The sequence below is a fragment of the Myripristis murdjan genome, chromosome 4 (assembly GCF_902150065.1).
Source record: "Myripristis murdjan chromosome 4, fMyrMur1.1, whole genome shotgun sequence".
Taxonomy (NCBI): Eukaryota; Metazoa; Chordata; class Actinopteri; order Holocentriformes; family Holocentridae; genus Myripristis; species Myripristis murdjan.
The window spans coordinates 9079815-9366772 of NC_043983.1; the positions used below are offsets into that span (position 1 = coordinate 9079815).

General features: G+C 41.8%; 14 protein-coding genes, 1 long non-coding RNA gene, 1 other non-coding gene and 1 pseudogene across 29 annotated transcripts; 12 read left to right on the forward strand and 5 right to left on the reverse strand.

The window, feature by feature from the left end:
- The first annotated feature begins 5230 nt into the window (after positions 1-5230).
- On the forward strand, positions 5231-11618 carry LOC115357755 (LIM/homeobox protein Lhx8). 6 transcript variants are annotated; one of them, XM_030049415.1, is made up of 9 exons: positions 5231-5412; positions 6089-6169; positions 6684-6809; positions 7064-7185; positions 7760-7980; positions 9023-9126; positions 9530-9625; positions 9850-10039; positions 10790-11613. In XM_030049415.1, exons 1-9 carry the CDS (start codon positions 5329-5331, stop codon positions 10867-10869), a joined length of 1104 nt encoding a protein of 367 aa, XP_029905275.1. In that variant the 5' UTR covers positions 5231-5328; the 3' UTR covers positions 10870-11613. The 6 variants fall into 6 exon arrangements, with proteins under 6 accessions (XP_029905275.1, XP_029905272.1, XP_029905270.1 ...); XM_030049412.1 differs by lacking the exon at positions 6089-6169 and having other exon boundaries at positions 7760-8064; positions 9862-10039; positions 10790-11618; XM_030049410.1 differs by lacking the exon at positions 6089-6169 and having other exon boundaries at positions 7760-8064; positions 10790-11614.
- Positions 11619-11681: 63 nt separating this feature from the next.
- slc44a5b (solute carrier family 44 member 5b) lies at positions 11682-56633 on the reverse strand. 4 transcript variants are annotated; one of them, XM_030049406.1, is made up of 23 exons: positions 56348-56633; positions 39806-39854; positions 32991-33064; positions 30451-30535; positions 30055-30139; positions 29793-29921; positions 27271-27331; positions 27059-27182; positions 26444-26476; positions 24534-24617; positions 23773-23885; positions 23180-23311; positions 22562-22661; positions 22355-22447; positions 21930-22017; positions 20978-21240; positions 18806-18900; positions 18586-18689; positions 18347-18420; positions 17840-17910; positions 17453-17541; positions 16288-16372; positions 11682-14485 (listed from the first exon to the last, which is right to left on the reverse strand). In XM_030049406.1, exons 1-23 carry the CDS (start codon positions 56382-56384, stop codon positions 14376-14378), a joined length of 2178 nt encoding a protein of 725 aa, XP_029905266.1. In that variant the 5' UTR covers positions 56385-56633; the 3' UTR covers positions 11682-14375. The 4 variants fall into 4 exon arrangements, with proteins under 4 accessions (XP_029905266.1, XP_029905269.1, XP_029905265.1 ...); XM_030049405.1 differs by lacking the exon at positions 11682-14485 and adding an exon at positions 14625-15929 and having other exon boundaries at positions 56348-56631; XM_030049409.1 differs by lacking the exon at positions 26444-26476 and having other exon boundaries at positions 56348-56632.
- Positions 56634-65519: 8886 nt separating this feature from the next.
- st6galnac5b (ST6 (alpha-N-acetyl-neuraminyl-2,3-beta-galactosyl-1,3)-N-acetylgalactosaminide alpha-2,6-sialyltransferase 5b) lies at positions 65520-80361 on the forward strand. The gene is made up of 5 exons (XM_030050564.1): positions 65520-65697; positions 66319-66531; positions 75025-75434; positions 77728-77835; positions 79163-80361. The coding sequence occupies exons 1-5, from the start codon at positions 65683-65685 to the stop codon at positions 79401-79403; spliced, it is 987 nt and encodes a 328-aa protein (XP_029906424.1). The 5' UTR covers positions 65520-65682; the 3' UTR covers positions 79404-80361.
- Positions 80362-91526: 11165 nt separating this feature from the next.
- ptgfr (prostaglandin F receptor (FP)) lies at positions 91527-94942 on the forward strand. Its single transcript, XM_030050106.1, has 3 exons — positions 91527-91641; positions 92293-93101; positions 94234-94942. Exons 1-3 carry the CDS (start codon positions 91620-91622, stop codon positions 94546-94548), a joined length of 1146 nt encoding a protein of 381 aa, XP_029905966.1. The 5' UTR covers positions 91527-91619; the 3' UTR covers positions 94549-94942.
- Positions 94943-97068: 2126 nt separating this feature from the next.
- btf3l4 (basic transcription factor 3-like 4) lies at positions 97069-102147 on the forward strand. Of its 2 annotated transcripts, none has more exons than XM_030049356.1 (6): positions 97069-97184; positions 97681-97742; positions 98506-98619; positions 98840-99041; positions 100807-100866; positions 101785-102147. In XM_030049356.1, the coding sequence occupies exons 2-6, from the start codon at positions 97689-97691 to the stop codon at positions 101829-101831; spliced, it is 477 nt and encodes a 158-aa protein (XP_029905216.1). In that variant the 5' UTR covers positions 97069-97184; positions 97681-97688; the 3' UTR covers positions 101832-102147. The 2 variants fall into 2 exon arrangements, with proteins under 2 accessions (XP_029905216.1, XP_029905217.1); XM_030049357.1 differs by lacking the exon at positions 97069-97184 and adding an exon at positions 97226-97296.
- Positions 102148-102601: 454 nt separating this feature from the next.
- Positions 102602-120534, forward strand: zfyve9b (zinc finger, FYVE domain containing 9b). Its single transcript, XM_030049352.1, has 17 exons — positions 102602-102697; positions 104405-105255; positions 105386-105485; positions 105566-105768; positions 106356-106479; positions 107021-107143; positions 107301-107456; positions 108385-108609; positions 108695-108777; positions 108862-108966; positions 109072-109222; positions 109570-109650; positions 109908-110070; positions 110515-110620; positions 110706-110885; positions 111254-111958; positions 120524-120534. The coding sequence occupies exons 1-16, from the start codon at positions 102634-102636 to the stop codon at positions 111413-111415; spliced, it is 2877 nt and encodes a 958-aa protein (XP_029905212.1). The 5' UTR covers positions 102602-102633; the 3' UTR covers positions 111416-111958; positions 120524-120534.
- On the reverse strand, positions 114849-135368 carry elovl1b (ELOVL fatty acid elongase 1b). 3 transcript variants are annotated; one of them, XM_030049353.1, is made up of 9 exons: positions 135231-135368; positions 123077-123171; positions 118222-118313; positions 117899-118089; positions 117557-117637; positions 117361-117417; positions 117141-117246; positions 115989-116125; positions 114849-115675 (listed from the first exon to the last, which is right to left on the reverse strand). In XM_030049353.1, exons 3-9 carry the CDS (start codon positions 118280-118282, stop codon positions 115349-115351), a joined length of 960 nt encoding a protein of 319 aa, XP_029905213.1. In that variant the 5' UTR covers positions 118283-118313; positions 123077-123171; positions 135231-135368; the 3' UTR covers positions 114849-115348. The 3 variants fall into 3 exon arrangements, with proteins under 3 accessions (XP_029905213.1, XP_029905215.1, XP_029905214.1); XM_030049355.1 differs by lacking the exon at positions 123077-123171 and adding an exon at positions 134740-134815 and having other exon boundaries at positions 135231-135364; XM_030049354.1 differs by lacking the exon at positions 123077-123171 and having other exon boundaries at positions 135231-135365.
- On the forward strand, positions 135338-144631 carry LOC115357718 (uncharacterized). 2 transcript variants are annotated; one of them, XR_003928135.1, is made up of 3 exons: positions 135338-135432; positions 140256-140325; positions 144554-144631. It is a non-coding gene; the product is annotated as an uncharacterized LOC115357718 (long non-coding RNA). The 2 variants fall into 2 exon arrangements; XR_003928136.1 differs by lacking the exon at positions 135338-135432 and adding an exon at positions 135632-135714.
- Positions 144632-150544: 5913 nt separating this feature from the next.
- On the forward strand, positions 150545-156049 carry mob3c (MOB kinase activator 3C). 2 transcript variants are annotated; one of them, XM_030049653.1, is made up of 4 exons: positions 150545-150741; positions 152920-153433; positions 154171-154373; positions 155283-156049. In XM_030049653.1, the coding sequence occupies exons 2-4, from the start codon at positions 153016-153018 to the stop codon at positions 155310-155312; spliced, it is 651 nt and encodes a 216-aa protein (XP_029905513.1). In that variant the 5' UTR covers positions 150545-150741; positions 152920-153015; the 3' UTR covers positions 155313-156049. The 2 variants fall into 2 exon arrangements, with proteins under 2 accessions (XP_029905513.1, XP_029905514.1); XM_030049654.1 differs by lacking the exon at positions 155283-156049 and having other exon boundaries at positions 152920-153429; positions 154171-154307.
- A 294-nt stretch (positions 156050-156343) lies between these two features.
- Positions 156344-163682, forward strand: mknk1 (MAPK interacting serine/threonine kinase 1). The gene is made up of 14 exons (XM_030049886.1): positions 156344-156443; positions 157224-157286; positions 157850-157952; positions 158052-158150; positions 158259-158356; positions 158677-158756; positions 158867-158940; positions 159093-159197; positions 159290-159345; positions 159464-159559; positions 159678-159872; positions 160336-160500; positions 160895-160938; positions 161201-163682. The coding sequence occupies exons 1-14, from the start codon at positions 156393-156395 to the stop codon at positions 161418-161420; spliced, it is 1449 nt and encodes a 482-aa protein (XP_029905746.1). The 5' UTR covers positions 156344-156392; the 3' UTR covers positions 161421-163682.
- A 1495-nt stretch (positions 163683-165177) lies between these two features.
- LOC115357931 (transmembrane protein 275-like) lies at positions 165178-165741 on the forward strand. Its single transcript, XM_030049692.1, has one exon. It carries the CDS (start codon positions 165178-165180, stop codon positions 165739-165741), a length of 564 nt encoding a protein of 187 aa, XP_029905552.1.
- A 38968-nt stretch (positions 165742-204709) lies between these two features.
- On the forward strand, positions 204710-206509 carry LOC115357787 (diencephalon/mesencephalon homeobox protein 1-A-like). The gene is made up of 4 exons (XM_030049466.1): positions 204710-204863; positions 205081-205259; positions 205428-205875; positions 206094-206509. Exons 1-4 carry the CDS (start codon positions 204710-204712, stop codon positions 206507-206509), a joined length of 1197 nt encoding a protein of 398 aa, XP_029905326.1.
- A 7190-nt stretch (positions 206510-213699) lies between these two features.
- Positions 213700-229927, reverse strand: faah (fatty acid amide hydrolase). The gene is made up of 15 exons (XM_030049465.1): positions 229523-229927; positions 228679-228792; positions 226221-226361; positions 225910-226043; positions 225607-225813; positions 225419-225459; positions 224098-224222; positions 221743-221868; positions 220766-220863; positions 219343-219442; positions 218444-218487; positions 218287-218326; positions 218065-218173; positions 217016-217161; positions 213700-216389 (listed from the first exon to the last, which is right to left on the reverse strand). Exons 1-15 carry the CDS (start codon positions 229718-229720, stop codon positions 216267-216269), a joined length of 1746 nt encoding a protein of 581 aa, XP_029905325.1. The 5' UTR covers positions 229721-229927; the 3' UTR covers positions 213700-216266.
- A 990-nt stretch (positions 229928-230917) lies between these two features.
- Positions 230918-234584, reverse strand: uqcrh (ubiquinol-cytochrome c reductase hinge protein). Its single transcript, XM_030049467.1, has 4 exons — positions 234423-234584; positions 234015-234047; positions 232970-233131; positions 230918-231148 (listed from the first exon to the last, which is right to left on the reverse strand). Exons 1-4 carry the CDS (start codon positions 234465-234467, stop codon positions 231116-231118), a joined length of 273 nt encoding a protein of 90 aa, XP_029905327.1. The 5' UTR covers positions 234468-234584; the 3' UTR covers positions 230918-231115.
- A 5488-nt stretch (positions 234585-240072) lies between these two features.
- LOC115357932 (cytochrome P450 2J2-like) lies at positions 240073-259213 on the forward strand. Its single transcript, XM_030049693.1, has 9 exons — positions 240073-240279; positions 240583-240745; positions 254406-254555; positions 254660-254820; positions 255024-255200; positions 255454-255595; positions 258331-258518; positions 258630-258771; positions 259032-259213. The coding sequence occupies exons 1-9, from the start codon at positions 240073-240075 to the stop codon at positions 259211-259213; spliced, it is 1512 nt and encodes a 503-aa protein (XP_029905553.1).
- An 8894-nt stretch (positions 259214-268107) lies between these two features.
- LOC115357933 (cytochrome P450 2J2-like) lies at positions 268108-276152 on the forward strand (annotated as a pseudogene).
- Positions 276153-285553: 9401 nt separating this feature from the next.
- Positions 285554-285624, reverse strand: trnag-gcc (transfer RNA glycine (anticodon GCC)). The gene has a single exon. It is a non-coding gene; the product is annotated as a tRNA-Gly (tRNA).
- Between the last annotated feature and the right edge of the window lie 1334 nt (positions 285625-286958).

Consider the following 286958-nt stretch of genomic DNA (forward strand, 5'->3'; position numbering starts at 1 on the left):
GTGTGTGTGTGTAGGTGTGTGTTTGCGAGTATATGCATGTGTCTATTTACATATGTGTTCACACAGGTGTAAAGATGTTAGGATCCCTCTGGAGGAAAACAGTGCCTGCCTGGAATGCAGCACCAAAACATTACAGAGACACAGCTGAGGTGTGTTGAATGGAGGCTACAGCTGATTTCACCATCTTCATAAACACAGTAGGTGGATTTGGTTCCTGTAGCTGCTGAAATACAAAAGTATGACAGGAATCTGACCTTTGCCAAGTCATAAAAACCAGCATGAAAATTTCAGGATCAGTGTCCCTCTTCCATTTGTGTCAGTGTGAGATTTAGCCCTGGATTTGACTCTGCACCAGCTCCCACATCAGACACACGTTTGACTTGATGATCAAAACTTTTCAGATTTGACAGGGATTTTGAGATTCATTTGGTCAATCTCAACTTAAGTGTCACAGTTTCAGCTGTTTGAGATTCAACGAGCCTTACAACAAAACAATGCAGGTCTGTTGAGTTCATACTGAAAATTTAATGTTCAATAAACAACTTATTTAAGGTGAGAAATACATGTTCCATGTTGTTTTGCTCCACGTGTCAAATGTTAAATATTTATAACAAAATGCTGTGTGTTGTCAATAAATAAGCATGACTGTCATTGAATTTATGTATGTCAAGAAACTTAAAATAATTTTGATATTGTAAGGTAATACAGGTGATGTTTAGAACATAAGCAATATCATGAAAAATGTAATTGCAAAGTTTTCTGTGCTATTGGAAATGTTGTTCATTAATATGATTATTCTGATTGAAATTATAATTATCATTCCTGCCAAAAAACAGGATGTTGTCTTTGTGATACTGATTTGATGTCGTAACAAAGAGCATCAAATGTAGTGATGGGAATAAATTAATTATTACGCATCTATTAATAGTCTGACTCACTTTTAAAATTTTAAATGAAAGTCATTTAGATCATCTTATAAAAGTAGAGAGAGAGCAAAATAGTAATTGACCTACAAAGTATTTAATCATCATCAGAGCTCAAGTCACAAAGTATGTCAAATATGCCTGAACCCATACTGAGTGAAGATCGTGCTTCACACAGTTTCGCCAGTTCTCACCTTTATGTGTGCAGAATTATTTGGGAATCCAAAAGCTGCATCAGGTCCTTCTCACTAAAAAAATAAAAAAATAAAAATAGATATGAACTCAGACGGACACACAGTGGGCAGGTGATACAGAAAGACAGATTCCCATTTGTAAACCTCCCTACCTGTCAAGCTGGTGGAATTGAGAGGAATAATGTGTGCATGAATGCCTTCAATGCCCACAATAAACACTGTAATCAAGGCAGACATTTCACCAGCATTAAATGCCTCATAAAAGTCTTAAAATAACAATTAGCCTAGAAATAGTCATGGGGTGATTATGAATTCCTTTCAGGAAAGGGACTTGGCTGTAAACTGGTGCTGGTGGTGTGTGTGTGTGTGTGTGGAAGGGGGGGTACGTGGGGGTGTAGGGGAGTCATGCGGTTTGGGGATGGGGGGGCAGTTTTGCAATCAGCGTTAAATAGAGCAGTTTTGTGCCTGTGTGATTGTCAAGTGGGCCATTACTGCTTGATAAGGGCACTTTTTCCTTCTGTCGCTCTGATTGGGCTGAGCATGGTGCTCCCTCTCGCATGCTGTCCCAATGCAATCAGGCCCCTCTTACACTGCACTGCCATTTTCACCGCAGTGATTTCCACCCAATCCCCCCCATCGGCCCCCAGCCAACGCAACACCCCACCTCCCACCCCTGCCAGCCCTGCCTCCACCCGACTTCCCCCTTAAGATTCAACGAGTACCCATTTACAGCAAGGAGAAAAGGTCATGCCAAACTCGTTGTGTCAATTGTAAACCACCCCAATTTGGACTGATTTCAATGAAATAAATGAGTAGTTGCAGCCCCAAAGAAAGCAAAGGTTGAGTCCATGTGGAAGTAGCAAATTTGGGGATTTTCTTGGCGCTACATAGGGGCCAACTGGCCATTGTTTCGCATCACCAGATTCTCCCAAAACCCATGTTCTTATTTGGCTGCAGGTGAACCGCTGTATATGTAGAACTTCCTAATAAAACCTTTACAAAGTAAAAACAACACACTAGGAGCAGAGATAAAAATGATGCCAGTTTTACATTACAGTTAGATGAAGCAAGTCTTGTGTAATATTTTGATTCATCATCATCATCATTACCATTTTTATTATTATTATTAATATTAGTTTTTTTTTTATTATTAGTGAATAAATAAAGTATCAATAAAGTAAAATGAGAAAAAAATACTTAATTTCAAATAAATTACTCCAAAAATTAAATACATCATACATTTTTTGAACTTCAAAATCTCTTAGGGGAAGCATTTTTTCAGCACCATGTCTTGATCCGAGCTTTTTTTCCACAGAATATTCTTGCTAGAGCATTAATTCCCTTGGTATATTCATATTTTCTGAAAGCTGCCACAATGAACGAGAAACAGAGGTGGCAGAATATGAAGTAATGGAAAAACACTTATACATTTTACTCTGTTACTGCTGCTTGTGTTAAATTAGATTGGAGTCAATACATCGAAGCACACCAAAAAAACACTTACCCTCACAACTTTGTGCATGCATTCATGTTGTAAAATGACAGTAGCTACAAGCAGTAAAAATAAAGCTTAAGCAAAAGTGTAAGTGAAGGTCTAAAAACTACTCAAGTAGAAGTATTTTTAAACTACTCAAATATTACTCAAATGATCTACTCAAGAACAGCAACCAGGGCGGTTGAGTTACTTCCCATCTCTGATTTTGTACTTTACATTTTTCATGTATTTATCATGAGTTTAGCCACAAACGAGCCAGGCGGTGAGTTCATCGAGCAGCAAAGCAGCAGAACAAGTTTGTGAGCATGTTGACATAGGAGCCACTTCTACCCGTCTTCTTTATCTCACTTGTTTTTGTCTGGTCCACATCACGCGATACATTTAAGAGCTCACTCAGCCATGAGAACGCCAGCCACGGAGCAGATGAAAACACACTGCAACACACTCGCAGTTCAATCTTCCCCAGCATCTGTCGTCCTATCACACACTGTGAAGACACTACAATGGATTTATTAGTAAAGCTGCCATGTCCTAGGTATGGCTGGACAGAGGAGAAGTAAGAATAGACATTATTTTTTATTATAGCCTATTATATATTTTGTGAGTTATTATTATTATATTTTTGCATTATTAAACACAAACCTTAATTTCTTACACATAACATTACAGAGGCGTGCTGCATGGTGAAGAGTCTGGTGTAGGAGAGCCAACACTGTCTAGGTACTTAAATAAACACACACACACACACACACACACACATTTGCACTGATACAAGGAAGCGATTTTAACTGATGCATTAGACTGCTTTGGCAGCACTGGTTTCTTTCCTCTTTCACCAACAAATTTGAACTTTGATTTTTTTTTTTTTTTTTTTTTGGAGAAAGAGAGAGAGAAAAGTGACTTGACTCACAAAGCTTGACAGGTTAACTGTTCATGTCTATTTTTTATTCACTATTTATAATACAGTAATGCCACTGAGCTGGCATTTCATTTCACCTGTCACCTTTGACATCTGAACCCTCACTGGGGCTTGAAGTAAGGCAGTGTCTTGGCACTCAGGCCCATATGAGAGCTTTTTTTTTTTTTTTTTACAGAACCCTCCTGAGAGTCCACAGGTAACCTGAACCCCGAGTACTGTGGGAGGTGTGGTTGTCTCACAGGCTGCTACATCAAAAGTCTGCGCTACAGTATGCAATGTTTGAGATGAGCTGTCTGATAAGGAGCATTCATGTCCACCGGGTGGAACAGGACACATCGAGATGGAGGCACGCTAGCTCCTTTATCCCTCAGTGCAGGGAGCTCGGTGATGGTGCGATATGGATGCAGGCTCATGCCAGTGCAGGTCTGACTGTTATCCCCTCGTATCTGAGCTCAAACCTCCGCTAGCCAGGGGCAAAAAATAGCCTTTTGCAATCTGTGTGTGTGTATGGTTGTGTGTGGTTGTGGTGGTGGTTGGGGGTCGAAGACTATGTGATGGTGTGGGGGGGGGGGATTGCGTGAGTTAGTGAGAGACTGAGTAAGTAAGTGAATAAAAGAAACATAAAAAAAGAGAGTAAGCCACTGTGTGTGTGTGTGTGTGTGTGTGTGTGTGTGTGTGTGTGTGTGTGTGTGTGTGTGTGTGTGTGTGTTTTAATAAGGGAGCAAACAAGTTGGTTTAGGGCTAATCTTCATAGGCTCCATAGATAACACAGATAACTGTATGAGCCGTACCTGAAGCAGAATGCCATGCCTCTCTCCCAGCTCATGCGGTATGAACGCAGACTGAAAGCTGACATGATTTGCATACAGATTCCAGCATTAGAATCCACACTAATAACGAACAATAATGATTTTCTATTTTGGGCAACACAGCATGGTGCAGCTACGGTAAAAATGCAGGAAGACTCATAGGGCCTGACAGAGGACTGCCAGCACACCCAAACACTAACAATTTCATTATCCTCATGTGAGAAAGCATGGTTTGGATGATTTCTCAAACCTATCCTAAAGTGCATATGCATGTGAGGACAACACTTTTTCTTTTTTATGGTCATCACATCAGGATGAATAATGTCAGATGAAATACCTCATTTATTCTACAGTCATTTACATGACAGGGGAAAAGTTAAAGGAAAATGACTCAAATTTAAAAACAACGTATAGACCCGACATTGAAAGGAAAATATCAGACATATTTAATCTTTAAACTTTTATGTTCATTAAACACAATTTCAATAAACTTCAGGCAGCACGACCTGAAACACAGTTCTACTGTATGACTCCAATGGACCCTGGTGCATATAGGTCATGCTGTTTCCTGGAAATCACTATATTTATGCTAAATGTGCTCTAGTAGCTGTCGAGTATATGTGAGATGCCCATGATATGCATATCTTGTTATTACAAGAGTGAAAGAAAATTGCAATTTCAGACGAAATTGTGCAGAAACGTGTTAAAAGGCTCAAATTAAGGCATGGCTCCTTGTGTGATTTAAGAAATCAGTGCTTTCTTTGAGAGCTTGTATAAAGCCACACTGACTAGCTTATATCCAAGGGAGGCGCGGCCAGAAAGGAGAGGAAAATATGAATTATGATCCGCCCTCTAGGAACACCTAGGAGCTGACAGACATGCAGAGGGATCCTGCAAGTGAAAAGAATAGCAGCACTTTTTTCTTGAATGCCATTTTGAAACTGTGAGCGGCTCTTTCAGCTCCTCTGACAGCCGACCGGACAGAGACATGCGCTGGAAAAGTGAAGTGAAAGTAGAGTGCTGCATTGTTGACGAGGATGAAAGCGGATCTATGTTAATGTCCGACGATGGGGTGAGTAAATAAGATATTGACGAATTAAATAATCTAGTTTTACGTGTGGGTTATGGCGCTGGTCAGTGGAACATATCGGAAAATAAACAGGCGATTGGTCGAAATTGCTTCCCTAATTATGTCACACAAGGCTGCAGTCTACCTGTCATCAAAATCGGCCCAAAGCCAATCTTCCACAAGCTGACAGCTCAGTGTTTTCACAATTTGAAGAAATGTCGAAGAGAAATTACCCCTCTCTGAATATTCTGCAATTAAAACTCAAGTAGTTAATGAGACCTCTTCACCTTTTGGTTGCCCCGGGCAGGCGTTTGTGTCGAACTTAGTCTTTTAATTGCTGTTATTAAATAAATCAATCCCCTTTCCCTGGGACTTGGAGCGGCTTTTGATTGGCGTGTGAAATTGGTGTGTTGGGGTTGAAGCGCGGCGCAGGGAGCATTGCTGAATCACAAATGCAGATCTCAAGAACATAATGCACATTGGATAACTATTACTTCAAGTGCTGCCTGTTTTTGTAAGTAATGACTAGGCTATCCTTCCTTTTTAAATGTCATTTCGGTAATAGCTGGGGTTGTCATGGTGAAATGTGAAAGGCATGATATTTATGGGATGTAGCAGGGGGCTTTTAAGGCAGCTGCGAAGTGTCTGACAGACCAAATTCCCCCTTCCCACCGTATAGCTTCTCGCCATGTGTGAAGACTGCAAAGGAGGCGAAGAGCTGCTAGGCAAATGCACTGAAGACAGGAGAAAAACTATAATGGTAAAAATAATGATAATAATAATATATTTGTTGCTGCTATTGGTTTATTTCTTCTCATGCAGGCTTGGTGTGGATCAAAGGGCCTGATTTTAGACGGCTAAACTTAACAGAAGTTGAATCAAATTGGAGTTGAAACTTGGGATGAGCACTGATATTAACGCACACAAAACAAGCAAACAAACAAACTAAAAATAAGAACAGCATTTTAATTTTATCATCTTAAAATCTGCTTTTTCTTAAATTGTACATTTTTTTTTTTTTTTTTTTTTTAATTTTAAAATCCAGTATAATCTGCAACTAGTGGAATTCCTGTTTTTAAGTTATTGGCTGTGGTGATAAGTAAAAGTAAGAGAAGATAATTATTTTAAGATTGAATAAGAGATTTTAAGTTTATTTGGAAAAGGGGGCTCTCTGCAGTGTGCCATGTTGGCGTCGACACGTGAATTGTGCTTAAAAATGTTGCTTACCCACGCGTTGGATGCATAATTTTCTAACCGCAGGTATGATCCCACAGGGCGCCCCGGTGGAGGTTTTGGATGAGGACTCGTCGTCACTGCAGGCGATGGCATCTGCGCCTCTGTTAGGCAGAAATGTCTGTGCAAGCTGCAACGAGGAAATTGTGGATAAATATTTATTAAAGGTAAAAAAAAAAAAAAAAAAGAAAAGAAAAGAAAAGAAAAGCTCCTTTTTTGGGGAGTTGTTTTTTTGTTTTTTTTTTACAGCACAGCCACTGGGGTCTGTCTCTCATCCCGGGCCTAGCCAACTCCACAATGGCACTTTTCTCTGTTGCGTTTGGACTTGTGGAATTTTAATAAGCATGCGCCCTCTGATAGTTATGAAGGTATATAAATATGACTCAATTGACTTTTGCTAATTATCCTATCTCTCGTTTAGGTTAACGACTTGTGCTGGCATGTGCGTTGTCTCTCCTGCAGTGTGTGCCAGACTTCACTTGGCAGCCACACAAGTTGTTACATCAAAGAAAAAGAGGTTTTCTGCAAACTGGATTACTTTAGGTGAGTCGGGCTATCACTTTTGACAACCGCTGATAAAACGAAACGTGAGAGTGCCCAAACGAAATTGACACCTTCATCTGTCTTTAATAGTTTTTTCTGCTATTTCTGCCTATAGCAAGCTATTATTTACAGAATAAATAGTATTAGTGCTGTAATAATAGGCTAATAATAATGATAATGATAATGATACTACTACTACTACTACTACTACTACTACTACTACTAATAATAATAATAATGATAATGTGTTTTGACGTTTATACTTTTTTTTTTTTTTTTTTTTTTTACGCATTCTAGGGCCTGTTATTTCTGAATAAGGAACAGGTGTTTCACATGTTATCATATCACTCCGCGGACAAAATTACGATATGATTTTGTTAATCAAATTGGCAAAATAAATAAATAAAAAGCTGGGCCTAACTCGAACCACGTTGTGCCAAAAAGTACATTATAGCCCACTCCTTACTGCTGACAGTCCTTGCCGGACCATTAAGGACGAAAGTGCGACATTTTCTCGGCTGCTTTGCCCAAACTGAGCGGACCTATTTGATTTGCCCGTGCTTTTGGCCTGCAGACGGTACGGCACCTGGTGCGCGTGCTGCGGCCGCAACATCCACTCCACAGACTGGGTCCGCCGGGCCAAGGGCAACGTGTACCACCTGGCCTGCTTCGCCTGCTACTCGTGCAAGCGGCAGCTGTCCACCGGGGAGGAGTTCGCCCTGGTGGAGGAGAAGGTGCTCTGCCGGGTGCACTACGACTGCATGCTGGACAACCTCAAGCGCGCCGTGGAGAAAGGTGAGCCGGCCCGGGGGGCACCAGCAGGCCCGGCATGGCGGCCAGGGCGCCCGGGCTTAGCTTCTTTATCTACCCGAGGTGCAGGTAACACACTCCCCACGACTGTTTATGGTTTTTAAAGTATCTCCGTATTCTTACTGCTTTACTTATTACTACCTACAGCAAGTCGTCTCACCTCGCTGCGCCTCAGCTACACTTTACTACACTGTAATGTGACATTTTCAAAAATCCGCGGAGAGGTCTTACACGCGTTTTATCCTGAAAAATCGCGATAGGTCACTTGCCCTTGAGCGTGACCTTCTGTTTACCACAGTTGTAATACAGTTCCTCAGTTAAGTCACTGTAATGGGAACAGTCACACCCAGAAAAGAGTAAACTACTCTTTTAAAGATAAAGGAATCCGAGGTGATATATTGGGTAATTCAACAAAACACAAAAATTAACTACCTTTTTCTCCCCGCTTGCAATGTTTACTAAAATGTCATCATTGAAACTGAAGCAGTAATTCGATACAATAAAGTTACTTCCAGGCGTCGCTGCAAAATTCATCTGTCAAGCATTTATTTCAGGCCTATAGGCCGGCCAGTCAAAATTATTAATAATAATTAAACAACAAATGAGAGAGAATGCAGAGCCAGCCATGAATAAAGTGAAAAATACAACATTTTACTCAAACATTTTACTCTTATTTGAAGTAGATATCAGATATAGGCCTGTGAGATTGAATTACCTTGTCACTGATGGTGCAAATTGCAAGAAAGAAAAATTGTGATGTGTGTGTGTGTGTGTGTGTGTGTGTGTGTATATATATATATATATATATATATGTGTGTGTGTGTGTGTGTGTGTGTGATTTTATATATATGATTTTTTTATTCAAACAATCTCTAAATATTTTCACATTGTACAAAGTGCCCGCTTTGTTAAAGGTTTTCACTGATGTCGTGGTTGAAAGAGCACCCTTTGTGTTTTTAAAACAGCATGAAATTGGTAATTGATGTTGCGGAATATGTTTTCACATGGGAAACTGCTTTTGTTGTAGGAAACAGTGTTAATGTGGAGGGGGCCATGCCCACTGAACAGGAGATTAACCAGCCCAAACCCTCCAAGAGAGCGCGGACCAGCTTCACTGCGGACCAGCTGCAGGTCAACCTCCAGCACTCAGACAGAGCTGCATCCTTTATTCAGGCCATTTAACAACCTTATTTCATTTAATAGCCTTATTGTTTTGTTATTAATTTTTAAGTAAAGAAAACAAATTCCATTCTAGATAGATTAATGGGTAAATAAATGAATTCTGTTCTTAAAATGACAGATGTATATCATAGGTTGCACATTTATGCATGTTTCAGAGTCATTTGAATTTGTGAAACAACCACCTATAAGGCCACGGAGCATGCTTTTGACTGCAATCATTTTGTTTTCATGAGCTGTATTTTTTTATGCCATGCTGTGTTTGGATTTCAAACACAAATCCAGAACGCTGGTAAAATTCCCACCTGTTCCTCATGTCGTGCATGTGAATCCTGTGATTTCCTCATACCTCCAGGTGATGCAGGCCCAGTTTGCCCAGGACAACAACCCAGACGCCCAGACGCTGCAGAAATTGGCCGAGCAGACAGGCCTCAGTAGGAGAGTAATACAGGTCAGAGAAGCATCAGTTTATTATTGTGCATTATGGGGAATGGATGGACTTCTTTGATACTTATGAGGAATAAATCTTTCAAAGTAAATGCACGTACTGAAGTAACGTTTCACCGTCCTCCTGTGGGCTGTAATTGTGACAGATAAGCCATATGAAACAGACATCAGTTTTGTTGCCAGTGGTTTAACGCAGCACTACAAGAGCAGTGTGTCCCGTTAACCCAGGTGTGGTTCCAGAACTGCAGAGCACGCCACAAGAAGCACGTGAGCCCCAACCACACCTCCAGCACCCCCATGACCTCGCTGCAGCCCAGCCGCCTGTCCCAGCCCACCCCCACCCCCGAGGAGCTGCAGTACACCGCCTACGGAGGGCCGGAGGGGTCCATGCTCTCCGCACTGCACTCCTTCATGGACGGCAAGCACCAGCCTTTTATCAATTACCATTTGATGTATTGGTCTGATTAGTTCCTAAAGTGGTTATTTTTACTTTTTTTAAAAAATTTTGATCACTTGGAGGTCAGTGAGTGTGGCCAGCACAGTGATGTCTTCTTCTGTGCATTTTTTGTTTGTTTGAGGTTTGAGTTTCTGTAGGTGGCTCTACTTTATCTGTTCAGCCTTGGTAGATATTACTGTACATTTGAACCCAGTTTTTCTATTTATTATTTATCATTACAACAATTTGTTTGGAATAAATGATAAGAATTTGTTCCAAGCATATTGCTGTTGCTTCTGCTGGAAACACATCACTTGCTGTGTGGCAGAGGATTTTTCCAAGGAAAGACCTAAACGAGATGGTTACAACATTAAAGCGGTTGCTGATGGAGAGAAGCAAAACCAACATTATTCACATGAAAAACCATGTGGATGTTTATTTTCACTTTTCTAGATAATCCTAATTTTAATATTACTCAAAAATTTATTAATTTAAAAAATCCAGCTGCCCCAGTGTTATTAATAAGTGACTTTTGTTTGGTATAATCAATTATTCTGAGAAAGTGAGGTTTTTAAAATGTGTCTCAATTAAAAATAATACAACATCTCTAGTTTGAGGAAAATTGGATGTGGATTCTTATTAATTTATCAGAGTTACACACAAAATGAGAAAGCTATGTGTTAATGTGTGAATTACTGTAATTAGAGTGATGCTCTCTCTCTGTGCCCACAGTACACTCCCCTCCATCCATGCTCTTCCAACCGCTGCTGCCAGCCCACACCTTGACCTCCCTGCCCGTGTCCCATGCCTGAGCTGCTCGCACACACGCACACACACACACACACACACACACACACACACACACACACACACACACACACACACACACACACACACACACACACACACACACACACACACACACACACACACACATACACAGAGACACACACAGACATACACACAGCAGCCTCAGATACCAGCGACCCTGTTTTTGAACACAGTCTCTCCAGATAGTTCATCAACACCCCACAGTATTCACAATATTTGTTGATATGCATTTTCAGGCAATGGCAAGACAGACATTTTCCATAAACCATAAATCTTCTCTTGAACTCCTGGTACACTCATTACATGTTTATATTCTTTGCAAGCATTTCATTCACTGTAAGCATATTATGGATGACTATAATTTCCAGTGCTAAATGTACTGTATTATGTGGAAAAGGAAAGATTTCAGTGTACCTCATAGGATTCTGAGATATGGCATCATAGGACAATGTTTCTTTGTGTACTTGTTGCAAAGTGCCACAGTTTGACATTTCTACTGTAAGTGAAAGCCACCAGACCTAAACTGCCATTTGAAAATAATGTCAACATGTTATGAAGATGAATTTGAAATGATTTTTTTGTATAGCAGTGTTTCAGTATTGCAGTTTAATTTATTTATTGTATGTCTTTGAGATGTCCGTTTTGAAATAAATGTCTAATTTAAGAAAAAACGGGAGATTTCACTGAATAGAAACGTTACACAACAAATTACATCCAGTGCCAGCTGACCGTGTTTACCTCAGTGTGCATACATCTAAACTGGGTAGAAAAGAACTCAGTGAGGTACATATAATAGAAATACAACCATTTATTAAGAAAAACAAGTTCGACAAAAAGATTCATATTTGAATCACAGCACAGACAACACATCCTCAATGTTATGAAATACATGTAGCTTGTGCTGTGTGAGTAAACATGGAAAAACCATTCACAGTTATCACCGAGAACGGTTTTGTGCACAAAGGAATCCGCCTTGAGAAGGAACAACACACTACACCGAAGACTGTTTAGAGTATCAGCCCTTTTTGTGTCTGCCAACAGATCAGTGCATTGCATCTTAGTGTTTGACTTTTAAGCAGTTGTGGTAAGGAAACAGACGCATATTCTAACCCAAGCGAGAGGTTTTACTTGTGTCTACTTGCTGACTGTGGTTGACCAAAAGAATCTATTTTCCAGACATGGGAGGGAGGGGAGGCATATAAAAACACTGTTTTTACTTCACTTATCAGATCTTAGGTATTCAGCCTCATGGGAATGAAAATAATTCTAAGCTGAACTGCATGCATACAAAGTTACAAAACTCTACATGTCGAAATGGGAGTCCTAAGAAATGTTTAGCTAAAACAGGAATAAAAACATGTTACATGCATTATGTCATTGCAGTGCATGCATCATTTGTCTCTTTTCAAATTTCTGCACACAACATGCGAAGTAGCTTTGCTTTTATTGAGCGGTGAAGGTGTACCAGCCGGAGCATGTTTGAGCGTGTCCGGCTGTAATTGGGGGCAGATGGTGTGTAAACCCAGCAGTGATGTCACTCTGAGCTAGCCTGGCACCCAGCGTGTACTTTGTCAGGTTTGACTAACATGGGACAAAGACTTCGCTGGCACAAGGGAGCCAAACATGAGTCTTTTGTCTTTGACCAGTAGATACAGTGAGCTTGTGAAGAGCTCATTCCAAATGTTACACACCGATTCTGGAGAGGAAAAAAATGACATGAAGTTCTGTCTCTCTAAAATCATAAGGATCCTGACTATAAACCTGTTGGCATTTTGATTTAGATTTAAGTTGCCAATTATCCATTTAAGAAGTACCATCATTTATTGTGGTTTTTGGGCTATAAATCATTTAGCAGGATAGGTGTTATTTTTTCCACCCTCCAAATGGTGTGTATCTCATTATGGAACAAAACTCTCCAAGTGTTTCCTGAATGCTGTCTCTGTATCAGGAAAACCTCAGGGGAAAAAAAAATCTAGCTTGATAAGTCAGCACATTTCAGCAATTAACTGAGCATCAAATTTAACAGTCCAACTTAGAGACTTGCTTCTCCCGCATGATTTGCTCACTGCTAATACAAGGATGGAAACGGACCTTTAGCTACATATCTGTTAAAATTGTTCTGATACTGCAGTTGTGTTTACATAGTAAACAACTAATCCAATACAGACTATTTAAAAAATCACTGAATTTGACTGATCAGCGAAATAGTTTTGGTTGATAAGTCCTACCAAACCAAGCAATGTGAAGAGGGACCAGCCGATTGACAGTATCCCTTTAATTCTGGCCATATGCTTTGCAGTCAATACAAGTTGAACTCTTGGGACACACGGTGTAATTTGGACCTGGGTTCTTTGCATTGACCCCTGAGTAAAACACACTGTACATGTTTCAGCAGAGTGTTCAGAGCAAGGCAGCAGCAGCACTGAGGCAGGTTTGGGGTTCAGTGTCCTGATTCAGGACACGCGGCTGAAGACACTGACTGCTGTGACCTTCCTGCTACAGGACATTCCCACTAATCAAAAGACTCTTGGGACTCCCGAAAAGGAAATTACCTCTCTGCTTTACATTTGGAATACACAATGAACATTTAAGGACTGACCTCCATCACTGACCACTGATTATCCCTTTATCCCTTTATCTCTTTACGAGTTCCAAAATCAATTCAAAATAACATCTTAAAGTGTAAACTGACTTTGAAAGATGCAACTAGACAGCCAATGTGGCATTTCTAACCTACAGGCATTGCAGAGTAAAGCACTTTAATTGCAGTGCTGTTAAGCCTTCAGCAGGTAAATGTGAAGTTATAACAGTGGACACTGTGGCAAATAGGTTTCTCAATGTGAGACAATGTGAGGTCAAGAGCGGTAATCGCACAATATACACATGAACAACTGTTTAACCATTTCATGGAAAAACTCATTCACTCTGCAGTGCATTCATGTCTTGACAACAGTACATGATGACTGGCACCACCAAGTGGCACAGTCTGGCAACTACAAGAGAGTCAGTACAAAAAAAGTCTGCTGGTTTACTATAATTACATGATGAACTTATAATAAACCAATAGGGGTTTACAGGATAGTGTTTCTGTATGTAGTGAACAGTGGGTTAATAGTAAATCTTACTGTATTTTTGGATAGTTTTTCTTCCCCTTGTATAATATTTCTGTAATAACCCTGAAGGGAATAACAATTTTGTTGTGGTATTGATATAATATCCTAAACAAAAGATTAATATGTTACATTAAGGAATGTATAGTATGCTTTCAATCAGGCTAATTTAACATTAAGAAACTGTGAACGTGTGGGTGAGCCAAGAAAGTCCTTACAGATTTTAATATACAATTTGGCCACCAATATGCTGTATGGCTATTATTAGAAATATTAAGGCTTGTTATATTTGGCAAGTGCTTACAGCTGCACAGGCTCGTACCACACTTTGGCAAATTCTCCTCTGTCCGTCTCCTCCCTCAGCTGTCTTCACGTCTCTACCTCCTCCTCTTCCTCTTGCTGTTCTTCTTGTTGAGAATGCTCCTCAAGGTGCTGCTCATGTAGTAGGGCCTGGCAGCTGAGCCGGTGTTTGTCTCCAGATCCACCACTAGGAGGCAGTAGCAGGGGCACATTAAACACAGCAACTGACATCAAACTGTCGAAAGTCACTCTGAGCATCACACATGAAATCTTGATCTGATCATTAAATCTCAATGCTAAAAAAGTCACTGGGAAATGCACTGTGCAATGCTTTAACCATTTATATTTATTCAAAAAAGGATTCACATTTTCATTTGATTTCATTGATAAAAAAGAATTCTCCTATACAAAAAGAACACTGAATAACCTCCAGACAGATGTGTGTATTATACTTAGTATTAAAACAGCACTACATCTGAACCATCCAATAAAAAATTTACCAAAAATGGCTTTGACATCCTTTTATAAACTGTATCTCAAAGGTTCCTGGTGTTAGGTCAAAAACCACAGAGTAAGAGGAACATTTTCTCTTTTTTTTTCACAACTAGGCACATAAACTAGTGGCTGCATTCAGAAATTTCCTGAAAACTGTCAGGTTCTATTCAAATCTTATCCTTAGCAAAAAAGCATAAAATGTGTTTCTAAGTCTTGACCTCCCACAAAATCTCTGTCTCTTTTACAGTACATTAATGACCATTATGGAAACTTCCTAAATGCATGTGTGACCTTGTGCAACTGATGGCAAATAAGTGAAAATAGTATCCTTGTGTGCAGATTTGCATTTTGGATTTGTGTGTCTATGTTAGTATAAACATGGTGGTGGTCTAAACAACCTATAAAACCAATGGTAAACACACACACAGCCAATAAAATAATCATGCTGGACAGAAAAGAAAACACTGCATGGTTCTTTTCCCATGGGTGAAAGTGCCTACAACATATGATTTTACACTAGAAGACCAAAGTGCCACAAGGGGGCATCCCTCTGTCATCCTCTAGTCCATAATTTCATTATGATCACGTATTTGTGCCATAGTCCATCAGCGGCATCTGTACATTTTAAGTCCTCCTGTTTGTTTGGGTCAAATGCTTATATCCATTTTAGCCTGCGCATGCTTCCTGTGTGCTGACATGTACCTTCTCAGTAAGGCAGAGAACAGCAGAGAATCAACAGAAAAAAAGGAAAGAACAAATGCATGGTGGAAAAAAGGCAAGTAATCAGAGTTGGCTCAAGAGAGGAAGTGGACAGAGCTCTTTTTCTAGGCCCCCACGTCCCTTCTGCGAGGAACCAAACACATGTCCTGTCATGTCCGCATCATCCCAGGCCAGGCCAGCTCCATTTAGATGTCTAGCCCTACAGTACTTGCTCGCTCCGGCACATCCAGACCCCCACACATACATATATGGAGAAGTGAGTGAGAGAGTCAGCAGTTCAGTTAGTGTGGGGCACGTGGCTCAGGAGCCGGAGCACAACTTGGCACCCTGCTCTCCTTTGCGCAGGATCTTGTGCAGGCCAGGAGACATGTAGTAGGGCCTGGAGGAAGAGCCATCATTCCTCTCCAGGTCTTCACCTGGCCCCGGTCCCAGCACAGGAAGCACAGCCAGGGAGGAAAGGAGGAGGAAGAGGAGCATGCAGTCCACAGAGTAACAGTCAGGAAGAGACAGACAAGGAAAGAGTTAGTGGAGAATCATTTAGAAAGCCAGGCAGGAATAAAAGGAGGAAATCTGTAAAAGTGCCCAAACAGTGAATGAACAGGAATCAAAAATCAGTTATTATTTTACAGACAGTTTAGAGGAGGAAACAAGCTGAACTTCAGTGATAACATATTGTTTGGCAAATAAGGGAATCTTTGACCAACAGTTCTGTATGGCACAGTCTTGATTTCTCACACCGTCTAAAAGACAGAATTGAAAGAACAGCATACTTACAGAAGCAAAGGAACAACGTGTCCACACACATGGCATAGACGTTAAAAAAACCATGTGCCACCAGGTAGGATCCAAATATCACCGTCTGCCAGGATGAACAGGGTAGAGTCAATAATCATTTTTTTTATAGGCTTGTAAATGCAAATCAAGGCAGGTCCACTTATAATTCTGATGAAGTTAAGCCAGTTCAGAGTTTACTGCCTCTCCTTAAGCACCCAAAACTCTGCGGTATGTCTAGTACACTCATTGGTCTCATCACAACCCCCCCCCCCCCCCCAAAAAAAAAATCCGCATACTAATAAACGCAAAAACACATAAAAAAGGATGCATACTGCTGAGTCACAAAAATGTGAAGAAAACTAATTAGCTTGTGCAACACTGTCAACTGGTCTCTGAATAATTAGAATGGTGTTTAAAGCAATTTGATGACTCTATGCAACTTAACAAACAAGAAGCGCCCTGCTGTTTATGAGCTTGAGTTTTTAAGGGGTCATCAAAAGGAGAAGACGCTACCCAGGCGCCAAGAAATTATTTAACAGACGCCAAGCGTGCCCAGAGTTTGTGCAAGGATGAGGCTTTGATCACTGAATTACTGCGTGCTGCTGATTTGCAGAGCGAGATTGCACAGCTGACACCCCTCAAATGTTACTGCAGGTAATATGCGCCTTTCTCACGCTGGTGGCAGGTGTCGGGACACATCAGGTCTCCGTCTGGCACTGAGCAGATGCACCAAAGAATATAATGACTAGACTCTAAAGTACATTTCCTTATCTGCTCTAATGCATTCCAAATGTCATAGGTGCCATCAACGGCATACATGTGACCATAGCGGTGATGTGTGCACAAAAACAAATGGAAAAGCAAAGAAAAAGACAACATTGCATGAGGATTCAACTGGTATTTGATGCAGACTTGTTTTTTGGTGCAGTTTCTTTCTGTTTTGTTGTTGTTTCAAATATGCAGAATAGCAAAAAGAACTTCATATTTTGTGAACTATGCAATTAATGTCCCAAGGGCATCATGTTAATCTTCCTGCGCCTCTGTCCTGACCAAAACTCAGTGAAAGGTGCTCAATATTTCACCTCTTTCAGTCTGAACTGGGCCCTGTTCATACTGCCACAATTATTTATAAAAGCTCAAAGTAGCCCACATTTCTGTTCCTTACCAGAAGGGGAACCCAGTAGTAATTCAGGGATGGCACCTCCTCTTGAATAACGGGTATCTTACGTGTGAAGAAGAAAAATGCAAGAACACCTGGAAAACAGAAATTCAAAGTGACAACGTTAAAAGGTGCACTATGCAAAACTGCCAAGTGTCGATAGAAGTGATGCCAAAAAATGTGGAATGAGCACATAATTTATCAGTGAGTCAGGCTGACAACCTCACCCATCAAATTTCATGCTTATTCCACATTTTTTGTCAGTTAGGTCTAAACAGTCCTCACTTTGATCATCGCTTGGTCATCTTGCAAAGTGCATCTTTATTTTATTTATTTATTTATTTTTTTTAAACACTGCCACTATGGATGACACTAACTCCAAATGGAACTCACCGACACTCCCTGAAATAAGCAGTTTTCCCAAGAAGAGCAGAAAGTCTGTCACCTTGTCTAGGACAGCCACCCTACAGAGGAGGCAGAAAAAACCCAGAGTGGAGGAGAAACCCAGACACCCAGAAAAAAAGGCAGAGAGCACTGTCATGCACCAAGAAACAGACCTTTAGAGAGATCTCTTAAAGTGCAGACACCACTGATATACAGACGGTGAGGAAGCTAAGCAGCAAAACATGCCACTGTTTGTCACACTCACACCCCGGCTGGTTCACCGACAATCTCAGAAACATATTTTTAGATCGTCTTTGAACCAAATCTGAACAAAGTGAAATGTGTCCAGTGTCTGCAGGCAAAATGATACAATTAACTCTGCAATGTTGACAACCATTAGGAAATAAAGAAAAAATGGGTGTGAGGAAAAAGTGCAATAGCAGATACAGATGACAGTCATCAGTAACTTGTGTGTGGAACTACTGATGGAGTCTGAGGTGCTATGAAAGGCCTTACCTAACAACATTTCTCATCAAGAGAAAGAAAGCGTCCTTTGCTGAGGTGCAGAAGTTCTTCCCATATATTGCTATCTGTTGGTGAGGGGGAAAAAAATTGAAATCGCTAACACACATACATTGCTCACCAGTGGGTAATTAAGTGTCAAATAGCAAGCCTGGCCTAAATCAGGTGAAATGTTAACAGATACTGGTAATGAATCAGTCCAGACTGTTGGCAAAGCAGAATCCACCGCTCACCATGATGTAGGCATTCCTGTTCATGAACTTGATGAAATGCTCCAGGCACCAGAAGCAGCATTTGAGGCAACAGAGCAGGAATCGAGCAAATGCATTGTGAGCACCTGCAACAACAACATCAATTCAGCCGGTGCGGACGTCCAGTTTGCAATAACCACTGCATTTGGTAAACTGCGTAAAACGAAGAAATTAAGTCAGTATCATGAGAGCTGTAGCGAACCTTTGAGTTTGTGGTCCAGGTACTCGAGAACGATTCGGAACATCTGCACCACAGCGAGGATTAGGGAACCAAAGGCCAGGGAACCTGTGTGATACCTGCGAAACATGAAACCAATCCAATACAGTGAAATACATTGGGGACAGCTCATAAACAGTGCACCCTCGTTTCAGCTCTCTGTACATTATAATACTTACTACAGGCCTTTTTAGCGAACGCACAAATCACCTGACGTGAAAAAATGGATTTAACATGATTTTATTAAACTAAAGTAATTTGTAAGCTTGCATTTAAGACTAGTTTAACAGGACTGCCACCGCAGAAACATTTTTGGCCTGTAGCTAGCATCCTTAGCTTCCCTGCACAGAACTGTAGCCATAGCAACGGAAACAAATCTGGCTGATTGCTGCTGTGCCTCTAACCAGCGATGACAAATTTTTGTACTCCCTGAATAAATTAAAAATATAGCAAAATAGCATGTGTTCCAACTTCCAAATAAAAGAATGGACCAGACGTCTTGATGTAAATAAACTGTTTATCAGAATCAGAAATACTTCATTGATTCCAGGGGGAAATTGGGTAAAGATTACTCAGAGGTTTTTGATTACAAATCACAATGAAATGTGGAAGTTTTGTTATTCAGAAATGACAGACAGAACAAGGAATTTTGCTAACATGTTAGTAAGGTTAGTAACACGAACAATTTTGTTTGTCCCTACACCTCAAGATCTTATAAAATTAGACCCTGCACCACAGGTAATACAAAGGGGGTAATGCATATGTTGTTTATTTGTAATTAAGGTCAAGTGTCATTGACTTAAATTATATGCACACTATATGGACAGAAGTATTGGGCCACCTCCACGTCACACCTACAGGAGCTTTTCTGACCTCCCTTTCTAAACCCATAGGCATTAATATGGAGTTGGTGCCCCCTTTGCAGCAAAAGCACCTTCCACTCTTCTGGGAAGGCTTTCTCCAAGATTTTGAAGTGTGTCTGTGTTCATCCAGAAGAGCATTTGTGAGGTCAGACACTGATGTTGGACCAGAGAGCCTGATTCGAAATCTCCGTTGTAGATCATTCCAAAGGAGTTGGATGGGGTTGAGTTCAGGGCTCTGTGCGGGCCAGTCAAGTTCTTCCACACCAAACTCAGCCAACCATGCCTTTATACCTGCTTTGTGCCCTGGGGCACAGTCATGCTGGGACAGAAAAGGGCCTTCCCCAAACTGTCCCACAAAGTTGGAAGCAGAGAATTGTCCAAAATGTCTTGGTGAGCTGAAGCATTACGATTTCCAGAGTCCAGTGGTGGCGTGCTTTACACCGCACCATCGAACTCTTGGCATTGTGCTTGGTGATGTAAGGCCTGCAGGTCGGCCATGGAAAACCATGCCATGAAGCTCTCAGTGCAGTTTTTGTGCTGATGTTGATGCCAGGAGGTTTGGAGCTCTGCAGTTATTGTGTCAGCAGAGCGTCGGCCACTTCTACAAATAATGTGCCTCAGTGCTCGGCGACCCCGCTCTGTAACTTTACGTGGTCTGCCACCTGGTGGCTGAGCTGCTGTCGTTCCTAAACACTTCCACTTTGCAATAATACCACTTAAAGTTGATGGTGGAATATCTATGAGGGAAGAAATTTCATGAGTTTCACAAACCCTATTACATTACTCTTACAGCACCACATTTGAGTTCAGTGAGCTCTTTAGAAGGAGCCATTCTTTCACAGTTTGTGAAGGCAGACTGCGTGGCTAGCTGCATAATACTTTTGTCCATATAGTGTAGGTAAAACTACACATGCTCTAAAGATCAATAAAATAGTGTGACATCACTTCACCTGTGGCTAGGCAGAAAAACTGTATTTAAAAAACCTTCAGTGTGTGGGAATCAAACAAGTGAAGCCAGCCCGCAAGGGAGGTGATTTTCTCAAGAAATTTCTTCAAAGAAAAGCCTTTTGGATATACAGAGGCAAATAAGGACAGATGTCGAATAAGCTCAGAAAATTCCATGCCTTTACTGTAATGCAGCCTTTAAAACCAGGAAAAGACAACACTTATGCAATATCACCACACTGTGACATCCTAAAGCTCAGATCATATCAAATCTTATATCACAATATTGATATAATACTGATAAATCGCCCAACCCTACCTACATGTCTCCATCTGTGCAGCTACTTACCGTATGGCTCTGCTAAATGAGGAGAAGAGGGGGCAGGCTGGGATGTCGTTGGGCTTCTTCAGGGCCCAGTAGTAGGAGGCGAAGGCCCCGGCAAGGGTGCACTGGCCCAGGGCAATAGTGAAGTTGACCAGCCACAGGAACACGAGCAGGTTGCACAATTGGAGGACAAAAATGTAGCGGTGGTACAGACTTTCCCCGCCGTAGAAGGCGAATGTGCACTGAGAACCGGGGCACACTTTGGTGACGTTGGTCTGGCTGAAGGTCTGGAGGAAAGCAAAGGATTTGATGCTGCTGAGATTCCACTGTGCAATCAAACCTTAGTGATGGTGTAACATTTGCTGTGATATTTACGGTATTTGAGTTCCAATAATCTATCACAGGAAAATACTAAAATCCCTTTTCCCTTCTTGGTTCATTTCCTGCAGTGTACCTCTGCGTTGCGTTATTAATAAACCTTTTTACCACTGTATGGCTTTGGGGTAATATTCAATTTATTAAAGGTTATGTGACCAGCAAACACACAATCCTTTTAGATAGGCACATAGTCTTCTACAAAGCAGGGCGGATCAGCAGGTTGGAAAGGTTGTAGTTGATAAATAACATCTGTCAAATAAGCGTTTTTAGCTGTCAACTCTAATGTCAACTATACTTACATTAGAGCACATTAATTTAAACACTTCTCACCGAGGAATTCACTGTCAGTTCTCAGATATTACTTGTAGGCAATTAAGAAACTATTCCATTTGTGCTGATTGATTATAGCTGTGGGGTGACAAAGACATCCAACCATTGAATATTACAGATTGTGTGGTAGAGGAATGATAGAATGAGAAAAAAAGACACATAGCAGCAGTATTTTCTGAAACAAAACAAAACTAAACATCAAACTCCAAGGAGATATGCCTTCAGCAAATAAAGCCTGCATAGAGTTATATAGCAGAACAGGGCTGACCTCTGGATTGCATGTGAAGTTGGCATACATGCAGTTTGGCTGTGTAGACATGACCTTGTAGACGGCTTCACCAGATGATGCCAAGAAGCTGGAGGAAAATCAGTTAAGGGTACCAAGGAGGAAGAGAAATTCCTGAACTGACAAAACGAAAAAGGACAAAGGATGGTGTGTGGGAGCTACTGCTTTAAATACTCAAGTAAAAACTCCCACTGATGTACAGTATCAGGACCACTATCTGTTTTCTGTGTTATAGCCTCAGCAGACCATGAGAGAGAAGGAATGATAATGACCTTCTACATGGCCTTGTGAATGATACGGTTGACTTCACTGTTTGGTTTCTAATCAAACTATGATAGACGGTAAGGAAGTAGCAGCATTTGGCTGGACAAATGTGTCTGGTGCTGCATCGGTAGTCAGGAGGATACACTGCTGTGACAGCCCAGTAGGCTATGCAGATGGCCAGGAGGAAGAAGGTTATGATCGGGTAGAAGAGAGTGGACATGATGTAGCCGATGGCCCTGGAAACAAGACAGATGAAAAAACTTTTTTGAATTGTGCCTTTGGTATGAAAATGGAGCCCCAAACAGCCCATTAATTTGCAGGGACTCGACAGAACTGTGATCCACACTTACTTGCTTCCCTCCTTCAGTAAAGCAATAGCGATGCGCACCCTCCTCCTCAGGAATATCAGCATAATCACAATGATGGCCTCAATTACAGACAGCGAAATCACTATAAAGCAAATTAAGCATGTTACTATAAGGGAATAGATACTTCTAATATTAAACCACCTCACAAGATAGCTTTTTTACCATCCACTTCATGCACATTAAAATTAAGTTATTTCTACAAACACAAGTATGGTGTCACATGTGACTTCAGTTTAGCATTTGACTAAACAGCTATGTTAGTGGGTAAAAATGATAAAATGATTGCACTCCATTTATTCATGGAGGCTTTGAGCTGCAATATCTCCCAACCACAGGCATGTAAATATGAGGATTTTCTAACTGTGGTTCTGCATGGCTCAAAGTTCCAAGCATGGCACTATCACTGCCAGGGTTCAGGTTTCACCTCCCACTGGAGCTACCAGTGCTAAAAATGCATGCACTCATGGTGGTGCAAGCCACTTTAGATAGAAGCATCCACCAAATGACAGGTTACGTAATCGAAAGCTCACAAAATATAAAGAGAGGTTAGGATATTTCCGAAAACAGAGAGGAAATGTACGGTGGTGGACTGGTACATACTGAAGACCAGCCAGGTCTGGCTGAGCTGGAGGTAAACCCTGAAGTCTGTCTGGAAACCGATATCGGAGATGGTGACATCAGCATCTGGCTTCCCCCTCAGTGTGCTGAACTCCCAGTAGCAGTGCCAGATACCTGAGACAGAGACAGAGAGAGAGAGAGAAGGAACAAAAGAAAAATAGAAAGAAAGAAACCACAGAAGAAGATGCAAAAAAGGTGAGATAAGTTTGCCATGACAACTGAGCTGATCACACTTGGGCAAGTTAGCTGTCAGAGTTAAATGTGAAAAGTTGTGGGCAACATCTCCCACATGTTTCTATATATAGACTTGATTTGCTGTGTACGGTATGTGCTAAGTTATTTATTTATTTTCATGTCATTTTATCTTTTTTTCTCCATCTTTTGCATTTTTCTTGTATAATACTGAACAGCATCCAGCCTCCAGGCTTCCTCTGATAATTCAACTAATTATTCTGAAAGGGGAAAATATTTCTTTTGGTCAAACTGTTCATCACTCTTGCAAGTAGGCGTGGCTTCGTTTTAGGGCAATAGTGGCCAAAAATGTTGTGACCCGCCAGCCCACCATGTATACTCACCGTAGCCCACTGCAGTGATGACACCGAAGATAATGAGCCACAGCAGCACGCCAGCGGTGAAGCGGAGCAGCAGGATAAAGAGCAGACTGACCACCATGGTTATCACCAGGCCACTGCAGCAATAACACACACACACACACACACACACACACACACACACACACACACACACACACACACACACACAGGACACTGAGCACAGGGTAAACAATGAATCAAACTGTAACTGGAAGTAATTCCCTTTGCTTGTTTAAACCTGCTTGGAATGCTGCATGGATGAATTTGCCTCAAAGCACCAGAGTATGTGGACCTATCGACTATTTTAAAATCAATTCAGTAAAATTTCCAGTGATTAGAAGCTTATCTGACACTAACTGTCTTGTGCTTTTATTGTAAACCCCAAGCATTTGCTGCTCAAAGTAGGACAATGCAAACACTACAGCAGGAATTATTTTCATATCGTAACATCCAAAACATCAACTTTTGAAGAAAAGTGGAAATGTCTTGTTTTTTTTAGCTTGATGACAATGCAATCCAAAGAGTTTTGAAAAAGTTTCATCATCCAAACAGGGCACAGATTTCTCTCAAACCACAGAGGGGAATGTAATCCATCAATTTATAATCACCAAAACTGTGGTTATAAGGTTTTCAGACTACAACAACAACGATCCACCATTTGATCAGGATCTGGTGTCTATGCTGCACTACACTCAGATACATGCACTGGTTCATTATGCACTCTAGCCTAAAACCATCCTTACATCAGGATCCAGTACCAGGAACTGGCATAATCTTCAAAGATCTTCATGCCAACTTCCTTGGCATCCAGCAGACTGGTGATACCACTGTGACAGAATGACAGAGTGAGATGGAAAAAAGGGGGAAAGACATGGCGAAAGAAAAGAGTTTTAATGAGAACTCTGGGTGGGACTTTTTAGCTGTTTTGTATAACGGGCTCTCAGAGGTTAATGGGATTTCTCCAAAACATTTTGACACTGATCTGCTCTTTGATCCTGTCGTGTTCAATGACACACACAAGAACATACAGTTTCAAAATGTTTTTGGTAATCTCAGCTCTACGAGTTAAGTTATGACGTTAGGAGGGTCTGGATGAACACTAGTGCTACATGTTGAGCAAAACTTTCCATACAGCATCAGTGTTACAGAGGCACTGCGAAGCAATAGTACCTATGGTAAATGGTATGGCAGAGTGTTACTAAATGTTCTACAGAGGAACATGTACTGAGAGAGCACATACTAATGGATGCTAGCTCCAGAGAAGCATATATTTGTGTTCATAGTGCAGGTAACATCACATTATTCAATGACCAGAAAAAAAACAATCTTGGTCTAATTACTCTACATCAGAGAGCCGTGGCAGATCAATCTGTTTTCTTGGTGCCCAAAATAATTTACACAGATGAGCCAATTTATTGTTGTTGGTGTTTTATTTACTACATTTTAAGACTCACAAAGCTCAAACTAGGTGAAGTCTAGACCCATCTCTCCCCTGGTGGTGAGCACAGACACATAATGCAATATAAATAATGCTTTATTTATGCAGAAGGATTAACCTCAGTTGAAGGCCAACTTATTTATCATTTTTGATCAACACTTCTACTGCTGATGAATTCCATTTATGTATTTTACTGCTTTGCTAATACAATTCAGAGCCAGAAGAAAACTACATATGGAACCAAGCCAAGCTCCTTCAGTGTAAAGGAATAAAGTAGATGCCGTCTTGAGGTGTTAGCTGCAGAGGATAACCGACCTAAGATGCTCTGTTCTTGAGGGATTTGTCGACGAGCTTGGGATTTGGAAGAAATATTGTAAAGGGCATTTCATATACTGCTGACATGAGCTCAGTTTAGCTAGGAATAAAAATGATTTTCGAAAAACTTAAATGGTTGTCATTTAAACTGACATATTACTGAGATATGCTCCTCTATATCTGAATATCATCATAAGTGGCACATGATAGGTAAAGTCCAGTGTTTTGTTTTGTTTTGTTTTTTTAAATGAAAAGCTATGCTAGTCATAACATTAACATTGTGTTAACATACCAGTCAAAAGAAAGAAGCTACAAGACTGGTAGCAATGTCAGCACACAAGGCTATCCGACAGAGCTTGCACAGCACAACAAGGACTCAGACTGGTTGCCCTGTGACTCAGATAAATCTCTCGTGCAGACAGAGGAGTGACAGAGGACGAGCTGACATTGCCATGGGACAAATAAAATGCACAGAGCAGTCCTGAGTAAAATCCTTACGATAAGGAACCCTAATTCAACTGTGGAAGCCCGTCCGTAGTCAGACAAGAGTTTGAGTCCTATCCTGCCTTTGTAAACAGTTTTAAATTCATACCCTGACCGAGGGAGCAAAACTGAGAAACACCAGGGGGCGCCATCCAACTATGTACTTGATTAGACCGAGACTGTGAGGCAGCAGTTCACAAAGTTGTAGTTTAACAGTGATGTTATGCAGTAGTATATCTAAGCCACAAAACAGTTTTAGATAATCTGTCCTCCTTCCTCTCCACTGTTACAGATGGAGAGAAGCAGGAGCAGATTTCTCATAGTGAGCAGCACAGGTAGGGGGGTTAGTCTGCACAAAGCTCTTGGCTACACAGGAGGCATGGTTAAAAGGTTGAAGAAAGTCATGTTTTTTGAGACCTTTCCACTCCTTGCTGCATGGCGGTTACCTGGCTACGAAGGAAAAGCAGTGAGGCACATTATTGTTTCAGGTAACACAAGGCAAACAAAATGAGATCACTGCAAACACGGGATTATGTGCACTTATAACGTCAAGCTCATGGTTTCAAGGACATGATTTATCAGTCTGTCAGCTACTTTGCCATCTCAAGCCATGTTGGTAAGCATTTACAAAGCAATATAAAATGAGTTCCCAAGTGTCCTTGAGACACTTCTCTTTAAGCTTGTAGGTAAGGTAAGCTGCATTTTCATGCAATAAACATGCAAATGACTTTTAATGTGCTTGGACACATTACTGGGCATCAGGGACATGCCCATTTGTCCTACCCTGAAATATCTGTCCAGCTCTCTCTGGGTGCAGGGGTAGGAGCCCTATTGACAATATCACAGTTTTAAAGGACTTTCTTATGCAGGCCAAATGTATACTGATATAATGGATATGCATATATGTGCTACTGTAAAGGCTGTGTTCAGCCATGATACTCCAGCTGCAGTTGCAAGTTTGTGGCTGTCCTACTGGGTCATTTTGTACAACAGCAAAGATAAGGACTGATTGTAGAAGGTAGCAGGACTTACTTGGCTGCATCTCTGAGATCGATGACACTCCTGGTTTTACCTACACCATCTTTGAAGTTGGTCTGATTGGCTACAGTTAAAGTCCCGTTCCTTGTTATGAAATCAGGGAAGCACCGTTGGAGGACTGAAAACACAGCGTTTTTATCTTTAATGGCTTGGCAAACAGATAATGAGGTACAATGTGCGTGTGTTTCAGCTGCAGATTCACTTACAAGGTCTGCTTGGCACAATCATGGATGGGCAGTCTTCATCACGTAAGACTTGTGCAACTGGCTGCACGGAAAGGGGGAAAAAAGAGGCATTAAATAGTACAATGGGAAACAAGAAGTGATTCATCACTTACTATTCATTCATTACAGGTTCATTACAGCCAGAGATGGAGTGGAATAAACTGCTGTAAACCTGCTAAACTGAAACAGGCATACCACTCCATGCCCCCTTTAACCATGCCATTTCCCTCATTTTACTTTAATATGTCTTATATATGTCTGTCTTTGGTTTACTGGGATCATGTATAATGTTGCCTCGCTGTCATCATTTAAATCTGTCTGCTCAACTTTTCATGCATGAACCAGTAAAGCCATCTTTAATGTGTTATATAACTGTGGAAGAATTTTGGAAGGACTGTTTCATTCACAGTTTGCTTAACCTTAACACTTCACCTTCATAACTGTTCTGTGTACCGGCAGAATGAGACGAGATATGACATGTTCGATTTGCTGTTCGACAAGATCCATTCGTTGGCTCAGATATTATCTTAAATGTCCCTTTTTCATCTGTTCTCAGCACGTTTCCCTAAACACTCTCCCTCTCGGTCACGCAGCATATAATGAGCGTCTCTTTGCTCCTCTGAAGATGACAGGCAGATACTCTCTGTGTTTGTTCATCTTCCCATGATTGTGCAAATAAAGCTGCTTCTTTATTACTGTCAGTGTAGTCAAAACAATATTAAATAGTATTGGTTTCATGTAAATTAACAATATGGTCCCACAAAAATAAAAAATAAAATGATACAATCCTGAGAATAGTATAATTGTGGTTGTTACAACTAAATCGCCGACTGCTGATCTTACTTTGCCAACTTCCAGTGATTATAATCTAGTCTTTATTATGATTATTAGTAGCAGTAGTAGTGTTATTCAACAGTAAGAGCAGACATCGCCAAACAGGATGCACTTGTGGTGAATCCTGTCTGATGTAACACTCTGTGCTGGGTGCTGGGTAGATAAATGTGGGAACATCAATGATTCAGCTCAAACAGTATGACGGTGTTGTTATGTGCTCCCAAACACCATCTCGCTTGCTGATTCTTGCACGCCATCACACCGACACAGCTGACAAATAGGACGTCACTATCACTGAACTGCTGCCAGCCAGCAGACCAGAGCGGTGATCTATATCAGCCGGTGCTAGCTCACTCTGGCCCGTCCCTCGCAGCACCTTCAAACAGCCCTGCCGTTACAATGATTGATCCGATGAAGTATTGACAAAATCTGACGCCTGATGCACTGTATATGTGTTTTGAATCCACACTAGGAAATATTTCCTTGTAAAAAAATACGCCCATCTTGTCATCCTAAATCACACAGTGGGGCTGCACCAGAAAGAGTGTCCCATTCTCCCTAGAGACTAGAGATTCATCTTCTTTGTCCAAATATTATTCAAGAACTACTAACAGTTGGAACTAGTTTTCTAATTGAAGAACACTACTGTATTACGACAGACTGGAGCCTGTTTATTTATCACTCTGCCTATAAGTGCTGCTAGCATAAAAAAAAAAAAAAAAAATCTAAGATGAAACATTTGTCAAGAAATACCCAATGCATTATTCAGTGAACAACACAGTTCCAAGGTATGGCATCAGTGTAAAGGGAATGGTAAGTATTGGAAGACACTGCTGCTGCATTTTCTCGTGAATGATTTAGATATTTTGAAGCAATTTTTTTTTTTTTTGGTTTAAAAATTGTAATTGCTGGCTGACCTTGTTGACTGACACACATTTAGCTACCTTCTGCTGCAACCAGAGCCCTATCTCACTGAATGGGGAGCTGCCTACATTTAACACTGTGAGTATGCATTATCATTTGCTTTCCATACTTAGGGACACTAAAATTGTTAAAAACATGGAGTCATGCAATTTGTTCTGACAGACATTAGTGCCACAGAAAAGCAATTTTTTTCCACCCACCGAGGCTTGCACAGCTGTGCTATCCACAGACCCAAGAAACAAGATTATACATTCAGCTTTAGACAGCCTTTGTTGTTGCCATCTTAACTCTGAACAGTCATGTCAGCGATAGAGACTGTGACCTGTATCAGCTCCATTGTGTCCAGCAGGGCAACAGTTGTCTTGCCTGGGCTTACAGCGTTGTTATAATATGATATAAAGCAAATTATGAAAGTGTGGTTGCCTGACAGTGTGTCTTGATGGTGTGCTGCCATCTTTAGCCTTTCAAATATTCCCATTATAAACCAACAGAGCCTCCACTCACCTTTTAAAATCAGAATGTCTCTTGTCATCCCAACTTGTGTCAATAAATCCAAACTATCCCTTAAACTTTTAAATGAGCAATTACATTACACTGTCTAAAGACTGAGCTGGTGTTCATGGGCAACAGAGGCTGTGTATTCTCTCTATGTGTTGGCACAAAAGTTCACACCAAATCTTTGTTTGCAGTGTGGATAATGTGCAAAGGACAAGTTAGACTCCAGATGCTGTTAACACGGCTCTCACCTTTTTGGGATTGTCGAAGCCCGGTTTGCAGAATTGCTTGTAATATTCCCAGTAGCTTTTGTTGTACCTGTAGTTGTACTGCATGTCCAGGTATGTGGCAAATCTGTCGGGGCACTTGGAGACACAGAGCTGTGGAGAGCAACATGTTCTTCTGATGAGAAAGCCCATCAATTTCGCATAATCAAGCATGGAGGGAAACGCTGAAGAGCAGCATAAAGCGCCGTAATGTGTGCTGCTTGAAGGGCTTCAGTCAGCCTCTTACCTGGGTTGTAGGGCACTGGAGGTTAATTAAAACTGCAGGATTGGCACATTGCAATATGTTGAAGTAGAATAATATGGCTTTGTTTCTGTGTAGACAAATGAGAGCGGCAAAGAGAGGAGCCAGATTAGAAGACTGCACTCACTGGATTCAAAACGATTGAGAAATCTGTCCACTAATGAGTATTACTGTGTAATGTTTTATCAGCAAGTATTCACACACACAGGGCGCACCGCACGGCAAAGCCTCTAATAATTAACCATAAACCATTTCCATATATCGTGGGGAAGCCTTTTGTGGTCATACAGATAACAATGGACAGTTGACATAAAAATTGCTGAACAGATTCCAGTTATTCCAGTTTGCAAGAACAGAAAAGCAGATCTTTTTCCTACTCACGCATTGGGGGTCCCCTGCTGGCCACAGAACTGGCCATGGCTGTCGGTGGGATAGACCACCTTCCTGGGGTCGCCATGGATCCAGGCTGGAAAAAAAAAAAACACCACAACATATTTCATTTGGCGGTGCTTCTCCAAAGCACCTTGCAGTGCCACAAGTGCATGCATTTTTAGCATGGAAGGCCACATGGGGCTAAAACTCCTAATCCTGGCAGTGTTAATGCCATGTGCTAACCACTGAGGGGCACAGGCTGACTCATTAGCCTCCTTTCCTGCTCTCTTAATGGTCCTAAATGACACACGTTATCACTCTGGGTGTCTGTGAATCACAGGGCCTGGCTAGCATTCTGCATAATACAGCATATTACCTAATGCCATTAAAACTACTCGATCTTTAATATTAAGGCAAGTCATGTAAGAGTCAATGACCGAGAGCTCTGAGTGCCACCAGGTTGTGTGTCTGTACATACAACAAGTGTGGACAGCAAACAACCAATAAACCTTAAAGACTATGGATACTTAGTTATGCTGGAAGACATGTGCACGCATACTGAGAGAACAAACGCCTACAAAAAAATAAAGAGGAAAAAAAATCAATTTAAAGTCTAGGTAAACCAATTTAATTTGTTCTCCACTGTCACGGCTTCTCTATATAGCAGTCGCAGTTGCCCTGGAATTCAATTTACTGAGCGATCCTTTGTGTTTCATTTGTTTGCCTAACCTGAACAAGACTGTGTATAGACCTTCCACCTTGCCAGTCAATGAAGCATTGTGCTGAGCACGGGACAGGGTAATAAAGGCAGTCAGTCCCTCTCTAACACAGGCCGGATGATGAGGCAGAAAAAGTTATGCGCGGGGCAGGCGATGAGTGAAGAGAGAATGAAAAGTTCTCGGGCTGATTGCAGACATGCCAGTGTCTATTTGAGGGCACATTCATTGTCATGGCTGCGGCTCTTTTAAAGTAATTGGGCAACGGCAAGTCCTTCCCATGCCCAGATTGAGACGTGACTCCACTAACAACAAGATGGCAAGGGACTGCGCTTTGGCGTCGGCATCAGGATTTCATTTGCCTAATTTAGAATCTACATATGTGTGCATGAAAGAGAGCGAGATATGTTCACTTGGGCTTGTTGGCTGTATTACAAGGTGTGTGTATGTGAGAGAGGGAGAGAGAGAGGGGACGGACGGGGAGGATGGAAAAAGGGAGAAAGAAAGGAGGAGTGGGTGGTGGAACGATTCACATGACTGCCATGGCCTCGGTCGGTTGCAGGGGACATGGATTCTCTTCACACACGACTGAACTAAGTGGCCTCAAGGAAATCTGAATGAGCCGGGCACCCGAGGGAATGACCGGTGAAACATGGGCAAAAACTCAATGAGGAGATCAAGCAGATTAACTCACATAATCACCTCAAGTCATGACACAAATACAGAGCGAGGCATACAAACTTCATGTTGCGCACTGACTCCAAGTTTTTAAAAAGAATAAGCCATTCACTGGAGAGGCACATTTTTTTCAACTCCCTTGCACTTTTCACAATTGGACACTTTGTTGCATAACCCAACATGAAAAAAAAAAAAAAAATGAATTACTGCCTCACAGTTGTATGACTGTGCCAACCAGTCAAGTTGCAGTTTATATCCATGTCTGTCCAGACTCATTTAATATTTGAAGTGAAGAGTTTGAGGGCTTTTAAAAACAGGTGTTAAGTCTATTTGCTGGTGAAAATGAAGTTAACACTATATTGACATGTATGATTCCAGTGAGAAACATGCTGTCTTCACTTACAGACTCTTTTTACAGAGAAGTACAGAGGGCTGATAGTGATAGTTGAATAATGGCCTGGAAAGAGTTTCTGCAGAACATCATGATGACACAGTGAAGCTGACCTTTGATCCTTTGGATATAAAATGTCAGGACTTCATCGTTTTATCTATTATTAGACATTTGTATGTAACTCTGTCATAATTAACGGATGAAGTCTTGAGTTGTGGCCAAAAATGTTTTTTGTGAGGTCACTATGACCTTGACCTTTGACCTTCAAAATTTAATGAGTTCATTGTTGAGTCCAAATGGACATTTGTGCCAAATTTGGTGAAATTCCTTCGAGGCGTTCCTGAGATATTGGGGTTACCAGACAGACAGACGGGCAACCTGAAAACATAATGCCTCTGGCCACAGCTGTTGCCGGTGCATAAAAATCAAACAGCCTGTTTCACCTGGGAGTGCTGGTACCTACTGTGGAGGAGAACAGGTCCATTTTGTCTTTAGGAAATAACTAAAAAAAAAAACTCAAGGAAAGAACACAGACACAGCAAATGCTTTCCACCCACCTACCATACATTCACTATTAGTCTAAATCTTCCCACCTGTTAAAATTATGTTTGGTGTGCCTTGGCAGAAGAGGAGGAAGAGTGAACAACTCACACTTCCAGACCAAGGAACATATCACCACTGTAGTGTGTGTGTGTGCGTGCGTGTCTGTGTGTGTTGTTATGAAACTTCATCTGATGTAATCAGCAGCAATGTGTCAAACTCACCCACAGTACCCAGAGCGATGTAGCCAAGGATGACAATGACGAAGATAACACAGCACACCACATCAGTGCAGCTCCTGGAGGAAAAAAAAAAGAAAAAAAAGTTTAACAAATAAAGATATGACCGTATGGGAATAGAGATAAAAAGAAATTGAAAACACGGTGGATGATCATAACACAACACAATATCAGTGATTTGGTGAATGCCTTTGTCCAAAGCAATTAAAAATATCGTAAGTAGTATTTTAGTATTGGCCGTCCCTGTGGGGAATTAGACCCCTCATCTTGGCAAAGAAAATTACACAGAAGAGATAATGGAGGACAGAGAAAGGTGAGTTTGTTTTTAGGCATATTTAAAGCTACATTATGCAACTTTTAACATTAAAATAACAAACAAACAAATATGTGCATGCTTGAATGATCTGTTTTACTGAAATTGACTGTTTGCAAAATAATCATTAACACAGCAATCCACCATTTCATGCTTTGTATCTGCCTCCAGGTGCTACTTCCTTCGACACCGTTGCTTCCACAGAGCGTCTGACGCTGGTGCTGGAGCTCGGCTTATGTTGTGGCAGTTTGATGCTTGAGCAGAACGGTAAAAAGGTGTTGTTGGGGAATGTGAAGGAAATTCTATGATTATATAACCTGTGTGCTCAAATAATCATCTTTCTATCATATAATCATGTATATTTGCTTAAACTTAATCTTTAGCTACCTGATGCACCATCGAGTGTCTCCATGTGAACCACTGAAGGACTATTGTTAACTGTAAGCTTACCCAAGGCCAACAACAGAAGAATGTGTGAGAAACATACTGGATGTATCAGACGTGTACACAAATTGTAAGAAGAGGCGGCTTTGGTCTGCTGGAAGATTAACAGAGCAGGAGATACCAGATAAGGACAAACGAAGACAGCGTCTCGTTCCTCATTGTTGTCAGAGCGGAATTAGAAATAATTGCCACGACAAGGAACCACTGAAGCAGGTAGTAGCATCTTCCGTAGCTATTGAAAGTTTGTTAGGCATAGCAACGGTAACTAAGGAGGGACAGGAGTGAACGGAAAAGCTGCACATGGTCAATTCGTTTTTCAATTATTATAGGTGAGCTGAGCTCTTGCAATCAAGCGCAGGGACGTCATAGCAACCGCAACAATGGGCAGAAACACTAGGAACCAAAGGACAGCAAATGAGACCCAATCAAAGCATCTGACACTGCTTTTCTTCTTCCTGTTTTTTTTTTTTTTTAAATAGCACACTGCGCTCTGTCTCTTCAGCACCTGTAGGCTTTACGGATGCCTCGCTCTAGATGTCGATTCAAAGTAGACGGTTTGTCAAGATGAGTGACCAACTGAGGGAACGAGGGCGGGAGTAGCAATACACTTTCTGCCTAAAGGGGAAAAAAAAGGTGCATATTGTTTGTATTTGGTAATCCCAAGCTATGAGCCAACTACTGAATGGTAAGTGAGCTGGAACTCTAAATCTGGGTGCAGTATTTGCTACCAGGCAAAACAAGGTGCCATCTGTAGGCTCAGTTCTCAGAGAAACTGTAGCAGAGCTCCATTGACTTTCTAATGAGACTCTGAATCCCCCCCAGAGTTAACTGTCCCTATAGGCACACTGACAGCTAGTTTGAAGAGTCTCTCTCTCTCTACAGTGGCCTCAGTCAGCTGGTTTAGAGCAGTGAGTCTCTCCGTCTCTCTCATAACAAGCTTCCTTCCCCTCCTCTCTGCCCCAAGAGTAGAAGTCAGCCCAGCCCCTTCACAGCCCTCTTTCAAACCCTTTCACACCATGACTACTGAGCCCAGCCCTGAAACAAAGGCAAGTTCAATCCACTCTGCACAGTACCATGCAAGGGGCATGCTACTTACACCGTATGCTACACAAATTAACTTGAGACCCTCATCCCCTCCAGCTATCAACCCCTCTCCTCTTTCATCCAGAGGAGGAAAGCCAATGTCAAGAAGAGGCCCAGGCTTAGACTTGCAACAGCGTTTCCTCTGTGCAACTCTTTGAAGAGCGGCTTGTCCTTGTTTTGTATGCAGTATGGTGACACTGTTGTATCCAGACTCCACATATGCACGCTGCTTTTCAGGCTCCAAATGCCATTCCATGATTAAATAGCAGATGGTCATGAGAAACTAGCGTCAGTGATGCACACAGAGACTATCATTCGTAGATCAACACATACTAAGGATAAAACTGCTTACATACTTGCATTAAGATGCAAACATGTATGTTTGATGCACTTCTATTCAGTCACAGACATGTCCATTTAAACTGTTTGCTAAGCGTGGCCACTTACACAGATTTAAGGGCCAGTGCACAGTTTCGGCTCTGCACCACAAATTATCCTGCAATGTTTAGAAGCGCAGTTCCAATTAAGCACAATGTTTATGCTCCTGCATTAATACTGTAGGTAAATGTGCCAATGCATGCATTCCATGGTAATGAGCTGATCTGGGAGATTGGCTTGTTGAACTTCGCATTATAGAGAATTGGGATTCTTTCCTGTCCCAACAGTACCTGTAATAGTCTTCTCTCCTTCTGGCAGAGTAAAATGAGTCCATTATCACCTATCTTATCTGAATTACATTAAGCCTGCAGATATCACACTTTATCTGCAAGCCCAATATGAGATATCTCCACACATTACTTTGGCCACACATCCCTTAGAACCGATAATAGCTGGCCCATAGACCATCTGCTCTGCATCTTTCAGACAAACATCCCATTATCAGCCAAAGCCTCTAATAGATCACATTTGACGATATGGACTCAGAGTGATTTCTACCCGCTCGAAATCAGGATTAAAGAGCTGTGACACACACAGTATGTAAAAGCTGTATTTCTACAGGCACCGCAATTACTATTACAGAGCAAACAAAGGAAACTTGAGGTGGAAAGAGCTCTTCACTGTAAAGACAGACACAGTTTTATGTGGATAGTGAATATGATATGAAGTATGTGGAGGACCTGAAGCACCACCAGCAAAGCTGTCTCTAATATTATGCATATTATTAACAAAGGGAGACAAGGGAGTACTACTTCACTCATTCAAAAAGAACAAGGGGGAAGAGCTATCTGGGTTGCCATGGTGATGGCTGAATTCCTTGTCTTTGAATCCCTCTGCATCCTTTAGCTGGGAGTTGAGTTGAGCGAGCAGTGAGCCATGTATCATGAGTGATTAGTGGAGGAGATCTGAGAGGTGGGAATCCAAAGCCGACCTTCCCTCTCCTCCACCTTCATGTGACTGTGAAGTCTGTCTTTGTATCCACCTCCGTGGTATAGGCACAACTGCATCGTTAAGACATAGTGCAAGCGCAGCACCATGGTGCAAAATACAGCGCAGTCATCTCTGAGGCATGCAAAGGTGAGCACTGAAGGGAAGCTGACAAAGTGAGAGGAGGGGAGAGCAAGCATGTTTCGCTCTCTTATCTCGGAAAAGCAGGCCACATCGACTGCAAATGCGATCCAAAATACAGTCTTGACTGCAAATCTATTCGGATTCCTGGCTGGCCTCACTCCAAAACTTCAGATCTCCTCAGTCGTCACTTAAACATGGACCAAAGCACTGCCCTGCTTGTGTACCGTGCTGGGCAGGACATGCTGCTTTGAATAGTTAAGTGTTATGGAGGGGGCTGTGTCAGTGCCATGAGAAAACTTTGTGTCACAGTGTTATATTCGCAGGGCTGATAACTCTGCAGGAGCCAAGGTGACACAGATGACAACAGTGCCACAGAATAGCGTGGGTGCCATTCTAGTGTGAATCCGCCAGACTGTCCCCTGCACTGTAACAGACATTAATAGAAAGAGATCTTCGGAGAGGCGGTTTCACACGCACAGGGAGATTTCTCACGGTCGAGAGAGCCTAGAGGGATATTGGTTTGAGCGAGCAGCAATTGAACGCATTTAGCTTTGCTGATGAACACAAAGACTCCTTCTGGAACGCTGGTGTGTGTGTGTGGCGGCAGTGAGGGCTCGATCTGCAGTTGAATCAGTGTTGCAAGTGCAGATTTATAATGCATTGCACTGTGATGTAACACCACCGAATGCATTATTACATTGCAATGTGGTTGTGCACTTGTGGTTCATCCATGTATATTTATACTCCCACGGCATCAGCGACTGCCAATGCATTATATTATTTATAGCAGGAGCCAGGTTGAATTAGCACTACACCATGTCCACTTCTGTCTGGCCTTCAGAGGGCTGCTCAATAACCACAGATATGGTTACTTCATTTAGTCGTTGGAGCTCGTGCAAAAAACAAGACGACCTCAGAGTCGGTTCTCTCCCACTTCTCATTAAGAGAAAGCCTCTGAGCCACAGAAACATCAAAGTATCCTTGGTGCCTTCACCCAGCTGTAGGAGTGAAACTGGCTGAAGAGGGTGGGATAAAGAGACACAGGAGGACTGAAACATGCCTTCACAGCAGCCTGCCAAACTGAAAATGCATGTAAGAGAGATAACAGCCTACATTATCTCTGAAAAATAATGAAATCATAAAGAAGGGCCTGTGGTGACAACCTCCAAGGGTTTCGTTTTACTGCAGTATGATGAAGATTTTCATTGTTTTGAAGAAGACAGCCTCTTTTAAATTATGAGGTTAATTTCTAAAACACTTTAAATCTGAAAAAGAAAAAAAAAATCATGATGATGTTAGGCTTATCAATGTAGAGCAGTGATTGCTAACTGGCGGCCTTTGGGCTACATCTGGCCTGCAAAATATTAATGTATTCAAAAAACATGAGGAGGGGAAATATGTGTTCCAGCATTTAGGATATCACGCATTTGTTTTTCTTCCTATATTGAAGCAACAACGAAAACAATGGAGATGGAAATAATTTTACTAGGAATGATTTACCGACCCTAAATGTGTACGAATCTTTTATGAATAGAATGCAGCTTGTACCATATGTTCATGCACGTACGAGGATGACGTTTTCCACCAATCAGGACACTGCATAATAGTGTCCAAACCGGTTAAAGTTGATTAATTTTTCCTGCCACCTTGTGATTGTATGCCTTCACCAAACAGTCAAGTGGCACTTTACATACATGTCTGTTTAGACTCATACTTGTGACACAGACTTTGAAGGAATTTGAAGGAGTCCAGTGAATAATTTGACAGAGAAATTGATAGAGAGCTTCATCACATGCAGCAACAATAATCACCTGAAGCTCAATATCAGCAAAACCAATGAGCTTGTGGTGGAGGACCAGAGGAACAGAAGGCCCCTGTCCTGTTTGTCATCCAGTTAAAATACTGAGTTATGGAATTGAATAATGGCCTGCAAAGTGTTTTTGCAGAACATTATGATGACACAGTGAGGCTGACCTTTGACCTTTTGGTCAAATGTCATGACTTCATCACTTTATCTATTATTAGCCATTTGTGTGAAACGTTGCCGTGATTAGCATATGAATTCTTGAGTTATGGCCAAAAATGCGTTTTGTGAGGTCACAGTGACCTTGACCTTGAGTCCAAATGGACATCTCTGCCAAAATTTAAAGAAACTCCTTCAGACAAAGCCATAAACAAAATGATGATGAAAACATAAAAACAAGATTAATGTTGTAAGAAAGTGAAAATATTACACAATAATAGGCTAATCAGGCCTAAACTAATTTGAATTTTGTTATTTGAAAGTCTGGCCCTTGGACAAATGTACTTGATGACCCCTGATGTAGAGGATCAAGTTTTTATTGTGTTTAGTATATTTATAGTATATCATTTCATTAGTCAAGGACTTAAACTGCCTTTTATCTATAGCTGAGCAATGTATCATTGTTATGTCAATATTGTGATATGAGGCTAGATATCATATCGGAAATATATATCGGAAATGTTGTCTACTTGGTTTTAAAAGATTGCATTACAGTAAAGGGATGCAATTTTATGAATTTATTAGACTGATGTAGCTGTTCTCTTATTTGTCTCTGTCTGCTTGGTCATCATATCCACATTACTAATGATTATTTATCAAATCATGTCACTGAGCAGATATTTTGTGAGAAACACTAACAGTTATCCTACAATCTACAATATTGTCACAATATCAATATCAAGGTATTCAGTCCAAATTATCATTTTATTTGATTTTGTCCATATTGCCCAGCCCTGCTATTATCCTTTTAAAAATAGCATTATAGAAGAGCATCACTCTCTTAACACTATTTTAAGGTAAATTCCTCAAATCAAACCAAAGCAAAGAGCAACTATTATTTGTGCTAAATTGTTTTTCTCAAACTCTAATGAATCAGAATCAAACTGCTACTGTGGTGCTGGATGAAAAAAAGGAGACATTTCACTATCTCCCTGTGAGATCTCCCAGTGATGTGCACACTACATCTGTTTGGGTGTATCTGGGTGGTTAATAATGTGTGTCATTGGGCTAACTCCAGCCACCAGCTTGACTAATGGCCATTGATCTGGGTGGTGGAGTGGTGAGAGCTGCCAGCACTCAGCCTTGATCTTTATTAACACTGCATGACAAATGGTCAATCTATCAGCGCTCAGAGAAGGTATGAGCCAAAAAGCTCATACAATGGACAAAATCAATACCATTTTATGAAAAATGAAGAGACAGAACCAGATGTCAGAGGATGGTGACTAGTAGCTGAGGCACAATTTTAGTTGTTGCAAACTTGCATTTGGTGACATACCAGTGTATTAAATGAAGCAAAGGCACGGCTCCGTAGACATTTTTGTTATCCATAATGACAGTGCATATACCACATGCTGTACACAGTTTGTTCACAAAATCCCAACAAGTTATAAAGTGACGATTGGTGGTGTAAAGTGTGTGCAGTACCTGTTATGAACAGGTCCTCTGAAGGTTGGGTCAAAATTGCGTGGCTCACCTGTAAGACAAGAAGAAAAAAGAACTAAAATCATATTTTATTTTCAAAGCCAGAGTGCTTTTACAGCTATCATAGACACTTTCAGCTTTAACCAGTATGTCCATGAACCCACTCATTCCAATGGCAACACTTAAGATCATATCTTAGCTTGTGGCTTCTATGTCTCTCAAGTAATCATCTCTCCCTAGTCTGCGTCCCTTTCCGGGCATTTTCTCATTATTTTCAAGGTAACGCTCCCGTTCGCGCCAGCCTGTCAGCTGTTGTCACATCAATGCCTCCACCACAGCTGTGCTCGCTGACCTGCCTCCTCCTGCCCTCACCTCTTCATCTGATCAGCAAGGGTCTTTGAATGACTTGATGCACAGTGTAAATTCTACCCTCGATATGGCAGCAGCACTGATTATAAAAATAGGTGTTCCAGTCAGGGTTCAGGTGTTTTCATTCTAATTACGCCACGCTTACTAGGGTGACAAATGATATTTTACTAGCCATGGATGCTGGTGCTACCTCTGTCCCTATCCTACTTGATCTGAGAGCAGCATTTGACATGGTCGATCACAACATATTGTTAAAGCGCGTGGAAAATGTAATTGGTATTCATGGACTGGCACTCTCTTGGTTTATATCCTATCCCTCAGAGAAAAAGAAGTGTGTCTACTACAGTATTATGACCTCCAAGCATATAGAGGGACCCTCCACCTACAGGTTCCACTGTTATGCTCACAATACTCAGATCTTCATGCCTATCAAGCACAATGCCCGCTCTGATTTGGCTAACATTGAGGCATGGTTGTGTACTATTAAAAGGTTGGATGTTCTCTAATTTCCTAATGCTTAATGCAGGTGTGACTGAAATTATTGTCATTGGTCCCCTATAAACAAGCATTCTTTCCAGTGATCTTACTCTTAAGTTTGACAAATGCATTTTTCAATCAAAACTCTACAGCTAAAAATCATTTTTTCAGATTTTAATGTTCTTTAATGACATAAGATTCTACATGGGCTTGTGCCCGCCTACCCATCTGACTTAATTTCACCCTTGGGAAATCCTACTTCAGAGCTCACATGCGGTGATGCAATGATGCAGTGATGATTCTAGAGACAATTCTCTATGACCAATATGCAGTGTTTTCACACCACTTTTTAGTATCTACTCAGCGCATTCGTAACTGTGATGGACATCATACTAAATAAATAGCAGGTACCAGGTACTATCCACAGCTTTTTACAGAAAAAAAAAAAAAAAAAAAAGTGAGTAAAATTGAGCTAAAATTTGCCTGCTGGGTTGGCACCTATTGCACACCTGTCTGGCCACGAAGGGATCTCCTCTCTTTGTGGTCTTTCTCAAGATTTCTTCTGTTTTTCCATGTTCCACCTCTGGGTTTCTGCTATGGCAATTAAGTCAGGGGGTGTCATCCTGTTTTGTCTGTTGTGCACTTGTGAGCGTGAAAAGCCCTTTGAGACTATAAACAGTGGTTTGCGGCTCTACATAAACTAAATTAAGTTAACTTGAATACAGACGCTGTCACAACTGCGGCAGGCTGGACCCTGCTGCTGACAAACAAAGATCAGTGAGCGAAAATCAAACTGTGCTGTCGGATATAACTGCGTTTGGTCCACCAACAACACATGAGGAGAGATTGTTCTTAAGGCATTTCTGATTTGTTTGGACTGTGCAGTTTGGAGTGAACAGAAACACAGAGGAGAGAGAGAGAATGATGTGAAAAAGGTCACGAGCAGCATTTCAACCCCTGGCATGGCAGTACACGGCTCACACTTCAGCCTGCTGCGCCATTCAACTGGCCAGGCTGAACTAACTAGGCCATTTCACAGTGCAGGTCTCCCAAGCAGCACTGGGCTGAGGAGGGATGAGCATACTAAGCAACAGTGGGGAAAAGCAAAACAATGTAGCCGATATGGAGTCATAATGAATCATTCTAACAGCTATAAAAGGTAACAACTTATCTGGGTCACAGTAAGGAATCCCCATTTGACCCAGAGAGTAAATACTAAACCAGAGTTGCAGGCACCTCAGTCACCCAAGGGGCCAACTCCATCTGTGTGTGACAAAGCACATACATTTGTGTTGAGGAGTAGCTGCTCCTTCAGTGCCTGAGTGCTTCCATGCATGTATGTTTGGCTGCACCCCGGTTGAGACAAAGTCTGACGTGTTCCTAAGGACATATTAATCATCGCACATGGAGTGTAATATCTCTGAGCAGCTGAGGCAGACTTAGGGGCAGCATGAGTGGGCCTATCTCCCATCTGTCCATTTTCCATACTGATCCTGTTAACAGACTTGGAGCTAGCCTTGGTTATAAACATGTGAGGAATGAGTACACTGTACTACGCACTTTGCTTTCTCACTAAGCTCTTGCAAATCTGGTGGGCCTGGTCCAAATGAGGAATAAAGAGTATAACAGAGGATTACTAGTGAATTTAAAAATGGTTTATAAGCGAATATTTATCCAAGAAGGTAATATTTTGAAATGGAAGTAAGTTGTATCTTCTTCCATGCAGCATTCTTTGGGAAACTTCTCGGTCAGAAGTACATTACAAAAGGCCCTCACAGACACTGTACATCCATGGCAGCATTACATCACTGACTCAGCTGCAAAAAAAAAAAAAAAAGAAAAAGAAATCACTCCCAAAATCCTACTCACTTCACCTTCAAACCCTTCCTCAAAAAAGACTCCTCCATCCCCCCTGCTATGCTGACCAAAGGTTCCTCAATGTACAGTATTATGGCAGCGACAGCCTGAAGGATACAGACGGCAGCATGTGACCAAAGGATCAAGGATTGAAATCCCTGGGTCAAAAGCAAAAGAAGGGCAGCGAAAGTAATTTAGCAACATCCTCCCGCGACAGCAACCGTCGAGGTGCCCTTGAGCTCAGTGGCCAGGAGCAGAAAACTGTTTTGCATGAATGTGAAGCAATGCAGTGCTGGAAAAGAGCCCGTAGGCTCGCAAAACATCTCCCAGGACAGGAAGATGTTTAAAAAAACAACATTCCCAGAACAAGCCTCCACACCACAGGGGAGATCAGAGCTTTTGCTGCCCTAGAACATATTCCTCTCCTCTTGCCACAACTCTTGAAAGGCTCCTTTTAAAACTTCATATTCAAATTTGGTGTGTTAATGACACCTTGCAACCATGTGAGATGGTGACATTAACCGGATTAATACAAAAGCAGCACAAGATCCATTGTGTGTTGATTTTTTGCTTCAAAACAGATTGCCTTTTTAAGTAGCAGTTGTTGGAGGGATAAAATGCTAAACAAAAGGTTAGCATGGGGATGATGCTGATGAATTATGTTAATTCTATAAGCACAGCTCATGGGCACAGCAAGAGTCTAGCACTATGTGAGGTGGGAGAAAGTGCTGCAACTACCAGTCGGTGTATTGCTGTGGAATATCTGCTTTGATAGCATGCGTCGAGCATGCTATCAAACAGAGCACACCATGCCATGGAGATTACGATTTGCCATCACACTTATGCTGTCAAGAGTACATGACATGAACCTTAGACTGCTGAGTCATAGTGTGGCAACTCTGACCACATCAGCTTCAGTGTCACTGATGCAGAGGACGCTGTACTAGATGCAGTCTTTCGTTTGAGGCATTTGGTGTGAGGGCCACAATGCCCCGTGCTGTTACTGAATGCCCTTTGGTATTGAAAGTCTTCGTTTACAGCCATCTGTTTGGTTGTCAAGGAAAGTCACTCACTGCAGTTGCATTTAAGTTCTAAAAATGGGAGATGTTCTGGGTTAAGTGTGTGAATTCCTCAGCCAAGGACACAATGTCACAAGACCAGGTGCTCACTGCAGCATTTGGAAGGAGAAAGAGCCCTGGCATTGAGGATAAGGGGATGATACTCTGTTATTCAACTAAGCAGCCTAGAATTTTGAAAGCATTGTATGCATCACAGGCACACACCTGTATAATGAAACAGGCTGTGATATTCATGACTAAGCGACTTTACTCCTATGAGTTAATAAACTCAGGGCCTGAACCAGGCTTCTTTTTGACCAGATACCACTGTGGACACTTGAGGCTGGAATTGACAATTGAAGTGAGCCAAATGCCAAGAACAGGGGACAAGTATATCACCTGACAGTGCACTGTGCAAAGTTGCTGATGGTAATGTGAACTGAGGACCATTTAGACTCAACAGACAAAAACATAGAATAAGGATGTAATCTATCGGTGAGTCATTTTGACAGTGAGAACCATGTAGATCCAACCATCAAATTCTTTGCTTATTCCATGCTTTCTGTCAGTCGAGGCTAAAGGGTTCTCACTTCAAACAACCAGAGTAATTTTGCATAGTGCACCTTTAAACACACAACCTGGGGACTGTTCAGGACCACTGGGACTGGAAGTCAGGCCTCTTGTGTGCACAACAGTGATTGCGCACTTTGTGCTGATGTAGATATGCACTATTCCTCTGTGTTGCGCCATTAGTTGCCTCAAGTTGCTTTTCTATCCCAGTGGAAGTTGCTACAGCTCCATGGCCAGCAGGTTGCATCACATTAACTCAGATCAGAGCTAATTAGAGCTACAGCTGCCGGGGGTGAGCCGGGTAGCTAGCTATTGGACTGGGCCCCATGCAAGCTGAATATAAATAGACAAAAAAATCCTTTCATTGATCTTCTTAGGAAGTGTGAATATTCAAAGCATTTGCAGGTCTCCACAGTGTGGTAGCCATTGTGGTAAAAACAGGTTGGCCCATATGGTGGGTGAAAGCTGAATCACACTGAGATCAAGGGAAGCCAGTGGTGAGAGGACAGATTGTGCTGCAGTGAGTGACAGGGAGCGGCCACGTCAGTGGTCTCTTGATCAGCCTACTGCTTGGAGTTGAGAGGCCAGCCGACATATCCAACAAGAGGACCACAGGACACACGCTCCCCTGCCAACTGGGACAAAATGAGGGCAGTCATTACACTGTTCAATGCCCAGAATAAGAGACTGTCAATACAATATGATGGAGGGGATTCAAAAACGCAATGCGTGATTGTCTAAGGTCACTCTGCATTAGCAAATGCATTTTACCATCTGTAAAGCAGACAAAAACATTTGGAAGGACTGAAAACCTCTTGAGTCTGACAAAATTTTATTCATCAACAGGGAATATGCTCATTCAGCAAAAGCCAAGACATGATTGACTAAATGTGGCTTTAACCACTGCTCCAACTCAGTTCATCAGCCCTACTGCTTCCACCAGGCCTAATGTACTTTCCTCTGTCTCACAAAACAGATTTCACTCTGGGGAAGAGGGAAGGTGTGTGTGGGGGAGTGAAAATCATCAGTGATGCTGGGCCACCAACAGGCTCTACATTACATGGTGGCTGCTTAGACTGCACTGCAGTGTGCCAGTGCAGGAGATGAGGGAGGTGGACTGCATGTGCACTGCTGGCTGTGGTCTGGCTGAATAAGGGTCTGTAGTCAACAACGTTTGGAAAAAGCCTGGCAGGCATGCTACACTGAGACAGCTAGCGTCACTGTTAGCTCTACTATCTGCTAGTCTCCTCTATTGACATGATGTTGGCTAATGTCACCGTGTCCTCCTGTGACAGATGGATTTACGCATAACACGGCAATCACGGTGGTAATCAAAACTGGCCTCTGAGGCAATGAGGCTGGACTGGCAGGGGAATTACACATCAGGCTCAGACAAAGCCTTTGGCAGTAATCTTCACTTTCCAATCCCATTTGCATCTGTAGCTACTCTGCTATAGCGACCAGACTTATGGATCAACTTACAGCGGTGACCTTATAGCATATGCTGTCTGTGACACAGTGAAAGATAGTCCAATGACGTGCTAAAATGCCTACATAGCAAAAGAGATTTAATAAAGCACTCTAAAAACGGACAAAAGGCACTGTGACAATGCCTAAATTTGAAGTCCATGCTTGCAGTCAGACAGATCCAGAACTATTTGCTGTGACTGAGCGCTGAGAATCAACTTCAGAGTGCCTGTGCTGGAAGAGAGCCAGATATAACAACCCGGCACAGAGTGATAAAGCTCAATGCTTCAGGGGAAAGTCACAGAAGGTGTTCGTCGCCTTGTATTTCACAATTTGGGGGAGAGAAAATTGTGCACTTATCTCCTTGCTGTAGCCCTCCTGATGCGGCTCACTGTATCGTGGCATAGACTTCTCAGGAATTATGGGCGCATTTACTGCTGAAACTGATTCACTGCAACCTGGCAAATAATCTGGATCATTCAGGGCTGTATATCAGTTCATTTTGCCAGCTCTTGGTCTCATTCCATGGGGAGGAGTGAAGCACAGGCTAGAGCAAAGCATGTAGCTGCTACTACACCACTAACAACACCATACAGCACCTCAGGTCTTCCATAATCAACTGCATGACCAGATGTAAACAGCTGTGATTGGCCCAGATTCAACACAGTGATTACTTGTTTGCATTTTCACTTGCTTCCCTAATGTCGGAGCTTGTGTGAAAACAAGAATGAACGATTCAGTGATCTGTATCCAGGAAAGGCTGATGCAGTTATTAGACTGTATTAAGAGAGTCGATGTCTCTAACAAGAACATTACAATAACAGAATACAGGATGAATGGAAAGCACGAAACAGTTGTTCAAAATATCATGTTCTTTGTTCAGAATATCAAATATATCTGAACAATATTCATATCCACAGCAGCTATGTAGGGTTGCTGTGCAAATCTACAAAGTCTGGGAATATAAGGTAAATTAAGTTGAAAATTTCCATGTGTTGAATCGTTTGGAAGTTGCAGACCAAGTTTGAAAAGTATAGCAAAAGTGCAATAATGTGGCTACTGACACTTGACATACAGTGAGATTTCTTGGATCTCTCCAGCCAGTGAGATGGCCTTGTTGGCAGTTATATTAGCAAGCTACAGTAAGTATCGATAACAACACGTTGAAAATCTTAGGGCTGTAGTCTTGTGGTTGGTTGGGAGATTGGTTGGTTGATATGCTCTTGTCCAACACAAATTCTCATTGGTCAGATAACTGCTGGTGTTGCTCTCATAAGCAGCAGTGTGTGTTCTCTTTAGAGCTGGATGTGATGTGAGCATGTGATGTAACTGTTTTCAAGACACATGACTGATGAAATGCATAGTGATTTGCTGAAATACACGTGGGGAAGGCAAAACACATTACGGGATGCATTTTTTGTTCGTTTCTTTGTTCACTTTTTTCAGCGCTCTTTGCCCGACTTAGCCTCTTAGCTTTTGTGTGGACCGCAAAGGTGCGTTTCACACAGTGACAACGGCTGACGACTTGAATGAGGGAAGCAACACTGAAGCTGAGCACAGCAGTTACTTTGAGGAGGAAAATAACAATGAATTAGAAGATTCAGACCCCGACTGAGATTATGTTGTGACTGCCGACTGAATAGCCAATGATAATTGGGTGAGAGAGCTGTTTAAGGAGGCGGAAGTTTTCAGCAAGTTTGCCAACAGGAAACTTTCACCTATGCCGTATTGCCACAAGCCAGAGGTAAACATTAAACATCATGTCAGTGTAAAATAATTAGATTAAAAACAAATACTCTACAACTTGCCTTTTATGTTTATTTATAATTAATTTAGGCTACCAGGTAGCTTGCACTCAGTGGACTGTGGCTGATTTAATTTAGAAATAACATGCAGATTTTTTTCCCCCATCCATCAATCGGCTGCTTGCAGAGAAGGTCAAATTTCAGCCGACCAAGATTTTTTGACTACAACCCTAGAAAATCTTGAGATCCAATCAAGAAAGTGTGGAGAATCATCAAATGGGAAACGTGTACAAATCCACCATACAGTGAACAGCACCGTCATCGCACGCTCGAAATTGCTTCCTCACTTTTTCCTCTCTCCTTTCCACCGCCCTCTTCCTTGTTCTTTTCAGCTAGTCTCCGTAAACACATCCAGTATACAGACACAGCAACACAGGCGGACACAGGCACCAGTGTCCCCAGGCTCCGCTGTCTAACACAGGCCTCTTTCATACCGTGGTCAGGCAAACAGCTCGAACACTGCAGGTGCACTACATGGGTTGGGTCAGAGGGGCCATTTGGAAGGGAGTTTTTTCTTTTTCACTGTGCTGCTACGCAAACACTTTAAGACGTGGAGTGACGGAGGGCCTGTCAGTTTGCACTTCTGTCAGAGCTACATTGGGCTGAGAGGGGGCAAAGGTCCAGCTGCAGAAAACAACCACAGAAAACTTCAAGAGGAATCTTAAAAATTCAGCATAATGATGTTCCTGACTTAGCAGGGAGGCACACTCTGGAAGTTTGAATGCTGTGTATAATCATTCATATTTGATGAAGCGTTGGCTTCTGCCAATCCATGGAGGAAAGCAAGAGGGGTATACTGGCTTTGGGCCTCATCTCTTTTACTCCTGTCTGTGCTTAAAAACACAGCACTGTTTGGGTTTCTCCTGTAACATCTTAGTGTCGGTGGCATCAGTGGTATTTCTGTAGAGGCGATATAGCCAACCGCCTGCGGCAGCAAATGATTGGGGGTGCACTGCATGCAACCTCTCTGTTCACGTAGAGCGACAGCTATCGCTCTCTCTCCACCTCTCGTCACCTGTTTAAGTGTACTGCAGTGGCAGCACCCACCCTCTCCTTTAAGGAACGCAAGGTGGGGGTGGGAGGTGGTGGGGGGTATTCATGATGCACCCTGAGATGGGGGTGAGGGATACAGTGAAATCACATTTGACAAAATAAAATGCAAACAAATGCACCCTTCTATCCTTAATACACACATGTAATATGGAAATAGTGTCCATATAGTGACTCTTACATGGCTGCAAAACCTGGGATTATACTGGGTTATTAACTAATCAAATAAAAATGATCATATTTGAGTTGGTTTAGTCGTGACCTTTCATTTATGGGGGCTACTGAGGCCCTGGGGGGTCGGGCAAACAAAGACTAAGGTTACAGCATTATATATGATTTTGAAGCCGTTGGATGTGTTATTCTTGAAAAAAAAAAGAAGAGAAGAAAAGGATAAACCAAACAAAGATTCAGGTGTGTTATTCCATTTATAGTAATCAATGTAAAGATCTAGCCAAACTTATGGATTGACCCCAGAGTGGCTGTCACTCTTCCAGTGACAGTAGCTGCAGCTGAGAGGAGAGGGGGCACTGTGTTATCTCGCCTAGGGCCAATGATCCAGCTCCGCCCCTCGGTGGCCCAGCACATTCATAACAAAGCTGCCTGGGATCACTGCCATGGACATTAAGGGGACAGTAGAGCTCTGATAGGATAACAGCCTGAGAGAGGGTCATGGGGCGGGTCTTCAGGGCTGAGATTTACTGGTAAAGTCTTCACAGCTGAGTCAGGAATCACCCCCAATGCACAAGTTCACACACACACACACACACACACACACACACACACACACACACACACACAATTGCCTTTACATGCTTTGGGAACAGCATGATGATCAGACTACTCTCCCACACTCCAAGCCTGGCCAAAGAAAGAAAGAGATGAGATTAGCAGTCCATCTCAAAAGGAATCAAAGCAGTTAAAAAGCTCCAGATGGTTCACTTTTTACATAAAACTGAAGATGTGGACAGATAATACACACAAACACTCTCAACAAAGCAGCACCATCACCCTCGTTTTTTCCAGCTCTCTTCTCTTGCCTTTTCCAGACTTGCTGTTGTTGTTTTCTGTCTCTGGAGAATACAGTAACCTTTAAATTACTTGTCTCCTTATTGAGACAAGACAACAACCTCCACACATCCAGATCTTTGGTTCCAATTTACTTAGCAGAGTCCCTTGGGATCAGCTCAACTATTAGCAGATGGTCTATGACTCTGTACTTGGCATATCTGGCTTGGTATCCCACCGGGTAACTCCCAACAACACATGAGCAGTATTTATTGCACATGTTTTCAGACGGTGGCAAAGACACGGTGTGAGCTGACATCCCCTCCGAAGCTGAGAATAGCAGGATCCAGGGTGGGATTCGCCCCCCAGGAGGGGAGTTAGCATCTCAGAGTGTCAGGCTCTGACAGCTAGCCTGCTGCTGTAAGTGGAGAAGTAGCAGCAGTGTGGCTAGGGCTTTGTGACCTTGGTTACTTCTGTGGGGGCCTCCAGGCATGTCAGTGGGAGCCCTCTGTTCCTGTGAAACCAGGCTCGCTGCTGCTCAGTGACAGGCTCAACTGATTTCAGCTTGGATTTATGGAGACTCGAGGATATGGGGGATGATGCAACTGTATTTTCATATCCGAGCATGCAACACAACTGCAAAGGTGAACATAAACATGTTCTTTGAGATTATTCTTATTCTTCTGAAACTAACAGTACTGTATGTGGAGGGGAAAGATTTTGCTTGCATATGCAAAAAGAAAGTCAGGCAGAGCCATCTTCACCTTGATTTACACATCAAAGTTTAACTAGTGTCTAACGTCAGGCAGGATGCAACTGGGCCCTGGTTCTCTAAGATCAGGGAGGATGAGCTCTCGCACATCCAACATTTATCAGTAAACACATACACACTATCATAACCTTGTTTTTTCAAAATCATTCTTATGCCTCTTAGATAAAAGTTACATGCAGGAAATCGTTATTTGCTAGAAAAAATTGATTAAACCACAGGCTAACATTGACCTGAGAGTTGCCAAATGCACTGAAAGCACTCAAAAAAAGTGAGGATTCATTATTTTGGTTGAAAACAAAGTGCATTAGCAGAATATAGCAATAAACCCACAGGTATAGGAATGTATGATCACTATTGGCAATGTAATGTAAGGCTCACAGGGATTGTTAGAAGACCCAAAGCAATCAAGGTTTAGGCTAGTAACTGCACCCTATTTCAGCTGAAGTACAACTACGTCAACTATACTTCTATGCCCAAGGATGTCTGTTAGAAAGCATTCAGCATTGTTAGCCATTTAACAGTGACTGCAGTAGTATGTGGGAAGATGAAAAGTTACATACTCAGGTTCAGAACTGCACACCAACCAAGAAAATGTACTATAAAATGAAGGTTGTCTAGTTGTAAAAGCCCACACAAACACAAAGTCATTCTCCCACTGACTGTCAGTGGTGTTGTCCCAGGATTTATATCAGTGCACACAAGCATTCCAGTGCATGGCAGGATTAGGGTCTCATCTCTTTGGTTCCTAGTTGAGGAAAGAAATGTTCACACAGATATGATTTAATGGGCCTTTGCTACTATTTCAGCACAATGTGAGATTTTTTAAATTTAGTGATATTCCCCTTTAGTCAACGGTGCAATTTGTTTCTACACCCTGGGGGAGGGCCAACATCCTGACTTGGTCAATGTTAATATCGCCTTACTGCCTGTGTCCTCCAACAGGAGATCCGCTTAACCTCTGCTATTCTCTGCAGTCTGCACTAATCGAATTCAGATCAGCACCGAGGCCGATGAAGCTCCGTTGAGCCTGAGCAAATCTCCAAGGTGCAAAGCAAGGCCCTCACCTGTGCAACAAAGCATGTGTACAACAGCAGAACACCATGTCTCCTTTCTTCTTAGGATAATGATTCATTTGTTTTGATAAAGCTAGCTGCATCATTTAGTGCATTAGGCCTATCAAAAGTAATTTCAAGTCTCACTGTGCAGCCGAGTCAAACAAACCTACGTGTCTTGCATGAATGTAGATGCATATTCTCTCGCTCACTCTCCAGCGCATCTTTGGGTTGTGTTTAATAAATCACTGTCAATGTCACTTAGCCCTCTAGTCGCACACAAACACTGACTATATTCGTGCCACAAATTGGAAATTTAAAGTCTCCTTGCTGTCGCCTACAAAGCCCCTTCACAGCTAACCGTCCAATTTTCACAGGGCTGAACAAAAGACAATCCAGTGTTTTTTTTTTCTGCACAAAAGTGAATCTCTGAAATTATTTACTGACTCACCCTATCATTAGTGTGAATAATATAGTTAATTCAAACTCTCTCAGGAAGCTGGCACAGCTACCTCCTGAAAAAAGGCACAAGAAATGTAGCAGCTGAAGAACAAAACCTTGTTAAAAAATAATGGGAGCATAAATGTCATAAAGACTAAAGAAATGTGAAGGAGCACCACAGAGTGAGCATCAGTCTTCATTGAAATGAGTAGCTGCAGAGGACAGTGACACTTAAAAAGCCCATCATGGCACCCATTCTTGGGTGCAAAATGAGCCATTTGAACCACAACCTTCTCTGACTGCAATTTCACAGGGAGAGGCTGTGAGGCTTTGATTCTATACCAAAGCTCTCAGCTTTCTGTCAAGCCTCTGCATTGCCTCAGCGTAAAAATGCAGCGTTTAGGGAAGCTGCCCATGCGAGAAATTTGTTAATTAACAGTGTGCCCGACTCAACACTTTCTATGGTGAATAGAACCCATATCTAAATTGTTACTTACGAACCTGTCACAGAATGATTATGAGGTATTTTTCTGCTTTCTGACCAACTGAACATTACAGCAGTACAGTATAAGCCCACTGTACACTTGCTGCATATTTAAGGGCATTATATAATATTAGTGCTTGAATTGTGGATGTAGAGCCAGGAGAGAACTGTTTTATGTGAATAATAGGATGGTAACTAGATTGACCAAATGCAAAAATGTGCCTCACATATGCTTCTGGATACTGCTGCTTTTCTGGGTAGGAATTCCTAATTATTAAAAAGACATCCCACCCTCAGATACTCTGACATGGTTCGAAATCATTAATCAGTGACGTTCAACATGTTCAAGGAGTCATTCTGTGATTACGTGTTTTTGTTTAGTAGGGTTGTAATACCTTTTCTGGGCTTTGAAGCTTTGACAGCAATTATTTGATGGTATTTGAAGCTTTGCTGGGGTGGGGGGCCTCAGACTGGACCCCGTGCATCATGGTGCATGGAGCTGGATGGTAACTGCCATGGTGGCATGTGTAATGGCACTGCGCCGCTGCCAACATCCAGCTTTCCTAGTGCAGGGAAGCCGTCCTATCCCAGAAGGTAGTAACTACAAATTTGAGTTTGGGAGCTATGGCATAATATATGAAGGACAGTCAGTGAGAGGTCTGGGGAGCAGGAGTCTCCAGCAGTCCCACATAAATTATCTGGAGCTCTTAGTGGTGTCTCTCACCCTGAATCGCTTTCTTCCGTTTCTCAGTGGGCATCATGTTCTTGTGAGAACAGACAACATGACAACGGTAGCTAGTGTCAGCCACCAGGGGGGTTTGTGTTTCTATCAGCTACAGACAGTAGAATGCAGACTGATAGTACGGAGCAGCAAATGTCTCCTGTCTCTGAGAGTGACTCACGTCACTGGGGTTCTGAATTTGGGGGCGGATCTGCTGTCCAGGGACACACCGCTACACGGAGTATGGACTCTGCATCCACTTTTTGTGAGGCAAGAGCGGGTACACGACGGTGGATCTGCGGTGGACCTGTTCGCGTCATGAGAAAACGCACTGTGCCCACTATTAAAAAGAGAAAAAAGTATCTGAATAGCGACTTTTCCGTTGATTGCCACGTATTCAGGTCAACCCTATTATTTAGTTCTTTGTTATGTCCATTTCTCCTCAACCTCCCTTATTCAACTACTTCTACTTTCATTAGTCATTTCTTAAATTTCCCAGTAATATAGAAAGCCTTGTTATTAAGTTTGTTTCATTCAGTCCATGGAAGCGACAAAAGCAAGCTGCACTGTATTCTGATGTATTGAGGCTACAGTTGGTGAGAGAACAGGTATCTATTCCACTTCTACAACAGATTTCTCCCTGTCAAATAGTTTAACATTCATGCAACAATGAGTCTAGAGGAATGTTCCTGCTCTTTGATTCTGAGAGGCTGACATCAATTCAGACATTTCGAGTTGATGTTTTAACAAGCTAATTTCTTTCCCCATCAAACATTTTGCAGCCAAACAACAGTACGCAAGACACACGGCCAGCAGCAGCTCTTCCTTAACAGTGTTAGAGGATTTTTACCTATGCATTCCAAATCCACTTCAAAAACCCACACATTTGGTGTGACCCTGGTTGCCACAATGATTTTTCACAGAATAGAATTTGCTTTGTCATTCTCTGCTCACCTCAGAGCCCAGTGAAGTCAGTGAATTGACTTTTGGCAAAGCCACTTGACTTAACAAAAGCAGCACAGAGCCAATAACGTAAAGCTGCTGACCTGAACACAGAGAGTCATAGTAACTCCATCCCATGCTCCACTAGCTGACTCTTCAACTGGCCCAGCAGCACAAGTCACACAAAGGCGAAATTATGTTCCCTGATTAAACTGTCTCCGTATATTCTATGTAATTCTCCAAAGAGCGGCACTTGAATTGGTGCTCTGGGCGAAAATGCCAACAGTCACTGAATCTAATCAATGAATCTGTAATGACATGCAGGCTTTACCTTTGTGTTTCACTCCAAAGCGGCACTAAAGCTCTTTATTTGCCACGCTAAACATAATGTAAAGACATGCCAGGCTTATGATACGCTTTCAAGCACCAGTTGTGGCTGAAGTTTGTGCATTAGAAGTAGGGCTGGGCAATATATCAATAATATACTGATATCGTGATATGAGAGTAGACATCGTCCAGGATTTTGGCTTTCATACTATCATGATACGGCACATGTAGGCTATTGTTATTTCCTAGTTTAAACCCTTCATAACAGTAAAGGGATACAATTTTCTGATCTTGTTAGACTGCTTTCACTGATCTGTTATTTGCCTCTACCTGTTTGGCCATCAAATTCACATCACTCATGATAAATCATCAAAAATTTCTCATGTAAAGGTTTATGAAAGCACCCTCAAAATATCAATATCAAGGTACTAGGTCGAAAATACTGTGACATTTGATTTTTTGTCCACATCTCCCAGCCAGATACAGGAGTGAAGGGGTTTGAAAGCGCCGTGGTGAATTGCGGGTCTCGAGAGACGACTGAGAATTGACTGCAGCTGACAGGTTACAATCATGATTGGCAGAGCGCTGGAGTCATGAGATCTGAGGGTCAGCGTGTAGCTGAACAACAGCCCCCCACCCCCCACCCCCCATCGACAGACTCTGCATTACCCATGTTGCTCTACAGCTCAAAACCGCCTTGACAGTCATCTGAGGTGAAGCTATCACCGGTGTACAACTTGAACAGAGCTGAGTCATATGATGCATCTGTGAGTCCCTTAGGAAAGATGTGGAAGACGGAAGACCTGACACCCACGCAACAACTGAGGAAATGTGATATGCTGTGGAAATTCATTATCATGCATTGTCAAATTAATCTGAAAGCAAAATTAAGTAACAAATTGTAGAAATAACCACACAAAAGCCTGTGATGGCACTGAGGTTGGACCTATGGCGGTTTAGAGATATCAAGCTGGTGTTGACCTTTTGTTAAATATCAGATATCAGCCAATAATTCTTCTTTTTTTTCCCTTTTTTAAAATCCTGCGCTAATTGCTGGGCTAAGTTTATTCCAAATTCAATTTTCCATTTGAAAGGTCTCATGTTTTCAACCACAACTCAGGACAGTAGGAAAGATGGATCACGCTGCTTTTTGGAGCCACTGTCATTAACAAAGTTTCATTGTCCGAGTTTAACACTGTTTCGGAAACTTTGTCCACCCTGTCAAGACTAAAAGCATGATCGAAAACACCGGACAGTTGTCAGATTCATACACAGTGAATAAAGCCACCAAACAGTAGATATTGGCAAATTCAAGTCAACAATATCAGCCAGGTATGGGCCTTGATAATCCCATGTCAGCCCAAACCCTAGTGAGAGTCTCCAGTGCAAGTGCTTTGTTCCTCTTTGTCCTCCTCTCATGAGAAGACACTGCTGTCTGTGTGGCATCTGGCAGTAATAAAGGACTATATTGCCTTAGATAAACGAGATGATGACTAAAACAGGCTAATGGACAGACAAATGTGCCCACAGATTAAATATCCATACGCCTGGAGCAGCATAATGTCACTTCCACACAAGAATTCCTTTGTCATGAGGCTCACAGAGGACATTGTTTTTGTAGCCCTCATCACCAACTGCACCAGCTGAATTGTGGCATAGTTGCTGTATTATTGTAATGATCCAGCTGTGGGCAGGGAGTGATGAGACGGAACAAAAAAAAATTAAAAAGAAAAAAAAAAAAAAGTAAAATAAGACTCATTGTTGTTTTGACTCTTCCATTGTATGCACTTTTACAGTAGCCTACTGGCGCTTGGCAGTGTTGCATATGGCAGGCGAACAATAAAAGACGACAGTTACTGTACTGGTGCCTTTCACTTGAGGCAGCTATAGGTAGGGAGCATTTCTGTGACAGGGGATAGGTTTGGGAAGGCTAAAACAGTCCTGGGAAACGGCGCAGGCTACTTATGTCACAGTAAATACCGCTGAATAAATGTCACACGGTTGCTTATCAGACTGCCAGCGTCAAATGTGGCGACTGTTAGCGGTGTAAATCACGGCGAGGGGTCAAAATACCATTCGGGCCACGGGCATATATCCTCTGCCACAGGGAAATATGTTGGCGTTTATAACAAAGACGAAGCGACTCACCATAGTAAGAGGAGGGAATGTCCGATTTTCTAGCCATTGCACTTCACAGGGGAGAGGCAGCACCGTCTTGGTTTTGGAGATTGCATATGCGAGTCGAAGTGAACCGCAGCTTGTTTTTTCGTTAATGGTCCTGTCAAAATAAAGACAGAAAGCTTGGAGGTATTCTTGGGTCTGAGATGCTTCGGCCACGCAGCTGAGCGTCAGTCGTGTTTACAGCTCAACGTCATTAATTATGCCGGAGGGGGAGAAAACACGCTCTTAAAGGGGACGCCGCAAACCCCCCCTCCACATCCTGGCTGTTGTTGTGTGCGCGGTTTCCTTCTGTTATGGCGTTTTTGGGTCTAATTTCAACGCAGTTACGCAAATTAATTGACGTAAACAACTTTACATGTCAAATTTGTACACGGTGAAGTTGTTCCGCTGCCTTCCATTGACTGCCGAGTCGTGATTTCCGAGTTGTAGCTGGTTAATTATACATAGTTATTATATAATGTTACATAATTTTGCAGCTGGGAGTTGCACATTTCAAGAAGGCAACGATTTTAAAAGTGACAGCAGTGAATTCCTTCAAACCCCCCCCCCTCACGTGGAGCTCTCTGTGGAGACACACTGCCCCCTGCTGGACATGCTGTGACAGTGCAGATATATGTTGCAAACCTCCACCTCACCTCCTCTCCAACACGCACGCACGCACGCGCACGCACACACACACACACACACACACACACACACACACACACACACACACACACACACACACACACACACACACACCTCTAGCAGACCTGTATAACTGCAGTCCTGAGAAATTTCCATTAATTGCATTCATTTCATAGCACTCTAACCTCAGTCCTCTCAACTACATGCCTAACCTTAACTCCTATAAAGTAAACCTAATCCTATATAATGCTAAATTGCCGTTGGGATGGAAACATGCAAAGTATCCTCACTTTGGAGAATTTTTGGAATATTTCTATTCTTGTGAGGCCATCTGGGCTATTTGGTCGAGTGTAGGCTACATGCAGGATTCACCTAAGTGTGCTTTTTTTGTTTTTTGGCACCTTTTTGTTTTTTGCAGAGTTCTTGGTTGTGAGTGCAGAGTAGAGACACAAGTACACACACAGCCCACACACTGAGGTTGGGTATGGAGAAAGAGTCCACATTAAAATGAGCTGAGGGTGGGAGAGAGTTGCAGTCCACCACAGTCACATTATGACCAGGGAGTGGCAGCAAATAGCCGAGAGGTTCATGATTTATTTGGGTGAATAGGCTACGATTAAAGTAAGATCAAGTAAGAGGCATGCTTTCTCCTCTGCAGTGAGACATTCATCAGTAACAACTGGGATGTCAACTGAAGTATCAGCGTGCCCCACTAAACATGCCAAATCCTTTTAAAATTAAAGTCATTTGATTCTTTTAACGTATCATTCCATTAGAAATGGAGCAGGATCTGTATAACACTGATATGAAAAAGCAATGTCTCTCACAACTCTGTCAATAACAGTACAGAGAGCTCAGGTTGCTGTCGTGGCAGTTATTTCTGATTCCACTCTGACGAGAATGAGGAAAGAGACAAAAATTGCTCACAGGATTGTTACAGTTTAATCATGCTCAGAGCATGGCACACATACAAGAAGTCAACCTTGCAACAGTACAATAAAGACTCTTTTATACCATAGCTGTTTCTTCCCTTATCCGTTATCTCCCTGCTCTGCTGATCTTTCAACCCACCAAGGCTGCTGCTTACAATTTGTGCACACATCCTGGAGCTTCCTCACGCATTTCTCTGTTGCTGGCCTTGAGTGAGCGAGCTCCTTCTCAGGTCACATATGTGGAGCGACAGCACCTTTACTTTATTCCATACACTATGCACTTTACAGCGTCTATTTAAGCAATATAGGCTAAAGTTCAACTTGATCTTTGGCTCCAGATTAAAAGTAAACATATATGATTGTATGGCAAACACGTGATTGTTTGAGCACACAAATTATATAATCATACAGAACAATCATTATGAGTGACTGCCCCGAGGCAGATCATGTGTCAATGTGGCTTAAAAACTGTTGGCTCACTGCCCAGCCCTGTCTCACAGCTTTTTGTGGCACAAAATGGAAAGTATAGATTTATGTACACAGACATCAGTCAGCAAGACTTTCAGAGTAAATTATTTCAGCTGGAAGTATGTTTTGTGCCTGTACCACATACCATAAGGTAGTATAAAGAGTGAGAAAGAGGCAAGGTGGGGTGGCAGATGGGTCTGTCACTACAATTTTCACTCAGCCGATCAGAGTTTGAGCCCAATTGTGAAGTGTGACCACTCATTGTTTTCGTAACAGTAACCCTTTTCCTAACCCCGACCCTTTACCTAACCTTAACCACGACGTTAATTTAGCCACCGTCATGTGGGAAAATTTGTATTCATGGACACAAATTTTATGCACAAAAAATAAAATTCATGCTCATGGACATAAATTGAATGCACAAAAAGTATCATTCATGTTCATGGACACAAATTAATTTTGTACCCATATGCGTGAAAAAATAAGCAGTCCGTGTCCATGGAGCCAAATCTGTAGATTAAATTTTGTGACTATTTCACAAAGTGCCATGAGTGTTGAGTTGCACTGCCAGTCACACACACAATCACATCGTCACTGCTCACTGCAATATTGCAAAAGCACAGGGATTTGTCTTTGTGATTGGTGCAGAACAGTGGTGCTCAATCATCTTGGTTCATGACCCCTTAAAACAAAGCAATGCTGGTGACGTCCGTCGCAGGCTGGCAGAGCGGTGAACCGCTCACAGAATAATTTTCACCTCTCAGGTTGTTTCATTTGATTAATTATAAGAGGACACCTGGGGGTTGAAAAATGGCCGGTACTCAACAGGAAAATGCAAAAATTAGAAGACAAGTAAGAGAAAGTCGACAGGATGATACAGTAGAAATATGTTTTTTTTTTTCCTTATGCCATAAATCAGTGAAAAGGGAAGGGGACACTGTAAAAACACTGTGATGGTAAGCAGACTCACATGTCATTGCAAAGAGAGAGATTTAAAATTATGTGTCTTAGTTGTATGTTTTTCTGAGAATTTGTAATCTTTTGAAGTTCTGTGTTTTTCAAATCATCAAACAGGCAGGCTGAATGCCTGACACACTTGGGTTTTGATGCTATAAATACATCGATACCACGGCCAGATGGACCCAAGATTTTTATATCCCAGTTGGAAACATAGTGTAGATTACTGCATTGAAGAGAGAGGGGAAAAAAAAAGGTCATGATAAGCTTATGTGTGCATTCCAATGTTATTCATGTGCTTTATACAGTAAGCCTGTGTACAACAGTGAGCTGTTGGCTTGTTTTGAAATTTATAAAAGATGTTTTATCAAAATATTTTTTTTAATCTAATCACATTTGGCCACATTTTGTAAGATAAAAGAGAACACAGGAAGATGGAGGCAACAAACTGCTCAGTTTTGGAGCATGACGGTTATTTGCTGGTTTTAGCCTTCAACAGTTGCCTGTAACAGCGATTTTAAAAGAAGGGTCCCTCAATTTTTCACTATCTCACCATGCTGAATCTATTTGCCAGTGTTTAAATTATGGCGTCCAAACATTTTACTACTAAACACACACCAAAACATCTTTTCATATCAGGGTCTCAAGGACAAAATCACTTCAAATGGAGGTCGGCCGCTTAATAAGTCAACTCAAGCTTTTAGAACATGAAAAAGTTTAAAAATCCCAGCACTGCAAGGTCACTGAGTTTCACTCTGGAGTACAATATTCACTTTGGAGAAAGCTCCCACTGGAATATTAATTCAAATTTCTAATTTTATATTAGATTTTGGAATATTATAGTATTTGTTTTGTCTATCCCCCCATCCCCCTCTGAGACCTACATTTAGATGACCCGCTTTTATTTGTGGACAAAATCACCTTTCAAAATGACCTCCATTGACAATGAATGGGAGGCTGACTCTCTGAGCACACAGAGTAATTGACTAACATTTTGCATCCAAGTGTACTTCAGGTCAAAGTATGAATTAAACAGTGTGGACAGCTTGTGATTATCACATATTAGGAGTTCAAGCAGTCTTCTCTCATTTTGTAGCTGTGGGAAAGCTCACTAATACGGCCTGAACTGACCAAGGACAAATGAATGACAAACTGTCTTTCACAAGTGAAACTGTGGAAAATGTGGCCCCCTCTAAGCATCACTGTATCTCCCAGAGTAAAAGTTGCCAGCTCATCTGGCTGTCATACAGTGAAAATGAGGGATGGCAACAGCTTGCTAATTACATAATCGAGATGGTGCATGACAGATGCAGTCAGAGTCGATGCTGTTCTCTTCCCATTTGGTTTGCAGGCAGTCTGCTCCACTCGCTGAAACAACAGGTAATTTCTGATGCAGTTTTCCACTTGGAGTTTGAGTGCTGAGTGAGTTTATAATTAGAGGCAGGAGAAGATGCTCTTGACTGTCTCACTTTTTTTATCTCTGGTGGTTAGGACTGCTGTTGCAATTGACCCTGCTGCCTCCCAAAAACTGCAATCCTCAAGTCACACAACGAGGATGATTGTATGGCTTTTTTTTTTTTTTTTTCAATGTGGACAAACTCAACAACCACATGAAATATAAATAGGACACTGGGTGAGAGGAAATTGCAGTTGTAACTGAATTAGGATGCCTTATCTCTTGCGCATAATAAATGTAAATGTTCCTCTTTCAGCCTGAGTCAAAACAAATGTGGGTATTATTTGTCCACAGAACACAGTAGATTTTAGATAGTTCAATCACCACATCACCAAAGCCACCCTTGCCTTCCCCTTCGTCCAATAGGCATTTGTTTTTGTAATTTAAGAAAAGGATTAAAAACGCCATTAAAAAAGGCAAATAAACCTAATAAATGGAACCATGTACTCCAGTTTCCTTTGGGCTTTTTTGAGAGCATCTGGCCCAGGGGCTGAGATGTAGAGATAGTACCTGTACTTGTATTACAGTTAGACCAAAATATCCTTTTGCCAACACAAATTGATCAACTTTAAAAATACTGAATCTTGACTTGAGATATCTGTTATCAAGGTTCTATCATTGCAAAAAGAGTGGTTGTACTGGTATCACTATCAACTTTCAAATTCACATTTGTGGGAGCATAATTTGTATACAAAAAAGCAAGATATGCATGGTTAAAAATAGTTACACGTAGGAATACGGTATTCAGATCAAAACAACCCACAAAGGGCATTTGACAGTAAAGCAAGTATCAGCACAGCAACACTGTGCTTTGGGGAAATCGTTTCATTTTCAAGGCTGAAATTAAGGTCAAGATGCCCAAAAGAATCTATGGTTTGATGGCAGTTTAAGTCGTGGACAACATAATATGTGAAATCCCATTTTTGGGACATCAAACAGGTGCCAACGGAGCTGATTATTTCTCACTTGTATTGTATTTGGCACATAGTACAGGCAGACTGCCGTCTGTCGTCTTACTGGATAGGAGATTCTAGTTAATTAAGAAAAAAGGGTTTTGTTCCACAGACAACATTTGCTTCCCTCCTGCTGGTGTGTGCTCCCTAGAGCTCTGTTTAGAGATGCAGATACCCTGGGGATGCCTCTAATCAAAACACACAGACTGCCAGTAGAAATCAGAGAGAAACAGCCATCTATTCCTCCGAATTCACAATGAGGAATAGCTTTATGAGGCGCTGCTTCTCAGTGGTAGAGATAATTTTGTAATGATAATAATTCTACCAATTACATGCCCATGTGCTGTCACAGAAAAAGAGTAGGCAGTTAGAAAAATGGGAGCTATTAGATAAACAAAAGGGAGAATGATATATCCACTGGAGAAAATCAATATTCACAGTGCCTCTTAGCATGATACTTTTTGTATGAACTTGAGTCCTTAACACCAAAGCTGAGTGCAGAAAGTCATCAGAAATTAGATTCTTTCTTTTTTTTCCCACCTGGAGAAAGTCATTCACGCCTTCTTCCCGTCTTGCTTTGAACACTGTATCTTTCTGTTCACTCGCCTCAACCAGAAAGCCTTGTGTTGGCTGCATGTTGTTGAAAATGCTGCAGCCAGCCTTTTAACTTGACCTAAATGAAGAGATTATATCATTATTTAGCAACCTTACACTGGCTTCCAGTTCATTGTAGGATTGATTCTTAAAATTGCATTGATTCCTTTCAATGCAGTAAATGGCCTGGTTCAAGCTTTTATTTCAAAGCAGTTATCTCCTTAAGTGCAGAAGCGTATAGATTGGCAGACCAAACTCTGACCGCTCCAAAAGCCAGAAGAAAGACACAAGGGGACTGTGTATTTGCAGTCAGGTTGCTTGAACTTTACAATTATCTGACTGGAGTAATACCTTCATCTACTTGCATCCAATTCAAAATTCACTTTTGTGAACTTGCATTCAATCACTATCTTGTTTTATGTTATTGTTTGGTTGCAGATGTCACTGGATGACTGCTTCTTGTAGCTTTCCCAGCAAATGTCTATTTGTGTATCTCTGTACATTTGAATTTACTCTTTTAATCATGAGCTCTTTGTACAGAGAAGCCTCACATCACATCACATTGCATCACATTGCATTGCCTCATTTAACTATGCATTTGCATCGTATCGTATTTATTTTATGATATTGTATGCATTGTATTGCATTGTACTGTATTGTATCATATCATATCATGTCATATTGTATTGAATTTTGTATTGCATCGTATACTGTATTATATCATATCATATTGTATTGTATCGTATTGTATCCTGTTGTATCATATCGTATCTTGTATTGTATCATACCTGGTATCATATCGTATTATAATGTATTGTATGAGATTATATCATATTGTGTTGTATCTTGTATCATATTATATCTGGTATCGTATTGTATTGTATTGTGTCTTGTATCATATCATATCATATCATATCGTATCATATCTCTTATCGTGTCATATCGTATCATATCTCACGTCATATCATATCTTATCATGTCTTGTATTGTATCTTGTATAATGTCATATCATATTGTATTGAAGTGTATGGTATCTTTTATTCTATTGTATTGTATCGTATGGTATCCTGTCATATCATATTGTATTGTAGTGTATTGCATCTTTTATTATACCATGTATTGTACCATGTATTGTATTGTATTGTATCTCACCTCATATCATATTGTACCATATCTTGTATTATATTGTGTCTCGTATCATATGGTATCACATCGGGAGCTGAAGCGCATTTAAAGGCCTAAGCTCTCTAGTACTTGACTGGTGGCTAAGTGGATGGATAGGAAAATTGTCAGTGACCATGAAGTACTGTGTGTTACTGCGACCACACAAAGTAACAAATGGTGCTGAGATTCACCTCTTTGTACACTAGGCAGTATAAATCTTTAGACAATTTTCATGTCACCATTATTTTAAGTGTAAAATCCTTAAGAAAAGACTGTTTTAACATGGAGAACTACAACGTACATAACCTCTTGTCACAATTTCAAATATACCTACTATTGCGCACAGCGATAATCAGCCTCAGTTGATTTTTTATGTGAGCGCTTTTGTAAAATTGAGCCAAACACGACACAACATATTTCAAAATCAAAGTCATATGCTTTTCAGATGGCTTATGTATGAAGATAGAGTGGATGCACTAACTGAGTAAAGTCAACCCTGGGGTTGATGGAAATTAAATCACGTTTGACTCACTATTGCTTTTAATGTCTCATTTTATCTTGTATCATACCATATAATAGCCTATTTTCTTATCTTATTTGTACCATGTTATATTGTGTTGTCTCATGTTGTAGCCTATACGAATCAGTTAATCTAGCTTCAAGATCACACTCAGTTATTCTAATACCCTTTGCTAATTTATCTGTCAAGGGCAATTGTTAAAAATTACTGTATATCTGGGCCAAAAACATAAAAGGGACGACCTGATTGTTCCCAACAGGCCTTCCACATCTTAAGTAGGCTACCCTGATTTTTCAAACAGCAGCTGCCTGACTAATGTTTTGTGATTTTTTTTTTTTTTTCTGTGATAAATTGCTTATCAACCGCCACAAAGCCAGCAGACACATTTCAATTTCTGAAGTGAGACTTGCTGAGGAACATTTTGGACATAGCCTAAAAGACATATTTGAAAATGAACACGATGATATTCAGCTCAGAGGGCGTCTATAAAAAGACTGATTCCCATTTCCCAGCACCTCCTGTCTAGATTACAGCTTCCAGCAAATCTGTCTCCCATGAGGAAATTTAGCTGCTCAGGTTGCTTTCACAAATGAGCAAAATAGTTTCTTGTTCTTCCATGGGATGTCCCAAAATCTGGATTTAAAAAATTGACCATTTTGAAATAAGGCTACTCTTACAAAGGGTTTATGAATGATTTATAATTAGTTTATTAATTAGGTTGTAAACACTTCATTCAATCATTAATAACCTGTTATAAATAAGTTATAAAACAGTTTTCAAACTTCAATGCAGATACCAACGATGGCTGACTGATAATGGGACAAGATAAAGTAAGCAAAGCAGCAAAATCTGAGCTTTAACAGAGTAGATGCTTGATCTTGATAATATTTTAAATGTTTACATCCCAACAACCTAATTATAACGCTTTCATAAGCCCCTTTATAAAGCTAGTCTTATTGTACAGTGGTACCAAAAAAGGATGTAAACTGGTGTAAAGGTTTATGTAATATATTGTGTAATTCTGTGAATGCATTCAGGGTCATCACTGATGACTCCATCATCCCTTAGAAAAAGTATAGTAGTCTAATCTTATGACGGGATTAAAAGCAAATAGTGAGTGTGTGGGTGTGGTGATGTGTAAAATTTTAAATTTGATTAGTAATTTAATTTGAAATAAAAGAGAGATTTTAAATGAGAAAACAGATTAGTTTTAAGTTCTATACATGGGGGGAAATAAACATGAATATTATACTGATACCACTGGAGACTGATAAATTAAAAAATGTAACTGACTTACCACATACCACCATCAGTCCTTATACAAACGATTTTTTGTTATGATGGGTGTGTGATGGCTCCAGCCCCCAGTGAACCCTAAAACTGGGGTGAGTGTAAAAGTCGAGGTCGTTAGGACCATGTGGAGTGGTCCTGTGAGTGAGGCCGTCCTTGGGAAAGAGCATGGGAGAAGAGTAGTGGAGCATCATTTGCAGAGCGAGGATCCCGGTGATGCTGCCGCTCAGGTGTTGCGCGCAGCCTGACAGTTGGGCTGCGCTCTCCCGCCGCCTTGTCACCGCTCCGGTCCTGTCCTGACGAGAAGACGAGCCGTGCTTTGGACATCAGGAGAAGTGAAGATGAAGATACGAGCGGTATGAATTCCACCTCAAAGAAATCTCACTGTAATATTCCTCTATAAGGACCGCTGCTGTGTGTGTGTGTGTGTGTGTGTGTGTGTGTGTGTGTGTGTGTGTGTGTGTGTGTGTGTGTGTGTGTCACTCAACAGTGAGTTTGCGCGCTCACATCTCTCACTATACAGTTTGCAGTGAGATAATCCTACTTTTCTCCTCATCATTTTTTTTCTCTCCTGTGCTATAATATTCCTATAATATCTCTGTGGTTTTGCTGGTATTTTTTTTTTTTATTGTAATGGTATAGGATTTCGCAAGGGGCATTTCTATAGCATGGTAGAATTCATCAGGCAAAATAAATAAATAAATAAAATGTTACCCTGTCAACAGAGCATGTTAAGTGCATCTGAGTGGCACAGCTGACATTTAATTTGTAGCGTGAGGAAAGCGCAGCTGTTATGACTATGTTGCCTTTGCCTCGAAAGTTGACATTTAATTAACAGTGATTTCCAGCCTCTTTAAAAATTCAGCTCATGTCCCAAACCTTACTGTTAGTCTTTCCGCTGCTTTCTTCATGGACTTTATTCAACTTACAGTATGTGCCTCCTTGTGTTGTCTGTTTGATGCTGCCTGCCTCTCCAGTGCCAAGGGATTACTGGCATCATCATCATTACCACGGTTACCAGTTTTATGCTGGTGTACAACAGCAGCTCTGGTGACACATCATCATCTTCATCCTCATCGCCCTCAGCTCACCATTCAGATGGCCCTGGTCCACCAGTGAAGCAGCCCAAGAGAGCACAGAGACCCCCAAATTTAACTCTTGAGGGATACACAGGCGTGATGGATCATAAGGTAAATGTGCACTTATGTCACTTCTATACTGTAGGCTGATTTATCTCATGCATTTTCATTTTTGTTGCAAGTGCTTCCTTTTTTTAATCAATCAATCAATGCAAAACTGGTAAAAAAAAAAAAAAAAAAAAAAAATCTAAGTAATGTGATTTTAGTAAGTGATCATCTCATCAGCCACAAAGGAGGCAAACAGGGTGGTAGAAGTTCTGCATATTAATTCATGCAGTATTATTAAGCAGAGGTTACACCACCATTTTTGCCCTTGGGTGCTAATTTCCTCTCTTCTTTCAAGAATTATAATCAGAATTTCACTTGGTAAGTGCAGCAATTGTGCAGGAATTTACCTCGGTTATATTTGTACCAGGCGCGGTGCCAGTCCAAACTTACACTTTACATGGCTTCACATTCTCTTTGCTTGACATACTAACTTATCATTTGGAGCACTGCACTCAGTCACTTACTACTCCTCAATTTAATGTCAGTGCCATTGCTGTTTCAGCAGTCAGTTCTACACTCAGGAGCAATTTGAATCCACTCAGTGTGTTTGAATATAGTCGTAATCACTTTGGCATATGTGTGGAGCACCTACAGCCCTTGTAAAGCACGTTGATTGTTGTGATACTCTTGTGCATATGTAATATAAACTGCGCCTTATCTGTATTCTGGTGTCATCCAGGTAAAGCTGAGAGACTCGCATGTAAATGCAGGTCTCAGGTATGCACTTAAAACAGCTTTTTGAAGCTTTGGGTCTCTCCCCTGCTCCAGATAGAAATAAGCCTTTGAAGGATGCTTTCCTGCATGTTTGAGTCATGTGCCAAATCATGCTCTCAGTAGTCCTCACAGTTTGGATTTCATATCCAGGTTTTTTGTTAGTATATGACAGGTGCTAGATTTTGGGCTTAAAAGTTATAAGGCAGCCAATCCATCTTATGCAAGCCCTTTTTTCAAAAAAGAAAAAAAAAAAAAAAAAAAGAAGAAGAAAAAAAAATCAAATGTTGCATTGCAGTCTTGCACAGATGCAATGACAGTCAAGCTCTGTACATGAAACCTACTATTGCGAACATCCTCTAAATATGGTCCTTTAAATCATGCAGCAAGTATCTTTTATAAGGAGAGGCTTCAGTGTGAACTAAGAGATTATTACAGCCCTATTGTCTCCTATAAGACTGTAATAATCTCTTAAGCATGGAGCTGAAATGATTGTCTCGCCATGGAAGTACCATCTCTAAATTCTCTCTGTAGTTTACTCTGTTTCTCAATTTATAATTCATGTATCTGCCATGAAATATTTAATGACAAAAGGACTTAAAAGGGGATAGATATCTACGAGAATGGTTTCTAAAGACATCCGTGCTGTTCACTTTGTGTCATATGACTCCATAGTCTGTGTGTTGTAGAACTGGCACAGTGCATGGGCTCGCTGACAGTAGATGCAGTCGCTCTTGATTTGTGTTGTAATTACAATTCCCTTAAGAAATAAATACAAATACTCCCTACTGGTAACTACTGATGTTGCTTTAGCCTTAGGAACAGTCAAACAGTAGAAAAAGATACTGTAATGTTGCAGAATATTCAATGAACGGGTGTGTGTTTGTGCATGTGTGTGAGCATATGCTTGTGAATTCTGTAAGCCGATTTTGATTGCATTGCCACATGACCTTAAAATATTAGTCAGACTGTCAATGTAAACAAAGCATGGCTGGGTATGTGTGCCTCAGGATGTCAGTTTTGTTTGTTTGTGTTTTGTTGCATTTTTTTTTAAGGAAGGGAAACGGAGCGAGGCAGTTCCCTGCAGATTTCTCGCTGCTCTTGGTGAGGTTTGTTAGGGTGAGGTGTCTGGGTGGAGAGATAGCACTGCTGCTCCCACTGGCTCCCCTCAGTGAGAGCGATATCAGAGCAGAGAGGCACAACAGTGTGGAAAGGACACTGCATTGCCCAGGTAGCACTGGACAAGAGAGGATTTGCAGCAAAATCAAATTTGATGTGAACACAGTGTAGGTTTCAGCTCGACTTTCACTGGTTAATGACTAGAAGAGCACTGTGGATTTGGAGAGCGGTTTGATTTCAGCTGAGGCGAGCTGGACATGTCCGTTTTTATTGAGTCAGCCAAAAAAAATTTTAAGGTTTCTCTGAAATATTGTACCCTCATGAGATCCTTTTAAATTTAAGCCATGAAAGTGCATTACTCTCTAGATAGTGCAGGTGCTCTCATAGCCCTCCAAGAGAAATGAGAGGCAGCTTCTGGGTTTGGTGTCCATATTTTCTGTGCCGTAGACATTTTATTATTCACAGTCACTCCTGACCATCCACCTCCTCCGGCTCACAGATGACAGGGGCTTCTTGATGGATCCAGTGCTGCGTCATTTTCACACTGCTTAGTGTCACACTGCCCCATCCCATGAGGGCTTGCAGCCCTGCTGCTGCAACCTCCGACAGAGCCAGGGAATTACTAACCAGAGCAAGACCCGCTGTAGAATCTTTGGAGTGGGTGGATCGGTCTCTACAGCTGCCTTCAGGGTCATCTGAGGTCTGCTTCTGCTGGAGGGAATCTTGGCTTTGGCACAAAAAAAAAACATACATGGCACTGGTGCACACATATGGAGACAAACTCATGCATGTGCACACAGACATATTCAAAACCCTGCCAGTCCCATCAGAGGGTTCGTCATTACAAATGCATGTTGTGCGGCCGAGATTTGTTCAACCACTTCAACTTTATTTTAAATTCTAGAGAAGACCCCAGGGCTTCTAAAGATAACAAATATGTCCTGCTGAACTACAAGGAAAGTGTATAAAATGATGCACAAGACATCTAGATACTTTCTATTTTATGGGGCAGCCATACAACAATGGTTTGGTTTGATTATGTCGCTCAAGATAAATGTGATTCAGCTTCAATGAAGCATTTCAGCCAGCAGATACAGAATATGCCTTGCCACACAATGTGGAAAAATGTTTTTCTTTATAATTTTGCAGCTATTGAGGGGTACATTTTAAAGGAAGAAAAGATTTTCAAGGGGGTATAATTTTATCTCCTCATCAGAGGTAGGGATGGCTGAAAACAAGATTTTAAGGTGCCTTCAGGAGTCAGTTTATGGTCCATATTAACTTGTGTGCATAACTTGTTTGCATGCATGGCGATTTCACAGAACTTGGCGGTGAGTCTGTGACTGTTTCACTAGTTTATATCTCATGCAGGGGGCAGAGAGACAACAGACACACATTAATCATCCAGACTGTGTTGCAAAGGGTGGCAGCCTACATGAGGCTCAAGGTTCAGGGCTAAACCTTTATGTCTGCAAGCCTTGCCTTCAATCCTTTCCAAGTATAATGATGCTATGAAAACACCAGTGTTACAGTAATAGCCAGCAGTGTATAAGATATAAGTGTATAAGATCAGAGCTCAAAGTTACTGTATACATTTATGTGGGAGCAACGAGCTGGAAGTTGTGTTGTTCATTATTTCCTTCTGCAGTGTCTGCGAAAGTTTCTTTTGTGAGATGTCCTCCCGTAGTATGGATTTATTTTCTTTGACAAGGTAATTAGAGATGTAGAGCTGAATAGACTTTCTCTGTCAAATACACACATTCACACACACACTTGCACACACACACATAAAGAAACAGCCTCTCCATTCTTCTCCTTCCCTCACCTGCTCTCTCTCTCTGTGATGTTTTGCCGATTCCAGTTAAAGAGATGTTGACCTTTGAAGAATTGTCAGCAGCATCAATCTACATTGGCCTTTATAAACTCTAATCACAAAAGCCTGTGTGTGTGACCAAGAATGTGTATGCATGTGCCCGCGCGTGTGTGCGTGTGTGCGTGTGTGCAACTGCTTATTACACGCAATGCCTGTACCTGTTCTGAAAGACTGGGAGGAAAAAAGTGTCATTGCAAAGTCAGCTTTGAGAGAATTTGTTCGCAAACTCTGACCCCTTTCACAGAGTGCATTTTGAAGACGTCACAGATGTGCCCTGATGTACCGAGGCAGGTTATAATAACAGATTACTCCTTTCTCAAACAAGGTGGCACAGCGAATACCTCCACCACCACTTTGCAATTGCCAGTTCATGTCATATTTTCTCCAAAGGATAATAATATCCTCCATAACCCATTACCCAACTTGTTGCACATCAAGAGATGCATACGTTTTCATAACTGCACTTGAATTGGGACATGAGAAAAACCTGTTTTTCTATCCACTTTCAAGCATTTTAGGCGTTTGTTGCAACACCACAAGACGAATCAACAATTTTTGTGCCTTGGACGTCTGGGCTGCCTTTTTGCCACTGTGACACGTTTTGAAAAAAAAGTCTGCAGGGTGGTTAAATCTAAACTGGCAATTAGTTCTTCTGTGTCCTCTAATAATGAAGGATTTTCCTGTGTCGGCTGATGGGTGCACAAAACCTGATGACATTACGTGACATTACATGCCGCTCAGTTGTGCCACACCCTTCTTTGGCCAACTGGCATAAAGTTATTCCTTGCCCCAGGACCCATGTTTTCTCAAAGTTTCATCCAAATCTGTTAAGATTTTGTAATAACGGAAAGACGCCTCACATGTTCAGTGCTTGAATTCCCAGAGAATGCAAATTTTCCTTTTAAAGCAAAGGGTCACTGCCAACAGAGGAGTTAACCTTCTATATTATCAGTTCCCATCTTCAATGTGATGTTAAGTAGCTCATTACATAGTCATACCACCATCTGTCCTCCATTCTGACATACCTCTTTAAAAAGGATGTTTCCTCATTAATCCAGCAGTCATGTAATCAAGTAGATGGATGATGTGAATGGGAAGAGCTGACAGGAAGTCATGAATATCATCTCCACCAAGGGCCAGCTGTGGATTCTCCATTGCATGCCAGTTGTAGTGGAAACAACCAGTGGAACGTTACTTCATCCTCGCCATCAATTTGCTGTTAACAAGGGTATGTCCTCAGAGACACACTCGCCCCCTTTCCTCTGTTCGGAGGTTTGCAGGATAAAGAAGAAAGGAGCCTTGATTATCTCGCCTTTATTCTCTCAAAATGAGAGCAGAGCAAGTTTAGGATTGTGTGTCACCAGGAGGAGATTAATGAGATTTCAGCTGTCAGGAGGATTCCAGTGTAATTAATTGGGCTCACAGAGAAGAAAGTAGCCCTGATCATTAAAGCTTCACACCACAGCACAGGTGCCACCGTGCTATGGTGCGAAGTTGATTTCCATTTGGCTCTTTCTTTACACTTCAGAAAGAGTGTAATTACTCTTACAATGACGAGCAAGATTGAAATAATTTGCACCACTGTAAGCAAATACCGTTAAGTCTTAATGTTTCTAATTTACCCATTATCACTCATATAGTCAGAGGGCTGACATTAAATGCATTTTAATATGGCAATCTCTGCTCATAACTTCTCGCTATCCTCAAAATGCCTCAACTCTTCCCTGCTTTGAGTTTGTACTATCTACCCTTCATAAAATTGGATGGGATGTGCCCAATAGTCTGGGAGAGGTTAGAGGATTGGAGGCACAGAGGAAGCGCTGGTACGATATTAGAGGCTGACTGATGGGGTTTGCTCTGAAAGCAATTATGATCCTGGGTTCCCCCGGGAAGTGTATAAACAGGATGATACTGATGAGTGTGGAGTCAGTGTGTGGGCGGTAATTGACTGGGACTGGAACCAGAGCCACGCTCCGAACTGCCGCTTCTGCTGCTCCAGCTAGCATCACGGCCCGGGTCTGTTCATAATGGCCTCGGCTAATCAAATCTGCCTTACATCAAAGTTCACCAGGTCGAACCTCTTATCTCCTCAGATCATTTTAATCCAAGAGAGTGCATCGCACACAAGGATATTGTTGTGTTATTGATACTGTAGATACAGTAGAGCATCATCCACTCACATGACAAAGTGAAGATGTGCGTGCACGTGTGTGTGTATAAGTGTGTGTGTGAGGGTGAGAAAGTGGATGTGTGAGTATAGCGAGCAGGTGAGTTAGTGAGTGAGTGAATCAGTGAGAGACTGAACGAGTGAGCGCGAGCGAGTGAGTTACCAAACAAGTGAGTGTGTGAGCGAGTTAGTGAGTGAGTCAGTGAGTGAGTGAGTCAGCAAGCGATTCACTGAATGACTGAGTGACAAAACAAGCCAGCGTGAGTGAGCAAGTGAATGAATGAGTGGTCAAGCGAGTGAGTGTGTGAGTGACTGAGTGACTATTCAGGTGATTGAGTGAATGAGTGAGTGACTGAACGAGTGAATGAGAGTGAGTGAGTGACTAAACAAGTGAGTAAGTGTGCGAGTTAGTGAGGGAGTAAGTGAGTCAGCGAGTGAGTCAGTGAATGAGTGAGTTAATGAGTTAGTGAGTGAGTTAGTGGGCGAGTGATTGAGTGAGTCAGTGCATGAGTGAGTTAGCAAGTGAATGAGTGAGTGATCAAGTTAGTGCGTGCATTTGAGTTAACAAGTGAGTGAGTGAGTGACCGTCTCAATGAGCAAACAAGTATGAGGGAGTGAGTGAACCAGCTAGTAAGTGAGTGAATGAACGAGTTAGTGAGTGAGTGAGTGACCAAACAATCCAGTAAGTATGTGATTGAGCATTCAAGTGCCAGTTGGTTTACAGGGCTATGGCATTAATTAAGGTCATATAACTAATTATAACTAAATAGCTTATAACTAAATGGCTTTATAACTAAATTATAACTAAGTAGCTTTGTGATTTAATTCAGTAGCCCCCACAAGTAAATTACAACAGATCACTTATTTTAATTCAGTCATTCATTTATTCAGCTGTGCACAGGTCACATATTCGGCTGTCTCAAGGCCTCATCCTGAAATCTTCTTCATCAGCCTCTGAAAACCTCTCTGTGCGATTCAGGATGTGTAAGTGGCTATTTCCAAGAATCACTGAGCTGTCAGCAGCTCTGAGAGCCGGCGCTGGAGCTTCAGCATCACTGTCAAGGACACTTTCATTATTTCACAGGTGCTTTAAACTACACCGCTGGGCATGCAACCTTCAGCTGCCTTTAAGTTGTTCCATACCTTTGCTGGGTATTAAAAATAATAGTGTTGTTGCTTTGATCGCGCCAAAGGGAAAGTGAACCCTATCTGTTGTAGATAAAAAGAAGAAACAGCTACAACAATTGTGTTTTTTTGCAGCCAAGGCAGGGATGGTGTGTTTGTGCAGTCAAGTGTGTAATTTGCTCGAGCTCAACTGGTAGTTGGGGGTGGGGGGCAGGGGGCTGGGGTGTCGACAGACTACCGCAGGAAATGGTTTCTTGTGACCATGCTGGGAAATGGAAATATCTGGTCTTCAATGAATAGTGATGATGTGAATCACAACTGATCTCGATCTGGACACGTTTTAGACAGTGGCTAACGTTTGCCAGAGAAAAATGATTGTAAATATGATTGTATTACAGATGTGGAGCCTCTGCAGCTCTCGAGCACACACACACACACACACACACACACACACACACACACACTATGTTATCATGCAGCATGGGGTCACAGAGATAGAGGGGGAGTATTGTAAATAAAGCAGTGGGAGCAGAGCCTGTGGAGCTGCTAATATCACCTGTGTGTATGTGTGCTCATACTCACACGCTGTCTCACACACACACACACACACACACACATTCCCACCGCAGGCCCTGATGGTGTGTGAAGCTCGGAGCCCCGTTTAGAATGCCAATGTAGCTCTCCATTAAGGCTTGGAATAATTCATGTGAAGGGTCTCTGGGTTTTTGCTGTTGGGTCATTCAATCTGGGCTTGCCATTTCCCACTTTGAAAAGCTGAGTTCTAAAAGCAATTATTTTCATCAGTTTAACTCTGTTGGATATACCAGAGGTATTTGCACAGCAATGCTTTGTGTGATGTTTGGCTTGATGCTCTTTTTTTTTTTTTTTTTTGCTTTGATTGTGGTATGACACAACGGCCATGGCATTAAAGGGCAGACTGTCAGCTTTAATTTGAGGGTATTTTCAGCTAAAATAAGTCATTGTGGGTGTTTGGGAAAAACTATATTAACATTTAAAAAGACTGGTATTATATTGCACTTTTTTTTTTTTCGCTGTTTTATCAGCGAGACACAGTATGTCAAGCTTAAGCAGAGTGACCTTTTACATTCCACATGTGTTGCTGTACTACTTGTCCTGAACCAATTCAGGGTTCCTGTGTTTTCCTCTCGGCAGCCAGATTTGAATGCCAAGCCAAGGATCTCACTCTGCCAGTCACACTGACCTTGATGGCTGGGAGTTACAAAGTCATCCCTTTTGACTGTTGATACTTTATTCATCTTGTTTTTGGGTACACTGAATTTTTGAATATGTTGTATTTTCTGTTGCAGGACTTGGTTAGATTGTGCTGTAGCAGCCTAGCACTGATGTTGTCCAGATTTTTAGCTGCACCACAACAGAATTAATGCCATCAGATTATACTGGGTTTTAAAATTCTGGTTTCATACTGTCTTTTGTGTAGATCACTGGGACTTCTCTGACTTTTGACCTTTCACCTCCACAGCCGCTGAAGATGCATTGTAACACTTGCTCCCTGGTGACCAGCTCTGGCCAACTCACAGGAAGCAAGAGGGGTGAAGAAATCGATCAGTCCGAGTGCGTCATCCGCATGAATGACGCGCCCGTCGCGGGCTACCAGCGAGATGTTGGCCGACGCACCAGCTTGCGCGTCATCGCCCACTCCAGCCTGCAGAGGGTGTTGCGGAGCCGCCAGGAGCTGCTCAACTCCAGTCAAGACACGGTGTTCATCTTCTGGGGGCCGAGCAGCTGCATGAGGCGGGATGGAAAAGGCCAAGTTTACAACAACCTGAGGCTGGTAAACCAGCTACTGCCCAAACTCCAAGTCTATGTCATCTCCCGGATCAAGATGCTGAAGTTCGACGAATTATTCAAAAAGGAGACAGGGATAGATAGGTGAATGTTCAAAAAGTCAATCCCATCACTGACGGGTTTGTTTGTTGAGAAAAGGTCTGAATGAGGTGCAAATCAAAATCTGTTCCCCCATCCATTGTAATTAAAAAAAAAAAAAAAAAAAAAATCACAAAACAGAAAAAAAACTTTTGTCACCTTTGAGTTTGAGCCACTTGAAGCAGAATTTTCAGCAAACACATTGCAAGGCCTCACATATTTGTGACATACTTGTTTAACAAAAGACTATGTCGGAGCGCCAAACAATAAAGCCACACAGTGTCATTAATGGGACTTAGATTCGAGCTAGTCCAATATCTGTTTAAGGATTTGAGGGGATTTGCTTTATTGCACAAGCTCACAGTTGTCCCACTAATGCCAGGATGAGGGATTCAAAGTCTTTACTTATGTAGTGCTACCCCGTAGTAACACATTTACTGGACTAGCTCAGTGTCAAAAATAGAGCATAGGGTTGTATTTTGGTGCTTTTTGGGTTCCTTCAGATTTAGTGCACTTTCCCCAAACAAGCAAACAGCTCCATGTCAATAGCACTTGGTGACACAGAGGGTGAACTCCGTAATCATGCGCTGAAACTGACAGATAGATCTTCGAGTCGGGCAGACACACCACAGATGCCCAACACTTACATGACTGTCAGAGATGGCAGGTTGTAATGAAGCTTACTTCATTAACCAGCCACGATGGCGAGTGGCCGCGCAATTTTGGACTGCACGCAGGGTGGCGGGTCCTCACAGCCTGTGCCTGTCCTCATCCCGGCGCTCTGCTTGGCAACATCAGAGCCCCCTGGCAGACAAGGCGCCATCTAACAGGATCCTCACAGACAGGAGTGCCACAGCTGCCAGCTATGTTATTCCCAGCGAGAGCACTGACCTGGCCAGCTTTTATTAGCATTACAGCCTATTATTTTCTATATGGCAGTATTCACTTTTAGTGCACAGAATTGCACTAATGTGTCTAGATTTATGCTGTGACTAAGAGTAAGAATTACTTTTTGTGTCATACAGAATATATGCACAGGGATTTTTCTTTTTGTGGAGTTGATGCACAGCCGACTTACACACAGTTAATAGTGCACAGACATGGTGCAAGGACAAACGGACCTCATAGAATTGCTGTTCAGATAAAGCACACCCCAGCTGTAGTTTTAAAGTAATAATCCTTGACCTTGTTATGTCCCACCACTATGGTACATAATCTTGTCGAGGTGGTGTTTCTGTGTCTGTGTGAGTGCACACCAACCGCAATAACAATACATGGCATAAACATTATGCTCACACCACAAGTACCCACGATGGAGTGGATGATCTGATTTTGGAGCATCTGGCTGCATAAATTTCCACAGTATTGAGGAGAAATTGCAGGACACCAGGCAGCTCAAGTGACTCTTGTTTTATAATGTTTTGCTATTCTGTTGCAAATTAAATACTGATTCAATACAATACCCAGTTCAATAAAGCTTTCACATTTGCAGTTCCAGGTCTTTCCAGGGAAAGATCCTCTGATGTACCTCAAGTAATGCGTTTTAAGTTTCTGGCAGCAGCGGTTTGTTTTGGATAAAGAGAAGAAGAACTGGGTAGTTGTCATGAACAGGGATAGTCGCCATGGCTGAGAAGAGACTCAACTCAAACTTTATCAACAGAAAATTCAAGGAGAAAGATGTCATGGTGCTGGACACAGTAATTACCAAGTTATCTTTGGGAGGTACAGTGCAAAAACATCATAGCAGTAAATGCAAAAAATAGAAATAAATAGAACAAAATGAACAGATTTTGCAGATTACTAATTTCAATGTCTTCCTGTATGTCAGTGGCAAATAAACATGATTCAGATTTTCTGAGATTTATATGATGCAACTTACATGAGGTTAACTGGTAGACTTGAAACAACTGTTCATACATATCTGCATTCCCAATCCAATGGTCTGTGTGCACAGTGGCAGAACAAATATTTTAGAAAATACTATTTTTATCTTAATCATGGGCTTTTGCTTGGCTGTCATGTGTCTGTAGAAAACATTAGGAACACCTTGCTAATACTGAACTGTACCCTCTTTGCGTAGTCTCACTTGTCCCACCATTTAATAATCTCTCTTTAGCCCATCTCCTCCTCTTCATCAACATTTCCCTCTCATGTCTGAGGGAGATTTGTCAGGTGAAATGTGAAAATAAGCAGCCACAGCTTTCATCTCTACTCATGTGCAGCCTTTCTCAAGAAAGAAGCGAGTGTTCTCAATATTTTTGACAGTGGATATGCGCCTTCTTTCCCTCTTATGTTTCAGGAAGAGCTCCAACTCCTGGCTGAGTACCGGCTGGTTCACCATGGCCATTGCCCTGGAGCTGTGTGACAGGATCAACGTGTACGGCATGGTGCCTCCAGATTTCTGCAGGTACAATAAGACTTCTGTTCCAAAAGTGTCAAATGCTTGGTGGTGTTACTTCACACGCTGTTGGCTCCAAACCGCAGAGAACAAAACAACGCTGTACCCAGAGGTCATGTATTATGACATGAGCAAACTGCATACAGCACACTCATGTTTACCAGGGGCCCAGTCGGTGACAGCAAAGGCACAAGAGATCCAAAAACTAAATTTTCTAGCTGATAAGATACAGTTAAATGAAAAGTTACACTTACACACAACAAACTGCAGAATTTGTGTTTTCCTTATATATCTATATCTATATCTAGATAGATATAGATATAGATATAGATAGATGTATAGATATATTGATATATATATATACTACTTTCTGGAGACTGGATTATTATTATTTGTAACCTCATGGCACACTATATTACAGCCAAATAATACCATCAGAATTTGTGATAACACAACATTTTGTGAAAATTGTCTTTGAACTTCTAAAGCACTTCCCTAGAAACACAGTCCCTTGCTGAGCATTGTCCTGCTCCCACATCCTTTTTAAACAGGAGAAACATGAAATTAGAGGAGCTGAAATGCTACTCCCTTGTGACTTCAAGTTCAGTTTTAACGCTTCCTGTGGGCGGAGAAGTGTCCTCGTCTGACACGCCGCTGCAGCTCCACTGTGTGATTTAGGCTGATAAGACGGGGGCATTTTTACATAAACATCTTGCCTAGTGCCTCTTTAATGATGTCTTCAGCTGGTAATGACAATATAATGATTACTCCCTGTAGTGACAAGTGGAAGAGTCTTTTATTGCCATACAGTCTTGCTGGGGCAGCTACTGTAATTTCAGCAGAGATGAAAAATCATCTTGACATTTACAACCCATAACAAGCTTCACTGCAGCGCTGAACATAAATAAAACAGACAATGCAAAATATTCATAGTCCTGATGTACAGGAAAATAATGTGGACCTTCATACTTCTAGTACAAATCCAGAAAGGCATTAATACAGATTCTGATATCATATTCAGGGAGAAATGCAAGACAGATTGGAGTGGCTCTCATGTGGCTGAGTTTTCCTCTGAGCTTCGATGAAGGACTGCCAGCTTCAGAGGAAAAGGACAGTCTATAATGAACACATCTGTGGGCTCCGATTCTTCTGATCTTCCTCACTGTTTTTCTTTGTTCTTGTGCCTCTTTCATTCCCGTTATGACTCTCTTCCTCTCCCTCTCCTCTTCTCATAATTATTCCCATGCTTTTCCCATATTTCACCCTGACACGTCTACTCTCACCCCCTTTTCATTCTCATTCCTCTCTATTCTCCCTCTCCTCCGCTCCCTTGTAGATCCTCCACCCATCCCTCGGTGCCGTATCATTACTATGAGCCCTCTGGGCCCGATGAGTGCTCTATGTATCTCTCCCATGAGCGAAGCCGGCGTGGAAGCCACCACCGCTTCATCACAGAGAAGACGGTGTTCGCCAACTGGGCTCGAACCCTCGATGTCCATTTTTACCAACCAGACTGGAAACCCTCAGATGTCATTAGCACAAACAGCTCGCACAACCCAGTTCTATCTGGTTCCTGAGACACACTCTTGAGAGGATCCCCAAAATTATGGGAATACCAGTTTCTGTGGGTGGATGGTTTCCAACATGCAGATTCCCATTCGGGCCAGTGTGACTGCCTCAGAGAGCGTTAGGACAGTACAAGCTGCTATTGTGGCTGTTAGCCTACTGCATAAGCAGATTGACAGAATTGGACCATTACATAATAGCAGCACAGAGCCTGAACAATGTTCCGGGAGTGTAATTATAATAGGATGAACTTCATACTAGAGCCAAAGCCACAGAGAATGGCTCTGGTTTGGTTCTTCCTGCCTCTGTGTAGAGCAGAAGCATAGCGCTATCAAAGAGGCGAGACAGGCAATGAGAAAGTACACTGCTGGGATTGCAACGTGACTCATTCTCTTTTATTTTCATCAATAAATTATTAATACAATTTGGCCTCATTTACACAGGGCATCAGTATGCATCCTAGGTGGCTGGATCATATTTGAATAGAGCATAATACAATAACTTCAGGTTTAAATGCACCCAAGATGCATTTGATGTGATCATGCGAACCTCTCCAGAAATGGACAGCGACACATTCTGTGACATTAACCACAAAGCGTGAATGCAATGTGTCCCCAATTCACATATACATAGAAACAATGTACACAGAAATACACTCCCATATGGGGAAGCTGGGAAGCGTTCATGACTCAACCAGGCAGCCTGGCTAGCAGGACCCAGCAGGATGACGTGTGCAGCAATCTGCACTTGACGAAAAGCGAAATCCAATTTCAGTCCGTTTACTGGAAATGCATTTGAGATTCAGGTGCACATGTAATCGAGCTAAATCTGGACACAGGACAGATAAGAGGCATGTTAATGGGGCTTTTTATTTACCAGATAGTTGCGTTCAACAGCTCTATGACAGATGGCCCTTCAGAGAGAGTCCTAGCCAGCCCATGTGGCTGATACTCTAGGCCATGATTTGTCCTGTTATGAGAGCCAAATGTCAGAACAAGCCCTCAAAGGCATTTGCTGTGACTACAGAGCAGCTCGGCCAATAGTGATACAAATGATTACATCAAAGTATACGCCGCAGCCTCTTCAATACTGACCCACGGGCTTCTGTTTCAGCCTCTTCAGCAAACAGAGGCAAGGTGATTATCGGCAAGGGGTCACGCCACAGCATCCCACCGAATCTCCAGGGCGGAGGGGCAACATGACTCTTGTAGAACCAGAAGACAGGGTCCTCCCACTGGCTGAAAAAAAAAAAAACACATATTGACTCGCTGCCTGTTTTGATGTTCATCCAGATTTAACCATGAGAAGCAGCACACAGCTGGAATCTTAATGTAACCCTCTCAGGTGTTCTGAAGCCACGAGAAAAGCCCGTGCACTGCCGGGATGTCATGCTAAGTGCGCTGGCTCCTCCTGAGAGCAAGACAATGTGCCTCGCACACCAATTACTGGCCCTTGAGGTGGAAGGGGTGGGTTTTAAAGGTTTTAAAGGACAAGCTGGCTGCAAATGAGCCTGCTGCCAATACTTAATCACATGCTCGGGGCGACATGATGATTTTTTCTTTGACCTTGGCAAGTTAAAGCGACCAGGAATGCTATTGAAGGCTTTTGGCCAGAAGGGTGTAAACTGGCATTTGGGGCAAAAATGAGTCCCACAGTATACATCTGGTAAAAGCTCTTCAGGAGATATATCACTATTATCTGTGTATTCATGTGATGAAATCAGTTTTTACACTAATTTATACCACAATCACTTAAAGTAAGGATTGCTTTTTTGTTTTCACTATAAGATTTATCAAAATTTCTGTGGTTCCAAAACCCCAGTCTGAAAAAGCTTTTGGGATGCAGTTGGTCTTGTTAATGTGTGCCATTGTACAGAATGTGCTGCTCAGTCTTATTAACTGGAAACCATTTGGCTTGTAGAGGGTGAATTTTTGATGCAGGTTTATGGTGGCCCGCCAGTTTAGGGATGATTCCTCTCTGCCGTCACCAGTAACAGCCAGAGAAGTTAGAAATCCTTGTATTTTTTATTGAACAATGCATCTTCCGTAAAATACTCAATTTCCTTTACCCATTTCGTTTACCCATTTCCCAGTCCTCATGTCCATGACCTGAGAAATCCTACACTCCATCAGACACCTCTGTAAGAGGAGTGGGAGGATAAACGCACACTTTCATCTCCTCAGCAGCAATTTGTTTGACGGCACATATCCACATACCTGCTATCGATAAGCGCAGCTGCTGGAACTGCCTGACTTATAGATGTCCCTTGCCTATGGTTGCAGGCACGTGAAGTAAATCGTGCAGCTTTATCAGCAAGCCTGCGAAATACCATTATCCTATTGACACAAAGTGCTTTTCAGATAAGAATTAGTGGATTAGTTCTGTCCGATTAATAACACATCACCCAGCATCATAATCTTTTACAAAGCAAGTAAGTAAGTACAGGAGCCAGAATCTGTTTTCTAAAAATAAAAAGGTAAGGGTTTGAATGTGCCTCAGTGTTAAAGTTTTTTTTTGTTTTTTTTTTATAACTCGAGGAAAGTGAGGGACTCTGTGGTGTTTGTCTGCCCTGACACCTGGTGGCCACAAGAGCTTCAGCACACAAACCAATGTGGAGCTCTAAAATCAAAAATCATTAGTCTCACAAGAATAATAATAATAATAATAATAATAATAATAATAATAAAAATCTTATGTTTGTCTCTAAAGGTTAGGGTTAGATGTATGGTTTCCACTGAGGTTAAAGTTAGAGTTACATTATGATTGCATGTTTTGATAAAATGTAGGATTTTTATGCCTTTGCAGCTTAACAAGAAAGGACCAGTCTAACTCTGATTTGGCAAGAGGTTTCATGGCATCCTGTGGGTTACAGCCTGAGGACTGAATGTTTCCAGCTAAACCAGGGATTATCACTATCTTTATTCATCCTGTAAATTAAGGTGTTTATTAATGAGATTTTTTTTCTCTGTTTGTCACCATTAAATACAAAATATGAGTGAGAATAGCAAGTATTTTCATGTTGGTTGCAGCTAAGTCTAAACTAACACATCACCACCGTTAGATGCAAAGCTCTAGCTGAGCTGATTTTACTTGTATTTAAAAAGTGAGAGGTTTCATTACAAATGTATTTATTTCCTTTTTTGATTCAATCATTCAGAACATTAAGACTATTCATCCACTATTTATCAAATGTACATAGCAATACTGAAACGAATGGCTCTTTGTCATAGAAATTATTTATTAAATCACAAGCTACAATCCCCACTCTTCGCTTCTGGTGGTTTTTGATATGGTCAGTGGGACTGAAGGAATTGTATTTGGCCTGTGAAGTTTTATGAGCCTTTTTTCTTTACCCCAGCAGATGGAGACACAATCTCAAGCTTGCAGGAGAAATCTGCTAACTTTACTGTGATGTGGCAGAGCTATTTATTTTTTAACATGCAGTCCAACTCCAGATCGTGCACTAGCAGCAGATCTGTCAAAGTTTCGACAAAGTTTTTCAGCTCCCCACCACCACCCCTACCCCCAGAGCTGATGAGGTAAGTAATCAAATCTGCCTGATTGCTCTCTTTAACCCAGTCAGACAGCCAGTCTGAGCACCCATAATGCTCTTCGCTAATTATAGCTGCATGTCCCATGATGGATCAGCATGTTTGGTTTTCCATGGGTTCCCTCTGTTCCCTGTGAACACTTTAAAACGCCTGACTGTCCTGACAGCTTAGTGTTCAAGCTCCCAGCAAGGGAAGCATTTGGTAGGTTACTCTGCTCTTCCCTCAACATTATGTGCTGAATGTCTTCTAACTGACCTGCCTGAGCGTCTGCGATCCCATCATTTGTCTCCCAGGCTGTAGAGCCCATCTTTCAGATCATTAGTGCGGGGGAGGCTGTCAATACAGAGCAACAACCTCTGCAAATGAACGGCTCACTTGAGAGCATCTCAGAGAGTAAAACGTCAGCAGAGGTGGTAATGAATTAGTTTAAAACATGCCAGGTCCAAATCTCTGATGAGCATTTGGAAATGTCCAGATGTTACAGGTAAGGACTGAGCAATGTCACTGCGATTATCATTGGACACGACTCAAACCATTTACTTAAGTAAAAGCAATGCTATAAAGGAACAATACTCCAATAAAATACCCAAATTTACAATTTTACTTAAGTAGAAGCTAGGTTTTAGCAGTCAAATGTAGGCGACTTTAGTAGAAAATGTAAAAGTATTCATCTTGATTTACGGTCCTTGTCCAAGTATTAACTGTTTGATATATTAAATAAAAATAACTGCCCTAAAGCACAGCTTTAATGAACTTGCATGCTACTTGCATTGGGCATTTTCATTTTTTGAGAAATCATACTTTTACTCTACTACATTTCACGGGGAAATATTGAACTTTTTACTCCACTTATATTTATATATTTTTACGTGGGGTGGCATGGAGTTTTGGCAGGGTGGCTTAGAGGTGTGGTGGTAGATCAGGCAACTTGAACGTAAATTAGATAAATTTACTTCTATTAGAGGTGCAGTAATAGTAATTACCAGCAGCTCCTCACAAGAAATCCCCTCAGCGAAAGATCCTCTCTACAGAAAGATCAAAGAGTCCAATTCGTGCCTAAGAGCTGCTGCTATACCAGTCCTAATTAGTAATAGCATCATTATGGTTACCCAGTTAATTTATGTAATTCACATTATGTCGAATACTAAACTCACCTGGAACACCCACGATATGCACTGCAAAAAAATCTCTTTGTAACATCAGATCTCTTACAAACCAGCCATTTTTGAAAAAAAAAAAAAAAAAAAAAAAAAAGCCATTTTTGATTAAAGATCTAATTTCTGTGCATTCTGCCTCGTGTCGCCAACAAAGTCTGATAATCTGACTGATTGTCTGCTTAATGCATAAGTACTGTATCAGTTCATCATTAAAAATCATAAAAATCTACACAAATAACTATTTATGTACATACGTAAGGTATATATAAACTGGCCTAAATAGTGGTTAATAAGATACAGAAAAGCTGAGATGAATGACATCTAGAACCTTATGATTATGACACTAGTCAACAGCACATAGCCTCAATACCACTGGAAGTCTTCTTGCATCCTTTTACATCATATTACATCATTTTATGTTGATCTGATGTCAGCTTTCAATTATGTAACAGTTATAGTAGCAGTGATGGTCCAGTTGTAAATATTTGGAACAAAATGCAATGATCAGGATTTAGCCCCTTTCACGGCCATGTGTTCCACTGTGTATAGCAAGTGCTCAGCACTGCCCCCGCTGTCCAAAAGATTGTACTGCACTGTTTTTCTCTGTCTCACAGCAGTCAGTGGCCTTGACTGGCCTTTTCTCTCTACAGGCTTCACATGAACTGATGCGTTGTATGTACAATGTAGTTCATGTGTGTTGCGTGTTCCATAATAATAGTGTATTCATTCATAGAGAGCCCATAGAGAGAGAAAGGCCAGCCTAGGGCTCTGGCTGCTGCGAGACGGGGAAGAAGTGCAGGACCATGTAATCTCATCCCTCTTCAGTTTGTCCCCAGGTCTCAACACAGCTGTTGCATCCACTTGAATTCAGACAATGGAGTTTTAATATTGTCAACTTCTGACCAGCAACATTTTTTTTAATTAGATTGCCCAACACTGGGGTGGCAGCTCGGTTGACAAGGCCTTTTTTTTTTTTTTAGGATGACAGCTGCCACCTCATGCCACTCCCTAGATTTGTCATTGTGTAGCAGCTGTTGTTGCTAGTTTGTTGTTGTTTCTACTTTGCAGACTAAGGCTCTTCATGCAAGACATACCAGCTAAAATATAACACATCGTTACAGTTTAAACCAGCCAACAGTATATGGAGAAGTTGGACAACATTATAATATTTATTACAGGTTAAGAAATGTATTTTGTTACATTCCACCTTGTTCCACCTCTGCAGCTAGGCTGTGCAACCCAAGTCCCTGTTTAGGTGCTGTGTGCAGCTTTAAGGTAGCCTATGAGATGTCTATCTCTTCACTGGACCGCACCAAACATCCTGTGTCCTCCATATTCCTTGTCTGTTCTGTATTTCCCCATAGCACAGTAAAGCTTTGCAAAGTTAAAAACGCTCTAATAAATTTAGGACCAGAGCATCAGGTGAGATCGTAGGATAGTTCCAGTGAGGCGATCCCTGGTGACACTGCACATGATTCACCCACACCTGTCTCCCCTTCCTCTTTCCCTTCATCTTCCTCATGTTGATCTCTTGCGAGGACAGCGGTAGCTTAGTGCATGAACTGATCACTGTCCACTTGGATGTTACTGCTAGATAAATCAGTACCCAGGTGTGCTGACTTTATTATAGAATCACTGCATTCAGAATCTGGTTCTTCTTTTGTTTGAGAAAATCATGTGGGATCCTTTCCCAGACATGGGTAAAAAATTGAGCTGATGGCTGCACGGTGAAGCCAACCTGGCCTGACCGCTAGAACTCCCCAGCAGGTCTCCTTTCTCTCTGAACTGTCCCCATTCATCCATTGTCCTTCCTTGGCTTGATAAACGACTTTGACACATTTCACAGCTTTCAGATGGCAACATATCTGTTCCATTATCAATTTCCACCGTGAGAGAAGAGAGGAGAGTACCTTTGTTACCTGTGAGCCCGGGGATAGGGGTGTTTTTTGTGATTAGACAGAGATATGAAAGAAAGAGGGAGCGCTCCCAGCAAAGAGCTCATATTAGCGACTATTTTCCCATCTCTGTCAGTCTACTCCAGCCTCCCACCCAAACCCCACTGTGGCAGTCAGTCTCTTGCAGCAGCCCTGATTGATGGGGATGACAAAAGAATGTGATTACGCCGCCATGCTTGCGCTTACCTCACATTGTCACCGGCCAGTGTACTGGCCTGTCATTACAGTGCACACCAGAGACGCCACCACTCTTTGGGTTGTAATGTCACCCATTCAGAAGTTTACCTGAGCAGGACACTTGTCAGTTCATCAGCCAGCCACTATCAGACCATATAAGAAACCTGTAGCTTAGACGAGGGCTCCGGTGCGACCCTGAGATGACAAGACATTCTGCTTTTATGCTGAGAGCTGACACTCCATTAATTCAGTTTTTGTAAATGGGAAGCATTTCAAACTTGTTATGCTGCACAGTGCAACCTCTGCTCCACAGCGTATTGATTGTCTTTTCCTTCTTTGATTCATCACATCAAATGTGAGGCAATCAGTTTCAGCTTGTCTTAGAGCGCCCCAAGGACTTCATAAACCTCTTGAGGACACAAGCTTACCTGTCTGCCTGAAGAAGTGGCATTATCAACAACCACTCCTGAGCATGCTGTTTCCATGGAAACACAGATTTTCGGGTTTTGTATCCAATCAAATGTCTTATTATGGGCGTGATGAGGCAGAATAACTGAGTGGCCATGGGCAAGTTCCTTTTGGAAGCAACCAGGAATGTCTGGAGGGTAATGAAGGCAGTTTTAATCAAGCTACTTACTTAGTGGCTTGATTGAAAATCCCTGTAACAATTTGAACTTGTGAATGTTTCTTTTCTTTTCTTTTTTTCATCATGTCCCAAATTGAGCATTAAAGTTCTTCTTACAGTATTTTGACTCTGACTTGTAGTGTAAAGGTTTCTGGTAACTATTACTGAGATATTACTTTAAAGTTTTCACACACCTAATAAAAACACGTGAAGAATTTACAATCTTTGCTTTCTGTTCCCAGTTGTGGATTTTTGGATGGTGGATTGACTTTTTTTCCGAGTAATAACCTTGATGATGATTTGAATTGTACATCGTCTGCCACCCAGCTGCGGAGAAAATCCAAGGCATTTTAAAGAAGAATTAGTTTCAGAGGACAAAAATATATCATCAGGTCTGCATGTTTGTCTGATATGTTGAGCTGCAAAAAAAAGTCTTGCAATTAGTTCTTCGGGGTGCAGTTATAAATTGGGATGTATATCGTTTAAGTGAAAGGAGATTTTTGTCTGTGAGTCTGTGTTATCATACACAAGTTCATCCCAATTTTTGTTTGAGAGGGAACACCACTGAATTTTGAAGTTGAATATGAATACCCTGCTGTTAATAACTCTTAAAGTGTCCTCTCATGCTAATGCGCAGCAAAAATTGAGTATGAAATGAAAAAAGATGGAAAAACTGGCTGTGACCGCGACCAGAATAATTTTCTGGGCTTAAGAAAAACACACTTTATCGTGTGTTTTATGAGGTGACTGAAAATTACCTCTACAGTGAAGTTCATTTGGATTTGAATTTTTGAAGGTTAAACATAGGAGTCCCCAAAGTTTCTAATGCATTATCAGTAGAAAATTTTAAGCATTTTCAACCATTTTCTGCTGTGTAGCCATGGGAGAGTCTTGTTTATGTTCACAAATACTGGGCTGCCCTTAGAATAACACGCATGAAGTCATAGACTGGGTGATATTTGCTTTTAACTTGGAAGTATGACCCTTTAGGTTGTTGATTCAGAACTGATTGATTGCCTGGTGCCACAGCTAATGCTTAGGAACTATTTTGTCAAGCTGTTCCAGGCAGAGGGCTGACGCCAGGGACAATTATCCAGTTTTATTATTATGGTAACCTCAGAGACCAGACTGGGCATGATAAGGCTGACTGATTCTCTTATTCCATCCTATGGGAAGTTGGGGGAAAAAAACAGCAATGTTGTATAATACATGTGACCCACATGGAGCTCGTGTGTGTTATTTTCATCATCCAACCCTGTTTCGCTCCTTATCTCATGGCTCCAAAGACCTGCGCATTATGGAGGCAGCCCGACCTCATCATCAGAGCAACTCGCTGTCGGGTGTACAGACATCACCCATAAATTCAACTCTGGACTGGGTGAAACCCGCACATTTCCTCTGTGCTCAGATTCAGAGAAACTTTCCCATAGTGCTATAACCGGCTGCTTAAATGTGAGTCAACAACAACTGAGAAACAGATGGCTATGTTTTGCCAGTCAAAAGAGAGAGGCATCCGAGCATCAAATTGCCTTTGGACATGAGGGCAATGTTTGCAGGCAGGAACCAAGAAATTATAGTCTCAGCAGAGGTGATTTGCACCAACATGGGAAGATGTAGTGTGCTCCGAGAAGAAATGGAAAGAGAGGAGATGCACAATGGGTAGGAAGGCAGAGCAGAGCCTAATATAATGGCTAGCAGCGGTGAGTCAAAGATGTTAGAACTCACTGTTAAGCCTTCTGGATGTTTAAAGCTCAGTAAGCAATTTCAAAGGGAGGAGAGAGGGCTAGTGCTGTGGCTCAGAGGTTAGCAGTAGAGCTCCCTCACAGCAAGAGGAACCCGAGTCTCACCTCTTCAGTGTGGACTTCTGAGATCAACACTTGTAGCATAAAGAACAATAAGAAAAAGAAACCAATCATATATATTGTAGTAGGAAGGGCAACAGGACAAGAGACATCATAAAATACATTATAACAAATGGTACATAATCACATAATTGAGAACTATAACTATAAACATTTAATAACTGAGAAATCCTCATTCTCCCTGGAAATATACTTTTGAAAAAAAAAAAAATCCAAAATGCATCTCTCTTTTTCCTGAGTCAGTTGACATTTCTACCTCTTGCTTGTCACTGAAATGTCTTGCAACAGGACTGGTTGTATAATTCCTTTTATGGAGCTGATGAATGTGACTGTGATCAATATGTGTCAGCCCTTTAATGGACTGGTAGGGTTTCTCCCTCGTCTTCTGCCCAATAATCCGGGATTAAACAGGCAAATAAAGTAAACGAATGATGAACCGCAAATCAAGGGGATTACTTGGTGAACTAGGGCATATATACAGTCAAGCCTTTCCTTTGACATCCATGCATTATTGCCTTGGCCAGAAATTACAAGAATTACTAACCTTACATCAGATTCCCAGCATTGGGTTAGCAGGTTAATTGATTTTACTGAGACAACATCATAACTATAGTCATCACCTTCAAAAATCTCTGCAAAATGAAAAAGCTAAATAAATAAAAAAATAAATAAATAAAGGTAGTCTCCCTTTGCAAGTTAAAGGTTCTTTTGAGTCTCTTTAATGTCAAATATCTTATGTTTGTGCCTGTATGAGAAATATTTTTTGCTCTCTCTTTTATGTGACTTCAAATGTATGTCATTCATGGCTGTGTGTTTATTATATTTATGCCTGTTTCATGCCCATTTCTGCTGTATGGCCAGTGTCTTGATATCGACGGCACTATCAGGTTTCAAAACTGACCTGAGATAAGAATTCTGAATGAGTGAAAAGAATGAGAGAAAATATGTATTTTATATCTTGAAGCAAAATGTTTTTCAAGTGGACTCACTAAGTTCATTGGGAAATAAAATTTGGCTGTAACAAAGGTTGGGATTGTACTTCTTTTAAGCACTGTTATTATCAGGAAGGGGTTTCATTATCTCAGACAATAACATCTACATTAGCCTTCCTCACAGGAGCTGGAAACCCTTTGCTTCCAAAACACTGATGTCTGTGCGATGGGTGTTAATTGTCTGTAACACCTCAGTAAAAAGAAGGTCACCTCTGTAAAACCTTTGGAAATTCACACCAACTGACCACCAGCGAGCATTGTCTGCCTCACAGTTTAATATGAAAGTTCTTTCTTAAGTCATTTATGAAAAAACAGAGAGAATCAGGGACAAGGGACAACACAGGTCACAGCTGCTGACCGGCTCTCATTTTGGAAGGAAATGAACTGCTAATGAACTGATAAACCATGTGTCTGCTATGGAAATGAAGTATATCTGTCCAAAATCCTTTTAACTGACACAATGCCTCTGTTTTTTTTGTTTTGTTTTTTTTCCCAATCACAGTTGTATATTTAATGTTGCATTTTTCCATCATCCACAGGATGTGGTGTGCAAAGAGTCAGCCATCAGAAAAAAAGTACAACTTATAAGTCAGTGTCAAAATTTGTTCAAATAAAGAAAAATTGCCAGTCTGTCCAGCCTGGTCCACTTTGTCAATATAATATTGCCAAGTCTGAGCAGACCTGCCATACAATCAGATATTTAGTCACAAAGGGAATCTCAGAACTGGAGGTGTGATTCAGCTGGGAAATTTTGCTGTGAAAGTACACGATTGGTGAATGTGTTTGCTGCTGTGCAGTCCTTGTAAACATCAATAAGATCTTATTCTTAGAGGCATTAATGACCTGTGAAATTACTTTTCCTGATTAGAAGTTGTTAGGTTGATGAAGAAGTTCAGTGTCTGGTAATGGCTTTTCCCACTTTTTTTCCCCACTCTTCATCAGTGAGAGAGAGAGAGAGAGAGAGAGAGAGAGAGAGAGAGAGAGAGAGAGAGAGATATCTTACATTTGACAGCATTAGTGATTTTTATTAAATAATCTCTCACACTTTGTATAAAGTAAAGACAACTTGATGTCTCTTAATGACAACATAATAATAATAATAAAAAAAACACTTTTACAAACTAGACCCTCTGTGTTTGATAGACACTGAATTATGACATTTTCCTTATATCCATATAATGAATATAATGTTCTGTAAATTACCTCTTCGCTTTTCTTTTTGCTTATTTACCTGCGTCTCTTACAGCACTCAACAAAACACTTAATTATGGCAATAGAATTATATTAACAGTTGATTTTTGCTGTTAGACCATGGGAGCACAAAAGGCAGGTTGATCAGTATGCAGCAGAGGGAAGCCTGCAATTTTCCAGCCCGACACAGACTAACGGGAAGTGCTTTTGTTTGCCATAGGTGAACAAATAATGACAGCAGATGTTTTCCTTCAGGTGATTTTGACTTAATGGCAGAATTAATCAGAGGGCGCCACCAGAGCAAACCCCGACTCCCATGATGCACGACAGCCATGTGGAAGTAGGCAACGTTTTTGGACAAACTTTTCTGTGATTACAAGAGCTGGCCTTGTCATTTCTAAGGAATCGTGCGTGGGTATTTCACAAATTAAGCGCTTGAATTGTGTATTTTGGCAACAGTTAATCAGCGCTGTATGCTTCTCATGTTGCTGCCAGTGTCTGCCGAGACTGATTGAAGTCAAGACTGGGGTGCCTGTTGCTCATTTTTGGTAACATGCACTTGACAACAGCACAGTGCGGCTGGGCTGAGGCTGCACTGTGCGCTGCGGGAGGAGCGGTGCTGCCTCGGCGGGGACACGGAGCAGAGCTGCAGCGTCTGATATTTACCCAGGGAATAAACCCAGCGAGGGGGGACGCAGCGGGTTTAGGGCGCGTTGTATGAGAGAGGACCAAACCTGCGGTAAGGAACTGACCATAGATATAGGCTACAGCTGTGTCTTATTAATTGTTCTCTATAAATAAATAAATAAATGAATAAACAAACAAACAAATAATAATAATAATAATAAATCATACAAATTTAATTGCAAAAATTTAGTAAATGTGTAACACAGGCAAAACTGATCAAATCTGCGAGGGAAGAGAACATTATTCCAAATTTGGGTAGGATTTTTTTTTTTTTTTTTTTTTGTCATATTTGTTTGTCATGTTGTTGCGAAGTAGCGTTCATCCTAGCCACCTCAGGCTTGGTGCTATTTTTTTTTCTTTGTATAAATGTAGGTAGAAACGAATAGTCACCATTACAAAAATATACACACTCAAAAATGCAAGTGTCCTTGGTAAAATGTGGGCTATGATAACGGACTGTGTAAGAATATGCGAGCTATTTGAAGTTGCAGTCCTGTGCTGTTTGGTACCAAGTGACCTAATCTGTGAAAGTTATGGAAGTTCAGATTCTGTTTGAGCTGAGCAGGTACAAGTGAGTCGCATGTCTACACTTTACTGAATCAATGAAAACAATTCCTGCAGGCTATAAGATAATGTTTTGTTCAGAATAAACACATTCACAAGATAACAATCGATCCAATTTTCCCTTTACACACCTCTTCAGATTGGACCTTGACTATGTCAGCCAATGGGAGCTCAGAGATGGGCTGCAGGTCAGAGGCCAGGCCCACCAACACCACCTGCAGCCAGAAGGAGCTGACCATCACCCTCTCTGTCATCTCCATGACTGTGGGTGTCCTCTCCAACACCCTGGCCCTCTTCATCCTGCTGAAATCCTACCGCCGCATCCGCCTCAACTCCAAGGCCTCCTTCCTGCTGTTTGCTGGCAGCCTGGTGGTCACAGACCTCCTGGGCCACCTCATCAACGGCTCCCTGGCAGTTTTTGTGTACAGCTTCGACAAGAAATGGGAAACTTTTGACCCCCACCACATTGTGTGCAGCCTCTTCGGCGCATGCATGGTGTTCTTTGGCCTGAGCCCACTGTTCCTGGGGAGCGCCATGGCGGTGGAGCGCTGCATCGGCGTCACCTGGCCCATCTTCCACTCCACAGCAGTTGCATCCCACCACATGAAAAAGCTGCTGGGGCTCACCTGGCTGCTGGCGGCAGTGGTGGCCGCGCTGCCCTTGCTGTTACGGAGGCCCTACCGGGTCCAGAGCTCCAGGAGTTGGTGTTTCTTCCAAATGGAGGAGCAAAGAGACTGGCTGGATCTGCTGCTGCCGCTTCTGTTCTCCATGCTGGGTCTGCTGGCCCTGCTGCTCTCCATTGTGTTCAATACTCTGACCAGCTGCTCTTTGCTGCAGTCCAGACTTCGCCGCAAGCATCACTGCAGAGGCATGTCTTACCACTTGGAGATGATCTACCAGCTCCTGGCTATAATGTTTGTGTCCTGTGTGTGCTGGGGCCCTTTACTGGTAAGAATTCCTCCATTTACTTCAACAGGCCCCTAACTCTGGTATATGGCTCAAGAAATTACAGAGAACATGCCGATGCTGACAGAATTGTTCTCATGTGTAGAGTCAGCCAAATCACAAAGAGCTACAAAGAGGTGTTTGCCTGAAGCCAGGCGAGTGCTTAAGAGCTGAAAGCATGTGTAAAGATTAATGCTCCAGGCTTGGAAAGAAATTAGTTTAACTCAGTTTGACAGTCATTATCACCTGAAACATTTTACTGCTCACATCTTGTGGATCAAAGACAGTGCAGTGGGTTTCAAGATAAGATAGAAATGTGTGTGTGTGTGTGTGTGTGTGTGTGTGTGTGTGTGTGTGTGTGTGTGTGTGTGTGTGTGTTTGTGTGTGTGTGTGTGTGTGTGTGTGTGTGTGTGTGTGTGTGTGAGAGAGAGAGAGAGAGAGAGAGAAAACCATTTTGCCAGTAATATGCATTTCACACACAACTCTGGTAGCAGCAATCATGTCCATCATCTAAGCTGTATCAGAAATTGTTGCTCTAAGCAGGCATGTTTTTTTTGGCTCAGTCAAAATAACTCATTTCTGAGCATCTAAGGCATCATACAGAAGATGCAAATCTGTGTTCCTTGATGCATGGCACATTTGTTGAGGACAATGTGTCACTCCAAAGGCAATACCACTTTCCCAAAGGAGAAATTAGGCTGCTATTCTACAGATTAATCATAGCAATGACTAGAAGTGTAACAGTGAAGTATTTTCATCCCTTAAAGGGATGCAAAACAACCATTTCAGTCACTCAGTGAATCTATGAATAGTGCACTATGAATTCAATCTAAAGTTAATGAGAAGCAAGTGAATTATATGCAATAATACGGTCTACTGTTATGTCACTATTCAGTGCATTAACTACAATGATGTGACACAAAACCAAAGGATAATTAATATTAATTATTCATGCATCCCTCATTTCTCTCTGTTAATGTTTCTTTTATTCAAAACAGATATTTCCTCTTCCTCGCTGCTCAGACATCATTTCTGTTGTACTCAGTCATGTGTTCTTCACTAACATTATGTTTTATTGTAACTGCTGTATGCTTAAGCTTTTTCTCTTTCCATTCTTTTCTTACTGCTCGTCCAGATTTGTGTGATCATGCTGAGCACTCAAGCCCAAGACAAGCCTGTTTGCCTCAGTCTGCTGCTGGGGGTGCGCATGGCCACCTGGAACCAGATCCTGGACCCCTGGGTGTACATCTTGCTGAGGAGGGCCGTGCTGAGGAAACTCCTCCTCTGGTTTCACTGTTGGTGGTGCCCGAGGTCCCACAGCCTCCAGCGCTGGAGGTGCAGCGTGTTGCGCAGCTCCATGGAGGCCAGTGCCTCAGGGATCAGCCCATCTGACTGCCGCTGCCTGGGCAGAGTGCCTCTGCCAGACACCATGATCAAATCCATCACCTGAACCCTGATCTGATCACAGGAGCAAGCTGACCAGAAGAACTTGGATCAACTTTCAGATTCTTCCAAACAAACTTTGACTCTTCCAAAGGGCAAAGTCATTGCAGATGTTTCCTTGGGATGTTATTCAAAATACTGTCATGCAGAACCATTTTGGATCAGCATGGACTGGAGGTGTTGTGGTGCATTTTATAGTAAGGGTTTCATTTTTTACAGGACTGATCTAGTGATTGGAAGTGATTAACAAAATTTGTTTAATTTTTTCCTCTGCTAGAGATATTGTTTATTATTATTGTCTGTTATTGTTTATTATTATTGTATTATTATTATTGTCTGTGATGTTTTTTAACACTTAGAACACTAGAATTTCAGCATGGCAGCTCTAGTCTGTGTCCTAAACCCCATGTGAAGATTAATGGCTACATGTTTTTGGGCTCTTTGGACTCGTACTTTCTTGATTTTATGTATTTCCTGTTAAAACAGGATGTTTGGGCAGGACATGGTGCAGTGAAGGATCATTCACCAGTAACCCTAACCCAACAGGATATCAATTTGGTAGAGAAACAGTTTTATTTGAAGGGACAGGTGGATAAGAGAGGATATTTAAAGATTTGTGAGGGTTTTATTGGTTGAAATTGTAATTTACAGCATTTGCAGGATGACGTCACTGTTTAAGATAAGTAGAGGTCATGTGAGGTCTTTATGGGGACTTTAAGGGATACTTTTACTCTTGCCTGATTTTTGTTATTGTTGTGACTGGCAGACAGCAGCGTCTAGCCTGTGTTTTTATCCTGAAGTGTGAATTAAAGGTGTCGAGATATACCGGTATTAATGATAACCATGATATTTAACAAATGAAATACTGATACCATGTTAATAACGCACATATGATAATATTGTGTAAATAATCCAGCACTTGTTAACTTATTTCCATTTCTTTATGTCGTAGCTTTGTCTCCCTCCCTGAACACCACACACACACACACACACACACACACACACACAGTGCAAACACTTGACATGGTTACAGATGCTCCCTTCTACTCCCAACACTTGCATTTTGAATGTAATTCATTTGCCAAAAAAGTGACCAAATGCACAATAAACAAAGATTAATTTTACTGATAACATAATTTTTTTTCTCCCCAAATTTTATATATATTGTTATCTTGAATTCTTGGACATGATAACCGTGCAGTGAACATCTGATATTGTGACAGTCCTAGTGTGAATTGTGTGAAACCTCTCACCAGACGAACCGCGTTGAGTCATCTCTAGGTTTAGCACAAATTGCAGCAGAATGTAGCAGAAAATGTGTAATGGATGACTCAGCAGTGATGTGTGATCAAGGTTTCACTGGTTTGGATCCAGTAGACAGGAATATTTAAAATAAAAATATAAAATATTAGCATGAGCGTCTCATTGGTTAAATAATGGTTACATACAGGTTATGCATGCACTTCCTCTCTTGGTCCAGTTGTCTCCTACACTTTGACTCTCTTAACTTAGCACTCATCTGGACTCTCCAGCTTTATAATATGAGTAACACCATAGCAGATGCTGGTTCCTGAACCTGATGCTCTTCTGCTCTTAGAGGACATCCTTAATGGCGTTACTATCACTCAGACAGACAGTGTGACAGGGTGAGGGCGCTTCCTTTTAATGGTTATTTCAATTACAATCACACCACATCCAGAAAAAGCACTGCATACTAGTGCATCACCAGAATAACCATACAACATGGTGAACCTGATTTATATGTTTGTGTTCTTGTACCTTAAGATAAGATAAACAGAGAATACATTCATCAGCATTTCCATTTATTTTAAAATGCCTTTTCCCATTATTATAAGCAATAATACATACAACAATACACATAAGATATGGCAATATAGAGTCACAAAATGACAAACAAAACAACAAAACAAGCAAACAAACAAACAAAAAACGTTCAAAATAGTCAGCATCGCCATATGAACTTAGAAAATTAAATTGACATTTGAACGTGGCTTTGTATAACTGATCATTCATACATGCAAGTAGAAAATATTTAAGATTTCATGCAATTCTGCTTTTTACTAGAGCTGTTTTACCCACTTTATGCTGTGCTGTGCTCAGATTTGTTCTTGATTGGGTTTTTAATTTACCTAACAAAACAATTGTATTGATTACCAGGGAACAGTCCTCACCCAGAACTCCCCAAAATGCCTTTAAATGCCTTAAAGTCTCTCTTTACTATAAATTTGACACACAAATATTAAAGTAATTTCCATCCACTAGTGTCATGCAGAAATCCAGAATAGTTGTAGTTATAGTGGCACAGTTTCCATTATTTTTTACTTTCATTTCTGTTTTCTTTTTTTCAATTTATATTAGTTTAAATTTGTTTCCGGAGTGGGTTTGCTTGTGTCCGTTTAGTTTTCCATCCAATGCAAGCCATTAAAATCTGTAACATGCGCTTGCCAATAACATGATGCAACTCCTAAATCCGACTGCAGGTGGCAGCACGAGCTCGAAGCCCTTCCGGCGGACTGGCCCCATTTTCACGAAGAAGAAGGACGGCCATATGGTGTGTGACGTAATTTCTTCCTCATTGCCTCCATCTTTCACTACCGCATGCTTCTGTGGACATTTGATCAGGTTTGTCATGATAAAAGCGGCTCTGTGTGAGTTTGGTAGCGGCTGGAGAGAGTGTAGTGGTTTGTGCGGGAGGGCCACGGGCGCGTGAGGCAGCGCGGGCCGGCGGCACGCGGTGTGTGTTGGCCAGCAGGCCCTGTGTTTTCATCTGGCAGCAGGCTGAGCTCACTGCCTGGCTAACTTAGCTTTTGTCGGGCAGGACCAGCTGTTAGACTGCTTTTGCTTATTTACCAGCCGCTAGTCGATTTCCGTGGTTGCTTACACCTTCCTGCTCACTTGTAATGTTTACTGTAATGTTTTCTTTCCCTGTCAGACTGGGTTGGTTTCTGTCCTCCACGCTATGCTACTGCGATGTATGATGCTAATGCTGTAGCTCCTAGCTGCTCCAGCTCATGTTGTGGGCCAGCAGTGAAAACCAGCTGTATCATGCTAACCAGCCAGTCAAACACACAGTTTATCTGGCCTCTTGTGTTTTGTTAACCATTTTCTCACGGTTTAGGTGGCAACATGAATCAAGAGAAACTGGCAAAACTTCAAGCCCAGGTGCGGATAGGTGGAAAGGTGAGTTGACATCCCGGAAATGGTAACGTGCGCTTCCAGTGTGGACAGATGAGCTGCCGCTGTCAACTCTGACTGGCAGCTGTGGGAATACATGGCATCTGGCTTGTTGTAATTGACATTGAATTAAGGCTGTGATGATATGTTTATGTCCCGATTCGATACTATCATACTAATGCCTATTGCAGTTCTACAAGTATTGCGATTTGATGTTATGATTTATTGCGTTTTTTGAATTATCTTCTATTTTAAAGTTAAATAAAGTTCAAGTTTCATGAGGCTGTGATTATCTTAGAGGTCACAACAGGTCATTTTACACAGGGAAGTTCTAAAAAAAATGGTCTTGCTACAATGAAATGGGCATTATGGAGGCTGAATCAAATGTGGCTCATTTAATCCACAAGAGTCTCAACTTTCCAGTTAAACCCAATTCATGCAACTCCTAGCTGTCAGTTTTCCCCTCACCAAAATGTAGCCTGACTGGAGCGATATTTTGCCCCTTGCCGACAACCTAGCACCAATGGATTCCTTAGGTCGTCTAGTTTTATATGACACCAGTGATACCAATATCCTCACTTAAAAATCAATTCAAAATCATGAGATAAGACTTGTGGTACTTAAGTAAATTGGATATTTTTTTCTGCCCACCCCTACATTTAATAGTGTGGCACAAGTGTACTGTTTATCGTGGTGCAGTCAGTCCTGTGAGTGGTTGCCATCTTGAGGGCCTCCATGGTTTTGCACTTCATGCCTGTTTTGGTTTCAGGGCTCGGCACGCAGGAAGAAGAAGGTGGTGCACAGAACGGCCACAGCCGATGACAAAAAACTTCAGAGCTCGCTAAAGAAACTGGCTGTCAACAATATTGCGGGAATTGAGGAGGTAAGTGGGCAAGAAGCTGGGACCATGAATGTTAATAGTGTCCTTAAAAGAGTCCGGTTTGATCTACCTTGTATTCTAACTGGAGCATAAATTGATTTTGATGAGGTTATGCTTGTGCTGAAAGCTAGTGTGTATGCTCATACACAGATGTCATGTTCAAATACAATCAAATTAATGACATCACCGAAGCTTTATGCATCAATTTGGCCTCTGTTCTCAGGTGAACATGATCAAGGATGACGGAACCGTGATCCACTTCAACAACCCCAAAGTGCAGGCTTCTCTCTCCGCCAACACCTTCGCCATCACTGGCCACGCTGAGACCAAGCAGCTGACAGAGATGCTGCCCGGCATCCTCAGCCAGCTGGGGGCCGACAGCCTCACCAGCCTGCGCAAACTGGCAGAACAGTTCCCTCGGCAAGGTGGGTGTGCAGACCTGAGGCGTGGAGGGAAGGGAGGAGGGTTGGGGGGGTGTCTGGCCCCTGGTCAGGGATGCCCCCTAGCTGTAGTTCTGCACTTGGGGTTTCTCGACTTAAAGCTTCACATGTTGGTGGCTGTGAATGGCAACAAGAGGTGAATGTTGGTTAAAGTTGAACAACAACCCAGATAGTCCCTTTTCTAACTAAATAAAGCTGTCACAACAAATTTCAGCGTTCATATTTGTCAAATGTCAAAATATTATTACGAACTTGAACTGCCGCCCTGTTTTTTTATATTTTTTTTAAATAGCCAGTTGAGCCAAACGCATCACTAGCTCTCCATTCGTTGGCTCCATAGACTCTTGTTCTGCGTATCCACAAAGCAGGATTAGTAAGTCCGCCTGATAACTTTAACTTTAAAAAAGTCTGTTGGAAGGGAAGGTTGAGCTTCAGCAATATTATTCTCAGTGGAATACTAAACCCAAAAGCCATCAGGCTTATTCAAAAAATGTGAAAATGTACCACATCACAAATTTTCAAGTCAGGGAGGACAAAATACTCACATTCAACCTGTTTATTTGGCTCACATCACATTAGAAAAACATTTTAAACAGGTGAAATCTGAGTATTTTTTCTTCCTTGCCTTGAAAATTTGGGATAAAGCACCTTTTCACATTTTTTGAACTTTAGAAAGTGTTACAAATTATCTTGTGAAATGTTATTATGAGCAGTTATCAGCATGGCTAACTGGATCATATTCCTAAACCTAACATTTAAGTGTTATGTTACAGAGTCATTATCTTTTCCTACCTTTCTAATCCTGCTTTGTGGAATAATACCCTCTGACCTTTCCTGCTAGCCTAATGGCTTGTATTTAGAGCACGTACTTCATAGTGACATTGCAGCAGAAAATGCGCTGTTGTGATTCCTCTTTGTAAAAGGGAAGATCTTTGAAGAAGTACAGGGTGTCCATAAAGTCTCTTTACAATTACACAAAAGTTTTTACAAAAGCAAATGAATAGACAAATCTGTGGAAATTATTTAAAAATGAGGAGTAGATATTGAAGTTTTTTGCCTCATTTAATACACCTTTTTATGGACACCATTAGTTGCACGAAGCACATCAAGACGGTCCTCGATTTCTTGCCATGTTTGCTGTAGCATAGCCTCATCATTGGTGGCAGTGGCATCAATGATCTTTTGCTTCAGGTCATCGATGTCCAGTGTGATTAAAAACTTTGATATCCACTGAGTACATAGAACAAATCTGATTGACTTATCTCATCAACTGCTTTTGTAATAGATTTTTTAAATTGTAAAGAGACTTTGTGGACACCCTATATAATTACCAAAAAACAGTCTTGTAAATCACCTCCAGAATCCCTTCCTGTTTCCAGTGTGTTGCCAGTTAAGTGCACTGTACTTTTGAGCTTATAAATATTAAGTTAAATAATCAGTATTAAGTTATTGCACCGTTACTATTCAATCTTAAGTTGAAAATTAGTTATTACAGTCCATTCATATTCCAGCAGCTTAGTCAAAAGCATCCCCATGGTAAAATATCCCCACTATTGTATTGATCTTCAGTTGGGGTTGGTGTGATGTGTCCACTGAGTTTGTGCATATGAGTGCTGTAATTAACAGTCTCTTGCCAATCACAGACACTAACGAAGCGAGGAAACTGAATACACACTTACTAAAAAGCATTATGAAAAACAATGTTCATAGCTAAAGCTGTAATGCATGTCTCGTGTGTTTCATTTCTCAGCTCTTGACAGTAAGGCTCCAAAGGCAGAGGACATTGAGGAAGAGGATGACGACGTTCCAGGTACAGACAAGAAAGTGTATAAATATCAGACAATTAATTGTTGTGCAGTGAGATCATTTATTTAAAATTATTTTCCAAAAAAAAAAAAAAAAAAAAAAAAAAACAGTACAACTCAGCCAATTCTGGAGTCAGCACACAATTATATACACCAGCCCACACCAATCCCTACACTCTGGTAAGGGGAAAGGGTGTTTAAGGGGAAAGGGGAAAGATGTTTAAAAAGTTTGCCATTGCCTCCCCAACCCAGCATTTATGGGATGGCGGCAAAGGTTTATTCCATTTAAGGAGGATCAACCCCCTGGCCAGTGATGCAGAGAAAGTTATAAATTCTTTCTGATTTGCTATTAAATGTATATAAACTGGGAATAAATAAAAGCAATCAGAGGGATCAGATCAGATTCTATGCCAAATGTGTCAAAATGTGTTGGAAATATCTGTCCAGAAGTCCTTGTCCTTAACCTTGAACATGTCCAAAATGTGTGGCAAATGATTGCAATGAGATTAGTGCCGGCTACAATAACAGAAGCATTCACTTTCACTTCATTACATGTGAATTTTCACTTCTTGTATGACTTTAGATACACAGATACACATTATATCATATTTAAGCAAATTGTCACAGTGCTATCCCAGAAAACGGACTGTTTTAAGATGGGAATAAATTTGGAAAACGCTGTATATCCATTTTGATGTGAAATCCATCATACAAAACCTGCAAAATGCATGATTCAGTCTGTTGAAGTCTTATTTTGATTTGATTTAATTTACCTGCTATCCTTCAAAAGGAAAATGGTTTGATTTTTGTATCAGTCATCTTGGTGAATAGTGGATTAAGTGTCACTTTTTTCCTCTAGTGCTGGTAATCTTATTTTGGAATAAAAGTCTACAAATGTAAAACTTCCCACTGTCTCTCTGCAGATCTGGTGGAGAACTTCGACGAGGCGTCGAAGAACGAGGCGAACTGACGCACATCAGGCTCACGCGCACATGGACTGGACTGCGACGAAGCGAGCAACCTTATTCGGTGTTTTAACTCTAGTTATCCAGACATATCAGACACTATCCCCGCGAACCAGAGACTTTTCTATTTTCTGATGGCCCAAGGGAAGTCCCTGTCAGACTGGCTTGTGCACTTAAAAAAAATACTCTCTGCTATTGATCAACGGTTAAGTCCCTTCAACCACATTGTCAGTCATGGTCAGGATTACAGTGGTCATTAAAGCTAGTCTTAAGATTTTTTTTTTGTTTATGAAACAAAATAAAGCCGATAAACATTTTCTAGATGGTGCTGTGGTCATTGTCGACACTGTGAACATATTAGAAAATCCACAAAGTCTTGGTTTGCCTGCTAATTATGTTCTTTTACACCACAAACTGAATTTTCTGTGCATGTTTGTGCATGGGAATCCACCAGATATTGCACGATGCTGCCTTCCTGTGCCTTCTCCGGGCTGAAAAGCAACCTATCAGTGTTTGTTGTGGTCAGTATTTCCTGTGTTTAACATCAGACAAGCTTTTCATGTGCCTCCCCTGGCTGTGCAGCTATGTTTTTTAGTTGCAGGCAGGGTAGACAGCACGCTGGGGAGGGACGTTTATGCACACCTCTTGAGTTTCTTCAAAGAGCTGCAGTGAGACACAGGGGAGGAGGGGGGAATCATACAGAGAGGGGGGGAAGAGAGGCTAACTCACCCAATCCTCCGCTTGTGAGCAAGGCAGCTGCTGCTTCAATCCCGTTCCCTCCACAGCCCACAAATGTAATAGGCAGAAATGCTGAAGTTCTTCACAGCCCGGGACGATGAGAATGAAAGCCTTTTAGGTGCGATAACTGAGGGTAAGAATTTATTTAATCTCATGGGACAGGGGGTATTTTCTTTTTCTTTTTCTTTTCTTTTTTTTTTTAAATCTGTGCCTGTGCGTTGCGGGATGATGGTGATGATGATACTGTGCGTCTGTTTCTGTCAGGGAAAAAAAAAAAAACGCTGATACAGCATTTGGTTGCGCGCATAGTCCGCATCGGAAACATGCGTGCGTGCGTGTGTGTGTGCGCGTGTGCCCGTGTTGAACGATGGGCTGCATATCCACGCACTGGCTGTCCACGGGGCTGCTCGGCCGCTCCGGCGACAGGCAGGATGACAGTGCAAGGTGCCGCTTGTGTTGATGTGACGGGATGCAGAGTGAGTGAATGTCGCATTGCCGTGCTCGGTGCTTGCGCGCGGATTAAACATTGGCACGTGCGGTGAAATGCGTCACCGTCCCGGGAAACAAGCGCTCAGTCAGCTGGATCGGTTCTGCCGCTCCGCCGTCTAATGCACCGGGAAATCTTCACTCATCAGCCCCGGGCAAAAACGACACGGTCCCTTTCCCCCCTTTTTTTTTGCGAACCAGCTGCAATGCAGTTTGACCCGGCAAAGTGACTAACACTTATTATTTTAAATGCTTGGTTTCATAATTACATCAGTTTAGGATTGAAAGTGGTAGCTGAACTAAAGTAAAATAGGTAGTAAGATATTTTCCATGATGACCAAATGGAGAAGCCAGTTGCCACCAGGCTGCAGAAATTTTCTTGGCACTAGTTGTAGTCCATGAGTCATGTTATGCATGCTCACCCGGGGTCTTAGCTGATCACCCCCTAAAGAAACAAGCCATGCATTTGGCTGAATAACCAAGGTTAGAACTGTATTCACGCTGGTTGCATTGTATGGTGGTAATTTACAGTAATGATTATTACTTTATTTTCCCATAGCTTGTAGACCTATGCACTCTTAAGAACGAACTGTGCTGAAACGGTAATTGCCCACAATCATAGAGGAAATGCATTTAGCCTTATATCTAGAAGCTCGTTTGAGTTGCTGATGGGAAACATTTCAGGGGCAAAGGGTTCATTATTCCTATGTAGGCAAAATATGCACCTTCCATACAGATGTTACAGTGGATATTATGGGGTGGGAGTGCAGACATTTGCATCACCATACACAAGTGATAATGTTTAGTGTAGCTTTCTATCAAAGTAACAATTGAAATGGGCCAACACAGAGACCCAGGAAAGGTTTTCTTGTGAGTCTCTGCATAGCCAAGAAGAGCTGAAAGAGCTGTTACACAGTGGCATAAAACATTTGGGATTCTTTACGATGTTGTATAGGGGCTCAGGAAAGATATAGAAAAATGTAGACGCACTCATGAAACAGCATTACTGAGGACTACTTTGCACCTCTGGAACCAGTGGCTCTTACATGATATTAGATATTACATCTTGAGAGACACTCCTCATAAAGGCGGCACTGTGCTAATAGTGGCTTTAGAGGTGATTGAGAGCTATTCGTGATAAGGGGTGATTAGATAAATGCCTACATATGGTTCGTTGGCCATTACATGTAACGTGACAGCTTCTCCAGCTAATGGGTCGTTATCAATAATGAACATGTGTAAGTGTGTGTGTGTGGTTGATACAGAACAAGAAAATATGTACTGTATGTCTAGGTTTAAGAGTAAATATGACAGTCTCAGTGTGTGCGATCACACTGTGTTCCTCTCTGTCCAGATGAAGGGAACACTCAGTCTCTGATGGACACCAAGCATCACTGGCTGAGCAGACCCTGCCTCCTGGTGCTCAAAAATGGGGACGTCACAAAACCAGGGTTGGGCTGCGGTCAGATTGGACCAGAATCCCCGTCCAAAGCCCCTTCAGACGGCACAGTCCGCGGTCCTGGAGTGCCTGCGGACCAGAAGCCATCTGAGCATCCTACCAAAAAGAGCTCCGCCGCCCAGCTGGAGAGCCAGTCTCAGAGGCTTCTCAAACAGCTGGAGGAAGGCAACTGCACTGTGACCACCATCTCCACATGGGGGGAGAGGTGTTTCGGGGAGTCTTCCAGCCCTCTGGTGCTGAGCCCCGACGAGTCTGCGTGGCTCCAGGAGGTCGAGGATGTAGAGGACGGGAAGCCGCAGTCTCTCCCATCAAAGGAGGACTCAGTGATCGAGGAGAAGGAGCTTGAGGAGAGCGGGCTGGAGCAGCAGCCCTGTGGCTCAGAGGCACCTGCAGCTCCTCCGACTGTCCCGCTGGAGGAGTCGTATGGCAGCATGGGGCCCAGTGAGCTCCAGAGCGAGGCCAAAGCCCACCAGACTGCTAGACCTAACGGGCAAGATGAGACCAACAGCTCAAAGGCCCAGGGAGCCAGTGGTGAGGGAGCAATGGGGGATTCTGCGCCCTCCTCTGTGGATCCTGATAATGAGTGCCAGTCAGGCCCTGTAGGAATTCTGTCCAGGGAGCGAGGCAGCGTCCTTGGGGAAGTAGCTCCAGTGTGGATTCCTGATTCTCAGGCACAGGTCTGTATGAAGTGTGACGTGAAGTTCACCTTTACCAAGAGGAGGCACCACTGCCGTGCCTGCGGGAAGGTGAGGGAATGTACGATTTAGCGCACATCATTAGATCTCTCCTCAAATTTAAAGTTAAATTCACTATTGGCTGTTGATGTGTGAGCTTGATCTATATCCTTGTGTGTTTGTGTTTGTGTGTTGTTATCAGGTCTTCTGTGCAGTTTGCTCTAATCTCAAGTTCAGACTTACACATTTGGATGGCAAGGAGGGCCGGGTGTGTATTTCCTGTCACTCGACTCTTGTGAAAAGTGAGTATGAAATTCTTTATTACTGTAGAGAAAATCTCTCAAACTATTCATTCATTGATTGTCACATTTTTTTCCTTCAGGGACACCTCCCAGGGGGAAAAGGAGGGTGTGGTTTGCTGATGATCTCCTGTCTGGTAAGGAGTCAGAGTCCGCCCCCACCACTCCAGTCAGAGGGCCCACTTTCTCACCGCTGATGAGGAGAGCACTAGGAGGCTCCATCAGAAGTCCTGTGGGTTCACCACAGATCAGGAGAGCCTCACGGCGACAGGAGACAACTATCAATGTGGGATTATCCTCAATAAAATACGACAGATTGATTAGATTAGATTACGTAGAACACAACCCCTATGCATTCTGTGAAATTTGTCGTCATATCATTTCAGAGAACAATACCAAGAACTCAACATTGCTTTCAGTTTTCTCTGTATTTTCAGCCAACCTGTTTCCACAAACATTTTAATGATTTGTTTTATAACATGATGCCAGTGGGTGGGATTGGTGGTAAAGGGCAATACAGTGACATGCAATGAATGTTGGAAATGCAGACATTCACAGGTAAGTATTTGAAAATGAGTTGAACTTTTTCTGTGGTTCATATTTTACCGGACACACTGAGATGTCCTAATGTAATAAACCACAGCAATACTCACATTGCAATCTTTAATTCCTACTCCTGCTAATGTTATTATGACTAATGCTGTTACTACCACTACCTGTCCCAGTCGCTACCTGTCCCACACATTCTGCTCAGGAAATAAGACTTTTTCTAGTTTTCAAATAGTATTTGGCTCAGGTCTGTTCTTGGCTGTACTGACTACAGTGTTCACCTTCATCTGCCCTTCTCCCCTCCCTGCCTCCCGCTGCCTCTAGGAGGCCTGTGGTCCTTACGGCTGGGGTACTGCAGCTCTGGTGAGCAGCCACATCAGCAGCTCTGCCAACCTCATCCCGCTGGATGGCCTGCCGCCTATCCTCACCTCCACTGGGGTCAAAGGAGGTGAGGCTTGTTCCATTCAAACAATATCCAGGCATGATTTGGGGGCAGTCTATTGAAGTGAAAGTGAAAGAGTTAGCAAAAGGAGTTTCTGACTGAAGGGTACTGCTTCGCATTCCCACGGCAGGAAAATGAACCAGACACGATGTCTTTGCTTAACAACTACCATCAAAGTGTCCATGAGCAAGGCATTTATTCCTGCATTGCTCACTGACCTGCAGGGCAGCTCCCAGGTGTGCATTTATGAATGCATTTGGTTTTATTTGCCCCCACAACTATTCCCCTGAGCTGTTTCTGTAATTAATAATATGGCTCTTGTCTGCCCTGAGCTTTAAAAAAAAAAAAAAAAATAGATATACCCATGTCTTATTTAAGGCCAGACCTGCATCAATGTTATTCATTCTTACACAGTCATGAAATAATTATCTAACATGAATTTTTCATGAGGCTGAGGAAATATTTAGTGGCTAGTGCAAGGTCAGTGCATCAGTGTTTGAGGAAGATACTTCAGTCTAATAGGTATGTGATGATGTACTTTCTTCAGATTACACAGTGGAGGAGAGGCCCTCCGAGATGCTGCTTATTCAGGAGCTGGAGAGCGGCAGGCCCAAACCCCTGGTGTTTGTCCTCAATGCCAACCTACTTGCCATGGTCAAGCTGGTGAACTGTAGGTTTAATTTTTTACTCTTTGTCTCTGCAACCAGTAACAGTTGATATCGCACTTGTAAATCCCCGCACTGTGCTCCCACATTTTTCAGTTTATGTTCCGCAGAAGAAATCACTGTCACCATAGACCCTGAGATTGTGCCTTTATTGCGTGACAGATGTAAACCGGAAGTGTTGGTGCGTGACATCGAAGGGCATGCATGCAGTGGGCCAGGTGGAGGTGGTGGTGCTGTTGCAGTGCATGCCTGAGGAGAAGAGCTTCCCCAAAGACATTTTCAGCCACTTCATCCAGCTGTACAGGGATGCCCTCACAGGTCAGACTCCAAAAACCCTTCCATGTAAGATGCTTTACAGGATCAGTGATTTTTAATCTTTGTCCCATCTACTCACATTGTACATTGCAACAAGCCATTTTGCAAATCATGCAGGGGACTAAAGATTTCACAGCATATCAAAATCCCTCAATTTTCAAATCTGAACTTTTGGTTGAAACACCCGCAACATATTGTTCTGCTTCTGTGGCTAACAACATGCATTAACCACAGAACTGATTATTTGCTGTGTAAAGTAAATGTTTCCCTGAGGACTGTCTTCAGTGTGGCTAATTTCAAGTCATCAAAACACAACAGTGCTGCTGCTTTTAGGAAAACTAATGTGGACGACTTTATTATGGTGATTGAACACTGGTGTGAGGAAAGTTTGAAGTCTCTGAAAGTTAATTTTCATATCACAGTGGAATGAACGGAAGCCAATGGCTGGATAAAAAAGAGGAAAAATGATATCAGAGATCTCTGTATGTTTAGCTTGCCTCCTGTTTTTCAGTTTAAAGGGCCACAGTTCCTTTTATTATATTATTTTTCCCTTTGCACTGTGAACCTCCCTGGACTTTGTAATTTACTGATTCTTCTTGAAAAAGTACATTGGCCAATATTTATTTCAGCCTGGTGTTCTCATGTTTTTGGTGTAGCCCACCACAGACTTCTTGCTTTGGGAAAACATTAAAAGAAAAGTGAAGTCAATAGATTTTGTAGATGCTAAGCTAAACATGCAAAAAAATTCTGGTACAGTTCTTTTAAGTGCAGTGATTTTAAACTCTTATCAAGAGGTGACGCAATTGAATATACCCTGATCTGAGATATTTCTTTATTTGTAACCTCTGCAAAGGGTCTCTTGACTGACCCACCCACTGAATCACTGCTTTAGTGTGCTGACTGTCATTTCTTTTAAACTCTGGCTCTGTAGGGAAGGTTATGACGGACCTGGCCCTGTGCCTGTTTGGCAGTAGCTTCCTGGGCGGTGACGAGCATGCTGGCTTCCTGTACGTACGCCCCACCCTCCAGTCCCTGCAAGGTCTACCTCTGCCAAACCAGCCCTACCTCTTTGGCCTGCTGGTCCACAGAGCGGAGGTGGCCTGGGCCAAAGCCTTCCCCTTGCGCCTCATGCTGCGACTGGGGGCTGAGTACAGATGTAAGCCACGCTCTCGATGTCCGTGTCAAGTGCAGTTGCAATGGTTCATGTGTAAAATCTGTTTAATCTTTATCTTTCTCCACAGTTTACCCATGTCCCCTGTACAGTGTGCGCTTTAGAAAGGCTTTGTTTGGAGAGACAGGCCACACCATCATGAGACTGCTGGTGGTGAGCATGACATATCTTTTCAGCCTTAAAGACGCCAGACTTCCCTTCGTTAACACTGACCTGTTCTTCCCATCGTGACTACAGGATTTTAGGAATTACCGCTACAGTCTACCGGTGGTGCCAGGACTCGCTGTGGATCTGGAGGCTCAGAGAACCTGCATAAAGATACCAGCAAACAGCTATAACGAGGCAAGAGTCAGCCTTCAACCCACTGCAGAGCGGCGACCTTGATTGTCAGCCTGTCATTTTCATCAATCATCCCCTTCCCCCCCTTGTCCATTTGTCTCTCTTTAGCTGATGAAGGCCCTGAATAAGTCCAATGAGCATGTGCTGGCCTTGGGGGCGTGCTTCAACGAGGCTGCAGACTCCCACCTCATCTGTGTGCAAGGAGAAGATGGCCAGTACCAAACCCAAGCCATAAGCATCCACAATCAACCTCGCAAAGGTTGGGCATACCAGAGCATCTTGAGGACATGAGAGTCTGGACTGGATGTCATGTAATCAAGGCAGTAGCGGAAGGGCTATGTGCCCTGTACTATTTCTGCAAAGAATTTTGGATCACAAACAAGAGGGAAAGTCTAGATTGACCCATTATTCAGAGTGTTATGTTTGTTTGAATGTAAGTCCTGGAATGATGTGATTTAGCTTTCAAACCAAGGTGGTGCACTTTCCCTTATTTGTCACTGGGTGGCAGTATAGGATGGATTTTTTTTTTTTTCTTGATGTAAAAAGTGAAGGCGGGTGTCAAGTTGCAATGTTTGTCTCTGATGATGATTTTCTTTTTTGTTCCAGTTACTGGATCATGCTTTTTTGTATTCAGTAGTGCGCTGAAGGCTTCTGCAGGATACTTAGCCAAGTCCAGCATTGTGGAAGGTAGGATGTCCACTGAGAGGGGAGTCAGGGTGACCTTGACATCTGCCTGCTCACATGACTACTTTATGTAGTGCAAGTTAACATCCCTCCCTAAAAAACTGCTTTATTTAGAATGCGTTGATCTTTGTATGTGTGTGTCTGTGTACATTTTAACAGTTTGTGTAGGCGAGTGTATGTGTTTACGTATGTGAGAGTGTGTGTCTCCCCTGTTGGTGTCTGTGTGTGTGTTTCTCCTGTATCGCTGTCCCTCTCCCCAGATGGGCTAATGGTGCAGATTACCGTGGAAACCATGGCAGAGCTCCGCCGGTCGCTACGGGAGATGAAAGACTACACCATCACCTGTGGACGGCTGGACCAATCAGACAGCCAAGAGCATGTGCATGTGCAGTGGCTGGAGGAGAAGTGCACTGTGAACAAGGGGTGAGCATGTCTCCTCATTCAAGGTGTCTGTAGCAGCTTCAAGGTGGAGCTTTTGTGCTCGGACAATTTGAACATTAATATGTCAGTCATATGCAAAGACAGGAAAATGAAAATTCCCAATTACTGAAAAAATAATAATTAGAAAATGGGTCAGTGGTGTCCATTCCTGCGCTGTGGAATAGTATGCAGGTTTTACCAAACATTACACCGTATAATTTTTGTTGATTACCAACCCCTCTCAGGTTGAAGGTGTGAAATCAGATGTTATAGTGTTTGGTTGGAAGTAAAACATCCATTCTCTTCCACTGGTCTTCCACAAGACCAATCATCGCTTGTTTAGACTGACCACCTCAAATTGTTCTGTAACTTTACTTTCTTACTGATTTGTTAAACTTTTGTTACAAGTTACTAATTTCACAAGGCATTTTGTTTTGGGTCCACAAGAATCATCAGCCCCATTGATGGGAAATCCATGGAGTCCATCATCAGCATGAAGATGTTCCAGAAGTCAGAGTACAAGGAAAATGGCAAGATCATCCGCTGGACAGAGGTAGTTCTGATGATCTGCTGACAGTATCACCAGACATCCATCTAAAACTGTGCCCTCACGTCACGTGTGTGTGTGTATTATGCAGGTGTTCTTCCTGCAGAGGGGGGATCATCCTAAAGGGGAAGTGAGCGATTCTGCTGAACACAATCGGCTAACGGAGCGGATTGCTCGAGCTTTTTGCTTGGCACTGTGCCCACACCTCAAACTGCTGAAAGAGGATGGAATGGCCAAACTGGGGCTGCGTGTCACTTTTGACTCTCAAGAGGTAAATGCGTTTTTTCAATATTAGGGAGTAGGCTTAAATTGTTTCACCAAGACAACAGGCCTTTTGTAAAGTATCAGGTTTCAGCCATGTAACAGATAACTTTATAATCCAGTTCCTATAATATTGCATGGGTGGGGTGGCACTCTCTGCTTTAAAAATCACTTAAAGAGAACAGTGAGAGGAAACAAGGAATCCTTGTAATTTTGTGGCATAAACATGGTCAAATATTGAATAACAGCCAAATCCCATTAGGTAGAATACAGTAGACTGGAATCAGATGAAGCATAGTTTTAAATGTGATAGAGCACCTGTGGCTGTGATGATGTTCATCTAATTAGTGGGGTGTTTTGTTTTGTTTTTTTTTTCAGGTGGGATTTGTGGCTGGGAGCAATGGGCAGCCCCTCCCCGCCCAGTACCTCAATGCTCTGGATAGCGTGTTGATCCCCGTCATGCACAGCAGGGGGCGCAAAAGGAATGATGAGCCTATCGTGATGGAGCTTATCTTTTACATCCTGGAGAACATTACTTAGAGCATGCCTTCCATTATCGCATCTTTTCGACTCCGACATTCATTATCTCTCCCCAGCACTACTAATCAGTGCTACCATGGGTCTCAGAGCAACAAAACCTCATTCCAAGGGCAAACCAGACCACAACTGAGGTCTGTATCCATCTCATCCACTCTATGGCAGAGAGACGAAGTGGTCAAACTGGTTCACCCATATCACTCTCTGACTCCTACAGCAGCAGGCAATCTGTGCAGGGATGAAACCTGTGATGGACCATCAGATCAAGATGCAGTAGTAATGGCAGTTTCATAGCTTGATATCACTGACATCACACTAATTTCACTACAAATATCCATATTTTGAGAATGCCTTTAATGTGGAAGCTGGCTTCAGCGCCACAACCTTAAAGCAATGAGAAAAGAGAATGACTTGAAGTACTATATGTAGATCTGCAGCAATTTGATGCTCACTGAATGAATGCCTAAAGAATGTTTTCATAATGGATGTATTTGAATTCTTGATTGCTTATGAAATGTGTAATTGTCAACCTGGAATTAAAAAAATGTGAACATTACTGAGTGACTGTCTCATCATTCAGCTCTCGGTATTAAAAGTCATGTCTAATAGAAAAATTGATTTTGCCCTCACAGTTTACAGGTGCAGTGCCAAGGGATGTCGCAAACAAGAGAGGGCAGTTTGAGTCAGTCCTTGACTCGAGTTAGGACACGTTGTATCCGCTGTGTGTTATCAGTGATTTATGACGTCATTTGACTCATACCTGCCATTAAGAACATTTCAGTCATGTGGATAGGATTGGAGTAGGATAACCCAAATGCAGACTCACAGGCAGGCAGGTACGGTGAAGACACAAGTATTTATTGAACAATGTAGGAAGGGAGGAGGGCAAGGCGGGCTCAAGGGATGGGCATGGCAAACAGACTACAATCTTGCAGACAAACCATAGCTGTGAGCTATGTTGTTGTTACTGGTGCAGGATTTTCATAGGCATGATGGTGACATGATAAAAAACTGCTGTTGGGGTCTGATCAGATATGGGTGTGCAGAGATAGAGCAAGAGGGACATGCCCTGTCCCCAAAGGATGCCCTCTGCCCTCCCGTCTTCCTCTGCATCCATACTCTGATGATGCCAGGGAAGTGCAGACCTCTGGAGCACAAATCCACAAGGGGACATGGGCTAAAGAGTGGGAATTAAAAAAAAAAAAAAAATCTATTTATGTGGCCTAGAAGAATTTACCAATCTCATAAAGCTAATAATAAAATTAACATGTTTTTCTTCGTAAAACATTATGACATCTTTACATGAGATTCTCATATTATTTTCCATTTTATTGGTCATGAAATTCTCTAGGTCATGCCAAATTGACAGATTAGGAGAAACTGGATAAGAGCATGACGGCCTCAATTTCCTCATTACAAAAGGTATATGTATCTTGCAATCATCAAATTAGTACCAAAGCGGACATTTGGGACACTTGGCAATTGGCAAACTGGTCATTCCCGAGATAGGGGGGTATCCTGCTGTATCCTGTCGTTGTTGTTTTTAGTATAGTAATGTTAAACTATGGTGTAATTTGGAAATCAATTTTCATGCATCGGGCATGACAATATGAAATAAACTTATTACTCATTTGAAAATCTCTTTATCCGCTTTCTTATTCTCTTTCATTATTGTCGGCAACTTTCCATCGGGTTGTTCACACAGTTTTTTGGGTAGTAGACAGCTATGCTTTGATGCACCCTCCTTGGGGTTCACAGGGGCATCTCGTGAGCACCCCTGCGTGGCACAAACTTGAGAGATGGGATGGGACATCTGGCCTTGACAACTTCATTTGATCATGCACATGTGAATGCTGAGACTCCAAGTCTGCTGTGTGGCACAGGGCCTGAGACGGGTGAGCAGAGGTCCTGAAAAGTGTGGGACAGTCCCAAATTACACACAGTTGTCCTGAATCCTGTCTTGTGTCCTGAAAATCTAATGGAACCCCTGTTTTGATTAGTTATAGCTTAATGAAACACTAAATACTGATCCTTTGTGCAACATTGTTTTGGTGTGGCCCACATATTCATGTAGATGGGACCTTACGTGAACTGTTGAAGATAGAGATCGCAGCTGAGAGGACAGGGAAGGAGTAACGGCGGGGAGCCATGAGGGAGTCCCCTGACAGAGGTGTAGCAGGCACCCAGTTGATTAAATGAATAAAATCAGAAGAATTGTATGTGAAGGATAATGATTTACACACTGTTACATACAACAGTCGTGTTTCTTTTTCCTAATGACAGACAGCTGACTTCATGTTCATGAACAAAAATTATGAATTGTGTTGAGTTTTGTAATGGAAAACTCAACTGCACCTTCTTAACCTTTGACCTAGTGCCCTAATAACCTAACCTTTGACCTAGTGCCCTCATAGTCTTATGAACTCGGAAGAAGTGCCATCTTGAATTTCAATAACTGTTTAGATTCAGTATTTGCTTGTGGTTACGAAGCAAACATGAACTGTCCAGTAACTGTCTGATATGCAAACAGGAACTATCCAGTAACTGTCTGTCTTGGCCACGCCCTGCCCCTACTGCCGTATTCTGAATTTCACCAAATGTCCTCTGGTCACCCTACCTGACACAGACGGAGACAGAGGAAAACACATGGGGAAGCAGTGGAACACAGGGAAAACACAAAGTCAAGACTGAGATTATGACAATTTCTTTGCATTCCAAGAGAGAGCAAAACGTAGCTCATCTTTGACCCAGATCAACCCTGAACCACGTCCCTTTCCACCAACAGATTGCAGTGTGAGGTGGGTGCAGATCCGGTCTGAAGGGAGCTTGCTGTGCCTTCCGATGCATCTCCTTAAACAAAGTAGAATGGGTCTTTTGTTAACCTCCTACATACTCCACATACTTGAAATATCCGAGAAACAGCACAGGCAAGCAGATTCAATCATTCTCAGTGGCAAAGAAACACTCATCACGTACACGTTGCTTACTGCTATTTATCGTCTGTGTATACTGTATATTTCTTCTAAATTTGCACATTGACCTACCTCTATGCACATTTTATACACCTATGCACGTTTTTTTTGCACATTACTTTTTGCACACTGGGTTGTACTTAGATCTTATTTTGTTGTACTTAGATCTTATTCTGTTGTACTTAGATCTTATTCTTTATTTTTTATTTATTTAATCTGTAATCTGTGTATACTGCTGAAAAACTGTGAATTTCCTTCGGGATGAATAAAGTATCTATCTATCTCTATCTATCCATCAACCAAGTCCCTCGGAGATTTTGACAACTAAATTATAAATGTATAAATGCAGAAAACCTTTAAAATATTCATGAGATTAGAACAATGGTGATTTTGTTGAAATGTCTGCACCCATACAGAAGGATTCATTTAGCAAATCACTAAAAAATATCACTCAGATGCAAAAGTAAGATACTTTAAAACTGATTTTATTGGCATTTTAATTTTAAGTACAATATAACAAAATTTAGAAAGTCTAAAGCATACCAATACAATTAGTTTTTTGTGGTAAAAACTATTTACAAGTCATATTCAAGTTTGATAGAATCTACAGTCAGCTGGCCACAGGGGGCCAGGACGACATGGGGGTCAGGTAAGTGGGGTGTGTACTCACAAAGGCATGTGACCCTAGGAATACAGAACTATGAGGTTGTTTGCAACATCAGTGAAGATAACATATCAAAACATCTTCTCTTCATATATCATGTCCCATAGATGATTTCCCAATGCAAAAGAAACAAACGAAACAACCACAGTTGGTGTCCCACATTCCAATATCAGTGACGTCATTTCCCCATGTTTTTTGCATAACTAAAAAACTGATAAAGAAACACAGCCAAAATAATCTTTGGAATCCATAGTTATTTATGCAGGCTCACACTGTCATGCATCTTGGGTGTTTCCTTTTCTATGCTTTCTTCATTTTGCTGCTGTTCTCGTGGTGAACACAGCCGTTGCTGGATCCATTGCTGGCTCCGTGGTTGATACCAATGCTGGTGCCATTCTCTTGATGCCTGCCATTGGTGTGCACCGCGGTGCCATTCAGGCTTTGCTTAATGTCCTGCTTTGGCAACCGCTTACCCTTCACGTAAGCCTGGATCCAGAAATTGGAGAAGAGCACGAAGAAGAAGGTTCCATATATCCAGACGAGGTGGATGATGAGGGGGAACTGGTAGTCGCAGCTGTCCATGAAATAATACTGGGTAACGTGAAGAGATACCAAGACAAACTGGATCTGTTGGGTGGAAATCAGAAGTGATACAAGTCAGCCAAGTACTTGTTATAAATGTACAAGAATGTCTGCCTGAATTTGGAGCAAAGATTCACTTCAGTTTCAAAGATTAGATTAGATTAGAAAGTCTTTATTGTCCCCGAGAACCTGCTGATGTGGCACAAGGACTCACTGGCAGTGCAAGACTGAGTACTGTGGCCAGGGCTCAACATCCATTCAACATACTTTTCAGATAAGCGATCACACAGGATGAAGTCAAGTAACAAAATTATCAGTACAAAATAAGTGACAGAGAGCAATGTGAGGCTGAACCTACCAGCTGAATGGCAGTCATGTATTTCTTCCACCAGAGGAACTTCTGGAAGCGTGGTCCAGCAGCAGAGAGGCCATAGTAAAAGTACATGATGATGTGGACAGTGGAATTCACCATGGCATGAAAAGAGCCCATTCCACCTAGGATGATTGCAAACATTAGACAAACTTTAGCCACAATGTAAACAACACCTGTCCTTGCAAGAAATCAAGAAGGTAAAGGTCATGGAGGATAATAGCTGATAACAGATTTTATTGAAGTTATTAAATTAATCCAATACTCTTTGTTAATCATCTCATCTTGACTCTGCATAATTCAATGACTACATTTACAACCAAACTATTCTGGGTTTTGTCCTTATTCCGAAAAAGACAATACTCCTAAGCTGTTTACATGGCTAATGTACATGAATGTTCCACTAATATTTCTGTTTACATGCAGCTGTGCATACTCTGACTTGTTTGACTGTGCAAACACAGCCTCCCTTGTTCATTCAACCACCTTTTTGAAAAGGTTGGTGTTCTGATATTTGCGCACATCCAAAAGCTGATGTCCAAGTCTTTCATAATGTTTACCGGGCAGGAGTGTTTCTCCTTCCAGAAACGGAGGCTTTTCTTTTGTGAATGCATCTCTACCCCAGCCTTGCAGACTGTTGACTAGTTGGTTTATGTACAACACATAGAGCTGACCGTAAACAGGCAAGAGGCCATGAGTCACAAACTGCGGTAAAAAAAAAAAAAAAACAACTGAGATGCTTAGTCCAGATGCAGACTTCATTCACAAAAAGGCCAAATTTGGAATATCCAAATGGAATATGTTATTTACATAACCTGTATCAAATCAGGAATACTGTCACATTTGGAATAATAGTTGAAAGGGGGTGAGTGAGTGGGTGTAAATTTTCCCCAGAAGGGCCAAAGAACAAGAGAAAAGAGAAAACAGTGGGTAAAAAAAGACATAACGACTATCTTTGAAATTCGAAATTGTTGTCTGACAACTTTTCAAGACATACAGTAAAAGACAGGCCTATGAAAAATGAAACATCACATTATCATCTGATCAACTGCATGTCACACCTGTGCACTGTTTATCCGCTCCCACAGATTAATAATTTTCTTAGAGCTCTGAAATAAGATGTAGTTCATGTGAACTTACCAGGAGCATAGCTAACTCCCCACCACCAAGTCCAAGGCATGAAAGAGTGGTGGAAGATGTGCAGGAAGGTGACCTGACCGTGCTTCTTTCTCAACACAAAGAAGATCTGACACAGAAAGAGGCATATTTCTTTTGAATTTGAAGTTGTCTTAACCAAAAAGGATTAGAGATATACAAACTGTGCACAGACAGAGCAGTCAAAACAAGAAAGTAGCCTTACTGTATCCATAAGTTCAATAATTTTGGAGAACCAGAACAGCCAAGCCACACGGACCATCTAGTGAAGAGTGTGCAGATGAAAGAAGTCAACATGCATGATGTGACTAAAACATTTGTGGCATCCTTTAGTGAATCATTTTACTTAGTTATTATTAATCAGGAGTTTCATGTGGCAAGAATGTGCAGAGGGAACTTACTCGTAGCGCTTCAGGGCTGTCAGACGTATCAATTGGATCACATCGCCAGGTATATGTTGTAACCCAGCCAGACATCAAGAACTAAATAACCAAAAAAAACAAACAAAAAAAAAAAACAAACAAACAAAAAAAAACCATAAGTAATTTGGGAGATACATATTGAACCTCAGTTCAAGTTAGCAGTCAGTCACTCCAATCAAAATAGCACAATAACAGTAATAACCCTAACATGACCCACCCGAGTACTGTACGGAAATCTCAGGTACCACATTCAAATCTAGTCAAAATTCACTAAATTAATTACGTTTTTCACTGCTACATACATTAATTCTGGTTTCATACCTCATAAACAATGACTGTTGACAATGCCACTAGGGCAAAGTTGTAGAAAATCATGGCTTCCTTTAGCTGGAAGGGCTTGCGATTAGCCATTATGCAAGGCCCAAGGTACAGTACAAAGAAAAGGTAGCACAGCAATATTACTGTCATGGGAACAGGACTCTGCATCAGTGGATAGCTCTTCAGTCGCGGGTCTACAAGAAAAAGTTGGGAAAGGTGTGATGCAAAAAAAACAATTTCTACATAAATGACAAAGCAGAAGCAAGAAGGCACAAGTAAGATTGTTGCATTTAGTCAGATTTCGCAACTGTCAGGATAACACTTACCAACTCCCGCCAAGAGGTAGTCATAGATATCCATGGCATGCGAACTCAACTCCTGAAGCATTGTGGACCTCCAGATGTTGTCAGCCAATTACCTGTGGAAAGAATATGGAAACAAGCTCACCATTAGTTTCATCCAGCCAGACCCAAATACAGAACTGTTTCCACCACTCTAACAAGTTCAAAACAGTAATTAAGAACGGGAAACACCAATCAGTTCAAGACATTACAATAAACATTATTTTGGTCTTGCATGGTCCAATTAATGTCCAAACCAAAAACCTTGTGCTCGAATTGTGATCCACTGCCCCTATGACAATAAATGAAGAAGCACTTTAGACATATACAGACTTCATCCAGATGGCATTTGTCTTTTGTCATAGTGGGTATGGAAAGGAAACTTTAAATGTGGCATTCCCCTGTTCCCATTTTCTCTTTATTCATTTTCTTTGGAACCTTATACATGTATGACATCATGGATTGTTAACTGGGTGGGCTTCACGCTGATGGCTCATGAAAATAATAGCCAATTCTGTCTGGGAGAGCTAAATGTCTTATGTCATTTTTCTCTAAATTCAGCAGCATTCCCCTGTAAGATGAACAAATTAGAGAAATAGGTCTCATGACAGTATAACAACATTTTCATTTTGTGGCTTGAGTCTTCCTAGTAATCACCCGTCACCAGTGAATGCCTTCATGGATGTGCACTTTCTGCCCTTCCCTGATTCAGCGGGAGTAAAATGTAATTACTGAGTAACAGCATGGGTAATAGAAAAAGTAGCTCATCCCTAGCCAAACAAACACTCCCAACAAAATCCCAGGATGCTTTGCTGTAGCTCCAGCCACTCATCAGACATGGCCTGACACTGGAGGGGAGGTGCTACAGGAAACAGGCAGGGCATGCCTCATCCCACCGAGGAAGGCGGCACTCCACTGCCTCAGTTTAGGGCTGCCAAGTGCAGGAGCCAAGCCAAAAGTCGGAGCTGCTGTAAGACATTAATATCCTTTATACAATCCCCAAGTGAACCCGACAGAGAACAAACTCGTGCGAGAATGGGTGTTTCCCATGTTTGATGTGGGAAACCTGCCTAACACACATTCCAAAGCACCAACCCTGGTGTACATTAAATCAAAGTCCTTGATAAACAGAAGAAATAACCCCTATTTAAGTGACAGACATATTTATTAAAAAAACAGAAAAAAGAAAGATTCATCAATCTTTTCAACTACAAATATGGTGAAAAATATTCAATCCATGGAAAGAGCCATGAGGTATGTACACTGAAATGTTGACATAGTTTACAGGCTGCGTATTCCTTGTCTTGACAAAGTCTCACCATATCAGATCTGAACTTTGTAAAGCCTGACCACAATGTAAAAAGTGGCATGCAGGATGTGGACGCCTCTCACCACAGTGCACCAAGAAGGAGCTATTGTTCGAATGTGAAATCTACTATTCTCGTGTTTTCAACAACCCTCCCTAAGCCAACATAATTAAAAGTCAATAATTCCATGTCCTGGAATGTGGGGCTGGAGTCAAGCTTGTGCTATTGAGAATAGTGGCATTGCGTAGAGACTAAATGTTTCTGTAAGCAAGGCAGTGTAGCAAAATCTAAATGGATAAACTCATCTGCCACAAGTACATTAAGTGCATTTGCTTGATATGAGCAAAATGTACTTCAAAATGAGCTGGAATGACAACTCTTTTGTTAGAACAAAAAGTCTCCTGCACACTGTCCATTTTACTTGCAGTCAGAGATATTTAATGACAATGTATTATATAAATAAAATAACCTGATGAAAGTCTCTGTACTGAAACGCTGTTATATATCTCTGACTGCAAGTGAAGCGGTCAGTGTGCAGGAGTCTTTTGTTCTGTTTTTGTTGAACTATGGTCTTCTCCTACACACCTGTAAATCCATAGGTGTGCAAAAATACTGCCCTTTCAATTCTCCTTTGTTAACAATTTGACAATTCAACAAACTGCAAATTTTAGAACTACACTGCTTGCATGTTATTAGAAGCTCTCAAACCAATATTATCTCCTAGGGAATGTCAGAAATCAGATACGAGATAGCCGTCTGAGGGAGCAGAGAGTAGTGTTGCGTGACAGCTCTCTTTCATCATACAGACGACATTAACTGTATCCGAGTTTGAACACATAATTGCAAACTGAACAAGTCACTGAATTTCAATATTTAGGGGCATCTTTGTGATAAAAGATTCAGCTCCTTTTGCTCAGTCCACATTTCAGCTGCCTGAAGGCTTTAAAATCCCTCTGGCTCACCTGCTTCACCTTTGTGAGGAATGTAAATTTCATCAGGGAAATCAATGAGGGATTAATGGCTTGCCTTTTACCTGGATTAACCTCAGTGTATTTCGGGAAAAGAGTCAAGTATTTTGTAAATTTAGTGTAAATTTAAATGAAACTGATGCCAAAGGGCAGACTGGATGACATACACAGAAGAGATTATCTCTTACACCAGACATTCTTCTTCTTTGCAGAGATCCCGTGCAGTTTGCATACCTAAAGATCTTAAACAAGCATACCACAGGGCTGCGTCAACCCCAGTGTATGTCTGCGTAAACGTCCTGTTTAGATTCCCTGTGATGAGCCAAACATTCCAAACCAGTGTATAAATATGCCTGGCACACCTTCCCAATCCATTTAATGCACACTTGCATGACTTTCCTACTGGCCACATACAGGCTGTGAGCAAGTACAACAAATTGAGATGTTTCACTAATCGTGTGAATGAGCATGTCGTTTCCATGACAGACCAAACAAGGCATTTCAGTCAACTCTTACACAAATAGCTGTGGTTCTTTCTGAACCGACGGTGGGGCGTTATTGGCAGGTGTGCCTCGTATTTCAACATGAGCACAATCATGTCTGTGATGAGAGCAAACATCAAGGTGCAGAGTCTGATACCAACCACATCTGTCTTGTTCTGAGGAAAAAAATGCTTCAGAGATAAGTTTACCAGGCGAGTATTGTGTAATTAACATTTACCAATCTAAGGATGGCGTGTGAGGCTACTGCCATACAGTGACTTTAAAAAAGGTGGACAGCGCCAGTTTATATATTTTTTGCTCCATGTTCTAAACCTTGCTCATGTCAAATACCAGATAGCATCAATCTGAACGTGTTATCTGTGCTAAGGGAAGTGAAGGGAATATTTAAAGCCAATATTCTTCCCTAAATCTCCAATGACTTAAAAAAAAAAAAAAAAAAAAAAAAAAAACTTACTCAAACAGCTGTTATTTGTATACATGAGCAGGTCTAACAAGGCAAAACACATCAGATTCTAGTTTGATGGCATCAGGTGACACTTTGTAGAGTTGATCAATTGACTGGATAGCAAATTTGACAGGTATTGTAACAGAGGCCAGTGTGATTATATGAGATGTTACTCCCACTATGAATTTGGTCTTACTTGGGTTTAAAATGTGTGACATCCTAGACTGTAAATTAATCTTCCTCAATGTTGTTAATGTTCACAATTCTAGATCAAACGACACATTGCAAAATGTGAATCGCTTAGGGGAAGGATTTTCCTTTTAAAAAGAACACTGTCCACTTAAAAAAAAAAAAAAAAAAAAAAAAAAAAAAAAAACACAAAAAGCACAAAAAAGTATGAGTGTGAGTGTCCAAGTCAGGAGGATAGTCTTGTGACCAACACATACCCTCCAAGAAAGGAAACAATATTTCTACACCCCAAGGCACTGAGGAGATAGTTGTAGGAAACTGAAAATTGAACCCATTGTATTCCAGTTTGGTGAAACCAGAAAACTTGGCATGAACTCACCAAACCATCTTACAAGTCCAAACAGCTGAAGGTCTACCCCTGACTTTACTGTGCAATCTTTTGTGTGGTTATCACCGCACACTCAAACATATGACATCAAGCAACTGCCTCTAATCTCCGCCCATTGATGTCTTAAGTGTTATTGTCTCAAAATTCGTACCAGTAGCTCACAGATGTCCTTGAGAAGATTTTTATCATTGTGCAATGGCTTTGTGCAAAGTCAGCAGTACTGTTTGTAGTTCCACAAGAGGACTGACCTTAAAGAACTTGTCATTATTGTAAGAGGGGCAAAAAGTGTCACAGTGCAGTCTGCATTACAGTAACACACAGAATGAGGCAATATTACTGCAGACACATGACTACTTCAGCTGTGTGCCATCATAAAACTACTTCAGTCCCTCTGCTCAGGAGAAATTAGAGTCAAATTAGAGGGCTTCACCATTTGTATCCTCCTTCACAGACACTATTCTATTAGTGTGAAAAAAAAACCCACTAAAAAATAAAATGATATTTTAGAGTTAGTGCAAAGTGATTGATTGATTAGACTGAGCAAACACTTTCTACACCTATCGGGCTGCTCCTATCCATTCATCTGTAGGCAACCATGACAACAAGGTGGCTGGTTTACAACTGCCAAGGAGATACGGTACAGTGGAAAGGGAAGATTAACATTTGCTATGAGAGCCGTGTTAATGAATCATAGGGATGGAAAAATGGAGCTCAAGAGGAAGGAGTTAATGATGAACAAACTGGGGCAGAGAATAAAAAAAATTCACAGGGAAAGAGCAGCGGTAGGAATCCCATTAGTCAAACACACAGTAAAGCATGTGTAACTAAAAGGACTGTCAGGAGGATACTTAACAAGACAACCAGGGATTTTCTGTCAAACACCGCCGGCATTTGAGAGAAGAACAGAAACCATCCCTGAGGAAAGAAGTTGAAACCACTGAACCTGAGACTGAAAATCCACAGGTTCAACAAGTGGGCCAACTTGAGACCCAAGTTAGTTTCCCCAAAGTTTTTCCTCTATAAAACACTGAACAACTTACCTTGTCGTGACTAGATTTTCCCCCTTCAACTGTCAGATGCCAATGAGTGCCAGTGTCGACTCCTGTTTCACAGCAGGGCAAAGCCTCCTTGTAAACTGAATAGGCCGGGGCAGCGGCAGCAGAAAAACAGAGCGAGGAGAGAGAGAGAGAGAGAGATGAGGAAAAGAATGAGAGAGTAAACTGACAAAGTGTGACTGGTACTGCAGTCCTCCAAGTCCCCACCCTCCCTGACTCACACAGTGGATGAATAACTAGCTCAGAGAAAGAGAGGGAGGGAAAAAGGTTGAGCAAGAGAGAGAGCGAGCAAGAGAGACTGTGTCTGAGCGAGCACCAACAAGTGCAAGCAGGGTCAAAGCGAGCAAGAGAGAACCGACCCTCTTGTTAAACTTGCACAGCGTAAAAAAAAAAAAAAAAATAGCAACGCACACAAAGATGCTAGGGTAACAGACCACTTGGCGACTGACACCCTAATCTCAACGACTTTCTCCCTTTATGCTTCCTTCTTGCACTCTCCGCCCACCTCACTGAAACACACACATGCATACACACAACTATAGAGTTGGCCTGTAGGTTTCTGGCAGGGGTGGGCTGATAATATTATTCACAGGCAGCGGGCGAGAAATCAGTGGCGACTCTGTTATCATGAAGGGGGCCATTGTTACGCCTCTACCGGCTCCCTGCCCAGCCAACACCCATAAAGCAAAGCCAACATCCATTTCTCTCTCCATCTGGAGGTACAATAAATATTATGACTAAAACGCCACAAACAAGTCAAAGAGTAGCTGCATGTTATGTTTCCTTTAACCTGTCAAGTGCTTCTAACCTGCTGAGATAACCAGAGGGGTGGGGTTAACCACAATACCGCACACCATTCAGCCAAAAATATGGATCAGAAAGTATCCTGAAATGTCCTTCTGATGCCTTCCTATTATTATATATATATAATAATATTAATAATAATATTATTATACTATATTAATTAATTAATTAATTTATTTTGAAATTTATTTTGATTTTGTTGTCCACCTGGCACCTAAGTATGTTATTTAAAAACCAATATACGTATTCAGATTATAATGTCAACCAAAAATTGAACACATGCTGTCAAATGATACTACGATGTCGATAAAATACTACTACACATGTATTTTAAAGAACTCAAACACACTCGAACCAAGGAGCTAGAACGCATCATAAACCATGCTTAAGATTAATGTTTACATAAGGCTGGGTGCTAATGCTCATGGCAGACAGCCATGATTGCTGTAACAAGAACGCAGTGACTCATATAAAAATGCTTAACATTCTTTTGAGTATACAGCGAGTAGATTCCTGTCTCCAATACGAAATCATTTAGTCTAATCTCACTGACACATCTGGATGTCCAACAAGGAACAAAACAGTGATAATAAAAATGTTGTGACATTTTATGCTTATGAAAATCACTTGGTCATCTGGTGGCAGGTGACCTGAATGTTTCAGTTTTAGGAATTTGCTGACTTGTAGGTCAAGGCAAGTTTACTGATATGGTGCATATCGACAATGCAATTAATGACCTGCGTGGTTTCTTTTCATGTTTCTTTGATTCATATTTTATGGTGCTGTAAGTGTCTTGACTGTATTGCATGGGTGAGACAATGAACAATGGAAACCCTATTATCCCTTTCATTATTTCTTCTTATTTAAAAATATGAATAGTTTTTAGCGTTGATAGTTATTAAACTTTGTTCAACAGCATGCCAAATTTCAAAGATTAAAAATCATGTAATATCTGTCAGGCAGGGTGCACTCTTGCACACCTATACTAACAACATGCAGAACTTAAGTCTAGTACAGACTGTCATAGCCACTGAAATTATTTTCCTTTGATTTAAACCAAATTGAAGTTTTGACAACACAGGTGCATCAATGCAGCTCTTAGACTTTTGGCGTTGTTATTTTTGATCCAGCAACAGATAGCACTTCACAGGTGATCTTGTCATTGTAAATAACCTCTTCATTGTCACAGTGTGGGCAACTGGGCTGGTTCTACCTGTCGCTCTGGCCCCAGGGGGGTGGGGGTAGGGTATAGTGGCAATTTTCCAGAACTTCTCAGCCCTTCCTCCAAGACACCAAAACATGCCTCACTAGCAAATACATCATCTTGCTTTGCTATAGTCCTTGACAGTGCCATTTCAAAAATGATAGTAATCCTGCAGTGTGAAACCAAAACCTGTTCCCATCTTGCAAAATAAGAAACATAACAGTCATAAGGGAAAAGTGCAGAAACGTCAACTATGTTGGCATAAGACAGCAATTACACCCAAACCCTGACTGCTGGAAAGATTCAGTTCAGAAATATTAATATTATAGTCATCAAAAGTGACCTTATTCCAACCATACCAATGACTGAAGAGTGGTGTCTAAAAAAAAAAAAAAAAATCGAAGCTAAATATGAGTGGAATATAAACTTAACCTTAGATCTACGGAAGTATTACAAATGCTTCAACCAAACAAAAAATTCAGTGCATCATGTTAAGTGATACATGCTATCACACATCCACAGCTGCTTGATCACACCGCATGCAAGACAACTCCTTCACAAATCAGCCTTTTGACTGTGAGTTTTGTTTACTGACATGTTATAATGCCAAAGTAGGCCTAGGCGATATGGACAAAAATAAAAAAATAAAAATCTAAATACTGATATTATGATAATATTGTAGGGATGAGTGTTGTTGCTTTCAATAATATTTACACAGAGATTTTGGATAATTATTAGTAACGTGCATATGAAGATGAAGCAATTAGAGGCAAATAATAGAGCAGCCTTAAAAACCAGGAAAAGACAACACTTAAGTCATATCAAATACAAAATGCCAGAATATACTGACTCGATATAATGATATTGCCCAGGTCTATGCTGAGTTATTGATAGACACAGCGAATCAAACCATCTTCTACTGTATGGCATGTCAATACAGAGAGTGTTAACACAGTAGATGCATAAAGTGAGCACAAGTTTCAGATTTTCCACCAGCATATTCACACTGTGGTGTGATGAGCCTGGCACAGCTGAAAAGGCCTCCACCACTTTACAAATCCACTCATCTCAATCTATTAGGAATGAAAAATATCTACTGCAGTATGCCTATATGATCAAAAGAGCTACACTGCATTGTCACAGCATTGTGGGTAAGGTGATGATGTACTTAAAATTAGGTTAAATTGATATATAGGGTGTATTTTAGTGAAAGTTTACAGTTTTTTCTGTGCTTCTGCTCAGGACATTCTGGGCATTTTCTTCAAGTGAACTTTACAATCCACAGGAGAGTTTATATCATACCTTTTTAAAAAGTCAGTGTGTCTGTTTAAGTTTTGCATGACACATTCTATCTGCCTACACCATCTACAACACTATTAAAAGCATGTGCAACAGAGAGAACACAAGGTTAAATATGTACACAGATAAAGGACCAAAGGGTAAAAGTCAATAACCAACATCCCAATCAAGCCAGCAGGTGACAAATGTGTTCAAGAGAGAAGAATTACTGTACTGTCACTGTACTCCTGAGACGTATGGTGACAGCACCCATCGCCCTCTGACAAACCATTTCTCCTCAGTCCAGATACTAACTGTGTGTAGAGATAATAACAAAGACGTTTAAGTTTAACAACAGTTTAACATTCCACGCTGGTTACAACTAAGCCTTATCAGAACTTGTTTAGCTGCTTCAAGCATCCGCAGCACGTAGGAAGAGTCACTACCTGCACATCAAACGTTCAAGACTCAAACATCCGCGGTTCATGCTTATCTGTGACCTATGACATACTTCTTGCATGACAAATGACACCAAGAATGGAGGACCCCGGAAAAGCCATTCACGTCGCATCATTACTGGTATGAGTCATGCCAACTCTGAAACTCAGCACTGAACCACTGAAAGAGTTAACAGATTATGAAAACACACTTCAGTAACCAAAACTTCCCCAGTAATAGTAAGAGACCCACCCGCGCAACATAAGGATGTGGTGAAACTTGCCCCGACACTGACATGTTGACACTTCTTCCGGTGTATTTGGGTGACAGCGGAGGGGAGGGGGAGGGGAGGGGGCAGTTCCACCCCTACCTGGCAAGTACTGACACTAAAAGCAGACCACTCCCTGGATATTCACCACTAGTTTCACTCTCTGCGCCGCCCCCATACACACTCCTACTAGTCCCACCTGCAGGTCACTCTGGAACTTTCCACAGACAACATGCTGCACTTTGCAGCAACCCCATGTTTATGAATGAGCTCGGTCTAATGCACATGCATAAACTGCAACAAATCAGAAGGGGCTGTTGGAAAGCAAACTTAATTTAATAACTGAAGTTACAACATGGCAAGCTTAGATGGTAAGATCCTTCACTATAATCAAGAGGGACTCTTCTGCGAAAGCACGCTGAACTGATTTAAACAGATTAAATAAATAAATGATTGACCAAACTGAAAAGGGTAAACCATCAAACAAACAAACTGTGGACTTTGTAATATAATTGGGTCAAGTGTGAAGCAGAGCAGAGGGGTATTTCAGGCAGAACATAACCCTGAATTCTCAGTTGAACAAGCAAGTTTTGGGTTTTAGAACAGTTGGTCAATCAACTCTGAGTTGGTTGAACTTCAGTGACCAAAAAAAAAAAAAAAAAAAAAGTCCCAGGTTTCGCTTAACTCTGCAGGGTTTTAACGGCTTAATTTTATCCTAATGTAGCTGTATTAGCTCTGGTCGCAGGTGAGTTTATGAAACACACTGACAGAGAAAGTCAACAGAACACAGAGCAGACACACGGAAGAAAAACACTGTAAAACGTGTCAGAGGCTGATTTAATCTGTCAACACGCGGGGGTTAAAATCAACTCAGGTTCAACGTGCAACAACAGGCTGTAGTTTAGATTTACTTGCCTGAGTGATTAAATCTCCTCCTAGTATCATTATGCCTTCCTGTGTGATCCAGTAGGTTACATACAAGTATTGAGTCAATGGCAGATTTATTAGTTAATCCAGACTGATGACAATACTGAGTGTTGAACTACGCCAGTAAATACTGCTGGAACACAGTAAAGTTCAGAGAAGAAATGTCATCTCCTCACCTTCATCCATGGTTCCTGACCAATACACCATCCTGTTTACTTCCAAAACCTGATTGGGCTAGCACGTACATATTACCTCAGTAACACTTAGGGTAGCCTATAGTCAAGAAAAGGAGAGAGACGCCTGGCAGAGATCTGCACTCTGCTGAGTGCACTCTTCAAGATTTTTCCATTTAATTTGCTCTCTCTGGGGCAAAGGGGTCAATGGAAAAAGACAAGAGAGAAAGTAGGAGCTTGATCATATAATATAGGCCTATATCATAATGTCATATATGTCTCTCAGTTCTAGGCTGAAAATCTTTATTTGGACCCGGCTGCTTCCCAGTTATTGCAAAAATGTTTTATAAAGTGTAAATGTAATAGAAATGTTTGTAATTTATGCTTCTCATACACACAAGACAATATTAAAATACAAAGCAACTTGTACTTGTAATTCAAGTACTATAGACCCAATGTGGGGTTATTTTTAAATAGTTAATTAAATGCCTGCATTCACAAGGGGGTGGGGTGGATGATATAGGCCAAGTGCACCATACACTCGACCTTTTTGGCACGCTGCTCCACACACACAATCTCATTCCATCATAAGACACTTAAGGACACCACATGGCTGGCACTACAGTAACAATAACAGTAGTAGCACTAGACCAGATAGCTCAATGACTTGTTGTGGACTGAAATCAAGTCAAATTTATTCATTAAGCACATTTAAGAACATCCATCCATCCATCTTCTGCCGCTTATCCGGAGCCGGGTCGCGGGGGCAGCAGTCTAACATTTAAGAACAACAGTTAACCAAAGTGCTGTACAACTACAATAGCAAAACCACCCAAAAAACACAATTAAAAAATAAACAAACACTAGTTAAAAGGCAACAAAAAAACCTATTATACTGCGTTAAAAGGCAAGGAATAGAGATTTGTTTTAAGACAGGATTTTAAAAAAATGCAGTGTAGGAGCTAGCCTAACATGCAGAAGCAACTTGTTCCTACTGAAAAGGCTCACCCTCCCCTGTGCTTCAACCTCGATTTTAGGACAACCAGAATCGAGTGGCCAGCAGACCTGAGTGACCTTGGTGGGACATGTGGTTGTAAGAGGTCAGAGATACAGGACGCCACTTAACGATTTGTAGACAAACAACAAAATCATAAAGTCAATCCCAAAATCTACAGGGAGCCAGTGAATGGAGGCCAGTATGGGGTAAATGTGCTCTCACTTGCGTGTACCCATTACGACGAGCTGCAGTTTTCTGGACCAACTACAAGCACAAAAGGGAGGCCTGACTAACACCAGCATAAAGAGCCTTACAGTAGTCAAGTCAAGATGAGATAAAAGCAAGTATACCCCTTGCAAAACCATTAAATGATAAAAAGGACTTGCCCTTAGATAAGAGCCTCGGCTGGAAAAAGCAAGATTTAACCACTGAATTTATCTGTTTGTCCTATTTAAATATCAGGACATCACGTTTTACTGCAATTAAAGTTTAAAAAAATCTACAGCTTTGATGTCCTCGAGTTGATCAAACAATGGTTTTAAAGAGTTTGCATCTTTTCTGGTTCAAAGGCAGATAGCCAGTAGACCCGCTTTATGAAATAGCCCTCTGATAGACAGGCTGGGATTATGCAAGACTTTACCATGACTGGAATGTCACTTTCCATGTCTGCCAGGAGTGTCTACCTGCTGGTATGACAAACACTTCCATGCCTCCGTTTCAATTATGCAAGACCCATGAAGTGATCGTCCTCTTTGTTTACAATCTACAATGTCTCTGCATAAACACTAGCACTATTTTTTTTTATTTTTATTTTTTACTAAACCTCCCCTTACCTTGCTTAATGACATTAAATAAGCCCATATTTGAGTTTTGGGTATGTTATTGTGCCATATGACAGGCTGATGTGTAAGAGCGCATATTAACACTCCTGGTAACAGGCTAGTTCATTTGAATAGTCTAGTGCTGACAGTCATCACATGTAATCTTAAGGTGAATGGCATCTTAAGTGTCACTTACCTATTCCGTGCATCTGCAAAGACTATGTAGGCTTAACTTGACTTTGGCTCAACTAAAATCCCAACTCAAACCCTGAATGCAGAATTTTCACATAAACCCAACCCTAAATTAATCCTGGCACAGTTACTGAACATGCACCCAAGTATGAGGATCACATAAAACTCAGCAATCAGACACACATTTAGTTGCAATTAATTTGGCATTTTATGAGTGTAAAAGTCCTTGAACTTAGTGACATTTCCCTTTTGAAGACTTCACTGCAACTTTGACAGCGCATTGTCACTGAACCTGAACGGTTTCAAGGTTTACAAAACATTATTGATGTAAACTTGGTGTTATAGCCTCAGTTTAATTGTTTACTGTCTGTTTTCCTAATAGTATCACAAATTTTATTAATTTGAGCAGAGAAATGTATTAAATCCTATGAAGGTAAACTAAACTAGCAGTGGATTACACCCATCTAATACAATTAAAACCCAAAGCAAGACCGCAGACTGTAGTCGTCCCACCTCCCAAATGAACCTCTGGTGTCAGACACGTATGTGCCCCGGGGAAGTAAAAAGTCTAAACTTGAGAGCAAAATACAAAAAAAAAAAAAAACTGTCTCCTAAACAGAAGTCAGTAAGCACTCCGTCCACAGAAAGCTGGCCTCAACAATGTTTGATGTTTTGCCTTTCTTGTTTTTCTATAAAGCAATCACAGACCAGTCAGGTTAGTACGCTGGAACGTGATGTGTGCAGTTTATTGACATATTACATGGTTTCTGCACTGTTCTACTCCAGCACTGTCAATGTGCAAAGCTGCTTTGTACAGCTTTACAAAGCTTCTACACATATAAAGGATGGATATTTACATCCACCAGTGGAGGTGGACTTTCTTCACCCAATTCATTATGTTTGTTTATCTCTCTCTCTCTCTCTCTCAAAGTTATGAATGGAAACCCTCTGGAAAGGAATTGATCATGTTTTCACACTGACTGGCCAAAAAGGGGCTGTGGCGGTGTGCACTGGCTTCTCAGAAACATACAACTTTGTGCCCATCAGCAGACATATGGAGAGGCAAACCCTCCATAACTGGTCTAGACAAACGTGGAATAATTTATTACTTGTGTAGACAACACTGCCCCGCCTGTTTTTGTCCAAACTTGCTACAGTGGTGGCAGTGCATATTTTGACTGCATGGCTTTGGCAGAGATGCACATTATGATGTGCCATCCAGTTGTACAAGCAAGATCAGAGCTACAGATAGCTTTCACTAGATACTTTTTTTGAATCGATGGTGAGATTTTAACTTCCTTGTATTTCCAGTGACTTAACATTCATAAACAAACCTAGTAAGGGCCCAAAGTGAGTGAAGTGAAGTGAACTGAAAGCATTCATATCCAAAGAAGAGCGCAGTGGTTTCTGAATTTGCCTGAGGCTGTCATCATTGCACCACTAATCCCCATTACGCAAAACACTCTCATCATTAGTCATTTAAAATGACCTCCTTTACTTTCACTCAATACTTGGTGATACGTAGCACTAGGGCTGGACAATGTGACAAATCAATATTGCAATTCATTGAAAGGTTTACCTCGATTTACACTGCACTGCACTGTTCATATTCAGTAATGTGATTGTGCTCCAAGTGTTGAAACATATTGGTGGTAATACCCTTGGTTGCTGCAACAGATTTCCCGCAGTGTTTACATTTGACTTCTTTTTGTTTGATGTTGTCTTCACTAAAGCCAAAATGTGTCCAAACAGCAGACATGGCATTTTTCTTTGGTACAAGCTGCTCGAGTCGCTCAGTAGGCTTAGTGTTCAAGTTCCCCTCAATGTTGCTTCAGCGTCTCCGGCTGAACGGGGCGGAGTCACAGGACTACACACGCGGCAATGCGTTTTTTAATGGGACATTCCATGAGCACACAGTGTGGAATGTATACATAACTAATAATAATAATAATAATAATAATAATCATCATCATCATCATCATCATCATCATCAACATGGGCAAGATTATGTTGGTTTGAGGTTCTGAATGTCGGTTTTGATTAATTTTTGATCACTTGCCCAGCCCTTTGTACCACTGAACATCACAAAGGCCTAACTCTAACCCTAACACAATATACTCCATGTTTCAATGTAAGAGTTTGTGCACAGGAAATGAGGTGCTAGATGTGTTCCTGGAGTCGCTGTTGACCTGCTCCTTCAGGCCTTGACAGGTCCGTCTGAGAAAGTTCACTTGAGCTGTACTGAATTAGACACTTTAGATGTCAGTAGGGTTTCCCCAGACAATTTTTCCCCCAGTAAGGCAAACCAAATTAACATTTTGAATGGTCATATTGGCTTATTGGTTAAGGTTAGGTTAAGGTTAGGGTTTTGTTTGTTATGGCTAACATTAGGGAAAGGCTATAGAGAATGAAAGTAAACTGAATATTCTGTCGCCATGCTAAGAAGAACAAAAGAAAACTTCCCAGAAGGGAAGTGCAAAGGGGAAGTCAGTGAGAGCTCATAAAAATGATCAGTGAAACAAGGTCTATAAAACTGTCACAGGAGCAAGATGACAAACATTCAAACATCATCATCTAATTATTTAATGTGCAAGTAGTATTAATGCACATATTTATGTATAATGCACACAAAAAAACTAAGGCACATATTTTTATATTTCTTGTTTCTTTTTCTATTTCTTAGAATAATATTTCTTAGAATTCTTCTCTTGAGAATTTGAGCAACTGCAACTGACCCAGTTTCCCCTCAGGAATCAGTAAAGTGTTCCTGAGTCTACACCTTTGTCAATTCTTGGTGAAAAACAATCACCGCTTGTGCCTTAAGTCACCAAAACCCATGTGGAAGCAGCAGGTTCTGGAGTAAAGTCTCTAAAACAGCAGACTGACTGAATGGGAACATGTGATCAGGAAACGTGAATGACTAACAGTCTCCTTTTGCTCATAAAGCAATTTAGCCCACACTACTCTACTAAAGCCACTCAGTGACTAACAGGAGAGAAGTCTAGTTGTCAGTGGCGTCAACAGGCTGTATGTAAAATATGAAGGTAAAACAGGGCACAGCTTTAAAAGGACCATACATGCTCTGCAAAGTCTTGCTTGGAAAAAACAACATTTAAATGACCTTAAGAGCATTAAAATAACCCTGCAGACTAGGTTTGTTTCCAGTGGGTGGAATCTGATATATAGTTATATTTCTTTTTTACTATTTTGCTTCAAATGTTCATCCTTCACATAATTTGTTGACACTGGAGGCTGATGAAGTGATAACATGCAATGCTGTAGCATGTTAACTGCCACACTGTTGCTTCAGTGTTTGCATAACACAGAAACCTGGGCTGGTGACCTGGATGTCCTTCCTGTCACCAGAGTGGTTTCCAAGCTACCACGAATGTTGACATATCTACATGGCGTGATCCATAATTTAACTCAGATGAGCAGTGTCAGGCTCATATTAGGTAGTGGGCTGCCCTCGTTCAAATGAGACCTCCCAGGGAGGGACCAGATTATTTTTTGCCAACATCAATATAACCGGAGCTGACATATGGATATTTCAGGCCACTTTCTGATTTATCATTTTAAAAATCAATCTATTTTTATCCTACCAATCAATGAGAAATTGCATGTTGGCACATGAAAATAAAAGAAAGTACATAAAGCAGAGGAGAGAAATGCAATAACTATACAGCCTTGCTATTTACCTCCAAGAGGGAAAAAACTGCTCTTTCCATCTTTCTTGAAAAGCATTCCATATAAACCTATGGCTTTATTGATAGCATGTTTGCTAAACTAACATAACACAGCAACGGTCAGTACAGCAACTAGATTTTCCTTTACTTCCAGCTGATTCTACTTAATTTAGCATTATTCGTCATTAATCATTAAATTACCAATTTATCATAGAAACCTTTTATTTTTTTCTTATTACGCATAGATGATTTTTTTTTTTTAAATGAAATTACATGATTACATCGAATACCCCTGGATTTGGCCACCATATCTTATCTTTGACTTCTCTGACTTTGAGGGTCATCATTTGGGAGCAAAAGTCTGTAAGATCGAAACTCAGAAAAGAGGGCAGATGTCAAAGGGCGCTCACCTGGAGAAATATGTTACACCTGATTCACAGGTGAAAAGCTGATGCTCAATTTTCATTGAGACGCATTGTAGGACACAGCATACAGTATTTCCTGTCTGTTTCAGCTTTGAGATAGTGATCAATTATCTGCCACTGAGACCGAGAGCCTTGATCACCTTCCTCAACACAAATGTGGCATTCCTGCAGGACCAGGCAGTGCCTGTGACAGTCCCAGACACAGTGTGCTTGGGGTAATTGTTAAACCCGAGTGTAAATGGGGAAGTGTATTACTAGTTTACATCGCTGTGAAACGGGTGCACCTCCATAAGCCGCAGCTGAGGCGTGCACAGCGGCTGTTTTGCATGCGGACACTCATCCCTCACTGTAACTTTATGATAAGTGCAGGACATAAACCTGGACTTGACAGGCAAATGACCACAGAGGCTGTGCTGAAGGAGCACGTCAACGCACCTTTTGTCCACAGCGCAGGTGCAAATGATGAGGCCGGGCGAGACAGCCAACAGTGTCAACTCCACCAAACAATAACCTGTAGTGTAGGCAGAGCGACAAACCTGACTGATATGACACACACGTCGCTAGTTAACACGTTTTCAAAGGATACAATTTTTGGCGCAATACTAGGTCGCGCGGTAGGCGGTGTCGCGCGCTTAACTTTTAACTCCGTTACATGCAAGAAATGATTCTGCCTTTAATTCACACCCAAAATGTCACTTGAGGTTGACAGTTACATTCAGTTCTGGCTATAATGATGGCAAATGCGTGTCAAAATGAAACTTTGTCAATGAATGAGCTCTCAGTCAAACCAGAAGTCACACCATCTTCCGCAAACTGTAATAACGTTTTTTTTTTTTTTCCCCTGTGAAAGCAAACGCACCTGAAGTTAACCAGACGCACATTAAGTCAGTATGGTTTCTACGAAAATAGTCTCGGAAGTTACTTACTTGAAACAAACTGGCGGACACTGTCGAAAGCAGGTTGATGTGCGGGCCGTGACTGAAGCTACTTTGCCGTCTGCTTCCGTCTCCTTCGCCTTCTCAAAGTCGTCTGACCCAGCCCTTTGATGGAGCTGGAAAAGGTGGAGTCATCCCCCGCTGCCCCGAGCTAGTCGCCTGATATGGACGTAATCATCATCAACAAATATCGGTTGGTACCTGGCATCAGCAGCCTAAAATCAATTAGTGTTACTTTTCTTTCTTTCTTTCTTTCTTTCTTTCTTTCTTTCTTTCTTTCTTTCTTTCTTTCTTGGGGGCTCTTACATTGGAAATGCATAAGCCACAGCCACACTGAGAGGGCTGTTGATTTTTTTTTTTTTCGGCATTTCTGCTTTAATGATAAAACGACAGTTGAATGAGACGAGAAGGCCAGGGGAGAGAGGGGATGTCATGCAGCAAAGGACCGAAATCAAACCTAGATCACTGCAGTAAGGTAAGGACTTGATACAGTGCACCCTAAAAGGGGGCTGCTGAAATCTATCGAAGTGTTGCATTAACTGGTGGGACTGGACTAACATAAAGAATGGGACAGTATTGATTATTACACGTTTAGCATGAAAATCACACATGCAGGCAAGGTACAGCAATGTCATTATTCTCAGGAGGACTGACTGTCTTTTAGGTGGACTGTTTTTTTTTTTTTTTTTTTTTTACAAGGCTATTCTGCTGTTGTCTCAACAGCTTTTACCCTCTGGTAGGCACACTACAGAATAAAAAGCAACACCGTTTACTCAATGCTTTTATCAGTCTGAATGACATGACTTGGTCCCCAGAGAAGATAAGGGGGTCTGCTTTTACACATCTGTCGAATAACAGCAACTGGATGGTTTACATGCACTCTATATGCTCTGATATGTGCTTCATGCAACCCCAGGCCACTGATTGGAAGGGAACTGGATACAGGGCTGCAGGCAAGCTATCAGTCACCGCAGGAGACTTGGAGGAATGGATATATAACTGGATGTACACTACCAGTCAAAAGTTTGGACACAACTTCTCATTCAATGTTTTTTTCTTTATTTTTACTACTTTCTACATTGTAGATCCATACTGAAGACATCAAATATATGAAGCAAGATATATGGAATTATGTAGCAAAGAAAAAATGGTTAAATAACTCTAAATATGTTTTATATTTTAGATTCCTCAAAGTAGCCACCCTTTTCTTTGTTGACAGCGCTGCAAACCCTTGGCCTTCTCTCAGTGAGCTCCATGATGTAGTCACCTGAAATGGTTTTCACTTCACAGGTGTGCCTTGTCAGGGTTCATTTGTGGAATTTCATGGCTCACATGAGGACTGCCCCAGGAAGGGAAGACCAAGAGTCACCTCTGCTTCTGAGGACAAGTTCATCCGAGTCACCAGCCTCAGAAATCGCAAGTTAACAGCAGCTCAGATCAGAGACCAGATAAATGCCACACAGAGTTCTAGTGGCAGACACATCTCTACATCAACTGTGCACAGGAGACTGTGTGAATCAGGCCTTCATGGTCAAATAGCTGCTAGGAAACCACTACTAAGGAAAAGCAACAAGCAGAAGAGATATGTTTGGGCCAAGAAACACAAGGAATGGACATTAGACCAGTGGTAATCTGTGCTTTGGTCTGGTGAGTCCAAATTTGAGATCTTTGGTTCCACCCGTTGTGTCTTTGTGCGATGCAGAAAAGGTGAACGCATGGATTCCACATGCCTGGTTCACACCGTGAAGCATGGAGGAGGAGGTGTGATGGTGTGGGGGTGCTTTGCTGGTGACACTGTTGGGGATTTATTCAAAATTGAAGGCACACTGAACCAGCATGGCTACCACAGCATCCTGCAGCGACATGTCATCCCATCCGGTTAGCGTTTAGTTGGACCATCATTTATTTTTCAACAGGACAATGACCCTAAACACACCTCCAGGCTGTGTAAGGGCTATTTGACCAAGAAGGAGAGTGATGGAGTGCTGCGGCAGATGACCTGGCCTCCACAGTCACCGGACCTAAACCCAATCCAGATGGTTTGGGATGAGCTGGACCGCAGAGTGAAGGCAAAAGGGCCAACAAGTGCTCAGCATCTCTGGGAACTCCTTCAAGACTGTTGGAAAACCATTTCAGGTGACTACCTCTTGAAGCTCATCGAGAGAATGCCAAGAGTGTGCAAAGCAGTAATCAAAGCAAAGGGTGGCTATTTTGAAGAATCTAAAATATAAAACATGTTTTGAGTTATTTCACACTTTTTTGTTTACTACATAATTCCATATGTGTTCATTCATTTTGAAGCCTTCGGTGAGAATCTACAATGCAAATAGTCATGAAAATAAAGAAAAAACATTTAATAAGAAGGTGTGTCCAAACTTTTGACTGGTAGTGTATGTCTGGTGTGTTTGTCTGAGTGTGTCAATTGCAGACATGTTCCATGCCCAAGGTGAAAGCCCTCTGCTTGTATAGTAGTCAGTCATCCACCTGCTGAGCCACACTGGCTGATCCCTGTCTTACCTGAGGGAACCAGGGAAACTGTCAACCTTGTCCCACCTAGGCCTTGAGGACAGATGTAGCTTTCAGCACCAAAGTCCAGAAGTGCTTTGCATATATAGATTCTTAGGAAACAAACAGAAGACAGTGGATAGTTTCACATGTAAAAAGTTTGCCCCCAAGCTGGAATATGAAAGTTACATTTTTGCCAATACAATGAACTGTATTGTGTAGGCACATATCTAACACATCTAATGCATCAATCAACTAAATAGGCTACATCTTTAGCAAACCAACCATTAAAAAGAACCACTAATCAAACAACTCATCTTAATAATTGGTCTTTGAGTGGATATATGTGTTTGGGAATGTGTGTGTTTGAACTGTGCACTTGTTTAGTGAGGAGATATCTGCAGCTCCCTCACAATGCCTAAAACCACTTCTCCAAACATAGGTTTTAAATACATTTTGTTGAGGGTTTAAATGCTTGAACAGACAAGCAGGGAGGTTTTGCAGAGTAATGACAGAGCAGAATGCTGAGTGAGTAGCAAAGGTGAGAGCAGGCCAGCACACAGAACAAGTTTCATTTTTGGGTGGAGACGGTGGCTTTTGGAACAAAGCAGTGGCAAGGCAAGGCTCCATTGATGGCAGGAACCAGACACCAAGGAATTTTCCCAGTCTGTGTGTGATGGCACTCTGGGGACCCTCTCCTTCATCAGGCAGGCCACATTGTGGAGGACAGCACAGGCCACAGTGATGTCACATGCCCTCAAAAGGCTGACCCTTAGGTCCTGAAGACAGTGAAAGCGTGCCTTCAGGAAGCCAAAGGTCATTTCAGTCCTGGCCCTTGTCCTGGCATGGGCAGGACTGTAGGCCTGCTGTGCTCCCTGGGGGTCTGTGGTGTCAGGAGAAAAGGCTGGCAGGCATACTCCCTGTCCCGCAGCAACACACCAGAGAATTCACCTGTCAATACAAAATCTCATCCTCACAACCTCATAAACAGAGTGACATTCTTGACACAGCAATGATGTAAAAAGTGGTTATTAATAGAGGTTGTGTGGCTCACCTTGTGATAGGTGCTGATAGATTCCGGAGGTCCAAAAGACTTGGGAGTCATGGACTGAGCCAGGCCACTTTGCCACGACATTGCTGATCAGACAGTCAGCATTGCAAATCATCTGAAATTATAAGATGAAGACTATTAAACCAATCAACGCACATCACAAACAATGTACAGTGTTCATTAACTGACAATATCAAAAAGTCATGTTCACCTGAACATTAATGCTGTGAAAGGATTTCCTATTCACAAAACCCGCCTCATGGGCACCTGAGGTGGATTTTATTTTGATGTGTGTGCAGAGGAGCATGGAGCATGAGGAGCAAATATAAGGATAAGAGGAACTTTATTTATCCCAGAGGGAAATTCAATGAAGTCAGTGAGCTCATCTATTTATCAAAGTGTTATACAGTCTGTATGTTGCCTCCAAGGCATTTCTGTTACTCATCTGTAATGTGTGTTTTAAAAATAATTCTATTTTATATGTGTTGTAGTTAAAATGTTAAAAAAATGTCTATTGAGGGGATTTTATTTTGACAGTAGAGTTACTGATGACTGATGACACAGGGATGGGCTGGGGTATCAGATTTTTAGTCACCTGGAAGATTTAGTGCTAGAGGAAATTCTGGCAGATGGCAGCGCTTCCTGACCTGGTTCCTCTGTACTCAGCCAAACAAACATTATGTGTGTGTATGTGTGTGTGTGTGTGTGTGTGTGTGTGTGTGTGTGTGTGTGTGTGTGTCTGTGTGTCTGTGTGTCTGTGTGTGTATGTAAGAGAGAATCGTGGGGTGGGGGTCTAGAGGTTGGGGTGGGGGGTGGGGGGGGGGTGTTTTTAACATGTAAAGCACTTTGTGCTACATTTCATGTATGAAAAGTGCTCTACAAATAAAGTTTTATTTGATTTGATTTGATTAATCAATACAGTATGGCAAAATGGCACATTACCAATGGAATGGAAACACTCAATTATTGTTCCAATTCGAAAACCTGATAAATCAGCTAATGATCCTACATCATATCGTCCAATTGCATTGACAGCGGTGTTAAGTAAAATTATGGAACGTATGGTTACAGATAGATTGGTATACATTCTTGAGAAGTGGGGGTATTTTGTTCCTTATCAGAGTGGTTTTAGGGCAGGCCGATCCACCATGGACTCAATCTTGATGTTAGACTTAGAAATCAGGAAGGCTCTAGCAAATAAAGAAGTTGTAGTGGGGGTGTTTTTGGATATAGAGAACGCGTATGACATGCTGTGGAAGGAGGGATTAGGTTTAAAGCTGTACGATGCTGGAATCAGAGGAAGAATGTTAAACTGGATAAATAATTTTCTGAGGGAGCGCAGGGAGCGCACCATCCAAGTAAGTCTTCTGTAGAAACTGTAACTAATGGAACTAATGGTGATCAGCCCAGTCTTATTTAATATCATGATCAATAATATTTTGGTGTGTCGTTGTTCGCAGATGACGGAGCCATTTGGAAAAGAGGACGAAATCTGGACTATATCCATAGAGAACTGCAGCAAACACTAGAGTGAGTGGAGGCTTGGGCAGAGGAATGGGGTTTTAAAATCTCAGCTACAAAATCCAAGTATGTTGTTTTGGGCTATCAAAGGAAAATGTCAAAACTGGACCTCAAACTGTATAAAAGACCTATTGAAAGGGTTAAAACTTTTTAATTCCTTGGTGTCTGGTTTGAGGAAAAAATGACATGGAGGGAGCATGTAAAGAAAACAGTTGCTAAGTGTGAAAAGATTATTAATGTTTTGAGATGCCTGGTGGGAACAGACTGGGGAGGAAGTAGAGAAACCCTAATGATGATATACAGAGCAATTATAAGATCCAGCATAGACTATGGTTGTATGGTATATGGGGCAGCAGCTCCTTCTGTGCTCAAGCAGTTGGATGTAATACAGGCCAAGGCACTACGGATATGCGGGGGAGCTTTTAGAACTACCCCCATTCAAGCTCTTCTGGTGGAAATGGGGGAAACCCCATTAGAGTTGAGAAGGCGCAAGCTGGAGCTGAATTTCTGGGCTAAATTACAGAGCTGGGGGTCCCTCAATCCTGCCACAAGAATCTTGGGAGAGCATTGGGAATTGCAGGGGAATAGTGCAAAAGGGAGGAAAGGGAATCTAATGCACTCCTTGAAAAATAAAGCAGTGGAGCTGGGAATACCAAATTTACCCTTTGGCCCTGTGGTATTTAGGCCACCTGTCCCACCGTGGCTCCTACCAGAGCCAGACGTAGACCTCTTGATTTTAGACAAATTAAAAAGTAAGAATGCAGGCAATCCAGTGGCTCTAACAAGCAAACATCTGAAGGAAAAATGGGCAGGGTATATGCAGATTTACACTGATGGCTCCAGAAGTCAGATTTATGGAAGGGCAGCAATAGGGGTGAGCATTCCGCAGTTACAAATACAATATGGAAAGCGGATATCAGATTGGGCTTCAGTTTTCACTACAGAACTTGTGGCAATATTATGGGCACTTGGGTGGGTGGAGGAAATCAGACCAGAACATGCAGTTATATGCTCAGACTCAGCAGCAGTACTAATGGCGATGAAGGGTGAGAAAAGTGGGGCCAGACCTGACTTAATAGCTGAAATAAAGATTATTCTTAACAAAATAGATAAATTGGGTTGCACAGTTGGATTTGTCTGGGTACCAGCACATGTTGGAGTACAGGGAAATGAGGAGGCTGACATGGCAGCAAGAAGAGAACTCAGCAGAAAGAAAGTAGCAATACAAGTACAATGTGGAAGAGCTGAATATAAGAGCTTAATTCAACAAGAAATAGCAAGAACAAAAAGAGTGGGAACAGGGGAGCAAAGGCAGATTTTATTTTTCAATACAACCAAATACCAAAATCACACAGAGTTTAAAAATGGGGAGGAGGGACACTGTGGCGATCACAAGATTGAGGCTGGGGCATTGTGCATTAAATCATGGGCTGGCAATGGTAGGTAAACATCCTGATGGAAAATGCTCCTGTGGGGAGGAAGAGAGTGTAACTCACGCTCTTACACTATGCACCAAATATAATAAGGAGAGAACTGTCATGCAAGCAGACCTGACAGCATATGGAATGAAGAACACTTCAATTAAGTCACTTCTCAGCTGGGATCATTACAAAGCGGCAAAAGCCGTCTTAAAATTTCTTCACATGACTGGAATGCATACTAGAATTTGAGGCACTGTTTAACCAGCATTAACGGCCTGTGGATGGCAGCAATACACCTTTGATGTGTCTAGTCTGCCGAAAATCAAAAGAACAGGAGGAAGAAGAAGAGAGTGAGGGAGACATGCAAAACGTGTCCTGAAGCTATCCGTAGCCATCCGCTGAGAAACATTGTACAGGCAACGCTGTAAGTGTATTCATTTCATGTGTAAGTTGTTAAAAAAAACAATAATTAGTGACAGTTGTTAAAAATATATATTTTATTTGTAATTAAAAGGACATTTTTGCCTATGCTATTTACATGTTTAAAAACATTCTGCTGGCAATAATTACAGTAATTCTCAGTAATTCTCTGTGCCTGCAATTATGGTTATTCATATTTTAAGTTGTTAAAATGTGATATTTACTGCTTATAGAGTTGCTACACTCTGAGTGAGAACACTACAGTCTGATGGAGTTACATTTACACAATTTCACTCACATCTGCAATCAATTTCACTTACAATTTCAACTGATTAATAATCAGATTACAACTACGTTTTCAGAGATGTTAATTAACTATTTGGATTGTAATTGTGATGGTTTCAGTGGAGCAGTGAGTGTGTATTTGTGCACTACTTATGCATTCAGGCGGTCTGCAATACTTTGCCACGCTTTCTCTTGTTGTTTATAGCAGTGGCCGTGTTGCCCTTCTTTTTGATTTGATCCTTCACCTCCTCGTATGCCTCCATGAGGATTTCTGCCTCCGACGGGGAAAAGTATGCTGCCCTGGTTGCCATGGTGGATCAATGAATCTGTGATCGATCTATTTGAGGAAGCCGCGTGCACAAACTTATCCAGGATAGGTTTCAGCTGGCTTGATGAATCTGTGTCTGCTCATCCTGGCTTGGTCTTTGTGCACCCAATAAAGCCTGGATGCTCTTGTTTTGGATTTGTTGAACTCGGATGTCTTAATCCTACCTTTGTGCAACAGGCCCCTGTTTGTCTCAGAGACATCCCTCATCTTTCTCTCTGGACCCTCAATACATCACTTCAGTTCTCCATCATGTGATAAACTATTTCAAATTTGTATCCTATTTGTATCCTTTTGTCAGTGATGTATGCACTTTGCCAGGTAAGCCCCCTGGGTGCCCTAAAAGAAAGTTGTTAGAAACTATCCAAAAGTGTTTAATTAACTGATGGGACTGGACTTAAATAGAGAATGGTACAGTGTTGCTTATTACACTCAGCATGAAAATCACACTAATCGGAACTTGCGATCAAGGGTCAGCAATATCATTGGGCCTCATTTACCAGCCATTCTTAAGAATAAAGTTGTTCTTAAAACCAGCTTATGCACTGTTGAAGAAGATTCTGGCATTCACCAGTTTTTTCTTATTTGGGATTTGTTCTTAGATAAGAGCAGAATCTATGACACTCAAGAGCACTGTTAAGCACATTTGAGTGCTGACATTAAGGTGTATTATGATTGGTTGTTGTGTTTTCTTGAATCCACAGTGTATAGGATTTAAATTAAAACATTTTTGCATTTATAATATTTTCTATTTCAATTAGTTCACACAACATTATGGTCTTTTAAAAATAAAATAAAATAAAAAAAAAAATTACACTAACACTTAAATTCACATCAATTACGCTAATTGGTGACCATCCTGTGCTATCCAGTAATCAGTGAATGATCATGCTATTTATAGGCCTCTTTTCTGCACCCTATGCCTTCTCGCACAAGGGCATATTTACTGCTGTTACAAGAAGTTGCAGATCGAACCCTGAGAAGGGAATGCATTTTCCAGGACCATTTCAATTTTGTCACAGAGTGACAAGTACCTCTACCACGGGCTTTTCTCATGGATCTGTGTAATATTTTAGAGCCAGCACTGCAGAGCCATACCAGACGGTCCAACCTGTATCAACAAACATGCAGGTACTCTCCACCTTGTGCTTTTTAGCCACTGGGACTTTTCAAAGAGAGCTATCAAAGAAGCAAAGAGGGTGGGCATATCACAGCCATCCATCAGCTGCACTTTCCCACAAGTGGCAGATGGAATAAATCAGCTGGCCTCACATATACAGCGCAAGAACAGGTCCCAATCGAGAGGATTTCATTCCATTGCTGATCTATCCAACACCACTGACGCAATAGACTGCACGCACATGCGTATTAAGGCACCCTCTTCAGATCCATTTCCATATCTCAGCCACAAGCAGTCCCACTCCATCAATGTTCAAGTCATCTGCAACTCCCAGAACCACTTTCTGGATGTGGTCTCCCACTTCCCAGGAGGTGCACACAACTCATATATTTTACAGAACAGGTCTGTGGGTATGAACATCGAACAAGGAGCAACTGTAGATGCATAGCTCATTGGTAAGCATCTTTTAGTAATAATAAATTCCAAAACAGTGTGCTTCTATTCCAATAATGATTTGAATATTAGGAGACTGAGGATATACCCTGGCCCCCTGGTTGATGACACCACTCACCAACCCTCAGACTCACCAGGAGGTGTCCTTCAATCATCAACATGCATGCACTTTCTCCACCATTGAGCACACTTTTTATCCTTTTATGTTTGTAGGATAATCATGGCCTGCTGTGTCTATGTGATGTACCACTTCCCTCTCAGCCACTGCAACAAGAGGATGTCCATCCTGACTCACTCCTGGGACCAAGCAAACTTCAACAGCAATTAATTGATCGTTTGTAGCCTAAAGGCTTTAAAGCCTACAGGCTTTAAAATTAAAGAAATGCATCACTTAAAAAAAATCACACAGGTTCGGTGCTTGTTAATATTTTAAATTGGTATGTATTTCTTTAAGTGTGTCGGAGCTTGTGGCCAGTGTTGAGGCTATCTGTGAGCTAGTCTCTCCTGGTTGTCAAGGATCGCATCTCAGAACAGACATGCAGCGACAGAACGGGACTTGGGCACACGTATGGTAGTGCTGCAGGACAGTACTGGCTGCGAGGTGCCAGGTGCCACAGAGGGTGTCTGTCTCATCAGGAGTTCATCTGTCAGTGATAGCCATCAAGCCATTGTATTGACCTTTTATTTTGGGAGGTTCCAGTTATGCACTATACTGCAAAAGCAAGTCTTTAAATATTGAATACAAACTTAGCACTTAGGATATACATTAGACATGTGGACATGTTGAAGAAAAAAAATGTTCACAGAATCACCTGCCTTATGTTTTATACAATAGTGGTTACATGTTAATGTGTCACCTGTTACCGCTGTTTACAGCTGTAGTTTTTAGATTAAATAGTATTGATTCAATTCAGAAAAAAACAGCTTACCTTCTGATTCTGACATTGTATATGTGATTCTGAGACGGGAGATGAAGGCCCAGGTCTGTGTCCTGCTCAGTTGATGACACACCTGAGAATGCCGTCTGTCCAATAATGGCCTCTATGAGCTGATTCAGCTCTAATAAATCTGGGCCAGCCTGTCCCCCTCTGGTGATCAGTGTCTCTCACCTGTGTTTGGCAATAATTTCTTGGCCTCAGATTTAAGGTCAAACCATTTTTCTTTAAATTGTCTGTTGTGCGCCCTTCACCAGATACAGCATTCGCTGGACAAGTAATGGCATCCTATGCATCTTTTTTTCTCTGTTATTTTGTACCCACTGCTGACACTACTAGATATGACAGCTCATTTTTTGTTCACTTCCTGTAGAAGGGCTGTCACCTCAGTGCTGCTGAGTTTTTTAATTTTTTAAATTTTTTATTTTTATGATTTGCAGTCAGCGCTCCACTCTCTATGGACTTTTGTTTGGGCATTTTTGACTTGATCAGGTTCTGTGTGTGATGTGTGTGTGCACACATCCCTGCAGTCTCATGTCCTTTTTACGGGGATTGGCCGGGCGTTTACCTATGCCAATTGGGGTAAACTGGCTCTCGCTTGAAGGTAGAGGGATTCATCAATATAAGAACACAGGTGCCAACAATTATGTGGCTTAAGAACACATCATGAATCTGACATAGACTTTTCTTAGAATCTTTTTCAAGAAGAAATTTAAGAAAAAAAACCCTAGGAAATATTGGTGAATGAGGCCCATCAATTTCAGGGGGATTGTCTGTCTTTTAGGCAGTCTTAGGACTTCTTTTTAACAAGGGTATTCTGCTATTGCCTCGACAGCTTTTACCCTCCAGTAGGCACAATACTGAATAAAAAGCAACACTGTTTACTCTGTTGTTATCAGTCTTAATGCCATGACTTGGTCCCCAGAGAAGATAAGGGGGTCTGCTTTTACACATCTGTCGAATAACAGCAACTGGATCGTTTACATGCACTCTATAAACCAAGGCTCTGATGTATGTGCTTCATGCAAACCCCAGGCCACTGATGGGACGTGAACTGGATACAGGGCTGAATTCTGTGCTTAATGTATGCAGACAAACTGTGTCTAGCTGTCAATTAGTACGTTTACATGCACACCATATTCTGATTTGGGTCAATATTTTGGTTAAAGTAATATTCCAAATAAGGTGTTTATATGCGCTGCAGCAACTGGAATATTCCATTTACATGTTACTTGGCATATTCCCATATTCCACGCTCTTATTTAATGCAACACTCAACCTGCGGGGGCAGCAATACGCCTATAGGTGTCTGGTCTGCCGGAAATACAGAAGAAGAAGATGAAGAAGAAGAAGAAGTAGTTGAATGGATATATAGCTGGAGGTATGTCTGGTGTGTTTGTCTGAGTGTGTCAATTGCAGACATGTTCCATGCCCAAGGTGAAAGCCCTCTGCTTGCATAGTAGTCAGTCATCCACCTTGTCCCACCTCCAATCTTGTCCCACCTAGGCCTTGAGGACAGATGTAGCTTTCAGCACCAAACTGCAGAAGTGCTTTGCATATATAGATTCTTAGCAAACAAACAGAAGACAGTGGATAGTTTCACATGTAAAAAGTTTGCCCCCAAGCTGGAATATGAAAGTTACATTTTTGCCAAAACAATGAACTGTATTGTGTAGGCACATATCTAACGCATCTAATGCATCAATCAACTAAATAGGCTATGTCTTTAGTAGGGGCGGGGGGTCGGGGTAATAAACAGCAAAATTTCTGAGAGTAATTTTTGGGGGGGGGGGGGGGGACATGAAAAAATTGCTGTCTGGCACGACTGTACCTCCCTCTTCCTCTCTCACGCTCCTTTGAAATTTGCCGTATAGTGTTGAGCCTTCAGCATATTCATATGTTTCAAATAATGGTATTAAAAGCAATAATTCTCTAACCAAATTTCTTTGCTCACTGTTCTATTTCCACTACAGTCCATCAAAGTAGCTTTACAAGCACTAGAAACTCTAAAACTAGAGGAAACACCTTGAATAATCCAACTACATCAAACTATTCTTCAAAAAACATATTTATTGTAGTGTCAACAAAAAAACAAAGCAAGATATGGCATCAAATAGTGACATACAGTACATGTTTGAGCTGTACACTGTCCCTTTTAGATGAAATAAGAAAATGAAATGAAACTATGCCACATAACAATGCAAATTATTTAATTATTTTCAAATGTAATCCAATTACACGGAATTCCTGCTTACAATTAGGTAAGATGTGCAAAATTCATGGTGCAAAGAGTACTCAATTATTTTACTAAAGTAAAAGTGCTGTTACAATGGTGAAATTTTACTCAAGTAAAAGTAAAGTTACTTGTTTTAAAATCTACCCAAGTAAAAGTAAAATGAAACTTATTTAATATTTATTTGGAGTAAAAGTTACTTAGTTACTTTTTTTTTTTCTTCATCTGTGAGGCTGGTGAGGTGCGGATATTGGAGCTTTGCCAGACAATGCAGACAAGGCAAGAGGATGTACAAAGAATGTTATTATTATTATTATTATTATTAGTTTAATTTCACATGACAATATAAAATAAAGTGCATTAACAAATTAAATTAAAACATGAAATAAACATTGCATGCATATTTTTAAATGGGTAAATCTTATATCATTCTTAAGACATAAGAATTATATAAAATGAAGGGCATTAATACAAAAAATAAATAATAAACATGAAGTAGGCTAAATAAAATTTAAAAGCTGCAATAACATAAATAAAAATAATAAAACCAAACATGTTGGTCAAACATGATGTTTACGATGTCATATTCAGAATACAAATGATAACAAGAAAGCAATTAATTACTTCAGCTCCCTCATTCAATAACAAACACATCAAGCCAAAGTTATTACTGTAAAGATGAGGTCATATTAAAAATATTGATTCCCATAGAGAACGTGAAGGTGATGTCACGTCGGGACGGGACGCCACACGTCAGTAGATGTGCTCTTTTTGATTGGTTGAATATCGGCTAGGCTCATGGGTATTGTAGTAGATGGCATGGAAACGAGTGAACGCTATCATAGAAAACACATTTTCTCAGCTATTAAGTGAAAACATTTACTTTTGTTGGTTGTAGCAACAAAGAAGGGAAAAAAAATCTACGTCTCCGTTAAAGATGATGACTCTACACGATACGGATAGTTTTACTTTGAATAAGCAGGAATATGAGCGCGTCCCTGGCTCCCACCTGAACAATGTTCATATTTTCTACACCCCGACACAGCTCTTACACATCCATTTTCCACACCGCTTATCCGGGGTAGCTGGAGCCTGTCCCAGCGCTGATTGGGCGGAAGTCAGGGGAAACTCTCACTCTCCCAGGACAGGTCACCGGTCCATCACAGGGCAGACAGACAAACACACACATTCACTCACACCTAAGGGCAAGTTAGGGTTAGGGTAGGGTTAGGGTTAGTATCTCCAGTTCACCTGACCTGCATGTCTTTGGCCTCCCGGCGGAACATGCACACTCCTCACAGACAGGACCCTGGCTGGCCGTCGGGGAATTGATCTCAGGACCTTGTTGCTGTGAGGCCACAGTGTTAACCCGCTTTTATTCCCCCATGGCAGAAACTGACTGCTGTTTGGCTTCGGAGTTCACCAAAAGGTTATTTCCTGGCAGCTGGTTCATGTAGGTTCATGTTTTTTGTTTGTTTGTTTGTTGTTGTTGTTGTTGTTGTTGTTGTTGTTGTTGTTGTTGTTGTTGTTGTTGTTGTCGTTGTTGTTGTTGTTTAAATTCTGGAGGCAGTTTAAAATGTAAAATACCTCAAAATAAACACACTTATGTAAAAGTAAAGCTACAGGTTTTAAAACATACTCCAAAAAGTACACACAAAAAAACATCAACATTAAAGCCCTGCTGGTACTGGATCTCTTTCATCATTAGAAATGATGTAAAATCCAGTAAAAAGGCTCTCATAATAACATGATCATAGTGACACCAAGTGGATGTATTGGATCACTGCAGGCTAAAAACCACTGAGATTATTATTGCATTTCCACCCAATGAGCACTGAGCTAGGCTCCTAAATAGGATGTGCAGTTTGGAGAATGAATGAATGAATGAATGAATAATTATTGCAGTCATCCATCCATCCTTTTTCCATACCTGCTCGTTCTTCCTCATGGTCACCGGGGTCTGGAGCCTATCCCAACATGCAATGGGTGGAAGGTGGAGAAAAACCCTTCCCTGGACAGACTGCCAACACACCACAGGGCTACAACACAGAAAGAAACAGACTCACACACACTCCCACCTTTGGGCAATTTACATCCGTTAGAAGACGTTATTGCCATTTCTCAGAATATGTGCAATTACAGCCCTCAATTCTTCCTGCAGTTATATGAACTACAACGAAACACTTAAACAACGTGGTCTTACTGCAGCAATAAATGCTTGATTTGATTTCATCTTTTGGCCTACAGCACAGTTTTATCATTCCCAGTAGTGGAGGAGATAATTACCACAAACAATCAAATCAGGCTGATCATTACAGCTTGTGTGTCATAACACAGCAGAAAAAAAACAGACTTGCTCTGTATCTCAATGGCATCTGTTCACTTTTAAGACAAAGGAAACAAACAAGTTGGCCCTTTATCATGAGGACTGCAGGCCTGGGAAAGTAGAATACTTCGGGGCAAACATGCCAAGTTTCCCACTTTTTGAACATGGATTCTTTTTGAAAGTGATGTGGCACATACCACTATTCCTCTTTAAGAGCAGCTATGACCTCAACAGCAATATCTTAGAAAGGCCAAGAATTTAAATTATATGTTATTGAGAATTCACAAAAAGAATGGCAGGGGCTGCCAAGCATCCAGAAATGCCTGTGGGATCATTCTGCTCCTTCAGTCTTGTTATGCAGCCTAAGAAGAAGGGGTTGTTTCCTCAGGGTATTCACCAGTGGGCTGGGTTTTGGTGGGACAAGTGGGCTGGCTGGTCTTCCTACAGGATAAGGGGAGAGAAAAAAAAAACATTTGGATGAGAGGGAGGGGGGAAAAAGGGTCTGAAAAGGCCTCTCCTCGCCCCCTGCCCTGCTGGAACCTCCTCTGTCGATTTATAGGTCGTCAGTACACACACCCACATAGAGGCACAGACACTCAGATAAATAGACAGCAGAGGCCTAGTAGACAAAGTCAGGATGTGACATCATCCACAGGAAGAAAAGCCAAACAACTTTTTTTCCTCCCTTTACTTTTGTCTGTGCTGCGCAGCTGAGTGAAGCTGGAGCCTCGGCGTCTGTTCGTGGCCGGGAGGGAGGGAGGAGATCCAGAGGAACCAGAGGGGACAGAGTTGGAGTTGTTATCCACAGGGAGTTGAAAGTTGAGGTGTCGAACAGCTGAATCCTGCCTGGCGCTATCCCACGACTCTCCAGCACATTCCTAGCCCTCCGCTCTGGGATTTCAGCCAGGTACAGTGGAGACAACTTTTTCCATTCTGTAACCCATTCTGTAACCTCTTTTTATCTCCCTCAGCCTCTTCCTTTGTTTTACATTTCTTGGTGCTGTGTGCTGCATTGCATTCTCTGTGCGAGACACTTTTTTTTTCTTCTCTCGCATTTTTGTGTAGGATCTTGAAAGGTCTATTGTTGCTCTCCAGTGTCAGAGGCAAATCCCATGGAAACTCATGAAAGTATGCATAGAGGGTCTGCCAGCCCCCGTACGTGATCAGACATGCTTCAGTCTGAGACTGAGGCATGCAGAGAGAAGTAAAGCAAACCAGATATAAATAAAACTCTATCCCTCATGTGTTTTTCTTCTTTCAAGTAAAGTTTGATTGTGCATAATAACCAACAGTGTTTAGTGGCAAAGATTACTATAAGTTTTGTATTTGACTGAGGTTGTTTTCCAAGTCTAAGGGTGAATGGAGTATCTATCATTCATCAGGAGGCTCCTTGTTAAGCCCTTTTGTTATGGGCACATTTACAGCCATCTCATGACCACCTACTCATGCTCCCCCAGTGGTGAGTTTTGATCCTAGATCTGGCATAATGTGAACTCTGTTGTGGAGAAACGTGGCTTTCTTACACACTTTATGTCGTCTGCATATTAAATCATTGCATTTAGCTCAATTTAACCCAAACGATGAAGCCACCTCTGTAAAGCTACAACTTTAACAGACACGTGATAATCCTGTGAGCTGTGAGTTCTGAGAACTGAATGACTGTCATGTTTCTGTTTATAATCTAATGATTGTCAGCCGGGGTTCACTGGCAGAGTGCAACATGAATATACATGTCAGTGCAGGAACAGAAACTTCTGCTGATTTGAGTCACAGGAGCCTTTACAAAACAACCACAGGAAATGTTGAGACCGGCTGTTAGAAATGGGACACAGGACACAAATGCGGATATAATCTCACAACCACAGTCATTTAGATGTGACTGTAGTATAAAGGCTCTGGAAAACCACATTTGTCGTAATTTTCCAAAGTACTGGGTTGAATCGCACAATTCAGTGGATTGTTCCCATCGTGAAATATATCTCTTGGGAATCGGCATCATACCAGGAATTTATTTTTCGTTGACCAGACATTGTGACTTTTAAACTGGCCAGCTTATTAACTTCATTTAGACCTCTCTAGTGTTCATGTTTGAACTCCATGATAATCAAAACATTGAATCACGTAACCCTTCACCGTGATCGACATTTGATTCATTGAATGAAAATGTCAAACCCATTCAGAAAGGTCACAATCCTAGTACAGTTCCTTCCAGATGGTTGATACCAAGACTCTGAATAAAATAATTATCTGTTAATCATTTGTTGTCTTTTTCATGCTCAAGAACACTCACTGTCATTCTTAGCATTTTATTTGTTTTTATTTTGTGTCACAAAAATATCAGTGCCGCAGTTGTCTGGTAGATTAAAGAGCCACATGTGGGGCGTGTACTTTAATGCATCATTGCTCTGAGTTAGAGACAAAGTGCTGTGTGTCTGAGCCATGAAGATGTAATAATGTCAGCATTTAATCTCTCAGCGCTTTCGAGAGATGTTTAATCTTTAGTGAGCCGCAGCATGCCATTAATTCCCTCAATTATACCTAAACTATCTCATCTGATTTTACTGCTGTCAAGTCACAATGGCCTTATTTTCAGCAGCGGGTGACTGGTGAAGGTCTTGTGAAAGGTGAAGCAATTACAGGCACATAAATATTGCTGAAGTCTAAACTACACACAGTGAACTTGTTGGTTTGGTCTCAGTGGAGGGATAATTTTTTTTTAAATCAAGATGCCCAGAGAATTAAATTATGATTGTGTTCTGTGGCTGGAGTGGGGTTCGGGAACTTTTGGATCTCACTGTTCTCATGAGTCTTTCTAAAACAAACAAACAAACATAAAAAAAATGGATGTATGAAATCTCCCATTACATTTTATGCATAGTGCTTACAGTACATAACAGATGTTGCTTATCAAACCACTCAAGCAATTCCCTTTGTAAACCATCTGACAATGTTGTTTATGCTTTGCAGCTAGGGTTTCCTTGTTTTGGCCATGCTGCCTGATCCTTGTCTACTGACCACATTCAAGTCATGACAAGAAAAGAGCCATCTATGACCTGTTTTGACCTCTTGCGTCGCTCTTTCACAGAGACATCCCCCCATCTGAAAACAAGAGCGCCCTGCGATCACAATAACTCCTCAGGTGATAGACACTGACCCCATATCAGGGGCTGCAACGGAGTTAATGGCGCTGTGCCTGGGACAAGTGTTCAGCAAAGACAAAACATTCAGGCCGAGGAAGCGCTTTGAGCCTGGCACCCAGCGATTCGAACTGTACAAGAAGGCCCAGGCCTCACTCAAGTCCGGCTTGGACCTGAGGAAAGTGGTCCAGCTGCCGGAGGGGGAGAACATCAACGACTGGATTGCCGTGCACGTGGTGGACTTCTTCAACCGAATCAACCTGATCTATGGCACGGTGAGCGAGTTCTGCACCGAGCGCTCTTGTCCCATCATGTCTGGGGGGCTGCGGTACGAGTACAGGTGGCAGGACGGCGACGACTACAAGAAACCCACCAAGCTGCCCGCTCTCAAGTACATGAACCTGCTGATGGACTGGATAGAGTCTCTTATCAATAACGAGGACATCTTCCCCACCAGAGTAGGTGTGTGAGGAGCCCTTACAAATGGAGTGTGTGACCTAATATAAGATGGAGAGCTTTGCTGCCTGTGTTGATGTTGTGCTCCGTGAACACAGAAATGTCAGTCTCGAGCTCCATGCCCTTCTCCCTCATCATCTGAAATGGGATGGTTTAGGTTCAAACAGAGGTTAATCACACAACAAGCATGACATTTAGATGTGAATGAATGCGTGACTGTGGATCGCTGTATCTCATCAACACTAGAGTTGACAATAAACATTTATTAGAAATTATTATACACTTGCATAATAGCTATCTCAGGTGTGCAGAAATGCATGGAGGAGAAAATGTAGCGTCCATAGCACCATGTACAAATATAAATATATATATAAAAAATGCAACACTTCAAGCCATTAAACAATCAGAAATGTAATGTTGCAGGTCTTTTTGCGGGCATGCTTTTTTTCTTTGTTGCCCTCTTTTTTCTCAACCCAGCACTGGAAAATTGGATATCTGCACAATTTCTACTATTTGCTGAAATACATTGTCTATAATAATCAAAATCCATGTAAGACACGGCCCATCCTGGGCACTTTATCACATTTTTTTAAATCAATTGAGTTCCAGTTATGATCCATAATGGACTTGGAAAACTGAAAACTATGGAAAATGTTCACATTCTTGTATCATATCTACTCAAGCCATTTTTCCAGTTGGGAACCTCTGCATTTCTGTGACAGCTCTTCTCCTCTTTACTCTAGGTGTCCCTTTCCCCAAGAACTTCCAGCAGGTGTGCAAGAAGATCCTGAGCCGTCTGTTCAGGGTCTTTGTGCATGTTTACATCCATCACTTTGACAGCATCTGCAGTATGGGAGCAGAGGCCCACATCAATACCTGCTACAAGCACTACTACTACTTCATCTCCGAGTTCAGCCTCATTGAACACTCTGAACTGGAGCCGCTGGTGAGACGTTTAGTGAGACTTCACAGGTGCAGGGGTGGGGATGAGGATTAGGAAAGAGGGGATGGGGTGTTTTGTGTCAGTAGCACTCTCGTGGCCATCCTGACCATCCTGACATTTACGACCTGGCAGTGCAGCGTGTTCAGTGAGGGAGTGATTTCACAGAGCAGTGAGTTTTTCCTGATCGCACGCAGCACAATGGAAACATCAACATTTTTTGTGTGTCTGCTGAAACCACACCAACCGGATGATTACTGAGTCTAACAATGCGCATTAAACACCAAACTAAACTGTATTCTTGTTAAAATGTAAAATTGTATTTGATTTTCCATTTGGTGCAGTGAATGAAATCAACAATGGGCTATTTTCCCCCCAAGTTTGCATCATAAAAGACACTTGACTGCTTTTTAGAAACAGGGTTGTTTTTAAATAAAACACATCATAAGAAAAATTGCTGGCTTTTATAATGGGGCAGAATTTGTATACCACCCTCTGTTGATGCCTTACTCTAACAAAGGGACCTTCGTCACATATGAGCAGACAGAGAATGGCGCTCCAAGAATCAGCGAACTGCCTCGGTAATCATCATTATGAGGCCCGGGCTATATAATTCCCTTTGCAAAATGAAATAGTAATCAGACATTTATGTCAACACACTACAGGGAAGATAAATCGTGTAAACCTAACAGTGTGACAAAGTCTTTTTATTGCCCTACTTTTAGGGTCAAAAGCAATTTCTTGTTGTCATTGTTGCTGGGATAACAATAGTGCAGTTTCTTATGACGAGAAATAAGTGTGTATTTGTGCCTGTCCCGCAAACTGGAGATGTAAAGTGTACTCCATGATCAGGCATCTATTAGTCTATTATTAATAGGATGTGTTGAAAATGTCCTTTTTCTTCTCTTCCTACAGAAAGCAATGACAGAGAAGATATGTAATTGAACTGAACCACTTGGACAATGGAGTTTACGTTTCAACGTTCCCTGAGCCCTGCAAGAAATCACCGTCGTCAGAACCGAACGCCGAAAATAAAAATTATTTTTACAGATTTTAGCTGTGGATATGGCTCTCAAATAGAACCAGGAATGTCCACAAATCTAAAACTGAACACATTTCTTCATGTTGTGGCTCCACACTTTACAGGCCCTTTGCCTTGCAGGCCTTTTTTTTTTTTGCTTTATTATGGTGCTTTGATGACAGTATTCTTGGACTTTATTTTGATCTGTAACAACTTCGCCCTCCCCGGTTGTGTTTGTATTTGCTCTTTGTGCATGTTTTAAGCATTGTTTATATTTGACCTTTGATTTTGTCATGTTGAGCCTTATTTTGTTGGATGAAAGGTTGTATTATATTTGACAGCTGTGTTCTTCTTGTTTGATTTTGTACTAAGGACATTTTGAATACGTAGAAAGTTTTAGAACAAGTCACCTTATAGGTAATGTACCACACACACAAACTTTGGGTCAAGATCTCTTTTCGTTATCCATGTAAAATCTGTATCACATCATTGAAAACAAAACATATTAACATGAAGGGCTGTCTTGACATTGAGTTATTGTGTTACATCTGCTGCTCAGGTTTCATCCTATGTGTATCACAAAGTGGCTGGTTCAGGCCAAACTCAGGACTGTCAGATCCTTCCAGAATAACCGTAAATAGGACAGGGACCATGCAATGATCTGCCTCCTTTAAAAAAAAAAAAAAAAAAAAAAGTGGTGTGTGAGCATCGGGGTGTGAGCCGTAGCTCCTAGTAGAGATGACTTGTCTGATTTCTATAAATAAAACTGTAAATAAAGGCTGTCATCATGCACGAAAAATTCTCACTACGTGGAGTGGGTGTGGCGAGGAGTCAATCCAAGTGACGTCGCAGTGGTTTTCATATTTTCAACCAATAGCAGCGAGGAGGGTGTGGAAGGGGGCGGGACTAGTGTGTGTTTATGTATTTTCCCGCCCCGTGCGTCACTGGCTAGCTAGCTGACTTCAGATTTCGTCGCTGTTGCTCTTCATGGACCCTGACATCAGATGGCAGAGGCTTTGACGGAGGGCTTTGGCCAGTTTGGAAACAGTTTCCAGGTTGTTTCTTGCGATTACTACCCTTTCACATGTGCTTTGACATGAACCAGGTAGCGTCTAATTCCGAACAAGCAAGCGAATATTAATACTCCGGATTAATTACGTGGTTTTAACAGTAACTACCAGCTGGCTAAGGCTCAAGCTAACGTAGCTAACGTAATAACACAGAGCTTTATGGCTTTTCACTTTCTGCTTTTTGCTGCATTATTCCCTTTTGACAATAGCACAACCAAGATTATATCACTGATAAGCAACGTGAATCATTAGCAAGCTACGTTAAAGTTAGCATGAAGGGCTGTCATCCTAGACTAGCTGGATTCATTTAGCTTGATATCGACACTAAGCCAATACCCTGTAGTAAGCCATGGCTAAGTGTCCGAGTACAGCAACATTTGCTTGCCGCATAATACAGTGCATGTGCTGACCACAGCATTAACTTCACACGGCAGAGGGCTCCAGCTGGCAGACTGGACCTGAATGTTCTGCGACCATTCAGCCACTCGCTAATGTCAAACCAACTTGAGCAAAGTTATCCATTTGCACAGTGAGTGGAAGAGGAAGGAAACGGGTTAACGCTATGTAAACTGAGTTTGTCCGGCTGAGGTCTCATTCATACGAGTGGGAACTTGTACCTTCCAGCTTGTTAAGTGATGGCGTTAGACCTACATACTCCTCATTGCTCAGATTCCTGACCACCGCTTTGAATCCCTTTGTTACATTCTGTGTCTTTGCTTGTCGTCCACGCACTGAAAACTTAAACTTGTCATCATGTGCTCTCAGTTGGCAGATATGGTGAGGCACAGCGTGATGACCGAGCTGCAAGCCTTCCAGCACTCTCTCCAGGTAAGCATTAACATGGAAAGTTGGTGGTTATTGTGTGTCAAGCGTGTAACTTCCTGAAAGCTGTTGTGTCCGCCAGATAAGATCGAGCCATAATGTAGTTCACAGTCACAGCTGCCGAGCTTATCTGCTTTGAAATACAGAAGCGTCACCGGTGTGTGTGTGTGAGTCATGCACTATCACTTACTGTGTGAATGCATGCGGGAATATCCATGATCAGATAGTGTGTTGTAATGTTTCCTGTATTCTCAGTTACATAATTATCAGGCCACTGCATTGGCAAGTGCAGGCAAAGATAATCAGGTAGTTGGGTGTAGCAAATACATGGTTCAGCAGGTCATTTTACACACAAGATTGTATTTTTTACTACATTTGTTAACCTTGTTTGGACTGTGAGTTATAAATCGTTGCAAAGTTATGCCAACCATGCTGTAATATCTCTGTTCACAAAGAATGATGTCCTCCTTCTCGTGTGTTCTCTACCTTTCTACTGCCTGATCTCTGTGACTAATCTCGAACTTTCCCTTCCTCTTCCCCCGCGCACGGCCTCCCCCTTTTTGACACAGGGCAGCTCCCTGGCTGTGGGCCAAGTAAGGGATAGCTGTGAGGGAATTCAGCAGAACGGAATCGCCACAGAGGAGCGTCAGGGCCTCTCCCAGGGTCCAGCAGGTACAACAGTTTTTACAGTTAGATCACAGCGGGTCTAGTGGCAGCCCAGCCTAAGATACTCATTTTGCATTGTGATGTATTCTTATCTAATTGCTACAGAGATTGAGAAGAGCCAACCACTGAACATCCCAGATGCGGCTAAAAGGAGAAAGAAGAAGAGAACGAGAGCAACGGACAGCTTTACAGGCAGTTTTGATGGTAGTAAAAGAAAAAGAAAAGAACTGGCTAAATATTGTATTTTAATTCGCATCCTACATGAAAAATACCTACTGTAGTTTTATAGGTTACACACTTTTTTTTTTCCAGACCTGTATAAGCTGACAGATGAGGTGCTGGGTCAGGGGGCATATGCCAAAGTCCAAGGATGCATTAGCCTGCAGAACGGGAAGGAGTTTGCTGTCAAGGTGAGTTAGGATGGAGATAAATTAGGCACTACTGTACAGCCATATTAAATATGCAACTTGCTGGGTCCGGCCTCACTACACTTGCTCTGTGTTAATTCCCAGTTATGTTTACTTAAATCATGCTGTGTGGATGTGAAATCTTTGAAGACAGAATTCTACTTATTGAAGTTCCCAAAATGTTCCTGTGATGGTTTGTTTAAAAAAAAAAAAAAAAAAAAAACAGCTACAGAAGTGCTTATCCTAATATCCCTGTGTAGATTTAACACTCTGCGTTTAATTTTGACCACTAATAGCATGTTGTCTGTTTTTGTTTTGCTTAGATCATAGAGAAGAGTGCCGGCCACAGTCGCAGCCGAGTTTTCCGAGAAGTTGAGACACTTTACCAATGTCAAGGAAACGGGTGAGTTCACTTGCAGTGAGCCATTTCCAGTGAAAATAAGTATTTTTTTATTATTATCAAACATTGAATGAACAGCACGGTCTAATTTTCGGGAAATATCTCTTATTCAGGAACATTTTGGAACTGATCCAGTTCTTTGAAGATAGCTCCTGCTTTTACTTGGTATTTGAGAAGTTGCGTGGAGGTAAGTAGCAGTGAATAAGTTTTTATTCTATCAAGCACACCACTGTTATGCTCTCTGTATATATCCACATATACCTCTTACAGACAAGTAAAACTTCCTCCTGGGGCTATACTGTGATTTCTTAAAGTGATACTGTTGTCCTCTTCCCTCAGGCTCCATTTTTACACACATCCAGAACCGGAAGTATTTTGATGAGCTGGAGGCTAGCAAAGTAGTCAGGGACATTGCTCAGGCTCTTGATTTCCTCCACACTAAAGGTAGGTCACAACCCAAAAAGCAGCCCCTACCCAAGTCTAGACTTCATAATCACAGATTTTTAGCTTTGTCATGACATTATGCTTTTCTACAGGCATTGCCCACAGAGACCTCAAGCCAGAGAACATCCTTTGTGAATACACTGATCGTGTAAGTGAATTTTTAAAAAAAAAAAAATAACAACAAAAAGTTTTCAGAGGGAAGTTAGTTTTTCCTAAAGGTGTAGAGTATAAATAGTGTGGTAACTGTTTTTCCTCCATCTTCACAGGTGTCTCCAGTAAAGATCTGTGATTTTGACCTTGGAAGTGGAGTGAAGCTCAGCAGCGCCTGTACGCCCATAACGACTCCGGAGCTCACCACACCAGTATGGCACCACAGTCTGGCTCTCAAAGTACAAAATTACAGCATAAGAAACAAATTTCTGGGGAACAGTGAGTGAACTTCTGTGTGTTTTGTTTTTTTTTATTTTTGCTTCTCATCAGTGTGGCTCAGCAGAGTACATGGCTCCAGAGGTGGTGGAGGTCTTCACGGATGAGGCCTCCTTCTATGACAAGCGCTGTGACCTTTGGAGCCTCGGAGTCATCTTGTACATCCTGCTCAGCGGCAGCCCTCCCTTCACGGGTCACTGTGGCAGTGACTGTGGCTGGGACCGGGGAGAAACCTGCAAAACCTGCCAGGTACACTCACCCAACCAGCCTTCTCACTCCCTCAGCGTTCATCTCACCTGACACATCTATAAGTGTTCAGTTCCTACAATGCTTACAGCACCAAGGTATGCTGGTATCGCTCCTCCATTTTCATACTTACAGTGAGCACACAGCCAGGGTTGCTTCTGCATTGACGCACAGTATTGAGTAACTTCCTCCCCAACAGGGAGGAAGTTAAATTGTAAATGGAACCCGCCCTACCTAAAAAAAAAAAAAAAAAAAAAAAAAAATTGCCTCAGTGTTTTACATGAATGTTTTAAAAAGATAAATTATCAAAAATTATCATTTGCACTATAGTCTGCACTGGCTGCTAAAATGAATAAAAATAAAGACACTGAATGAAATTATTAAAAAATAAATTTGAAGTAGCACTGTTAAGTGATATTTGAACATATGTTAACATGTTTCCTTCCTTGTTTTTATCTTCCTGCAGAGTCACTTGTTTGAGAGCATCCAGCAAGGCAAATATGAGTTTCCAGACAAAGACTGGGCTCACATCTCAGAGGAGGCCAAGGACCTCATATCCAAGCTGCTGGTTCGAGATGCCACTCTGCGCCTCAGCGCCGCTCAGGTCCTCAAGCACCCCTGGGTGCAGGGGGTGGGTGTCCCAATCTTATCTGACTACCCTAATTCATCTCGTGGAATTTCACTGTAATGAAAATAATTGGGTTAATGATGCTATTTGACAGTTTTTATTTTGTAATTATTAAAAGCAGGTGTGCTATTCATAACTGAGGGTTAATTGAAATGAAGACCATTAAGACTCAACTGACAAAACCGAGGAATCCGGAGGGAACCTTTCAGTGAGTCAGGCTGATGAGAGTGATGGAGACTCAACTTTCAGATTTCATGCTTAATCACAATTTATGTCAGCTGAGTCTAAATGGTCCTCATGTCAGTGCAGTTTTACAGTGTATCTTTATGCATATTTTTCCAGCAATTCCAGCAATAACACTCAAGTCCCCTTTTAAATAATGCTGCTGTTTCCACAGAATGCCCCAGAAAGAGGTCTTCCAACTCCTCATGTTCTACAAAGGTAAGCCAGACAGCTTTGAAAGTGATGTCGAATTAAAAAAAAAAAAAGTGTCATGCCTTTTGCAATGCTTTAAGTGTGCCAGAGAGTACAAAACACTTTAAAACAAAAGAATCTCAACTTTAAAAAGAAAAGAATAAACATCACCGTTTTTAAGATGTGAGGACAGAGCTTGTGGATGTGGTGTGAGAACAGTTATGTGTTTAAGTGTAAGAAACAATGCCACAGTCTGACAAACCACCCTCTTCCTTCTCTCTGTTCACAGGAACAGCAGCACCAAAGACCTCACCCAGTTTGCAGCCGATGCTATCGCCTTCAACCGGCAGCTGTCCCAGCACGATGAGGAGCAGGAGGACGCTGGGACAGTCGTGTGCTCCATGAGGCTTTCTCCACCCTCAAACTCCAGGCTGGCACGGAGACGAGCGCAGTCCAACGCCTTACGCACCGGGGACTTCATGCCCGCTGCAGAGAACCTCTCAACCTGACCGGCCAGCACACAAACCTCAGAGTGCAGCAGCACTGTGAACGTACTGTTGTGTTTGTATTCCCACTGGTGTCAGACTTTTGCATCTCCATCGTTCATTCTTATGAGTAGGTCTTGTAGGTTGAAGGATAGATACAAGTTGGCTTGGCATGGCTGAAATGAACACACACACACACACACACAAGAGTACACTTCTATTTTCTCTGAATGATTTTAGCCTTTACCCTCTCCTTATTTTTTCCCACAGGGACCCTCCCAGGATTATCCTCACAGTATTAGAAATGACTAAACTGTAGCTGTTGTCAGCCTAACTGCTGTGTAGCTTCTTATACTGTGATCCTGTTGTTCCAGCTCTGTCTCATGGCCAGTAATCTTATCACCTAGAAACAGAGAGTTGGAGCTCTAAGGGGACACTTTATCCTTAGCTGCCATTTCCTTATTGAAAATACAGTTGAATCTCCTGAGATTTAGTAGTTTTGGGTTAGTTTTCTCAATTTAATACTGCATAGAGTTTATTCTTCTCTGTAATAATACAGCTTATGATGAGCCCAGTGCAGCGAAAACCTCTCTTTATGCCAGCAGTTTATTCAGCTATCCTGTCGATGCATATCATTACCAGCAAAAGGCACTACAGTTACACAGCTGTCGCTGTCTTAATGCAATATCTTTCTATTTTATAGATTTTATGTGTTGTTAAAACTGTGAACTGGTTTCCATATTTAAATAATATTTAATCATTGCTTAGCCGCTTGATGACTCAAGGGATGGCCTCATTTTTTTATGATTTTTTTTTTTTTTTTTTTTTAAGCCTGTCTTAACTGTATGTGATTTAATGGGTGTGAATGCATGTTGGCTAAAAGGTAAAAATGGACTACACTTAGAGGGAGTTATCCATCAATTGTGGAATCGGGCTTTCCCTCCATAAACTTAGCTCTTGCAAGTCCATCATTATTGATTTCATTCCTGTAAAGTTTTGAAACAACACATGTAGAACTTAAGGAAAGCGCTGTAGGGAGAATTGTGAATGAACACTCGTTGAAGTTGGAGAGGTTCAGTGTTTGATCAAATTGTTTCGTATTTCTTATTTAGTTTCAAATTGTTTCATAGTTATTAAAAATCTCCAGCTTTCACTTCCAAACAAGCTACCTGTGGCACTGCTGTACTTTGATATAGGTCACTTACTTAGAGTTACCATAAAGGTAGCACAATATAATATTGTAAATGATCAGTTTAGTTCAAAGACATGAATTCAGTACCTGATATTTATTTTTGAAAGGAATTTTAAAAACAGGCTATCCTCATTAGTACCAGCATTACCTCAGATTCCTCAGTTGCACCACGTCTTTGCACGTTTTGTACAGATGCAAGGCCATCCGGAATAGACTTGCTTGATCTCTCAATAAGTGTCTTATTGATTTGATATCTCAGTGTACTGTCAGTCAGAACGAATATGAAATGTGAGAATTGCATTTGTTTCAGGTTGTGTATGATATAGTTTTTTGTTGGTTTTAAATTTAATGTGACCTAAAAGGGTTGTTGTGTATAGTTCATATTGCGTTGATGATGATAGGATAGCGTAGTCCATTCTGGGTTTAAAGGACCTATTTTTATAGCAGTATTTGTATGGATTGTGTCGTTGGTTACGTATACTTGGCTCTGTAAATGTTCTGTTGAGAAGAATGATGGACAAGTTTGGTTTAGATCAAGGTGCTGATGACAGTTCGCCTCTGCATTAGATTTTTACTTTTTAAAGAAATATTTTACACTTTTTATTTGTGAGAGTTTGACCGTTTTGCTCATTGAAGAGCCCTTATGTTTTAATGGGGTCACTGATGGGAGTCTAGCACTTATTTCCCCTTACCCTATTAACTTTGTATGTTGCCCACTAATGTAAACTGCACGTCCCCAGATTTCACACTGTTGCCATGGACACACCATCCCTATAGCAACTAAGGGCCTTCACAGGCTGGTAGGAATTGATCGAGATCTGCTCTGGGAGAGTGCACACATTAGGAAACAACCATTTGCTATGTTAAAGCCCTCTTACTCCCATTATGAATCATCAAAGTACTTGTTTGTTTTTCCCTAAACTGTAATGGCATTGGATGAGATACAGTAATTGGTATGCAATTATGGAATCCCATGAGATAATTTGTCAATGCTCATACGGGGTCCTATGCATAATGCTCTCAATGTAGAGTATACTCACATTATATTTTCACTGGTATGCTGTGTTCTCAATAAAAAAAAGAAAAAAAAAATTCTCAGTCTTGTTCTCTTGTGTTACATAAACACTCCACTTTTCCATCTACCTCAACTTCAAGGTCTGACTTGAGAGGTACTAGTAGAATGCGTATCCAGGATCAAAGTAACTAGCAGGTTTTATTTGGGACTTTCATTCACATGCATTCACTGATTGCCCATTGTACTGTGGCAGAAAGACGGAGTGATTCACCTGCCCACACACCTACCAGACAGAGTTGGTCTGATGGAGGCTGCGTCCTTGTATAACTTCGAGAGCACAGCACTGAGGAGAGAGGCATCACGATTACACTGTCATTATCGGGCTGATGACAGCAGGGCTGCAGTAGATCCTATCTGTAAATGGGCCAGGATGACCTCACCTTACACCAACTTTGGTTTGGTTTCACAGAGAGCCAGGTAGAGTGCAAGGTTTAAAGAAACAAGCAGCATTTATCACAGCCGGCACCATCCCTCTTATTTCCTCCTCGTGTATGAAAGTATCCTGAATTCACCAGATTCAACAGATGGAGACCTGGGTCAAATAACTGAATCCCTTGATGATTTGTTTGCATCAATACAAGGTGTGAAATGGGTGGAGTGTGCCTTGTAGCTCAGACAGGAAAGTTATTTTTCACAGATGAGTATTTGGTGGCTTTTACACAGCATTTTCCATTTGGATTAATTTTCATAACTTTTCTTTTCTAACATTTCTTCATAGCTGACACAACTCCACCCATCTGGACCCAAAGGCAGAACAAACCCATGCATATTATTAAACCACTTGACCCAGGTCTGATGGTTCACTTGGGACTGTACCGATTGGACAGTTTTCCACAGCGCACTCGAGCGCCCTCACTAGTCCGTCTCCGGTATGACCGGTGGAGAGTGAGGAGCAGCGCAGCAGTCCGCTCCGCTGCTCTCCTGTTTCACCTGCTGGGAGGAAACATCAGCCCAAACTCCACGATTCGATCGCACTATGAAAAAAGGACAAAAGACTGCAAAACGTCTAACAAGATTATGGGACTGATCTACAGTAAGTGAAACAGTAAATTGTATTTTAATATCGCTGCTAATATGATTTTGTTTCGGGGGGAAAAAGTCAATGCAAGTGTGGAATCGAGAGCAGTGTGAAGTAAATGATTTGTGATAATAGAGTCGCTTGTTGATTGCTGTGGCTAATGAGGATTTTTTTTTTTTTTTTTAATTGTTGTCATTTGTTTGCCTGCTTGAACACCCTGAGTCACAAATGTAGGCCTATGCATGAAATAATAAGGAACAGATTTTTGTGGAATTAAGAAATTACTTTGGAGAGAAATATTTTGCAGAATCCAGTGTCGTGGAAACAGTTTTTGAAACCCCACAGGCTCAACCACTTGCTTTTCCTCTGTCTCCTCCTCAGCTGCTGGAGCGTCATCTCTCTGTCTCTCTCTGAAGTGATGAGTTGACCAATCAATCATCTGCTGTTCAGCTTCTCTGGATCACACAGAGCTGTCAGTGTCAGTCAGCCTTCTGACATGGTGCTCACAGACAGAACCTCACGACCATCCGCTCCCAAGAAGGTTCCCAACAAGCGGCAGCCCCTGCGGCCCCAGGGCCTGCCGTCCCCTGCCCTGTGTTGTGCATGTGGCCTTTGCATCCTGCTGGCCGGCATCAACATCACCCTGGTGGGCGCTTTCGCCTTTGGCACTTTCGTCCCTACTGGCAACCCCCCCATCATCATCGGCCCTTTGCTCTTGCTTGTGGCCTTGGCCTTCTTCACAGCATGCTGCGTGTGCAGCAGGAGGCCCCCAGCCCATGCGGCTCGCAGGGCCAAAGGTGGCGAGAGCTGGGGGCTGATGCGGATGGGAGCGGCGGCGTTTGAGATGGAGACGAGCGAGCACACCCTGCAGGACACCACCACGGCCCAGCTCAGCCCCACCAACTCACCCAGCTCCTCACAGAAGTCCAGCTCCAGCAACGAGGACAACTCCGCTCTGCCGGCCTGTCAGGAGGGAGCCGGTCAACCCACCTCGACCTCTGACTGCAAGGAGAGCCATCCCATCCAGATGCTGCCATCTCACAACACCTCCGCTACGTAGCATGGATGTAGCTGTTTGTTCACTAAGATGCTGTTCCCACACACACACACATCACTGTGAGTGATACTGTAAATGGAAATGTCCTTGAGTGATAAGACTGAGTGTCAATATTGGCATTTGTAAAAAGAGACTAATGACAAAAAAGCAGTTATGGATGGCCATTTGCTCCGCCTGTGCTCTGAAATGTGTTGTAAATCATAGCAGGATAAATGTGTCTTTTGTAGCTAATTCAGTGCGTTATGTCGTTGAATGTTTTTTAATCATTACATATTATGATGCAAGAACAGAAGTACAAGAAGACACCTTAATCTACAAGTGCCTGTTTATGCAATTCTAGTTCTAAAATCTATATGTACAGATGAAGGCCTTTATCAATACTGGAATTTATCCGGCATCGAAATCATATGGATTGTCTGTAGTTTGTGCTTGTCACCTTATACATTGCTAAAGAGGGAGAGTGCGTCCAGCCAAGCTCCTGTGACTCATGAAAGCTGGTTAAGCATAAGCATGGCAAATCTGAGCCTCAGTTTTTCACACACTATGACAGAGCTGTTTTTTTTCCCTTCAATGCTCTTCATATCAGCTGCAGTGGCTGAGATCATAACTTTGAGCTATGTTAAGATGGATGTTCAAGACTGAAATGCAGTATTTTTCCTTCAGTGAATTTCTATGTATAGCCTGGTGCCATATTTGCAACAGTAACCGATGTTACTACATGTCTGAGGCCACATTTTCATGAATAAAATGTAAATGTTGTTCATACATGTCCTGTTTTACTTGATTTCCAGTTATACAGTGCATTTGGAGTCAAGAACAGTGAACGGGCACATTGTGTGGCTTGTAGAGAAACAAAGCCATAAAATTGATAACACGTGTTTTCAGGCAGGATGAGGGAGGCGCACAGGACGTGAAGATAATTCCTTCTTATCTGAGAGGAGCCAGTGCTGTCAGTGCAAACAGCTCCTTCCCACATGCCCATCGCTCGGCATCTGACCCAACAGCTGCTGGCAGAGGCAAGAGCGCTGTTTACTCATCATTAACATCTGCTGTCCACAAACACTGCAAGCCACACAGTCTGATCCCTGCACACAGCCAATGGAAAAGATAGCAGAGGCCACTGCTGTCATCAAATTAGTGTTATTTCACCCCCCCCCCTCTGTAGATCAAGCCTTATGAATGGCTACAGGTAGTCAGGGTAGGTGTCTGTAGTTGTCCAATTAGTACTGTGTATCCAAAGAGGATGACATGTCTTGGCAACCTGAGCTCATTTTCGCAAACTGCTGATGAGGTCAAGTTGCTCTGCGAGATGGTGCATGGAAATCCATCCACTGCAGCTCGAATCACTGTGTTTATTTTTATCCCCCAACAAATGCTATACTCTGAGTCCATATTCTTATTTCTTCTTGAGTGTTTTTTAAACCTTTTCTCCCTTTACATTTTATTCTAAGCCACAATGATAATGAGTCAGTGAGATTTGATGTGAACAACAATTAACATTATTCTGGACTGTTCAAAAATTCAGAAATGTGCTATGCTCTCGAACCTTGGCTCTGTGATGATCCATCAAATCTTTGTAAGGACAATGACAAAATGAGCAATCTGTCTATTTTCTGCAAAGGAAATTTTGGAACATGTACATTTTTTAATGATATTATGTTGAATACTATCTGAATACTTGTTTATTTTTAGTCAGCTACTTTTACTTGTATCATTTTTGCAAGTAACCTTCAGTAAAAGTACAGTAAACTTTGTAGTGGAAGCAGTGACATAATAAAATTAAGTCAAAATATAGTTACATTTAGTGAAAGCAGCATTACTTCTAGTGAAGTGTGATATTTTAGTGCAGTTTCCACCTCTGCTTCATTGTGCTGAGCATCAGATGAAAATGAAAGACTGACAATTCATTTGCTGGAATTAAACTAAAACGAATCCTCTCACAGATGATGAGTAAAAAGGGAGTTCCTATTAAACAAATGAAATCCCACCAACAATTAATAACCCCCAAAACACATTTTTGCTGCATGTCAGAATTTATTTTCTAAAGTAACTTTGTGTGTGCCTATAAACAGTGTTTGTTACTGACAAAGTCCAAGACTGGCTCTCAGCTCCTCTGAGCGGCTGGCAGGGCTGCAGCAGCGTTTGGACGAGGCGCTGGCCTCTCCTCCATCCATTTCCCCGGCTGCTCTCTTCTCTCTGCTGCCAGAGGCCTCATCAGCTGGAACAGCAGCCTTCCTCTTGCGCCCCCTCCTCTCTGGCAGAGTCTTGAGGTCCTTGAAGGCCCGGATCCTCATGGTCCACTTTGGTCTCTTGGGCTTGTTCTCAGAGACTCCCTGACACTGGGAGGCCTGCTGAGACTCACAGGGCCATGAGGCAGCCTCCTGGGGATACATTTTTGGGGAGTTTTGGGGTCAAAACTGCTGAAGCTTTTCCATATAAAGTCCTCAGCAGTGGGGGCAGACTTGGAGGGACACAGGTCAGGACCTCCACTGATATGAACAGAGTTTGGCTTCTAGCTTAAAAATGACTGATAGCCTCTTGGAGATGGTGATCACAGAATCCTCTCCTAGTTTATTAACCTAACTGACATATGCAATAAATGGTTCTAGAATGATACACCTGCCATTAAAAAAACAAAAAACCTGCTCATACAAAATTACAGATAGACATTAAAAATATATGGTTCTTTGTAATCATGGTAAATGACTTCAATGCATGCAAATGGTGCATGATGAACATCACATAATACGTTCTATCCAAAACTGAGATCTAATGCTTTGGTAATGAATTCAGATATTCATAAATAGGAGATAGTGGCTATTCATTGTGTGGTCTTTCAGTGTGTATTTGCAGTTTATTGTGTGTGTTGTTCCAGAAAGATCATTAGACAGACGAATTGTGTTTTTCTTTCATGTTCATGTTCATAGCCTGAAAAGATTTGATAACCCCATTATGAATCTATTTCCCCATGTGGGAGCCACAGCACCATAATGCAGTTTTTCCTCTTATGATTAATCATCTCATGATTCTTCAAATATTACCCGCTGCAATAACAGAAAACTGCAGTAATTTGCGAGCCCATCTTTTTTCCATTTCACTCCACTCATTAAAGCAGTGCTTTGTGAATTTAATACTGTTGGCAGTGAGGCTGAAAGCCCATAATCACCTGTGTGTCAGGGAGAGCTGAATGATTCACAAAGCAGTAGTAGAGACCATGACTTTTATGCAAATGGCACACATTAGAATGAAGGCCGTGTTCTGCTGGGCTACGATGAACTTGTATCACATGACACAGCTCAATAAATGATCAGTCTTGTACAACTTTATCATTTTGCTCACAAGACATAATTACCAACTTCAGTTCCATCCGATGGTGATCAAGCAACAGTAGTCTTATGTCTCCACCTTGTGGAAAGGGCCAAATATTAGTGCACCTATTTCACACAAATATAGTAGTAAGACAGGAAAGAAAGATCAGAAAAAAAAATCAAGAGGAAAATTAATAGTGCAAAAAGTCCAGTCAATTAAAAACAAGACTACACCTTTCAAATTTAAGAAATTTTTCTTCTTAACTTGAAAAGCGTTGGAAAGACAACCCTCCCCTCCTTTTTAATTTGAGTATTATTCATGCACACATTACAAACCTTTCTTATTTTGATAGCTTTATACCTGCATTAGCCAAAATGTCATGATATTTTAAGCCATCTAAAGCATATGTCATGATAATGGAAAACATTTCCAAAAAGTGAGGGTAATTTGGTAGATTTAACTCTTTTTCCTCATTTTAAGTTCTAAGAGGAATGATCAGTGTTTCTTTTCACCAGGCACTCCGTTTAGTCACTAGAGGGCAGTCTCAACATTCACACAGTGTGTACGAGCCCCACTTGTCACGCTCATCTCAAGGTGAGAGAGCTTGCCTGATTTGATTTGATCTAATAACTTGATTTAATATTTTGTATTTGGTCAATTATATTAAATAGAAATAGTTGAGCATGCCCAGGTTTCTACATGGATATGTCTTGAATTTCACAATTGTCACATTTTATTGTAGTACCGCTGATACCCCCCTCCAACGCAAACAACCACCACCACCACACCACACACGAAGTATGGGGTATCATAAGGTCATGATAAACTCACTATTGAGTTAAACACTATTGGTCCCTATGGGAATACAGTAGCAATATAATATTATAGTGATACCAAGAGAGAGAAAAAATACCTCTAAGCTTAATGTTTTTAATTAGTTAGTTTTTTAATTTTTTAATTTCTATATTCCTTTAATTTTTGTATTTCTATGTTATTTCATTACTGTTATTCTAGGGCCCGCGACCCTAGTGAGGATAAGCGGTTTAGAAGATGAATGAATGAATGAATGAATGAATGTTACTCTAGGGTGTATTGATGTTGGGATGTGTGTATAAGCTACTGGATGCCTGAATTTCCTTCAAGAGCAATAAAGTTTCTATCTGCCTATCTATATATTTATCAATCTGAGGTCACTATAAATTCATCATTGTCTTCTATAGACACACTACATGGTCTTACAGAAATATGATTATTAGAGTTCGTTTCCAACACTTATGCAGTGATTAATTTACTGTACACTCATAGGGAAACTGTGATGAACTGTGTTGAATTTCCTTCTTTTTTTGTGGTGTTGCCCGTAAAGGACAAATGTGGACTTACTGTGAAAATGCCATGTTGATCACAGTTTGTGGCAAACTCATCCACTGCCAAAGTTTTGCCCGTGTTTCCATCACGGCCTCAAAACTGCACAGGGACAAAGTGCTCGGGTGTCGTTACACCTCCTCGTCCTTGGGCCTCCTGCCTCCAGCTTATGCTGCGTTTCAGAGGGATGCAGATATCCTCCCGCGGCCCTGAACCACAGCCAGGTCGTGTCTGAACCGCCGCTGAAAAATACATTTCCCACGGGAAATACACTACATACCCAGATAACCAGAAGATAGAACAATAGCAAGGTTACAGTGTCTTTGACCCTCTCTGTGAGCGCAGCCATCACACAGGTGAGTGACCCATTGTGTTTCATTCACCCTCAGCTTCTTACGCCGGCCCAGCTCACACGCCCGGCTCCTGCATTTTGCATAAGTCATTTGTCTTTCCACTTTTGAAGCCTGGCACGGCCGCCTTCTGTCCCACCTTTGTTGTTGAGCCGAATGGCCCTTTAATAGCCCACCTCTTAAAATGGAGTGCCATTAATATTATCCTTCTTCGCAGTTATCAGTGCAGCGTGTCCCTCCAAACAGTGGCAGGGCTATACCTAATTCCCAAGGACTGCTGTGAGTGCTGACTCGGCTTTTGTAAAACAAATGATATCTCTGTCCTTGTTGGAATAATCCTAATCTATTTCAATGGAGGAGCTGTATTAAAATGACGAAGGGGTGGATATTACCCATCTCATGATAAATGCGCAAATGTCCACCAAAGCTGAATCAGACACCACATTTTAATGGCCTGATTGCTCATTCATTTCTCGCCTCATTCTCTACCAGCCCTGCCCCCTCCTTTTAATGCGGAGCTGGTCATATTTTGTCCCAGATTAGTATAGATGCTGGCTGACAGTTGCCTCTGCTCAAGGTATTTAGAAGACATAATTCATTCATAGATCAAGAAGTGCTCTCATTTGTCATCCCCATTTTTCTGCCGACTCCCTCCACAGTCACTGATTCCTCTGGGTGGTGTGTGTGTGTGTGTGTGTGCGCCTGTGTGTGTGTGTGCCTGTGTGTTTGTGTGTGTCAAGGGAGATGAGGGCCAGGGCAGTTTCAGCTGATGTATTAGCTGGCATATGCAAGCAATGAATTATCAAGGAGGAAAAGGAGTCAATTATCCACTCCTAAAGAGGGGCTGGGCCTGTGTGGCCTAGGGGGCCCTTTCCATATTTACCAAATCATTTCACAGAAAGGTATGCTGGGAGACCTGGGGAGTCGTGTGATGGAGAGGAGACAGTGAGCGGATGGCGCACACACACACACACACACACACACACACGCTCAAATTTGCCTTAGACCCTCTCAAACTCAACCTTGCCCCCCCTCCTCTCCCTCAACATCCTTGCACATGCTCGGTGCCTTCTCCTCAGTTAACAAGGGCAGCGGTGACGTTTGGCTCTGTTCAGTAATAATCCATTTTTATACACACCCCAACTCCTCAAACTGATTTGGGCTGAGCTGGAATAGCCACGCCGTGACCGTCAGCCATTTTGCCACGTCCCAGTTCTCTCGCTGCCTTCCTTCAAATCAAAATGGGGCCCTGATTGACTGTGCCACTCTGACTAATAGAGTGGATATGGCAAATGGAATACCCAGCACTTTCATTCCAAAGTCTCTTACCCCCTGCGTCCCCAGTCACTTTGCCTTGACATATTTTCAGAGACTGAGCGTTCTATCCTGTTTTTGATGAGGGCAGGCTGAGAGGAGGTGTGCGCGGCAGCGGCGGAGGTGATGCCTCAGAGCAGTCAGGACCCTCAGACATGGGCGGCCGAGCTGACAGAGCCTCCGGTGACTGACGGGGCCTACACTTAGGGAAATGAGGTCGTTAGACAGCATTATGAGTGGGCTGATAGCTCAGTAATGGGTTTTAACGCTGGAATTTAACACAGAAGCCCACCGGGGACAGGTTTGATGTGCAGGCAGACAGGTGGGTTCCTCCACAATAAAGAAGGGAAATCTCCTGGGCACCGGAGAGAACAGGCTGTGTTGAGAGGAATAGGGGATGAGGAAAGGAAAGAAGAGTGGAAAGAGGGGGGCAAACACACTAAAAATAAAATATGCCTGCCAATGATCCTCTTTACCACAAGGAAATCAAGAAGAGTGTTTCAGCAGATGACTGACCTCATTTTTGATCCTCCCTTCCCCTGCCCTTCACTTTGGGCCTATACAGAAAGTTTTTCCCCCCTTCTTTTGTTTTGTTTTCAGTTGTTAGGATACTCCTTTGTGCATATGGAGCAAATGAAAAATTATCTCCTCCATCCAGATGATTGTTTCTCCGAAGTGCCTAAGTCCATTTTAATCTGTTATGGCTCAATTGCAGAAGGTACTTTTTTTTCTAAAACAATGGGCAGTTTTGCGTCCTTTGTTATGTTTTGGAAGATTTATAATTTTGCACGCTATATGCACACAGTTTCCAAGCTGCCTTTGAGTCTTAAGATCCCAAGTTTCAAGAAAGGGTGTCTAAATTTAGCCCATAACGATAAACTCTTAAGTTATAAGACATAGGCTAATGCGTAAGGGTGTTAAAACCAGTGGGATAGTTTAGGGGAGATTAAGGGACGTATCAAAGCCTTGCGTAAAGCTCCGTCAAGAGCTGTGCGGTTGTTTGGTGGGCATCTGCAGATGCTTTTTTAAAAAAAAAAAAAAAAAAAAAAAAAAAAAGGCAGGAGTGGCTCAGAGAGCTTTGGCAGCCAGTGAGTGACTGATAATGTCTCAACAACTCTCCCATTACTCCTTTTGGCTGTGCTGTGAAAACGAATGGTCCACTTTACTGCTGCTGTGGACCTGGCAAGTCCTGTTCAGGAGGAAGATTTAGAGAGGCGTTATGGCCTTCCCGTGCAATGCCTTCCTCTCCTCACAGGAGAGGATGAAATGGATGAGGTGGGTTAGAGTGATGGTGGCACTTTCATTCCCCTTGACTTTGGTTTGGGTGAGATGAATCACACTTGGCCTCTTTGAGAGGGTTATGGAGGGAAAAAGAAGGTCATGTTTCCATGGCAGGATTTCCAGCAGTGCAGATGAGAGAGGTTCACAATACAAATCAAGTCAAAAAGCTTCTGCGTGTGTTTCGGCTTCATGTCCTGCAGGCATCAGCCTCACAACACTCTGGAGAGTGCACCTGCATTCAACCTCATCAGAACAGCCCAACTGGCCAGAAGTGATTTCTGTTTTATTATAGGTGCGTGTGTATGTGTTTGCACCTGAATAGGTGTGTGCAGTGGTATCTTTGTGTATGTTTGAAGCAGACTGTTTATTTCTTTTCCAGAGACTCTCTTCACAAGGTACCACCGCCTTAATCGGCATCTGCTGGGTGAATTGATCGTGCCACTTTCATTTGCTCAAGTGAACATAAAGCCTTTATTCAGAGTTGTGGAGGAACAGAAAAATAACAGCCCCTTTCACTACTAGAGGTGTGGATGATCGCTGCAGCGGGCTTAAGTGACAGGTAAATTGCAGGTTAAGTGGAGAACACAGCCTTTTAACAAGAGACTCCAGGCTCCTGCAAATCCTCCTTAGTCTCTAATCTGAATACAAAAGGCAGGGGCGGGGGGATTAAATCTGACCCCTCAATGTTCTGTTTGTTCCAGACTCCAGTCGAGGGCCTGCTGTATCCAGCAGGAGAGTCCCAGGTTTACATTTCCCTTTGTGCAACGTGGCGGCATTTTAAAACAACAGCGTCCACAATGAGTGCTCTTCAGTGGCTAATTTCCCCGGGATAAAGGACGGCCTGGAGTTGCTGGCCTCTTTCTCATTGTCATTCTTATCGGGCCTTAGTGTAAGATGTAGCTGGAACTCTTTTAAAAGGGACTGTTTATTTAATTGTGGATGAAATGTCATAACGTGGCACCATTATCACAGGCTGCTGTGGAGGAAAACAAATCCTTCTTTATTTAGCAGTGACGATGGTTAGAAAGAGGAGAAGGGAGAGAAGGGGCCGGGGTGAGGCAGGCGGTTAGGGCTTGCCGAGAGAAAGGCGCTTTGGGTTGTCAACGTTTTAGAGGCTTAGAGTCAAACCTATCCGGGCTCAGGAGAGAGGAGTCTGGGTGTTAGGCAGGCAGAATGACTCCTGATAGAAGGAGTTTGCGGCTCAAGTCGAGAGGAATCGTCTTGGCTCCCGGATGAGGGGAGGACTAATTGATTCTCTGAAGTTTCCTGTCGCCGAGCCCGATTACAGGTATGACCGGATTAAAAAAAGGAGAGGAAAAAAACAAGGGATCTGGAGGAGGGAAACGGTAAAAATCAAAGAGAAGAGAAGATGAGGGCTGCCATAGACGGATCAGCATCACAAATACACATTGATGTGTTTGCTTTGTGTGTGTGTGCGCTTTGTGTGTGCGTGCCAGTGTGTATGCTCATATTTACACGCACGCCGGTGCACCTGCGTTTGATCTCTATGCTCAGTAGCAATCATCAGGTCACATTGCGAGGGCCCTTCCTCCAGCGTGTTGCACAGGAGCACATTGTGTTGTAGCAGCAGGCGCCCCCTCATCACTCACTTCTGGTTAACACGTCTCAAAGCCAGAGGCATGTGTCTCGCCTGCCCATAACAGTCCACCACAAGATTGAGTACTGAGGCATGCGGGAGCCATAGTGAGGCGGGCTCTGAGAGGGAAGGCTCCAGGAGAAGGAGAGTTAGGACGCATATCCAGACCTAAGCTGTCATGCACACGGCTGTAATGGCTTGTTTAGCGGCAAAGTCCAATCTAGGGCCCCAGAGAGCCATTATTCCTGGACTATCGATCGGGCCCCACAGCCACCACAGCTCGGGCCCCTGTCCCTGATCCTGTTCAGTAATAAGCGTACTCATGTCACGGCGGTAATTATCATTGATCTGCAGCTGCTGTGACAGGGCAGCGGCCCCTTGCCGTGATTCATACCCAGCATGGGGGCTACTGGACTCGAGGCACCGAGCCACCAATCTCCCTTAGTCACGGCGCCTGGTGGCAGTGGCATGCCTGGGTTTCCACTGCTAATATCTGTGGTGGCAGTTTGACCCCGAAAAAACTCATTTCCAGCTGGTTTGATCTCAAAACTACAAACTCACAGAGTAGCACGTCTTTGGTGTCCACTGTGCCCGAATGCCAAGGCAAGGAACTCCGATCTTATGTGGGTCCATGGCCGTGGTGTCCACAAACAGAGACTGCTCAGATGGCTGGTGTAACACCTTATAAAATAAATTTGACCCCCAAACGCTAAATCATGAATGTCCTCTCCATCTCCTCACCCTTGTGTGGTGGGTGCTACGATTCCCATTTCCCCTCCTCTTCCTCACACTTCCCTTGCATGGACCAGGATGCCCCCACCTTCTTCCTGGGTTATAAGCAGAGCGATTTATCACTGCTGATCTGCCACTGTGTGCTAACGCGCAGCACGGCGAAAGGAGCAAGGCACAGCATGCACAGACCAATGTTTTTTTTTTTTTTTTAGTTTGTTAGTGGTGCACTCGCAAGGTAGACGTCAGTGAATACGCCACAGTGAGCGTGGTTTTGTGCATTTAGAGCAGCGCTGATTTCTTAATATTTGTGCACAGTCAGAGCTTAATTCTCGCTTGACTTTTGGTTAAACGTTGTTAACTTATCTGTACTGCTGTATGACTTCATTGGGGGAAGCATTTGCCGGGCTATCTCTGATTGAATCTAATTGCTGCTGCCTGCGCGTGCTAACCCCCCACCCTGAGTGAAGTGACAGAGCAGGGTGAGGATGGGGAAACAGGGAGGGCGAGATAGGCGGGAGAAGGAGCGACAGACAGACAGAAATAGAGAGATGGAGGGGGTTTGAAGGCAGGCAATCAGTTTTCTTTTTGTGGTCGCTGGAGCGGCACTCGTGTCACCTGCAGACCAAACCCCATTTCCTCTGATTAAGTCCTCTGAAAATATTCCATTTGTCAGTGTCACGGCCCCGGTGTGTTGCCACGACAAGCAGCCAGCCGTGTCTGTTGACTGTGTCATTCTCCAATTTACATCAGACGCTGACAACATCATCATGTCCCTAATGTCCCCTTGGCTTGCTCTTGCTCAACCCGTTCCTCACTCCCTTTATGTCTCACATTGTTTCTGTCTCTAACGTGCCCATCTGCCTACCTCCTGCATTTGGGAGGCAATTAGACCAGAACAATCAGATGCTGTCGAGATCTAACTCTTTCCCGTGTAGTGCAGAGTGTAATGTTGCATGGCTGAATTTGGGGTATAAATGGCTTCAATTTGTACTTAATTCTCATTCCATGTGACCCTCCATGCCCAATCCTAAGGGAGTATCCTTAAAAGTATTGTTTGTTTTGTTTTGTTTTTTTTACAGTCTGTGTCTGGAGTATCAACAGCTAACATTGCTCAGGTCTCAAACTCTCCTGCGTCTGATCTAACCCCATTAGCAGCCAATGTCTTTTCAGGAGCAGAGCCGGCATGGTTCAGAGAGGATGGAAATTTCAATCTCCCCTCTATCATTTTCCCTATCATTACTCTATACGGAGCCATTTCCTATTCTCTCCATCCCGAGTCCCGAGAGAGAGTGTGGAGAGGCTGAAAAAGGGGGCATCGTACACTCTCTGTGGCCAACTTTAATATGAGTGGAGCAAAAAAGAGAGAGGGGGTGTTTATACATTATTAGGAGTCTATTATAAAGCTGCTATCACATTCTCCCTCTTCTCTCCTTCTTTCTCTCATTCCCTCATTCTCCTGACAGGTAGCGGGCGGGCTGCCTTGATGACTAGACTCAATCACCTGTGACAGTTTTGATTTGATGTCACTCTCCGGGTCGCTCTATTTGTTTGAGCAGTTAAGAGGTAATTGTGTGACATTGGCGGTGGAAGACGTGCTTTGGCGGCGCACTCGCTGAACCGAGGGGACGAGACGAGGGAGTGTGGCGATAATAAATGAGGGCTATTTTCCCCAGCATTCCCAGACTGTGCGTGTGTGTGTATGTATGTGTGCGTGTGTGTGTGTTTTGCAGAGGTGTGTGCAGCTGATGGGTGGAACAAGAGGGGGCGATGAGCCCCTCCACCCTGGGGAATTGAACTGTGAGATGCACATTGAGGTCGCCTGCACCCCCTCTTATCATCACTTTTTCTGCTCTGAACTGAATTGTTCCTCTGCTTGTTTGCTTTTTTTTTCTTTCAAATGTGAGTTCAGGTGTCAGTCCGAGGAACTTCTGAGCCCCAAAAAACATTGTTCAAGTGACACAAGATTTTTTTGTAAATAGTTCTATATAGGACTGGGTGACAAAATCAAATCTTTGACCAAATGCCTTGATATGAATATTGTGGGGTCTCTTTTGTGTTATTGTGTGTGGATGACTAGTGGTGCTTTCATAAAATGTTTACACACAAGATTTTTTTTTTTTTTGATAAATGATAAATGTCAGTAATGTGAATATCATGGCCAAGCAGGTAGAGGCAAACAAAAGAATAGCTAGAACAGTCTAATAAGTTCATACAATTGTATCCCTTCACTATAATGCAGCCTTTAAAACCATTCTGCATCCCAAACCCTAAAGCTGGTAGTGTACAGTGAAGTGAGACTCGTCTGAAACAGAAACAGTCAAACATGCTGGCATCTAAATTTGTAAGCCTAAACTCCTTTTGTTTATTCACACTTCTCCTGGTGGTGTCATGTAAGGATTTGAGAGATATGCAACCTGAGGATGAGCAGACATATATGGCAGTGACAAAAACTCACACTACAACAGCAAAAACGCCCTCCTGTGCATTCTTGTGTTCTCCATGACACATGTGATGTAATATCTTTTACAAATGAGAGGGCACGCAGTGGAGTGCACACCTACACTAAGGTTCCACCTAGAAGTTATAGCCCTGTTTGTGCTAAGCCACACCCCCTTCTGGCCTAGATGTTGCCATGGGACACGCCCCTTTCAGCCAATCAGCATTGATGGTTGGTCAGTATTGACCCAAGACCAACCTCCCTGCTGCTTTTACCGATGTAACATGGATGAGTTTGGAAACTACATCAACATAATGAAAGCATACTCCATCCTAACACTAAACATTACTTTTTGCTAACTGGAAATGCAACATGTCAATGGACATATGACCAACGTCTGGATGTCCTCCGATGTCTTCCAACTTCAAATTTCAAAAACGAGGATCACAAGTGATATGTGATATTTCAATTTAATTTTGTTTTTTATGAACTTCTCACTGACTTGAGTAGCTCCTCCCTCTCCATAACGCACTGCATTGTGGGAAAACAATGTCCAGCAACTGCACACTCAAAACACTGAACCAGCTGAGTATGTATGTTGACATTCTTGAGTATACTGCATTTTCATACTTTGTAGTGTGTGTAGTGTGCACACACTACATACCTGGCTAGAATGAGTATGTAGTATGCTTTTGGGACACAGAGGCTGTTTGCTCCAATACTACCTGCTACCACGCCCCCTTGAGGCAGATTTGCCTGAAAAGTGAATCACTTCGTTGCTGGCCCATGACCAACCATCCCACCAAGATTTTTAAAAAGTCTGTCCAACACAGATGGATGGACAGACAGACGGATGGACATGTGCAATCACATGACCCGCTGCCAGAGGGCTCACCACCTAATGCCAAAGATGGAGAACAGATAAAAATCCCAGAGGTTTATTTGCCAACCAGTGTTGTGCTGTATGGTGACTTGGTCAGTGAGGCCGAATGTTCAACCCCACGATTTGCTGCAGAAGCTATATACATCATGTCTGAGCAAAGCTGCTCTGTGCAGTACAGAGCCGGCTCAAACAGCTGGGAAAACGAAGAGTCGCTGGTCCTGATAGGTTGTGCAGCATCAAGCACACTACCCATCTCAAAGTGTAAGGATGATTCTCTGCTTACTGTAATCAGAAGTTCATTATCAAGGCAGCTGGAAAGATGATTCTCCACAAGGACACCTGCACTGACTTGCCTTTCTTGCTTTTGAAAAAGAGATAAAGGTGGAAATAAGAGGATTTTTGACTTTTGATAAAGAGTCACGTAGGTGCAGATAACTTCAGCGAGATGCTCGCATGGGGATGTAAACAGTGTCAGTGAACTGGAAAAAGAAATGGAGCCACCTTTCCACAAAGCAACACAACCAGTCATGTAATGTTTTTGGCCAGTCACACAGCGAGGGCAGGTGTGTGCACAATTTTACCAGTTGGGCATGTTAGCCTGTGATCACTGTGGAGTCCAAAGCCAATGCAGCTCTTTATTTTGTTTCCTAAAATGTGGCCCTTTGTTCATGAAAACCTGCCTAATTTAGTTTCCACAGCGAGGACACTGTGGTTTTTAGTTCCCCGTGTTCAAGCCTTTAGCAGCAAAGACACAAACCTTATTCTTAGATTCTCAATAGTAATTCTGATAAGGACGGTGGCTATTGTGCAACCATTTGGCTTTAAAGTCCTTTCTTTATTCAGTGATTCTCAGTCTTCAACTCTCCCTAGCTTTGAATGCCAGCGATAATCTAGAATCCCCCTTTTCTCATGTAGAAGAAGTGAAAAGGAATCATGGCTGAAGATTGCAAATCTGTGAGCTACAGCTTTACTCCCCCTTTTCCCTCTCTGTTCAGAACTTGAGCCTTGGCCCATTCCCTCATAGCAAGGAGGAAGTAAGCAGTAATTTGGGGGAGAACTGGAGGTGCGGCCCAGTCCAAAAAGAGGGAGTACCAATGGGATCTGTCCCAGGTGTATTTTCTGCTCTGACCGCTACGCAGCGCTATGATATCCTCTGGCATTCAAGGTGCCAGCAAAAAGGCTTTCTCACTCTACACGTTGGGCTCATCCATTTGTTTGTTATCTCAATCCAGGATTTGGAGAGATACAAAGCTGATTAAACAACAAAAGCATATGGGAAGATAAAGGACACTTAGGTAATGGGTTTAGCTTGCCTGTTTAGCACGCCAAATTCATCCCTTTTCTCTCGGCTCAAAATGCGTTTGTTATTCTTCTCTCAGTCTTGATCCAGATGGGAGAAAAGGAACAAGAAAAGGAGGAAAAACAAAACCAAGCAAAAAAAAAAAAAAAAAAAAAAAAAGAGCGAGGAGCAGAGGAAGAGGCTTTGGGTGACAATCTCGTGAGAGAGTCTGGGAAACAAGCAGCGGCAAAGTGCAGCAGGATGCAGTAATGCTCATGTACTTGCACAGCTAAATGCTGCTGGCTTGCTTGCATTGCAGTACTGTATCGTGGCAGAACCTGTGATGTGCTGTGCATTTAGTTGAAAAAACACAAATGTGATCAGATTTAAGTGCAGAGGTATCTCCAAAAAATGCAACTCAAAACCAAATGTTTAACTGTTAATTTTGTTAAGTGAGAAAATGTCAGTGTTTCACATATAAGTACATTCTAGCAATTTTAACAAAACAGGAATAAGAGTTTCCTTAAGTATCCGGATGCACATTTTTCCCCAAAAGCTTTAAAATGTGTGATCAAATTATTTACATTACATATTGACTTTTAGCATCATGAATAGGACAGATATAATCACAACATATGGCCTCCAGTAACACAAAATACAATGAAGCACAATTCAAGTACATTTCAGTTTGTCTGTAAAGAAAATCCAATTTGTATGATAAAAATTACATTAACTTCTCGGGTACATTTTCTTCAAGAAAAATTGAAATATTGCACATAGGATGTACATTTATTTCAGCAAAGATTATGGCTCAAATATTTGCCTAATGCACTGACAAGTACCCATCAGTGATGTGTGTATTGTGTGGCTTGTAAACCAATATAGCCCCATTAAAGCCAGCCTTACCCTCTCCTGGTGAACCTGGCTAAAAGCAATCTCAGAGCTTAGCAGCCACTCTGATAATAACACCTCGCAGAGGTCAGTGAGCAATGAGGAGGGATGGGGGGAAAAACATATTTATGCTCCTCCTGCTGCTTCGCCTTCATGGAAAGAAGCCATGAGAAAGGTGCTTACTTAGACGAGATAAAGAGCAAGATGAGAGGCAGCGGACTTGGATTAGGGAAGGGAGACGATCACGGCCAGAAAAGGCAGGCAAGGAGGGGGGTGGAAGAGAGCGAGGCCGGGAGTCGGTGTCTGGGCTGGTTGGATATGGGGGGAATATTAATCTGGGTTTAGCGTGAGCAGGACCCCACAAACGGCTCAAGCAAACAGAGCTTAGACGAGGCCAAGCCTCGGAGAAAGTCCTAAATCTTCACATTAGCTCCCCGCGTTTCTTCTGCTGAACCCGTAAGCTCTTTTTCTAAAGGACAGCACAAACAAACCGCAACCCCCCAATAGTACCCCTTGCCAGTCCTACACTTCCCCTCTCACAAACATACATAGACACACATACACTCTCAAAATCAAGACGGCATTGAGAATCCAGATTGCAGGAAATGTATAAATCCAGGGCCCAAGTGGATAGGGAGAGATTAGACGGGTCCCCCTCTTAAAGCGACAGGATGCCTCCCAATTGTGCTCCTCATTCTCCTGTGTGCCCTACTTCTGTGTCGGTGAAGAAAGAGAGAGCAAGGAGAAACACTTTGGGGGTTTGGAGAGCTAAGTGTCATGATAACCTTTCCTTGACAAAAACTCAACTGAATATTGCACGTTTAAAAAAAATCTGTTCATCAGCCACTGCAGGAAGTTTTCAGTATTCCAGACATTTAATGAAAATATAATGAAAAGTTTTCTGTGTTCTTCACTCAGAGGGCAGTTTGGTTGACTGGGGTCATTGAACTTGTGTAGATCAGGGAAAAAAAGTTAAAGAATTCGAACAGTGTTTGTTGTAGAACTTGTAGACCAACTCTAGATTACGTGTCTCCACACATAAACAAAACCAAATCAATCATCTCTGCCATAGAATATAAACTGACTAGGTGAGTGTCGGTGGGTGGTGGTAGAGAAGGAGGGACGTGGAGATAGAGGAGTAATATATCTCAGCAGCTTCAGAGCCTAAAGAGGGTATCACACTGTCCCGTTGGTGGAGAGGGGGGCTGCTGAGGGTGGGGAGGGAGCTGCCGAACCTCATCCCATCACCTGCAGCTTCCTGGCGGGGAGGGAGCCAGGAAAAGCTGTCTTCTCACTGAGTTTCATTAACCTGACCGCATGTGCCAAAAGCCCCGGTATTAGAGTTAATCAAACAGACACTGACACACTTGCTGCAGTCTTCTAGGTCACCCAGGGAAGCTCATCCAGGGGCCCGCAGCCTCTAATGTTGAAGGTGCACATATACACTGTGCATGCTTTTTCTTATTTGCACACACACACACACACACACACACACGTATATACACACACACACACACACACACACACACCAACCACTGCACTCATGACAAGCCTCCTCTGCCACCATAACCACTTGAAATATCATTTATTGAGTTCCAATTAACTGTGGTGGACCACTTGCCATTTGATGTCAAGCAAGTGTGTCCAATACTTTAAGTCACATGGCTAAATGTTACGAGTGAGTGAACGTGATTTAAACATCAAATGAAACCTTGAAGGGCCTCCTCTCTTACACTCCTGCATTAGACTTATTTAGAGTCTCACTTTAAATCATTAGACTTAAGTGAAGTTTTGAATTTCACACTGGAAAAAAAAAAAAAAAAAAAAGATTCAGTCAAAGTTTGTGAAAGTCTCTGGGTCCATGTGAGTGCACTCTTTGGCTTTTAATGGAATAAAGAATTTTGTTTGAAAATAAAATGATAAAATGCAACATGAACAATAACACACACACACCCACACACACACACACACACACACACACACACACACACACACACACACACACACAGAGCTTTATCTATCTATACACACATGTATACATGTAGGTAATTTACTAACACTTTTACAAACTGTGTTTTTTACTATAGAGAAAAAGGGCATTATTTTTTATTTTGGAAATGCGTTCTCCACATTTTCATTGCAGATAATTGAAAACATATGCAAAACTATGCAGGGAAAAATGAACTGAAATTTGTCCCGTAGCAGACCTGACTTGGTCCATGCAGCGATACCTATTTTTGACAAGCATACAGAAACTAGAATTATTGCACATGATTAGCCTAATACTCCACATACAGGAAAAGTAGTAGTTTATACTTGACAGTGAGTAAAAATCCATTTCTATGGACAAGAATTATTAATGGAACGGAGTAAAATGGGGTTTTAGATATGTACAGTAGGAGGACTGGTTGTATTTAAGCTGCCTGCAAAGTCTCCCACTGGCAGCATTATCCGGCCTATGCACCTGTCAGACAACAGAACAAGACGAAAAATGTACCTTCATCAAAAGGAGCCTAGAAAATATTAGACGATCTTCAAAATGGTAAAGACAGGACGGCTCCATCCCTCTGCCTGCTTGCATTTATTCATGAGAATCACGGAAAATTACTATTTTGACTCAGTTAGTTGCAGGGTTTTATATATATATATATACACACATATATATTTTAGACTGTTAAACATTTTGAGCGCACACACACACACAGGCGCATGCACATAGTCTGACAGGTTGCTCGACAGGCTTCAGATGAGGCCCCTGGGGCGCTGCAGAGGGTAACCAGGTGTCTACTGAGGCGCCCACTCAGTAGAACAACCTTCATCAAGGCACCGCCCTCAACAGATCAATCTTCCTCTGACACTTCATTTAGACTGCATTAATGTGGAATTAGGGCCCATTATGGCTATTGGCAGGGCCTGACAGTCCCATAGCACAGTGATCCTCACCTCCCAGGAGAGACCACTGCTGAATAGAGCAGATAAGGCTTTTTCAGCCCCGCTACAAAGCTGAAGAAGTCATTCTATTTTTTTTTTCCTCTCTTTCATTCAACCCCGTCATCAGTATTGCTAATCAACTAAAGGAATGCGTAAGGGGTTTTTCCCTACAGCTTTTGCGCTCCGGTTCTTTTTTGATTCAAAGGAGAGCATCAAAGCCATTTGAAGTGCAGATATCAGCTCCATTGACTTGATAGGTATGGATCGGCTATACTGTAGTTATAAATCTGCCTTTGAATGGCCACATAATTATCTAATTTTGAATGCCGTAGACTTCTGAATGACGTCTGACTTAATCTGGACACTATTCAGAAGCAGTGTTCTCAAAAAGGGAATATTTTTATTCCTGTCCACTCGAGAAAGCCACTCTCTAAAAACTAATGTCACTGTCCGTTTTACCTGCTCTGTGTTTATGTGTTTGCACACCCAGATCAGTCTGAGTGAAGGCGGGCTGAGAGCAGGTCACGGAGAAAAACACTGCACATGTTTGAGCATCACTTCTCTCTGCTCGAGTGTGTTTAACACCCATTCACTACATGTGAAGCCTAAGTTTAAGCTCTGAGACTATACAGACATATCTCCTTCACACACTTACATATACATTTACTGTGTCACACTCACAAACCCAGTGAGATATGCTTTCAAATGAAATTATATGATAGTATAACACAGACAAACAAAGGCAAAATACTCTAACGTGATAACATCCAGTGCTCTCAGCTAGCTCACAACTGGAAGAACCGTTTATTCTTTCCGATAGTGCCATAAGCTTTCCAGATGCTAGTACGAGAGGTGAAGCCGACTGGATATCGGGGTTTGAGCTGTCTGTGATGACCGGGGAGGAGCCAATCATGGGGTGGGAGTCAGGTCAGCCTCCCCCAGTCCCTCACCCCCACCTCTTATGTGTCACCCCCCACTGTCTCAGGGGAGTTCACGGCGAGGCCCCCCCTATGCATCCCTCACTGACCAGGCGGCTGAGAGGCACACAGATACCCCCTTAAGGAGCTTTGCTCTCTGGAGGAAACTTAATCTCCTTTTTTAACGCCATCCCAAGGCTCCTCGCAGGCCCTGAATAGAGCGGGGGAGGAGCCGGCTGCGGAGTATCTCCGAGCCCACATGGCAGCCCAGCCCAAATCTGAATATCTGAGCCACGGTGGAGCTGAGGAGCTCCAACGCCAGCACAGGAATTAGCCCTCCGACAGGCCGCACTAAATCCCCCACCCGCCCCACTTGCTCCTTCCTCCCCTACTGCCGCAATGCATCCCCCACTCACCCACCGCCACACGTGTCTGATGGGCTCTGACAGACAGAAAGACAGACAGAGATTGATGGAAGGGAATTTCAATGCTTATCTCTATGAAAAAAAGTTTGATACTTCACTTGAAAAGAATAATGGCAAAAGGGCTGCCAATACATTTGCTGAAACCTTTTCAGTCCACAGTAACAAATGGATTTCTCTAAACTGTTTTCTGTGAATGCAATTGATCATCGCTGATGCCGGGAAATGAACTGCTCAACCTTTGTTTTGTAATACATTCTGCAGAATTGTGTGGCAGCGGTTGTGAAAATGGGTAAAAATGAGCCATAAAATGTGTCTGTCTGTCAATACTGACATGACAGATCTGGCTGCAGAGGGCACAAAGATGACTCTCTGCTTTTAAAGAAATACTTGCTCACTTTCTCGCTCCCTCTTTCTCCCCCTTGACCAAAGGGCAGGGGTAAATATTAACACTGACGGACTTGTGTGAAAATCTCTGAGCCATTTTATTTGGAAGGAGGTGTGACAGATTACCGAAGAAGGGCGGATTCCTCAGTGGCAAGAGGTAGCGGCTCTCTTTACCCAAACACATTGGGACCCCTGCTCTGACATGCTCCTTTAGCACCCTGTCAGGAGAGTATTCCCAAAGCAAACACAGCCGAGGCTTTCTCTCCACAAGCCGAGCACTCATAAACTCCCTGAAAAGGACTTAGGGTGCTGAAGAGCCACAAGAAAACAAGATGTGGGGAAACCAAACAGACCTTACAAAGCCCTGGACATGGTGTCTTTAGTCAACTTAACAGGAGTAGGGTGTTCACTTAGGGGAGTAAAAGGAAGGGCAAATTTCAACTCCTTTTTTTTTTTTTTTTTTTTTTTTTTTTTATCTCAGCAGGTCCCAGCACAGACCTCTGCTGTATTTCATGCTAGAAAATGTCCACTCCTGTGAGAAAGATACCGATGAAGAATAGAGCAAATATCTGAGGAGAATGGCCTATTAGAGCAGGTTTCCGCCTGATACACAAGATTTATTCTAAAATGTGTTTATTTTGTCTAAATGTGGGTGGAAAAAAGCCTTTACTCTGACATGTTGGTGGTCAGTGCATTTTATAATGACAAGTTGGAGGACTAGAAAAATTGAGTAAAGATGGAATGTAAAATGAAAAGTGACATTGAAATTAAGTAAGCCAAAATAGTTTTTTAACTGTTTTTTAATTTTTGATGTGAAGATCAAATTTAGTGCAATTTTACACCACAACGATCAAACCTGCCAAGTGTCAAATACTGCTTGTTAGTGAAGTGATGAGAGGGCACAGGAGTGAGTCGAGTCGGGCCGAGCTCAGGGCTGAGCACAGCGCCTCGATTCAGACTTGGGCCCGGTGCAGTCATTTATAGAGTTGGTGTGACATTCTGGCAGAGCCACGATAATACAGTCCACACACTGGCTTAGGAGACACAGGAAGTATATGAGGAATTTAAAACCTGAACAATTAACTCAGCTGTCCGACCTAAACAGGGATGCACGACTCTCTAAACTTTTTGCAGATGCTGCACAAAATTCAAATTTTAGCAGAATGAGTGGAACGCCATGAACATTTTCTCGTGTATCCTCAGCTGTACGTTGAAGGACATCAGTCTGCACTCGCTAAAACATCAGAGATACTCGATAATTGCATTTGCACCAGACTAAATTGAGTTTTTGTCCAAGTGCTACAGAATCAACTTCACCTCAATACTGCGTTATGCTTCCTGGCCCTCGGTGCGTCAGGACCTGGGAATTAGCATCTCACCTCAAAGGAACGAAGATTAACAGAGAGCTAGTGAGATATAATTGAGGATGCTGTGCCGAGTGATCAAAGGCGGGTGTTGGAAAGGGGCTGTGGGGCAGGTTGAGGAAGAGGGGGGCGATTTGCCACCAGAACCTATAGTCTAGGTGAAAACTATTTCAGGCTCTCTTTAGAAAAGTGAGACGCCCTACTCAAAACCCAGCCTTGCTATATTACTACATTGGCTCTCATATCCTATAGCACTGGACTGATTAAACAGTCTGCTTATATAAAGTTCGGCAGGGGTATTCAATCTGGCTGCATATGATGACAAGAAAAAAATTAGGAAATCAGTGTTTTGTTTGTGGTGCCTTGCCTTTCGACTCTTTAGATGTATTGATTGTAATATTCCTCCAGGCTTAAATAATATAATGAAATCTCCTGACTTGTGGCTCTTACACAAGGCTCAAATGTTACCCCTTCACACTCATTTAACACTTGGCCAGAGATTTAAGAGTGTGTGTGTGTGTGTGTGTGTGTGTGGGTGGGTGTGTGTGAGAGAGAGAGAGAGAGAGAGAGAGAGAGCTCCACGTGCTGTAACCAGCTCCCTGAGGATGATTCCAGGTCATTTTCTCTCTGTTAGCCCTGTGTTAGACCTGGTCTGCCTCCTCAGAAAACACACAGAGGGACAAACCTCTATTACCTCTGTACAACAGGAGCAAAAAAAAAAAAAAAACTGGGTCAAATGGTTGAATGAAGAATTAATTTACAGGTGCTGGTACCAAGCATTACCAAGGTTCACCAGCTTGCACAGGCAAGGTGGCGATGAAGGGCGAGAGGGCAAGGTGTGCCGTAAATGGAAACAGTTATTTTGAAAATGTACCCTAATGAATGGATCCCACTGGGGGTAAAAGAGGGATCAGTAATTCACAAATTCTTCAACTGAAAGAGAGAGCCAAATCCATTTATTATTATTCATCATCTGTGGAATCGCCTTAATTGGAATTCAATTTGGTAGTGCGTGTGCCCGGATGCATGTGCAGCCACACAGGGCATGTTGGACCCTCTCTCCAATTGGGTGTGCCTGATGGGCTCTGAAATACATTTCTCTTGAGCCTCCAAGCAGACTTAGATACACTTGTCATATAATCAAATGTGAAATACAAAGTACTGTATGGTGAAAGGGCCAGGACTTTATTCTAAGTAAGAAATAATTTACTTTTTTTTTCTCCCCTTTCTCCAGCCGGGTTGCTTTCATGTCATTTAGATGAGTGGTTAATAAGGCAGAGCGTTAAGAGGATTATGATCCGGTCGGGCCATGGCGGTTGCGAGGGGGGTAGTACTGCATCTAAAGAGGCAGGGTGTGGGGGGCATACGGTGCCGGGCTGGGTGGCTGGTACAATACTGGGCAGGAGGAGAGCATCCTCCTCACTGTCAAGACTCATTTAGTCAGAACTAAGCACTCCAATAGGCCTGAGCTCTCCAATAGGCAATATCTTCTTCTTCTTCTTCTGGGCTGGGGGGGATTTTCTCTAAAGACTCTCTATCTCTCCCCTGCTTTGCTGCTCTGCGTTAATGAAGACCCTAAAAGTTAGCCAATGGGAGTAGCTGCAGGTATTGAGAGGTATTGGCAAGCCAATGGGGAAGTCTGACTCCTCTGGGGAGAGCTGAGTGGGGTTTGGGGCTCAGACTGGCAAAGGGGGAAGAAGAGGAACCTGCGGGCTCCAAATCTCAGCCCTGGCCTGTGAAGATTTCAGGGTCCCTTGTGCTGAGAATCCAAAGATAGAGCTTAAGAAAAAAGGCTTTTGAAAAACTTAGCGTTGTTACACTTTTTGGCAGTCCAGAGTGGCTTCACAGAGTGGAAAGGGAGATATTCGAGACTTTCTCGGGGCAAAGACTCTTACAGGTAGAGTAGGCTTCACCTGGGAATCATCCTCTTGATGTGTTCTTAGAGGAACTCTGACGACGGACAGGACTTCACGCAGTGGCTCTGGAGAAGGAAGAGTTAACTTAAAGAGAACTATCTCTTTACTGAGGAGTCTTACCACCGCGGACGCAGATTCCTACCACTGCTGGTCTGCTGCCATTGGCTAGTGTCCTCCGATGCCTTCTCCAGGCGAGGCACTTTGCGAGAGCCCATTTTCCGCAATCTCCGTGGATCAGCCTCGCTCACGCTCCTCGCTCCACCGAGAAGACACAAGCCTTCCTCTACCCCTCCACCCCCCTCCTTCCCCAACACAACCTCCCACCCCACCCCTCGACTCACAGCGCCCGGCACCAGGCTTCTTAAATGCATCTTTAATTCAGCAACTTTGAAGTGGCACTCCGGCAAATGCACTCAATCAATTATAAATGAAATAATCTCCTTATGATATTAGAGATTTTTAAAGTCTAAGAAATACCGGGAGATTAGGGAGCCCAAATCAGTTTTAGCGGTATCTAAAGTGACAGCAGGAGAATCATTGGAAGGAGCGGGTAGAAACTTAAAATGATTATGTAGATCTGTGTCACTGCCGAATGTTTCTGCAAATCCCTGCTGGATCTACCGCAACGAAGGAAACAGATTATTCCTGGCCTTATTTAAAGGGTTGGAGTTCTTAAGTGGCTTTTTAAAAGGAAACATTTATATATATTTACACATATATTTACAGCTATGACTACTCTCTCCCTCTCCACAGCCACTCTTGCAGCTCCTTCACTGCCATCTTTTACCCTCTGGACAGGCTGTGTTGTCACATGTACATGAGCCTCCCTATTGTACAATGGATAAAGCTGTTGTTGAAGTTTTAGCTCAGGCAAGTGCTCATAATGAATTCATCAAAGCTGAGGCTCTGTAAAGACAAACAATCAATTTTGACCAATAGTATTTCTGATCTTGGGATACAGTAAGTCAGGCTTAGCGAATGGCATTTCATAGGATGCTTAAGCAGGAGTTGCTAATCTCTATTTATTTAGTAACACGTTTAAATTTAATGAGAGATGAAATTGTTTTGGTGCTGATTATGTCTGAACAATTTGCTTTAAAAACTTTGCTTTTGCTTTACAACCCTTGTACTATTGCTGTAGCCGTTTCAGAAAAAAGATGTTGTGTTTATCCCTTCCCACCATTACTCACAGTGGTAGAAATTATGACCCAGTGCACATTTCTATCACGCTGGGGTTCATTCATCTTTGATCACACCTTTCAGATGATATAAATTAGGCCTATCCCACAGTGTTAGCTTGATGGATGGCAGGGGCACATATGAAACACACTGATCAATATCATGGATTAGTTTTTGTGTTTCAAGGCTATGCGACTCTGGGAATGCACGTTTCTCATGTCTGCTTCCGCGGGCCGACTGAGCGCTAATAAAGACCACTGCCACATTTCAGCTTCGCAGCCCCTTTTTACATAGAGCTGTGCTTGGAGGTGTAACATCACAACATTCGTAATAGTGATGAAGAATTCAAAGGTCTCGTTTCAGGCGTCGCTTTGTTAGATGCTTCCTGAAGCCTTTCTCTAAATTCACGTCGATGTTGGCGTAAGCGAGCGAGCTGGGAATCATGGTGATTTACTGCATGTCCTCTTGCTCCACAGGAATCACTCCCTTCTCTTTTCTCCTTCAACCTTCCCTGTGGATCACTTGTTCTGTCAACCCAGGAAAATCCTGTCTGTTGTTGTTGGCACTTTAAGCCGGGGTCAGGGTAAAGCAGAAATCAATGCAGGGCTAAGAGTTCCAGAGGGTAAAGGTCATGGAGGTCCGGGACTCAAGGTGCCAGCGGGCCTCACCTCTAACTGGCTACTGGGGAGACTATCACACACAATATGTCCACTAAGGCTTTTGGTGATTTGCTGTGGTGCAGGTAGAGAGACGATCAGGGGCAAAAGGACTGAAGACAGCAGGAAATTCAGATCATTTGACGCAGATGAACGTGTTTTAAAAAGCAAACCAAAGGGTTCTAAGAGCTCTGGGAAACTCGCTGAGACATTTATCAAGTCTAATAGCAACACTCACTTAGCGCAAAGGGTAGGTCAAATAAATTAGCTCTTCAATATCAATCTCACCAATTACTGCCTGTCTTAGTGCCGACTGAGTCATGCTTCACCGGGCACAGAATCAAAAGGGGCAGATGCAAGGGAACATGGGTGAGGGAGGAAGACTGACAACTTCATGTTTAGGTAATTATCACCACTTCTGGCATGAAGTGAGGGGCCTCTTGGCTGTCTCATTGTTGTTGTTAAACAGTTTGCTCTGCTGATTGATGATGAAAGGCGAACATGCACCCACACCTCTCCCGGGACTGTGACATAATGTGTGTGCATCCCCCTGTGACCCTGCCAGCTGGGCCGGCTAAACACAACACACACAGGCCAGATTATAAGGACCACCGCAGGGGGCCGGCTATCAATACATTATTCACATCCATCTGACGGGACACACGCACAATCAGAGGCAAAAGCCATGCGCGCCCGTACACCCACGCACATGACGAAACGAGCAGGCCACTTTATCATATCACTGGCAGGGCTGAGGTGTCATGCATCCCCATAGATGCTCTGCTCTTTTCCTGCACTGTCATCAGATTCTCCTGGCTGTCCCTTGGGTGTTACCTCCTCATTCATATTCATGTGGAGTCAGATCTCTGCCAAAGGGCTCCTCTGCTGGGGCAGGATGGGGGGAGAGGGGGGCATTGCAGTCCCCAAGGCAAGCAAAACACACCCATAAACCATTATAGCTAATCTGAAGCATATTCATTCCCAAGAAGGAAATAGATGTTGAAGTGCTGTATTTGAAACAACGTATCTTTGAATCCAAATATATTAGATGTTCAAAATCATAGGGCAAACAATACACAGCAATGTGTCCAATTTGTAGAGTCACATTCATCAGCATCATATTACACATATCTTCCCATTCACTCTGTTTTCTCATTGCCAGGCTGTGGCTCAATGGGCAGCTAATCAAAGCTCATTAGGAGCAGATAAATAAACACAGATATCCATTGGCTCTCTTTAACAGGCTCTCAGTGGCCCCCCGCTGCTGCTGTGTGCTGAAGGGATTATCTAACGAGAGGACAGCAGCTTTCACTCCCGGGGTTCTCTAGCCAGCCGCCATCTGACAGGCAGGACAGCTACTCTTTACATGGCCAGTTGGGCCCAGCAAGAGTCCCTTTTAGTCTCAAAGCTTCTCTTTCGCTATTTCTACCACCCCTCCCTCTCCTGCCTGTGTGCCCTGTCTCCAACAGCTGAAGAGGTATAAATGTGGATATAGATATTCTGGCTGATGTTTTGGTTACTTTAAAACTTTGACTTACCAGCTAAATACTTCATGTTGTCCACCTGAACTAGTTCTTTTTTTTTTTTTTTTTCACCTGACCAATAGAAGCGTTCTTCATTTGTCCCTGATTGGTGGGATACATGTGAGCAGGTATCCAGGTTAGGTGGCCGACCACAGAGTCCCTGCAGAGCCCACGGCCCTCAGGCTATCTCATACAGTAATTTCTTAAGCACTTATTTCCACACTGGCTTGCCATCTCTACTGAGGCCTTCACCACACTGTAATTAGAGCCAAATGGCTGGGAGCTGGCCTGCTGATCTGCAGCTAACCCCATAAAATATCATATCAACTTAGCTGTCCATTGTTATCACAAAATACCCTCACACTGATGCACAGAATTTTAAAGTTAAACATTTTTTTTTTCTTTTTGAGCATTGCAAAGTAAGTGTTTAACAGAATGTGAAGTATCTTGCATGTAGTGTCATACGGTCACTTTTCTTCAGCCCTAAGTATTAAAAACAATCAACCACAGATTTTCGAAAGGGTGGGAAAATGTTTGAGAGGATGCGTTGACAGTTTCCAGAAAAATCCTCATAGATCAAGCTGCTGGTTATCTAAATAAATCTTTTTGCTTTCTTCCAAGATCAGGATTTCCTAAAATCTCAAAGTGAGGCCTGCGTGCCAAATTTTTGACTTCCACCAAACAGTTTGGCCCTCCAAAATGTTCCATGAGTGTTAAAAATTTGATCCGTTCATAAGTTGGTTTAATAACATTTAGAAGCTCATTTAAAAAAAAAATAAAAATGCCCACAAGCAATGTTCCATGAAAAAAGAAGTGTTACCTTCAGTTTAGTGAAAACACATTTGCAGTTCAAAGGTGTGACATTCTCCCCAGACAAAAGCCAACTTTTATTTAGAATACCTTAATGATGCTTATGTAATAGGAAAAAATTCAGTTTTGAATGGAGGGAGTCTTTGAATTGCAAATGGTTCATCACAAAACACCAATTAGCATTTTGCATAAAATCCAAGACTTTTTTTTTTTATTATTATTATTGCACTCAGTTTTCAAATGTGTCATTTCTGGTCCATGACACAACATTTTTTCCCATTGGCCTTCCATACCAAAACGTTTTGGATACCTTCCGTTTCATTTCTGGTGCGCGTCCCCATTACGTCCCCGTAGGCAGTGGTCAGCCAGGTTAATGCTGCATGTGGCTCTGCACGGCTGCCTGCCAAAGCCTTTTTAAAAAGGCTTTTTGCAGAACAAGGCATAAAGCCCTGATTATAGAGCAACAATAAAACAATCCCTTATGCTCATTCCATAATACACAGCACAGCAGAGCTTAAGGGTGGAGAGCTTGACTGAACAGGTCCAGAGTACTGATGCACGGGTCAACAGGAGGATGCTGCAGCTTAGAGCCAAGACCCAGAGCTGATGAGTGAAGAGATAATATTGGATAATGGGAGGTTAAACTGTCATCCACCAACATCTCACCCACAGTTTTGTATGTGAATGAGCGTGTGCATGTGCATGCCGTGTGTGTGTGTATTTCCCACAGACAGCTGTCTTCATGCTCACTTGCTTCTCCCCTCTCAGGTATAAGTCAGAGCAGGAAGACAGTATCTACAAAGGTGTCTGAATCAGAGCTACTGCTCAGCAGCCATTATCCTGATGAGAGAATTGTGGAAGCTCTTGATGCTAAAGAGGAGAGCGGTGCAACTCGACAGTGACTTAAGCTCAACAGATGAGCCTCAATTCTCTAAATGTCTGAATCCCGATGACCCACAGATGCTTTAAAGCAGCATTGATCAGATTTAACAACAATAGACAGATGTTGGATGTTGCGAAGTAGCCAGGGAAGGAGGGGGGGAGCGGTTATCACACCAGCTGAGTTTTTTCCCATCCCTTTAATTGAGAAAAGACTTAGAGCTGTTTCTAAGTGCTCCCAAATCAGATAAAACAGACGGAGAAAATCAACTTCCCCATGTAAGTGTGCGCTGCTTTGTGACGCTGATATGGACCAGAGAGGATTACTCCTGGATGGGAGGCTGGCTTTGGAAGGACTATGAAGATGGGAATGTAGACTTTCCTACTTTATAGGATCATGATAGTCAAATAGTGGATGGAATCCGTTCATGTGCGACATGCAAAGATTCTTAAAGGGGAATACCACTGAATTTCAACACTGAAATGTATTATTTCTCAGCTCTGTGTCAGTTCAGATCATTTTAGAAAACACTAAATGCGAGAAGTTGTTTCTCACCCCTTTTTCTATCCAATCAAAACAATGTACAGCAGGCTGAATTGCTGAATGCCACATTTGTACATTTTCTAATTCAGAAGTGATAGCCTCACTTTCTACAGCTGAAACAAACCTTGGGTAAGTTTTGAAATTCAAATACCTATTCATTGTCAGTGGGTAATCTCCAGGCTGGCTGGTTTGATCAGCTTAAACCATTGGTTTAGAGTTTTGGAAGAAAGGTGTTCAGAAATACCGTCAGCAACCCTATAGTATAAACTAAAGATATGATACTTGTCAAACTGAGTGGAAGAAAATCATCTCTAGGGAGTTAGAGCGTGTACCATGTGTTAAGGCTGAGTCCTGATTGCAGTGTCCTGGGTTCAAATCCAACCTCAAGCCCTTTGCTGTATGTCGTCCCCCCTCTCTTCCCGGCCTTACCAGTCTCTCCCTGCTGTGACTGTCAAATAAAGCAGAAATGCCAGAAAAATTACCTTAAAACTATCATCTCTAAAACTCTTTAATGCCATAAAAAAACAGTATTGATCTCATTCTGTCGATTGGTAGTGTGTAGTTTTCTTTTCCCTGTGGATACCAGGCCAAACAGACAAAGTGACATCACATCAGCGGAGCTTGAATCTTTGAGGATCTGTCATCAGTAACGTGTGAAATACAACGTCCAACGAGGCACAGCACCACGCGGCAGCATCCTCTCTCCGCTCGCACTTTTTCTCCAATGCAAACCAATGATATCACGGTTCCAGGAACTTGTGTGGACCGAAACAGCGAATTACATCAGTTCAACACAAACTAACTCCTGGACTGCAGTGAACATCACCAACCGTGCGGGAGATTGTCTGCGGGTGTAATTTTCCTTTAAGTCATTCCATTTGCATAGTGAAGATTACAGTTCCTCTCTATAGGCATACAGAGTCGTGTTAATTGTCTGTTGTTTTCTGAGCACAGTGAACGACATAATAAGGAATTACAGACACCGTTAAATCATTTATGCAATGAAGTCGCAGCCAGCCCCTCTGTGTGGTGACTGTGGGACTCTGGGGTGCTGATACTCCAGTCCCAGCCCTTTCCCTGGGTGATAGTTAATTACCCCAGATAAATCCTTTGGCAATTTGTCAGGCTGTGCCAGAATAACCCCCCTATCACCACCACCACCACCACTTCCCTCCTCTCTTCTTCCTCGTTCTAAGCTCATGTAATGAATCACTAATCACTCAGTCCCTGATGAGCATCCCCAGCCCATTATCCCTTAATTACCCCACACAAGTGGCAACCATACAGGCCAGCAGGAGGCGCTCTGTGAAGCACAGTTAGCAATATCTCACTGGTGAATCAATTCATTTTTTGTTTTCCGTCCCGCCCGGCTGATGTGTTTTCAGAAGACAAAGCCTGATCTTTGTGGTGTGTGGATGAGGATAGTGTGTATAGATTTTTGAATTATGTATGTCACCGTGCTCCCACTCATACCTGAGACACTGCAAGCCCCCCGGCTGTGGTGGTTTATGTACATAGAGCACAGAGTGAACTGGCTTGTTCTCAATCTCTACAAGGCTTTCTGACGACCGGGGTCCAAATGGTCCTCTTGTGGAGCATTTGGGTCGTGGCAGAAAATGGAGCCTCTAACTCACAGAGTCATTTGCAGATATGACACTTGGGATTCGGAGCGAGTAGCCGCAGAGCAAAGATAGAAATTGGAATTGGCAGCCGACATGAAATGGGGTCAGGGGATTTGTCCCTGACACACACTCTGTACATATGTGAGAGAGTGGGTCCCCTGATTTACAAGGGTGTCTGTTCAAACAATGGCACTGGAGATGAACTGTGGCTTACAACAGAACGGACAGAGTCTCCGAAATGGACTTAGAATGAAATTAACATGAAATTAATAATTCCCTTTCAGTGTCTCTTGGTGTATTCCCACACACCAATTTAAGCAGCTTCTTGCTGACTTGGGTTTTGTGTGAAAGCACATGCTCCATGGTTTGCACACAGGGCAGGGTCAACCAGACGGTGTGATGGAGCACATTTTCTAAGCTGTGTGTGAGGCGGGAAAGAGAAATTCCCATACTCCCTTGTCCTCATCTGAGAAAAGAGCAAAGAATAGATTCAAGATCACACAATTGTCGCTTGTTTACATCAACCAAGTAAATCAAGAACAATTTAAGGAGAAGTCCCATATTGACAGGTGCCCCCTGCCAGCTCCTCTTAATACGTAGTTTTTGAATTTAATCTCACTAATTTCAACATATATCTTCTAAGGATCTTAAAGCTTAACTTTGGAAAAGGAAAAAAAAAAATCTCAGTATGACCCTTTTGGAATCCTGGTGTCCGTTTTTTGTCAGTCCTTTAGTGAAAGCCTGTCAAAAATGGTTAGCTTCTCCAGTGAAACTACTTCTTTGCATCTTAGCTCCAGGTCTTGCCCTGTGTCTGCACAATTTCTTTCTATCCTCTTGTTTCTCTCCTTTTGTTTAGATAAAGCGAGGGATTAGGAAAGATTTGCCCCCATAAAGTAGTGGTTTGATGGGCTTTTATCCCACCATGTTGCTAAAGCTGTGTAGCCCCTGGATTAGGCGCTGACAATAGCAGCCCTTGTGCTGGGCCGCAGCCTGAGGGGCACAACCAAAGACTGGCTCTGAGAAAGAGGGAGGAAACAAACCTGCCAACCTCGATATGTCAAGTCCGCCAGAGAAACCGTTCAAAGGGTGAGCCCTGGCTGCACACGGTGTGGTACGTTTGCGCGACTGGATCGAACGAAGCAAACTGACGGTGAAAATGAACAACTTGTGGTCAGCATCACTGACAGCAAGGAAATACACTGTCCCTTTTTTTTTTTTTTTTTTTTTTTTTTTTTTTTTTGAGGATATGGTATCCTGCTATAATCACTCCATCCTGTCAACACAAATCCCTATGAGACTATCTGAAACTAACAACAGTTTGGTATTCATTTGCTGTGACCTATTCTCTCTGAATATTATCATGTATAATGGATATCTCACTTTATGCTTCATTTTGCAATGGCTTCTCAATAGCAGCTGGAGCTTATTATATGCTATGAGTTAGCAGGAACTCCACGTAAGTTGATGAACCCCCAACGGTGTATCAGAAAGCCTAATAAGCCTGATTTAGTCCATTTGATCTCTGTGTAGTCACTACACCAAATTGCGAGGATGCTTTATCCCTTTATTTGAATATGTGTTGCCTTAAAAACAATTTTGATAAGAAGAAACCATGGGAGAGAGAAATTTTTAAAGGAATACTGCCAGTAATCAGTGTTAGTGATAGGACTGCACGTTTGTATTTGTGTAAGTGAAAGGTAAAGCCGGGTGTTCATGACCTGTGACACCAGGAAAGTGATTTCTGAGCACAGGAAAAAGAGGCTGTGCAGTGAGATTTCCGCCCATTTAGATCAGGTATAGCCGTCACATTGTAGGAAAGTCTTAAAGGTGAATGCCCGGCTAATAATGTGGCCGGAGGATTGCTTATGGCAAGTTGCTTTGTTACTCCAGTCACACAAGTCCCAAGGAAACAGTCAATTCTCAACCATACATCAAAATGATTAATTTCACCCAAATGAGCACAAGCTAACCTTGACTAAGAGCATGTGCAGGCCAGAGCAGCTGGATTGAAGCCTAATATATTCATGAAGTTAAAGAAAACCTAATGATAAAAGTTAATGGGCTCTGAAAGCTGAAGGCATCAACTTCCTCTTCGAGATGATGTAAAATGCCACTTGGAAGCATCGGGAGCCATTTGAGGGGTAAAATTACAAACGTTCATGCGTTATAAACCTGATTAAAAACTGAACATGGTTTATAAATCGCTGCAGCTTCCTAGGCGTTGAATCAAGGCTGCCAAAGTCCTGATGCAGGGATAAAGTTTGATATTCAGAAAAGCAGGCAGGCCAGCGTCATTCCTCGAGGATGATTGAGAGCAAAGACGATAACTCACATCTGAAGAGAGGCTTTAACATGATAAAGCATGAATGCAGCCAGAGTGGGGAGAACAATGAGTGCGCAATGAAATCCATGGAAATCTGAGATGAATTTGGAAATAAAAGGGTTTAGAAAGTTAGCTGGGAGTGGGTGTTGAGATCATCATGGTGATTGGGACGGAAAGGTGTGTGAGAAAGATAAATATAAATAAATAAATAAATAAATAAATAAATAAATAATGGCACTGCCTTATTTTTTTATGTATTTCAAAGCAGAGATCACATTCAGGGTTTAGATTGAAATACCACCAAATGAAGAACTCCCCACTTGGATATGAAAAATAGTTTTGTGGGGCAAATCTGAAGCCATTTTCACAGTTCTAATTCAACTTGTTGGCTCTGTAGATCAAACAATAAGCCTAGTTATATCATTCATTTGTGTTTATTTCTCCTTAAAACACCTCATATATTTATATAACCAAAATAAAGAGGGTAACAAAGTGTGGCTGAAGTTGGTGTTAAGATCATGATGCTGATCAGGATGGGAGGGAAATCATCACAAGCAATAATCAGAAAAGCATGAATTTAAGCTGATTTATTATTATTATATCTTAACACACATCAGTTCAACACCTTGGACAATGACATGTACTGTGTCATGAAATATAAAATGTTTTTAAATAGAGTTTCAAAGGTTTTTGGTGAACTATCTTGCACAGACAGGCAGGTGTGTAGACTGGGATGGGGTGGGCTTACCCTCCACTCCCTGCAGGACGGCTGTGCAGTGGGCTACTGGCCTAATATCACTCTAATAGCAGGGCCTCTTGACACTTGCATTAAAGCCCTCGGCCGCTCTGGACATTAGCCCGCATTAAGTTCCGTAGAAAGCTGATTTGAGGAAGAGCAGCTGAGAGGAATTCCTTCTCACTTTAATTGCTTTAGAAACGGTTCCCACAAAGAGACACTGGCCAGATTTACCTCCAGTTTAAGTTCTTATTTCCATCGGTTCACAAGTTAATCCGATTTCTCTCCTCTAGGCCCAGCTATAGAGGGTTGGGGGGGGAAAAGACAGAGGAAAACATAAGGCCGGAATAAAAAGCTGAAGAGAAGAGCGTTATTATTATAATGATCATCATCACTATTAGGTTATCTTCGGTATTTCCTCGCTCTTTGGTTTTCTTTTAATTGCGACAAAAATATGCATTGAGCCTATATTTTTTCCATCTATGGACCTAAGAGCCACTTGTTGCTTGAAAACGTCCCAAGTCAAAAACTCTTGGTTGATTTTATCTCAATGCAATATACGCCCATGGCTTTGCCTAAACGATAAACTAACACTAAAAAGTACAACAAGCAAAATTGGATTTAAAATAATAGTGTAAATAAATAAAAAAAAGAATAAAATATATATATATATATTTTTAAAAAAAAATCTGGAGGCAGTGTTTTAGCTGAATGGGTTGAACTTGTGGTAAGCCATAAGGCATGAGCAGCACTTATTCTTTCAGTGTTTTTGTCAGAAGTCTGAAGTTGTGCGAATGAATGTGGCCAAAGATCAAATTGAGTTTAGGATTTGAGCCTCCTCTACCCCCCTTCGCTCGGAGAAAATTCAACAAAATATGCAAGCTTTACATTAAAAGGCTACTTTTCGCTGCCCTTAATTCCAGCCTAAACGGTTTTTCTCCGGGAGAAGAAATCTTTTCTAAAAACCTTGAAGAAGAGAGGGGCATTATTGTTTTAATCCTCTTACCAGCAGTCATTTTAAGACATTTTTTTGGAGGGTGAAATGGCGTCTTGTCTCCCCAATCCTAACCTAAATCCCTCGGGGCCGGGAGAGCTGCTGGAGGCAGTTAGCCCAGCCTGCATCTCTCCATCTCAGCTGCATTCCCACCAAACACTGACACCAAGTCAGAAAGCAAATAAAATTAAAGCTTGGAATTAGTGGTTTAACCTGTAAGTCACTGTGCTCAAGTCACTGTAAGAGAGCGGAAGGCCATTACTTCTTATTTGCATATCAATTAATTAATTAAGACTTCTGTGACAGACTTATTTTTTTTTTGCATAGTTCAAGCAGTGAATAGCCTTATTTTTTCCAACTGGAGAGCTGTTGCTTAAAAACTGCAGATACAGGTTAAAGCAAATGATGGCAGCTCTGTAGAGTTTTAACTTAGTTAATAGTAATCGCCTAATAGTTGTTTATTAGGCGATGGAAACTAAAACTAAAACTACAGGGCCTCCATCTCTCCATTTTCCTTTTTTTTTTTTTTTTTTTTTTTTTTTTTTTTTTAAATTAACAGAATATCATCCCAGTGTACTTAACTGACTGATGTTAAAAGTAGCCTACACACACACACACACACACACTTGGAATTAAAACTGAAGTGAGTTTACTGGTATATTTTGCGTTCATTTTCACCTCAAACACAAATGTAAAAATTGATTTGACCTCCACATGGCATCTACCTGGACGGGAAAGTGGGATATAAAGAAGAAATACAAAAGTTGTCTCCTGGGCCAGTAAAATAAAATTTTAAAAAATCCAACAAAACTGAGTACTACAGCTTAAAATAAACATAGCTACTAAGCTTTGGTCCAGCTTTAAAGCGTTGGCATTATTTGTGTGTTTTTCCCCTTTAGGCTTCCTTTAGGCTGCGATCTGCTCCCTCCACAACTGCAAAAGTGTAGATCACCATCAACAACAACAACAACAATAAAATCATTTTTAAATAGTAAAATACAGGCTTGGCTATATTTCTTGAAAACAACAACAACGACAGTAAAATCGGTAGATATAGAAATAATGTAGGAAGGGGAGGGAAGGTGGTGGTGGTGGTGGTGGTGGTGTGTGTGTGTGTGTGTGTGTGTGTGTGTGTGTGTGTGTGTGTGTGTGCGCGTGCGTGGGGGAGGGGGAGGGGGGGTAGCTGGAGGAAAACGCTGTGATTGGCACAGAAAAGGAGCGTCTGAGATCCCGGTGACCCCACCCGGAGCGCTTTAAAGGCACATAGATGGCAGCTCAGCATCCTCCCACATCCGCAGCCAGGCAGTCCGGGGACGGAGCGGGACACCGTGAGGAGCTCACACACACACACACACATACACACACACTCACCGGTAACATGACCAGCAGCCCTGCACGGAATTTGGAAAGGAAGAATTAACAGGAACATATTCCGAGTGTCTCGTCGCGCAGGCTGTGGAGATAATTTCACTTGAGAACCCGAAGAGGAGAGAGAGAGAGAGAGAGAGAGAGAGAGAGAGAGAGGGCGAGAGAGAGAGAGAGAGAGAGAGGTAAGAACTTCTGCTGGACTTCGCCGTGTTCATGTTCCATAACTACCTCCATCCCTCACTAATTAGGCAGCATGTCTGACTAACTTTACCACGGAGATACCCAGAAATCTCAGATTTATTTTATTTTATTTTTCCTTTTTATTTATTTATTTTTTTTTACTAATTGTTTTTTATTTGTTTTTGTAGGGTCACCATATTCGTAGAAACGCTTGCTGAGGGTATAGTCCAGATGTCCAAAAAGGGTAGTCCCTGAGGATATAATGAAGTCTCCTTGATGTGATGCTTTTATTTTATTTTATTTATTTATTTATTTTTGAAATATTTCACTTTTTTTAATTAGAGTAGCCTAATTGGCAGGAAGAATGACTGCTGCAGTCAGAGGCTTCAGTCTGCCGCTTTTCTGTCTAATAGTGGACAGTTCTGTAATTGTGTAGGCTACAAAAATGTCAGATGGGACTCCTTAGAATAAAATTATAGGCTATCAGATAGAGGCCCTGGTCTAACACAACAGGACAACATGACTTTAAAAAAAAAAAAAAAAAAAAAAAAACGTTTAGGAGCCTCAGCCTAAGGTAATGATGATTTTATGTTCATCTTTTTTAAATTTTAGGCTATTTTATTTATTTAATTAATTTATTTATTAAATTGTTTTCCTAAATTTCACTTCAGGTTAATTATCCCTCATGCGTTTGCTATCGCTGGTGAGTTTGGGAGCCGAGGTGATGCCGTGGTGGAGCTCTGGCCCCGAGGCAATCTTTAGTGCGTGCTGTATAACTCATAAATCCACGGCAATTAGCATAATTAGGCTTAATTCAGAACCCGAGGCGATCTGACTTTGTCCTGAAAGAAGAGCATATGCTGAATTTTAGAAGCTGCAGACGGAAAACGAAACAGATTAAATAAATACAGCTAGAGGCTCCTTTGGTAAATAATAGAATAAAGGAGTCACTTGAAAAAAAAATAAACAAACAACAACAATAACAAAAAAAAATATGACAGTACTTTTTTGATGATACGCGCACGCGCCTACACACACACACACACACACACACTGGCCCACCTTTCACGTGTCAGGCCTGATGATAAATTAATAGCCCTGTATAGTTGAATCGTATTTGCACCTACATTAGACAGCAGGCCGACAGGGGATCCACATGCATATTTCACTGAGGACTTATCATACATCTCCGCCACCATCAGGCCCCGGGCGGCGCACACCGGCCTGGGACCCGCCACAGATTGAAATAAACGGCCCCCACTCGACAGAGAGTCTCAGGGCGCAAACTAAATATTTTCCTGCACTCTCTGTCAAGGCTGATTTCGCCTGCAGGAGTTCAGCGTTCCCCCGCGGCAGCCCGCGCACAATAAATGCAAATAAACAACATTATTTCCCATTAAAAACACTCAGACCGCTAATTTCATTTGATTGGAGGCTATAAAATTGTAAATACCGCTATTAATTATATTCTTTCATTATGTCTTTTATTTTATTTTCAAAATTTGCCTTAGTTATTGGTGATTCTTAAGTGATTGACAATTCCTGAAAAACTAGATTTTTTTCTTTCCTCTTTTTTCTTCTACGTAAAGTGATAGCATTATATACAGTAGCATATAATATATCATTATATATAGTAGTATATGATATTATTTTATATAGTTGTATATAATACTATGTAATATAATAATAATAATAATAATAATAATAATATAATGATGACACTGATCTAAATACTAATACTATTACTAGCTCACTAATAATAATAATTGGCAATAATAATTGTTTTTGTTATCATTATCATATTATCCAACTTATTACAATAATAATAATATTGAGCCAGCGAGATTTTATTCTTCATTCAAAACACAGTCTCTGCAGTCCAAGTTTTTTTTTTAAATGCAGCCTGCAATTATTAACCAACCAAGGATTTTATTATTAAGTAATTTGGCGAATATAGAACATTAGGCCATTCATCCAAAAATAAAATAAAATAAAATAAAATAAAATAAATAAATAAAAGCAAACAAATATACACAAAAAGGGAGCACCAGCCAGTAAAATATTTAATAATTTTTTAGAACATCTTTTATCGGATGAGACCCATTTTTGATCGCATAGAGGGTTACACTTTCTAATGCATTAGTGTCCCATTACTGTGACAAAATTAACAAGTTTCAGCAAATTCTATTAAGTTAATTGTCTGCAAACTTGTCTTTTGTGTCTTTTCACAATCAGGACCACAACAATGATTGTCAAATTGTTCTTTATGGGCATAGCGCTTTCATATAAATAACGGGCCCACTTTCAGCTTTGCTTTAAATACCCAACGTGATGACAATGAGCAGCACATTAATAGCCAGGCGAGGTAATCATTTCATCATTTCTGTCCGCTTGAGAGTCGCCAAATCCCCAGTGGTCCAGACAACGCCACTGGGGAGAAACCACTATCTAGGCCTGTTCTTTAAAAGCATATTATAACTACATTTTAGGCATGCATAAATGTAACACTGAGAAGCTATCAGCTGATTTTATGCGTTTTTCATACTTTATCAAAACTCATTCTCATTAGGGTAAATGTCCACGCCTGAAGAAAATAAATCAGTAACAATTCGGCTTTATAGCGGAGAGCAGACCCTCTGTTTCACCTGTTGCCGTATTTGAAAGCTCCTGTAAACACTAATGTAATTTAGTGAGTAGAAATTTAGGCCGCTCACTAACATGGCACTTTAAGTAGTATGACTCTCACTACAACTTGTCTTTCCCATTTGCAGACACTGCGCCGGCCATGCAGCACTACGGGGTGAACGGCTACTCTCTCCACGCCATGAACTCACTGAGCGCCATGTACAACCTTCACCAGCAGGCGGCGCAACAAGCCCAGCACGCACCTGACTACAGGCCTTCAGTGCATGCCCTCACACTTGCAGAGAGACTGGCTGGTAAGAAATCAGTTGCTCATTTTGTCATTTCTTTTTCTCCTGCAACAACAGTCACAGGTGCATGTCTCATGAACAACAGCTGTTTAGATCAACTGAGTGTTTTTTAATGGGAATCTCAGCTTGCACTGACCAGTGTCAAGGCCTCTCCCTGCTCTCTGACCCGTCCCTCAATTAAACTGGTCATGTTTCTTGTTTCTCAACGGCTGCACATTTCAAGACATTATCCTTGAGGCCCGATATGGCTCCCAGCACCGAAAGCAGCGGCGCAGTCGGACGGCCTTCACCGCCCAGCAGCTGGAGGCCCTGGAGAAAACCTTCCAGAAAACCCACTACCCTGATGTGGTGATGCGCGAACGCCTGGCCATGTGCACAAACCTACCTGAGGCACGTGTACAGGTAAGAAAAAAAAAAAATCGAAATTATTGTATCATATGATAAGAGGAGATATAATGAATGTAGGCATGGTGTTGGAAAGTCTATCAATTGATTTTGCTATGACTTCAAAAGCTCATTTCAGTACACAACCTGAAGTCTGACTAATCACATTCCAATCCTTCTTGCCAGGTGTGGTTCAAGAACCGCCGGGCCAAGTTCCGTAAGAAGCAGCGCAGCCTGCAGAAGGAGCAGCTCCAGAAACAGAAAGAGGTGTCGGCAGCCACAGAGGGTTCTCCGGAGGACCCCAAGACCGATCCCAGCACCACCACCCTGGTCCCTGAGGCCCGCACCCCTCCTCCACCCTCCTCCTCCTCCTCCTCTCACTCAGACACGGAGAGGCTGGCAGCAGCAGCAGCAGCAGCAACGCGGCCCCAGCCTGGCGAGATGAGTGTGGAAGTCAACGTCACCTCCCCTGAGCCTTCGGACAGCGAGTCAGCAGGAGAAGATAATGCTGACAGGGAGGAGGAAGAGCTGAGGGGGGAGACGAGGGGGGAGATGAGGGAGGAGACGCAGGGGGAGGTGGGGGCACAGCCAGGGAGCAGCTCCCCGTCCTGCAAACGCCTCAGCCCCACACCAGGTAAGACCACCTCTGCCTAATTATTGCAGCCTCTTCACCATTTTAAATCCTCTGATTGTATTTTGGAATGAAATCACATAGAGAGCAGGTCTCTGTGTTTTCTTAGAGGCCAAATGAAAGCACAATTCAGGAGAAACAAAAAAAGATCACAATCCTAAGATAGGTATATGTGTGTGTAGAAACATACTAAACATCTCTGCTCCCTCCTTGTCTTCCAGACTCTCCGCTCGGCTCCCCCAGCCTGCCTTCATCCAGCAGCGTGACTGGTGGTCTGGTCCAGAGCAACTCCTACGCCTCATCTCCCCTCAGCCTCTTCCGGCTGCAGGAGCAGTTCCGACAGCACATGGCAGCCACCAACAACCTGGTACACTACCCGTCCTTTGACATGAGCACCCCGTCCACGCTGCCCTACCTCGGTATGAACGTCAACATGCCACCCCCGCTGGGCTCACTGCCCTGCCAGTCCTACTACCAGTCCCTGTCCCAGGCCCAGCAGGTGTGGAACAGCCCACTGCTGCAGGCGCCAGGCAGCCTCCCAGGAAGCCTCAACAGCAAGACCACCAGCATCGAGAACCTCCGTCTGCGGGCCAAGCAGCATGCGGCCTCTCTGGGTTTGGACACACTTCCTAACTGAACCCCTGGCATCTCTGGCCACGCTGCTGCCCCTCTACTCAGGGGCGTAGCTAGGAATTATGGGCCCTATGCACAAGAGGTGACTCTGGGCCCCCCTCCACTTTTCTCTCATCCTCACGCCACCCATAATCCATCTATGGCAAACATTTGTGTCACTTCCAGATGCATTCACTTAACGGATCAGTTGTTGGACAAAGCCCTAATTAAAGTTAAAGGACATACACATACTTTCATCTGTAGTCCCCTTTTCAAAATCAAAATTCTGCTTAAGTCCACACAAGAAAAACTTTGTTTCTGCCTATTCTTGTCCCAGATAATAAAACAAAGTAGTATAAAATAAAAGTCCAAAATATTCCTCAGCTTGAGGTCCTGGGTAGTCAGTACCTCTACTTCCAGCACTGCGGCGCTCAAGCCTCCACTTACTCACATCTTCGCCATCGCCATCGGGCATGCAGGTCATCACTGAAAGCACACCAAAGTGTAAAGTATATCTCCACAAAGGAACTGGATGGTTGCATAAAAGATATCGGGACCTCACTGGACTTGATAAATAAAAAACAAAAAATCCTACCTGGACTGCAGCTGTTACTGAACTGTCCTGTTTGCCTGTGGATCTTGCTTGTATGTGACTCCTCCTTGCCACCACCACTACCACTCTTGCTGTGATATGAGCCACCTTGGTGAAGTTGGGGCCAAAGTCTTGAGTTACAGGACCCTGTTTCTTCTACCGGACACAAATGACTAAGACATTCTCAAGCATAATCGCACAAGAACTGCTGAACGTGAACTTTGCATGCACCCCTCTAAGCCATGGAGTACAGCAGCGAAACAAATCTGTCATGCCACTGGTAGTAGAATGCAGTCACATCAGATCTAATATCATAAAGGTCAGTTTGGCCAGTATAGTCCCCCAACCAGCAGCATTTTCAAGCTCAAGATCCTTGCTGTTTCAAGCTTATGACACAGCTCAGCCTGCAAGAATCCATTCAGAATTGTAAATATCCCTCAGTGTTTGCCCTCCCATCTGCCTGGTTAGTGAGTAACTCCATTTTTCGGTTTGTGTGAAGGACTGAAGTGGAGACATGCCGATCTCTGTTTTGAAAATGCTACATTGTGGCTTCATGCAAAGGACCTACAGTCAAAATGAAAATACAAAGAGAATCTGAGGGGGCGGCGCAGCGGCAAATGAAAATGAACCCGGTCAACATGGTTTTGTTTACTTGGGTGCCAGACTGGACTGAATTACAGAGTCACCACTTTTGCTGAGCCTGTGGCTTAAGCAGAAAGAGATCTGATGTACAGGCCAATGCTATGTATTATATCACTGTAGATCCAAGACATGTATTGCTCAATTGTTTTACTTAAATGTGAGTAATTTATCTGTTTAATGCAAGGGAATAAACCACACATAAGAATGACTTCTTTCAGTGTCTTTGGTTGACTTTATTCACCCACTATCTTCAGACACTTGTTTCTACAGCCAGTGGTGAATTAATGAGAGAATGGAGAGGGAACACCTGTTGCTCAAAATAAGAGAATAAATAAAGAATTCCTATTATGGCAGGGGTTTTCAAAGACTGCAGGCCTCCGGTCAAACAAAGCTTAGAAAAAGGCACCCCAGCAGCCTTAGTTCCTCTGAGCTATCTCTTTAACCAAATGAAATAAATGGTCTATGTTTAACTAATAACTAATAAAAAAAAATCAGTTTATTAGAAAGTTCTTGTGAATTTTCATCCTCTGTCTGAGCCTTTGGTGCACCCCTGCGGAGACCCACCCCCCACTTTGAAAACCTCTGCTATAATGAATTCACACATGCATGTATGGTGTGATGAGTGAAGGAAACAGACTGTGTTAGGGTATATCATTAAGAAAATACACAGCCTATTGGCTTTCACTGCAGCTGAGTATTTCCAGAGGGCAGCTTTCTGTTGCAGCTCAGGTGTCTTGTGGGATTTTTGCACCTGTCTGGATCTTTGGACATCGGTCAGCCAGCAGGTGATGTCTTATAGTCAGACGGACAACACACACAACCAGTCCAGCTTCTGAACCCAGCACAGTATGAGGCCCCCTGTCACCTCACCCACACCCATCCATCACCACACAGTGTGAATTCACAGTAGGGAGCCTGGCCTACACAGCATAATGCAGCACATACAAACACACACGCCCAAACACACACACACACACACACACACACAACCATGGGTCTTATAGAGCATCCAAAATGGATTTTTTTTTCTATAAAGTTTCTAGAGTGAGAGGAATTTGGAAACAAGAAAGGGATTAGGTTAGGGTGTGCCAAATCCAACTCCCCTTGGATGGCTGACAGCACCAAGTGAGACTGACGGAATACTGAACTTCAACCAACAGTGTCGATTTCCACACACATTTCTGCCAGTCCTTTACAACGAAAGTGTAACATTTGTCAATACGCCGCACTGAGGACACCCTTCCATAAATAAATCAGGCACGGGAGGGCCACCATTTTAAATAGTGACGTTTACACACACATCACAGAGGGAGGGAGAGCAAGCGAGCAAGAGAGAGAGAGAGAGAGAGAGAGAGAGAGAGAGAGAGAGAGAAAGAGAACCTGCCACTTGTTCACCCAATGCAGAGTAACTAATCCTAAATGAAATGACTGAAGCACAGTGTCAGGCTCTAAAGAGTCCCCAATCCATACCCCCACCCCCCCACATCTCCTCACCCCCCTGCTCAGCCCCCCTCTTCTTTCCCCCACCCTGTCAGCCAAGGTTTGGCTGCACCGAAACAGAATGCTTTGCCATAAGAAGATTACCTTTGGTCGGGATATCGATGGATTAAGTAAGAATAGAATGAGATGAAATAGAACTGAAAGGGTTCCTGGAGTCAGCAAAGTTCAGACACCTGTTTTTGCTGGTCTTTCCCACTCTCTCACTCCATGACCACAGAGATCAGAAGTCTACTTATCACTTTCTAACTGGAGTGGGATGCAGTGGAGATGGGGGTACAGGTTGCAGTGCACAAAGACAAAAACGGGGCTGGAAAGACAAATGATTCACATGCATATGGGTTATTTTCACATATGGTCAGTTTATCATGATCTGGGTTTGGTGTCTTCTGGAGGGTTGTATATTTGTATGTAAGTTAATGGGAATGTTCCATGTGTGTGCGTGTGCATGTGCGTGCGTGTGTGTGTGTGTGTCAATGGCAGCTAAGCCGCTGAAGGTTTCCAGGAGCTCTTTGATGTGTATCTGGGCAATGCGCTATTAGAGGGATTTTCCTAGTTGACAGCTCGGAGAATGTGTGGAGGAATTGCGATGCCAGCGGGCTAAAAGAATGCTGGAAACAGGATTAGGATCATATTCTGGCAGCTCCTGTCACTTCATCAATGGGCTAAGGTTTCCTCAGTGACAGCCCTCCTTCTCTGCCCAGCTAAAACCTTTAGTGCGACCATAAAAGGGGTGAGAGAGGGGAAAAAACAATGATTGAATGGTGTGCTATGATTTCTGTGCTGGGTTTGCTCGGAGGGCTTTGTGTTGGGAGGTCTAAGGGGGAGGGCATTGTTTTGGAGGGAGGGGTAGGTCGTGGGGATGAGAGAAAGGGGGCTTTTGGGGGAATGACTGTGGTCTTTCTTGGAAGTTTTACACCCAAATCCCACTGGCAGAGCATGGGGAGGGCTTATACACTGATGCTAGCGGACAGGGACAGCAGCATGGTGTCCCCCAAGTGACGGCAGCAGCAGGTGGGAAGGGAGGGAGGATACTGTTCCTGAATCTTGTCTTCATGCTGAAGCCTGTTTGCCTGTATCGAGCGGTAATGGGGTTATGCACCGCTTGTCTCCAGCGTGTAGAGTGAGACCTCTTTCACCTGGTGATGGTGCATCTAATGGAAAGATAATGGCCTTTTTAGCCACCCAGATGTTCGGGGGTGTCAGGCCCTTGCAAGGCTATGACAGTAGTCCTCAAGAAAAAAAAAAGAAAAGCTTGAAGCACCACGTGTATGGCGGTGCATCAAGCTTAAACTTTGGTCATTGAGGCTAAACAGACAATTATTTTTTTACTCTCACGCTTCAGCTGAGGACCTGACAGTGCACCTTATTCAGGCGAATCATTTACATCCCGCACTGAAATTTTTAGGGCTCATATTTTGAGAGGATTTTGAGAGTGCGTCCTCTCCAAGTGTGAACCCGAGGATGAGTTGTAGAATAGTTTCTCTTGACTGGGCTTATAAGGTGGTCTCAGGCTCCAGGGGACGGGTGAGAAAACCTCATCCTGGACCGACTGCCTCCACGCCGCCACCATGGAGCACCACCAACACCACTTCTCCAAGCAGTGTTAACTCCACACTCTGCTCACCCATGTGAAACAATACTTTCACAATACCGCAGGAGTTTGATTGTTGGCGACAAGTTATATAATGCCAGGAATTACAGACTAGCATGCAAATGCTAAATCCTCCTCTCTTTCTCCTGAGAAGTGGATGAGACGAACTATATCTGCAGGCTTCACTCTGGCTCCCCAGCTTTGTGCTACAGAGACGCTCTCCTTTCTCCCCCTGACTTGGGTGATAATCCTGACACGCACTGTCTGCATTTTTTACTGTACGTGTTTAAGCGCATTTGCAGAGCATTTATCTCTCCAATGTAAACCAATTTGGCTATAAGGGCCGTGGGCCAAGCAAGGCGCCAGAGGGAAGAAAGGAAAACTCAAACCTAGCAGATGTGCAGAGAAGGGAAGATGGGAGAGCTTGGGAGAACGGGGGGTTGATGAACAACTGAATGCAGCAGAAAAGGGAAGCGGAACCATATGGAGAAAAAGAGTGTCCCTTGTCCAGAGGGTAAGCTTTTGAAACTTGGGATAGGGGCCCTTAAAGCCGATAGAGTGTGGATCACTGAATTGTTGAGTCACAGAATCTGAGGAAATCATACGGAGCTCCCAGTTAATCCTGTCATAGTGAAATCGCTGGGCATACTTTGGGGATCCCAGCCCCTTTTGAAGAAATTTGGTGCCTGCTGTATTGACAGAGCCGCTGTTTGATACCGCCTATACACCTGTATCAGCTGTCTGTTAATCTGCCTTCCCCTCCTCCCACTAGTCCTCCACAGCATGCTGCCTCTGCTGGAGTAATGGCTGATGAAATGGACCAAAGACCTAAAAGCTGCCAATCTCTCTGCTTCTGATGTCTCCTGGAAGTGGCTCTTTGGTCGCAAAGGCTGAACTCGTCACTTTGATCATCTGAAAGGCAGGAGCCCTGCTGTGTCCAACATTACTACCTGCAATTCTATGAAACTACAAAGACTATGGGCTCCTTGGCCCCTGAAATGGGACATTAAGACAGAATCATCCTTGTTTAGTTGGGACGATATCAAGGTGTTTTATTTGTTGGTGCACAAGCAGGGCCTGAAATGTGTTTGGATGGCTTTTAAAGTACCTTATCTTATAGCCTGAGGTTCCTGTAAATGAGGTGTTTGCTGCTCTTATCAATGAGACGTTACATGAGATGAGTGCCCCAGCCTGTCGGTGCTGTTTGATGGGTCTGGGGTATGACTACAAGGTGCTGATTTTTGGCCAGATGCCTCTCTGCACCAGTTTCTGACTTCTCAAACTCTTTCCCACTTATTTCTTACTTCTTTTTCCTCTAACCTAAGTCTAAAATATTTGATTTTAAAATAATGTGTAGAGGAAGTACAACAGATCTTCTGATTCTGAATCCTGGATCAACCTTATTTCTAGCATTGTAATTAGGAAATTCACATTTTTAACACTGATATGCAATTTATATAAATTTCTGGCTTTTAAGCAAAAGCATGCTCTCTCCAAAATGTCTCGTTTAAGGAGTTAACAGTTCTGCCTTTACCTTAATCTCATAATACAGTTTTTGGAAATTTTTTGTTTTTGTTAAATGGATTTCTTAAAAGTGAGGATGGCACATTTATCTCAACCCATTGAGAACAGTGCAATCTTTCAGTGAAGTTAAAACATCAGAAGGTTTTCACATGGCCATGATACATTTTATTTGTTTTGAAAAGTTGCTATATACTGTATATCAGTGGTCAAGGGACCCAGTTCTGCCATCCCAATTCTGATTTGCTCTAAGGATAAATGCGATTACACAGTGTTCAAGGCATAACACAAATCTAAACAAATTAAAACACATTTCTCTGCCAAATTGCAACCAGTTAAAGCATTTAATGGGCCAATCTGAGAGCTGTGATACTGCATACGAGCGTGTGTCATTGCTACTGTCTCAGATTGTGAGGGATTTACGAACAATGTCAAGTTCCCTCTGAAGACCTGAGTCTCTTCACTGCCTCTTAAAGCTTAATGCTCCCTGACTGAGTGGCACAGCCAGAGCCAGACACTCTCTCTATATGTGCCACAGATAATGCTAAGAACAACCTCTCAATTTCAGCTCTCCTCCTAGGCTAATGTGCCCTCCTTACTCTACAACACACACAGGGCCATTTCCATTCAGTGAGAAAGCAGCGAAAGCGTGGGCGATTGTAATGGAAAACGCTAACATTGTCCCTAATGGCTTCCCATCCCAGGAGAGTTTTAAAACATATGTAAATTTATGTAAACCCAACAGAAACACATATTTACAATAGTATAGGGTAATCACAATATGAGGACATGGTGCACTGGCCTTGCAGATGAAAAGTGCCATGTGTCATTAGTCCCCTTTATCTCTTTTCTGTTTCCTGTTATGGCATCACTGCAGTAATCACTCACAATAAGAATGAAAATGATCTGCAGTCATCTGTGGAGCAGTGATGGAGAGGGACAAGTGGAGGGTAAAGAAGGTGTTTTTGTGCAGTTAGCTGCTGTGACACCTTGAATATATACCACACTATGACAACTTATTTTGACCAACAATTTAATTCTATGTTTATTACTGAGGTTGTACTTTGCAGAGGTCTTGTGCTGGATTACATTATATTGAGAAGTTTTTTGTCCTCTCTATTTATATAGGACAGAATAGTAGAAACACCTCAGTAAAATGCAGTCCAGTATGTCACTGCATTTATCATGTCGATCAAACAGATGCGCGAGGGAAGTAGAAAGTGGAAATACTATTTGTGCAAAGAGGGTGTTATTGTGGACTTGTGTCATCTGAACATCTGAAACAGACTTCATTATGAAACATTCATTTAAGGTTCAGGATTCACATTACCAAAAGTTGTCAGTACTTGTGAAGGAATCTTTGCATTGCATTGAATCCAAACAATCCTTCAATATTTTAAAAGTTTATTTGCAACACATCTCCAATTACACTCATTTTTATAAACCATGTTTATAGGAAATGTTTTTTGGATTGAGAAAGGATGCAAAACTTAATGGACAACAGGAATGGCGTTTATCTGTTTTTGTGGGTAAATGTGATGTTATTACATTCCATATGAACAAACAAACAAAATGTATTATTTGCTGACCATTAAATATCATTTAAATTTGTACAACTGAAAAACATCAACATCAAAATTTTAAGTTTTAAGCCTAAAAATATTTCAAAACAGGCTCCAAAACTGCAATTAACAATTTATTACACTTCTCATGTGGTACCTTTTTCATTTATGGAGTGTATGATTTGTATTGTTTTAGGCAGTGCATCAGGTTTTAAAAAGTTTGTACCTTTAAATGTTGTTAGATAGATAAAAAGGCTGTTACCACTCTCTGGTCATTGTCCCTTTCACAGCATTGCACTGCAGTTACTGAGAAAACACATTTATGCAGAATCCCCGGATCCACCTGTCCCCACACAGGGACACGCCAGTGGGTCAGGACCCATAGTTAGAGAACCCTTGCTCTAAAGTGTGTAGCTGCAACCGTTCCTGCTACACTGGCTGAAATACTACAGCAGTGCCAGAGCTATCAAACCAAAACAAGCAGATGTGTAATTATTCTGGCTTTCACATCCACTAACAAAAAGACCCATTTATGATAATTATCCTCATGGATATTGCTGGCGTATTTAACTTGTAAACTTACAGAAATGTTGAGATTTAACATTGTTTTATGTTCAAATGTATCAAAAGTTTATTAAAGGAAAACAAAAAATGTCACCTGTTATTTTCTTAAAATTATACATTTTTTGCATATTAAATATATATTCACCAGCCATTTTATTAGGTACACCTGTTCAACTATTTGCTAACACAAATATCTAACCATCAACTCAGTGCATTTAGGCATGCAGACATGGTCAAGACGATCTGCTGAAGTTCAAACTGAGCTGATCAGGATGGGGAAGAAAGGTGATTTAAGACTTAAAACATGGCATGGTTGTTGGTCTGAGTATTTCAGAAACTGCTGATATAACATTTTCTTCATACACAACCATCTGTGGGTTTTACAGAGAATGGTTTGAAAAAGAGAAAATATCCAGTGAGTGACAGTTCTCTGGGTGAAAATGCCTTGTTGATGCCAGAGGTCAGAGGAGAATGGCCAGACTGGGTCGAGCTGACTTGTTCCAACTTAGGTGTCCAGAAGAGCATCTCTGAACGCACAGCACATTAGACCTTGAAGCAGATGGGCTACAGCAGCAGAAGACCACACTGTGTACCACACCTGTCAGCTAAGAACAGGAACCTGAGGCTACAATTCAAGGGCTCACCAAAACTGGAAAATAGAAGATTGGAAAAATGTCTCCATTTCTGCTGCGACATTCGAATGGTAAGGTCAGAAGTTGGTGTAAACAGAATGAAAGCATGGATCCATCCTGCACTGAATCAATGGTTCAGGCTGCTGGCGGTGTCATGGTGTGGGAGAGACTTTCTTAGTACCAACTGAGCATCATTTAAACACCATGGCCTCCCTGAGTGTTGTTGCTGACCAGGTTCATCCCTTGATAACCAAAGTGTCCCATCTCCTGATGGCTTTTTCCAGCAGGATAACGCACCATGGCACAAAGCTCAGATCATCTAAAACTGGTTTCTTGAACATGACAGTGAGTTCATTGTACTCAAATGGCCTCTGCTGTCACCAGATCTCAAGCACCTTTGGGATGTGGTGGAACAGGAAATTGGCATCATGGATGTGCAGCCAACAAATCTGCAGCAACTGCATAATGCTGTCATGTCAGTATGGACCAAAATCTGTGAGGAGTGTTTCCAGGACCTTACTGAATCTATACCACCAACAATTAAGGAAGTCCTGAAGACAAAGGGGGTCCAACCTGGTTCTAGCAAGGTGGATCTTATAAAGTGGCTGGTGAGTGTATATTATTCTCCAGTTAAATTAAATGCTTCTTAATTGACAATCAGTTAAATATAACAGTGCTGAACTGTAAAACATCAGCAGTCGCTCGCTTACCACTGAGAAAACTTTACTGTTTCAAGTTGAGCTGAAATATGTATAACCCTACGGTGTAAAAAGTTGGGTGGGGTGTGCCACCATCTGTCCACCAAACTTACTGGAGATACATTGAGCATTTCATGAGTTTCTGAGATTCCTGCTGAGAGACAGAAGGACAAACTACCTGAAGCAAAAACATAACCTTTGTAGGAGAGGCAGCAATCACTGGAACATGGTTCCAGTGATTGGATATGGTCACTATATAGGCATAACAATTAGTCCAATGTACGACTGCATCAATTTACACACTTAAAAAATATAATAAGGAGTGTGGGCAAACATCCAAAAAAAAAAAAAAAAAAAAAAAAATCAATAGTTATTTTGCAGTATCTAAAAATAGAATTTCTTCTGAAGGTAGATTTTGACCGTTTTGCATAATTTTAGTTGGTGCAATTTTTGTTTTTCTCTCAATTTGCTCTTCACATCTCACTTTCGGTTCTGCTTGACCAGCTGTTCCACCTCCCTCATGAAGCGCAGGCAGAGCTCATCCTGCCAGGGCAGGGCGACACACTGCACAGCCGTGGGCAAACCCTCAGCTCCGCTCACAGCCTGCACACAAACACAGCAGCATGTTAGCCAGTCAGCACCCATCCAGCACCAAGCAGCACAGTCCAGGCTGCTACCTCCACCTACTGACCAATATAGGAACTACAGTGAAACTCAATAAGCTGACAATATGCGGTGTAACAACAATGAACTGACACTGATTATACAAATGCCAAAAATCATTACAAATCTCTACAAAGAATATGTGTCACTGTTGTATATAATAATATAAATTCCACCTCAGTATTTGCAGTTCTTCACGGTTATCTGTGATATTCACAGTGTTTCAGGAGTTTTGTGGTGCTGGTTTTACTTTTTTTTTTTAAAGTTATCTATGAAAATAATAAGAACAATAATGATACTACAGCACCAAAGACTTAAACAAACCCAGAGGTGCAAGCTACATCTACAGCCTGTCTGGATTTTTCCTTTAAAACAACACAAGGAGTCCAAAGTCCTGTCTTGAAAAAGTGACAGTTTCTAAAGTGTTCAATGATTCAAGGCAGAATTCGCATTCAAGAATGAAATTCATATACATCAAAAGAGATAGATTAAAAAGTCCACGCACTGCATTAAAACATATACTGAATCAATCAATCAATTGCCTTTGCCTGTTGCTTCTTTCTTACCTCTTTGAAGAGCCTGTCCCAAAAATCTTTAAATTTGCCCTCATAGTGTTTGAGCTCCTCCTCGTCCTCTGCTGTCACCGTGTCCACCGGTACAGCACCAGCAGGAAAGTTGAGGGCATTATAGATTATGGTGTAGGAGGTAGCACCTGGCAGAAGAGAGGAACAAAGAAAAAGAGAAATATGTCAAACACTCTTATTCATTATACTACAGCATAACATATGAGACAGTATGAAAAAAAAATTGTCCTGCCATCAGATTTAGTTTGAATGGCAGCTAACCATGGTTTATAGGAATTCTCAACAAAGTTGAAACATCTCTGTATTACAAGTATCAATTAGAAGCAGAAAATATTTCAAACACTGCAAATATTTCTGTGCCTAACATACCATCATGTTATCCATTTCAATGCCCTCTCGGGTACCCTTGCTGTATTAACACGCAATGTGCAATACAAAAGAATTGACAACTAGGCTTGGGTTTTTACTTTAGGAGTTAGTCCAATTTTTCAATGCCTCACTATGGGGAAACAAGCCTCGCTGCGACCCTCAAAAACACTTATCTCATTCTGCCAATCCTGATTGGCTGATGAACGTGTCCATCTGCCCTGTGTTTCACTGCACATGGAAGGCATTGGTCACATGGTGCTGCCCTGTCATCTGTGACTGTGAGTGCCCATGGGCTCTGTCCTGTCCAGGGAAGTGGTCTTTACAGACGCGTGAGGCCAAAATCAACCATCTTGCATTTGGCTTTCAAGGTTTGGCTACCTTAACTGTGATAGTGTGAAATGACTGTTCTCTAAAATTGCTCAGTGTACACTGTGTCTTTGATTTAATCCTTATTTAGTAACAAAATCAAAAATGTCTGTGTACTGATAGTTAATTTTTAGATGATCCCTTCTATCCAGACGTAATCACTGTTCCCCAGACCAGCACGTTCTGTATGTATTAAGCGTGATACTGCCTATCTTGGCCAGGACACTCCAGGAAAGAGATTTTTAGTCTCAGTTACGTATTTCATAGTTCAATTTTAAAATAAATATGTAACATACAGGTGAGCTTGCCAGGGTAGAGCGCTTTGAAAGCTGGTCCAAGCATGGGGCAGAGCAGCACATCCAACTCACACCTTCTCCACTCCGCTATAGTCTCATGGATGTAATCCTAACAAAAACACACAATAGAATCTCCCTCTAGTTTCTAAATTATACATGTACAAACATTGCAGGCTTAAAGCTCAATCCAAGCTAGGTCAAGGCCAAAACATTTAGCAGTACCTCCACACTGGCATGCTGTTTCCACAGACCTGGAACAGACCTAAGAACAAGCGGGGACAGGATAAATATTTCACTGCAGTTTTCCACCATCATGTCTTATAAGATCAGGGGATAAAGGCTGCAGAACAAACCGCTACAACTTCTAAAAGTTTCTCACCCAACTCCACGCAGAGAATTGAGGCTGGCAGCTCCTCGAGGAAACTGGGAAAGAGAGATCAACATAAAACACACTTAAGTATCACTGTGGCGAAAACATACTGTAACTACTTAGTTTTGTCAGAAAATGCCTAACAAGGTCCTGTACAAATGAATCTTGCAAGAAGACAAATCTTCTTCTAAGACAAATGCTGATTTTACCAACTACTGATTTGTCAACACTTGTCTTTACCGACAGGTTTTTGTGAATCCGCCAAATAAGCCAAATACAATGTTCCGTATGTGTACAGTAAAATTCTGTACTATTCTAGGGCTGCATGATTAATTAAATTTTATTTTCAATTGCAATTTTGGCTTCCCGTGATCATAAAAAACAGAAAATCCATTTAGCAATGTTGCTGTGGCTTTACTGGACTTTTTCTGGTGTGGAAATCAAATCAATTTCACTATCCCATTTCATTTCAGCTGGAAAGAAACATCACAAAGCAGGCACCAGGTAAACCAAATATACTGTAACATTATTTCATTTAGTCTTTTACCATCTGTGAAAAGTGAAAGATGGCAGAAAGAGCATGCCTGGTTGACAAAAAAAAAAAAAAAAAGTAAAACTGCTTCTGTGGCGTGGATCAAGTTTGTTTTCAACAAATCCAATGTGGAGCAAGAATAAATACAGTCTTGACCCTAATATGTTGAATATGTATGTTTAATAGTGTAAATGAGGTGGTGGCAGTGCTGAACAAGACTTAAGTGGTCTAAATTACTTGTCAATTATATTTAAAGTTATAGGAGAACCACTATTAGTAAGGTTAAAGGACTGTGTGACTGTGTTTTTCTACTCTGTTCTACATGTTTTGTCCGTGGATGCTGTATTTGTGTCACTGGCAGTGTAGGAGAACTCACCAGGGGCTTGAGGAGGAAGGAGAGGAGTTTCTTGACAGGGTTGGGTAAGTAGTAAGGCAAAATCTGCGAAGAGAGACACGGGTCCAGAGGGCATCCTTTCCTAAAACAGCATCAGAGGCAAATCATTGGAAAACAATCTGCACCTTCTGAAAGAATGAGTGAACCTGGCCTAGCAAAGGAAGGAACTTCACTGCAACACCGACAGAAAACACCAGAGCAAGATCTGATCTGAACGTTTTCTCAACACAATGGAGCCTAATCTCACACGGCCGTATGCCACACAAACTAGTTCTCCCGGCAGCCAAAAGAACGGTCAAACAAATGCTGGCACATTTATTTTAAGAAGACATTGCAGTTGATACAATCATGAATTCTAAGATACTGTAGAAGCCCGGAAACAAACTGAACAAAGCCTGGACTGAAGGCAGATGTTGACCTTTGTGAAATTTACTTTGCCTCTGCAGTTTGGCAACTTCTTATCTACCACAGAGGAGGTTCACTGTTCTCAGGATTTAGGACAGATCAGCTACAGTTTGACCACATCACAAGGCTTCAAGGTGTGGATAACTTGTAGCCCATGCAGCTTTTATTCAGACATGAAATAAAGAACCTTGAAGCTGAGTATTAACCAATGAAATGTGTTTCTGAAGTCTTTTTGGTGACGTATGAGAACTGCATATAATCTGCAACATTTTACTTGCTGGGTGGTGATTTGTTGGCCACCGCCTGCCATGTTACTTCACTCTTGTTCCTCTCACAGAAACGACACTGAGCGAAGACAGCTTCTTACACAATGTAGTTATCTGGAAAGTATAGTTACAAACTGAAACTGTCCGGTTATGTCTTTACCATGAGCGAAACTGAGCAACCTAATAAACACAAAATATTACAATCTGAGGTTACTGTCAGTGAGGAATTTGTTATCTCTGCTTCTTCTATAATGGCTTCTTCCTGGTATATTCGTTGAACGTTGTTGCAAAAGGTTGACTGCAGAGAGAAGCCTTTTCTCTTCAGTTCTCAGGGACTGATGACCAAACCTGTTTTAGATAGTTAGAATATTTCTGCTGTCACAACTCCACTGCACCTGCACTGTAAACATCTCACTGTGATAAGACTTCCTCTTGCTTGTTCATGCTTATTATGGGAATCAATCAATCATGAATGGTTTTGGAACAATCATGAGTGCATATATCAAGGATATAAGTGTACTGTACCCTTCTAACAAAGTAAACACACCAAGAGACAAAATGGGCATATTATCACTGTTGATTTTAATAGTATAGTAGTTTTTTTTTCTTTAAGTGATGAAAGCCATCCGATCCTGTTCACCAATGAGAGCAGAAATTCCCATCATGACTAGCACACCAAAAGTGGTAATGGTAAGCTTACATTCATTTTTTGAAATTGTTTTAAGGGAACTCACAAGCTGTTGAGCATGGTGACACCTCCGTCTGCTAGCACACCCTTTAACGTCAGCTCCATCAGGGCATATCGGATCCTAGGGAGAGTGAAGGGCACAACCTGCACACAGAGGTGACAGAGGGAGAGCTATTAATTAACTTATTAATGGATCACAAGTTTGCAATAAAAGCACATGGTCACGGAGAGTGGTGTTTATGTGGGTGAGGAACATAACGGGCCAGATGTGGGTGTAGAAATGTTCTTACTTTGGGTGCAGAGTGAGTGTAAATGCAAACATTACCGCCAGACTCATAAAACATGTACCAGTCAATTTAGTTCTTAAACCCATGCATATGCTGGTATTGTAAGTAGTATTGCAATTGTCATCAGCATACAGCATCACCACATTTCCCCATGTTAGCAAAGCCCATTTGCAGAAAAACGTGGCAGTTGAGAAAAGCAGTCAAGTCACTGAAAAGTAGAAAAACATGTCTACTAAAGTTAAAAAGAAGAAAACAATAGTTTCAGAGTTAGAAGCCAGAAAAGGCAAACTTTTCTGCGGTAAACACTGTCAGCATGCCACCGTCACATGTGCTTTGAGAGTAATGTGAATCCTACATACCAGTGCATATACCACAGTGAGAACTGATTAGGAACTTGAGAACGCACTAGGAACTTGAGGGAACATCCTGTCCTATACTGTACAATCAAAAAAGACTGGGAATATGAAAATGTGTATGTATTCATAATTTAATTATGATTAGTTATTAACTGTAGTCTCATTATTAGATAAATTGTGTATTACTTTTAACTTTGCAATACATTAAGTATGTCTAGTCCTAACATTTTTTTCTATTTGTGGTTCTAATATACATTGGATAAAGTTTAGCTATATACTATACACTCTGATTCTGAATCTAGCCCACTGGATGTATGAAGTATGAAATATGAATATGTGTGTGTGTGTGTGTGTGTGTGTGTTGGGTGTGGTGGTCTTACAGTGTGCCCAGCTCTCTCCAACAGCGCTTTGACCTCTCTGAGACTTCGGATCATGCTTGGAGATGGCTGCTGGTAGCTATCATCTTCAAAGTAACCAATCCTCAGAGGCCTGGAGCTCTGGTAGATCTGCAGACCAAAGGAAAACAATTTCATTTCTGATGGAACAATAGTTTGGGATCAATAAAGTAAATCTATCTATCTATCTATCTAGTAGGGAATTTTGTTTGAGTGGAAATACAACCTAAAAAACACAATACAGTAGAGGTGAATATGAGATGAGAGTCTGACAATTAATTCTACGCTGAATTTGTGGGTTCACAGAATAAGCCCTCAATTCACTGTCAGTGGAGTAGATCAAGACTTTTTTTTTTGTTTTTTTGTTTTTTGTTAAGGATGATCAAGAGTTTTATCTAGTCTAACCTACCTACAGACTGTAGAAATACCACTCATTCTGTTTTACTTGCTTTTCCCTACAGGTATCAAAATACACTATATTTAAATCATGGATATACATAATATCCATGCACCATTACCATCACAGCAGCGTACATTACCGACTGACCACCATCCTGACTGAGAAGCCGCTGTCATTACCACAGAGCGGTAGCCACTCCAAATTTAACTTCATCCATCACACAATGACTTTTACTTTTCATTGAAACTTGCAAAAAGGTCTTTTGATCAGCATAATCATGTACAGGCAGGCCAGGAAAGCATGGGACGTTAATGATAGCAAACTGACCACTTGTTTGATAGTTCCCATCCAAATGAGCCAATAATTCTTTTTTAAGATTATTTTTTTCGGCATTTCTGCTTTATTTGACAGTCACAGTTGAGACAGACAGGCAGGGGAGACAGAGGGGATGACATGCAGCAAAGGACCTGAAATCGGATTTGAACCCCGGTCGGCCAAGCCAAATAATTCTTAAGTGCTATTTATTCTGCAAAGGAAAAAAAAATCTGTTTCACAAATATCCATTAGTATTCTGTTAATTTTTTTTTACTGTTATGCTATTACTTTAAAAGCTTTCTGGCTCCAAACAACAAAAGTGGGATAACAAATGTACAAATTAAACAAATAAACCATACTTTGGTGATGTGAAGATGCTCACATGCATGGCTGATAGTGCACACACAGTATAGCACTGAGAGACTTAGAAAAAAAAGAAATTACCAGTGTACCGTTGTGACACACAAATAGTTTATATATATATTGTGTAAAACAAATAGTGCTTCCGGCTGACTTTTCTCCTCTTTTCTCGCTCTTCCAATCAATGTCAATGTTGACTTCGACTGAAAAGGGAGGCATGCCCAATCAGCATCTGCTGCTTGTGGTGACTGATCCAGGGCCTGACACAGCACTCCCTGAGGGGCCCAAAAGGATATCTTACCTTTATTTCAAGCTTTCTGATTAATCCCACTTCCCAGTTCTGTGACCACACCTCACTCTGAACATTGAATATATGGCACTATGTACACTTGGCCCACTGTTATACTCAGTTTATCAAGAATGATGGTGTGCACACATTAATCTACCTCAAAGTGGACCAACCAGGATTGTGCAAAGAATAGCTCAACACATTATTCCTTACTGTCACCTGAATGGGACATTTACAACAGGCACTATGAGAGGAGGGCTCATATCAGCATCAGTACTGCTGCTTATTCTAACAACAAAATAAACACAATCTAAGTTTTTTGTTTAGTACTAATAACCAGGTTTTTAACCTCTCTCTTCCTATCATCCCTGCCTCATCTGCTAATGACTGTGAAAAAGTTTTATATCTTTCTTTGTTGTCAATGTCTGAGGTCTAATTTCACCTCCAGTGTTTTGCCCTCTGGCCCTTTTAGCCATCCTATTTTAATGTCCAAATTTGCTCCCATTTCCATATAGTTTATTTTAACAACTGTAACGCATATGCATGCCTCCCCTAGTCCCTCCAGTAAAAAATGCTGCTTAAATAAAGCTTTATTTACTGACTGGCGCATTTGGTTAAAACAACTAGGACTCAGGGACACTTTACACCACAGCTTTAACATACCTGTCACTTTTCACTTAAATTCTGCACACCCAGGTGCCTTGTTATTCCTCCTGATTAATACCCAATATTAAATTACTTAACAAAGATCACTTGTACTACAAAATACTTTCATCAGTTACAACAAAATCAGTTACTTAGACAAATAGTGATACTTACACAACTACTATGTTGCAAAAGGTAGACTCCAAATTACCATTGCATTGTTGTACTACAGTACGCTGTCGTGTTGTACTATTTGCTGTATTGTGCACACTGCTCTATAATGGCATTAAAGCTGAAATGAATGCTGAGCATGCTGGCATAGTGGACACACCTCTAAGTTAAAAGGTATGGGTGGAACTGTGGGGTCCAGGGAGAACAGGTGGTCACACAGCACAGCCTGCATAAACAAAGCCAGGCTGTCCACATCCCTGGCCAGGGGGCCCACACTCGCCAGCACTGAGGTAGTAAGAAAGAGACCAAAAAAATCTCTCAGACCATTTGCATGATGTTGCAATGCAATGATTAAATGCAATGATTAAAACCGATCTGATACTGAAGCCTGTTATTGTTTAAATAAATATACCTGCAAAGCTGTGCACAAACCCTTCATGTGGAAATATTCTGTTTGGGATTATCATAATCTATAAGGTAGTTTGCTGCAGTGCACTCTGCTTCTTCGAAGACAGGAAAGGCACTAGGGGTGTAAATCACCAGTTTCATCATGATACGATATGATACGATACGATACGATGCGATATCGATTCTTTGGAGAACGATACGATATTTACTGATATCTCAAAGTTTGCCGCGATACGATACGATTAGATTCAATTTAGGGGCCTGCGATCGATATGAGACAATATAATGTGCCGATTTAACAAAATCAGTTACATTCATACCTCACACAAAAAGCAACTAAAATATGTTTTAACAATTTTATTTCTGAGCTCTTCCAGACATCAGACATTTGAATGAAAAACAGTCTACTCTTTTTTTTTTTTTTTTTTATAACAACTGAAATAAAAAATAGAGTGAACATGAGTGCCACATTATAAATGCGAAGGCTTTTCCAGTTAACTTAAAGTGACATTAATTACCTTTCAATTATCAACATAAAAACAGTTTGAAAATATGAATGCACTACAGTCTTCCTGCATCATAGATATCCACACCACTTTGGGGTATACATTTTCTTAACCAAAGAAATTCCACTTTAAGAACAAGTTTGAGCAAATAAAGTGTAAACAATTACACATCTCTTAACTTTATGCCCAAGAGGGGAGTGGATGTTCTCGTTGTCTTTTTCTTGGCTGCTAGCCCTAGTATGCCACGCGCGCTGCAGCGTTATTTGAAAAAGACCTGCACGTCTGGTGACACAGACGTGCCGGGGGGAATTTCAAAATAAAGACCTATTTTAAGGATGACGATATATACATCGATGTTTGCGCTTCACATTGATGCTTTTACATCGTTAATCATTGAATCGATGTATCAATCTAGATCAATGTATTGTTACACCCCTAAAAGGCACAATTTTAATATTCAGCTGTTCTACCGATTTAACAGTTAATCATTTTTGGTCAATATCGGACAAATTCTCTAACTAATCATTTGTACATGTGTTAATGGTTTTAAGTTGTATTTCTCCTTACCTGATTTTTGTCCCCGACTGATAGATGATATTCCTTTTGAACTGAGTGAGACACAAAGATAGACATATAATACATAATCAACGGAAAGCTAAAGGTCAGGTAAATGTAGTGTAATACTATGCTGGGCAATGTAGTTTGACTTGTGAAAAGCAATGATGACCCATAACACTGAGAGGAAGAGAACCAACCTCAGCCTGCCTGCGGTGGGTTTGAACCCACAAATCCCACAAAAGGACGCAGGAAATCGAATGCTGCCCCCGATATCAGTGCCACAGCCAAGCAAAGAGCCTCCTGTCGCAATGAGAGCGCCCTCACCACCAGACGAACCTCCAGGGGTCTTCTGCGGGTTCCTGGGGTGCAAAGTCTGCCCGTAGATGGGGTTGCCACAGTCGTAACTGTTGGCCAATGAAGAAGGAGACAAAGGTAAGCACAGGTCATCATTATCACTTAATAATGTCATGCTCCAATCATTCGGTTAAGAGATAGTTTACTTTAACATGCTCTGAGGGATATTGGTCTTCACAAAGGGAATGGCCCCTTGTCTCTTCAGGACTTCAACAAGCACACTGTCCACAGGGGCAGGCTGCTCCAGCCTCGAGACCACGCCACAAGTAGAGTCATATCCCTTTTGATACAAACAAAGAGCCCAGTGTTGGCCCAGGGGGCAACAAAGACATAAAATGTGTGTATTAAGGAGAGAGTACCATGAGTGCTTCCATGTTTTGTTTCAGCAGAAATTAATTACCTGGGATTGTCTGTTGCCATGCTGCAATTATAATACTAATATGTAGCCACAAATTACCTTGTAATCAATGTTTTCCTTGATGCTGATGGGGACCCCGTACAAGAGACCTTCCTTACTGGAGCCGACAGTTTTCAGCTGGTCAAAACTCTCCAGCAAAATCCCTGTGCAGCAGTTAAGCCTTTTGTTTACATCTAAGGTCTGTGGGGAAATCAGCATTGAAAGGTTCACATTAGCATTTCCTCTCTAAGATAAGATAACTGCAACGACAACAACGACAGAGTTTATGACCCCCACCTTCAAGAGTAATCTATACAAGATAGAGACTGTTAAGGTCAGTGACCACTGTAACCTCAGGTAACAGGTGTAGCTACATAACAAGACTAGGTCAAAATCTAGTGTATGGTTGGGCCACGACTACATTTAAAAATCCCTGATTATTCATACAGTTCATCATGAACTGTATGAGCACTGACGTATTCTCAGAATCCAGCATTGTTTCGATCATCCTGTTACACTCTTACTGCTTGCTCTGATGGTTACATTTATACCTAACCTATTTGTCTAGTCTTGGCCCCTTTGTGTGCATGCGCGCGCACACACACACACACACACACACACACATGCACACACACACACCACCGTTCCTGCAAAGCAACACACAGTTTATTTTATGTACTTAACAAAGCTGATTAAACTTTTCAAACTTTGAGAGTTGCCAATAGGGCTGCCACAGGGTTTTTCTGTACTGAGAGGACTTCCTGCTTTCTTACAGTGCAGACACTTTTCTGCTTGCTCTTGCCTCTGCTTACATTTTTCTGATATTCTTGTTTGTTTGTTTGTTTTTTTCACAATAAAATATGGGCAGCAGCTCCTGAATACTTTAAATCACCGGGATTAAAAAAGTTTTTTCTAGATATAGCAGGCTATTAGTTATATTTCAACGTTTTTATAACCTCCTCAGTGCGACGTGAGTGAGGCCTACTAGCAGCACAAGCCTGTACTGCAGCTAAAGCTACTAGCAGCAAGATGCCTCCCTTCTCCCAATATGATTACCACAAACTTTTACAGAAGATTACAGTGCTGGAAAACAAAATTCACCAGTTAGAAGTGAATGTGGAAGTGAATGGACTATGTGGGAATGATACCACCCTGCCATGGACTCAAAGCAGTAGACATGAGCATGCGAATGCTAATACACGGCTAATTGCATGTACTGTCCATTCATTGCACTTCATCGATAATTTCAACTTTTTCTGGGACCGCAGACATCTTTTTGTCTGCAATGAATTTGCCTCCTTCTTTACTAACAAAATTCAGAAAATAAGACAAACAGTCAATGCCTCTATATCAGGTGCAGGATATGCGTTGTCCCTGTGTACACAATTCCATCCGATCAACCATAAAAACCTGGAGGACATTATAAAACATCTGAAATCCTCCTCTTGCTGCCTTGATATTCTGCCTACAGGCTTTTTCAAAACGGTTTCAAATTGCATGGCCCCAGATCTTCTACAGATTGTCAACACATCTCTTCTCTCAGGTGTCTTCCCACAGGCCCTGAAAACTGCAGTTATCAAGCCACTCCTAAAAAAGAACACTCTAGACCAGGGGTGTCAAACTCGTGCCATGGAGGGCCAAGAGGCTGCAGGTTTTCATTCCAACCAACAACTCCACCAGGTGATTTCACTGATCTCCCTACCTCCAAACAGAGAGGCGGACTAATCAGTGAAATCACCTTGTGGAGTTGTTGGTTGGAATGAAAACCTGCCCTGCGTTCCAATACTCATGCTACCATACTATTTAGTAGGGAAAAAAATAATTAGTATGTCCCAATACATACTAAACTACATACTTTGTAAGGGCAGCTGCAGTACATACTAAAAGTAAAAAGTATAAGTATGCGATTTGGAACGCAGGGCTGCAGCCTCTTGGCCCTCCATGGCACGAGTTTGACACTTGTGCTCTAGACCAGGGGTGTCAAACTCGTGCCATGGAGGGCCAAGAGGCTGCAGGTTTTCATTCCAACCAACAACTCCACAAGGTGATTTCACTGATTAGTCCCGCCTCTCTGTTTGGAGGTAGGGTGATCAGTGAAATCACCTGGACCTTTTATGCTTCACATATCTGGAACAAACTCCCAGAAAACTGTAGATCTGCTGCGACTCTCAATTCTTTTAAATCACAACTGAAGACTTTTCTGTTTGCCGCTGCCTTCCATTAAACCACATTAAGGGTTAATATTTTACACTGCACTGTAACTTTTAATGTCCTGTTTTATCATCTTATTCTCTTTTTAGCTTCTTTTTATTCCTAAATTTAACACTTTTTAATTGTTTTTATGTATGTTTTCTTCTGTTGCTTTTATATTGTTTTAATGCCTTTTATGCTCTATGCAAAGCACTTTGAATTGCCCTGTTGCTGAAATGTGCTATTCAGATAAACTTGTCTTGCCTTGCCTTGCCTACTACATAAGCTGAATTTTGATGTAAAACAAACAAAACAGAAAAAAAAATGCCTTTTCCATGTAGGAGTAAAACACATCCTCAGGGCTCAGAGACCCATCCCTCAAGCACTTGGTCAGCTCACTTAAGGAGAGGGAAAGGATGGCAGGAGCGTCTGTTCCCGGATGCTAGAAGACAAGAGAACAGTCTGTTTGGTTGAAGAGATAAATTATCACAGTGTAATACATGCACATGCAATAAGGTATAGGCACTCACCCTATTAATAGAAGGGAATTAAAGTTAGACAAATGTTAGCCCTACAGTACAAAAATTATTGTGCACTGTGATGTTGCCATACTTTTATAAGAAAGATATTTTAATAACCATGTATTCCTCAAATTTAAGACTGTCATGTGCACATTTATAAAATTTTATATTGATCTTTGGCACAAGAACATGGTTTTCCTGTTAACACTCCAAAGGTACAACTTATGATAAAAACGACCTTGGTTCATTTCAGTATAAAACATATATGGGCTAGTGTGTCACATGACCGTGGTCATGTGACACACTAGTACTTGTTGACAGGATGTGATTATGTGTGTCTAGTAAAACGTGTTCCAGTGTTCAGATGTGGCACTTCTGTGAGAGCTTGTCACAGTGGGAGAAGTATGTAGACATTTTGACATAAGTGCACTTATCACGGAACATCTGAATTGCTGTATACATATTTAACCTACACAGCTGAATCACGGAGTCTCATTACTTTATTCACCAAACATACAGCAACCGTGCAGCCTTTTAACTTGGACTATGCATTTGCGTCTGTAATAAGACTCAACTTGCATGCACATTCATGGGTGCAAATCCCTCAGAGCTGTTCCTCTCCATGCCGGCTGATGTCTCAGTCCAACTCACCGCCTCTCTGTACTTGAGCACAGCCTCCTCTGCCGCCTTCAGGCTCACAGCCCGTCGTTGTCTTGCTCTCACGATTTTATTCTCCCCTTGGTTCAAGCTGAACTTCTTGACCAGTACGACCAGCGCTCCCAGTCCGCATGCAGCAGTTGTCAGTATGGCTGTCAAGCTCAGCAGCTCACGGTTCCGTGTCTGATCCATCGTAAGGCCGCGATCACACCGGATGAATGAGAGACTTTTTCGCCTCGGCGTCAGTCCACTACAGCAGGGTCGCCGCTGTCAGTGGGTCAGACCGTCTTCGCGAGGTATTTTGTTCACTTTGACTGGCTATTACGTGTGCATTTGACCAATGGCACTCGGTGGACCTCTGAGGGGCGGTGAGCTCATGCGTCCTTTGCTGCTAATGCGGTGCAGTAAGCAGGAGACGATAGAGGGCGCTGCAGCTGCCTAAGGCTTTATCGTGCATGGCATTACTTGTCTCTGACATGGTGGAGAGAGCAATGACTTTTAAATGAATATTAAATACCCAGAAAATCTCATTTAACTGAACACATAAATAGCATTTTTTCTTACACACAAACACACTCGTCTGTATGTGTTAACACACCATATTTTAGAGATGCAAAATGGTGAGTGAAGAGGTGAAGTTCCCTTTTTTGTTTCTCATTTCCCTTATCTCAAACTGGTCAGCATGACCCGTACACAAGACCAAGAAACTGCCAAACGGCCAATTATTTCTCTTTTAATAAAATATAAAACAGGAGCCAAACAATAAGGGTTACAGTGCACTCTGAGGAATGCATAAAACATCACGCTGCAGCACGAAAGCTCAATGAACGTCCAAAACCACGATGCCTCAACGTTGGTTACTTTTATACCCCGATATTTTTAATGTAACTTTTACAGCACCTGGGTTCTGTTGAACAAATGCTCCCTGGCCTGTTTATGACACCATGTAGGTTAACTGCCCCTTGCCCTGCAACTTTGTGAAGCTGAAAGTTAAAGAGCAGCTGTTCCAGAAAGGTTTTACTGCTCTGGTGAACTTCATGCACATATTTTTGGCCTGGTTCCAGTGTGACTACAGCCTCAGGTGAGCTCATGTCATTTGCAGCACTTGTGTTTACCCCATTATTTCATATCAAAGTGGCTGCTGTGGAAGAGACCTGCTACAAAACATAAAGTATAAAAAAGGCATGTGTTGTTTGAATCAGAACGTGAAAATCAGTGTTCTGACCTTTTGCACTGAAAGTTACACCAAAAAGAGATGAGACAGCACTGCTCCCTGAAAATTTAATAACTTGTGATAACATTTCCTATGAAATACCAAACGCTGACATATTTAATTTACAATGTCATGCTGTTTTTACAGGCATCAAATAAGGACACATGACACCAGGTCAGAGTAGTTTTCAGCTTGTCCAATTTATTGAAATTCTGACACCAACAACCTTGTTTCAATGCTTAATTTACACTTTGTTCACATGAGCACATACACTTTAAGTTACAACATACAGGTGGACCTTTTGAAAACAATGTTCTCATATCTCAGTGTTTGAAGAACGCTATCGGTCAGTGCAGCAGCGATGTGGCGGGACTTCATTTGACAGAATGGAAAAGTTTGTGCGCCACCTAGAAGGAAAGGGAAATATGAGGCATTTCAAAATGTAAACCACTGTGCTGTATTGTGTAGAATAAATAATTTGTTTCTGCACAATATGTTTGTCCAAAATGAGAGCCACAGATAGTTTTGTTTTGGAACTAATCTGCAAATGGGATAAATCAACTTTGCATCAAGAGTCTGTTATATTCTGCTATATGCTGTTATATTTTGTTATAAAGAGCATTTGTTGTTGTTGTTGTTGTTGTTGTTGTTGAGCATTCCAAAAAGGACTTTTAACATGACTGAAGTTCTGCCTGTAATGGAAAATACAAATATCAGAGCTTGTGTACTAGTTATCCTGTTAGTGTACAAAATTGCTTTAAGGCTGCAGGCAGGCATCATGTAACATTTATTCACGATAGGCAAGAGTGAGTACTCCCACTGTGTGATAAATACTTTTGACAAGGGCAGAGCCTTGTCGTCACTTCACACACTGTCTTGACACTCTGTAAGCTGACTGACCTTCTTGCAACAATAAAACTCACGCAAAGATCTTGGTCTCAACCTTTTATTTAATAAATCAAATTCTACAACACTGCAAAGGGCTTAAAGGTTTTTAAAACCTATTCTTCTGTGTGCATTTCCTCAAAGCAAGGCTGAAACAGACTTGCTTTATTCTTGTTTTATTATCATATTTAAAAGTTAATGATTACCTACACTCTTGTTTTAGGCTAACATTACCATGGCAAATGACAAAACCAGGAAGGAAATATCAATAAAGGACCTGATAAATGGCTCTGGTTTAAGCAATCAAGGGCACAGAATTAAACATTTAGATTTTTTTTTAAGATTATTTTTTGGCATTTCTGTTTAATTTGACAGTCACAATAGAGAGAGACAAAAAAGGCAGGGGAGAGAGCGAGGGGAACACATGCAGCAAAGGGCCTGAGGTCGGATCTGAACCCTGGACGCTGTGATCAGGACCTGGCCATAACAAGTTTTACACCTCTTATCTTTTTTTTGATAAATGTGTACAGTCTGCATACACATGCATTAATTCTCTCTGTTGGCAATCATAGCATCAGAGCTCCACTGACTCCTTTTTATCATCAACCATGTATGAGTCTCAGAGTAAACACGCATCTGTTTTGCTTGTTAAAGGAAAAACATGCTCATCACCATCCTATGTGGTTACTGACAACTCCTTAGATTCAAAGTTTTAAGCATTAAGGAGTCAGTGAGATAACCACAAGCACACTGGTAGACCACATTTCTTTAAGTTCCCTTGTGGATATTCCTTTCACGCAGACAGCTTCACCTCAACACCTCGGTGGTCATGTGCTTGAAGCCGGGTATAATTCAAGGAATTACAGACAGAAAGAAATAGCCAAACAGTCACAAAAGTTATGATTTCACAGAAATATTAGCTGTTTGGTGGATGATGTGTATGCCACATTTACCAGTGGTCCTAACAATTTCGAAAATGAATGGTATATACAGATATAAAAATAGAGAATTAAAATAGATGCATCTTAGATGGAGCTTAACATGTTTTCTTGAGAAATAAAATAAATAAATAAATAAAAAAAACCCCAGCATTTTCTATGTCTCCTGTTAAAGCAGTTTTAGCTTCATTTCTAGTGAGATGCCTCTGAATGTACTGCTAACAGCAGGCAGTCTGCCCTCTGATGACCTCCAGTAGCTGTGGCAGGAAGGACACAATACTTTTGGAAATCTGACAGGCAAACTTTGACTCAACCTTGATTTTTGGTTTAATCATACACCTCTTCCATTTTATACTGAGTGCCAAATATGCGCTGTCATGACCAAGGGGCAGATATCACACTTACACAGTGGTCCCGAGCATGGAGGAAGTCGAAGAGTTCCTCAGTGCAGTCTTCCTCAGTCGCAGACCGAGAGCCAACTCTGGTCTCACACTGTTCAAGCCGCTCCCGAGTGTGAACGCAGTGCTCTGTCTCTTCACATTTCTGTCGCACTGTCTCCAGGGGATCCTACAACAGAATATTTTATATTCACTTAATTCAGGAAGTAACACAAACGCATTACTGCCTAACATGGGGCCTGAACCTTCAACACCTAAGGCCAGTTCATAGTCTGGCAAAGAACATCACTACGGTGACAGCAACATTCCACTGTCACTCCTCTTGGATTTGATACTGTCCCTCATAATAAATTTGGACATATGCAACGCATCACCCAGGTTCACTTTTGCATTTGCAGTCTTTTACATCAAGATGTCACTATGTAACAGGAGGTCCAAATATCTTTACACTCCTACCATTTAAAACAAGACATCAAAATCAAGAACCAAGGAACACCGATTTTCTTTTTTCAGGTTTTAAGAAGTAGCATAGATTATCTACTCATTGCAAGATTCAGTCTGTTAATAGCATGGTGTTCCTTTACTCCACTGGTAGTAAAATAAAGAGGTGACTATATTTCAGCTGAGTATAAGGTACAGCACCATATTGTCTGGAAATACACGTGACATCACAGGAGTACTATGAATAGTGTGCTCCGTGTGGCCTGGTGGGCCTGACACGAGAAAGGAAACAGAGTGACTGTGTGTGTGCATACCGCCATCTAGTGGCGTTTTTTTCCCCTTCACTTGTCAATGCTGCACCACCTGAGGAGGGCTATGCTGGACTGTCATGGGCTGGGGAGAGAAAGTAATCTTTTCTCCTGCCCAAGTATAACACATTCAAATGGAACTGTCCTAATCTGTCAGATTAAGATGAGCTGATGTTACCTCGGTATGCTGAACCAAACCAAACAGCTAACACACTGCACTGGTGATAGTAGTGACTAAGTTAGCCGGGCTGTGTTGGACAGTCATACTACTACTGTAATAGAGTTAGGTGTCAGTACACATACCACCATGTCTTCCTCTTCTTCCTCCTCTTCCTCCTGAGAAAAAGTCACAAGAAAACATGATATATCCCAGTTAAGGTTATCTGTAATTCCATATTTGGAGCTCAGCTAGCTAACGTTAGTTCCTCCATCAAGCAACTTCAAATTATCTGGCTACGTTAAGCTGCAACCAAGGCCATTGCGGTTTAGTATATAAATTTCAGACAAGAGCCATTTCAGTAGTAAAGATGGTCTGTAAGAATATCTTTATAGCATCACAGAAAAGACTAAAATGGTTGCTAACATTAGTGTACGCTAGACAACGTTTACTAGCCGGTGTTAGCTGAGCTAGCACGACTGACAAGCTAGCTGGCTCATGCTGGCCGTTACCACGGACACAGAGACGAGCCGGGCTCCAGGAAAGTACCGCACCTCGTCCGGCTCTCCGTTCATGATCATCTTCTCTTCAAACACCATGGTTTTGACGCTCCTGTGCTAAGGTGACTCGCTGTGGCTGTCTGAGGTGTCGCTGGAGGACGCAGCAGGTCACACAAGCTCACTGTACCACTGTCAAGTCAACGAGACACAAACACACAAAGACTTCCGCTGGTGACCTTCAAAATAAAACCGATGTTAAACGTTGGTTGCAGCGTTGAACTAGTAGTAAACCAAACTAAAAATTAAAACTAGGTGTAAAAAAATTAAGTTAATAAATAAAAACTATGATGAAAACAAACTGAAACAATATTGTGTACCTGCAAAAATAACAACAAAACTAACTGAAATAAAATAAAAAAAATATATAGCCCAACAGAAAATGTGTTTAGCTGTAATCTTAGTCATTTGGTCAAATTTGTCAACAAGCATGAGGAGACATTGGTGCTGATGCTTACTGAGACTGGGATGTGAACTGGGGGTCAGCTGCCTTCACAAAGTGTTATGTTTGGATTGCAATACCTGAACTTCTTAAATCCAGACACTGACAAACACCCCCATTTTATAATAATAATAATAATGATGATGATGATGATGATGATAATAATAATAATAATAATGATGATGATGATGATGATGATGATGATAAAACTAATGCTGAAATTAATAAAAGTTAAACTAAAGCCAAACATTTTTAAACAATAAAAAATAAACTGAAATGAGTAAGCCCACTCTGGACATTAACTAAAAACAAACTGAATCAAATGCAAAAATTAATAACCAAGTAAGAATAAAAATGAATGAAAAATAGGCCTACCCTACAGTAACTCTGATTGCAGTGTTGAACTACTAGTGAAACTGCGAAAACAAGTGAAACTGCACATAAAATGCAACTGTTTTCACAACAGGTTAAATTCACAGCAAAGACAAAGATGCAGTAGCTTATAGGGCTGCCAAAATTTCACACTAAACCTCCAGTTATTGCAATGCTCACCAGCTGATATCAGCTGAAGACTGATATCCAAAATATCTTAAAAGGTAGGTATACCATGACAGGACAATAGACCCTGGCTTTTGTAGAGTCAAGACAGTCAATGGAATTTGCTCAGGCAGTAGACTGTCTAATTCTGGCATAAGGGATCTAATTTCTTTTTATATGGCCTATTTATTTATGTTTAAATTGTTTTGTCTGTTTATTTATTTACTTAATTAATTTATGTTGCATTGATTAGTCATCGAGTTGAGCATTGATTTCCATGTAGTGCAATATGTCCCTTGCTATCTCACAATGGAGTTATTTTATTATATATTTATTCTTTCTTTCTTCTGATCAATGTTGTTTATTTTGAAAGCAGAGTCAGCCAGCTTCCGATGTGATTCTAGTCTCCACTCAGCTTGACCCTCGTGCCGCTGCCGGTACGTCACTTCCCGCTGTCGTCGAGTCTCAAAATCATGGCACTCTACTGCCACCATGCGGTTGAAAGGTGGGACCACTAAGATCAAGGAGCGTCAGGATCCACAGAGGCTGAACGGCAGGGGTGCAGCCAGGAAAAAGAGAAATCACTGGGCCAACCTTGGAAAATTACAGTAACTATACTTCAAGAACCCTTGACCCACGGTTCAAAGCTTTAAATATCCTAACTCTACCATTGCAGGATCCTCTTGTAGTCCAATATTTACCGTACAATATTTAGGCTACTGACAGTGAGCTGGGCAGACGTGTGCAATATTGTGCATACAGCTGAATCAGTGGCAGCTTCTGGCAGATTTGTTGTCACTGAAAAACAACTGGACACTCACAATCATCTGATTCATCTGTCACACCCATTTCATCTTATGTGCAGAAAATCGAGAATAATGAGCAGTGGCACTAGGGCTGTATAGTATTGTTCTACTTAGAATTTTTTGGTCTGAAAATTTGGTGGTATCATGGTCTCAATGGTGACCTTTTGGCATTTCCTTTTGGAATCATTAATATCCCTGTCATCACTATGGTAACCCAGATCAACAGAGGATGCTATCGCCATAGCCCTCCACACAACCCTGACCCACCTGGAGCAAAAGAACAGTTATGCCAGGCTTCTCTTTCTTGACTTCAGCTCAGCATTCAAAACAATCATTCCTGAGATACTGGTAACCAAATTAATCAACCTCGGCCTCCCACACTCCACCTGCATCTGGATTAAGGACTTCCTCAGCAACTGCCCACAAAGAGTCAAAGTGGGGCCTCACCTTTCCCCAGCACTCCGCCTCAACACCGGCTCCCCCCAAGGTTGTGTGCTGAGCCCTCTACTTTACACTCTGAACACCCATGACTGCTCCCCCACACACCCATGCAACTCTATCGTGAAGTTCGCGGACGACACGGCAGTAGTTGGGCTCATCACTGGAGACGATGAGTCTGCATACAGGGATGAGGTGGAAAAACTATCATCATGGTGCAGCGACAATAACCTGGTCTCAAACACAAAAAAGACCAAGGAAATAATCATAGACCAATCATAGAAATAATCAGACCCGACCCCCTTCCCATACACATCAACGGGGACTGTGTGGAGAGGGTCTCTGTTTTTAAGTTCCTGGGCCTTCACCTGGATGATGACCTCACCTGGAAATCCAACACTACTGCGCTGGACAAGGCACAGCAGCGGCTCCACTTTTTAAGGGTACTGAAAAACAATGCCCAAACCAAGGAACTGCTGGTGTCCTACAGATGCTCTGTGGAAAGTGACGAACTGCATCACAGTGTGGTTTGCCAGCTGCACTGTCCGGGAAAAGACAGCGCTCCAGAGGGTCATCAGCACAGCATAAAAGATCATCATTTGCACTCTCCTCTCCTTAGAGGAGCTGTACAGGTCCTGCAGCCACAAGAAAGCCTGCAGGACCCTGAAGGGCTCACTCCACCCAGCACACCACCTATTCCAACGGCTGCGGGATGCAGTACAGGACAATAAAGTCTAAAACAAACCATCTGAAAAACAGGCCATACCCCAGGGCTGTTGAAATAATAAATGGTCACTGAGGTGCATGACTACCTCCCACTCCCTATATATTTTTCCAGCGCAATTTATTCTCATGTGCAATTTTCATGTGCAATTTCATGTGCAATTACATCCCCCAGTGTAATATATTTATTTATTCTCTTTTTTAACTTACTGTATATTTATTGTTTTTTTCACTTACTGTTTTTGTTTTTAGTAATTTCTCCTTTTATTCTTTCTATTGAAAGGTACTGGAAATGGAAACGCACACAATTTCATTATGCTTTTTGGTATAATGACAAAGATTTTCTGAGTTCTGAGTCTGAGTTCTATCACTACTAGCCCTCAAAATCACCCTACCCGAATTTTAGATCAAGACATTAAAAGGGAATTTCATAATAAAGAAATAGTGGGAAGTGTTTTCTTGGATAGTGAGAAAACTTATGATTCTTTGTGGAAGGAGGAACAAATGATTAAAATTTATGGTATGAAGTAATGATAATTCAATTGGATCAAACATTTTTAATGAAACTACATAAGTACAAGTGGGTGGGGAAAGCTCAAAAAGCTTGAAATGGAAGATGGTACCCTGCAAGGAAGTGTAATTTGCCCAGTCCTATTCAATATAATGAAAAATGATATCCTTAGGAATATTGGAAGAGGATTTGGAGAGCCATTATGTACAGATGATGGAGCCATTTGGAGAAGAGGGAGACTTTAAAACAGGTTCAAAGGGCTTTCGTGTCTCTAGAGCAGGGGTGTCAAACTCGTGCCATGGAGGGCCAAGAGGCTGCAGGTTTTCATTCCAACCAACAACTCCACCAGGTGATTTCACTGATTAGTCCCGCTCTGTTTGGAGGTAGGGTGATCAGTGAAATCACCTGGAGGAGTTGTTGGTTGGAATGAAAACCTGCAGCCTCTTCGCCCTCCATGGCACGAGTTTGACACCCCTGCTCTAGATGAATGGACAGACAAATGGGGTTTTAAAATCTCAGCTACAAAGTCTAAATTTGTGATTCTTTGGTTTCAGAATAAAGTTACCTAACCTTGGACTGCATGTATGCATCTTTACTAGAGCAAGTGAAAGATTTTAAAGTGAAAGATCTGTCTGTTGGGTTCAATGAATGAATGGCTTGAAATATAGCAAAAATACTTGCAAAATGTGACAAAGTGTTAAATGTCATGATAAGTTTGGCTGGATGTGACTGGGAGGGCCAGAGAGGGAAACCATGCATTTGATATACCAGGCAATGATCAGCTCTGTGCTTGACTATGGATGTTTTGTTCACGGCTCTGCTGCTAACCTTAATAATGGCAACTTATCTCACTAGATAATCAAGACTCACTAGTGTAGAACTAAGTACTACTGCTTTTAGGAAAACTAATGTGGGCAATCTTATTTCTGTAATGGAATACTGGTGTGAAGACAGTTTGAAGTGTCTGGAGGTTCATTTTTATATTGGGCAATTACAAATTGTTATCTAGAGGAGCTAGAGGAAGTTGTCAGACATACAACATTTGATGTCTGTTCAGCATTTTTGGAGGGCAGTTAGGCTGTTTTTGCCGATAGGTTTGATCACGGTTCTAGCTGTATGTCATCAGCATAGAAATGGAGCTTAATGGAGCACTGGACTAGATCTAGATTTAAAAGCTACTAAGATTGGGGCACCTCTGATGTCATCAGGAAGTTGATTCCAAAAACGTGCACCATAATGACTAAAAGCTGCTTCACTTGGTTTATTTCTGACAGTGGGTACGACTACCCAAACACTTTACAGTGACCTGAGAAGTCTGGTAGACTTATATTCCTAAAACATATCAGAGATATATTTTAGTTGCACCACATGAGGTCTGGCAGGCACACCATAGCATCTGCATTTTAAATAAGTCTAAACCTTGTTTTCCCAAGCCATGCTCTGACATGAGGCCCCTGACATCGGAGATGTATTTGAGATTTTGTTATTGCTTTTACATACCTAACTTTAGCGAAATAGGAGGCACCTGAGCTAAATTTCAGGAGTTGTTGCCAAGGGTCTGAATAGTTATGTCAATGTGATATTTCATTTTTTTTTTCTTTTTATTATATTTGCAAAAATTTCTACAATTCTGTTTTCTCTTTGTCTTTATGGGGTACTGAGTGTAGATGAATGAGAGAAAAAATGAATTTCAACAATTGTAGCTGCAACATAACAAAAGTGAAAAAAGTGAAGGGGATCTGAATACTTTCTGAATGCACTGTATTACTGGATGAGAGAGTAAGTATGCCTTCAGCATAAATGCAATAAGCAAACTTGTTGTCATGTTTTATTACAGAAATGTTTAGAGAGCGGAAACATCACCAGATTTCAGGTGGGTGCTCTGTTACAAAAAAACCCTAAACTTAGGTGAAGCCTTAATGCAAAAAAAAAAAAAAAAAAAAAACATCAGCATGTCTGTTGCATATAGCTGAATGAAATGAAAACAAAATAATCAAAACCTGAGTTGACCTTTACTGTCATTGTTGAAATGCTGCCTTATTTATCTTGGACATGGCAACTGATTAACAGTGTTTGATGTATGAATAACATCAAACAGTGGACAAAGTCCAGCAAAAGTTGTAACCACAGGTCATATATCAGAAGAGCACATCAAAAGGGATACAGGAGACAGGAGACCTTGTTTGCAAAATGGATTTGGTGTCCTCTGTCTTTGGATCCATTGCTCACTGGATGGACATCCAGAGTCTGCTCCTCTTCACCGTGCTCTTCCTCCTCATAGCAGATTATGTCAAGAACCGTCGGCCCAGCAGCTTCCCTCCTGGACCCTGGGCATTGCCGTTTGTGGGGAACATATTTACTGTGGACTTCAACAGGGCCCACAAGACTCTGACTCAGGTACAACATCACAGGCTAGATGTAAAGTTATCAAATTGTGTCACAGCTGTTGATTGTTGATTGATTGATGTGACATGATTTTGTTAATTAACCATCCAATCCCTCTTATATATGTTAATATAGATCTATCTTAGACAGATAATACATCTTAGACCACCTCTTGATGATCTTTTTCCTTTCCTGTCTGTACCATGTATACCTGAAGCTACTTTTACCATGAACTTTTGTTTCCTCTCCATTCACATGCCCATATCTCAACAGGTGAGACTCATGCTGTTGCTCCTGTCTCAAACCTCTTTACAGTTAACAGAGACATATGGAGATGTGTACAGCCTGAGAATGGGACAGACATGGATGGTGGTGTTGAATGGTTTCCAGATCGTGAAGGAGGCTCTGGTAACACAGGGAGACAGCCTGGCAGACCGTCCAATACTTCCTCTTCAGATGGATGTTTCCCGCTTCCTGGGTGAGACAGGCTTATCATTTTGTAGCTGTTTCGGTTGTTTAACACTGACTATACAATCTATAGGAAAACTGAGGAGTGAGTCTATGTTACTCTGATCTGTCTCCTAATCAACATAACAGTTTGTGGTTGTTTTAATTTCTAACCCCCCTGTTACCTTTGAGGTCAGTTTGACCCCATTCAGTGTTTACTGCCTGGAAATACCTAACATTTCTTTTTACTTCATACTGAATGACTTTTCCTAATTTAATGGGGACGAGTGGTTAAACATAAAATTAACTCATTGATGTATTTTCCATGTCCTGGACACATTTTTTAGTCATCAGTGTTTCTTTGGAGTCTGTTTGACCTCAGGCTGTTTTAGCTGTTTAAAGCATATAAGAAATATCAACATTTTATACACATTTGCTTTAGTTGTTTTGGATGACACTGAGGAACAAAAACATGGCATTTATAATCTTCCACAAACTTCCCTCTGCTTTAGGGTCCTCACCTAACAGAACCACAATGTAGTAGTGTGAGATCCAGTGATAGTTAATGTGACATTTGGGAGGGAGAATCATGATTCCCACAAGAACTTTGATGTATAAAGGGAGGTGAGTGGAGGAGGTTATGTTTTGTTTAAATGGCTATTTAGGTTGTCAAAACTACACATCAAGTACTTGACACATAAACTTGGGTAATAATTATTATTATAATAATTTTCTGGTGGTTTAAATTGCTGGGTCAAACAGACCCCAGTTGATTAAATACACTCCTGATCAAAATCTTAAGACCAGCTGAGAAATTGCAAGAATTTACATTTTGCACTGTTGGATCTTAAAAAGGTTCTAAGTAGAGTTTCAAAATGCAAAAAGAAGAAATGGGAGTGAGACAAAAAAAAAAAAAATGGTGGGATCTCAGGTCATCTCAGGTGGGATCTCCATTTTTTCTCATCAGAGAATAAAACTTTCTTCCACCTTTCAGTGTCCCATGTTTGGTGCTCTTGTGCAAACTCCAAAGAGGCAATTTTGTGCCATTGAAGGAGACGAGGCCTTTGGAGACGTTTTTTGTTCTTAAAACCCTTCTCTCACAGATGCCGTCTGATGGTTATGGGACTGCAGTTGGCACCAGTGACAAGCTTAATTTGGGCCGAGGATCGTCCCGTGTCTTGACGGACAACCAATTGGATCCTCTGGCTCAGAGCCGGTGAAATTTTTAAAAGTTAAAAATGATGTCTTACTGCGTCCAACCTCAGCAGCAAAGACACGCTGTGAGGGCCTTGTTGTTGGGCCTTGCTTATGCAGCTCAGCAATCCGACCGCGTTCAAAGACATAAAGTTTTTTTGCCTTTGCCATCAGGAGGTCATGACAGTGTGGATACCTGACAGAAAATGACACTGAATCCACATTTTTGCCAAGATTTGGGCTTTTAAAGGCAGTGGTCCTAAACTTTTGATCAGCTGATGAACAGCCTATTTCAGTTTAATGGTTGTTTGCAATAAATTGCTTACTCAATTTTTTTTTTTTTTTTTTTTCTTTGTCTCACTCCCATTTCTTCTTTCTGCATTTTGAAACTCTACTTAGAACCTTTTTAAGATCCAACAGTGCAAAATGTAAATTCTTGCAATTTCTCAACTGGTCTTAAGATTTTGATCAGGAGTGGATATTAGTAAATGTGAAGGTAACAGGGGGATTAAGAATTTTCAAAACCCTCCAAGTAATCTTTATTGACTTAGTACCAAAAAGTTGTCCATAAATTGCAATGTTATTTTTCAGTTTGTCTTAAAAAGATAAATAATAAAACAAAATGAAAGTTAAATAAAATAATATCACCAGAGGAAAGCACAACGTGTTCTTCGTACACCCTTTTTTAGAGGTTCCATAAGAACATTTTGATCCCAACTTGCAAACTTTGTCAAGTTAAATTATATGAAAGGATAAAAGACCATTTTATACTCTTGCTTTCTGTTCAAACACAACTGAACCATCAAAGCAACAGTCTATCGGCAGAGACAGAATACTGATCATTGGCCAATCATCAGACGCATCATTAAAGACGGAGGTCTTCAACAGGGACAATTATATATATATATATATATATATATATATATATATTTTTTTTTTTTTTTTTTTTTTTTTTAAATTTTACCCGATTTTTTTTCCCCCACAAATTTAACTTTCCACAATTGGCAGCAGAAGCTATGATGAGCCTTTTGCCCTTTGCAACAACATATCTTTGTGAAAGTGGATTTTCCTCACTCACCTACCTGAAAAACAAATAGAGGTCAAGACTGCTGCCTGAGGCTGATATGACCCTCTGCGTGATAACCTCCATCCTTCCAAGGTTAGATAGGTTGTGTGCGACTCATCAGGGTCAGACATCTCACTAATGTGGGAGTATGTGTGCCATCCACAGATAGCTTGAGGATGTCCCTACTACATGTATGTTTAAAATAAAAACATGAATCTCTTAATTATTTTAATAGTTCAGTATTGTTTGCAAAGTTCCAGATATGTTTATTCATGGCAGTGGCACTAAACAAGTCCTACAAGCTAAATATGTCACTAGGCCATGGGGCCATTTATACAAAAATGATTTATTAAAAAAAGCGAGTCAAAATATATCTGGTTTGCATTCAAGCGCACAATGTAGTAAAACGTGGCCTGGTGTGTTTTATTTTTCTCTGTATTGCCCCTTCGCGGCTCCGTAATACACAAACATAAAACAAGAGAAAAAGTAGAATATTTACATTTTATAGTCCAATCAAAGAGGATGTCACACAATTCAAATACATACAGTGTACTATATGTTATAGTACTATAATGTTGCCCTTTCATCGGTACCCAGGAGGTTCAACAAATTAACCTCAGACGACTCTCAACGATCGTCGTTCACCAGGGTTTCACTTCACTCTGACGACTGTCGCTTCACCAGACCACAACAATGGTCCAGTGAAACCAGTGCCTGCATGAACACACCCACAAGCATTTGGGTGGACACTCCCCCAGAGGTTAAATACCTGGACCTTACCCCACTGTCTTTGTCAGACTAGTGCGTACTAGAAAGGCCGATGCGCATGAACTGATGAAGCCCTTTGGATAAGAGGCGAAACGTCTTCCTAAGACAAATACAAGTCCAGTTGCCTACAATTTAATTTGTCCAAAGAGAACGATGACCTGGATAAATGAGAATATCCATAGACATACAGTGTACTGTACATCAACCAATAAAATTGTTTCATTGCTGTGTGTTTTGTTGCCTGTTTGAACTGACTGCGTGCTTCTGCAAACATGTCCAAACCGGTGAATAAGATAACAATGCGCATGCATAGTCTATTCTCACGCTGTCTTCAATGGGCATCATTTAGGACCAGCGCTTCACTACCTCTGTGGGTTCAGGTTTATTACATTATGTTAACACATTTAGGGGAAGGAGCGTTATTGAAGTTGCTGCATCTTTATAACAGAGTGTGGGAGGAGGGGAGGTTACCAGGAGCTTGGAAAGAAGCAGTATTGATTCCAATTAGGAAGCCGGGAAAGGATCCATCTAAACCTACTAGCTATAGACCAATAGCATTAACATCAAATATATGTAAGATAATGGAGAGGATGGTAACAGAAAGATTGTCGTATGAACTTGAGAGGAAGGGATTGTTGGATAGTTGCCAGAGTGAATTTAGGAGGGGGAGGAATACCATGGACTCTGTGATAAGGTTAGAAACTAAAATAAGGAAGGCTCAGGCAAATAAGGAATTAGTTATAGCAGTGTTTTTTGATATTGAAAAAGCTTATGACATGATGTGGAAGGAGGGATTGCTAATCAAACTACACAAGATGGGTAGTGGGGGGAGAGTCTTTAACTGGATAAAGGACTTTCTATATGATAGGAAGATCCAGGTACGCATTGGGTCAGATTTATCAAATGAGTATACAGTTGAAAATGGTACACCTCAAGGGAGTGTGATAAGTCCGTTGCTCTTTATCATCATGATAAATGATGTATTTTCAAAAGTGCCGATGGATATAGGGAGATCACTTTTTGCTGATGATGGGGCCCTGTGGAAACGAGGAAGGAACATAGAACATGCAATCAGGAAAGTCCAAAGTGCAATTAATGAGGTGGTGGAATGGGGTTTTGATTGGGGGTGCAGGTTCTCAGCGGAAAAAACTCAAACAGTGTTTTTCACCAGGAAAAGGATTGAGGAAGGGATGAAGTTGAGTATGTATGGGAAAGCATTAGAAAGGATTGGGACGTTCAAGTTTTTGGGAGTTCTATTTGATTTTTGACTGACATGGGCAGATCATATCAGGAAAATAGAAGTAAAATGCAAAAAAGTAATAAATGTGATGAGATGTTTGACTGGTAGGGAATGGGGGGCAGGATGTTCAGCGTTGAAGAAGCTGTACATAGCTTTGATAAGATCAGTGCTGGATTACAGCAGCATAGCGTATGGGTCAGCAGCTAAGTCTGTTCTACGGAGACTGGATGTGATTCAGGCGAAGGCTTTGAGAGTGTGTAGTGGGGCTATCAAGTCTTCACCAGTGCCTGCTTTACAGGTAGAATTGGGAGAATTGCCTCTAGAACTAAGAAAGATGCAGTTGATGACTAATTACTGGGAAAATTTGCAGGGACACAACAATTTTCACCCCACGAAAGGAGTATTGCAGGAGTGTTGGGAGAATGGGAGGAGCCACAGGGATAACTTTGCCAGAATAGGGAATGATATAGCAAAAGAATATGGAATATTTGAGATGAAGATAAGCCCAACAGTAGTTTATCCAGTGATGGCTCCATGGAAGCTTGTATGGCCTGAGGTGGACTGGTACTTGTTAGAGGTGAAAAGGAAGGGAAAAGGTACAACAGATTTGGTGAATACATTCAAGTATCATGTAATGAAAGAATCTAGTGATTTCACACAGATATACACAGACGGTGCTAAACAACCAGACACAGAGGTGACAGGGTTTGGGGTGGCAGTACCAGAGAAAGGAATTGGGATAAATAGAAGAACATCCAGTAAGTTAGGGGTATACACAGTGGAAATGTTGGCGGTGTTGGTTGCATTAAGGTGGGTGGAAAAAAGCAATCAAAAGAAGGTGCTGATTTGTTCTGACTCATCCTCAGTCCTAGCTAGTTTAAGGTCTTTTCATTCGAACAGTCGTCAAGACATACTTTATCAAGTACTTCAGTCAGTCACAAGAACAGTTAGTCAGGGAGGTCAGGTAAAGTTTATGTGGGTTCCAGCACATGTAGGGGTGAGGCGGTGTTACGGCCTCACCAACCAAAGGCTCTTTCCCGGAGACCAAAAACATAACACAGACGCCAAACAACTTCTAACTTAACCAAATCATTTATGTTTTTAATCAATTTAAACCACTTAAAGGGTTAAGGAAAACACAAACAAAAGGGAGATGGAGATCCCGGCCAAAAAGAACAAAAGAAGGGAATTCGCTGGACCAGCCACGCCATGGGCCGTCGCGCCCAGCTCATTCCCCCTAAAAAGAAAAAAAAGTTCCCAACCTAATCAAAACAGAACCCGAAAAGTAGACCGCCAGAAATCTCCATCCCAAACTAAAATAACAAACTAAAATAGTCCCCCCCTTTTCTCTCCTGAGTGTAATTGGCTCCAGGTGCTTCTTCCTACAAGAGGAAGGCCGAGGGAGAAAGAGGAAGAGTGCTCGAGAGAGAACAAGAGGGAGAGAGAGAGAGAAACACAAAAAACATCCCCACAGGCAGTGTGCAGTATTGCACCTCCATGCCACACGCCACCCTAAGATGGTGAATAACAGGAGTACAACGGAGGTGATTCACACATCAATTATAACAATGCGACAACGTGTTGGCAAGGACATTTTCTCTGCCCTTAACATGTCTGACCTCCATGTTGAAGGCTTGCAGAAAGAGTGCCCATCGCATAAGTCTCTGATTTGTGTTCCGCATTTGATTAATGAATACCAGAGGATTGTGGTCAGTATAAACAATGGTAGGCACACTGGTAGAGCCAACATAAACTTCAAAATGTTGAAGTGCCAAAACAAGAGCAAGAGCCTCCTTTTCAATGGTGGAGTACACCCGTTGATGCCGGTTAAACTTCTTTGAGAAATACGAGACCGGATGCTCCACCCCATCACCTCCATCCTGAAGGAGGACAGCACCCGCTCCCGCATCGCTCGCATCAACAGAAAGTTTGAATGGTCGGTCAAACTCAGGCGCGGCAAGCACTGGAGCATTAGTCAACAAAGCCTTGATGCAACTGAACGCATGCTCGCAACTCTGAGACCAATGAAAGCATGTTTTGGGACTCAACAAGTCAGTGAGCGGAGCCGCAACAGTAGAGAAGTTTTTGCAAAAACTCCTGTAGTAACCTGCCATCCCCAAAAAAACGGCACAGCTCACGTTGGGAGACAGGAGCAGGGAACAACAGAATGGCCTCCACCTTAGAGTGCACCGGCTTGACTTGCCCCCGACCTACAACCTTGCCCAAGTATGTCACAGTAACCTGGCCAAACTCACACTTTGCAAGATTGAGGGTGAGATCGGCATCACACAGCCTCCCAAACACTATGTGAAGTTGCTCAATATGAACATCCCATGAACTTGAATATACACCAATGTCATCCAGATAAGCCTCGCAGCCTGACACACCCGACAAGACAGTATTATCAAACGTTGAATGTGGCAGGAGCGTTACACACGCCAAATGGCATCACCGTATATACTGCAAGAAAGCGTCAGGAGTTACAAATGCAGAAATCTCTCTTGCCCGAGAGGTAAGTGGCACCTGCCAGTATCCCTTTAACAGGTCAAGCTTTGCTACATAGACTGCACTACCAACATGATCAACACAATCGTCAACTCGGGGGAGAGGATAGCAATCTGGTTTCGTGACCTCATTCACTTTAGGAAAATCCTTGCAAAACCGGTCTGAGCCATCGGATTTAACAGCCAAAAGGCACGGCGAACTCCAAGAACTAGAGCTAGGCTCTGCAATGCCATTCTGTAGCATGTAGTTCACCTGCTGCTGCAACCTGAGGCACTTATCTGGATTCACTCAGTACGCATGTTGTTTTATCGGAAGAGAGCCTTCCACATCGATGCCATGCAGCAACACATGGGCAGGAGTGCCGCCAGGAATTCTGGGCCCCATGAAAAAAAAAAAAAAAAAATCTATTTACTTGATGATGGTTTAATAATTTTATATTAGTTTTTACCTATTTTTTAGGGCCTCTGTCAGGCAAGGGCCCTTGGAATTGTCCTAACTTTTCCCCCATATACGGCGCCCCTGCACATGGGTACGAGTTGGCACATCTGAAAATAAAGACACGTGTGATTCAATTAAACTGACCACATCCTCACGCTGAAATGCGGAAAACACCCATCAAGTTTGGCCAAAATTTCAGAATTTTTCAGCCTGCCTTGAACCACAGCATTGGACGGGCCAACAACATCCTAAACTAGCAGCTCAGCATCAGACAGCGCTAAAGCCGCTTGCGTCTAAGTGAGATCAGCACCGGACAGCGACAACCCTGCCGGGGCCTTATTGATCAGTTCAGCACTGGACAGCGACAGCACAGCCTTGCCCTTTTCACTGACAGGAGACAGCGGAACCACCTCCCTATCCAGGTAAGGTTTGAGCATGTTAACATGACATAATCTACTTCGCCACCTCCGCTCTGGAGTGGCGACTATGTAGTCCCGGTCATTCACTTTTTCCTGAATCAAATAGGGACCGCTGTAACGTGCCTGCAGAGCAGAACCGGGAATAGGCAGTAACACCAACACTTTATCTCCTGGAGCAAAACTCCTGCTTTTGGCATCCCTATCAAACCACTTCTTCATCCTGTCTTGTGCAACAGACATGTTTTGCTTTACTAACTCGCATGCGCGGTGAAGCTTGAAACGGAATTTAGAGACGTAATCAAGCAGGTTTTGTGGTTTACTATCACCCAGCCACTTTTCCTGTAGAAGTTTCAGGGGGCCTCGTACAGTATGTGTGAACACGAGCTCCGCCGGACTAAAGCCTAGGGACTCCTGGACCACTTCACGAGTAGCAAAGAGGAGGAGACAGACCCCCTCATCCCACTCCCTGTTGGACTCAAGGACTCAAGGCAGTAAGTCCGCAGCATAGACTTTAGCGTCTGGTGAAAGCGTTCAATCGCCCCCTGACTCTCTGGATGATATGCACTGGAACAATAGTGAGTGATATCAAGTTGCTTCATAACAGTTAGAAGAAATTTATTTCCAGCCTTTGTGTGGGGGAACGGACCAACACAGTCCACAATTACCCGCTCAAACCGCTCCCTAACAACCGGAATAGGATAAAGCAGATATGGAGAGATTTTCTGACCTGGTTTCCCAGAAACCTGACAGACATGGCATGTCTTACAGTGCAGCCACACATCCCTTTTCAGCCCTGGCCAGAAAAAACAACACAAAATGCGGTCATACGTTTTATTAACTCCAAGATGGCCAGCAAGTGGATTATCATGTGCCGATTGAACGATGTCATTCTGATACTTCTGCGGAACTACAATTTTTTCTACCACACTCCACTCATCTTCTGCAGAAGCATGTGGCGGTGTCCATTTTCGCATTAGCATGTTATCTCCCGTGGGCATTTTCTCCATTTCATCCTCTGAAACAACAGCATCAAGAAGAAGAGCTAAAGACTGGTCATGTTTTTGCTCAGCAATAAGCTGTTCCCATGACATATGCACACCAGAACTTGGCTCCAGAATTAGCCATAAAACTATCAGCCAAGTCTAACTCCTGCTGCTCATCAGCCAAACCCTTCTTCTGTCTCTCTGACATTGCGCGAGTGACAGCGCAAACTGAAAACACCTGTGGATATTTCTGCTCCAGCCCATCCGGGTGCTCAGAAAGCGGAACAGGAATCACCTCAGGATTAACCAGCACTTTACCTCTAGCCAAATCATTTCCCAGAATGAAATCAACACCTTCTACCTTAGGATCTCTGTCTGTCAAAGAAACACAACCTTTCATAATAAAAGGAGAATGCACATCAAGATCTGGCTTGACTGAAACGGACTGACTGGGCAAAGTTTGCTGACTGGGCAATGTTTCAGTTTTCAATAGATTAACTGCCTTAGCAAGCTTGTCCTTTTTATTCAAAGCAAAACAGTTATTTATGGTATGACCACGCTTCTTGCAATAAAAGCAAACTGGCTTGTCCTTAGCCCCCACATCTTCTTTACCACTAAGCTTCACTTCCACATCAGAGTTTGGCTTAGCCGGCAGACCAAAAGGCTTAGGAACACTACGCTCAGAGGAGGGCTGAAATTTTCCAAATGCATCCCTGTGTGTGAGAACAAATTCATCCGCAAGAACGGCTGCGTCAGACACCTTGGACACCTTCTGCTCATTGATGTAAGTAACAATTTTATCTGGCAAACAGAAATTTCTGCCGATATGCCTCAGGCACCAATTCATACACCCTCAGTATGGCAGTCTTGACATTGTTGTAGGCAAGACTCAACTCAGATGACAAGGACACATACGCATCCTGAGCTTCATGCACTGGAGAAGCAAAGGACAGACTTTCTTGGGCCATTTTAATGTATTTGCAACACGCTCACACAAAATAAAGTATTTATCAACATCTTCCTCGCAAAATTGAGGAATCAGACGAATGCATTTGTTCACATCAAACTGATACAACTCCATCTCCTTCAAACGAAGCTGCCTTTTAGTTTCTTCCTCCATTTTACGCAACTCCAATTCATGATTGAGCTCCTTCTCTTTTATGTCTAAGCGGTGCAATTCAACTTCCAGCTCCTTAAGTCGGAGCTGGTCTTCTGGACTTTGCTTCCCAGCAGGTGAAGTCATTTTGGGCATACCACGATCACAAGGCAAAACCCCTCTCTCAGACAGCACAGACCATAACTCAGATTTTATCACTTGTTTCTTCAAATTCTTAGACACAGTGACACCAAAATGCTCAGCACTGACAATCAAATTTTCCTTCATGCAACGATGGTATTTGTCATGGCTAGGCTGCGCAGCAAACTCTTCAAGATTGAACTCCATCAGAAACCAAGATCAACCACAGAACCAAAAGGATAAGTCGACCACGGCCCGATACAAACACAGCCCCAAAAACCCACACACAAAAAAATTTTACCAATACAAGACAGCAGCGCACAATCTGTGGCGTCCAACACCCGTGTGCGTAAAACTTCAAGCACACACAACGTAGGCACTATCAAATGATACAAAGTATCAATGCAACACCCCACAGTGTCAACTATGCATCAATTAACACTTGGAGAGACAAAGAAAGTTACAATGACACAGTTTGCAGTCACAAGTAACTGCACTAAAGCAAAATGCATAGTTACAACACTGAGGCGAAACAAACCCGGCACTCACCCGCACTCACCACGTTGAAACAAGCCTTCAAACACACGTCAGTGTGGCAAAATGTTTAGACAAGCCCCCAATATGTTACGGCCTCACCAACCAAAGGCTCTTTCCCGGAGACCGAAAACATAACACAGACGGCAAACAACTTCTAATTTAACCAAATAATTTATTATTTTTTTAAATCAATTTAAACCACTTAAAGGGTTAAGGAAAACACAAACAAAAGGGAGATGGAGATCCCGCCTGAAAAAGGTCTCGCAATGCTGTTGTCACCGGCACGCAGTGCTTAGGCTAGCAGTGAAGATGGAGATTTCCCATATGAAAAGACTTTCTAATTTGATATTTGAGGAAAAAAATGTAATATTAACTGGGAAACCAAGACCTGACCTCAAGGATGTAATCCAAAGGAAGGGACAAAAATTGTGAGGACTTTTCAAATGGAATGGTACAAAAAGAACGACTGGGTTGTGTGGATGTAGTTAAGCTAGCAAGTTGCTGTGCTTTCCGAGTCTACTTTTCTCAGCGGGTAGCAGCAACGTATGGGTGAAAGACGGTTATTGCGACACATCCACTCTCAGATCGCCTGGAACACCTTTGGTAAGAGCCGGGCATGCACAGCGCTGGATGAGCAGCACAGGCTCCACATCACTGCACATAACAAAAAGGTAAAAGCTAACAACTCTCTCTCTCTCTCTCTCTCTCTCTCTCTCTCTTTCTCTCTCTCTCTCTCTCTCTTTCGCTCTCTCTGGTTATAAAGTCTCCCTATGTTATGCTCGGTTGTGCTTTTTAGGCTTTTCAGACTTAGTTGTGCTTGGAGGTTTAATGGTGTGTGATACGAGCGGGCGGTGTTTATAATGTATTGTTGTTAGTCTTGCAGACTGCACTGGAGCTGTAAATCCTGTGTTGTTGAGATACAGGTGGTTTATTGTTGTGATTTTGTCTTTGGGAACTCCTGTGCTGTAAATCCTGCAGAAAGGCAGGTGAATGTATGTCTCAGATAACTGATTGGCAGTAATTGTGTGCGCTTTATAATCCGCCGATGTCAATAACTATATTTTTGACAGCGGCAGCTTGATTGACTTTGCAGTGGTTTTAATATTGCGTTCTACTTAATATATATTTTTGTATGCATGTATGTAATATAGGGGCATGGATGGGGTGCACTTCTTAAGTGAATCCGACGCTCCTGGTCCCTGTTCCATCACTCGATCAGTTTGGGGGTTCTTGACTTGAAAAACGTTGAAGACCCCTGATTAAAGATATAGGCCATCACAATAATATAAATATATCAATCAAAATATAAGACAACATAGTACAAAAACAAAAAATAGTATAAAAAATATAGAAAACAAAGTTATATAAACCAGAGCAGTAATGAACAATATACACTTTAATAAAGGCAAACCATCATGATTATGTCAAAAATGTTGACCAGCATTTCCATTGGTCTATTCAGTACTTTATATCAAGATAAGGTATCCCAAAATACATTAAGCCAATTACCATGGAATTTGGATGGCACATTCATAGTCCTTACAAAATGAAGCTCGTTAACTCTGGTGAGCTCATGTCTTTTCCTGAGGCGCCACCCTCAGACAAATGTTGAGGCTGCTTACAAGATACCTCTAAATCTAATCAGTGGATTGCCATGATATTTGGTAAGTGCATTCACACTCTCCAAAGTAAGATTCCTGTTGATTCTGATGAAACTACAGCCTTTCCTGTAGCACCATCCTGAGGCCAAGGTTTCTTGGTTTCTCTTAATGCTTCGGGCAGACTGCCGTTAAATCTGGAGAGTGCACTCATTCTCCCCAGACAATGAACCATTTCAACTCTGGTGAGCTCATAACTCTAGTGATTCTTTAGTAACACCCTCAAGCACAAACTTATGAAACCCTTTCCACCAATCCTACTCTCTTTTTCTTTGTAGATAAGATGTTAGGGCGAAAATGATCCTTTCCTTTACTCCCTTGTACACACTTATCCAACTTGTACATCAGTCTCCAACAGTGTTTCTCCCCCAAATTTTTGGGCCAATTTCTAAGCTGCCATTTATCTCAAACATTTTGGAGAAATCTGTTGCCAAACAGCTCACTGTGTCTTGACTGCATGCAGTATTTTAGCTAAATTCCAACCATGTTTTGTCAGAAGCATTCCACTGAAACAGCTCTTCTCAGAGTCCCCATTGCCACAATGATGTCTTTTGAGGTGGGTGAATGCTCTGTTTTAGTGCCACTGCATCTTTGCACAGTTATTGGTACTGTAGATCACATCTGATTGAAAGGCTTAGGCATTGGGTAGGTGTCTCTGGGAGCACCCTGGACTGCTTCTCCTATGTTTCATTTTTTTCTGTCTCTTGGCCCCTACATGTCTGAAACTGCGAGTCTTTCTTGTGGTGTGCCCCATGGTTCAGTCTTGGGTCCTAGATTATTTGCTTTGTATATTGCAACCTTAGGTCATATCAAAGGCAAGTTTAAAGGTAATTCCTATCACTGTTACGCTGACGACATTCAGCTATCGCCAATGTTTCATTCAAGCCTGATACAACCAACAAACTGTCTGTCTTGTACAACTGTCTGATTGGATGTCTACCAACTTTTTGCAGCCAAACACAGACAAGACTGAGGGTCTTATTGTTGCTATAGACAGTAGGCCTATAACTCCCAAGGTGTCTCAGTGTATTGAGTCCCTTTCCTCAGCACTACGGTCTAATCTTAGAAATCTTCTGTCTTCTGAATCTTTTGAAATCTGCTGTCTCTGTTGAAGCTTTTAAAAAGCAACAAATGACTCATTTATTTAAACAGGCTTTTCTTTTGCCTCATAAAGTGTCGGGTTTGTAATTTTATGTTTTGAGTTTTTATTTTACTCTTGTGAAGCACTTTGTGACATTTGCTCTGTGAAAGGTTTTATACTAAATACATTTTACTGACTTACTTACCTACTACATGCATTCTTCTGACATGAACCAAGCCAGTGGTGCACCTCAATCATCGACCTGATAACAAACCATAGCTACCACAATGCCAGTTTATACTGTTACTGTGATGGATCAGGTGTGTTCAAACAAAAAACAAGAGTATAAATGAGTGTGTTTTCCTTTCATAGAATGTAAACTGTCAAAGGTCCCAAGTTGGGTTAGTAAAACATAAGAATAAAACATATTATGCAGACTTTCCTCCATAACTTTGATTCTGCCTCAATACAGCACCCACTAAGGGATGTGCATACATTACACTTATCCTATAAGCTTTTATGTACTTTTGACAAGTTTGTTCAATCCCTGTATGTTTCCCATCAGGTTTAGTTTTCAGTAATGGACATTTATGGAAGCAGCAAAGGCGCTTTGCACTTTCGACCCTCAAATACTTTGGAGTTGGCAGGAAATCCCTGGAACATGCCATTCTGGATGAATTTACATATTCTGGTAAAAACATCGCTGACCTGAAAGGTAACAAAAAAAAAAAAAAAGAAAAAAAAAGAAGGGAAAAACAGTGTTTCTTTTATAATGAACAAACACACCATTTACATAAAATTGTTTGTTTACCTGTCCAGGCAAACCCTTTAATCCCCACTTAATCATCAACAATGCTGTGTCCAACATCATCTGCTCCCTTGTTTTTGGTCATCGCTTTGAGTATGAGGATGAGTGGTTCATAAAACTCATTAAGAGATTTGACAGCGCTCTTCAGATTGAAGCTTCTATTTGGGCGCAGGCAAGTAAAACACACTTGAACCAGTTCAAGATGACTGGACAGTATTGCACATTTGCAAAATGTGCAAGATGCATGAGAGGTGATTTATAAATGGATAGAACAACTGTGACTGTTAAGCAGGTTACCACAAATAAATGAGAACCATGTTGATCCTTCTTTTCTGAAATTTCTCATCATTATGTTGTTAATACTCAACTTTGCAGCTCTACAACTCCTTCCCTTTGCTGATGAGACGTTTGCCGGGACCACATCATACTGTCCAGCAGTTCTGGCGTGAAACGATTGAAATGATACAATCAGAGATTAAAGAACACAAAAAGGACTGGAACCCTGCAGAGCCGAGAGACTACATCGACTGCTACCTGACAGAGATTCAAACGGTGAGTGACAGCAGAAAGCCTCAGTTACTGTCTCAATGTGAAATTAAACATTTTGTGCAGCATGAGTGAAAATAAAGTTTTCAAGTAAGGATCAAGAGGTTTTTCCACACTGATTTGAAAGGCAAATCCACAGTTACCATCAGCAATGCTGTTACTGCATTGGCTTGACTATACAGTATATTTGGCATAGTATCGACATCTAAGTATTTTTCCAGTATGTTACGAACATGTACATATTTGTATGTATACCCAGAGAAAGGGAGATGCTGAGTCCACTTTCAATGAGGAGAACCTGGTGATGTGTACCTTGGATCTGTTTATTGCTGGCTCCGAAACCACATCCACCACCCTGCGCTGGGCCTTCCTCTACATGGCAAAGTACCCCGAGATTCAGGGTGGGGAAACTGAAAAGGCCTGTTTGATGGCATGCATCACAAACTAGTATTTGTTAATTTAATTCTGAGTGTGTAAAAACTAAGCTTTTTTGTAATCTTTAAATCCATACCCATCACATCCATTTAAATCTTGTTGATAGTTTTGGGCAGTCACCCTTCAACCATGTCAGTCCAGCATCAGTGACTACGTTTACATGCACATCATTTTCCGATTCGGGTCAATATTCTGGTTAAGGTAACTGTGCTGCAGCAACTGGAATATTCCGTTTACATGTTAACTTGGAATGTTCCCATGTTTCGGCGTATTCCACTCGCTTACGTAATGCGACACTCAGCCGCGGGGGGCAGCAGTACGCGTATAGGCGTCTGGTCTGCCGGAAATACAGAAGAAGAAGAGGAAGAAGAAGAAGAAGAAGAAGAAGAAGAAGAAGAAGAAGAAGAAGAAGAAGAAGAAGACAGTGTTGCCAACTTGGCGACTTTCTCACTAAATCTGGCGACTTTCCAACTCCCCATGGCGACTTTTTTTTGTCAAAAGCGACTATCCAACTGCCAGCACCATGAATATGAGAATGTTTGTGGCAGGGACACATATTCTAGCATGTTTCAATGAAGGCAGTGTGCATGTGTGCAGTGTGGGTGTGTACAGCAAGTGAGATAGGATTTCAATTGATCAAGGCCATGATGCTTACAGCTGATTAGGACATATATCAAGTACAAATACTCACAACAGGTTAAGGCAGGCATGCAAATCTCTCACCTTGTTCAGTACAAATAGCCTAGTTCATATGTGCGCGCATCATTAAAAGGGAAGCAACCAGAGTAGGCTACAGCATGGCTATGAGCACAAGGTAACATTTTCTCTTTTTTAATAGGCTACTGTCCTCTGAAATCAGATATGAGCATTTTGAAACTAAATTTTACAACAAAAATCGGGAGGAACATAACCCTGGCCCGGCTCACGTATCCTTCTCACCTTCTCCACCCCTGACATGTTTGCATGCTTGGGCCATGGCTTAGGCGAGGGTTCAGGTTCATCAAGAGCATCCTGACAGAGAGACAAGAGATCCACTGGCACGCTCACCTCTGGTTCAACAGGAGCATCCTGACAGAGGTCCACTGGCAGGCTCTCTTCAGCTCTCCTTGAAGTAGCAGAGGTCCTGGCTGCTTTGACTTTTTTCTGACATTCATAAAAAAAAAAAAAAATGTAGATGTGACTGTTACATCTAATGTTACTAGGGTTGACTCAACCTGTGTTTGAAGTTTAACCCATAAATGCTTGTGTGAAATGGCAGGTCTGTGACCCCAGGTTGAAATTGCCAATGTGAATGAAGCCAAATAGACCTTTGTGTTTATATTATAGACATAAGTATATTTGATATACAGAATACAAAAAGCCTAAATGATACACCTACTGTTTGAAGATGAGCTGGGAAGTTGAAAACGGATGGTATCACATCAGATCTAAGCCGGACAGTCTGACCGGTCCTGTCGAAATCCTCTGGCTTGAAGTGTTCGCAACAGAGCACAGACTCATCCGTGGCTCTAAAATATTTTCTTTTGAGGGCGACAAGGGCAAGAAAAGAGACTCCAGTCACTTCGGGGCTAGTAGTAACGTTATAGATGTCTATGGGTAAGTTTTAATGACCAAATTAAACTAAACATGTGTCTTACCTGTGAAAGGTGATTCCCTGTTGCCTGGATTGTGCAGTACGCCGGTTTTTACAATCGTAGGCATTGTTGAGGTATTTTCCATCGACGTTGCTTTATTGTTGTCACCGAGTCCCACTCTGTATTTGGGCGGTCGACCGCTTCAAGATGGCCGCCAAGTCTGCCGTGAAAAAAGGGGGAGGGGCCAATCTAGCCTCTTTCTATGTCTATGGTTTTTTACTCACTTTTTGTCTCTCCTACGATGCTATTCCTCTCCTACAGCGTCCATTACAATCACGTGCAAATTGCCAATTATGCAAATTAGGCAATGATGTCATTTGGCGACTTCTAGCTACTTTTAGGACAGCCAATAGCTACTTTCCTTACTGTAGCGTTGGCAACACTGGAAGAAGAAGCTCTCGCTATTTCAGTATTTCTCCCATCGTTATACTCAATGATATTTAAGTCTTTCATTAGCTGAAGGCAGACTGCAGTCTCCTCCTCACTCCAAAAATGCAGACTCTTGCTGCTGTTCGCCATGTCGTTCTCCCCGCTTGCAGTAACCACAGCAACAACGGCGCCCCAGGATTCCTTGTGTATCGAGCATGCGCAGATGGAACTGAATATTCCGGTACAGGGCATTTTCCGATTAAGGTGTTTAAATGGCACAATATTCTGGTGCGCAACCGGAATATTGCGGATATTCCAAATAATACAGGAATATGGTGTGCATGTAAATGTACTCATTGAGCGATTGTTCAGAAATTCTGCAGCCCACGATCAGCACTGGAAAAGGATAAAATCTCTCTTCAGTTCTTTTGTGTTTAAAGTCTGTGTTTGGATCACTGAGGCACTGAACTCTGGTGACGGGCTGAAAAACTTTCAACAGATCATAGGAAGTTTTTTTGTTTCTGTGCTGACCTAAATGGTGCAAGTGATGTGGACATCTGAATGAACTCATTCTGTGCAGCAAAATATAACTTTCAAAAAACAACTTTAATGCTGAAAATCTAATTGAAAGTCTGTGTTATGTACCCTGAAGCCTTCTTGATGAAGCATGTCTTATCTGTTCTTGTTCTGTTTGATAGAAAAGGTCCAGGCGGAGATAGACAGAGTGATTGGACAGTCCAGACAGCCATCCATGATGGACCGTGCTAATCTTCCTTACACTGACGCTGTCATCCATGAGGTCCAGAGGATTGGCAACATAGTTCCTCTCAGCCTGCCTCACAGCACCAACAAGAACATCCAGCTGGGAGACTACACCGTCCCAAAGGTCACTACTCAGGCAGTGTTCTATAGACATACGCATGATTAAGGATTAGCATACCACACTTCATATACCATTTTGTATTTGAATCAGTGTTGATTGAAATCTGATCATCAGGGTGTTGTAATAATTCCCAATCTGACTTCGGTGCTGTTTGACAAGAGGGAATGGGAGACACCATACACCTTTAACCCAGGACACTTTCTAAATGAGGAGGGCAAGTTTGTGAAGCGAGCTGCTTTCATCCCTTTCTCTGCTGGTGAGGAGCAACGAAATTATTCACTCATTCATTCATTTTATTTATTGTTCATGTCTAAGGTATTGCAGTTGGCACAGTGGTGATGCCAGCGGTTTGCCAGCTTTTGTTATCACAGCACTTGTCATAACAACTATTTCTACATCCTGTAAACACCTGATGAGAATTGAAACCACAGTTTTATCATTGATCAGTGTGATGGTGTCAAAGAACCATTTGATTTATTTCTCATTTCAACAAGAGAGAATGTTTTTCTTTCACAGGTAAACGGGTGTGTCTGGGGGAGAATCTGGCTAGGATGGAGATTTTCCTCTTCTTCACCTCCTTCATGCAGCAGTTCACCTTCTCCATGCCTGCTGGCATGAAGCCTGTACTTGACTACTGCTTTGGGATCACTCTGGCACCAGCTCCCTATGAAATCTGTGCCACCCTGCGTCGAGAGTAGTGGAAAAGGAATCCAAGAAGCAACGACCATACAGATTATTGTTGGGTTTTGGAGAACTTTACTATGCAGGGAGGGCTGGTGAAGGTCACCGAAGCACTGGAGCTTAAAAATCTTTGTCTGCAAGACTAAAACTGTGTCAACCTCAAAAAATGTGAACACCTCATATGATGTTTAACTATGAGAACAATGCAGACCAAAAAAAAAAAAAAAAAAATCATTTTTTCTCGTTAATCTATTCTATGCTATATGCCATAATGACAGTGAAAACAGAATTATAGAAATTTTTGCAAATTTATTAAAAAGAAAAAACCTGAAATATCACATAGACATACATCATACATCACAAAAATGGAACTGATGAAGAATGAAAGAGGGATGTAGTAACAAATGGATGCATTTACTTATTAGGGGACAATCGAGTAAGTTATCTATGTTTTAAAATATGTTGGTTCAGAGACCAGGTAACCTTTTCCAAACCATGAGAGAGATGGACAAAAAAGGCAAGCGGACAGAAAAAGGTAAATCAGTTTTAACCCTCTATGGTACGCATTATGATGCCAGTGAGGGGAAAAAAAATGTTTGGAGTGTTTTTATGTCTCAAAATAGACTAAATAAACATAATTTGAAGAAAATTGATTTATTTATTTATTTTTTGGAAGTTTTTGGGGTTCGTTGCCTGAAGGCAACATTGTACCATAATGGTACGTCAGTACAAAAGAACATTTTTCTTCCAGTTTGAACAGTATTTATTTCATAAACAAATGCAAAAATATTCAATAACATTCATGAGTCACAATTCATGAAATTTTACATTTGAAACCATTATAAAATGAACGCTAATGGGGTTTCTTGGCTAAATGTTGCCTGTAGGCAACTTTGTACCATTTAGGAACAACCCATTAAAATGAACGTATAGTTTAAGTAAGTCTAACTAACTTCAAACTGCTCATCTCAACAAAGATCATAACCATTTAAAATGAACAAGAAACAAGTGTCAAATTCCAGTGTTTGAACGTCTTTTGTTGCAGCAAGATAGCAGAGCTAGTTCCTGAGAAAAAGCCCACCAAAAAGGTTTTCAAAATTGCTTCCTGGAAATAATGTGACAAGTTAAAGTATTGTAATTGGTTCCTTATGGTTTTCCCTCTTTTTTAAAGTATTGCATCATTTAAAGGGGTGCACTGTGTCATAATAAACTGTAGGCCGAAACAGTTTATATGAACAAATAGAACAAATGCTTTATTGCTAAACTTGCAGCAGCCTGTAAACATTGGACTCAGATAATATATTGCGCGGTAGCTCTCAACCACACACAGGTAAGTCTCTTTTCAATGACGTCACATCCGCTCTGTAAAGCTCGAGTAGGTTACAATAACCTGTCAATCAGTACTGTCCAATACCTTGACACACTGTAGATATTTGACAGGCCAAAAATGTGTTCATTGCCTGAGGGCAACATCGTACCATAGAGGGTTAAGATTTTTCAACAAGATTTCCCCCCTGATAATGGCTTTCAGTGCATCCCATACAATTTCTGAGCCAAGCTCCCCGTTGTCATTTTCTTCCAGAACCCTGATAGCATTGACTTTTGGGCCACATGTGGCATCTAGCTGGTACCTCTGGCTGAGATGTGATAAGGCAAAACACATGAGGGCCACATCATAACCACATTGGTTTGGCCATACCTTCAAAAATGGAGGGGATTTCTCCTCTGGGACAGTTCTGTAATTGAAGCGCTTGGCCCAGATAATAGATTTTACTTTTGGGCCACACCTGATTTGTAACTGGCAAATGTGATATGGCAAAACACACGTGGGACACTTCCTAACCACTTCAGTTTGGCCATACACTTTGACACCTGCCCAGGTGGCAGAGAGGAGTCTTTTGCAGCACATGACCAGGACCTTATTTGCCTAATTTTCACCTGGCTCTTCTCATCTTTCAACTGGCTTGGTAAGTGAATTTTAAACCTTTTAAATTTTGTTGAACTAATTATAATAAATGGCGATTTTATTCTCACTAAGTTATGGTTCCACAAAACGTAGGTCTTTGGAGGAGAAAACCATTAGATGATTAGCTAAACAGAAGTGTGTTCTTTAAGACGTGTGAAGGCGGTGACTAGACCCAGGCTTATGGCTGTGTTAGCATCCTCGCTAAGCCTGCTGCTTTTCGGATGAAAATGTTTGATTAAACTTTAATGATCTCTAATGTCTGATTTTGCTAAAAGCGGTCGCTAACTTTAAGCGCTACTAACATTGGCTGCTAACACAGCACCTGTGTCTATATGAAGCGATATGAAGCACGGTATATAAATTATATTAGCAGCTAACGCAGCTCCCGTGTGGTATATAAATTATATTAGCTGCTTAGCTGCTAACGCCCAGTGTGGTATATAAATTATATTAGCTGCTAACGTTGGGTGCTAACGCAGCTGAGGCGTGTCAGTGGTGATTAGCTGCTAACGTTAGCAAGTAACGAAGCCAGAGATCTATGCGCGGCGCCTCTGCCCGTCCACCAACATGAATATATGGTCGAGTGGCCATCTTTCACAGTTTCTATGTGCTTCTCTTAGTGCAAACATATCACTCGCCTTTGCCCTCAAAAGTGTGTGTGCGGACCGGGAGACTGGTTTGGCGAGTAACCTAGCTTATGTGCGGTCTTTCAAAAACTACAAATCCCACAATCCCCTGGCCACAACGAACCAATCACAGTACTTTTCTGTAGTGATGCAACCAGTGTCACGTGAGAGGTGACGCTCCTTTGCATGTCTTCTCCCTCTCTATGCATCTGAAAAGTGACTGACTGATTGAACTGAAAGTCATACAACAATTTATGAAATATAAAAACTTTTTGAAAATTTGCAGTGCATTACATTATATCAAAAGCTACTGTTGCGGCGATCGGCCTGGAGGTGTGGCAGCGGCAACGCTGCTCTGTGTTGTGTGACGGCGGGTGCGCGCACTACTGTGTGTGTGACATTGCTCTCGCTCCAAGGTGCGCCTCAGCAGGTGAGCAAAATCAATCTGATTGGCAGCGCACGCCACAAGCATTGAACAATAAGACTTACCATTCATTCGGCTGTAGACGACGGAGCTGAGGAGAGCAGGAGCAGTCACTGAAAAAACACTTAAAAAAAAAAATCAAAACGCATGGGGAAAAGGACTAAACCAAAAGGGCTACCGGTAAGCTCAAGTTTAAATGGACCGATGCGATCTCCGACTGCCTATGTATTTGCGCCAATTAATTGTACTGCTACTGTTTGTTTGTGCATGAGGGTCGAATTTAAAATTAGTAGTTGTAATCGGCTAAAAATATTTACTGAAATAATTAATATGTGCTTATGCCGGTTATGTGGGTAATAACACTACTCTTTCTAATATTCTTCATTCTGAAGGTGCTGTTAGAAGAAACCCAATGATTTCTTCAGTCTCAGACATGGCTTCATCTGGCTGGTGACAGAGATGGTGGGAGAAAAGAGAGAAAAAACTGCTAATGAAAAAAGAGCTGGAGCTGACAGTTCAGCTAAATTTAACCTTTTCATTTATAGTTACATACTGTTCATATTTTTTTATACTGTTCATTTTTGTTTGCACTACATTTTGTGAAATAAAACTTTGAAGCAAAACTTGTGTGTTTCATTTTCATACATATCATGGATGGTTAAAGTGATCCATATACAGGGCAACTTAATCACTGCTCATATTGCACTAAAATTATTGTTATTTGGTGCCAGCTAGATTTGACCTGTCATTCACTTCAAGTAATGTCACTGTCAAACATAAGAGGGCCACATAAAGGCCATATTTAGTTTACTCCTGGTAGAAGTCTGGTTTTGTTATGGTTCAGTTAAAGCTAATACACCCTAGGGCCAGATGTGGCCCATCATTCACTTCCGAAAATGAGCCAGGTAAAAGGTTTGGTGTAAATTAGTTTAGCTTCTGGGTAAAATCTGGCTTTTGGTCTGTCAGCCACATGTGGGCCACATAAGAGCCATTAGGCTTTACCAGAACTCAGCCATACAGGCATGCCGTATGAGGCCCAGCTGTAAACCATATGATCTTTTGGTGTTGGTACAGCTGTGGCAGAGGTCTGGCTATTTTATGGTTCAAACACAGCTTTCATATACCTGGGCCAGATATGGGCCGTCATTCACTTCCGTAACTGGGCCACATCTTTGCTGTTCATTTGGGCCACATCCAAGCCAAAGGAAATTTGCTATTGGGGAAAATGTTTGATTTCTTCTTTAATTTTTGTTTTGAATTGTAGGTTATTCAGAACACTTGAATTGAATCTCCATAGTGTATTTCCAGGGTTATTATTAATTTGCAGTGATAATGAAAGGGGTGCATGATCAGACAAGTCAATGTTAACTATCTCTCAATAATGTATCCATAACGATCTCTTTTGAAGATAAAGAAATAATCGATTCTGGAATCGACAGCATGTGGATGGAAATAGTGTGTGTAGTCACAACCTGTTAGATACAAGTCTCTCCAGAGATCTATCACACCCTGCTCTGACATAAGAATCTTAAGTTTCTTGTGTAGGGGGGCTTGGGTAGAATCTTTGGAGCCATCTAGTCTAGGATTAAGGCGTATGTTCCAGTCTTCCCCACTAATGAATATATGGGTGAAAATTTATGGAAAATATAAAAAGTTCACGCTACAGTGATATTATATCATGAAAGTAGGGCATTTAAGTAGAAGCATACACTGGTGATTTCCTCATCTCAAATAATTTCTTGAAACAAAAGCCAACAACAGTGGTGGGTATACCACAACAAAAAATGTCAGTGTCAATAACTTGTCATGTGCCCTTGAGCATCAATTACAGCTTGACAACGACGTCTCATGCTGTTCACAAGTCGACTTATTGTCTGCTGAGGCATGGCATCCCACTCTTCTTGAAGGGCGGCCCTCAGGACATTGAGGTTCTGGGGTACAGAGCTCCAAGCCTCTACACGGCGACTCAGCTGATCCCATAGGTTTTCTATGGGATTCAGGTCTGCAGAAAGTGCAGGCCACTCCATTTGAGGTACCCCAGTCTCCAGCAGCCGTTCCCTAATGATACGACCTCGATGAGCTGGAGCATCAAACACCTGATGTGAATTTTGCCGTTAAACTCCTTGTTAGAGAACAGCAACTTGTGCAAAAAGTACTGAAACACTGAACAGTTGGATATGTGCATTCAAAAGTTTACAGAAGGTCACATTAAGTTCACCTGTAAAGGTTATAATGCATTTTAGGTTCATCCTGAAATTTCACCCGAAAGCCGAATATCCCTAACTTTTTGTGAGTAGTGTACCTGTTACCTCTGTCATTAAATAAAAGATTTTTCTATAAAAAGAAATGTCACTACCTGGGGGCGCGGTTATTTGGACACCTTCTATCTGACCTGAAACTAATAAATATCGTCCTTCTTTGTCCTTTATATCTGAGATTTTTTCAAATCGAACTCTGTGAGATAGTAGAATGGTGACCCCTCTCCTATGGCCTGATCTGTAAGATTAATAGTATACTTTAGAAAAACCCATTCTTTTCAACTTTTCATGTTCTACAGAGTTATGGTGTGTTTCCTGTAAGAACACAATATATGCATTCTCCTTTTTCATTTTACTCAGTATCTTGATTCTCTTAATCGGATTCAGAACCCCATTTATATTAAATGAAATAACTTTAAGGTAATGATTAGCCTCCTAAATGTGTTGCATGTGTCTGAGTTCTCCCAAAACAGTGACTAGCTTTTAAAATGTCATGCATCCCAAAAAATTTTGTGAACACTGAGAAATGAACATAACCCTATAAGAACAGTAACAAACACTACCAATCAAAAGTTTGGACACACCTTCTCATTCAGTGTTTTTTCTTTTTTTTTTTTTTTTACTACTTTCTACATTGTAGATCCATACTGAAGACATCAAATATATGAAGCAAGATATATGGAATTATGTAGCAAAGAAAAAATTGTTAAGTAACTCTAAATATGTTTTATATTTTAGATTCCTCAAAGTAGCCACCCTTTGCTTTGTTGACAGCGCTGCAAACCCTTGGCCTTCTCTCAATGAGCTTCATGATGTAGTCACCTGAAATGGTTTCCACTTCACAGGTGTGCCTTGTCAGGGTTCATTTGTGGAATTTCTTGCTTTATCAATGGGGTTGGGACCATCAGTTGTGTTGTGCAGAAGTCAGGTTGGTGCACAGCTCACAGCCCTATTTGACAACTGTTAGAATTCAAATTATGGCAAGAACCAATCAGCTAAGTAAAGAGAAACGACAGTCCATCATTACTTTAAGAACTGAAGGTCAGTCAGTCCAGAAAATTGCAAAAACTTTGAATTTGTCCCCAAGTGCAGTCGCAAAAACGGATAAGTTCATCTGAGTCACCAGCCTCAGAAATCGCAAGTTAACAGCACCTCAGCACCTTAGAGCTCCGATAAATGCCACACAGAGTTCTAGTGGCAGACACATCTCTACATCAACTGTGCAGAGGAGACTGCGCCAATCAGGCCTTTATGGTCAAATAGCTGCTAAGAAACCACTTCTAAGGAAAAGCAACAAGCAGAAGAGATTTGTTTGGGCCATGAAACACAAGGAATGGACATTAGACCAGTGGAAATCTGTGCTTTGGTCTGATGAGTCCAAATTTGAGATCTTTGGTTCCGTCGTGTCTTTGTGCGACGCAGAAAAGGTGAACGGATGGTCTCTACATGCATGGTTCCCACCGTGAAGCATGGAGGAGTTTGTCCTTATCTCCCTGTCTCTGTCTCTTTGTCTCTCTCTCCCCTTTCCAACCCAACCAGTAGAGGTAAATGACCGCCTGCCCTGAGTCTGGCTCTACCTTAGGGTTCTTCCCGTTAAAGGGGAGTTTTACCTCGCCACTGTCGCCAAGAGCATGCTCAGGAGGGAATCTGTTGGGTTTCTTTGTTTTTGTTTTTTTTTTTTTAGCATCAAATCACAACAAATTGATCTGATGACACTTTACAGGTAGAGCAGGTAAAAACCACGCTCTACAAATTAGAGAAGAAAAAAACAAACTGGGACAAATGATAACAACAGAACACCACAGCATCCTGGGGCTTTTCTGCACTTTACTGTGCAGTAAAGTGCCCATTCTGTGCCCATTCTTCATTTTACAAACTTTACAAATTGAGACCATTTTGGTGTGATTATCTTCAAAATTGAAAAAATGAAGAATGGCCACAGAATGGGCACGTTACTGCACAGTAACATGCCCATTCTGTGTGACATTTTACAATTTTTCAATTGATGTGGAATGACCCAAAAAAGCATGCAAGTTTTGTAAAAACCATGACTCTTTATTTAGCATAGGCTTGTCAGTGTAGGTCACAATATGGCCATATCAAGATCACAATAACATGGATTTAAAGAGATTGTTCGATATTAATTAGCTCCAGCTCCAGCATTAATCTCTCGCTCTCTCGATGGCCATGTTGTCTATGTTAAAGCCGTAATTTTGACATTAACCAACAAGTTGAATTCCGATAACAACATTTTGGCGGAGAATTGCTTAGCCTATTATGCAGAAGCATATGGGCCACACACCATCTGTGTAGCAACTGCGTGCGCGTTGTGTCTAGTCTCCGCAGAACCATAATCCGGCCTTAACACTGCAGTAGGGATGTATATCGTTAGGATTTTCACGTTATCGATACCGATACCACTTATCGGTGCCGGTACTTATCGATACCCTTATCGATACTCTTATATTTAATTTGGTGTAAAAAATAAAGATGTGAAAAGAATTTTTAAAAAAACATGTTTTTTTAATAATATTAAATATCGAAAACAAAGTTCAAGGGGCCGTGGGTAACACCAGCACAATCATGATTCATAAAAACACTAGCAGGCTACAGCAGCAAGCAATACAAAGAATAACAGCTTATTTGACTTATTTTCCACCTCACCATCCAAATCTAAAATAGGGTCTCTGCAGTAGGGTTAATAATGAACACAAAATTAACTTAAATATTTAAACAATATAAATATAAGTAACATATGGTACTAATAAACTCATGCCATTTGTGTACAACCGCGGGGGAGGGGGGGTTACAGTCGGGCTGCTGCACGACCAGGTCGGGAATGTCTTGCGGCCCAGTACCGGTGGTTGGGGACCGCTGATGTAGATTATCAAACACGGTGCATTGTTCGGCTTTGAAATAAACTCCATGTGTGCCAGATGTTTCATTAAATTCGACGTGTTACCTCCCTTGCATGACATTGCTTTAAGTCATCTGTTGCATGTCGCAGAGTCTGCATCCTTCTTAGATGTGAAATGTAGCCAAACCTTGGAGCGTTTTGCCTTTGGCATCTTTATTGATCCTCTCACTATCAGTTCTGATCAACAGGTGTGCGGAGTAGCGGCAGTGACGTCACGTTCAACAACCACAAGTTGACACCGGAACACCAGCGGCCGGCACCAAAATTTTCATTCTTATTCAGTCTAGTTATTACCGTTTACGGCAGAACCGGTGCCTATTGGCACCGCGTCTCGGTACTCAACCCTACACTGCAGTATAGCTTAGTTGTTTGATATGTCAGGACATAATGGACAGTTGCATTTTGGAATCACCACACACTCAGTTCAGTTGTTTTCTTTGCTGTTGACTCAAAATTGAACCTTTGTTCACTGCTGATTTTGGACAATATGTCCTCATACCCTAAAATGGTGCTTGAAGGTTCCATTGTTGCATTATAATAATGGCAACTGATTAACAGTGTTTGAGGTATGCGACTTCCCCAAACAACGAGATCAAAGTCCAGTAAATTTTATATCAACAGACATGGGATCTGTGGTAGAGAGTGACAACAAAGGTCACACAAGATTGAGAAACAGTTCTCATTCAACGGAGCAGAGCTACATAAACTCTTGCTTGCAAAATGGATTTGGTGTCCTCTGTCTTTGGATCCATTGCTCACTGGGTGGACATCCAGAGTCTGCTCCTCTTCACTGTGCTCTTCCTCCTCATAGTAGATTATGTCAAGACCCGTCGGCCCAGCAGCTTCCCTCCTGGACCCTGGGCATTGCCATTCATGGGGAACATATTTACTGTGGACTTCAACAGGGCCCACGAGACTCTGACTCAGGTACAACATCGCAGACTAGATGTAAAGTTATCAAATTGTGTCACAGCTGTTGACTGTTGATTCACTGATGCAACACATGATTTTGTTAGTTAACCATCCAATCCCTCTTATACATGTTAATATAGATCTATCTTAGACAGATAATGCATCTTAGACCACCTCTTGATAATCTTTTTCTTTTCCCCGGCTGTACCATGTATACCTGAAGCTACTTTAACCACAAACTTTTGTTTCCTCTCCATTCACATGCCCACATCTTCAACAGGTGAGACTCAAGCTGTTGCTCTTGTCTCAAACCTCTTTGCAGTTGGCAGAGACATATGGAGACGTGTACAGCCTGAGAATGGGTCAGACATGGGTGGTGGTGTTGAATGGTTTCCAGATGCTGAAGGAGGCTCTGGTAACGCAGGGAGACAGCTTGGCAGACCGTCCAATACTTCCTCTTCAGGTGGATATGTTCCACAACCTGGGTGAGACAGGCTTATCATTTTGTAGCTGTTGCGGTTGTTTAACACTGAATATACAATTTATAGGAAAACTGAGGAGTGAGTCTATGTTACACTGATCTGTCTCCTAATCAACATAACAGTTTGTGGCTGTTTTAATTTCTAAACCTCCTGTTACCCTCCTGCCTGGAAATACCTAACTAACATCACTTTTTGCTTAATATGTAACGACTTTTCCTAATTTTCCTAATTTTTAGTTGTTTTGGATTACACTGAGGAACAAAAACATGGCATTTATAATCTTCCATAAACCTCCCTCTACTTTAGGGCCCTCACCAAACAGAACCACACTGTAGTAGTATGAGATCCACTGATAGTTAATGTGACATTTGGGAGGGAGAATCATGATTCCCACAAGAACGTTAATGTATAAAGGGAGGTGAGTGGAGGAGGTTATGTTTTTTTTTTTTTTTTTTATGGCTATTTAGGTTGTCAAAAAGACACATCAGGTACCTGACACATAAACTTGGGTAATAATTATTATTACAATCATTTTCTGGGGGTTTAAATTGCTGGGTCAAACAGACCCCAGTTGATTAAATACAGAGCTGCCAACTCTCACACATTGGCCATGAGACTCACGCATTTGATTGGCTTCACACGCTCTCACGCCACACCCCCGATTTCTCACGCTGAAGTGCTCATCAAGAGCCTTTTTTTTTCTTTTGACTAAAAACGGTTCTGTTTATCTGCGATCTTTCTGTTGAGCCTGAGAAAAGCCACTTGTGATCGATAAGTTATGCCTGCAGAGCAGAGGCAGTGGCGGCTGGGCCACTTTTACAAGAGGCTCAGCCAATCAGAAGAATCTTTTCGATAAATCAGGGACTTCCACCTCACCCCACCGGCATACTATCCAGTGAAATGAATGAGTTAGAGGCTACTCACATTACAAAGTTTGTACTGTGCCCAAGCACGTTTGCCCCTAAAATCCGGATTATTTGACCAGTGTGATCGCTCCGTTCTGTGCTTGAAACAGTACACTTCCCCCCGCTCTGGCACGGTTGGAAGGGGTGTGCTTCAGCATGGTACGGGCGCATATACGAGCACATGCACGGTCATGCACGCAGCGCGAACGTGGATACAACGTAAATCATGCAACTTTCCTCCTGCCTCTGCAAAACCGTTTAATGCGGGCAGCGCAATTACTGACGAATGGCCGCGTTGCGCAATCAATAATGAACCATGCTGTCTGTGCTGCTGCAACCGCGTATAACAAAAGTCGGTTTATAATTAAAGTACACCAGTCTGTGTGCACGGCGCACCTGTCAGATCCAGCAGACCTGATGCCGGCCGGCATCGCGATGGCATCGCGATGGCACCGCGATGGCACCGCGCCGGCACCGGCCGGTGTGCAGCCACCCGGTCAGGTCAGGTCTGCCGGATCTGACAGGTGCCGCTCCAGCTATTAGTTGGATACTTTCTAATGATGGCAGAGCAGTTAGTGTCTCTGCCTGCCATGCAGAACAGCGGGGTTCAATTCCCTAGCCGAACAGGAGGGCATTACCTCACTTTGTTGTTAACAATGACAATGAAGTGATTCTTATTATTATTCTGCCTGTCATTGGCCTTGTTCAGACTTTAGGTTCAAGGTTTTTTGAGAAGTTGGCAGCTCTGTAAATATATTAGTAAATGTGACGGTAGCAGGGGAATTTTCAATTTTCAAAACCTTCCAAGTAATTTTTATTGACTGTAGTGTTCTCACTCAGAGTGTAGCAACTCTGTTTCAACACAGTTAAACCGTGTCCAGTGAAAACATGAGTCGTAGTGGAGTTGACCGTTTACTCAGAAGTCTTCAATGACATTTGGTGAAAAGGCGTTGCCTGTACAATGTTTCTCAGCGGATGACTACAGATAGCTTCAGAACATGTTCTGCATGTCTGCCTCACTCTCAGTCCAAGAAGAAAGAGATAATAAACAGGAAGTAGCAAACACAGGTGACCTATCAGGAGGTGATGTCATCAGTAACTCTACTGTCAAAATAAAATCCCCTCAAAAGACATTTTTTAACCTTTTAACTACAACACATATAAATGAATTATTTTTCAAACACACATTACAGATGAGTAACAGAAATGCCTTGGAGGCAACACATTGACTTAGTACCTAAAAGTTGTCCATGAATTGCAAAGTTATTTTTCAATTTGTCTGAAAACAATAAATAATAAAGCAAAATGAATGTTACATAACATAATATCCCCACAGTAAAGCACAACCTGTTCCACATACACCCTTTTCAGAGGACATCATTTTGATCCCAACTTGCAAACTTTATCAAGTTAAATTATATGAAAGGATAAAAGATAAATTTATACTGTGAAAAATACTATACTATGTTTTCTGCTCGAACGCAACTGAATGATCAACGTATGATTTAACGTAAAAAGATAAATTTATTCAAATAAACTGAATTAATTGTGCAGTCAGTAATCAGTAGTGTGGGAAGTGTGTGGATGAATGAGGATGCCAAGACACAACAAAGACATGCAACACGGGGGTGGGGCTAATGAGGCAATGCAGGGCAGGTGTGAGGACAAACAAGCTGACAAGACTGTGGAGGAACAAAATTTGCCACACATTTTAGTCTGCTGTGTTCATTTTGTCCCTATTGTTCCTCCATAGTCTTGTCAGCTTGTTTGTCCTCACACCTGCCCTGCATTGTCTCATTAGCCCCACCCCCGTGTTGCATGTCTTTGTTGTGTTTCGGCCAATCGTCTGTCCCCTCCAGGCCTGTGTCCTGCCCCTTTCTTACCGGGGGTGTATTCAGCACAGACGTACCAGTATGTAACGTCAAGCTAACAGAAGCGATAAAGCTCTGAACAACCTGTTGCATTACGCAAGCGTTGCAAGTATGGAAGCCGAGAGGGCCATTCTCCTCGCGATTGTAGCCGAAGAACTGTCTGAGCAGGACATTACTCTACATGGATCATTAATTATAGGGGTACTGCAATACATTCAATGTCCACTATGAAAAAAAACGGTTATTGTTAAACATTGTTTCCAAGATTTGTACCATAGGCCTACACAAATGAGTTTTAAGTTTTAAGTTGAATAAAATTTGCCATATTATTGAAGAAAAACAATAAACTATGTCTGATTTATCATCATACTCAGCTCATACATGTGCTTTTACCTCCTCAAATGATGGGCAACATTTTAAACATAGACTGCACTAATAGAGCGACTTGGAAGCCACAATGGAACACTATCGTTTTAAATCACGGAGGCTTAAATACAGGCTGATGCTGATTGGATAACACCTGTGACACGCCCACAAAACGGAGGAAAACTACCTGCGGGGCATGTTGCTCTCGGTTACAAAACGTTACAACCAAACACACCATTCAATGAGACGTCACACAACGTTACATATCGTAACGTCGTTGAATACACCCCGGGTGTGTCAATTAGTTCAGTTTGTATTTAAGTTCATATTCTTCTACTTGTTGCTTAGAATTGCCTAAAAATGCCCAGGCCCGACCCATCGCTGTGCAGCACCTATAATTTACTTTATTTTTTTAATTGCCATATGGACTATGTGTCTGAAATCAAATTTATTATTAAAACCAATGAACTGTCTGTCTTGCACAACTGTCTGATTGGATGTCTAACAACTTTTTACTGCCAAACACAGACAAGACTGAAGGTCTCATTGTTGCTTCAGACAGTACAACTCCCAAGGTATCCCAGTGTATTGAATCCCTTTCATAAGGAAACATTTCAAAACTCAGATCTTTGGTATCACAACATGAGTTAGAGATGATTATTTACACCTTTTATCATACCGACTAGACTACTGTAATTCCCTTTTCACCTGCCTCAGTGAGTCGTCAGTGGGTCTTCAGATGATGCAGCTGCAAGGCTGTTGACAAAGTCCAGATGAGTCACATCACACACATTTTATGTTTGTCCATTTGGCTTCCTATCAAGTTTAGAATTCATTTTAAAATCCTTGTTTTCACATACAAAGCCCTGCACAGTCAAGCACCTGCCTGCTCCATCCTGATATCACTAGCAGGTCACTTAGGTCTTGTGACCAGGGCTTACTGGTTGTCCCTCACTCATGACTAAAAACAAAAGATGACTGTGCATTTGACATTTTGGTGCTAACAATGTGGAACACCCCTCCTTCAGAGACACAATCTGCTGTCTCTGAAGCTTTTAACCCTTTATAGGGCACTCATTGAAATACTTTGAAATTAAAAAAAAACAACAACCCTAGACTGTTATTAAAGAATATGACAGGACTTTATTACTTCTATAAAAATTTTCTAAAATTTTCATTTTGTAATAGAAAATCAAAGCCATTGAGATTGGTCAAATGCCACAATCATGTGACCTGGGATGTAGAGCGATCTTTGCTGATTGGCTGGGTGAAGACCAAATGATTATTGAACTAACTGAGACAGGGGATGGGCCTGATATGTAACCAAAAATAGTCACTTGCCCTATAAAGGGTTAAAAAGCCAAAAAAAAAAAAAAAAAAAAAAAAAAAAAAAAAAAAGATAACTTTGTTTCTGCCTCAATACAGCACCCACTAAGGGATGTGCATACATTACACTTATCCTATAAGCTTTTATGTATTTTTGACAAGTTTGTTCAATCCCTGTATGTTTCCCATCAGGTTTAGTTTTCAGTAATGGACATTTATGGAAGCAGCAAAGGCGCTTTGCACTTTCGACCCTCAAATACTTTGGAGTTGGCAGGAAATCCCTGGAACATGCCATTCTGGATGAATTTGCATATTCTGGTAAAAACATCGCTGACCTGAAAGGTAAATAAAGGGGAAAAACATTGACACATTTAATAATTAACAGATACACCATTTACATAAAATTGTTTGTTTACCTGTCCAGGCAAACCCTTTAACCCCCACTTAATCATCAACAATGCTGTGTCCAACATCATCTGCTCCCTTGTTTTTGGTCATCGCTTTGAGTATGAGGATGAGTGGTTCATAGAACTCATTAAGAGATTCGACAGCGCTCTTCAGATTGAAGCTTCTATTTGGGCGCAGGCAAGTAAAACACACTTTACTCAGCTCAAGATGACTGGACAGTGTTGACATTTGGAAATGTGCAAGATGCATGAGAGGTGATTTATAAATGGATAGACCAACACCACCGTTAGTCAGTGACTGTTAAGCAGGTTACCATGTTGTTGTCACATTATGTTGTTAATACCTAATTTTGTAGCTCTACAACGCCTTCCCTTTGCTGATGAGACGTTTGCCGGGACCACATCATACTGTCCAGCAGTTCTGGCGTGAAGTGAATGAAATGATACGATCAGAGATTAAAGAACACAAAAAGGACTGGAACCCTGCAGAGCCGAGAGACTACATCGACTGCTATCTGACGGAGATTCAAACGGTGAGTTACAGCAGAAAGCTTCAGTTACTGTCTCAGTGTGAAATTTAAATTTTTTATGCAGCATGAGTGAAAATAAAGTTTTCAGGTAAGGAACAAGAGGTTTTTCACACTGATTTGAAAGGTAAATCCACAGTTACCATCAACAATGCTGTTACTGCATTGGTTTGACTATATATTTGCCATAGTATTGACATCTAAGTATTTTTCCAGTATGTTATGAAGATGTACATATTTGTATGTATCCCCAGAGAAAGGGAGATGCTGAGTCCACTTTCGATGAGGAGAACCTGGTGATGTGTACCTTGCATCTGTTTGTTGCTGGTTCCGAAACCACATCCACCACCCTGCTCTGGGCCTTCCTCTACATGGCAAAGTACCCCGAGATTCAGGGTGGGGAGACTGAAAAGGCCTGTTTGATGGCATGCATCGCAAACTTGTCTTTGTTAATTTAATTCTGAGTATGTAACAGTTTTGCAGTGTTTAAATCCACATCTATCACATCCATTTAAATCTTGTTGATAGTTTTGGGCAGTCACCCTACAACCATGTCAGTCCAGCATCGTTGAACGATTGTTCAGAAATTCTTCAGCCGATGATCAGCACTGGGACAGGATAAAATCTCTCTTCAGTTCTTTTGTGTTTAAATTCTGTGTTTGGATTACTGAGGCACTGAACTCTGGCGACGGGCTGAAAAAACTTCAACAGATCATGTGAAGTTTTTGATTCTGTGCTGACCTGTGCAAGTGCAAGTGACGTGGACATCTGCTGAATGAACTCATTCTGTGCGGCAAAATGTAACTTTCAAAAAACAACTTGCATGCTGCAAATCAATAGTTAATCCAACAAGACATGGTTCATGCAGTCCGAGAAAGCTGTTCTACAAGTCTGTGTTATATATCCTGAAACCTTCTTGATGAAACATGTCTTATCTGTTCTTGTTCTGTTTGATAGAAAAGGTCCAGGCAGAGATAGACAGAGTGATTGGACACTCCAGACAGCCATCCATGATGGACCGTGCTAATCTTCCTTATACTGACGCTGTCATCCATGAGATCCAGAGGATTGGCAACGTAGTTCCTCTCAGCCAGCCTCACAGCACCAACAGGGACATCCAGCTGGGAGACTACACCGTCCCAAAGGTCACTACTCAGGCAGTGTTCTATAGACATATGCATGATTAAGGATTAGCATACCACACTTCATATACTATTTTGTATTTGAATCAGTGTTGATTGAAATCTGATCATCAGGGTGTTGTAATAATTCCCAATCTGACCTCGGTGCTGTTCGACAAGAGGGAATGGGAGACACCATACACCTTTAACCCAGAACACTTTCTAAATGAGGAGGGCAAGTTTGTGAAGCGAGCTGCTTTCATCCCTTTCTCTGCTGGTGAGGAGCAACAAAATGATTCACTCATTCATTCATTGTATTTATTGTTCATGTGTAAGGTATTGCAGTTGGCACAGTGGTGATGCCAGCGGTTTGCCAGCTTTTGTTATCACAGCACTTGTCATAACAACTATTTCTGCATCCTGTAAACACCTGATGAGAATTGAAACCACAGTTTTATCATTGGTCAGTGTGATGGTGTCAAAGAACCATTTGATTTATTTCTCATTTCAACAAGAGAGAATGTTTTTCTTTCACAGGTAAACGAGTGTGTCTGGGGGAGAACCTGGCTAGGATGGAGATTTTCCTCTTCTTCACCTCCTTCATGCAGCGGTTCACCTTCTCCATGCCTGCTGGCACGAAGCCTGTACTTGACTACTGCTTTGGGATCACTCTGGCACCAGCTCCCTATGAAATCTGTGCCACCCTGCGTCAAGAGTAGTGGAAAAGGAATCCAAGAAGCAACAACCATACAGATTTTTGTTGGGTTTTGGAGAACTTTACTATCCAGGGAGGGCTGGTGAAGGTCACCGAAGCACCGGAATTTAAAAATCTTTGTCTGCGAGACTAAAACTGTGTCGACCTCAAAAAATGTGAACACCTCATATGATGTTTAACTATGAGAACAATGCAGACCAAAAAAAAAAAAAAAACATTTTTTTCTCTCCATGGCACGAGTTTGACACCCCTGATCTATACTATATGCCATAATAACAGTGAAAACAGAATTATAGAAATTTTTGCAAATTTATTAAAAAGAAAAAATCTGAAATATCACATAGACATAAGTATTCGGACCCTTTACTCAGTATTTAGTTGAAGCACCTTTGGCAGCAATTACAGCCTCCAGTCTTTTTGGGCATGTCGCAACAAGCTTTGCACACCTGGACTGGGGGATTTTCTGCCATTCTTCTTTGCAAATTCCCTCAAGCTGGGTCAGGTTGGATGGGGGCCATGGTGAACAGCCATTTTCAGGTCTCTCCAGAGATGTTGGATAGGGTTCAAGTCAGGGCTCTGGCTGGGCCACTCTAGGACATTCACAGAATTATCCCTAAGCGACTCCTGTGTTGTCTTGGCTGTGTGCTTAGGGTCACTGTCATGTTAGAAGGTGAACCTTCAGCCCAGTCTGAGGTCCTGAGCGCTGTGGAACAGGTTTTCTTCTTCTTCTTCTTTTTTTTATTTCTTTCATTTTATTGTCACAGATTACAATACACAGCAGACATCAATCTTTTGATTTACTATCAAGAAATATTTAGCGTATCAAAACCTACTGTTTTTGAAAGATGTTATGATGTTAGATAATATGCTAAAAACAAAAATTGGAGCGTTGAATTTCCCCTGTTGTCACTGTGATTCAGCAGCAATGTGCAAAACATAAATTTATGTGTGTAAGAATGAAACAAAACAACAGAAACAAAAAAGGGGACAAAAATGGAACTGATGAAGAATGAATGAGGGATATAGTAACAAACAGATGCATTTACTTATTAGGGGACAATCGAGTAAGTTATCTATGTTTTAAAATATGTTGGTTCAGAGACCAGGTAACCTTTTCCAAACCGTGAGAGAGATGGACAAAAAAGGCAAGCAGACAGAAAAAGGTAAATCAGTTTTAAGATTTTTCAACAAGATTTCCCCCCTGATAATGGCTTTCAGTGCATCCCATACAATTTCTGAGCCAAGCTCCCCGTTGTCATTTTCTTCCAGAAAATGTCTGATTTCTTCTTTAATTTTTGTTTTGAATTGTGGGTTATTCAGAACACTTGAATTGAACCTCTATAGTGTATTTCCAGGGTTAATTTGCAGTGATAATGAAAGGGGTGCATGAAGTCAGTGTTAACTATCTCTCAATAATGTAATAATGTATCCATAACGATCTCTTTTGAAGATAAAGAAATAATCGATCCTGGAGTTGACAGCATGTAGATGGAAATAGTGTGTGTAGTCACGACCTGTTAGATACAAGTCTCTCCAGAGATCTATCACACCCTGCTCTGACATAAGAATCTTAAGTTTCTTGTGTAGGGGGGCTTGGGTAGCCATCTAGTCTAGGATTAAGGCGTATGTTCCAGTCTTCCCCACAAATTAATATACCTGTTGTTATAAAAATTGCATTTTAATCTTATAAAATTACATTATATTACCATTATTTCCATGACACTATGTAGAAGTGTGTAGACAGTAGTTTTCCACTCTTCACCCAAGTGAGAGTGTAATATGACCTTGTATCCTTGTATTGTAGCTGGTTTGTTGAATATTACCATATAAGGATTCATTTCCTGTTACAATAGAATAGATAACTGTTGATGTGTGAAGAAGTGCCTCAGTGAGAGGTTGCTGCCCAACGTGGTAAGCTACTCACTCCTTGCAAGTAAAAATTTACTACTCAACTGGGCGTTGTCTGTCTCCTTTGTCAGTAGGTGATCTCAGAATTTTAGTAACACCTGTTACCTCTGTCATTAAATGCAAGATTTTTCTATGAAAAGAAATGTCACTACCTGGAGGCGCTGTTATTTGGACACCTTCTATCTGACCTGAAACTAATAAATATCGTACTTCTTTGTCCTTTATATCTGATATTTTTTCAAATCGAACTCTGTGAGATAGTAGAATGGTGACCGCTCTCCTATGGTCTGATCTGTAAGATAAATAGTATACTTTAGAAAAACGCATTCTTTTCAACTTTTCATGTTCTACAGAGTTAAGGTGTGTTTCCTGTAAGAACACAATATATGCATTGTCCTTTTTCAGTGACTAGCTTTTAAAACGTCATACATCCCAAAAAATTTTGTGAACACTGAGAAATGAACATAACCCAATAAGAACAGTAACATACACTACCAATCAAAAGTTTGGACACACCTTCTCATTCAGTGTTTTTTCTTTATTTTTTACTACTTTCTACATTGTAGATCCATACTGAAGACATCAAATATATGAAGCAAGATATATGGAATTATGTAGCAAAGAAAAAATTGTAAAATAACACTAAATATGTTTTATATTTTAGATTCCTCAAAGTAGCCACCCTTTGCTTTGTTGACAGCGCTGCAAACCCTTGGCCTTCTCTCAGTGAGCTACATGATGTAGTCACCTGAAATGGTATTCACTTCACAGGTGTGCCTTGTCAGGGTTCATTTGTGGAATTTCTTGCCTTCTTAATGGGGTTGGGACCATCAGTTGTGTTGTGCAGAAGTCAGGTTGGTACACAGCTCACAGCCCTATTTGGCAACTGTTAGAATTCAAATTATGGCAAGAACCAATCAGCTAAGTAAAGAGAAACGACAGTCCATCATTACTTTAAGAACTGAAGGTCAGTCAGTCCAGAAAATTGCAAAAACTTTGAATGTGTCCCCAAGTGCAGTCGCAACAACTCTCAAGCGCTACGACGAAACTGGCACACATGAGGACCATCCCAGGAAAGGAAGACCAAGAGTCACCTCTGCTGCTGTGGATAAGTTCATCCGAGTCACCAGCCTCAGAAATCGCAAGTTAACAGCACCTCAGCACCTTAGAACCCCGATAAATGCCACACAGAGTTCTAGTGGCAGACACATCTCTACATCAACTGTGCAGAGGAGACTGCACGAATCAGGCCTTTATGGTCAAATAGCTGAAACCACTACTAAGGAAAAGAAGAGATTTGTTTGGGCCAAGAAACACAAGGAATGGACATTAGACCAGTGGAAATCTGTGCTTTGGTCTGGTGAGTTCAAATTTGAGATCTTTGGTTCCACCCATCGTGTCTTTGTGCAATGCAGAAAAGGTGAACGGATGGTCTCTACATGCATGGTTCACACCGTGAAGCATGGAGGAGGAGGTGTGATGGTGTGGGGGTGCTTTGCTGGTGACACTGTTGGGGATTTATTCAAAATTGAAGGCACACTGAACCAGCATGGCTACCACAGCATCCTGCAGCGACATGCCATCCCATCCAGTTTGCGTTTTTTTGTGTCATTTATTTTTCAACAGGACAATGGCCCCAAACACACCTCCAGGCTGTGTAAGGGCTATTTGACCCAGAAGGAGAGTGATGGAGTGCTGCGCCAGATGACCTGGCCTCCACAGTCACCTGACCTAAACCCAATGGAGATGGTTTGGGATGAGATGGACCGCAGAGTGAAGGCAAAAGAGCCAACAAGTGCTCAGCATCTCTGGGAACTCCTTCAAGACTGTTGGAAAACCATTTCAGGTGACTACCTCATGAAGCTCATTGAGAGAATGCCAAGAGTGTGCAAAGCAGTAATCAAAGCAAAGGGTGGCTATTTTGAAGAATCTAAAATATAAAACATGTTTTGAGTTATTTCACATTTTTTTTTTGTTTACTACATTATTCCATGTGTTCATTTATAGTTTTGATGCCTTCAGTGAGAATCTACAATGTACATAGTCATGAAAAAAAAGAAAAAAACATTAAATAAGAAGGCGTGTCCATACTTTTGACTGGTAGTGTATATATCCTTAAACATTTTAGCATGAATTTCTTTTAGATATTCAAGGCAAGGCAAGGCAAGGCAAATTTATTTGTAGAGCACAATTCAACACAAGGTGATTCAAAGTGCTTTACAGAGACATTAAAAGCAACAAAACACAATTTAAAACAATAAAAACAGTCAATAAAAAGGGAAATAGAATTGGGAATGATAGCGAAAATAAAATACAGTAACATAAAATAAAAAGGGAAATAGAATTGCGAATGATAGTGAAAATAAAATACAGTAACATAAAATATCAGCAGGCTCAGTACATTGCCTGAGCTATACGGACTTCCCGGTCACCCCCTGCAGGGATGCCGACAGCCCAACCTCTTGATTCCTTAGACTCTGAAATCTCTCCTATTGGAGATTTCAGTCCGGACTCAGTCCTCAGCCCTGGAATCTCTGACATTTGACATCGGAACTTTTCCAGACATCAGAACCTTTTCCCGACATCAGAACTTTTCCTGACATCAGAACTTGCACTGACATCAGAACCCTTTCCCGAAGTCAGAACTTTTCCTGACATTCCTGACATCAGAACCTTTTCCCGACATCAGAACTTTCCCTGACATCAGAACCTTTTCCCAACATCAGAACCTTTTCCCGACATCAGAACCTTTTCCTGACATCAGAACTTTTCATCAGAACTTTTCCTGACATCAGAAGCTTTTCCTGACATCAGAACCTTTTCCGGACATGAGAACCTTTTCCTGACATCAGAACTTTTCCTGACATCAGAACCTTTTCCCGACATCAGAACCTTTTCCCGACATCAGAACTTTTCCTGACATCAGAACTTTTCCTGACATCAGAACCCTTTCCCGAAGTCAGAACTTTTCCTGACATTCCTGACATCAGAACCTTTCCCGACATCAGAAATTTCCCTGACATCAGAACCTTTTCCTGACATCAGAACTTTTCCTGACATCAGAAGCTTTTCCCGACATCAGAACCTTTTCCGGACATCAGAACCTTTTCCTGACATCAGAACTTTTCCTGACATCAGAACCTTTTCCCGACATCAGAACCTTTTCCCAACATCAGAACCTTTTCCCAACATCAGAACCTTTTCCCGACATCAGAACCTTTTCCTGACATCAGAACTTTTCCTGACATCAGAACTTTTCCGGCATCAGAACTTTCCCTGACACTAGACCCATTCTGACATCGCCCGCAGTGACATCAGGTCCTCTCCCAGCATCGGACTATTTGGCAATAATCTGGCATCACTTTAAGTGGAAAGAAAAGAAGTAGAAAAATAAAAGGCAACAGGTAGTCCTTGGAGTGCGAAGGAGGCATAAAACAACAGTGCATAGTTAAAAGGTACAGGCAATACAACAGGTAAGTATTGAATCTAAGAGTACGCTTCATTGAACAGTAGTGTTTTTAGCCCCGATTTAAAGGAGCTAACAGATTGAGCAGACCTCAGATCTACAGGAAGTTTGTTCCACAGGTGAGGAGCATAATAACTGAATGCTGCCTCACCTTGCTTGGTTCTTGTTCTTGGAACACACATCAAACCAGTTCCAGATGACTTTAGGGGTCTCGATGCTTCGTAGGGAACCAGTAGATCAAGCATGTATTTTGGTCCGAGACCATTCAGGGCTTTGTAGACCAGCAGTAAGATTTTAAAATCTATCCTTTGACTCACAGGAAGCCAGTGTAGTGATTTAATGACAGGTGTAATATGGTCCAGTTTCCTGGTGTTTGTAAGGACTCTGGCGGCAGCGTTCTGAATCAGCTGCAGCTGTCTGATTGATTTTTTAAGGCCTGTAAATATGCCATTGCAGTAGTCCAACCTACTAAAAATGAATGCATGAATACTTTTTTCCATGTCTTGTTTAGACAGAGACCCCTTAATTCTAGCAATGTTTTTCAGGTGATAATAGGCAGATTTAGTGATGAACTTTAAATGGCTGTTGAAGTTCAGGTCTGAGTCAATAATAACACCAAGATTTCTTGCTTGATTTGTAGCTGTCAGTGACATAGAGCCAAGGTGAGCGCTGATCTTTGCCCTTTCTTTTTTTGGGCCAAAAATTAATACCTCTGTCTTTTCTGGATTTAGCTGGAGAAAATTCTGGCACATCCAGTCATTGATTTGATGAATGCAGCTACTCAATGAGAGTAAGGGACAGTAGTTATGTGATGACACTGAGATATAGAGTTGTGTGTCATCGGCATATGTATGATAGGAGATGTTGTGATGTTCCATAATCTGGGCTAGGGGTAGCATATAGATGTTGAATAGAAGTGGTCCGAGAATGGACCCTTGAGGAACCCCACATGTGATCGTAGTTCGCTCAGATTTATGGTTACCAATTGACACAAAAAAGTCCCTATCTTGTAAGTAAGATTTGAACCATTGTAGCACAGTGCCGGTGAGTCCCATCCACTTTTCCAGTCTGCTAAGTAGTATATTATGATCAACTGTATCAAATGCAGCACTGAGATCTAGTAGTACCAGGACAGAGGATTTGCATGCATCATTATTCTGATGAATATCATTTAAGACTTTGATAAGTACAGTCTCAGTGCTGTGGTGTGGCCGAAATCCAGACTGAAATGTGTTAAAAAGATTGTCATGAAAGTATGGATTTGCTGGAAGACAACCCTTTCAATGATTTTCCCTAAAAATGGCAGATTTGATATTGGCCTATAGTTACTAATTGTTGTGGCGTCCAGATTTGATTTTTTTTAGAAGAGGTTTTATTACTGCAGTTTTCAAGGCCTGGGGAAACTGGCCTGCTTTAAGAGAAGTATTTATTATCTGCAGTACATCTGGAGCTATGCAGTTAAAAATGGTTTTAAAAAAGTTTGAAGGCAGAATATCAAGGCAGCATGTTGTGGGCTTTAATTTTGAAACTTTCTCTGTTAGAGTTTTGTAATCAAGGAGGCTAAAATGTCCTAGATTAGCCGGAGGACAGGAAGGCACAAGTGTTATCATTCCTGAGCTGGAACTGCACACTGCCTGTCTTATCTGCAATATTTTGTTTGTGAAGAAGGCTGCAAAGTCATTACATGACTTGTTGGACAGTAGTTCAGGAGGGAGTGATGCTGTGGGGTTGGTCAGTCTGTCCACTACAGAAAAAAGTGTGCGGGCATTATTACTGTTTCTATTGCTAATCTCTGAGAAATATGATTGCCTTGCATTCTTCAGTTCCTGATTATAGTTGCGAAGACTCTCTTTATAAATGTCGTAATATACCTGGAGATTGTTTTTTCGCCACCTGCGTTCAGCTTGTCTACATAATCTTTTGTGTTCTTTAACCAGTGTGGCGTTCCTCCAGGGTGCCTTTTTTCTGCCTGACAGAACTTTGGTCTTAATTGGGGCGATAGAATCAATAACAGTCATAACATTGGAACTAAAACTGTTTACAAGGTCATCAACTAGAGCTGAGGGCAAGGTTGGTGATGGTGTAAAACCCTGGGTGAATAATGCACAGGTGTTATCATTTATGTAACGCTTACTGATCACCTCTTCTTCACTTTTCATAGTATTAGCAGGGGTGGTCATTTTAAACGAAACACAGTAATGGTCAGACAAAGCGACATCGTTCACCACAACCTCAGAGATATTAAGACCTTTGGAAATAATTAGATCTAATATGTGTCCTCTGTTATGTGTTGATTCTGTGACATGCTGAGAAAGCCCAAAGTTATCCAGGATATTTAAAAGTTCCTTAGCACACCCATCTGTAAGATTATCAACATGAATGTTAAAATCTCCCACTAAAACAAAACAGTCAAAGTCCATGCACACAATAGACAGCAATTTTGCAAACTCATCAAAAAACCTTGCATTATATTTGGGGGGTCTGTAGATGGTCACAAAAATTGCTCAACAGGGAGTTTTTAACTGAGTGGCAACATATTCAAAGGAGTCAAATTGACCATAAAACATTTGCTTGCACTGGAAGCTGTCCTTGAACAGGGTGGCAACTCCGCCACCTCTCTTGTGTATTCTCGCTTCACAAAAGAAACTAAAATTTGGAGGGGCTGTCTCAATCAAAACTGCTGCACTATTTTCCTGACCTAGCCACGTTTCAGTTAAAAACATAAAATCAAGTTTGTGCTTGTTAATAAGATCGTTGATTATGAACGATTTACCAGCCAGAGACCTGATATTTAAAAGTGCTAATTGTAAAACATTAACTGGCCTAAGTTTAGAGACAGACTGTGACTGACATGAGATACATATCAGATTTGATGAGTTGGCTGTCCTTGATTTTCTGCAATTGTTTTTATTTTTGCCATGCCGCCGGCTGTGTGAAATTGCCAGCATAAGGGGGAAAGCAGCATGGTGACTGTCCTATCTCTTCTTTTCTTGACATTCTTGCTGGGACAAAGACAATCTCTGCAGGCTTCTTGTAATGTGGAGGACAGAATCGCAGGCCGTGACGTCATCATCATGGGAGGCGGTTGTTGTTGTGGGAGCAGTAACTGTCTCTCTGTCTGCTCCCTGTGTGCTGACCTTCCTGCTTATCAGTGCATATAAGTTCTGATAAGACGACTCGATGGTGTGACGTATGTTGGACCCAAGATGTCTGGAGCCAAGGTTGTTTGGATGAATCCCGTCTGGCATGAAGCGGCTTTTTCTGTTCCAAAAAATATTAAAATTGTCAATAAATCCAACCTGTTGCTCGTAACAGGCTGATGACAGCCATGTGCTTAAGCCAAGGAGTCTGCTGAAGGACTTGCAACCTCTGCCGAGTGTTGGGATAGGTCCAGAGATGTAAGACACTCCTGAGTGAAGTTTTTTAAGTGTTTCCAACAAAAACAAAAAGTCTTTCTTTAGGGTCTCAGACCCAGATTTATTCTTGAGGATGTCAAATGAGCCAGCATGACTAACAATCTTCTTAATATGTGGCCGTGTAGACATGATGTCAGGTAGCATAGCTGCCACCTCTCTGACTGATGTGTTATTCACAGTTAGATTTTCAGTCCTGGCCATTTCCACCTGCCTTGTTATAAAATCCCCAAGCAGAATAGTGTCTATCTTCTTAGCTTTGTTTTTGGCAGAATGCTTTCTGGCTCTCGGCCTGGCACTGGCTTGTGACCCACTAACTTTTTTATTGTTCAGTCTCATAGTCTCACCTTTATGAGTTGAGGGACTCTTTTTCCTTCGTCGCTGCTCTGTTTCCATGGTGTGTGCGGGGGGGGGGGACACAGAGCCGTCCACACGGGGGGCCTGCCGGCTGTCAGCCGGGAGGGGGGCTGCCGGCAGAGGAAGACTCCCAGACTGGGGAGACATGGGACGGGCTGCATCATCCTTGAGCTCGTCGGAGTCCGGCGCTTCGAGCTGTGATGACAGAGGCTCAAATCTGTTGGAGGGGCTGAGGTGGGATGAGAGACCAAGTGAAGTCCTTTTTTTGCCCCTTAACACCACCTCCGACCATCGCAGCTTACGACGGGGCGTTGAGCTGCTGGGCTCCGGAGGAGAAGATAGATAGATATACTTTATTGATCCCAACCAGGGAAATTCTGGAAAGGTTGATGCATTGGCCGGGAATCGAACCCGGGCCTCCCGCGTGGCAGGCGAGAATTCTACCACTGAACCACCAATGCTTGATAAGAGGCAGGATCCCAGGCCAGTGTGTCCTGAAGAGCAGCTTTTAACGATGAGATCTGTAGAGACTGCTCATGAGCCACGTTCAGGGTGTTTGACAGCAGCTCAGATTGGGACTTGAGTTCCGCTGAGAGCTTTCGGATGTCTTCTCTGAGATTGGCAATAATCCTGTCTTTCCTAACGAGTTGGTTTTCATCTAGAGGGCTGGATGTAGCCATCTGCTTAGCAAACCAAGCTAGGTTGCTACAGGCAGTCTGACTGTGACCGAGTAAAGTGGCAAAAATCACTCTTCAATGGCGGTAAAAATGGTAAAAAATAAATAAAAGCCCCACAGAAAGTTATGTGGTGATAGAAAATGATTAAAAATGATTAAAAGCTTAAGTAAAGTAAGTAAAGGAAAGAAAAGCAGAGAGCATTAGGAATAGTGGAGTAGCGTAAGATGAGAGAGAGACTTAATACAAGAAGGAGGCTGAGAATTCTTCCAAATTAAGACACCAAACAGGCTGAGGGTGAAGCCTCTGTCTCGTGGCAAGAAAAACAGACTCATGGACTCATGGACAGAATCTGATCAAACGTAGCTACAGTAGGCTACCGCCTGTTGAAGACCAGAGTCTGCTGCTGGAGGACCAACAGTAACCTGTAGCCCACTGGGGACAAGGCGAGGGCAGGCTTCAAGGAAGAGGGCAACTGAGGCTGAGATTGGCTGTGGTCTGAGACGAGTGGGGAGGAACTGGATGAGACACAGGGTAACAAGCCACTAAAGCAAAGTGATGACCACCAGGATCAGAACAATGGGAGAGGTCAGTCAAAAATTGTAAAATGTCACACAGAATGGGCACTTTACTGTGCAGTAAAGTGCCCATTCCTCATTTTTCCAATTTTGAAGATAATCACACCAGAATGGTTTCAATTTGTAAAGTTTGTAAAATGAAGAATGGGCACAGAATGGGCACTTTACTGCACAGTAAAGTGCAGAAAAGCCCCAGGATGCTCTGGTGTTCTGTTGTTGTCATTTGTCTCTTGTCCTTATCTCCCTGTCTCTGTCTCTTTGTCTCTCTCTGCCCTTTCCAACCCAACCAGTAGAGGTAAATGACCGCCCGCCCTGAGTCTGGCTCTACCTGAGGGTTCTTCCCGTTGTAGGGGAGTTTTACCTCGCCACTGTTTTTTTTTTAGCATCAAATCACAACAAATTGATTTGATGACGCTTTACAGGTAGAGCAGGTAAAGCCTCGCTCTAAAAATTAGAGAAGTAAAAAACAAACTGGGACAAATGACAACAACAGAACACCAGAGCATGAATGTGAATATGAATATGAGTGTGTGAAGGCAAAAT

What these genes read in the sequence shown, in the direction of transcription:
- LOC115357787 (XM_030049466.1), top strand. Translation starts at nt 204,710, where the DNA reads ATGCAGCACTACGGGGTGAACGGCTACTCTCTCCACGCCATGAACTCA. An exon ending in TACCTGAGGCACGTGTACAG is followed by an intron (nt 205,260 to 205,427) that starts GTAAGAAAAAAA and finishes CCTTCTTGCCAG; the next exon opens with GTGTGGTTCAAGAACCGCCG. An exon ending in ACGCCTCAGCCCCACACCAG is followed by an intron (nt 205,876 to 206,093) that starts GTAAGACCACCT and finishes CTTGTCTTCCAG; the next exon opens with ACTCTCCGCTCGGCTCCCCC.
- mknk1 (XM_030049886.1), top strand. Translation starts at nt 156,393, where the DNA reads ATGGCAGAGGCTTTGACGGAGGGCTTTGGCCAGTTTGGAAACAGTTTC. An exon ending in GGAAGGAGTTTGCTGTCAAG is followed by an intron (nt 158,357 to 158,676) that starts GTGAGTTAGGAT and finishes TGTTTTGCTTAG; the next exon opens with ATCATAGAGAAGAGTGCCGG. An exon ending in CTCCGGAGCTCACCACACCA is followed by an intron (nt 159,560 to 159,677) that starts GTATGGCACCAC and finishes GCTTCTCATCAG; the next exon opens with TGTGGCTCAGCAGAGTACAT.
- LOC115357931 (XM_030049692.1), top strand. Translation starts at nt 165,178, where the DNA reads ATGGTGCTCACAGACAGAACCTCACGACCATCCGCTCCCAAGAAGGTT.
- st6galnac5b (XM_030050564.1), top strand. An exon ending in CAGGCGTGATGGATCATAAG is followed by an intron (nt 66,532 to 75,024) that starts GTAAATGTGCAC and finishes TCACCTCCACAG; the next exon opens with CCGCTGAAGATGCATTGTAA. An exon ending in AAGGAGACAGGGATAGATAG is followed by an intron (nt 75,435 to 77,727) that starts GTGAATGTTCAA and finishes CTTATGTTTCAG; the next exon opens with GAAGAGCTCCAACTCCTGGC.
- LOC115357755 (XM_030049410.1), top strand. Translation starts at nt 5,329, where the DNA reads ATGCGCTGGAAAAGTGAAGTGAAAGTAGAGTGCTGCATTGTTGACGAG. An exon ending in TGCAAACTGGATTACTTTAG is followed by an intron (nt 7,186 to 7,759) that starts GTGAGTCGGGCT and finishes TTTGGCCTGCAG; the next exon opens with ACGGTACGGCACCTGGTGCG. An exon ending in TCACTGCGGACCAGCTGCAG is followed by an intron (nt 9,127 to 9,529) that starts GTCAACCTCCAG and finishes TCATACCTCCAG; the next exon opens with GTGATGCAGGCCCAGTTTGC.
- zfyve9b (XM_030049352.1), top strand. Translation starts at nt 102,634, where the DNA reads ATGCTGAAGTTCTTCACAGCCCGGGACGATGAGAATGAAAGCCTTTTA. An exon ending in ACTGGGGGCTGAGTACAGAT is followed by an intron (nt 108,610 to 108,694) that starts GTAAGCCACGCT and finishes CTTTCTCCACAG; the next exon opens with TTTACCCATGTCCCCTGTAC. An exon ending in CAAGTCCAGCATTGTGGAAG is followed by an intron (nt 109,651 to 109,907) that starts GTAGGATGTCCA and finishes CCCTCTCCCCAG; the next exon opens with ATGGGCTAATGGTGCAGATT.
- elovl1b (XM_030049353.1), bottom strand. Translation starts at nt 118,282, where the DNA reads ATGCTTCAGGAGTTGAGTTCGCATGCCATGGATATCTATGACTACCTC. An exon ending in ACAGCCCTGAAGCGCTACGA is followed by an intron (nt 117,418 to 117,556) that starts GTAAGTTCCCTC and finishes ACTCTTCACTAG; the next exon opens with ATGGTCCGTGTGGCTTGGCT. An exon ending in ACATGACTGCCATTCAGCTG is followed by an intron (nt 115,676 to 115,988) that starts GTAGGTTCAGCC and finishes TCCACCCAACAG; the next exon opens with ATCCAGTTTGTCTTGGTATC.
- LOC115357932 (XM_030049693.1), top strand. Translation starts at nt 240,073, where the DNA reads ATGGATTTGGTGTCCTCTGTCTTTGGATCCATTGCTCACTGGATGGAC. An exon ending in ACCTGACAGAGATTCAAACG is followed by an intron (nt 255,201 to 255,453) that starts GTGAGTGACAGC and finishes ATGTATACCCAG; the next exon opens with AGAAAGGGAGATGCTGAGTC. An exon ending in GAGACTACACCGTCCCAAAG is followed by an intron (nt 258,519 to 258,629) that starts GTCACTACTCAG and finishes TCTGATCATCAG; the next exon opens with GGTGTTGTAATAATTCCCAA.
- slc44a5b (XM_030049405.1), bottom strand. Translation starts at nt 56,384, where the DNA reads ATGGCTAGAAAATCGGACATTCCCTCCTCTTACTATG. An exon ending in TCCAGTGCCCTACAACCCAG is followed by an intron (nt 29,922 to 30,054) that starts GTAAGAGGCTGA and finishes TGCTCTCCACAG; the next exon opens with CTCTGTGTCTCCAAGTGCCC. An exon ending in CATCACTGCAGTGGGCTACG is followed by an intron (nt 23,312 to 23,772) that starts GTGAGTATACAT and finishes TCTCTGTCTCAG; the next exon opens with GTATCTGGCACTGCTACTGG.
- mob3c (XM_030049653.1), top strand. Translation starts at nt 153,016, where the DNA reads ATGGCGCTGTGCCTGGGACAAGTGTTCAGCAAAGACAAAACATTCAGG. An exon ending in CATCTTCCCCACCAGAGTAG is followed by an intron (nt 153,434 to 154,170) that starts GTGTGTGAGGAG and finishes TCTTTACTCTAG; the next exon opens with GTGTCCCTTTCCCCAAGAAC. An exon ending in ACTCTGAACTGGAGCCGCTG is followed by an intron (nt 154,374 to 155,282) that starts GTGAGACGTTTA and finishes CTCTTCCTACAG; the next exon opens with AAAGCAATGACAGAGAAGAT.
- faah (XM_030049465.1), bottom strand. Translation starts at nt 229,720, where the DNA reads ATGGATCAGACACGGAACCGTGAGCTGCTGAGCTTGACAGCCATACTG. An exon ending in ATCCCTCAGAGCATGTTAAA is followed by an intron (nt 225,814 to 225,909) that starts GTAAACTATCTC and finishes ATTGGCCAACAG; the next exon opens with TTACGACTGTGGCAACCCCA. An exon ending in CCTTCCTCCTCAAGCCCCTG is followed by an intron (nt 218,488 to 219,342) that starts GTGAGTTCTCCT and finishes TCTCTTTCCCAG; the next exon opens with TTTCCTCGAGGAGCTGCCAG.
- uqcrh (XM_030049467.1), bottom strand. Translation starts at nt 234,467, where the DNA reads ATGGTGTTTGAAGAGAAGATGATCATGAACGGAGAGCCGGACGAG. An exon ending in AAGAAGAGGAAGACATGGTG is followed by an intron (nt 233,132 to 234,014) that starts GTATGTGTACTG and finishes ATTCTGTTGTAG; the next exon opens with GATCCCCTGGAGACAGTGCG. An exon ending in TCCATGCTCGGGACCACTGT is followed by an intron (nt 231,149 to 232,969) that starts GTAAGTGTGATA and finishes CTTTCCTTCTAG; the next exon opens with GTGGCGCACAAACTTTTCCA.
- ptgfr (XM_030050106.1), top strand. Translation starts at nt 91,620, where the DNA reads ATGAGAGAGGACCAAACCTGCG. An exon ending in GAGAGAGGACCAAACCTGCG is followed by an intron (nt 91,642 to 92,292) that starts GTAAGGAACTGA and finishes ACACCTCTTCAG; the next exon opens with ATTGGACCTTGACTATGTCA. An exon ending in TGTGCTGGGGCCCTTTACTG is followed by an intron (nt 93,102 to 94,233) that starts GTAAGAATTCCT and finishes CTGCTCGTCCAG; the next exon opens with ATTTGTGTGATCATGCTGAG.
- btf3l4 (XM_030049356.1), top strand. Translation starts at nt 97,689, where the DNA reads ATGAATCAAGAGAAACTGGCAAAACTTCAAGCCCAGGTGCGGATAGGT. An exon ending in AGAACAGTTCCCTCGGCAAG is followed by an intron (nt 99,042 to 100,806) that starts GTGGGTGTGCAG and finishes TTCATTTCTCAG; the next exon opens with CTCTTGACAGTAAGGCTCCA. An exon ending in AGAGGATGACGACGTTCCAG is followed by an intron (nt 100,867 to 101,784) that starts GTACAGACAAGA and finishes GTCTCTCTGCAG; the next exon opens with ATCTGGTGGAGAACTTCGAC.